General features: G+C 42.9%; 1 protein-coding gene and 1 long non-coding RNA gene across 28 annotated transcripts; both read left to right on the forward strand.

Annotated features, from left to right (window-relative positions):
* Nucleotides 1–8,272: 8,272 nt before the first annotated feature.
* Nucleotides 8,273–125,916, forward strand: ARHGAP12 (Rho GTPase activating protein 12). Of its 26 annotated transcripts, XM_069547664.1 has the most exons (19): nt 8,313–8,481; nt 24,667–24,702; nt 26,701–27,464; nt 67,893–68,156; nt 75,238–75,378; nt 76,561–76,641; nt 84,843–84,968; nt 87,884–87,958; nt 95,829–95,890; nt 104,764–104,845; nt 110,441–110,542; nt 113,097–113,195; nt 116,134–116,236; nt 117,674–117,790; nt 119,851–119,949; nt 122,098–122,175; nt 122,278–122,412; nt 122,653–122,755; nt 123,521–125,916. In XM_069547664.1, the coding sequence occupies exons 3-19, from the start codon at nt 26,778–26,780 to the stop codon at nt 123,693–123,695; spliced, it is 2,529 nt and encodes an 842-aa protein (XP_069403765.1). In that variant the 5' UTR covers nt 8,313–8,481; nt 24,667–24,702; nt 26,701–26,777; the 3' UTR covers nt 123,696–125,916. The 26 variants fall into 26 exon arrangements, with proteins under 26 accessions (XP_069403770.1, XP_069403777.1, XP_069403780.1 ...); XM_069547672.1 differs by lacking the exon at nt 75,238–75,378 and having other exon boundaries at nt 8,294–8,481; XM_069547663.1 differs by lacking the exon at nt 24,667–24,702 and having other exon boundaries at nt 8,302–8,481.
* A 78,704-nt stretch (nt 125,917–204,620) lies between these two features.
* On the forward strand, nt 204,621–211,758 carry LOC138417465 (uncharacterized). 2 transcript variants are annotated; one of them, XR_011248135.1, is made up of 5 exons: nt 204,621–204,787; nt 204,993–205,113; nt 205,622–205,729; nt 208,796–210,163; nt 210,714–211,758. It is a non-coding gene; the product is annotated as an uncharacterized lncRNA (long non-coding RNA). The 2 variants fall into 2 exon arrangements; XR_011248134.1 differs by lacking the exon at nt 208,796–210,163.
* Nucleotides 211,759–288,358: the final 76,600 nt, after the last annotated feature.

Genomic DNA, 288,358 nt, shown 5'->3' on the forward strand with positions numbered 1-288,358 from the left:
GCATGAACTCTGTTCCGCTTCAGGGCCGACATGCCTTGCCCTTTTTCCTTTTTTCTTATTTTTTGGTTCTCAGCTATTTGGATAGTCTATATTGCCAAGATATCTGATTTAGAGTTGATCTGACTTAGAGTTTTGTAGTATCATCACATTTGGATTTATGCTGGGAATTGGTATGGTTATACTTCAGTGTAGCAATAAAGAGGACAATGTGCATTTTAACATTCTAATATTTTAAATATAATTTGGATTGTACAATAACATGTTTCTTTTTTGAAATTTATTAAAATTTTTATTTTATGTTGGAGTATAGTTGATTCAATGTTGTGTTATTTTCTGTTGTATAGCAAAATGACTTGGTTATTCATATACCTATATTTATTCTTTATCAGATTCTTCCCTCATGGATTATTAAAGAGTTTTGAGTAGAGTTCCCTATGTTATACAGTAGGTCCTTGTTGATTATCTATTTTATGTATAATAGCGTGTATATGTTAATCCCAACCTCCTAATTTACTCCTTCCCCAAAATGTGACTTTTGAAGTGTGGAACTGAGACAATTCTCTAGGATTGATTCCTCAATCAAATGTTAGTCATGATTATTAGGGTGAATTGAAAGTACAAAGGCTACAAACAATGTAAGTTTTACAGGCTCAAGTAAAAGTGGCCTAGGCTCCTGCTGTTGTCGAGCTGGAGGACTCATGGAGCATATTTGGGAAAATGCGTTTGTGCTGGCCAGCTCCATCTGCACGTATGTTTTGAAAATCCCACGAAATAAAGTTTGTATTTGAGCCTAGAGCCGCTCAGTTGTATTTGAAAATAAAAGAGAGGTTATTATTTCTTGGCTCTCAGAATCTCCATAGTGGGATTAACCTCCAAGTGCTTGCAGGCTGGATTCAGCACCCTGGAGGGACTGCCTTCTTCCCCATCTCACTTCAGTTCAGTTCAGTCGCTCAGTCGTGTCCGACTCTTTCAGATCCCATGAATTGCAGCACGCCAGGCCTCGGTGTCCATCACCATCTCCCAGAGTTCACTCAAACTCACGTCCATTGAATTGGTGATGCCATTCAGCCATCTCATCCTCGGTCGTCCCCTTCTCCTCCTGCCCCTAATCCCTCCCAGCATCAGTGAGTCAGCTCTTCGCATGAGGTAGCCAAAGTACTGGAGTTTCAGCTTTAGCATCATTCCTTCGAAAGAAATCCCAGGGCTGATCTCCTTTAGAATGGACTGGTTGGATCTCCTTGCAATCCAAGGGACTCTCAAGAGTCTTCTCCAACACTACAGTTCAAAAGCATGAATTCTTTGGCGCTCAGCTTTCTTCACAGTCCAACTCTCACATCCATACACGACTACTGGAAAAACCATAGCCTTGACTAGACGGACCTTTGCTGGCAGAGTAACGTCTCTGCTTTTGAATATGCTATCTAGGTTGGTCATAACTTTTCTTCCAAGGAGTAAGCGTCTTTTAATTTCATGGCTGCACTCATCATCTGCAGTGATTTTGGAGCCCAAAAAGATAAAGTCTGACACTGTTTCCACTGTTTCCCCATCTATTTCTCATGAACTGATGGGACCAGATGCCATGATCTTCGTTTTCTGAATGTTGAGCTTTAAGCCAACTTTTTCACTCTCCTCTTTCACTTTCATCAAGAGGCTTTTTAGTTCCTCTTCACTTTCTGCCATAAGGGTGGTGTCATCTGCATATCTGAGGTTATTGATATTTCTCCCGGCAATCTTGATTCCAGCTTGTGCTTCTTTCAGCCCAGCGTTTCTCATGATGTACTCTGCATATACGTTAAATAAGCAGGGTGACAATATACAGCCTTGACATACTCCTTGTCCTATTAGGAACCAGTCTGTTGTTCCATGTCCAGTTCTAACTGTTGCTTCCTGACCTGCATATAGATTTCTCAAGAGGCAGGTCAGGTGGTCTGGGATTCCCATCTCTTTCAGAATTTTCCACAGTTTATTGTGATCCACATAGTCAAAGGCTTTGGCATACTCACTTCCTCACCCCTAACACCGGTCCTTCCATCACCTTCCAATCTTCTTGTACTTAAATCCTTGCCTCAGGTCAGTTACTGGAGGAACCCAACCGAAGAAAGAGGTATACTTTCATCTTCTACCTATGTAAATCTGTAAACTTTATAACAATTTTCTAACAAATTACTCATTTGCTAAGAGTTGAAAAAAACTCTACAGAACTTCAATTTTATCAATTACTGACCATCTGCCCAATGTTGATCGTTTAGTCCCAAAGTTGTATCCGACTCTTGAGACCCCATGGACCATAGCCCGCCAGGCTCCTCTGTCCATGGGATTTCCCAGGCAAGAATTCTGGAGTGGGTTGCCATTTCCTTCTCCTGGGGATCTTCCCAATGTTAGGTGGCAGGAAAAGGGGCTAGATGCTTTTATCTCATTTAATCCTCCAACCCAGCCTGATACAACTGTCATATGGATTTTATTAACATGATTTGTTTGGATGCTTGGTAGCTCAGCTGGTAAAGAATCCACCTGCAGTGCAGGAGACCCTGGTTTGATTCCTGGGCAGGGATGATCCCCTGGAGAAGGGAACAGCTACCCACTCCAGTATTCTGGCCTGGAGAATTCTGGGACTGTATAGTCCATGGGGTCTCAAAGACTTGGACACGACTGAGCAACTTTCACTTTCATCAACGATACCAAATTACATACCTTTACATAAAGTGTTATCTGCACATTTACTTATCACCAGTTACTTGCTAAGAAGCACTGGTACAGTAATGACTAGAAGTGGTGAAAGCAGATATCCTTGCCTTGTTTCTAGTCAGGGGAGTAGCTGTATTTTTAAATCAAGAAATTGTATTTCTACCTTAACTATGTTTCACACTGAAACACTGCACTGCTGTCTAGTTTTGGTAAACATTAAACTATGTTGTTCTTCATGCAGTGTAAAAGGCTTAAGTAATGTATTATGGATGATTGATTTTTATTTTAGGGTAATTTCCTTACTGCCTTTTTAAAATGTTAAATACAAAAGTGAAATGAATGCATGTTTTATTTGGAGGCTATAGGCAGAAAAAATTATCAATACAAATATATTTGATTGGCTGATAACAGTCTAAATTTTACTAATTTTCAGCATTGGTCAGTTTTCATTCCAATCCCAAAGAAAGGCAATGTCATAGAATGTTCATATTATTATACAATTGCACTCATTTCACATGATAGCAAGATTATGCTCAAAATACTTCAAGCTAGGCTTCAGCAGTAAATGAACCGAGAACTTCCAGATGTACAGGCTGGATTTAGAAAAGGCAGAAGAACCAGAGATCAAACTACCAACATACACTGGATCATAGAAAAAGCAAAGGAATTCCAAAAAACATCCACTTCTGCTTCATTGACTATGGCAAAGCCCTTTGACTGTGTGGATCACAACTATCTGTGGAATGTTCTTAAAGAGATAGGAATACCAGACCACATTATCTGCCTCCTGAGAAACTTGTATGCAGGACAAGAAACAACAATTAGAACCGGACATGGAACAACGGACTAGTTCAAAATTGGGAAAGGAGTACGTCAAGGCTTATTTAATTTATATGAAGAATACATCATACAAAATGCTGCACTGGATGACTCACAAGCTGGAATCAAGATTTCTGCGAGAAATAACCTCAGATATGCACATGATACCACTTTAATGGCAGAAAGTGAAGAGGAACCTCTTGTTGAAGGTGAAAGAGGAGAGTGAAAAAGCTGGCTTAAAAGTCAACATTCACAAAGCGAAGATCATGGCATCCAGTCTTACCACTTCATCACAAATAGATGGAGAAAAAGTAGAAACTGACAGATTTCATCTTCTTGGGCTCCAAAATCAACGTGGTCTGTGACTGCAGCCATGAAATTAAAAGACACTTGCTCCTTGGAAGAAAAGCTATGACAACCTGCTGCTGCTGCTGCTGCTAAGTCGCTTCAGTTGTGTCCGTCTCTGTGCGACACAGCATATTAAAAAGCAGAGACAAAAAAAAAAAAAAAAAGCAGAGACACCTCTTTGCTGACAAAGGTCCATATAGTCAAAGCTATGGTTTTTCAGGTAGTCGTGTACAGGTGTGAAAGTTGGACCATAAAGAAGGCTAAGCACTGAAGAACTGGTGCTTTCGAACTGTGGTGTTGGAGAAGACTCGTAAGAGTCCCTTGGACTGCAAGGAGATCAAACCAGTCAATCCTAAAGGATATCAACCCTGAATATTCATTGGAAGGACTGGTGCTGAAGCTGAAGCTTCAATACTTCAGACCTGATGCGAAGAGCTGACTCATTGGAAGATCCTGATTCTGGGAAAGATTGAAGGCGAGAGTAGAAGGGGATGACAAGAGGATGAGATGGCTGGATGGCAACATTGTCTCAATGGACATGAGTTTGAGCAAACTCAGGGAGATAGTGAAGGACAGGGAAGTCTGGCATGCTGCAGTTCATAGTGTCCCAAAGAGTTGGACATGACTTAGCAACTGAACAACAGCTAATTTTCTTGTTCGAGAAAGCCCTACCTATATAATTTTTTCCCCCTCAAACTTGTTGGCTGGACTGTACCACCTGTGGGATCTTAGTTCCTGGACGAGGGATCGAACTGGAGCCTCCTACAGTGGAAGCTCGGAGCCTTAATTGCTGGACCGCTGAGGAAGTCCCATCTGCCTTTATCATCTTGAAAAGAAGTTCCAGGTGGCAATTTTCCTAAGTAGTAATTATTCATGCCTGCACTTGTTTTTAATGGGTGTACAAAAACTGATTATGTAAATTTATATGGTGAAAATGGTGAGATTTTACAAGACAATATTAACAAAGTTTTTAAAATCCTTAAAGAGATGGTGTTATGTAAATTGGAATGCCATGCCTATAATTATAATTCCCTTTGATATTTCTGGAAATTAAGTCCACAAATAAATACAATCAAATACTGAAACATATTAGGCAAAATAATTTCTACAGCATCTGTGTAACCTGTGGAAACAGGAGGCAGTTGGCATTACCAAGTGGGCCAGTGAACAGATACATACAGAAACACATGCCTTCAGTGTTTTTTTCTCAACCTTAATTAGGAGATGAACAAATGGTCCATAAAATTTTTATTTTAGTATCTAAAATAGAGGATCCAATTCACTAAAACTTAAGTCTCTACTTAAAGAAAAATAAAGCACTCTTGAAAATGTACCTACTTTTGGTATGATTTATACTAAGCCCCAAACTAAATATCATAACTCTTAGATTGTTAAAGATAGTTGAACTTAATGAAAATAACTGAATTTTTAAACCTGATAATGTATACTAATATACCTGATATTCTCATTCTAACCAACTGAACTTTGATAAAATAGATGAAACCTGAATGTCCTAATAACAAAATAAAGATACTAGAAAATTTTAAATATTTTTTTGTTTGGATAAATCCTTTTCATGGTTTGAATATCAAAGTTTAAATAGGAATACAGTGAGAAGTCCTTTCTATATCTTCCATCCACAGATTTCTCATAACTCAACAGTTACTTTGTCCTAGTTTAATACATATACATGTTAGTACATTATTCTGTTCCATTTTTCTGCTTTTTTCATTGAACAAAAAATCTTAGAAATCTTAATTTAAAAAAAAAGTATTTATTTTTTGGCTGTGTTGGGTCTCCATTCCTGTGTGGGCTTTTCTCTAGTTGCAGCAAGCAGGGGTTACTCCCTAGTTGTGGGGTGCAGGCTTCCCACTGCGGTAGCTTCTCTTGTTGCAGAGTATGGGCCCTAAGTCATGGGGGCTTCAGAAAGTTGTGGTTCCCGGGTTCTGGAATACAGGCTCAGTTGCTTCACAGCATGTAGGATCTTCCCAGAACAAGGATCGAACCCGTGTCTCCTGCATTGGCAGGCAGATTCTTTACCATGCAGCCACCAAGGAAGCCCCAGAAATCTCAATATTAAAACACGAACTTTTTGTTGTTGTTGTTGTTAACAGCTACATAGTGGTCAAAAGTATGGTTATATCATAATTTAGTGTCTTGTTGATGGATATATTTAAGCTGTTTCAAGGATAAGAAATACCTTGTCCTTTCTCATGTGTGGAACTACATATGTGGGCTAGATCCCTAGAGGTGAAATGGGAGGCTCAGAGTATGCATACATTTGTAATTTTGATAGACACTGCCAAATTCTTCTTTCTATATATTTCAGCCAAAGCAGTGGGGCCAGATATAATTTTATGCCTTTTTCATTTCATTCAGAAACGCACAAAATGGGTTACCTATTAAAGAATAAGGAAGAAAGGACAAATTTATTTGGCAACTTAGAGAACATTTTCATTCAAAAATACATTCAATAGAAATTTACTGTGCATCTACTGCACGCCAAGTGCTTTTAGGCTTTTGGAACTACCTACCTACACAAATCAAGACTCAAATCTCTGCCACTGTGAAGCGTACATTTTGGAACTCTGTGCTACTTCTTAAGACACAAGTTAAATGTCAATATCCTGAAAATGATCTGTTGTGATCCTGGGCACAGGCACCAGACATATGCTACCAGCGTTACTTAAAACTGACTAGAGGCAATGTTGCATATGATTTCATAGCTTTCCATCAGGTCCTTTTAAACAACACACTTGGGCGAGAGCTCTTTTTATCTGACTCCATCTGCTGTTGGTAGTGATCAGCATACTGTGGGCATTGTGTTAGCATCTGAGACTAGGTTGTGAAATAGGAAGTGGAGTTATGTGCAGATCAGCAAGTGTGTGCAAACTGTTTAGTTCTATCCGAAGCTGAAACCACGGGTGTCCAACTCAGGCTTGGGAAACACGGAAGATAAGGTTATCAGCACATGCCCATCAGGGCACAGTTTCCCTTTTGCTGTCTGTCCCTGTTTTGGTTCTATAAAGAGATCCCAGGGGTTTTATGGAAAACAGTGTCAGAAGAATACACCAGCAGTACTCTTGTCTCCCGAACAAGGGCATGCAAAATGTTACTTGTTAGAAAGTGAGGGAGACAGAAAGGCCAAGTGATGCCAAGGAAAGTGGGTGTATCGTCCAGTGGATGGTCAGAGAAAGTATGGCCTCAGGCTTGTGCATGTTTTCTTTCTTTTTCCTTTCTTGGCTGTGCTGCAGGCATGTGGGATCTTAGTTCCCCGATCAGGGATTGCTGAGTCTTAACCACTGGACCTCCAGGAAATCCTTTTCTTCCTAAAAGAAGATCTTAAAACTTTAGCTCCCCCATTAAGATTTAATTTTATAATAAGTCAGTAACCTACAGTTGTTAAAGTCTTGCCAATATCCCATTGGGTTCTTTGCAGTTACTACAGGATAACTGGGAGTTCAGCTTGTGACGGGGAAATCAGACACAACAGCATCTTCAAGCATGATGTGAAGAACACAAAAGAGCCAGTTCCAGAGACTGGCTCTTGAATCATACCCTGACCTTTTTTCTTTTGCTTGTTTTATTGAAATTTCATCTCTGCGCCGTAACAGACACAATCAACCACTGGTTAGTAACGAATGTTTTCTGCAGTCCGAATACATAGCAGTGATTTTTCTGTCCTTGAATCATAGAAAGAGGCTTTGGGCTCGTCAACATGCTCCTTTCACAGTTGAGGTCGAGAAGGGCGAAGTGACAATGGCAGAAGCCAGGTCTCTCTCCCGATTCCCAGTTCCGCAGAACTCCCGCCACAGGCTCCCCAGGGAAAGCTGTTATGCCTCCAATTTCTGGATTCCGTGCTGTCATCCTGCAAGCTGGGGTGACTTTGGGCAATGACATCGTGGCCCCCACGGGGCTTGCACATGGCAGAAGCCGCCCTGGAGCCGCCCGCCCGCCCGCGGAGTGTGCGCGCTGTTTTCGCACTCTGCCGGGTGGTCCCGGCGAAGGTCCGGGACCGGGTTGTGGACCAGGGTCTCCAGAGTTCCCTTCCATCAGGTGAGGTCGCGAGGGGACTTTCTCCGATTTCTGCGTCCGGAAAGGCTGACCCTCGCCAGGCTGCGCTCCTACCCGGACGAGAAAGGGGACAGCCGGGCCCACGCCCCCTTCTCCCCTGGGCCCCACTCCTGCCACCCCAGGACTCGGGCCGTTTTCCTTCCGCCCTTCCCTCGTTTTCCCCACCGGCCTCTCCTCAACTTTCCCCACTTGGCGTTTAAAAGCGCCACCGCCCCCCTCCCTCGGCGAGCAGCTCGCGCGCCCGGGCGATCCTCGGCCCCTCCCCCCGCCTCTCCCCTCCTCCTCCCGGATCCACGCCGCCCGCTCCCCCGGCGCCCGCCTGGCGGTCACGTGCGCCGCGCCCCGCCCCGTCACGTGGCCCCGCCCCGCCCCGCCCCCGCGCCGGCGCGCTCCGACGTGCCCTGGAACTCACCCGCCCCGGGAGAGCCGCCTGCGGGGACGCGCCGGCTGCGGCCGCCGCTGAGTGAGCGCCCTTCAGGTTCGTCTGGGCGCCCCGCCGCCGCCGAGCCGGGCCAGGAGGGAGCCGCCCCGCCCCGCGAAGCCGCCGGGCCCTCGGTGAGGTTGGTGGGGAGAGGGAGCCCGGGCGGAGGGCAGGTCGGGGCGGCGCTGCACAAAGGCGCCCGGGGCCGGGGCTGCGGGGCCGGAGGAGGCGTGTGCGGGCGCGCGGCGACGCCGGGGTGCGCGAGGTGCGGCCGGGGGCGCGGCCGGCGGGGTCCGGCCGCCGGGCCGCTGCCGGCCGCTCGGCTGACGTGGGCGACGGGGTTTTAAATGGCTGGAAGTTGCGGCTCCTCTGCCCCCCGGGTTTCCTGACTTCCTGTGAGAGGGCAGTGCCCGCCGCCCCGCCCCCAGGAAGGAGGGTGGCGGGCTGTGCGTGTGCGTGTGCGTGTGCGTGTGTGTGTGTGTGTGTGTAAAAGGCTGGCGGTGCCGCCCTCCTTTCTGGCCTCCCGCCGGCGGCGAGCCCGCTCCTCAACTGCTGCGGGAGGTGCAACCCCCGCCCGCCCAGCAGCCCCAGGAGCCGACTTGGGGCTGCTCGAAGGCTATTGATCCCCCAGACTGGGCATGGGGGCTTCTGCAGCTTCTAGAGGTGCCCCGCCCCTGCTCAGTGGGCATCTGCTTCTTTCTAGCCCTTCTGCGAGAATTCTCCTCCACCGTTTTTAATTTCAGAAAACCCTCTGCGCTCTTCTCGGGGGTGTGTGTGTGTATGTGTGTATTGTCTTCTAAGGATGACTGTCCTTGACGTGTGGCTTCTGAAGTTACCGCAGACCCTTTGACACGAAAAGGCCACAGGGTCATTCTCGAGGCGTGGTGATGTTTTCCTCCTGACGGCAGCCGCCGTTTTCCAGGCACTTGCGAAGGCGAGCATGTTCAAAGCGTGGCTGTATGAAAGTTCTGATGTGTCTCCAAGTGAAGTATTTGTTGTCGGGACAGGCTGGTAACATTCGTGTTGCTTTATGGTTAATTAAGACATGGGAGGTAATTAAAAAAAAGATTTATTTACGTTATTTTGAGCAGTGCTGTGTCTTCATTTGCTGTGCGCAGGCGTTCTCTAGTTGCGGGAAGCAGGGGCAACCGTTCGTTGTGGTGAGTGGTCTTCTCATTGCTGTGGCTTCTCTTGTGTCCTCTGGGCTCTAGAGTGCGGGCTTCAGTAGTTGGGGCAGGTAGTTGTGTCTCAAGGGCTTAGCTGCTCCGCGGCCTGTAGGATCTTCTGGGACCAGATATCGAACCCGTGTCACCTGCATTGCAAGGCGGATTCTTATCCACCAGACCGCCAGAGAAGCCCCGGTGGCAGATTTTTTTGAACATTTAGGCATGTGTTCCTAACGGGAGGTGAATACGGGGAGGAAGGAGGGAACTTTGAATGAAGAGTCCACCCGGATTCTGATTAAAATTCTCCCTCTCAGCTTCTGAAGGTGAGACCTTGGAAGACTCTGAATGTTACAGTGAAGGGTGGCTCAAAAACGTCCAGCTCCTGGCCGCGGCTCTTTCATACCCAGATGCTGGGAAACGGTGGCCTGGAGGTGGATCTATAGCCAGTGTTCCTTACCTGATCCGCAGGAGGGTGCCTGACAGGGCAGGATGTCTTTTGTGTTATATTTTGGTCGGAGTAGATGGTCTGGCTGCTGGGGCCAGTGTTTCTCTCTTTCTCTCTGTTTTAAAAAATGCCTTGGAAATGTTTCTGAGCAGAGTTTGGCTTGAACCAGTCTCTAAAGACTTGACCCTGAGTGGGGCAACTGGAAGAACCTGAGGAGCTGGGCATGTCGGCGTGACTCCTGGTTTCAGGAAGCTCTGCTGGTCTGGAAAGGGACTCTTTTGGGGAAAAATGAGTTGAATGAAGCCTGATGTACCATATTGCATGTGCATGCCCCAGTATGGGGTGGTAGGCTTCTGTTCCTACTTTATGGAGGACAGAAGTTGGAGAAGATTGCTAACGCACTGATTCTTAATGTGATGCCATCTGTATAGAGGGGTTGTCCACATACAGTCAATATTTTATGTATCTTTAGTTTTTTCTTTTTTTTTTACATACTACACTAGTTGTTGTGAGGCACAAGTGAGAATATATAAATACTGCAGAAAAACTGTATTATTTGTAGTCAATCATTTGGTGGTTCTTTCATTAATAAGAAAGTATCTGCTGAGTGCTTTTTTTTATTAGGTTGACAGAAAATGTGTTCTAGGAATGTAAAGTACTTCAAATGATGCAGTTGACAATTCTGAGAATAAAAAAGGTAACAAACAGTATAAGTTAATTAAGACAGTGACTATGATGCTGTGTAAAATTACTAAATGGTAGCTTCCTTGATGGCACCCCACTCCAGCACTCTTGCCTGGAAAATCCCATGGATGGAGGAGCCTGGTGGGCTGCAGTCCAGGGGTCACTAAGAGTCGGACAGGACTGAGCGACTTCACTTTCAGTTTTCACTTCATGCACTGGAGAAGGAAATGGCAACCCACTCCAGTATTCTTGCCTAGAGAATCCCAGGGACGGGGAGCCTGGGTGGGCTGCCGTCTATGGAGTCGCGCAGAGTCGGACACGACTGAAGCGACTTAGCAGCAGCAGCTTTTTTGATGGCTCAGCTAGTAAAGAGTCCGCCTGCAATGTGGGAGACCTGGGTTTGATCCCTGGGTTGGGAAGATCCCCTGGAGAAGGGAACGGCTACCCACTCCAGTATTCTGGCCTGGAGAATTCCATGGACTGTATAGACCAAAGGGTTGCAAAGAGTCAGACACGACTGATCGACTTTCACACTCACACACTCATTTTTGCTTCTATGAGAAAACTGGTGCTAGGAAAAAGCAGTTTAAGGTAAATCTGCCTAAAGTGGGCATTACAGTTTTATAGTAGTGAGAAAGAAGAGTGAAATTAAACTTTTATATAGAATAGTTTTAGTTGTATTGCAAATATGCATTGTTTCGTTGAATGAATCAAAAGTGAAAAGGCAGGATGGTACCACACAGCATCATTGTGCTTCAGAATCATGCTCTTTTGAGGAACCAGTTGGGCCGCTACCTTTGTGGTTTCTTTAATTGCTAACTGTTCTAATTGTGCCACATCCTCATTTTTGGATGGCTTTGCAGTGATTCAGCCATTTCCTTGTTTTATTGACTTAATATTTTGCAGTTTCAGTGTACAGTTGACCAGTTTTTTAATTGAACTGAACTATCAGATCATGACCTCTCTAAGCACCCCTTGCCTTGATAGTGTAGTGCTTCTCAAATTTTAGTGTACATGGACGTCACCTGAACTTCTTAAACCCCATGTAATACCAGTGCTGCCAGGACTTCAGACTACTGCTGTCGTGTGGAAATGTGATGCCAGTCACCTTTGTAATTCTCAAGTAATTTTTAGTACTCACATGATAACTGAGAAAGAGTCAAAGAAGCCGTGAGGTAAATCTTATTATCATTTTGTCTGTATGACAGCTTCAGACTCCCATGTGTGTTTTACACGTATAGCACGCCTCAGTTTAGGTTAGCCACAAGTTACATGCTCAGTAGGCGCATTTCTTAGCAGTGGCTGCTGTGTTGAACAGTGGTGGTTCTGGAGTCTGCAATCACTGCTGTTCTAAGTGAGCTTTCAGATTGGCTGCATCAGCAACCCTTGGGGACTTGTTAGAAATGCACATTTTTGGGCCCCACCTCAAACCTACTCTCATTGGAATATCTGGGATTTCATTAATCTACAGCATATGACTACAGAATGCGTATGTGGTGTTTTGGATATGATCGTAGAACAGGAAAAGTTCATTAGGGGAAAATTAAGGAATATGGTCATTATTGTCAGTATTGGTTCATGGAGTGTGATGAATATACTGTACTAACGTAAGATGTTTGTAGTCAGGGGAACAGTGTACAGGGTATATGGGAACTCTGTACTATCTTTGCAATAAATCTGTGAATCTAAAACTCGTCTAAAAGAACGTGTTTTTATTTTTATTTTTTGCCACACTGTGGCATGTGGGATCTTAGTTCCCAGACCTGGTGTTGAACCAGTGTCCCCTGCAGTGGATGCTCAGAGTCTTAACCACTGGACGGACCATCAGGGAAGTCCCAAGAATGTTTTTTTAAAGCGGCTCTCCAGGTGATGCCGTCTTTCACTAAAAGTGAGACGCAGTGATCTGGATCACTAATATGACCTGCACTACTACAGCTTGGGTGGGCAGGATGGAGGCTACTCTTAGGTCTCCTAGGGTAATAATAGTATTTTTGTATTAAGAACTAAAACTTACAAAGTACTTAACATGTGCTAGGAATTATACCAAGTGCTTTATGCATATTTACTTAACTCTCCCAACATGTGATATATACTATTAATCAGCTCTCTTTCACAAATGGAAAAAATACTGAGGCTTAGAGAGGTTGGTTGCCTTGTCTGAGGTTACATAGCTAGCAAGAGGCAGAAACAGGGACATTTGACAAGGGGCTCATTTTAAAAGCAATCAGTTCAGTTGTGAGTGTTCTCTTTGTGTAAGTGCTAATTAATGTGAATGTTTTGTATCATGCATCCCAGTTTACAAAGTACTTTTTCTCTTTCCATTTTCATAAGGATCTTTTGAGGTGTGTATTTCTTTTGTTTTTTAGATAGTTCAGGTGCTGAGGGCCTGTGAGCTGCTAAATCAAGCCCTGATTTAAATTTCAGTCCTTCATCCCTGAGTCCTGTGCTCCTTCACCACTGGAGAATTCAAACTATTAATACATTTTGAAGTTAGAGCAGTATCTTTAAAAGTTAAGCTGAAAATTGCCTGTATGTTGCTGTATATTATTGGTTTGTTTTAGAAAATAGTTTTATTGCGTTACAATATACATACACTAAAATAAAAGTCAACAATAAAACAAGCGTGAGCAGCGACATTGCTTAGCATTGTTCTAAGCAAAACAAGCCAGACATTGAAGGTTATATACTCTATATGGTTGGTGCTTTTCTGTCTCTGTTTGGTTTCCTTGAGGAAGCTGTGATTAATGCGATGCTTTTTTATCATGCTTTATAGTTTACTACGTACTTTTTCATGTTTTCTCTACTCATTCTCACAGGGATCTTCTGAAGTTTGTGTTGTTTCCTGTTTTACAGAGGGTTGTACCACAGTTGGTCTAGGCATTCACCAGTTGATAGGCCTCTGGGTCATTTCCAGTTCCCGGCTGTTATGAATGTTCATGTAAGGCCTTTGCAAGGACTTATGCTTTCATTTTTCTTGGATAAACACCTAGAAGAGGAGTTGCTAGATCATAAATGTATGTTTAAGAAATTGCCAAAGTGCTTTCCATAGTAGCGGTACTGCTCTGCATTACCACCAGCAGTGAATGAGAGTTCCCAGTTGCTGGTGTCCTTGCCCTGCAAAATATCCTTAATATGTATCTAAAGCCATTCTGGTAGGGGCGTAGTGATACCTGGTGTGGTTTTTTTCCCCTAATATTTATTGGTTTTTGGCTGCCTCAGGGTTAGTTGTGGCAGGCAGTGGCAGGCATGGTTTTCCTTGCGTTGCGCGGCCGCCACAGCCCTGGTCTCAGCAGTTGCCGTGCGCTAGTTCTCCAGTTGAGGCTCTCAGGCTTAGTTGTCTGGTGGCGTGTGGTATCTTAGTTTCTCCACCAGGGATTGAACCCGAGTCCCCTGCATTGGAAAGCAGATTCTTAACTACTTGACCTCCAGGGAAGTCCCTGATATCTGGTGGTTTTAATTTGCCTTATTAGAGTTTTGTTTAACAGCTTTATTGAGGTGTAATTGCTGTAAAATAAACTGGACATATTTAGAGTGTGCATTTTGATGAGTTTTGACATAGGAGTAGGCCTGTAGAATCATCACCATTTTCAGGATAGCAAACATACCCATCTTTCACCTCCTAATTTCCTAAAGCCCAAAGGTAATTCATTGCTCTTGTTCCCTGGTAACTATTTCTGTGTATTTCTGATCTGCTTTCTGTCACTATTTATTACTTTGCATTTTCTAGAATGTTATGTAGATATAGAGTATGTGCTCTTTCTTGTCTGGATTATTTTCATTCAACCAAATTATCTTGAGATTCATCCAGTTGGTTGTGTATATCAGTAGTTTGTTCCTTTTTATTATTGATTGATATCCCATCGTGTGGATATTACACAATTACTTTTATGTGGTCACCTGTTGGTGGTCATTGGGTTGCTTCCAATTAGGCGCTGTTACAAATAAAGCCACTGTATACATTCATGGACAAGTCTTTATATGGACATGTGTTTTCATCTTTGGTAAATACCATGGAGTAGAATCCCTGGGTCATATGGTTGATGTATATTTCAAGGTTTTAAGAGTCTGCCCAACTTTTCCCAAAGTAGTTGTACTGTTCTACATCCCCACCAGCAGTATGTCAGAATTCTGGTTGCTCCACATTCTCAGAAATACTGGTATGGTCAGCCTTTTAATTTTAGTCATTCCAGTAGGTGTGTGATGTTATTTGTGTTTTTAATTTACGTTTTCCTAAGGACTAAAGATTTTGGGCATCTTTTCATGAACTTCTTTACCATCTATAAATCCTCCTCCTTGGATATGAATACTTGTCCATTCCTATCTTTTGCCCCCTTTTTATTGGGTATTTGTCTTCTTATTGACTTCTACAGTTTTTGTGTATTCTCTAAGTATGAGTTCTTTGTTGGAGATAAGTTTGTGTCTGAGATATTTGTGACTCTGTTCATAAGGGATGTTGGTCTGTAGTTTTTCTCTTTTATAACTTCTTTTTCTGGTTTTGGCATGAAGACACACTGACTTCATAGAATGAGTTGGGATGGGTTTTCCCTCTGTTTCAATTTTCTGTAAGAAGTTTGTTTACAGCTGGTATTGTTTTCCTTACACTTTGGTAAAATTCACTAGTGGAGCCATCTTGGCCCGGAGTTTTCTTTGTGGGAAGATTTTTATAGACAGATTCAACTTATTTAATAAACATAGAATGATTTAGGTTATCTGTTTCTTAAGCAAGCTTTAGTAATTTGCCAAAGAAATGTATCTGGTTCATTTAAATTGATGAATTTATCAGCTTAAAGCTGTTCATAATGTTCTCTTATTTTCCTTTTAATGTCTTTAAGATCTAGAGTTACATCCCTTGTTTCATTCTTAATGCTGGTTATTTGTGTTTTTTGTCTTTAGTCCTTGATCAGTTTGGCTAGAGGATTGTCAGTATTACTGATCTTTTTGAAGAACCAGCTTCTGGTTTTCATTGATTTTCTCTAACATTTTTCTGTTTTCTCGTTTACTGATTTCTGCTCTGATCTTTATCATGTCCTTTCTTTTGCTTGCTTTGGGTTTAATTTGTTCTTCTTTAGTTTCTTAGAGTGCAGTCTTACATCACTGATCTGAGACCTTTTTCTTTTCTGATTGTTGGCATTTGGTATATAAATTTTCTCTTGAGCACTGCTATAGCTGCATCCCACAAACTCTGAGATGTCACCTTTTCATTTTTATCCAATTCATATCTCTTATTTGATTTCTTATTCAACCTGTGGTTTATTTAGAAGTATGTTGTGGAGTTGTCAGAGTACGTTATTTATGTTATTCCGGTCCTTACAGATTTATTAAGATTTGTTTCATGGACTAGAATATAGTCAACAGAAAATGTATGTTTATAAGAAACTACTGAACTAGCTGTACCATTTAGCATTCCCACTAGTACTGAATGTGTGTCCAGTTGTTGGTATCTTTGTCAGCCCTTGATATTGTCTTTGTTTTTAAAAACTAACTTTATTCTAATTGGTGGGTAGTAATACCTTGTTTTGGTTTTAGTTTGCATAATTGGTTTTCTAATGTTTTGTATAACAATTTAAATTTGAATGAGAAGAGTCATGTTTTTTATTTTTCTTTCCAATAGAGGACAGGAACCGGTAAGACAGCAGTCCCTAAGTTTTTGGGCACCAGGGGTTGGTTTCGTGGAAGACAGCTTTTCCACAGACCCGAGCAGGGTGGTGGGGGCGGTGGGGTTGGGGCGGCAACGAGAGAGATGGGGAGCGAGAGAGATGGGGAGCGGCTGGGCTCCTAACAGGCTGCACCCCGGCTCCTGTCTGCAGCCTGGGTGGGCGTTGGCAGTAGCAGCAGTTCATCACTGTGTGTGCTACAGAAGTGCTGCTTGTCAGTCTTCCAAAAGGCTGAATGTTTATTTGTCTTTCAGTATTTACTTTTTAAGAGGATCTGTGAAAGCTGTGTGAGGATTGAAGTGATTTTTATAGTTTTGGGGTAGACTTGTATAAACTGATCTAAATTATATTCTCCGTTTTACATTCGCACCAGCAGTGCACATGAATTCCAGTTTCTCCACCTCCTCACCAACACTTGTTATTTCTGTTGTTATTTTTACAGTAGCCACTCTCATGGATGTGGCGTGGTGTCTCATTGTGGTTTTGATTTGCGTTTGATTTGCTTATTGGCCATGTGTGTATCTTCCTTGGGAAAATGTCTATTCAGGTCCTTTGCCTATCTGACTCTGCTCATTGCAATTTATTTTGAAGTAGATTGGCATAATTTAAGCTTTATAATGAGTACTTTTTTCTTTTTTTTAAAAGTAGGTTATTGATGTCTGGCTAGACGTTTGCAATGACCCCACCATAATAATCACTATATTTGTGTTTTTGTTTTGTGAGCTATATGTTTTTGTTTTTTAAGCATGGAATTAGGTTGAATGTAAACAGTCATTTCAGAGATTAGGAGGGTAATGTGTATAGTTGCAGAGGAATATCTGAGTTGGTCAGGGCAGGGTGGCAGTTAATGCTTGGGTGACCAGTGAAGCCCTGAAGTGAACGGAGGCTTTCTTCTAAAATGAATTATTAGAGGAGTAGAGGTCTTATAAAACTTAGTAAAGACCAAGTTTATGATTTTCTCTTTAGTATGTAACAATGATTAGTGATGTGAACTGAGACCCTGGGCAATGGGTGCTTCCCCAGAGGGAAATCAAGGTGTTACAACAAGCACAGTGGGTGGGATGCCACAGAGGCAAGATGAAAATTGTGTGAAGTGTAAAAATGATAATTTCTTTTTTTTTTTTAAGCTGGTTAGTTAATTTGGCTACGTGGTGAATCTCAGTTCCCTGACCAGGGACTGAGCCCCGGGCCATGGCAGTGAAATCCTGGAATTGCAACCACTAGGCCACTGGGGAACTCCCTTAGCTGATTATTTTAGGAAGTTCTTAGTGAAAAATTAAATTGTGGGACTCAGGTGTTCAGGATCTAGGAGGAAGAATCCATAGACTGGAGTGCATGTAGAAGAGAGTGAGAGCTGAAAAATGTGGAAGCCGAATGTTGATCATAGTTGAGTTCAGTCGCTCAGTCATGTCTGACTCTACGACCCCATGAACTGCAGCACTCCAGGCCTCCCTGTCTATCACCAACTCCTGGAGATAACCCAAACTCATGTCCATTGAGTTGGTGATGCCATCCAACCATCTCATCCTCTGTTGTCTCCTTCTCCTCCTGCCCTCAATCTTTCCCAGCGTCAGGGTCTTTTCAAAAGAGTCAGCTCTTCACATCAGGTGGCCAAAATATTGGAGTTTCAGCTTCAACATCAGTCCTTCCAAAGAACATCCAGGATTGATCTCCTTTAGAATGGACTGGTTGAATCTCCTTGCAGTCCAAGGAACTCTCAAGAGTCTTCTCCAACACCACAGGTCAAAAGCATCAATTCTTCCGTGCTCAGCTTTCTTTGTAGTCCAACTCTCACATCCATACATGACCACTGGAAAAACCGTAGCCTTGACTAGATGGACCTTTGTTGGTAAAGTAACACCTCTGCTTTTTAATATGCTGTCTAGGCTGGTCATAGAGGAGGGGTTTTAAAGGTTCGTGGGAAGCCACTCTTGTATAGTTAGCGTTTGGTGACATAGACTATGAAGGAAGAGGAAGTTTAACCTGTCGCATCAAGCAAATATTCTTTTTGTTTCTTAGTCTTTTTAATAACTGAGTTTTTTTTACCTTTAGACTATCCTTCGTGGTAGCCTATGTCATCCCATTAAAATTCTTTGTGTGTGAGTGAATCCGAAATGATTAAAAGCCAGTTTAATGGTTTTTAATATGAAAGGGCTTGAACAGGACTGTTTAGTACAGTACTGAATTTACGAATATTTTGGGAAGACAGTAGGCTCCTTATTTTCTGCTCTGTCATTTGGGTCAGTATTTATATTTCCATGTATAAGATGAGGTCACTTTAGAATGGACCCAGAGCTGTGACAACCACTGATAATGGAGAACTCTTAGTACTTCTTAAATGTAATTTGTGTTTTGATGAGAAAAGCATTGTATGAAAGTAAACAACAGATGGAATGCAAGTTTATTTAAAGTGGGACAGCATAATGTAAGATATGTTCATAGGAATGTCAAGTACGCATGATACCACTTTTAGTTGAGTTACAGTTTAAGAAGATGGTTCTCTAATGATAGGAAGCATTGAAATCAAGCACATAAAAGCCAGGTTGGGAGAATGTGTCACTACAGGCTCCAAGCTCATCTTGTATATTTCCAGCCCCAGCCCTTGAATCAGTTATTTCTCCAAAAAACCTTGGTCCTTTTATTTGAAGAATGGTATTAGAGACCAAACCTGAGTGCTGTGTGTGCTTGTTGCTGCGTAGGTGTCGTTTCTGCTGACAGCAGGATTTGTGTGTGGTGTACGAAGCATATAGACATGTGTCTCCCTTGTGTGTCTATAAGTTCATATTCCAACATTGGGGAACTTGGCTCCCACCTTCTACATTCTGTAATACTTAATTATATTCAATTCCAGTGTATGTATGCGCATAGCAGTATCACAGTTTTTAATTCATACTCTCACAGGAAATGTTGTTTATGTGTTAGTCATATGCATTTCCTTTGTGTTCTGATAAACTTGACTTATTTCCACAGTAAGTGATGTCAGCCTCTGCCTCCATTCCTGCTCTGTTCGGTGAGGTGAGGTCATCCCGTACATGTGTAATACTGTTCGACCATCGAGTCACATCTGCTTCCCTGCTGGGATCCCCTTGACCTCCTAAAGGATTGTTTAGAATTTGAAAACATTGGAGTACATGCTTGTGTTGTAAAGATGAATGGGTTTTGACAAGTGCATAACATATTGTGTACACCATTACAACATCGTACAAAATAGTTTATCGACCTGAAAGAATCTGCAATGCTTCACCTGTGGAAGCCCCCCTCCCTGCCTCCCACCCCTAGCAATCACCGTCTCTGTGGTTTTGACTTTTCCAGACTGCCACACGATAGAATCATTCTATATGTTGCCTCTTCTGTCTGTTTTTCTTTCACTTAGCAAAATAAATCTAAGACTCACTTCTGTCTTCATAGCTCAAAGCTCTTTCTTTTTATTACTGAATAGTAATGAAAGGTCCATCTAGTCAAGGCTATGGTTTTTCCAGTCGTCATGTATGGATGTGAAAGTTGGACTCTAAAGAAAGCTGAGCGCCGAAGAATTGATGCTTTTGAACTGTGGTGTCGGAGAAGACACTTGAGAGTCCCTTGGCCTGCAAGGAGATCCAACCAGTCCATTCTAAAGGAGATCAGTCCTGGGTGTTCATTGGAAGGACTGATGTTGAAGCTGAAACTCCAATATTTTGGCCACCTGATGCGAAGAACTGACTCTTTTGAAAAGACCCTGATGCTGGGAAAGATTGAGGGCAGGAGGAGAAGGGGACGACAGAGGATGAAATGGTTGGATGGCATCACTGACTCAATGGACATGAGTTTGGTGATGGACAGGGAGGCCTGGCGTGCCGTGGTTCATGGGGTCGAAAAGAGTCAGACACAACTGAGCGACTGAACTGACTGACTGAATAGTATTGTTTGTCTGGCTGCCTCAGTTTATCCTTTCACCTTTTGAAAGACATCTTGATTGCTTCCAGTTTGGGGCAGCTGCTCTGAACATTTGCATGCAGGACTTTTTGTAGAAATAAGATGTAAAATCATCAACCTTGTTGCTAGATTGTGTGGTAAGACAACATTCGCTTGTGTAGAAACTGTTAAATGACTTCCAAACTGGCTCCACCATTTTGCATCCCCACTAGCAGTGAGTGAAAGCTCCCATTGCTCTGCGTCCTTATCAGCATTCGGTGGTGTCAGGTTTTTGGATTTTAGCCACTCTAACAGTGGTACAGTGATATCTCATTTTTTCAGTTTGCTATTCCCGAATGACACAAAGTTGGGTATTTTTTCATGTGCTTATGTTCTTTCATGATGTGTCTTTTCAGATTGTTTTCCATTTAAAAAATTGGATCTTTTGTTGAGTTTTAAGAGTTTTGTGTATGTTCTGGATAAAAGCCCTTCATCAGACATCTGTTTTATTTTCTCCTTGTCTCTGGTTCATGTTTTCATTTTCTGTACCTTTCACAGAGCAGAAATTTGTAATTTTAAGACGGTCCTCTTTAATTTTCTCTTTCATGAATTATGCATTTGGAGGTACATTTAAAAATTCATCATCAAACCCAAGGCCATATTACTTCCTTTAAAAATTGGAATATTTCTGGGACTTCCCTCCTCTTCCAGTGGTTAAGAATCTGCCTTGCAATGCAGGGGTCAGGGGCTCAATTCCTGGTTGGGAAGCTGAGATCCCCCCTACCACAGAGCAGCTAAACCTGAGGCCTGCAACTTAGGGAGTCCATGCCCAGCAGTGGCAAGGTCCTTCATGATATGTCAAAGATCTGTGCTGCAAGTAAGACCCAAGTCAGCCAAATAAATAAATATTTGAAGAATAAATTGGAATATTTTTCCACTCTTGTAACAATCCAAGAAAAATTCTTAGGTCCCCCTCATTTCTGACTAAGGAAGACTTCCTGGCATAGATCTTTCTGAAATACTACATGCAAGTATCACTTTTATTAAAAGCTTGCTCTCTGAAATACTTCTTTTGTTGTTTCCTCATTTTTGTTTTGTATTTAAATCTGGTTTTGAATTTCCTTTATCAGTTTATGCTTGACTGTGTTTTCTACTGCTTTCCAGTTAACTGATTATTTCCTGTATCCTTCCTATTTTTACTGTTTCTTTATGACCAGAATAGTTTATGACAGCAATCAGTATATTTTGCTTGTTTTCTTTAGGCCTAAAGAAATACCTTATATCCTCTATATTTTTATTCTTAGAAAACAGGGATCACGCATTCAGAAGAAACCTTAGGGTCCCTGTCATGGTCTATGGTTTCTTGTTAAGTGAATGATCTAGAGAACTATTTGGTGAAATACTTTCTTATTCTGGAACTTATGCTGGAGTTGTTTTTAACTTTTTTGTTGTGCTCATTAAGGTTTATTTGATTTCTTTAGTAGAGGCCTATTCAAGGGAGTGTTAAACAAGTACTTGTAAAGCTGCTGGAGGACTTCATGTCAAGAATTGGTGCTTAAATTGTGGTATTTTTAAGTGGATTGATAGATATGTGAGGCTGTATTAGCATTTTGTTGTTCATGGTATTAAAATTGTTAAATATGTAGTACATATATGTATCAAACTTAAATTTGGATATTTGGTCTTAAATTTGGTCATCAATTATGGATGCATTTATCGCAGTGCTCTTGAGACTTTGTTTACTTGTTTACTTCCTGTTGTACCAGGTAATGATCTCATTCTGTGAGATGCAGTTGATTAAAGCAGATGTCCTGGGGGAGGAAGATAGCATTTGCTGAGCTGTGTAATTTGTGCTTGGAAAGAAATGAGAAAAATTGTAGACAGAAAGGAGGAGGCCATTAAGAGTTTAAGGTAGCATGGTAGAAATGTATCTGATTTGGTGGGGAGAGAAGTAAAAGCTCTAAACGGTTGTGTGTGTGTTCTTATTGAAATACCAGAACCCATGGGTAAGAAGTGCTTCATGCCGCAAAGAAAGGCAGTGGTTGTTACTGGACAGTAGACGTGCAGAGCTCTATCCTAGTGGTTGGCTTCTTTGTAGCCGTGTGTGTGTGTGTGTGTGTGTGTGTGTGTGTTTGTGATGAAAAAGGGTGGAGGAGTGTGGTAATGGGTGTTGAGCATATTTCAGTAAGTGGAGTGTTGTGTTCAGAGGGTGGTGGTGTTGAATGAGTAAGGATGCTAACCAAAATATTTGAGAGGTTAAGATAGCAGGATACACAGTAGTGTGTAATAGGGCTTCCCTGGTGGCTCAGTGGAAAAGAATCTGCCTGCGGTGCAGGAGAGGAGTTCAATCCCTGGGTTGGGAAGATCCCCTGGAGGAGGAAATGGCAGCTCACTCCAGTATTCTTGCCTGGCAGACCCATGGACAGAGGAGCTTGGCGGCCTGCAGTCCCTGGGTTGCAAAGAGTTGGACCCAACTTAGGGACTAAACAACAGCAACAAATAACCTAAAGGGAAAAGAATTTGGAAAAGAGTGTGTGTGTGTGTGTGTGTGTGTAACTGAATCTCAGTGCTGTACACCTGAAACTTGCACTATATTGTAAATCAGCTATGATTCAATAAAAAATAAATAAAGAATCCACAGTTTGGGGAATAGGGGAAGAAGCAAACCAAAATTAAAACCATAAACATTTGTTTTAATACAGCTTACGTTTTTAAATGAAAATAGGAGCAGCAGTTATCCGCGTAATTGCAGATCAGTCTCCCTTAGGTCTCAGTTTTTAGAGTGTGTGTGTGCTGTGTGCTGCTATACTCTTGTTTAGTGGCAGAGTTGTGTCTGACTCTGTGACCCCATGAACTGTGGCCTGCTAGATCCCTCTGTCCGTGGGATTTCCCAGGCAAGAATACTGGAGTGGGTTGCCATTTCCTGTTCCAGGGGAAGTATTTTAGAGCCATTCCATAATTTTATTTGTACATATAGTTTTTAATAGGGCTTTTCTCTTCATATTTGTTATGTCCAACTTTTCTTAGACCTTGGATTGTAATATATAATTCCTGTGATGTGACTTTCTAAAAGCTTATTATTTTAATCGTCTCAGGGGCTTCCCACTTCACCCCTCATCCCCATTCCCTTGTAGCTCAGTTGGTAAAAAAAATCTGCCTGCAGTGCAGGAAACCCGGGTTCAATCCCTGGGTTGGGAAGATCCCCTGGAGGAGGAGATGACAACCCACTCCAGTATCCTTGCCTGGAGAATCTCATGGACAGAGGAGCCTGGTGGGCTGCAGTCCATGGAGTCGCAGAGAGTCAGGCACGACTGAGCAACTGACACTTGCTTGCTTGCTTACTGTCTCAGTTCCTGTTCCCCTCCTCTCGAGTGCGCCTGCCGCCCCGTGCCCCTCTGGCTCCTGTCACCTGCTTGTATCTAACTACCTGTTCTGTCTGCAGTCTTTGAACTGCTTCTCCATCTTTCTCCGCCCTGCAGTTCTCATTTCCTTTACAGTAATGAAAAGTTGAGTCTGGGCGTCTCTTGCTGAGTGTAGTGAAACTGCCTTATCATTCTCCCTGCCTCCTCCTCCTTATCTGTGTGCAGCCAGTGGGGCAGGTGTGGTGGCCGGGACACCTCTCACCGCCCCTCGCCCCTCCCCTTGCAGTTTACTCCTTATTCTTGTTACTTTCTTTGTTCCTTTCCTGCGGATCAGTGTCTGACCACCTCTGGTACACCTGGGCGCCCCTAGCCTTCTGTGTATTCCCTTATTTGTTCAGTATCTTCAAAGGTGTTTCTTAAGTTGTTACTTCCTGGAAAGTAACAAATTGCCTGAGGATAAGTATTTCAGTGTGGAATTTTGAAAAGCTGTAGTGAAAAACTTTTCTGTAGGTAAAAGGATTAACGCTCCTAGTGACTAATGTTCTGGTAATGCATGAAAGTAAAGGCTGAATGATTGGAAGCTTAGAATTTCTATTTACCGTGTCAGGAAGGACTGGGTGGATTTGGCAAGGTAGTTTCTGGCGGGGTAGATTCTGGATGTGGTGAAGTTTTAGGTGCCTGTTGGAACACCCCAGTGGATCTGGCAGTTGTATCCTAGTTGTCTTTAATCTAGAAGACTCCCTCATTTCATGAAACTGATTGTTTAAGGCTTTCAGGTGTGTTTCTCATAGAATGTCTCACATCCTGGATTTATTCAATTTTCATAAAAGTTGTTTCTCATGTTATTAAAAATTTTAAAAAGTCATTTCTGTCAGGATAACAAAGGTGGAAATGAAGTTGAAGCAAAGTGGAAATGAAGTAGGAGGGGCGGTGGTGAAGTATACTTTGTGTTTTTATGTGTTTGGAGGGTGTTGCTGAACACAGCCCTGATGTGCAAAATTGTTGGTGTTCCTTATAGCTGTTGTAAAAAAAGTCATGCACTACTAGTAGCATTGCCTTCCTTAGTCTTCTTGCAGCAATCCTGGTTAAAGTTAATTAAATTTATTTTTTTTAATAGGTTTAAATGTAATCCTGGATGTTTAGTTCTTCTAAGGTACGTTTCTTATTTTTACTATTTTTTGAAACAACATTACTATATTAAATTCATTATCCAACTAGTTTGTTTCTACAGAGTAAATTTGAGTTGCAGAAACTGTGTGACTAGTTATCACCTGGGCTTTGTCTGTTTTGGAGGATGTCGTCCTCAGGGTGTGGTGGTTGTGGCACATACAGCGTCAGTAATGCCGTGCCCAGTACTTGGGTGCTGAGGAAAATTGGTAGGCTGTTGTGGGACCTTGTGTAAACATCTCTGGTATAGTCAAGAGTTACTCAGGTTTGCCTGAGAATTCTCGAGTATTGGGCTGAGTGTGTTTTCCTGGGGCTGCTGTATCAAAGTGCTGCAAACAGCAGACTTAAAACTGCAGAAACTTGGGTCATTTCCTGGGGGTCCACCGGTGAGGGGTCCGCGCTCCCACTGCAGGGCGTGCGGGCTCAGTCCCTGGTGGAGGAACTGAGATCCTGCATGCTGGGTGGCGCGGTCAAAAACACCACCAAAAAACCGGAAGCGTGTTCACTTGTTGTGGAGCTGCAGGACTGAGTACTCCAGGGAGGACCCTTCCTCGCCTGTCCAGCCTCTGGTGCCTGCTGGCGGGCCTTGGTGTTCCTTAACTTGTAGCTGCTTCACCCCCAAGTTCTGCCTCTGTCTATACGCGGTCATCTTCCCTTGTGTGTCTCCTCTCCTTGTCTCCTGTCTTCCCTCCTTAGAAATGCATTGGATCTTAGGAAAAAAGAGAAAGTGAAGTTGCTCAGTTGTGTCCAACTCTTTGTGACCCCGTGGACCGTACGTAGCCTACTAGGCTCCCCCGTCCATGGAATTTTCCAGGCAAGAGTACTGGAGCGGGTTGCCGTTTCCTTCTCCAGGGAATCTTCCCCACCCAGGGATCAAACCCTGGTCTCCTGCTTTGCAGGCAGCCTCTTTACCATCTGAGCCACCAGGGAAGCCCATTGGATTTTGGGCCCACCCTAATCAGCTCAACTCGCCTGAGATTGACTGCATCTGCCAAGACCCTGTGTCCAAGTACAGTCGCATTCACAGGTCCTGTGTTAGGACTTAAGACATACCTTCTGGGGGAACCGCCTTCATCTCACAGTGGTTGGGGCCTGACTTGAATTGAGCAAAATCGATCTCCTGTGATCATTTTGAAGTTTAAATGCTGTATTTTACGAGGTACTAAAATATTTGGAATTGGTATGGAAATAAAAGTGAATCCTAGATTTCTTAAGCCAGTTTAGGGCTGTTTCTATTAGATTTTGAGTGGTGTGTATATAATTTATTTTTGACATTTACCACTAAAAAGATTGGATATTTGTTGGAGTTTGTGGAATTCAGCTTAATGAGGATTATGGTCCTCCTGGGGTGGTTGTAAGAGGAAACACAAGTAAATTAGCAGTTTATTTTCTCTGTTTGTGTGTGTATTTTGCCTAAAAATAACTATTGTTTTTTTCCCATTAATACTAGGAAATTAAACTTACATATTTGGATCACTTTTTTTTAAATGCTCACTCATGCCCTTGATCATTTTAGACAATAGAGAATTTTCTAAAATTCATTGAATGACATTCAGGATCATTGAAATTCTAGCTTCAGCTTCAAAGAGGGTTTTAGGTGAGACACACAGTGACCCTGACTTAATGCCTGGCCCTTGGTCAGTGCCTAACATGTATTATTGTTAGTGAGCCTTCCTAAGAGAGAGGAGGAGGTGTGAGCAGTCAGCAAGGGAAGATGACTTCTCACCTCTTATTTTTGATAGTCATACGTCTGACTGGTTAGCGTATTTGCCATTTCAGTCATTGGTTTGGCTTTGGTCATAAATGATTGAAAAATGTAGAATTCCTTTAGAATGAGAGCATTTTTAATGCAGGGTGGTAAACACAGTATTAGGCACAGGTTTACTTTTTAGATTTGAAGGTATTGTTCTTTATTATGTGATGCTTGTGAATGAATATTAAAAATCCAGACCAGGTTAACTTTTTTCTTTATTCTCTTCCCCAGTTAAATAAAAATAGCTGCATTGATCCACAAAGCCGCAATGTGGCAAAGCGTCCTTTCTGAGAGGTGAATATTGCTGAATGAAGATGGCTGACAGAGGCGGGAAGATTCTTCCAGGGCCAGTGTACATCGAGGTGGAGTATGATTACGAGTATGAAGCGAAGGACAGAAAGGTTGTGATAAAGCAAGGGGAGCGGTACCTCCTGGTGAAGAAGACCAATGCCGACTGGTGGCAGGTCAAGCCAGACGAGAGCTCCAAAGCGTTCTACGTGCCGGCCCAGTACGTGAAGGAGGTGGGCCGCCGAGCCCTGATGCCGCCTGTGAAGCCGGCCACGGGGCTGCCGAACCACTCTGTGAAGACGGCGCAGAGTCTCCACCTCCAGAGGTCTTCGGAGAATGTGAACAGGTTGCCTGAGCTGTCAAGCTTTGGGAAGACATCCTCGTCTTCTGTTCAAGGAACAGGTCTTGTTCGTGATGCCAATCAGAATTTTGGGCCCAGTTACATTCCAGGTCAGACTGTCAACCTCAGCCTGGACCTGACCCACAATAATGGAAAACTCAACAGTGATTCACATTCTCCCAAAGTTCCTGGCCAGAATAGGACACGCTTATTTGGTCACTTTCCCGGTCCGGAGTTCTTGGAGGTAGAGAAAGCTGGCTTCCCCCAGGAACAGTCTTGTGATTCAGCGGGAGAAGGCTCGGAACGGATCCAGCAGGATTCGGAGTCTGGTGATGAGCTGAGCAGCAGCTCCACTGAGCAGATAAGGGTAAGACCGACCGACAGGCGGTGATGGAACGCTTGTGCCACCTGCAGAACCGTTTGATTATAGGTGTTATTATCTTATTTTAAAAAATTTACTTTATCAAAGTATGGTTGTGTTAATTTCTGCTGTACAGCCGAGTAGCTCATGTATACATGTATTTTTTTTTTCATATTTTTTCCACATCGTTTACTACAGGATATTGAATATAGCTTCCAGTGCTATACAGTAGGACCTTGTTTTTTACACATTCTTTTGTATAGGTGTTATTTTAATTAAAATCTTTGTAAGACTTAAGAATTGTCTTGGTTTATGTTTATTTTCAGAATACATAGGTTTTTTTTAAACTTTATTTTCAGAGTACTTTATATTTTTTATTTCAGAGTATTTTTTTTTTAACTTTATTTTAAATTTTTACTTTATTTTCAGAGTACATAGGTTTATCCAGAGTGAGAGAGAGAGAACATGGGAAATAACTTTTTGGCTGATGGAGGTTCACTTTAAGGTTTCCCTAAGTATTCCTGTTCCTCTGTAGGACTAGAACTGCCCCAAGTTTGGACACTTGTCTTTTACTAGAAAATTTTTGTTTTTCTGACGCACTTTGGCTTGTTTTTACTAAGTCTTCAAGTAATAATGAAAGTAAGGGAAAGTGTCATACGAATACTAACTCTTCTTGTTTGAAACTTGTTGATTAACTTTGAATATTCAAAAAATACATATATATATATTTAGAGAGAGAGAGAGTGAGCTTACACACGTTTATCTGTTCAAGCACTTTTGTGTCTTAAGTGTCTTGGAAAAAATTTTGTATCTGTGGTTTGATTCCCCACCCCACCCTCCCCCGCCCCCGCCCTGCCCTCTTGTGTGTTTATTTTGAGATTAGTTTGTGCCAGTTTGTCAAGTAAAGTGAAGTAATTTTAAAAACATGCATGAAATTGAAACTTGAAAGTATTTAGAAAAGTTTACTATTAAGTGAATTTGATAAGTTTTGGGCCTAAAGCTCTGTTGTAAGATCTCATCAAATTAAGTCAGTGAATAATTGCGAGGCTGCTCTTTGGTGTGGTCTGATTGTAATGAAACTAGTATGTTCTTTTTCTTTTATAGGCTTTAATTTTTCTCGTGACTTTTTGAATGGAGATAGGAAAAAGGGAAGGTTCTCTAGAAAATCTTGCGACACTTGAGGTCAAGGCAGTTACGTGGAGAGTGCTGTGAGCTTACCATCCTTCGTCTTAGTCTTTTCTTCAGTCCTTTTGTGATACTTTGATGTAGAATATACAGCGTGTTCTGGAATTTTTCTGTACGTGACTCCTTATTGTGCCAGTTGCACTTAGGAAAGGCATGTGTTATTTTTTCCATCCGGCCATCACCACTGTTTCACACTTGAACTTACGCTTTCTTTGTGTGTGGGCACACTAGAAGCCCTCTGTTCTATTCACTGTGCTCATCTTAAATTCACTGCGTAGAAGGTCGTGCCTCCCGATGTCTCGTGGACTGTTTGGAAATCCTGTTAGATTTCTCTAGACAGACCCTGTCCTAACTCTTCATGGCAGTTGTTTTAAACCTTTTCCGTTTTATTCAGTTCTCTGATTCACCTGCTTTTCCCTGCTCTCTTACCAGGAGAGTCTTTCCTCCTATGTCACAGCAGAAATGTAAGCCTTGGAATGGGAACTGCTTCTGTTTGGGAATGCATGCCCAGCAGTTAATCGAGCTGACTTTAGATTTGAATCTGGGTACATATCTCTATCTCTCTGTTTTTTTTTAAACTTTACAGTATTGTATTGGTTTTGCCATACATCAACATGAATCCGCCATGGGTGTACACGGGTTCCCCATCCTGAACCCCCTCCCACCTTCCTCCCCATACCATCCCTTTGGGTCATCCCAGTGCACCAGCCCCGAGCATCCTGTATCATGCATCGAACCTGGACTGGCGATTCATTTCGCATATGATATTATACATATTTCAATGCCATTCTCCCAAATCATCCCACCCTTGCCCTCTCCCACAGAGTCCAAAAGACTTATACATCTGTGTCTCTTTTGCTGTCTCGCATACAGGGTTATCGTTACCATCTTTCTAAATTCCATATATATGCATTAGTATACTGTATTGGTGTTTTTCTTTCTGGCTTATTTCACTCTGCATATCTCTTACCAGCTGAGTGATGATTGCGGCAAATTGCTTAACTTCTGTGTATCTGTTTCCTCCTCTTGATGTGGGGATCACAGGTGAGTTACTTTGTACCTCACATGCTTAGAACTGTGCCTGGTCTGTAAGTAAGTAGGTAGGTCTCTACTGCTGCTTGGTAACTTACTCCCAGATCTCCTGGCTTAACACAGTAAACATTTATTATCTCACAGTTTCTGTGGGTCAGTCATTTAGAAGCAGCGTATTTGGTGATTTTAAAGGCTTAGGGTCTCTCAGGAGGTTGCTGTCTCATGAAGGCTTGGCCAGGCTGGGGCAGCTGCCTCTAGGATGGTCACTCACACAGGGCTGGTTGGGCCTCTCTGCAGATACTTGGATATTGCATCTCACTTTTCCCTCAGGAGGAGCTGCGTTGTCTTCTTATGGTCTGATGTTGGAAGTTGCACGCTGTCACATCTGACCACACACCCTGTTCTTTGTGGAGGAGACCACGCAGGGTGTGAGTGTCAGATGCTGGGCCTTGGGGGCCGGCTGTCCCGTGTGCATTTGGTGTCAGAGCTGTCCTCCCTGTGGTCGTGGCTGCTCTTACTGTTATTCCCACCATGAAACCTACGTGCGCATCTGTGTCAGCAGTCGTCTATCCTGGCGCACACAGCGCAGGCGTGGCCTCTCCTGTCGGAGGGTGGCCTCTTCATATTTGTTCCCTCTTTTTCAGAAACCTCTTGTCAAACATTGTGTAGTGGTGTGCTCATGTGGCTTTAAAGTCATCATTTACCAAGTTTGTCCCTTCAGCATGTAAATTTGCTCATTTTTTTCTGTTTTAATAAAGCTTTTCAGTAATACCTTCCCCTCTGAGGATCACCGTCCCCTCTTTACTGGCAGCGTCTGGGAAGAGGTGCATGTGTTTACTTCTCTGCATCTGCTCATTCCCTGCTTCTTCCCTAATCTGTTGTTGTATGGCTTCAGCACCCCATGTAAACAGCTTCCGCTGAAAGCTGCTCATGGTCTCATTGTTGACCAGTTTACAGACACTTAGAATATTTTTATATATAATCAGTACCATGCTTACAGTGAACAATATGAATAAGCAAAAGGCAGTGTGAAGCACCTTTTCATCGAGGCATATCGCATAATCCGTTGTGTGCGTTGTACTGATCTTTTTTTTTTATATATATATATATTTTTTTATTTTTTAAATTTTAAAATCTTTAATTCTTACATGCATTCCCAAACATGAACCCCCCTCCCACCTCCCTCCCCATAACATCTTTCTGGGTCATCCCCATGCACCAGCCCCAAGCATGCTGCATCCTGCGTCAGACATAGACTGGCGACATTGTACTGACCTTGATGGCTCTGTGCTTCTGCACAGCCGTGAGCCCCTCCAGTCAGTAGCCACACGCCCACCCTCCATTTTTCTGCTAGGAGATTTCCGTTTTTCTGACATATTACCATTGATCAGTCTCCTTTAATTAAACTTTGCATTCTGAGAAGATTGTAGCTTCTTAAGCAATTGTAGGAAGTCATATGGAGGGATTGCCCGTGCCTGCTGTCCAGTACCTGCAGTGGTGACATCTTGGATAACACCACAGTTGAAGTATCGACGTGGGTGCAGTCAGATGCTGACCATTTCCATCAACAAGAGGACCCTTATCACCACACCCACTACCCCCCACCCCCAATGCTACTTAACCAGTGATCTGTCCTTCATTTTTATAACATGGTCATTTCAGGAGTAGTATATAAATGGACTTAAAGCCTATTTAACCCTTTGGGATTGACTTCCATTCAGCATAATTCTTGAGAGATTGATGCAGGTTGTTGCTGTATCAGTGTTCTTTTTGTTGATGACGAGTATTCTGTGGGATGGATGTACCGTGCTTCACCTCACCTGTTGAAGAGCATCTGAGTTTCCAGTTTCTGGCTATTGCCAACAAAGCTGCTGCATGTAAACATTCCTGCGCAGATTTTTCTGTGAATTTACCTTTTTATTTCTCTGCCATAAATGCCCACGAGTATAACTGCTGTATGCATGTTTGATTTTTCAAGAAACTGCCAAACTGTTTTCCAGAGTGGCCATACATTCTGCATTCATACCATTAAGAGCAGTGCTTATGATCTAGGTTCTCTGCATGCTCAGCAGCATTTGGCGTTGTCACTTTTTCTCTCTCTCTTTTTGGCTCCACTGGGGTTTTTTTTGTGGCACATGGACTTCTCTCTAGTTGTGGGTGGGCTTAGTTGCCCTGGGGTGTGAGGGATCTTCAGTTCCCCCAAACAGGGACGAAACCTGTAACCCCTGAATTGGAAGGTGGCTCCTTAACCACTGGCCCACCCGGGAAGCCCCTGTGTCACTTTATTGTAGCCATTCTGTTAGGTATGTAGTAATCGCTTGTGACTTTAATTTGCATTTCCCTATCACTGAACCTCTTTCATGTGCTTATTTGCCATCAGTAGATCCTTTTCATTCCGTGTTTCTTCATGGTTTTTGCTTTTTTTTTTTTTTAATGTGATGGTATGGCTTTGTGTGTGTTCTTTGGTATTTAGATATTTGTGTGGGACATGACCGAGCAACTGACACTCTCACTTTCACTTTGGTATTTATCGTGTTTTCAGTTTGGGAAATTTCTATTGACATATCTTCACGCTGACTGATTCTTTTCCCATCCATGTCCAGTCTACTGATCATCACTTCACAGGCATTTTCTCTGTTACAGTGCTTTAGTTTGTAGCATTTGTTTTTTATTCTGTCTGAGATTTTCCACTCCTCTGCTTGAACTACTCATTTCTTCTAGTAGTTTGTCTACTTCTTCTTTTACAGCTCTTAAGATATTAAAAGTAGTTATTTTGAATTCCCTGTCTGATAACTCCAGCATCTGTGCCATGCCTGAGTTGGGCGCTACAGTGTGGATGGTGTTCTCAGTGCCTTTGGCTGTGCTTGTAGTTTTTGCTGAGAGCCAGATGTGTGTTGTTGGGTGATAGGAATGAAAGTAAATAGGCCTCTAGTGTGCAGTGTTAGGTTGCTGCTGCTGCTAAGTCGCTTCAGTCATGTCCGACTTTGTGTAACCCCATAGACGGCAGCCCGCTCTCTCATCCCTGGGAGTCTTCAGGCAAGAACACTGGAGTAGGTTGCCATTTCCTTCTCCAATGCATGAACGTGAAAAGTGAAAGTGAAGTCACTCAGTCGTGTCTGACCCTCAGCGACCCCATGGACTGCAGCCTTCCAGGCTCCTCCGTCCATGGGATTTTCCAGGCAGGAGTACTGGAGTGGGGTGCCATTGCCTTCTCCATTGTTAGGTTAACCTGGCTAAAAATTGTTGCTGTTGTTTAGTTGCTAAGTTGTGTTCGACTCTTGCGACTCCATGGGCTGTAGCCTGCCAGGCTCTTCTGTTCATGGGATTTCTCCAGGCAAGAATACTGGAGTGGGTTGCCATTTCCTTCTCCAGGGGACCTTCCCTACTCAAGGATGGAACCCACATCTCCTACATTGGGAGGCAGATTCTTCTTTACCACTGAGTCACCTGGGAAGCCTGGCTAGAAATTGGACTGTTTTTAATGTTTGATGTGGGTATCAGAGGCTTTAACTTCTTCAGGTCCCCATGTTTTTGGCCTTCTCATTAGTGAGTTCCTCATTAGTGTCTGGTTCCCCAGTAAATCTCTCTGCTGCCTTCCTGGCTGGGGGTGCTGAAATGCCTCATTACTTGCCCCACATGACCCCACTGACCTCCTGCTCAGGAAGGGCTCCTTGCCACTAGGTGGTGGTGGAAGCTCTGATTCCTCACTCAGCCTCCTCTGTGTGCATGTGCATGTGTGTGTGTGGTGGGGGTGGGGGGCTGAAGGGAGGTCTTGTGACCACCCTGCAGTGACCACCCTGGTTACTTCCCCTGCCTTCTCTGACACCACCTTGGTGGGGCTTTGGGGTGTTGTCACCACTGGTGGTCTGTGGGTGGAATCGCTGGTTTGTTCTGTGGCATTTGGCCGGACTATAGTGGTAATATCCAAAGCTTTCGGTCTTGCTGGTCTTCCCCTTTCCTGGATCTCTTGCTCCATCTGGAGCAGGGATTTGTTGGGGCTTTTCTTGGTCAGCGCCTGTTGGTGTTTCTGGATTTGCTGACTTCCCTCTTCAAACTTGGATGGATGAAGCTACAAGTAAGCTCAGGGAGCTCATCAGCATGTGGTTCCTTGGGTCCTGAGGTCATAGGAGGTTTATCTTTTCTCTGCCTTTGAGTCGTCTTCTGTTTGTTTTATATGTTTTTATTTATACCTAAGTGAGGAATAGGACAAGGTACCTTTCTTTCTTTCCCCCAGAACTGGAAGTGATTGGAAAGTTTTTAATGGTAGTTTTAAAGTGTTTTAAGTGTTCGTTATCTTGACCTCCTGAGAGTCTTGGTTAGAGGGGGCCCTCTCTGCACTCAGCAGTGGCGGGGGAGGGTTCGCTCATCATAAGCGTCCACTGTACTTTGGTGTGCTCACCACACTTCTGCTTGTTCTTTCTTCTCGTGAGTCAGTCTGTATGGAGTCTCCAAGGCCAGGCTGCCTACTGTGTCTTGTTCATTTCTGTATTTCCGGTGCCTAGGATAGTACCCGGCTAGCCTGAAGAGGGAAGTGGCACCCACTCTAGTGTAAGAATACTGTGGACAGTATGGATGCCTGGGAAATCCTATGGCCAGAGGAGCCTGGTGGGCTACAGAAGGCTTGGACACAACTTGGTGACTGAACAACAGCAATGACGCACATAGATGTGCCAGATGTGACGATGGTCAGTGCTCAGCTACAGATACACGGGGGGGAGACCTGGATTAATATCCCATCGAAGATGCACGTTTCTGTTTGAAGTCATTTTCTGTTTGAAAGTCATCCAAAAGTGCTGTGTGACCTGTGACACAGCATAGGGTTTATGAAGAATGTTATTAGAGAGGTGAAGTTGGAGGTAAAGAGCTGTGATGCAATATAGAGATTCCAAAATTTGAGTCAAAGAAAATTATAAAATTCAGTTCACCTCCCTGCCCCACCCCCCATTAAAATAGACACATCATACGCAGTGTCTTCATCAGAGCACCATTTTTTTTCTGTCATGCCATGTGGCATGTGAGATCTCAGTTCCCCAGCCAGGGATGGAACCCGTGCCCCCTGCAGTGGAAATGCAGAGTCCTAACCACTGGACTGCCGGGAAAGTCCCCAAAGCAACAAGGTTTTAGGTCATTTCAGAGTTTATACTAATGGTTGATCTGAAGATGAAACTGAAAAATCAGTGTTAGTTCAGTGCTCCAAGCCTTACAACAGCTTAAAAAGAGTGCACTTTGCTCCTAATGTCCTATTTTTCTCTCATGATCTCATTAATATTCCTTTAATATGTGTCTTACCAGCCTTGAGTGTCAGGTTTCCTGATTCCCTGTAGTTCGAAAAGGAGGCCTAAAGCTGGAGAGTCGAGATGGTAGACTTTCGTCTGTGAGGCTAACGCGATGCCAGAGGGAGAATGATGACTTCAGGAAGAAGGCCAGAATGCTGTCAAGCTTAGAGTCATGTTATTTTTAAAACACAATATGAATATTTATGATGACTGTAAATCTAGTAATGTTTAAATTATGTTTATAATAGCTTCTTATGTTGGCAGATATACTTATAGAAAGAATTTCTTCATTGACAGTGCCAACTCAATGTATTTCTGCCCTTTGAAGTCTAATATTAAATTAATCTGGAAAATTTTATATATGGAGCAGTTCTTCAACATTTCAAGATGTTATCATTGTGTACTGGGCTCATAAAATCACCTCTCTAATTTGTTACAGATTTAAGCTTTGTGTCTAATTGAAAAATATTTAAATATTTCCTTTTAGTCTTCCTTCCCAAATTATGTGGACTGTTTAAATAGACGTTTATTGTATTAAAAAATACAAGATTTTAATTATACATGTGTATGTACAGCTGTATATTTACAAAGTAAGAATCATACTGTGTGTGCAGTTGCACTCTAGGGAATATTTAAAAGATATCTATTATACAAACAGAATGTTTATTAAACAAAGAAGAATGCTGAGAGACGTAATTTTTCAGGCTAATTGGATTTTTTGGTTGATTCAGGATTAGCTATATAAAAGGTTTCAGTGTTTGTTAGAGATTTTCCTAAATCTGTTTCCACAAAGATGGTGCTGAATCTAAAAACAGATATAAATTAGCTTTGTATAGCACCAGCTAATAATGTCCCCTTTCATCCAAATCCTCATTTTCCATTGGTGGATCTTTCTGTTAAGTCCTTCCCCTGCCATGGTGCTGGAACCAGGACTTAGCTGTCTTAAAATTTGCTGAAATGCTGCTTTGTCACCTGCTCAGACTCACCACAAACTTCCTGTTTAATTCATTGCTTTACAGCAGTTTGGAAATTAGAAATTTTAGGAGATTTGTGGACTGATGACTTCTGCTAGAGAATGGCTTGACTATGTTTTGGTGAATTTGTCTGAAAACCTAATCTTCAGTATTTATATCATAATTATCTTTGGTCAAGTGTGAATGAAGTTCAGTGTCTTACTTAGAAAGCAGTTGGAATTGTCCCTTGAGTACTGTTGTTATTATTTTAAAATATTTTCTTGGCCGCACTTGAGGGCAAGTGGGCTGTTAGTTCCCTGACCAGGGACTGAACCCATGCCCCTGCATTGGAAACTTGGAGTCCCAACTACTGGTTTGCCAGGAAAGTCCTCCCCCCTCTCTTGTTTTAGGTGTTGTTTATTTTAGTTTTTAAATTTAGGGCAGTGTGGTGTCTGAACTTAGAATGGATGTGGCTTTTGAGATTTGAAACCTGCTGTTGTGTATGTCCACGGGCAAGTTCTGAACCTCAGTTTTCTCATCTCTGAGAATGGAGCTGAGACTTGGGCTCCAGCAGTTGCAGCCCGCAGGCCCTAGTTCACAGACTCAGGAGCTGTGGCGCATGGGTTCAGGTGCTTCATGGCGTGTGGGCTCTTCCCAGACCAGGGGTTGTCCCCTGCATTGGCAGGTGGATTCTTAACCACTGGACCACCAGGAAGCTCCCCTCATTAATTTTCTTATCCTGTTAACTTATCGTAGCAAGTAGTACTATGGTTTGATTGACATTTCAGTTTCATTCCATTTCTTTGACTGTCCCTTGCTTTGAGCATATAAAGTACTAATGGGTGGTAAGAAGTAAAGGAAAAGGATTCTAATAATCTGTAAAAATGATCACCACCTCCACACAATGGAGAGTTGTTTGTATTAAAATGAAATCATATTTCAGTAATATCTTAATTAGTGACATTCCTGAGAGTGACAGGATCAGCAGTGTTTCTTTTGGGTGGTATTGTTAATGTGACTTTTTCCTCTGTAATCAGCCTGATCACAACTGTAAATAAAGAGAGCCATGTTTAGGCAAAATTGTGAGGTTTTCCACTGCAGCATCCTTTTGGCTTTCTTTTCTTTATATTTTCCTTCTCTGAGTAGTGTTTGGGAAACACCATCTTCCGTTTCTGCTCTCCGGGATGATCATCTGTCAAACTTTTCTACTAAATCAAAACAGGAAAGAATAAAAGTTTGTTTGTTTGGTTTTATGTACTTGACTACATACACGTTCATACACAGTCCTAGAATTTGATGGAAAGTGAAAACTCCTTTCTCAAGAAATGCACACACATTTACACTAAATTTTGCCCTAATTTCATGGTACCCAGAAACCCAGATTATTAAAGTGAAGATTTTGGACAATGTAATTATGGAGCGAAAATTGATGAATCTTCTTTAAGGAAGTTTAGGCATAAATGTCTAATTACGTGGAAATTTGGGAGCGAAACTAGATCTGTTTGAAGTTACCCATGGGTCAAACCTGAAGGCAAAATTAATTGAGATCTCTTAGGATGACTGCTCTCATTCTCCTTGGCATGCCTTCTATGCTCCAGGAGAAGAGCACCTGCTTCTAACTGTTGGGGGTCTTCGCTCAGAAACTGCTGGTATTAGAAAGTAAATGCTTCATTATCTGTCGTTAGCTTCCTTCTGGAACAGAGTCTGCTTAATTTAGCATTGATCTGTTTACCAGGCCCCTTTCTCCTGTTTGGTTGCATCCTTTCTGAGCATCTAGTGAAAACCATAGGCCATCTTTCCAGTAAAACGCCTGCATGTATATCCATGCATGCCCCTGGGCTTACAGTCCACATAGAACTTCTTACATTCTCCTCCCTTTCATGTCTTTCCTGACCTTTTTTTTTTTTGTTTAACCTTTTCCTTTTCTAAGACAAGTAGGTCTCTTCTTTCAGTTCAGTTGAGCTCAGTCTCTCAGTCGTGTCGAACTCTTTGCAGCCCCGAGGACTGCCGCATGCCAGGCTTCCCTGGTCTCTTGTTTACCTTTCTTCTAACCGTTACTTGTCCTTCTGCCTCATGATTCCTAGATGCATTTTATGTTTTTTCTGCTTTAGTTCTTGTCTGCTAGTCAGAGCTTAGGGGTAGAAACCCAACTGTGTCCTGTTTAAGCAAAACTGAGTTTATTGACTCACATAATGAAATTGCAGGAAGGATTTATTTATACAGGTGTTAAGAATGATTGGAACTAGGGCCTTTTCACCGTCAGGATTCTTTCTTCTTTTTAATTTTCGGCTGTGCTGGGTTTTTGTTACTATGTACAGGCTTTCTCTAATTGTGGTGAGTAGGGATCTTCATTGCAGTGCATGGGCTTCTCATTGTGGTGGCTTCTCGTTGCGGAGCGTGGACTCCAGGCGCACGGACTCAGTAGTTTTGGCGCGTGGGCTCAGTTGCTCCATGTCACGTGGGGTCTGCCTGGACTAGGGATCGAACCTGTGTCCGGGAAGGCCTGTGAGGATTCCCTTTATCCTTTCTTGCTCTCATCTCTGATTCTCTCTCCACGATGCCGTCGTTCTTCCACACAGACGTCTTCCACATGGCTGTAGACAAGTTGCTGCTGGGCACGAGGGTCACATCCTTAGTTTTTCTATCAGAGCATCTGTTTCTCCTCCCGTAATTCCAGTTCAGAAAATCTTGGAGAAGGAATTGACTTGGCTTGGGATATGCTTATGCTTATGACCTGGGCATGGTTGGACCCTACCCAAACTGCATAGATGAAATCTGAGGAAAAGCACTTCCCCTAAAGTGGCAGACGTGCTGTTCCCAGAATAAGGGAGAGTGCTGGGCAAGCAGATAATAGTGGGCGACCACATCCTCTTCTGAGGTTGAGTCTTGGGTCTTCCTCCTTCATGCTCATTCTGTGCCAGCTCAGTCACCAAGTGCTGTGAAGGCCAGGGGAAGAGCTGGCCACGCCGCCATTACCAGGCTGATTCTAGTCTGGCACAGGACAAGCAACGGAATATTCCCTGTGTGTGTGTCCTACTCTTCAGATTGTCGTCTTTAAAGCCAGAGATTGTATCCTGCCTATTTCTGCCAGCAAACTTCTGACAAGATACAATACAGTAAATAATCTATGTGGTGAAGGCAATATTGAGGTTTTTTTTAAATTAAAAGAACTTTAAAAAATGTTTTGGCCATGCTGCGTGGCATGTGAGATCTTAATTCCCTGACCAGAAATCCAACCCACGCTTGCTGCAGTGGAAGCACAGAGTCTTAACCACTGGATTGCCAGGAAAATCCCAAGGCAATACTGATTTTTCTTTTTTAATAGCTATTTAGGGGAATTCCCTGGTGGTCCAGTGGTTAAGAGTCTGTGCTTTCGCTCCCGAGGGCATGGACTCAATCCCTGGTCTGGAAACTAAGACCGTCAAACTGTGCCATGCAGCCAAAAAAAAAAAGGTGGGGGGAGCAACTTAAAATGCCTAATATGATATGTCTGTAATTGGCAATAGATGCACTTGTGATGGTTAAATTTTGTGTCAGCTTGGCTGGACCATGCTGCCGAGATATTTGGTCAAACATTATTCTGGATGTTTCTGTGAAGGTATCTTTTGGGATGAGATTAACGTGTAAATTGGGAGACTCAGAGTAAAGCAGATTGTCCTGCATTTTGTGGGTGGGCCCCCTCCAGTCAGTTGAAGGTTTTAATAGCAGAGAACAGAACCTCCCCTTGGTAGGAACGAATTCTACCGGCAGACTGCCTTTGAACTCAGCTGCTCCTCTTGCCTTGGTCTCCCAGCCTGCCTTACAGGTTTTGGACTTGCCGAACCTTCGAAACTTCATGAGCCAGTTCCTGAAAGTGAATCTCTGTGTCTACCTACCTACCTATATCCATCCATCCATCCATCCATCCATTATCTGTCTGTCTATCTTACATCTTGTAATTATTTTTGTGGAGAACTCTAATACACAGGCTGTAGCCATTGAGTGCTCCAGGCATACATCATCACAGTTAGATCCAGAAGAAAGGCCTGAACTTAATATGTGAAATCCTTTGCAGGGACGTCCCCCCTTAGCTTAATTACTCTTATACTCATCTATGAACCAATTGCTCTGGTAGGTGGGTTGAGCACTCTTATACATCAGCCCCTTCACAAAGGTTTGAGGTGTGCAGGTGGTATAATTGGTATTTGCATCAGAATCTCATCTTTTGGTGGAGAGCAGATAAAGAAAGGATGGTGCTGGTGCCTAGGTCCTAGAGGCTTAATCGGTAGTCAGAAGCAATAAATGTTCATATGATACAATTATTTGCTGTACATTGGAATATATCTATCTTTTGGAATGTGGAATGATTGCATTCTTTATGTTTTAGAATTCCTGGATACTATGTAAGATCGATTGGATATAAATTTCTTCACATCTGTAGACTGGTTCTGATAGTCTTTAATGCATGAATTTTCCAATCTATGATTTTAAAAAGTCTTAGACATTGTTTAAAGATTAAAATCACAGTATCAGTTGACTTGAGATTTTAGAAATTTCTCTGTCTCTTTAGATATATGTATGTGTACACACACAGACATAATTTTAGTATGATAGTAGTGAAGCAGTAGAAAAAGATGCTTGAAAAGTTGATATAATTTTAATAGTCATTAAAAAAATGTGTATATTAAAAATGTTCTATGTTTTTACCCTGTTTTCTTTCTTGGAAAGAATTTGTTAATCTAGGTGACATAGCAACAAAAACAACAGATGTGGAAACATTTTTGCTTTTTTGTTGAGAAAAATCTCATCTGTATGCATAGAGTATATTTAGCAATTGCTTTAGTAAATGCCAGACAGATGGTGTAAACTCAGAATGACTCCTCAAACAATTTTATCACAACAGTTATTTTGAAGCATATTCTAACAACACTGGAGCTCAGATTTCTGGGAAATCATGAATGTAGCTAGGTACATAAAGAGGGGAAGGACTAGGCTTCTAAACCAGAGAAATTTGTGTCTATGAGATGCTTAATTTCTGAAGCCCTCTTTTTGTAACCTATGGTTGAATACTATCTGTTTTTCTGTCTCATGGAGTGGAATTCAGTAACTTAAAAGTGGTTGAAGTAGATGAGTGACAGGTTGGCCTTTAAAGAGAAATAGAAAAATAAAGAGCTAGAGGGAATTCATTGATACCAATATTACAGTGAAAGGGAACGATGGAAGGAGCCCAGTCATTGTTAGCTGGGCATCTTTGCTGTGTTGTGTGCTGGAAACGTGTGGTTGCTTCACAGCTCTCTTTTTACATGAAGAAACAGTTGCATATTTTCAGTTTATGAAGTCACGGGAGTATTTATACCCTTAAAATACTTTAAAATAATTATATCAAAATCCTGACTTTGAGCTGTGTGAGTGTAACCAGTCAGCTTTTTCATGGAACACCAATTTTACTTGAAAGAATGGCTGACAAACTGCTTATTCACAGAAGGGCGTTTGTTAGACATTTTCTCAAAAATGAACAAAGTAAGGCTGTCTCTTAGGGAAAAAAAACAGGTTTTTGTTGCAAATGATAAAAACCAAGATTTCAAGTGAAAATTAGAATCTTGAAAACTTGCATCTGCTACCATGAACTTACAGTTTTTCAGTTTTAAGACTTACCTGATGAAAGTGATGATATTAAGGATTTTGTGTTCGGTTTTTGTTTTTGATATCAGGTAATCAAATGTTTCAGCATTTGGAAAATAAGATAAGCCTAACTCAATGAATTAAAAATTTTCACATGACCAATGCATGATGGATACAGGAATCTTTCAAGGACAAGGTAGACCAGTGGGTTTTAATGTGACAAAGTACTAATAGTTAATTGGTGAGATTTTATTTAGTTGTTAAAAATTTTTTTAATGTCTCTTTTGGCTGCACGGGGGTTCTCTAGTTGTGGCAAGTTGGGGCTACTCTCTAGTTCGTAGTATACGACCTTCTCATTGTGGTGATGTCTCTTGCTGAGCACGGACGTGGGCTTCAGTAATTGTGGTGCTCAGGCTTAGCTGCTCTGTGGCATATTGGCTTTTCCTGCACCAGGGATCACACTCATGTTCCTGGCGTTTGGCGAGTGTATTCTTTACCATTGGACCACCAGAGAAGTCCAAATTGATGTGATTTTAGATTCTACATTGCAACGAACCTTTAAGAAACTACTACTGATTGAGTTTTGGAGGAATGTCAGAGAATGTCCACAATTACCTGGAAAGCCTGTTAAAATATTTATCCTTTTATTATCTGCATAAGACCGTTTTTTTATTTGTGTACTTCAGCTGGAACAACACATTGCAAAGATTTAATGTGGAAGCATATTTGAGAATCCAGATAATGAAGAGATATGTAAATGTAAAATGATGCTGTTTTCCTCACTAGCAGTTTTTGGGAGACCATCATTATTTTTCTAAATATGTATTCATACTAGCATGTGACAGGTTTATTATTTTGAAATAAATTTAACAACTAATTTAAAAATTTGCTTTTAGTTTTAACTTAAAATACTATACATCAGTAGATATAACCTGTGTGAGCAAAAGCTCTTCTGTATCCCAAATAATTTTTAAGAGTGTAAAGGGGCTCTCAGACCAAAATGTTTGAGAATGCTATTTTGGTGAAAGGGTGTGCACGTAGCTCAGAGAAAGCAGTATTTGATGGAGGCCTTGCGGGATTCTTCTCAGAATCAAATGCCTTTATGTACAGTTCAGGGTATATGTTAGTGGTTCAGGGCTTGATGATGATAAGATTTTTTGGTAAAATGTTTAACAGTTAGGCTAGAGACAAGTTGGCTAAACTGTATCTCAGTTAGACAGATGAATTATTTGTTAAAATCTATTATCAGTAAGTTTGGTAAGCCAGATAGTGATCTTTTAATCATACATAGAATTAAATTTAACTTTTTGTTGTAAATGTATATGGAGTATTATGAATTATAGTAATATTAAAATGCTGGAAATTTTTTTGCATTAGAAATGGTTTATACTTAAGTAAAAAATTGCTTACAGTGTACATAAAGAAAGTCCCGTCTCCCCAAGGAGGGCACAGTATGAAAATTATCAGTTTCAAGATTGGAAAACTTTGAATATGTAAGAATAGAAGTGAGAAGAAGTGAAAGACTTGTGTCTCTCTACGGATGGAAAAGAGGAAGGAATGATTTCCCGTAGTCAGACTGCTGGAAGTTTTTTTTCTGTGTGTGCTGAAGTTAGAAACTGGAAAGGTTGCCAGGCGGACAGGGGGAGGGGGAGTCTGCCTATGTGTCAGTTAGGCATGATGCGCTGAGCAGAGATGCCTGCATCAGTGGTGGGACTGTTTTCCTGTACTTTCCTACAAGATGAACTCAACATTTCTCTTCTTTTATCTGTTTAGCTTGTTGAATTAACATTTGAAGCAAGTTTGGGCAAGGAGATAATTAACATGAGTCTTAGGGAGTAAATAAATATGTATTTCTCATTGCAGTGAAACCTCAATCAGTTTTTCTGAGGAACAGAAATTTTTGCCTAATTGAATAGCCAGCATCCATGTTTCATTCATCACTGATTAAAGGCTTTCTACGTGCTGAAATAGATGCCGTGTCTAGTCTGGCTTCTGCTTTTAAGGAGCTCATAGTTTAGCATATTTCAGCTCACTCTCCAACAGAAGTAAAAGCATATGAAAGGTTACCAAGCCTTTCTTTAAAGAATCAGACTTTTGTAGGCATCATCATTATTATGATTCATTGCCTTTATAGTAGTAAATTTATTAGTTTGTAGTGTTTCCAGGACATATGCAGTGTTACTTTTGAAGAAAAAAAAATAATCATAGTATCAGGTGTCGTTTGTATAATTCTGCTAAAGTGGAAATGTTCAGAAATACCAGGTAACAGTTTTGATTAGATAGGCTCTGATTACTGTAATTTTTAAGTGTAAATGTTTACTTTTCTATATGTCTGACTAAAAAAAATACATCTAAACCAAAAAACTTGTCCTCCTACTCTGTGATTTGTTTATTTCTGTGTTCACTGTTCTGATATTCACTTAAAATCCTACAGATGTGGACTTATTCTGATGACTCTACCTTTTGAATTTTACTTGTTGGCCCCTTAATGAGAACCCACAGCGTACGTCTGACCTTATTTATCTTTCTGTCTACTAACTTTTCCACAGATGAAGACCATAGTCGTGTTAGTTGTAATCGCATAAGGACCCAAGTGCATCATCTAGCGGAAGGTCCTGAGAGGAGACTGCTCGGCCTCCCTGTCTCTTTGAGAAACTAGTGGAGTGGGAGGCTGTCCCGTCCCTGGTTTGGGAGAGCAGACAGGTGTAGCTCTGTAGAGAGAAGAGTATGTGAAGCTCATTTTTTTTTTACAAAACCTACTTATTTGTTTTTGACCACAACTTGAGTGGGTCTGCATTGCCGTGTGGGCTTTTCTCGAGTTGCGGTGATCAGGGGCTACTTTCTAGCTGCAGTGTGTGGATTTCTCATTGCAGTGACTTCTCTTGCTGCAGAGCATGGGCTCTAGGCAAGCGGGCTTCGGTAGTTGTGGCTCCCAGGCTCTAGAGCACAGGCTTAATAGTTGTGGTGCACGGGCCTAATTGCTCCGAGGCACGTGGGAATCTTCCCAGATTAGGGATCGAACTCATGTCTCTTGCACTGGCAGGTGAATTCTTTACCGCCCAGCCAGGGAAACCTGTGAAGCTCATATTTGAAAGAAATGGGAAGGTGTGTCTTGGGAGTTATTTTATAGTTTCCAAGTGATTGTGATTTTTTTGTTTGTTTGTTACTTCAAAATACTGAAGAACCTTGAAAATGAATCTTGAGAATTCTTTTTTTGCTTAAAACTATCTGCCACTGCTAAGGCACATCAGTCGTGCCTGATTCTGTGCGACCCCATAGACGGCAGCCCACCAGGCTCCCCCTTCCCTGGGATTCTCCAGGCAAGAACACTGGAGTGGGTTGCCATTTCCTTCTCCAGTGCATGAAAAGGAAGTCGTTCAGTCGTCTTCGACTGTTAGCGATTCCATGGACTACAGCCTGCCAGGCTCCTCCGTCCATGGGATTTGCCAGGCAAGAGTACTGGAATGGGGTGCCATCGCCTTCTCTGTAAAACTATCTAGTGCCCCATATTTGTAGATGCTCAGGTATTGAATTATGTAATCCTAGTGGAACATACTTTCGCACTGTTAATTGTCCTGCTTTTATTTTGCATCACAAAACTTAGCTGGAGAGTTACCGACATTTGGAACTTGGATTTTTCGTAGTGCCATGGTGCAGCACCCATGGTGACGCATTTGTTCTGATGAGGATAAGTGAGAATGTATCGATGCTTCTGGGGATGTGTGGGAGGTAATAGTTGAAATCTGAACTGAGTTGAATGGTTGCCATGCTCACAGAGATGAAACGTAGTATTTAATTAGTTAAAATATTTATTGATTACTTTTGCTGTGTTCAGTTCAGTTCAGTCGCTCAGTCGTGTCTGACTCTTTGTGACTCTATGAACTGCAGCCGCTAGGCCTCCCTGTCCATCACCAACTCCTGGAGCCTACCCAAACCCATGCCCATTGAGTCGGTGATGCCATCCAACCATCTCATCCTGTATTGTCCCCTTTTCCTCCTGCCCTCAATCTTTACTGTGTTAGGTTAAGATTTACAAAAAGTGTAAAACAGTATTCTCAAATCTTTTACTAAAAGATAGGCAAAATGAAATTAAAGTGAAATAACTTAGCACTTAATATTTCTTAGTGTTTTTCTGTTTGTAACTTTAGGGAGAGAGAATGTGCCAGTTATTAAATTTCAAAATATTTTACGCCGTAGTAACAAAAGTATTCATTAAACACAGCTCTAAAAAGTTGGTTGGGACAGTATAGGTAGTGAGTAATAGCCTGGACTTTGAAATCAAACAGACCTAGTTTTAAATTGTAGTTCAGCAACTTCCTCATGAGGAGCAATTACGAAACTCGTGGGTGCTGAGAACATTAATGAGATGAGTAAGTCAAGTGCCTCAAACAGAGTATATGCTTAGTAAATATTCATGTCTATGTATTTTTGTTGTTGTTATTGTGAAAGGAAAGTTTTATTGAAAAAAAAAGACAGTTCAAAACTCTGGATTTCTATTTGATAATCTTCAAGAAAGATTTTCTAACTTCTAAGGAGGCATGCCAGTTTTTTAAAAAAACACGTGGTTGGCACATTGGTTTAGAATCTCTTTGGAATGTGCTTTGTGTATTTTGTATACTGTATTGGGCCTCTTACATGTATCTGTGGGCCCAGGACATCTGTTCCTGTGAGGGATAATGTGATTGTCTTAGGCACATTTTTATTTTATTGTTTTCCCAAGGAACTCTTCTCTGTCCTGTCAGTCAGGATGTATTGAACGTTTCTTGAATGAATAAGCAAATGAAGGAGAGCACGAAAGACCAGTTAGATCAAAAGACATTCCCTGGTGGCTCAGATGGTAAAGAATCCGCCTGCAGTGCAGGAGACCTGGGTTTGATCCCTGGGTAGCAAAGATCCCCTGGAGAAGGGAATGGCTACCCACACCATTGTTCTTGCCTGGAGAATTCCACGGACAGAGGAGCCTGGCAGGCTACAGTCCATAGAGTGGCAAAGAGTCAGACACGACTGAGCGACTAACACTAAGCCAGTGAAGGAGAGCCTGAAAGACTAGTTAAATCAAAAGATATTAAAAAGTATTACTTCTCAGTTCTGCTTCATAATTAACATCAGTGCAGTTCAGTCGCTCAGTCGTGTCCGATTCTTTGTGGCTCCATGAATTGCAGCACGCCAGGCCTCCCTGTCCATCACCAACTCCCGGAGTTCACTCAGACTCATGGCCATCGAGTCAGTGATGCCATCCAGCCATCTCACCCTCTGTCGTCCCCAATCCCTCCTGCCCCCAATCCCTCCCAGCATCAGAATCTTTTCCAGTGAGTCAATTCTTCACATGAGGTGGCCAGAGTACTGGAGTTTCAGCTTTAGCATCATTCCTTCCAAAGAAATCCCAGGGCTGATCTCCTTCAGAATGGACTGGTTGGATCTTCTTGCAGTCCAAGGGACTCTCAAGAGTCTTCTCCAACACCACAGTTCAAAAGCATCAATTCTTTGGCGCTCAGCCTTCTTCACAGTCCAACTCTCACATCCATACATGTGTTGTCAAACAGAAATCTTCTTCACGGGCCAAAGTCTTATTCTTGTTTTTCCAATTTTAGCCTGTAATATACTTCCAAAGACTAGTTTTTGTGTGCTTATAGTACAGAAGTTTTTTATAGCTTGTAACTGTTAACCTTTTCTGAAAATTCAGTATTATATTTATAATTTTAATAAAATGTTTACCCGTTAATGAAGGATAGAGGTAGTATAGGATAAGACAGGCAAAGAGCCAGATTGCCCGCTTTTAGTGTTCAGGTGGATCATGTTTTGGTTGTCTAAACCTGGACAAGTACTTGAGTTTTTCTGGAAGTATTTCCCCCTGTGTAAAATGGGACTTATCATAATACCTCTGTCATGGGGTTTTTATGAAGATTAGTTGAATTTATATAAGTTCTTAGAGTACTGCCTGGTCCACAAACTATGTAAATCCTTTCTTAGGTGTACTCTTAGTACTGCTGCTGCGGCGGCTAAGTTGCTTCAGTCGTGTCCGACTCTGTGCGACCCCATAGACAGAAGCCCACCAGGCTCCCCCGTCCTTGGGATTCTCCAGGCAAGAACACTGGAGTGGGTTGCCATTTCCTTCTCCAGTGCATGAAAAGGAAGTCGTTCAGTCGTCTTCGACTGTTAGCGATTCCATGGACTACAGCCTGCCAGGCTCCTCCGTCCATGGGATTTTCCAGGCAAGAGTACTGGAGTGGGGTGCCATTGCCTTCTCCACTCTTAGTACTAGATAGAGCTATATATTTTTGACTTTTTAATTAAAAATAGAAAAATAACAAAAGCCTAGTTTTATCATGCAAGATATAAAATTTATTTAGCAAGTGAATGGATGAATACAAATCATAGAAATATAATTATCTGATCAAAATATTAAAGGTGGAACTTAATTACTAAGGTAATTTGATGTAGATACTTACATGTGTATGTCTATATTTGATTATTTTCTATGAAGTGATGTAAGACTATGTTTTCTAGATAAGTATTTTTCTAAAACCATAACAAGGCAGAATATTGAAAACAGAATCTGCAGTGTCTTCCCTGTAAGAGAAGTTTGGACACATCAAATTAAGCAATAATTTTTTTCTTTTCCAATTGTATCAAGATATATTTGACATATAGTACTGTGTAAGTTTGATGAAATATAGCATGATGAAATGATTACATACATAATGAAATGAGTGATCACAATAAATTTAGTGAACATTCATCATCTTATGTAGATACGAGGTTAAAGAAAAAAAATGAGTTTGATGAGAACTTTTAGGATTTACTCAACATTCATATATAACATACAGCAGCATTAATTATATTAATTAATCATGTTGTACATTACATTCCTACTGCTTATTTGTCTTATAACTGTAAGTTTGTACCTTTTGACCACCTTTTCCAGTTCATCTTCCCCCCCCAGCATTCCCCTTCTGCCTTTGGTAACCACAAACCTGATCTCTTTTCCCATGAGTTTGTGTTTTGAAGTATGATTGACCTACAATACTATGTTAGTTCCTTGTGCACAACATAGAGATACTTTCAGAAATCACCACTAAACGATAGTTTTTTGATACCCTCTGAGAACAGTTGACTTTTAATAGAACTGTTAGATTTTTTTCATACATATTTGTTAAATATTTTAATCATTTTTTTTAATTTGGAAAGGAAAACACTGATGGAAAAAAATAAAACAGGAATCATGGCTTTAGATTTACTGGAATAATACAGTCACGCGTGCATTCCTTAAATATTTGTTGAGCACCAGCTGTGTATCTTGTGTTGTACAAGGTTGTGGATATTTTATGGTGAGCACAGAGCGTCTCTTTTAATAGAGCTCTACTTTTGAATGAATGCTGGAAACCTGTGTGGTATCCTCTCTATTGCTCCCCTCTTCCCTCCTGGAAGAAAGTTTTGATTGGACGTTCCCTGACCTCCAGGCATTTCTAAAGGAGAGACCTGCCGGAAACCTTGCAGCAGTGTGCGGGAGCCACGGAGGAGACGGTGGCGTGACTCTGGTAGCGATTTTAGTTGAAATGATTTGATACAAAAACTGCCAGCCTCCTGTCAGTCTGTCAGTCTCTGCTGACTTTTGTTTAAGCTGGCGCCAAATGTAAGCATGTTAGGTGATTTGTGGGGATGCTAGTAGGATAAGGCACCGAACTGGGCAATACAAGATAGAAGGTGAAAGGAAAAGCTTACAGGGAAGGATAAGTTGGACAAGTGAAACAATAAATGAGAAAGCGAGAGATTCTGCACTTAATTTTTGTGGCTATTTGACTTAGGCTAGATTCTAATAAAGTTAAATGTTTTAAATAAGATTTTCCTTTCTTTAAAGGAAACCACTGAAGTTCTTTGTGATAACTATTTTCATAGTTAAGCAAGGAAAATTTTCTTGTCTTTGAAATAGGTGTTAAACTACCGTATAAATTAAAAAAAAATGAGTTGACGCTCACTGTTAACAGGAAGGTGACACATAGCTGAAGATTGCATTTTGTCTTCATCCTTTCTGAGGTCTTTATGGAAGGAGAATGTCAACCTTGAAGATCAATTTCGTAGTTATTTGAAGTAATTACTTGGGAATAATGCAGTATAGTGCATATTCATCTAAGTTTTGTGTACTTGGTTTTAATAAAATCTAGCTTACAATGGGGGAGGGTGTTGACACAGGAGTTGGCAGACTTTCTCTGAAGAACCAGATAGCAAATATTTTGGGTTTTGTGAGCTGTATGGCCTTAGTCACAAGCATTCAACTCTACTGTTGTGAAATAAAGCAGCCAGAGACAGTGGGGACAAAGGAGCATGGCTGTGCTTCAGTCAAGCTTCATTTACAAAAACAAGCAGCAGACTGGATTTGTTCCATAGTTTGCCGGTCCCCGTACCATAAAGAAATATGGAAAAGCTGTGGTATTTTTTTTCATTTTTCATATTTCATTTTAAAAGGTATAAAATACAATAAAATATTCAAATACAAAACTGCAGAAACATTGTTATACAGATAACATTTGAGACTTCTGAAACAGAATTGTTTAATTTCTCAAAAAATTCATCAGCTGGTATAAGACAGTTGAGATTTTTATGTATTAAAGGAAACAGGATTTTCATTTTGAAATTATGGAAGTGCAGGATGTTTAAAAATTAAACATTTTAAGCAAAAGTTCACAGCATGCACCTATTATAGTTACAGCTTCATTGGGAACGTCAGTTGGTTATACTTGAGGAATCAATTTTTTCGAGATTTTTCTTTTTAATTATTTTCTCCATTTTCCAGTTTTTAAAAAAAGGGAGGTAGATTTCTTTATAATTAAAATCTAACATTTTGTGCAGCTTATTAATATGTTACTTTTCTGGCCAGCAAAGTGTGGTTTTAAAATTTTATCAGTTACAGGACTTCTCTGACAGTCCAGTGGTTAAGACTCTGTGCCTCCACTGTAGGGAGCATGGGTTCCATTCCTGGTTGGGGAATGAGATCTTGCATGTGTGTGGTGTGGCCGTAAATAAATAAGTATATATATTTATCAGTTATCTGCTAAGTATCTCCCTTGAGTATGTCGATTTTCTTTTATCTTGTTTCTGTGTCATGTGGATGTTATTGCTAAATACTCAAGTAATGTAACATATGTAGAGATAAAAACATCTCTTCCATGTTTCAGTTAAAGTAATTTTTCTCACTGACAATTTTGTTACTGTAATTTAAATGAGATATGGAGAAAAATGATGTTTTTTTCATCAATTACAGTAACTTTTAATGTGTGTGTACTCAGTCATGTCCTGACTTTTTGAGACCCCATTGACTGTAGCCCACAAGACTTCTCTGTCCATGGAATTTTCCAGGCAAGAATACTGGAATGGGTTTCCATTACTTCTCCAGTGGATTTTCCTGACCCAGGAATCAGTCCCAAGTCTGTTGCAGCTCCTGCATTGGCAGGAGACAATACCACCTGTGAAGCCCACGATAACTTAACAGCCAGCTGTTAAAGAACTCTTGATATAATCAAGTGGGGAGGAATGTGGTCTTTTTATCTTTTCAGCTACAGCTTTAAAGACTCAAGTAGGAATTAATAAATCTCAGTGTTCCCCTAAAAACAAAAGGTACTGTAATAAGAAAAATGGTATCAGTTCACTTCAGTCGCTCAGTCGTGTCCAACTGTTTGTGACCCCATGAACCGCAGCACGCCAGGCCTCCCTGTCCACCAATTCCCGGAGTCTACCCAAACCCATGCCCATTGAGTCAGTGATGCCATCCAATCATCTCATCCTCTGTCGTCCCCTTCTCCTCCTGCCCTCAATCTTTCCCAACATCAGGGTCTTTTCAAATGAGTCAGCTCTTTGCATCAGGTGGCCAGAGTATTGGAGTTTGAGCTTCAACATCAGTCCTTCCAATGAACACCCAGGACTGATCTCCTTTAGGATGGACTGGTTGGATCTCCTTGCAGTCCAAGGGACTCTCAAGAGTCCTTTTCAGCACCACGGTTCAAGTATCAATTCTTCTGTGCTCAGCTTTCTTTACAGTCCAACTCTTACATCCATACATGACCACTGGAAAAACCATAGCCTTGACAAGATGGACCTTTTTTGGCAAAGTAATGCCTCTGCTTTTTAATATACTGTCTAAGCTGGTCATAACTTTCCTTCCAAGGAGTAAGCATCTTTCAATTTCATGGCTGTAGTCACCATCTGCAGTGATCTTTGAGCCCCCAAAATCAAGTCAGCCACTGTTTCCACTGTTTCCCCATCTATTTCCCATGAAGTGTTGGGACCGGATTCCATGATTTTAAGTTTTCTGAATGTTGAGCTTTAAGTCAACTGTTTTACTCTCCTCTTCACTTTCATCAAGAGGCTCTTTAGTTCTTCACTTTCTGCCATACTCTTTAATATAGTTACTTGCTCTGATAACATACGTGCCATAGATTTTATGTTAGTGCATTCACCAAAATAGAATATGGAGCCTGAGAAGACTGTTCATTCCTATGACTAACTTTTTCTTCTATTAAAAGGAACCAGGCATTTTGATGCCACTTTCAATATGTCTCATTCTGAAGAGCCAGCAGTGCCCCAAAATGACAAACTAGGCAAGACGTTGGTAAATTTTAGCTGAATGTAGGTCTCTGTTGCAGATCTTATTTGTCTGCTTTTATATGGAGAGACTTCCAAATCCTGAATGAAAACCTTTTTATTTGTCTTGTGAATGTTCAGATACCTAATATAAAGGAACAGACATATAGGGAGGCGCCGTGTCTCAAATGAGCCTTCGAACAGAGCAATAGTGTGTCTTTAGATGATGATTGGGGTTAATTTGACTTAAGGGAAATATGTCTTGTATTTAGGAGTCTTTTCTGAAAATTCTGAACTGAGAGCCATTTTTAATGATGAGAGGTCAGCAGGCCCCTAAAAGGATACAAAGGATCTTGGAAAACAAACTGCAGCTTTGAGTAGCATTAACTCTCTGTAGACCTGGAGTACATTTGTTAGGTAGATATTGTACTTTGAAATATACGTAGAATGGCTTATGTTTTTCTCCCAGGGAATGCAACTGTATGAGGTGGTCAAGAGGAGCAAAAAGAAATTGCTTTTAAACTTAGCTGCTGACTGATTTTCCCTTTCTTTTGGATCAATGTTCTTAGCTTGTGTGTAAGATGTTGGGAAGCAGAAAACACGTGAAGTATCAGTCTTATTTTTTCATAAATGCCCTCTGAAGGTAGCAGTGAGTCTAAAGGAGTTTCAAGAGAAGAGGGCTCTGATTATAAATCTCTACCAGTCAGGGTTCTCCCAAGAGACAAAACCCACAGGGTATATATAGATACATATCAGAGCAGGTGTTTTATAGCAGTCGGCTCATGCTGTTCTAGAGACTGAGAAGTCCTGCAGTCTGATCTGCTGTCTGCAGACTGGAGATCCCGGAAAGCCAGTGCGTGATTCAGTCTGAGTCAGATACGCTGAGACCTGGGTGGAGGGGGTGGTCCAAGGCCCAAGAGCCAGGGGGGCCAGAGTCCTTCTAGCAGGAGATGTGGGCATCTCAGCTCAAGCTGGGAGTAGATTTGCTCTCCCTCTGCCTTTCTGTTTAGCTGAGAGCCTGAACTACTCAGGATCCTGAACAAGATCCTGGGGTGATGCTCGACCCCACTGGTGAGGGCAGTCTTCTTGACGCAGTCTGCTGATGCAGCCCTAATCTCTTCTGAAGATGCCCTTACAGACACACACGCAAAAGTAATGTTTTACTGTCCATCGGAGCATCTCCTTAGCCCAGTCAAATGAACTGGGCTAGTCATCACAGGACCCAAAGGAATTGAAAGCAGGGGCTACAACAGATACTTGTGTGTCCATATTCATAGCATTATTCATGATAGCCAAGAGAATGAAGCACCCTAAGTTCCATCCACAGATGCATACATAGGCAAAATGTTGGATGTGCATACATAGAATGGGATGTTACTCAGCTTAAAAAGAAGTAAATTTTGACATATGCTAGAGCATGGGTGGAACTTGAGGATGTTATGAAGTAGGCCAGTTACAGAAAGATAAGTATTGTATGATTCCACTTATCTGAAGAGTAGTCAACTTCATAGAGACAGAAAGTGGAATGTTGGTTGCCTGGGGCTGGGGTAGAGGGGGCTGGAGGGTATGGTGTAATGGCTATAGAGTTTCAGTTTTACAGGGTGAAAAGTTCTGGAGATGAATGGTGGTGATGGTTCCTCAGAAAGAAGGACTCAGAATGATTACCTAATGTCTAGACATGCCTCAACTTGTGAAACTAGGATGAATGGCTCAGAGAAGTGCTAGACTTTTGACCACTGTCATTACAGAACAGTCCCATTCCACCTGCCCTGCTTTTCCATTAGCTGCTTGCAGAACCTGCTAAAGGGAGCTGTATTCAGGATCATCATTCTAAGTTCAGTGACTACACTTGTGGTCTAGAACGAACCCAGAATACCTATAATCATGATGAAACACTTCCTTCCTTGCCTGCTCTAGATTTTCTGGGTAAACTTGAAGTTTTGACTATTGACCTTCATGGGTATCATAAATGTTCCTACCTTTGTAGCTTAGGCTACAGAACTTCTTAAGCGTCATTCCAGAATGGTTTTGTGGGTTTAAAACTAATGGCCCTTTTTTCCCCACAGATTTTTAATCTTCAAAACAAATGTGCACTTTGAAGAATAAATTAGAAAACATAGATAAACAAAAACAAAACCAGCCATAATTCCATGAAATAAATTGCAAAAGCTTACATGATCTTTTGAACATCTTCTTTTGTACATGTATATACGTGTGTGAGAGTATACATATTTTTATATTTATAGATTCACACTACTATGTATTTAAATACCTATTTTGAGTATTTATAAAGGAATTCAGGGCTTTAGTATTTCTCGCTAGGCAATCAAAATGGTGGAAAATCATTATTTTTTTTTTCACTTGGGATACTTAAGAGGTTTTCAATATAACTTTAAGGAAGTAATGCTTCAAAACTTAAAACTAACACTGTTTGAAATTAATATAATAATAGATTATCCAAGGAGCTGTATTACACTGTTCTCAGGCAGACTTGTTAATGAATTAGGACATGTGGTAAGTTAGAAACACATTTATTTAGTTATATTTATTCAGAATATCAGTTTATAAATTCTTTTCCTTGGATAATGAACAATTTTCAAAATATTTTATTTCTGGAATCTTTATTTTTCGAAAAAACATCAAAGAACAGTTTGATGGGAATGTAAATTGCTAGCAGCCACTGTGAAGAACAGTACGGAGGTTCTTTTGAAAAGTGGGAATGAAACTACCATACAGCTCGGTAATCCCACTGCTGGACATATGCCCTGAGAAGAGTGATGGAAAAGACACATGTACCCTAGTGTTCACTGCAGCACTGCTCACAGTAGCCAGGACATGAAAGCAGCCTAGATGTCCATCAGTAGATGAGTGGATAGAGAAAGTGTGGTACATATATACAAAGGAATATTACTCAGCCATAAAAAGAATGAATTTGAGTCAGTTCTAGTGAGGTGAATAAACCTAGAACCTGTTATACAGAGTGAAGTAAATCAGGAAGAGAAAAACAATGATCATATATTAAGGCATATATATGGAATCTAGAAAAATGGTACTGATGAACCTATTTGCAGGGAAGGAATGGAGACACAGATACAGAGAACAGACTTGTGGACACAGTCGGGGGAGGAGAGAGTGGGACGAATGGAGAGGGTAGCGTAGACATGTGTAAAATGCTAGCTGGCAGGACGTTGCTATGCAACACAGGGAGCCCAGCCTGGCGTTCTGTTGAGGACCTAGAGGGCCAGGATGGGGGAGGGGAGGGAGGCTCAAGAGGGACATTGTAAAGCAATTTTCCACCAATTAAATTAAAAGAAAAAAGCATTTTTCAGAAAGTGAGAGAAAAGATAGTATGTCACCTCTTTAAATTTGTCCCATATTACTATGGATTAATTTTGTATCCTTTTGAAATTATTTTATTTTTTGTTCTTGCTGGAAACCTCAGCATCTAAGATTACATTTGTACGTGTGGTGCATACTTTCAATAATTGAACAGAGCATTTTTTTCCCCTTTGTAATTGTACCCTAAACTTTTACCCTCTGGAAATTTCAGCAACAGAGTATTCGTTGGTCATCCCCTGGGTGCTGAGTGTAGAGTTACCATTCATGTCCCCAGGGAGAGAGATTTGTAATATGAATGGCAGCAGACCAGGCAGTTGGCACCGTGGCTTCATCAGCATAAAATAGTAACTAAGTCTCGTTATTTCAGCAGAATGTCCTTCTGAGGAATTTTGTTTGCTTAACCCACCAAGGGCAAGCATCTCTGGCTGAATACTTTCAACACTGATTAATAATGAGGTTTCATCAATAAATATTAGTTTCTAGTGGCTATCTCCTTTACTTTTCTACCTTAAACAATCTGTGGACTGGGAAAACAGAAATCATTAGACTATTGAGTCAGAACTTCAGGGATCTTCAGTTCTAGACTTTGAAAGCCTGTGATAATTAAGACGTGGTCTTGCTCTGAACTCTTCAGGGGCTTACAGTTGACTAGGAGGCAGAATGACAACTAATTACTCTGTGATATGCTGGGGACAGTTAGTACATTTGAGTATGAAGTGCTGCAGCCCGGCAGCTACTGGCCAAGTATGGTTGTTTAATACTTTGAATGTGGCCAGTAAGACCGAGGAACTGAACTTATTTTAGTTACTCCAAGTTAAGATTTTAAAACTGATACTTGATTCATATATTGGAAAAATGTTTAAGATGGTTTGGAATAATTTGAATCTGAATCTACTTTTCAACTGTAAATTTTATGAAATCCAAATATATACACAGTATTTTTGATGAAAGTTTTAAGATCTGAACTGAAAAGTGCTGTAGAATACACTCTGGTTTTGAAGACTTAATTAAAAAAAAAAAGTTCAGTTTTGACATTGATGATACAGTAGAATACTAATATTTTACATACTGGTTTAAACATATGTTATTAGAATTCAGTTCACCTCTTTACTTTTACCTTTTTAATGTGGCCATTGGAAAATTTTAAATCATCTGGCTCACATGGTGTTTGCGTTAGCGCTGCTCTAGATGCACAGGAAATCAGCAAATTCTGCCCCTGATGAACAGAGGAGCATCTCAAAGAGAAAATGCCCTTTGAACCAGCTCTTTGTGGTTTGTATGTGGTTCCTGGATTGGGGACAGTTTATCATAGATAGAGGGATAGTGTTTTAAAATTTTTAGGAGCCTTAAATTCTCTGCTGTGAAATTTGAACTTCTACAATCATTGAAACGTTTGTTAATTTTATATATATATATAAATTAAAAAATATATATAAACATTTATTCCTGGGCTGGGTCCTCGTGGCTGCATGGGCTTTTCCCTAGTTGTGGCAAGCAGGGGCTACTCCCTCAGTGCGGTGCACAGGCTTCTGTTAGCAGTGGCTTTTCGTTGCAGAGCCCGGGCTCAGGTGTGCGGGCTTCAGTGGTTGTGGCGGGTGGGCTCTGTGGTTGCAGCCCCCAGGCTCTAGAGCACAGGCTCAGTAGTTGTGGCGCACAGGTTAGTTGCTCCTTGGCGTGTGGGATCTTCCTGAATCAGGGATCGAAGCCATGTCCCCTGCATCGACAGGTGGATTCTTTACCCCTGAGCCACCAGGGAAGCTCTTTTTTTGATGTTTTTGAAGTGGGTGAGTGATAAGATCAGATTTGTTTTCGGAGAAGGACTCGTGGGACTGGAGGACCATTTGGAAGAAGATGAGGAAATGGGACTTGTACTCATTCAGCCAAATGATGGAGAGAACCCAGACTGAGGTGGTTGTCTCAGGATAAGAGGGGAAGGAATTCAAGTTAGAGTAGGAGAAAGAGTTGGTGGAAGCTCCTGGAGGTAGAGAGAAGAGACGGGGTGACTCTGAGATCTCCCTGTGAGGAGCTCATGATGGTGTCGTGTGAACTTGTGAAGACAGGAGGACAGTGTATCATGGGCGGAGGTTGTGGCCGAGAAGGTGATGAGTGTGGGCGTCTGTGGAGGAGCCATGCTGATCTTAGACACCACGTCTGCCATCCAGGGGAAGGAGGTGGGTGTTTGAGAGAGAGTTTGGTTTTACTGAAGCAGTGCTGTCAGTTAAGATGTCCCAGGGAGACTGTAAACACAGGAGTCGGAAATTAGCTTCAGTACATGGATTTCATGACATCTTCTTCAGTTCTGTCAAAAGGATTTCCCTTCAGGAGCATCCTGAGGGCTTGCCACATGCGGGTGCTGTGCTAGGCGCTGAAGATGAAGAGAGAAACTGGGCAGACATTTATGCCTGGAAGGTGATCCAGCTCCAGAGAGAAAGGCGCACCTACCCCTGGGATGACAGTGCAGTGTTGTGAGTTCCGCAACAAGCTGCTGAGCAGTAAGGCCCAGGGAGGACGCACGTGAGGGCAGCAGGAGCTGACGCTGGAGAGGGTGGGCTTGATCTCCAAGGGGGAATTTGCCATTTGTTCCTTTTGGGCAAATCCCTTACATATGATAAACCCCGCGACTGTGTATGTGTGGTCTTTGGGACCCCAGGCTCTTCACTGTGGTATCTGTCAGATCCTGTCCACCCCCCGGTAGGTCCAGAGTTGTGAGTCACAATGATTTTTGTTGGTCGCGGTTTCTGCAGGTTTGGTGGCAGAGGAGTGACTCTATCAATGTGTTTGTGTGGTCCCCAGAAACCAGCATCCGTCAGGCCTCCCCGCTTTCCTGCTCGGGACCTGCCTTGTTTATGTCTATCAGGGAGGAGGCGGAGATGACAGACCTGTGATATGTGAAAGGGGTTTCAGGGTGTTGGCACAGTGATCAGAATGGGGGAGGACAGAAGCCAGGTGAAAGTGGGAGCCTTCAGTAGACAAGTGTCAGGCAGCAAGTCCTAGAGAAGTTGAGCGGCCTTGAGTTGGAATACCTGGAGAACCAGTAAGAAAAAAAAAATTATCTACCGTGAAAATAACATCTGCAAAAGCTTTCCACAGCACTGAACGCACTTAGCTCCCAGTTATTGGAAGATTGCATTTCGTTTCCTTGGGTTTTGTCAGTTTAAAAACATAAGACCGTGTGTACTTGGAAGGTCCCTCCCCACTTCATGGAGTCCCTAGCTTCCTTCTGCTTTCCGTAAGGATGCAGTTAACTTCTGCTGGGAGTCTTTTCCTGACCATGTCTTATCTTCTTCTCTCTGTTCAGTGCTGCGCTCACCTCCTGCCACTGGAGGCCTTTCCTGCCCATCTCTCCTCCTCACTCAGCTGCTGGCCCTGAAAGGCTGCCTCACGTTCACCTCCTGCCTGGCTCATGTTGTTGCTGTTTAGTCGCTAAGTTGTGCCCGACTCTTTGCGACCCCATGGACTGTGACCCACCAGGCTCCCTAGTCCATGGAATTTCTCAAGGGAGAATACTGGAGTGGGTTGCCATTTCCTTCTCCAGGGGATCTTCCTGACCCAGAGATTGAACCTGCATCTCCTGTGTCTCCTGCATTGCCGGATAGATTCCCATCTGGCTCATTATTCATTTTTAAGTGATAGTTAAATAAGTGAGTCACAGAAAATATCAGTATACTGTTGAGAGCCTGAGATCTCAATGCTGACATGCCTTTGTCTCTTCAACTTGCAAGTTTTTGTGTTAAAAAATTATTAAAGGGTAATATATTGCTCCCCCTCAGTTTGACTTTTAAGTGAGAAGACTGTCTGTTGAAAAGTCAGATTTTTCAATTTAAAATTGATGTGAAGTTTTCAGTTGTGAAACTAAAATTTCACTCCTATTTTAACTGAATATTGGCTTGTTGACAGTTTTTATTTTCTTTCTTTTTGTCCTCATTCTGCTGACTGGCCCTAATGTTATTATAATTAGCAGTTATGGTAAAGCAGAGTTTAAACAGGTAAATTACCAAAGGCAGTAAATGTCTTTTTCCACATGAATTAAATAGAATTTTAAAAGTAATTAAAATTCTATTTTGGAGTCTGATGCTTTGATAAATGTATTTTTCCTCCCATAAATCTAAAGGTATGATTATAGGTTTCAGGGACTTATACTGATTATTCAGTAATATAATTCAGCATTTATGGTAAGGTAAATATAATACTTAATACTGAAGTATTAGTACAGAGTAGCATAGCACTTGCTAGTTAAGAAACACGAGGTATAGCTAATATGTATTCTGTTCTCTAAAATTTATTTTAGAAGCAGTTATTGAATTAATGTCAAAGAGGACAACTGTCAGTATTTCTGGTATTAAAGTAAGGATTCAGGCACAATTGAAGTTTAAAGTTACCTTCTTTGTATGTGGTTCCCCAATTTTTCCTTTTGGTGGATAGTGGGAAGACTGTTTTCATCTGTGTATGGATAAAAGTGGAACAGGCCAGATCTTTTTTTAAATACCAAATTGGGTCATGTGCGGAGGTACTGGTCCCAGTTCAGTTGTTAATTAATGACAGGTATGACCCATAAAAGTAACTTTGTTTCTTTGTTCTCTTTTTGAAGTTTTTTTTTTTTTAAATATGAGAAATCCACTTATTTTTGTTGGTGGCAATTCATGAACAGTTCAGGTTTGTTCAGTTTAAGCGCATAATGTATATATTTGAAAACAGATTTTTCATTCATATATTGGAAGTACTTCTTATTGCTTATTCTTTTCCTTCGAATTATATGCTGAGTAAGAAGTGATTGGTGGTATAGACTTTAAGAATTGTCTTTTAAGTTTATATATATATACACATATATATATATTGATGGCCCAGACAGTAAAGAATCTGCCTGCAATGCAGGAGACCCAAGTTTGATCCCTGGGCTGGGAAGATCCCCTGGAGAAGGGAATGGCAATCCACTTCAGTATTCTTACCCAGAGAATTCCATGGACAGAGGATCCAGGTGGGCTACATACAGTCCTTGGGGTCCCAGAGAGTTGGACACAATTGAGTGACTAACGCTTTCACTTTTTTCATAGTGCAAGCATATTGGACCAGGGAACTGGTTTGCCATAAGTACATTTAGAAAGATTCAGTATCTTCTGAACAATAGTACACATAAAAATCACAAAGGGTACTTAAAAATACAGATTCTTCCCGCCCCCCCCCCCCAACACTTTTTTTCTTTCCCTTCCTTCTTAGTTTTTTTCCTTTTCTTGTCACTACTGTGTGTTTGGAGCTTATGAGATGACTCTGTGTATAAACTCACTATAACTTTTTTTTTGGCCCTGCTGTGCAGCATGTGGGATCTTAGTTCCCTGACCAGAGATAGAACCCATGCCCCTGCATTGGAAGCATGGAGTCTTGACCCCTGGACTACCAGGGAATTCCCAAGAAAACAGATTTTTAAAAATTGTAATTTTTAAATTTTTTCCTCTGATTTTATTGAGATATTGTTGACATATGGTACTGTACATGTTTAAGGGTATATATTATAATGACTTGGTTCACATACATCATGAGGTGATTATCACAGTAAGTTTAGTGAACATCTTCTCATTCAGATACAAAATTAAAAAGAAAGAACCTTTTTTTGTGATGAGATCTTAGGATTTACTCTCTTTCATGGAAAACATGTGGCACTATTAGTTATATTATCATGCTGCGCATTGCATGCCTAGTACTTCTTTACCTTTTAGCTTTTGACCACCTCCATCCAATTTCCTCTGCCTCTGGCAGCCACAAATCTGATCTCTTTAAGTGAGTTTGTTTGAAGTGTAATTGACCTACAACAGTTCATTGGGTCCTGTTACACAATATACTGACTTAGTATTTCTGTCTTTTCTTTCCTTGCGACTTCATGACTGTCTTTATTGCTGTGTTTGAGTTCTTTTCTCTTTTCTGTGTGTACTATTGTAGATTTTTGGTTTTGTGGTTACCATGAAGTTTATATCTGTCTATCTGTCTGTAAATGATTATTTCAAGTTGCTGATCTCTAAACACATTTTAGCAACCCTGCATTTTTACTCCCTTCTCCAATGTTTACTGTTTTTGAAATCATATTTTACACCTTTTCCTGTTTTGTATCACTTACTGTGAATATAGATGGTTTTACTACTTTTGTCTTTTAACTTTCCTATGAGGTTGATTTACTTCCTTTCCTATATATTTGGCTTTACCTTTTGTAATTTCCATGTTTCTAGTTGTGACCTTTTTTGCTTAAGAGAAGTCCCTTTAACATTTCTTGTAAAGCTGATTTGGTACTGAACTCTTACCTCTTGCTTGTCTGTAAAACTTTCGATCTCTCCATTAGATCTGAGTGAAAGCCTTATCAGGGACCCATGATGTTTATGAGCTTTTTTTCCTTCATACTTTAAAATTTTAAGTTGGAAGTGAAATGCGCTTTTCTGTTTTGCTTTTCTCATTAACCTCATAAAATTTTTTTTGTCGTGTTCAGAAACTGTTAACATTTCATTGCTTTTACGGTATTGCCTCATATATTAGATCATTATTTACTTAACTATTCTTCTATTGTTGGACATTTAGATTGTGTCTCATTTATTTCTGATAAATAACATTGGAATGAATATCTTTGCAGGAATTCTTTTCTATGTATAGATTTTTTGTCTCCCTTTTTCCTGAAAATATTTTTAAAAGCTTTTGAAACATACTGTCAAAGTGTTTTCCAAAAGGGTTCAGCTGGCTAAAATCACCAGCAATAAACTGGAGTTAACATTCATCTTCACCAGTGTTATGTTCATTAAAAAACCCGTTGTTTTGGTTCACCAGGAAAAAATGGTATGTAATTATGGAACCATCCCTTGTTGTAGTCAGTACAGGTTTTGTGTACGTATAAGCATAAATTTGGTACTTCATTCTAAGTGTTTTTTTCTACCAAGAATTTAAATTTTCAAGAGTTCTTGAGGAAGCAGCTTAGTGATCAATGAGTGGTAGTTCCCTTGAATTTTTCTGTCATTTAAACAGTTGGTAATAAACAGGGACAGTGTCTTTTTGCCGCGATCGGAATATTAAAAATACTGAGCCCTCTTCTGTTCTCTTTCTATACGTTTTGGAAATTGAAGGTTTGAGTTGATCTTAAGTTTGTACTCAATCGTTCAGTTGTGTCCAGCTCTTTGAGACCTTGTGGGCTGTAGCCCACCAGGCTCCTCTGTCAGTGGGATTTGCAGGCAAGAGTACTGGAGTGGGTTGCCATTTCCTTCTTCAGATCTAAGTTTGGAGTTAGTTTGTTAGAAAAACAAAGTTCTTATTTCTGCTGAAACTATTTGTAACAGCAAATGAACAACATTTCAAATGAACATCTGTCCAAACATTTAGTGGTAAATTAGAGTGTGAAATATTGAAGTTTTACCATTTGTCCATTGTCAGTAAACCTCTTCTAATTGTATGATCTACTTAGATTGCTGTTACGTCTCTTGATTTCAGACGTAACTCTTGTCTCTGTTTCTTGGTTAATCAGTTTTGAAGATTCTCTGATTTAAAAAAAACTAGGGTCTATTCTTTGTCTCCTTTTCCTTTCTCCTCAGTGTTTGATATTTATGTATTTATTTTTTTAAAAATATTTATTTTTGTTTATTATTTATTTGGCTGTGCCGGGTCTTAATTTTGGCATGTGGGGTCTTTTACTTGTGGCGTGTGGCACCTAGTTCCATGACCAGGATTTGAATCCAGACCCCCTGCATTGGAGTACAGAGTCTTAGCCACTGAACTACCAGGGAACCCCAATTTATATGTTTTCATTTCTTGTATTATTTCATTTGTTACCTTAAGTGGTAATTGTGAGCCTGTATCTCTGTTGTGTCACTAAGATTCCTAGACTCTGGGTTTCCCCTTGAGTTCTGGAAACTGCCTCCAAGTGGGAGTGCTGGGGGGCGGTTGGTGCTTGTCCTTCGTTTCTCCTCTTGGGGATCGTAGTTCTGAGCTGCTTGTTTTGTGGTATAAGGCCTGAAAATATTTGTTTCCTGTATTTTATTTACTTTTCTAGTTGTTCATGCCAGGAACATGATTTTGGATCCTCCTGGCTGGAAACTGGAGTCTTTTAATGGCTTCTTAACTCCTGAATCTAGTGATTGCTTCATGGCCCTTGTATTGAAGTCTTCAGAGGGAAGCAAGTTCCTTTTCTTTTTAAATACCATCTTTTCCTGTGAGGCTGCCTACTTCTGACTTTCTATCTCCTTTACTGGATCCTCCTACTTTGCCTGGTACCTTACTAATTGCATCAGTAATTGTAATATTACCACCGAAAGTCACCCTTGCCAGACCCCATGCTAACTTGATACCTGTGTTCTCATTTTAATTCATAAAGCAACTGCTTAGTATTCTCTAGGGGTCTGTGTTACCCCTACTTTCCTTCTGTGTATTCTCAAGTTTAGGGCCCCATCTGTTTGCTGATGACTTTTATATTTTTAGCATTGATTTCTATACTGAGCTCTCAATCTGTCTACCTGATAGTCTGAGCATTTCCACCCAGACTTTTAAAAGGAATACTGACCTACTTCAGTGTAAGTGGAAGTCCTCTGTCTTTCTGTGTCCTATTCTTCATCTCAGTGTTATTTAACCCATGGTTAAACACATACCAAAGAACAAGCTTCCCACAGACAGACACGCTCTGCACGCTAGTTTCCCTTTCTACTCTCTCCTTGCACCTAGCCCTGCTCCCCCATTCCTGCTCTCCTTGTCTAGTTGCACTTCTCATCTTTGGTCTGTTACTGGCCTCCTTCCTAACTGATCGCTGCTTCTAGTTGTGTTCATCTAAAATCTGCAGTATTCTTACATTTTAAATCAGAATATGCTTCCTGGCTTAACTTGTCCAGTGATCCCTTAGATGCTGCTGGGCAACATCTGCTTTTGAACACGACACACAAATCTTGTTCAGGCATTCACTTCTCTTTACATCTTTCTTGTGTTGCTCCTATCACCTGCCCTCTCAGTCGGCATCCTCCCCGACCACACCATGCTTTTTTAAAATGTTTGTTTTTGTGGCTTCCTGCATCCGCAGCTTTGACTTGGCTAATACTTTCGTGTTCATTTTTGAGGCTTATTCCCTTGTTTCCAGGCCTCTTCATTTTTTGCTCCCACACTCTCCCACGTGTACCTCTAACAGTATGTCTATTATGCATTTAAAGGATCTTTGTTTCACTTTCTTTCACTGTATTAGAGGTCCTAGAAGACAAGACATTTTAAAACTCATACTTGTAACCTTTGCACTGCGGAGTGCTTAACTGTCAGTCCACTTTTAGGTAGTACCTGTCTTAAATGACATGATTGTCCATCCTTGTTCCCAGATAGAAATGTGGATGTTTCCTGGTCACCTGTCTTTATCACGTGTAACCAGTTCCGAGTTTTTCAGTTCTGCTTTTACTGGGGTATATGTGTTTGCATTCTTTTGTTCACTTGTTTGTTTGCTTGTTCATTCAATAAATTTCCCTCAGGGCTGCTGCCTCTAAGACTGTGAACTAACTAAATTGCATGCCAAACATTGCATTGAATTTGTAGAATTTATAGATTAATTTTTGGAGGAGTACCATGTAAGTATTAATATAATTTTTGGTCCTTGAGGAAAGTTGTATAAGTATTCCTTTTTTTTTTTTTAAAGCTTACTTGTGTTTTAACAGTTCTCTTAGTGTAGATGAGATTTAAAAAATTCTGTTATATTTTCTAATTTGTCATTGCTCATCTGTTGGGAACTGACCAAATGATCATCTTATCTGGCCAACTTACTAAACTTCTTAGTACTTTTCATAGGCTTAGGTTTTCAAATATTGGTTACATCAGTGACAAATATCAGGGTTGTTTTCCTTCGAGTACTTAGGAGTTCACTTATTTTTTGGGGTCTTAGTACATTTCCTATCTTAGTACATTTGTTGAATAAAAACAGTGATATTTGGCATCCTGGAATTATTCTGGACTTTAATGAAAATGCTACTTTCTTAGCGGTACTTTGCTGAGTATGATGTTTATTTTGAATAACTTGTAAAGTTATTTTAAGGAGGCATCACCTATTCACTTGCTAAGAGTTTTATCCTTAATCCATGTTGAATTTTATCAGTAACTTGGTTGGCATCAGTGATGATCAAGTTAATATATTAATGCAAAGAATTACAGTAATAGATTTTCTGAAGACAGATCCTCAACATTTCTCCTTTTGCCTGATTTATTTAATGCAGTGCTAGATTTGAGTGCTAATGGTTTATTGAGTATATTTTCATTTCCATTTTTAAGTAAAATTGGTTTATACTTTTATTTCACTTAGTTCTCTGCTTTTGTTTCAGAATTATGCTAGCGTTATAAACTTGTTAAAGCATTTCACTTTTTATTTAAATTGGAAAAACTGAGTTGTCTTAACAACAGAAATTAGTTAATTAGTTATTTCTTAAAGCTCTAGTAGCATGTGTCATAAAATTATTTAGAAAATGGCTATTTCTTGGCATCTTTATTTCCCCAAGTCTAGTAAAGTACCAGGGGCAAAGAGCTTCTTTAACTCTTGTTGAATTCTCCAGATAAGTTTCTAGAAAGTGATTTACTATGTAGAATTGTTTGTTATATTAACAGAGTTTGTTTTAGTCAGAGAAGCATTGTTACCCTGGCTAATTCAACAGGATATGGAATTAGTCTGGAAATGAAATACATGGAAATCTGTCTTCATGGATAGATTTTCTTCATAGAAAGATGCTGTTTGGTGATAGTCTGAATTCTAAGCTGACCTTTATAGGAAAATGGTCTCATTAGTATCACTCAATAGAGTATTTGCATAATTACCATGTGTAAAAAGACCAAAGGTAACCATTTTGTAAATGTATTCATGTCTTGGGTTATTTTTACTATTTTCTTTTTTTTAAAGCTTATTCTGTGATTTAGAGTCATTATAATTAATTTATAAGTAAATGATATTTTAGAAGTTAAAGAGCTTTAATTTCAATCAAATTGATTCAGTATATACATTCACATTTCCCCCTTTTAAAAAATTCACTGTTTTCAGATATTCATAAAACTCTGGTATATTGTAGAAGTAATGGGACATCTGAGTGGTTCTCAGATTAATATGGCAAAGCAGTGGTTCTCACCCAGGGGCAGTGATGTCCCCACAGAACATTTGGCTGCATCTGGAGACTCTTTAATTGTCACAGTGGGAGGAAACCACTATCATTGAGTAGGTGGAGGCCGGAGGTGCTAGTGGACATAATGTACTGCACAGGATAGCCTCCTATAAAAAAGGATCTGTCCCTAAATGTTAGTGATGCCAAGGCTGAGAAACTCTGTTGTAAAAGGAAAGCTAATATACACAAACACCCAACATAAAAATGTGTTCTTAGATGTGTGCTTATTCTTTCAGCAGCTATAACTCTAACAGTACAGTTTACAAGGTCCTTATGCAAAGTGTGTGAAGAGTATTCTGCTCTTGACTGACATCTAGTGAGACATTTACAAATAAATGTAAAACTGAAAGTTGAAATTAAATAAGCATGTAAATCAGAGTTACAGCTAGTTTTTTTCTGCTCTTAGGAATTTCACATATAAATAAACTAAGAAGAGAGTAAAGATTTGTTTAGGGCTACTGAGAAACAGGCTTCCCAGGTGGCTCAGTGGTAAAGAATCCGCCTGCCAATGCAGGAGACACAAGAGACGCAGGTTGGATCCCTGAGTTGGGAACATTCGTTGGAAAAAGGAAATAGCAGCCCAGTCCAATATTCTTGCCTGAAAAATCCCATGGATAGAGGAGCCTGGCAAGCTACAATCCATAAGGTCAAAAAGAGCCGGGCACAACTGAGCAGCTGAGCACACACGTGCACACGCACACGCACTGAGAAATTATGTCTGAGGAGGAGTGGTATGTGGTAAATTCTTGGCTGAAGTACTACTGTATCGCCTTTATCTTTTACTTATATTCTTGATTTAATATGAGAGCTTAGGATATAAAATTTTTTCATAGTTTTTTGAGTAAGTGCTGACTTCTGTGTAAGACTTTTTGTATTTTAAAAATTGCTTAAAAATCATTTAGTTTTAGAGCCAGTGGAGACCTAAGTGGTTTAATCCAATTTCTTCACTTACAGAGATTAAACAGTTCTATTTCATAGAGATGAAGTGATCTGATCTGTGGTTTTGCAGCTTGTCAGGCCAGATCTTAAACTGGAGCCCACTGCTCCTGACTTCTAGTTGAGTGTGCTCTCAGGGTGAGGGGAAGTGATTAAGTGCACTCTGGGGTCTTCTGAAAGCTTTTATGTTTGTTTTTCAAACTATGAATATTAAAACTGTTAAATTCTTATTTTTTCAAACTATGAACATTAAAACTTAAATTCTCATTTCCTTTAAAGGAATATATATATACCCCTCCATATATGTTTTAAAATGAATTTGTATTTATGTTTATAAATCTCATGTTTTATTTAATTTTTATTTATCAGCATTATACATGTGTAAACATGGATATTTCGAATCTTTCATAGGCAACGACACCTCCAAATCAAGGGCGACCTGATTCTCCCGTCTACGCTAACCTGCAGGAACTGAAGATATCCCAGTCGGCTCTTCCCCCGGTCCCCGGAAGCCCAGCAATTCAGATTAATGGAGAATGGGAAACTCATAAAGATAGTTCAGGGCGTTGTTATTACTATAACAGAGGTACACAGGAAAGAACTTGGAAACCCCCTCGTTGGACTCGAGATACGAACGCAAGCAAAGGAGATTCCCAGAGTCCAGGGGATCAAGAGGTATGAGGAGCTAGGGGGTCAACCAGTGAGTTACGGAGCTTCTTCTCTTTTCGTTTCTCAGAGAAGTAAATCGGTTTGCTTCTAACCTTTGAAATCTCAAAGATACTAAATCTTCTTTCCAAGTTTTATCATATTACTGCTTGTTGCTTCCTAGTGTATAGACAGACAGCAGCTAGCCCTGTGGCATGCTTACTTGTCTAGAGTTTACTGGGTTAATGCTGCCTATTGCCCTTGATTTCCCTCACATGCTAGAAGATACTAATCCAGTCATCGTTGTTGCCAAAGCAGTTACGATTTTTTAGAAAAAGAAGGGGAGAAAATATGTGATGTGATTTAGCCAAACAAAAACCCAGTTATTTGATGCTTTTCTTTATGATTTGATGGGACTGGCAAGATACTTCTCAGTTTTTGTTAGAGGTACAAGATCACTTTTTATGACTGTGTACGGGAGATAAGTATAATATAAGTCCTTTGCTACAGGCTGAACGTCCTCTAAGTCTGACAGTTCACTCTAAAAACATTATTTCTTGATTGGCTGGTTGTTTTCTGTTTTTTTGGCCGTGCCATGTAGCTTGTGGGACCTTAGTTCCCCTACCAGGGATCGAATCTGTGTAGCTGCAGTAGAATTGTGAATCTTAACCACTGAACTACCAGGGAAGTCCCTAAAATCATTATTTTCTCTGACAAGTGTCCATACCATTTCCCCAACCTTGGTTTCATAGACACACACACAGAGACACATAGTCAGTGCAGCACACACACATACCCCTGGAGGGTGGCATCACACACACACACACCCTTACCCCCCATCCACGCACACACACCCACCCACACCCACCCCTACCCCCCATCCACACACACACACACACACCCCTACCCCCATCCACACACACACACACCCCTACCCCCCATCCACACACACACACGCCCACACCACCCCCATCCACACACACCCACACCCACGCCTACCCCCCATCCACACACACACACCCTTACTCCCCCATCCACACACACACACACACCCCTACCCCCCCATCCACACACCCACCCACCCCCCTACCCCCATCCACACCCACCCACACACACACCCACACCCCTACCCCCATCCACACACACACACACACACCTCTACCCCCATCCACATGCACACCTCTACCCCCCCATCCACACACACACACACACACACACACCTATCCCCCCATACACACACACACACCTCTACCCCCCATCCACATGCACACCTCTACCCCCCCATCCACACACACACACACCCCTACCCCATCCACACACACACACACCCCCACACACCCCTACCCCCCATCCACACACACACACACACCTCTACTCCCCATCCACACACACACACACACCCCTACCCCCATCCACACACACACACACCTCCCTCTACCCCCCATCCACACATACACCTCTACCCCCCATCCACCATCCACACATATATACACACACTCCTCTACTCCCCGGTCCCCCCGGAGGGCAGTGCAGTGAATTGGCCAGAGATCCCCTGGGACTGTGCAGGTCTGCAGAGAATCCTGGGTGGGAGGGATGGAAAGGAGTTAGCATCCTGCTGGTTGGTAGGCGGCAGCCCCTGCACACCCAGGACACCTGTCCTTAGGGCAGCTGACTTGTCCAGCAGAAATAGAGCTCCGGCTAGGTGGGAGCTGGAGAAATCAGGTAACACATCCTGTGTGTAGCAGAGTCTAAGAGCTTTGTATAGTTAATAACCCCTCCTCTTGTCCTGTTTTTCAGTTGGTTATTTATAGCTATGCTTTGGTGGTAGCTTGTATTAAACTTTCAGAGTTGAGGAATGAGGTGGAGGGTTAGTGAGAAATTGTTCACATGTTACTATAATAAGAGAAGTGTTAGGGAAGTGATTTGAATTTGTGTGTCTAGAAAGATTTGAAAGTAAGTTGTCCTGTGTGTCCATAATAAAGTAAAGTCTTATCAATTGGAAGAATTAGGGAAATGGCTAAATTATAGAAGAAAAGGATTTAAAGTACACACGGAAACTGGAATAGCCTTTCTTAGGTTTCTGTTACACTTCAGAGACTAGATGGGAGTGATCTCTAAATCGCAGTCTGAGCAAGCTCACTCCTCTACTCTCTGCACATAATTGTGTAAAAATAGGTGTTTCCAGAGTGGCCGGGGCACACCTTCCAGTAACTTTTTGAGAAAGGTTGTGTATGGAGGTAAAATTGAGACCATGTGTGTTAAAATGTTGACACTGTACTCTCACATTTAATCGAGAGTTTGCCTGAGTGCAGAATTCTAGGTTGGAGATAATTTTTTCTCACAGTTGCGAGGCATTTTGAACTTGACTTTATGGTGATCTTGGTCAGCTGCGTGTTGGATGTCTCCAGTGTTGGAACCGTGAGGTCTTCCCTTTGAGACTGACCAGTCTCTGCAGAAGTCGGATCACTGGCCAGTAAGAGCTGCCCAGGGTGTTGGCTGCAGCATTTATTTCACACACAGCCCCTTAGTCTCCCCTCTTTCTGTTTGGTACCCATGTTCCAGTTGTGCCTGTTGTTTCCCAGCTCAGAATTCCTCTTGAGAGGGAATCAGTCCCAGTGCTTCTGCTGCAGGAAGGGAGCGGGCACACCTGGTGGCCAGGCGTGAGAAGGGGATCCTGGCTATCTCAGTCCTCAGATGAGTGCCTCGGTTCCAGGAGGAACCCGAGCCATTTGAAGACGTTGCTGTGTAAACTTGGATTTCATCTTTCCTCCTCAGTGCCACCCCAGCCCCCACCCGTTTAGATTCTGCTTGCTTTGTGGATAATTTAGGTTTTTGTTCATCTGCTTCTCAGCTTCCAGAGTTCTGCGGCTCTTGTGTCTTTCTGTGTTCTCCTGTTGTTGGGGGTTCAGATCTTTTTGAGCTTATTTCGATACTGTTATCTTGTTGGGGTTCAAATGGGAGCAAACCTCTCTTTCATTCTAACTCAGAAGCTTGTTATTTTAGTGGTTGCCCTAGAACAGTGGTTCTCACCTAGGACAGTTTTGTCTGCAGGAAACATTAGGCAGTGTCTGGGGATGTTTTGAGTTGTTACAGCTCAGGAAGGGTTACCAGTGTCTCGTGGGTAGAGGCCAGAGAAACTATCATGCATCCTGTGATTCACACAACAGCTCCCACCACTAGGAATAATCTGGCCCTAACTGTCTGTGCTGCTGCTGCTAAGAAATGCTACCTTAGAACCTGTAACTGGCGTATGTGTCAACATCTACAATTAATCAGCATCTGCTTGCTCCTTGAAACCCTGTCCCCTGTCTTCGAGTGCTGTGGGGCTTTTTGTTGTTGTTTATTTCCATTTTCTAGTCCCCTTTGCCCCCCACAACTGTTGTACATTTGTTGTTTAGTGACTAATTCATGTCCAGCTCTTTTGTGATCCCATGGACACTAGCCCACTAAGCTCCTCTGTCCATGGGTTTTCTCTCAGCGAGAATACTGGAGTGGGTTGCCATTTCCTTCTCCAGGGATCTTCCCAGCCCAGGGATTGAACCCGTGCCGCCTGCTTGGCAGGTGGGTTCTTTACCACTGAGCCACCAGGGAAGCCTCACTGTTGTACATGGTGACTCTTAAAATTAATCCTCATATTTACCACTTTCTTTTTCAGATTTCTTGCCTTAAGTACATACCCATACCTTTAAATTTCCTTGGTGAGCCTCCATTAGTGATAGAGTCTTGGTTTTCATTTACCTGGAAATTTATTTTTCATTATTTTTCAAGACTGCCTTTACCTGGTACACAATTAAAAGGTGATTGTTTGCTTTTTGTTTTTTCCTAGTTCCTTGAGACTTACTCTCATGTTTTCAGGCTTCTGTTATTAATATGCACAATTTAGTCTGTAGGTCTCTTCTTGCAGGAGGCTTTGAGGACCTTGTGCCTGTAATTTCACTGTGATGTGATTAGGTGAAGTTATCTTTTTTTATTTCCTGCCCAGGCTTTGTTGGGAATCTGAAATTTGTGGAGTTTCTGCCTTTGATTAACTGTGGGAAGTTCATATATATATATATATGCATTATCTATATACAGCTCCTGTCTCATTTTCTCTTTCCTCTCATTTTGGGACTTTGATTAGATAAGTGTTTAATGTGCTTACTCCGTTAGTCATGTTTCTTGATTTCCGTTATACTTAACATTTTATTGCTGTCCCTCTCCGTGTTTTGTCTTCAGTCATTTCAAGTTAGGCTCCTGTTTGCTGTTGGTCTCTTCATCATGTGTGTGTGTTTGATATTAAACCAACCCTTGAACTTAAAAAATGTGTTATTTTTAATTTGTTGGGTGGAACTACCCATGTTACTAGTTTGAAGAGTGTGAAACATACAAAAAAGTGGAAAGAATAGCACATTGAGCTCCGATATGCTAGGGACCCTTCATCTGGATGTGCAGGTTGTTACCACTTCACCGCATTTGCCTCGTTTCTTTCTTTCTTTCTTTGACTGGACTGGGTCTTCCTTTCTTCACGACGGCTTTTCTAGTTGCGGTGAGCAGGAGCTACTCTAGTTGCGGTGTGCAGGCTTCTCTGCGGAGCTTGGACCCTAGGGTGCATGGACTTCAAAAGTTGCACACATTTCTTTCTACCTCCTTTCACCCTTCTATCTCCACTATTTTATTCTGAATCATTTGTCCAGACAATGTAATGTTGTATTCTCTAAGTATAAGGACTTTTTCCAGTAAAACAAATTGAAAACATATTGAAAAATGCATTTATCACATCCAAGAAATTTAATATCTGAATATCATTTAATACAAAGTTAACATTCGGTGTTTCTCACTGGTTAGTTAATATCCTTTATGTTTTTATTCCTGCAGTAAAGGATCCACTGAATGATCGTATATTGCATTTCTTTGTCATATTTTTCTTGGCTCTTATTTTCTACTTTATTTTTGATAATTTCAGTATATAAAGTCTTTAAGGAGTCTGAATACGCTGTTTTCCTGCTGACTCTCACTCATGCTGTTTGTTTCATATCGTGTGTGTATGTTTTAATGTGAGATGATAGTTGTTGGAAATCATAGATAACAAATCTTTACTGCTAATGTTGAAAGTTTCTTCCTTCTGAGAGGCTTTCCTTGTGTTTCTCTCAGGTGCCTGGGGAAACTAGTATCCTATGAACATTTGAAACTAAATTTTCAGTTTTAGTTTCCCTAGGCCACCTAGGTAGTAGTAATTTGAATGCATAAAGACTGGCTTGTTGGGTTCTCCCCTGATTTCCCCCAGTTATTCCTGTGATTTTCCTAGTGTGCAGTAGAGGGACAAGATTTGTTTCTGGTTTACCCTGTAATCTACAGGTAGAATTCTTTGGGGTCCCCTGTTTATTGGGGGACTCCCTGCCTTACCTACGTTGTCCCAAGTCCTGTTTCCCAGTACGTATGCATGGTCTTGAAAACTAATGTTTTAGCTCAAGGTTTGGCAAATGCCTTCTTGGAGAATGCTGCCTTTTTATTCTCTTTACCGATCTGGATTCTTGCTTCCAGTTAGTTTTGTTCCTTGGTATTTCTTAACCTCTTGCTCCTTCATGGTTTTGGAAAAAATTATGATGTAACATGATGTGACGTTTGTATATATTGCCAAAATGATCACAATGAACCTAGTTAACACCTGTCCCCATACCTAGTTTAGAATTTCTTTTTCTGGGAATGAGAACTTTTAAAATCTACTCTTTTAGCAGATTTCAGATGTGCAGTGTTGTATTATTAACTTTGTAACCGTGCTGTAGATTCCATCCTCGGGACTTAATTTGTTTTGTCACTAGGAGTCTGCGCCTTGTGACCTTCTTCACCCATCGCCCACGTCTCTGTCAACCACTAGTCTGTTCTCTGTGCTGATGAGCTTGCTTGTTTGGTTTGTTTTCACATTCCACATGTGAGTGAGATCACTGTGTATTTGTCTTTCTTCTGCAGGTTATTTCATTTAACATACTGGCATCAAAATCTATCCATGTTGTCACAAATTACTAAATTTCTTTTTTTTTTTTAATGTCTGAATAATATTCTCCGTACAGATTGCCTTTGATTTTGTTTCTAAAAGATTCTTATTGTACCACTCTGATAGTAGCTTATGTTTTAAGTGATCTCAATTAGATTAAAATAATCCTGATTTTTCAGTTAGGTTTTCCTTTTTTTTTAAACCATTGCTATTACAAAACATGAACAGCTCACTCCATTCAAGACTTTAAGTTGTCTTTGTCAGTTTTTATGGACATGTTACTGACATTAGGTTGTTTGTTATTTGTACAACATTGAGAATCTACACATCTGAGTGTTTCAGACCAAATATGGTGGTAGAAAATTTGATCTATTGAGTAGATGTAATTGTAGACACTGTTTTACCTGAACGTGACCCTGGAAGGGTCCCTTGCAGAATTAGCTCAGTAAATATTACACTGAATTTCTTAATCTTTCGGTATTATGCTTGAATTCATTCAATTCTTTTTTTCTTTTAAAGTATAGTTTTGAATAGTTTTTAACAAGCATTTGTGTTGAGTGAGTCAGGAAAACTTTATGATCAATTACAAAATAAAATACAGTGTTACAGAGCTAGCGTCTTTCCCTCCCCTCTCCCATCCCACATACTTTAAAAGAATTAGCTCAAGATATATTTATTAAGCACTTTTTGCTGGGTGTTTGGCTAGGAACTTGTGATTAATAGGTGAAATTTTCAAGTATCTCAGTCTAATGAAGAGCCCTCACCTCCTACTTTGCTTACACATAGATGTGCGTACATACATTTGCTCTATCCCCATCATTTTTTAACCTGATTTCAGTTGAAAGTAGCACAGCATAGAAGGTAGCATTTTTATCTCTCAGTCTGAAAACACTGTTTTCAGTTTCATTATAGTGAACATTTATAGGCTTGCATTAATGCAATATAATAACTTATTAATTTCCCCACACCACTTACAATGTACCATTAAAAAGACTAAACAATTTGTTTTGAGAATTAAATATTTGAATATATTTAAGATCTTTTAGTATGTATAGCCAAATAAAGTCAATTGCTTAGATTTTCAGCTGCTGTATATGTGTATTCAAAGAAGAACAATCCTATGTTTCTGACTATTTGTAGCTTCTTTCATCAGAAGAAAACTACCACAGCATTTGTCTCAGCCAGTCAGATAGTCAGTGTGGTTCTCCTCCAAGGGGTTGGTCAGAAGAGTTGGATGAACGTGGGCATACCTTATATACCAGTGACTATACTAATGAAAAGGTACATTCTTTTTTTCTCATCTAGTTTTCTTGGCAGATTCCTCTCATAAAATCGTTGTGTACTGAAGCTCTAGTAGTATTTTAAAAACTCATGAAAATATTTTCTTGCAATTCTGTAGCCCTGTCAGCTGACAGTCTGAAAACTCAGTGTAACTACTGATTGATTCATGGTTTTAAACTGCTTCCAGTTATCATAATTTTTGTGGTGTCAACCTGTTTAAGACAGAACCTTTTTAAGAGTAGACCCGTTGAGTGTCATTCCGTTTATGCCTCTTCAGTAAACATATTTCTTTGTGTTTTTCTTGGCAAATAGTTTTTTGGGAATAGTTTTCTCAACATGTCATAATAATCCCCCTCACTTCCTACATTGCTTTATCTTTTATAACCAAGTTATGTAAAACAAGAACCATGGATCTAGTGCTTTATGATTAATAAATTAGTGTGAGAATACTTGTTGTAATTTTATGTGTTTATCATCAGAGAGGGTAATGGTTGTTTGTGCTAGTTTAAAGAATAAAAGCCTTGGGAATAAATGGAGATAGGTTTTTTCACTCCACATTGTTTCTTTAATTATTTAACACTGGAACACATGAAAACAATAATTTTCATTTATTTCACAATCAAGATCATATGTTTTAGTCTTTATTCCTTCATATTTCCGGTATTACGTGAAGTTTTGTTGTCGGTGTTACTTAAATTGTATGAATAAGCTGTGTTGGCTACTGCAGGTAATTAATTCCTAAGGGTTTGTATGAAGTTTGGATTAAATTGTCTATTAGTTTCATCCTTAAAGATTGAAGAAAAATTCCCTTTTGTTAATTTCTCAACCCTGATTTCAGGGTTGTGTGTCCTTGTGACCACATACCTACATATATATGTTGTCCACATATGTATCTTTGTATCTTTATGTTATCCATTTCTTGTTGTGTTGCTAAGTGGTGTTTGGATCACTAGCTTGACACTGGATGAAAGAGAGAAAATAAATTTGCGTTTAATATTTAGTTCCTTATTTTTATTGACTTAAAATGCAAGTCTGTTAGTATAAGTTTGTTATATTTCTTTTGGAATGTTTTTGAGCAAATAGAATAAAATTCATAAGAATATCATCTAATACCTATGATTTTATAAGCTTAAGCTCAACTCTATTTGTGTTTAAAATAAAACACCTGTTTTGTTTTTATAGTGGCTCAAGCATGTTGACGATCAAGGCAGACAGTATTACTACAGTGCGGATGGATCTCGGTCAGAATGGGAGTTGCCAAAGGTAATAAACCTTAGCACTGAGTTTCTGTGTAAAAATAGTGGATGAAGTAATACCTGAAAATGGTTACAACAGGTTTATTTTAAAATTTTTATTCAGCTCTTGAAAAGCAGCAAGACTAGTTTTTCCATAATTCATTGAGAATCTTTTGCTTAAATTACTCTGTGACATACATTTATCTTATAACTGTATAATATTGAGAATCTCTATTTAAAAGTTCTTTGATTCAGTTTTTTATTGTTCCTGGATCCAAGATCCCCTTTAAGTGGCAGTAACGTAAAGAGTTCTCTTAAATTTGTTGAGTTTTCTGCATGAAGTTGGTGTTAAACTTACTTAAAAGAAAAACAACTCAGTATTCAAGTTTATTCTTGTATGTAGAAGTGTATTATAGTTGAATCAGTCATTAGCAGCATGTAGTAATGAGACCTTCCAGGGTCTAAAGATAAATGTACCAGGGCTGAGTTTATCTAAAGCAGTAGGTTTCAAAATGGTTGTGTACTTAACCACTGTTAGTATTAAGATATAAATATATGTAAATATTAATGATATCTGAGCAAACATTTACATTTTAATTGGTACCTTATTTTAACATTTTAGAAAACACCTATGAGTAGCAGATGTATCTGTAGTGTCAATTATCAGATAGACATTAGTTTCTAAATAAATTTTTCTTTTTCCCAAAGTAAGTCAATTTAAAGAAAAATATTTAGAGATACATGGATATAGAAAAGATCATTAAAAAATATAGTGCAGTGGATAGAATAAACTATATTCAGAGGGACAGGAAGATAACAAATATTAAAACATGGTTAAAGGAGATGGAAGGGGTGGAAAGTTTCCTGTATGTACAAATGAGGAATTCTCGAAGAAGAAAATGGAAGAAGTGGTAGAGAAATAGTATTTTGGAAATATAATTTCTTGGAATTTTCTGAAACTAAAGGAAGGCATGAGTCTTCAACTGGAGCCTTCAATACTGACCAGAACACAGAAAAATAAATACACATATTGACAAATTTTGCTGAATTTGTGGAACTTCAGTAGAGGGAGACAATCTTAAAAGCCATCAAAAGGTAAAAAGCAAGGTTACCTGTGGTGGCAGTTTGCATCATTTGATCCATTCCTCACCCACTCCCATATCAGTGCTTTTTGCTGTGTACCTCCGTAGTGACCTCTTGCTGTGAATGGGGGCATATTGTTCTGCTGTTACCATGACTGAATATAGTCTAGACATGTGACTTGCTTCCACTGATGGGATGTGAGCAAATGTGTCCTGAACATGGTATTGAAAAGGGCTTGTACACCAGGGCTTGCTTTCCCACCTCTGCCTCTGCTGTGAGAGGAATGTATGGTCCTAGGTAGAGTAAATAAATACATTTTAAGAAGATGAACAGAGTCTCAGAGATCTGTGGGACCATACAGAAGACCTAATATTCATGAGAGTTCCAGAAGGAGTGAAGAAAGTGAGAGGCTGAAAAATATTTTCAGAAACAATGTTTGAAAACATCTCAGATTTGATAAAAGACAAACCACCAGATTCACGAAGCTGAGTAAATACCAAACAGTATGGACTCGAAGAAATCCATATCCAAACACACTGTAATCAAATTTCTGAAAACTAAAGACTTCACCTCCCCCCTCCCCCCACCCTGCCCCTGCAAGAAATATCATGAAGGCAACTCAGTGAAACAGCAAAGTACTTTGTGGGATAATAATGATTTGAATAGCAGAGGATGTCTTATTAGAAACCATGAAGCCAGAAGGAAGTGGTGCAACATTTTACAGATGTGGAAAGAAAAAACTCATGATTGTACATCTAGCAAAAATATCCTTCAGGCATGAAAGTAAAATAAAGACATTTTCAGATTAAAATAAACCCAGAGATTTATTACCAACAGTCTTATTCTCAAAGAATTGCTATAAGAAATCCTTAAAACGGAAGAGAAATGATAAATGAAGAAAACTTGGAACGTTAAAAATGAACAGAGTATAATGGGAAGGGTGAATATCTGATGATATTCTATGCAAATAGAAATCAAAAGAAAGCTGCAATAGCAGTATTCATATCAGATGAAATAGGCTTTAAAATGAAGACAGTTAGACAAAGGACACTACATAAAGATCAAAGGATCAATCCAAGAAAAAGATATAACAATTGTAAATATATACATACCCATCATAGGAATATCTCCATATATAAGGTAAATGCAAACAGCCATAAAAGGAGGAATCAACAGTAACATAACAGTAGTGGGGGACTTTAACACTCCACTTTGGTCAATGGATAGATCGTCCAGACAGAAAATTAATAAGAAAACATAGGCTTTAAATGACACCCAAGGCTGGATGGACTTAATTGATATTTAAAGAGCATTCCATCCAAAAGCGGCAGAGTACACATTCTCAAGTGCACATAGAACACTCTCCAGGACTGATCACAGGCTAGGCCACAAAGTGTGCCTCAGTAAATTCATGTCAGGCATCTTTTCCAGTCACAGTGCTTTGAGATTAGGAATCTAACTGTAAGAAAAAAACTGTAAAAAAACACAAACACGTGGAGACTAGACTATATGCTGCTAGACAACCAATTGATCACTGAGGAAATCAAAGAGGAAGTCAAAAAAATTATATCTGACCTTAAAAAAATTAGAACATTTCTAAGGTGGAGATGTTATCTAGGACAACTGTATTGTTAAGAGGGGAGAGTAGTGTGATAATTGTTGGTAAGGTTTCTACATTTCACTTGAAATAGTAAAATTCTGATATTAGTAGACTGGGAGGAATTAAATACATAATTTGTAATAGCTAGAGTAAGCACTAAAAAACTGTAAAGCAAAATAGACTCAAAGAGCTATGGATTAAACTACATTAGTAAAAACTCAGGATAGTCCATAGGAAGGCAGGAAAGGAGAAACAGGCATGATAAACAGAATATAAAAGCAACAGACTTAAATCCTAACATTTAAATAAATTACATTAAATGTAAATGGTTTAAACAGAGCTATTGAATATTTTTGGAAATGATAAAAACCATGACCCAATTATGTGTTTCTACAAAAAGATCACTTCAAATGTAATGATACATTACATCATGCTGAAGATTACTTATCATATAGTTTATAGTAAATCTCATACTTCATGGTGCCATTGCAGAAGCTTTGCCATTAGAATTAGGTCTTAGACTATAACTTTCCTGTCAATGCTTCTATTCAACAATTAAAGAAAAGAGACGCAATTGTTCTTTTACTATTAGAAAATCAGGAGATTTGGCAAACTCAGAACTGTTACTAGTTCAGCAAGTTTGCTGGACATAAAATCAACCTAAAAACTACCCAATTCTCTAGTAAAAAGTTAATTTGAAAATATGATAGGAATTAAGTTCTTTTTTATATTAGCAGCAGCAACAATGCCAAGAAGAATCCTAAGATTATACCTACAGAAAGTTTGTAAGATCTTAAGAAAATTTCAGAGCAGAATTGAGGGATATAAAAGATGATCTGAAGTGATGCGATATACCATTATGATCTTGGGTTGGGATGCTTAACATGGTAACAGTGTCCCCATTGATCTGTAAATTCACTGCATTTCTGTTTACTGTTCCCGTCTCCACCTTTTTTGTTTTTTTGAATTGATGCTAAATTTTACTTGCAAGCAAAAGTCTGTGAAGAACCAAAATATTCCTGAGTAGGGAGAATGTCTACTTAAGAATAGGAGAGGGGTGGGGTCCCTGCTCTAGTGATTAAGTTGTGGGCACATGTGCAGAGAAATAGACCAGCAGAACAGAATAGGAACCTCAGATGTAGCATCACAAATCCCTGGGTAAAGCATGGACTGTACAATAAATATTTTAGAAGATTATTGGTTATTTCCAGGGGAGGAAAATGAAATAAACATAGATCTTGACTTCTCACCTACTGATTAATTCCAGGTAGATGACAGTCATAATGTAATAAGCAAAACTTTTAAGGCTGTAGAATGCTGGATCAGAGAATGTCTTTGACTTCAGAGTAGGAAGCATTTCTTCAAAAAGACTGTTTAAGGAACTACAAAGGAAAAGATAGACAGACGTGACTACATACAATCCAGCAGAACACCTTTTAATATTAACGATACCATACACAAAGGGGACGACATGAGCTTTGGGCTCAGAAAAGCTACATTGAATTTGTAAAGCTTACAAAAGCTTAGAAACCAAAATGTATAAAGAATTTGCTGGTTCTTTATGTACACACTAGTGAGAGAGAGAACCTAATTGAAAATAGGCAAAATATATGACTGTCAGGGGAGTGTGTAATTTCCTTGGTTCTGTCTCATCACAACAAAAATTTGAAGTGACAGACTTTGAAGCCCTAGGTGTGTCACAGCTCTCGGACAGTGTTACAGCTCTGTGTTACAGCTCAGTTTTATTTAGAAAGTAAAGGGAAATATATCATCTAGGCTTGAGGGCATGCTGACCCAAAAGTGGAGGGGGGGAGAGAGAGAGAGAGAGAGAGGGAGAGAGAGAGAGAGAGTGCTTGTGGGAGAGAGAGACCCCGGGCCCTGTGGCTCCTCTTTCTATATGTTTTCCCTCCCCCCGGCCTGCCCTATGTAAATTGGGCTAGCCAGGAGTGCTCTTTGTTCCACCTGAGGTCCTCACTCTGGTCCTCAGACCTTCCTTTGCTCTATTTTCATGGGCTTTCCCCTTCTTGTCTTTTAGCCACCACCATTTTGGACTCCTTTTTCCTATTCTAACTACCTAATATGACTAAGCCATACGGAGGAAAGGAAATTCATGAAATAAGTATTTGAAAAGAATTTCCAAGTCACCAGGAGAATGAAAGCATGAAGTAACATCATACATAGTATATACATTTATTTTCTATACACAAATGCATATAAATTCAACAGTACCAAGTAAGGCAGTGGAGAGTATTATATTCTGCTGGTTGGAATGCTGTTAGTTCCCCACTGTTGAGAAGGTTAAATTGTGCTGTCTGTGAAACTGCTACGTGGCGTTTCGCTGGGCTCCAGAGAGCTCTGGTCCTTTGTATCTCAGCACAAAATGAATTTAGCAAGAGGCAAAGTAATAGATAAGATGTGACTATTAGAATAGGACACTTGTGGGGCTTACAGGTGGGTGGGTGAGAGAGTGACAAGTGCTGAGAACTTACTGGGTTGCAGGTTTATAATCAAAGGAAAAGTAGGGAAGGGCAAAAGACCATCTGTCTCATTCTTGGGTAGACATCATGCTTTCACCATCAGCTCCTCCTCCAGATTGGGCAGGGGAGTTTTCTTGTCCCTGCCTGGTCAAGCCAGGGCTGTCATGCCACTATGGAAAACTTACTTCAGGTCTCAGTACAGCGAGGGTCTTTCACTTTGAAGTGTCACCTTTCCGTAAATTACTGTCTTCTTTATGCCGGCAGAGAGCATGTCCTAGGTATCATTAACTTAACTGAGCGCACTGGGCAGGATGTGGGCCTCATGCCACCACTGTTTTATTGTTTGGGGCCACGTCTCCTGCTTCAGTTGCATGGTTTTGCCGCTAAGCAAGCGCGCTTGGTTTTGTGGTTAAGTAAGCCTGCTTTCTTCAGTGGTCATTAATGTATTGTGGTCTCCCAGAGCCCCTAAAGTTCCTCTCTATCTACAGTCCTCAAATGGTATTTCTGAGCTATTTGATTATCCTACTCTACCCCTATCATCCACATATAAGGTAGTGTTATGAGGAAGTGAAGTATAAATGAGTTCGAGCTGCAAACTCACCAACATGGATTTAGTGTTTTTTTTTTTAATTGTTGTTGTTTTTTTAAATAAAAACATTATTGACTGAAAAACCAAACTGAAGATTGATATGTGTGATAATGATTCCACTTATATAAAATTTAAAAGCCCACAGGTAATAGTAGTTATAGATACAGGTATATGTACTAAAGTGTAAAGTTCCTGAGAATGGTGAAGACTGAGTTATATGGTACTGCCAGGCAGGGGTTAATGTGTGTTAGTTGCTCAGTCGTGTCCAATACTTTGCCACCTTATGGACTATATATAGCCTGTCAGGCTCCTCTGTTCGTGGAATTCTCCAGGCAAAAATGCTGGAGTGGGTTGCCATTTCCTTCTGCAGGGGATCTTCCAGACCCCGGCATCGATCCAAGGTGTCCAGCATTGCAAGGCAGATTCTTTACTGTCTGAGCCGCCAGGGAAGCCGTTGCTGGGGAGGGGAAGAGGAACGGAATCTAAAAAATGTGCTCAGAGAACCCTCATATTTCATTTCTTTAGGAATCAGAAAGTTACCTGTCTTAGTTATGTTGGAGCTCAGTGGTGGGTTTTTACTATAGTTGCTATTCTCTTGTATGTTTGAAATTATTCGAATAAAAATGCAATTAAAATTCTTAAAAGAGATTTTTTAAGAAGATTTTTTAAACGTTTTAGTCAGCTTGTTCAACTAGATGTGTTTGTGTGTTTTAACTGGTGTCTTATTTTTCTTTTCTATAATTATGTGACACTTTATTTTTGTCTTCTGTCTACACTAGATTTTATATCACATTTTATTTATGCTTTATTTGCTTTTATGAACATACTGTTGCCAAGTAAAACTGTCAACACCTTTAAAATGGTGATTATTACCCAGTGTAATTTTACATTATTTTTGTTGCCCTGCGGAAAGGATTTCTAAACAGTTGTGGTAATTATAAAGTTCAAAAGCTAGGGTAGATGTCCATTAAAGTTCATAGACAAGCTTACACACAACTGCATATTTTAATTGTTCCTAACAATGATTGTATTGAAGTGATAATACAACTCTACCTAATGACTGGGTTTCTGCACTTACGAAATTTATTTCACAGAATTTTGGGGGGGAAGCCTTTAATCTCATCTTTGTTCCTTCTATAAGTGATCCTTCTGTGAACTTGTGTGACAGATTTTAAGATTGCTGTTCGTTAGGCAACAGTGAGTGAAAGACATACACCCATGTGACTACCTGGCTTTGGCAAATTCTGTTGTGAAAAATGAAGTAACAGCTTTGGGAAACAGTTTGCAGGGCCTGTATGGACTCATTTTGGAAAGTGAAGAAATGACATACTATGGAGAAAGATGTTGGAAGGTTTTTTAAAATAATAAAAACAGTATAAATTATGTATTATTGAAATTTAATAATAAGATAAAACAATTTAATTTCACTGAAATTACAGTGAGTCATTAAAATGTAAGATTTACTGGGGTTTTTTGAGAAGTAGGTATTAGGAATACTTTGGTTTCAGGAGAAGAATGTATCCCTTAAAAATAGATGAATTTTCTTTTGTCATTTTATTATAATTTATTATTTATAATATATTAAAACTTCCTGTATGAAACAGCATAACTCTTAAACCTCACATTTCTCAGATGTTTATGCCTGGTGGTCTACCTGACATTTCAAACATTGTAAGACTTAGAAGCTTATTAATAATGTGTTCTTAATTTTATATGTGATCTTTGTTTGGCAGTTACTACTTATCCTTTGTGAGGAGGGCATGACGACCCACTGCAGCGGAGAATCCCCATGGACAGAGGAGCCTGGTGGGCTACAGTCCATGGGGTTGCAAAGTGTGGGATGCACCTGAGCGACTAAGCACAGCACTTATCCTTTGTACACAACTGATTAATATTCACGATTGGTGTCTGGCACTAGTACGGTCACTACTGTTTGACTTGGTTACATTTTACCACTTCAGAGAAACAAATAGTAGTGTGCTTGGCCTATAAATAGAAAGTAAAAGTGAAAACAAAAAGCCCTTTAAATGTGAATATACTGTTGTGTATGGAAGTGTCATTTTAAAAACATAAGACAATAACTGAATTCATGTGGATTTTCAAAGTAGAAGGAACTTTAAAAAATTAATTAGTCTGATGACCTCATTTTACAAATCATCATAACTAATGTTTATTGAGACCCTATCAGGGCAACATTTGGCACTTTTTGTATGCTATTTAACCCTCTACTTCTGTTGTATCTGTTTTACAGTGAATGCAATTTAGACTTGGGATGTTAAGTGTTTTGCCAAAACTAACATGAACTGGGTCTCTCCAACACCCAGGTGTGTGAACTTGTGCCAAGTGCTGGTCAGAGATGAGTGAACTCCTGTTAGTGTCACATGGTGAGCTTTGCCTGACGCCGCGTGTCACTCGGAGCCAGCATGTGTAGATCCCACTTTTGTTTCTATTATTTATGAGGTGTAATTTGTTTTCTTCAGTACAATGCTTCATCTCAGCAGCAAAGAGAAATTATTAAAAGTAGGAGTCTGGACAGGCGGCTGCAAGAACCAATAGTATTGTCAAAGTGGAGACATAGCACCATTGTGCTGGACGCCAATGACAAGGTAGGACATTCTGAGAAGATAAATCTGTTGAGAACTCGGGCAGGTTCTTTATGCTTTATTTTCTTCTTTGTTGAGTCTCATACCTTGGTGGTGACTGTTTTATTGCATGCCATATCTGATTGTCCCAGAGTGGGGATTGTTTTTGAAGTTTTCTGGTTTTTGACCTATGCCATAATGCTGTATGTATACATGATACATTTGGGCCTGGTGGGTGATAGGTTTTTTTCATAATCTCCTTTTAAAGTCACACATCATTATTGTTTGTCTTCAGTTTCTAAGAGATTTAATGGTAAAGACATTTAATTAACTTTCCCAGCCCAGGGAAGATTGAAAGCCTGCTCCTCCTGTTTCGCTAACAGCTCTCTACTCAAAGTGCTTCTGAGAAGTCATGTTCTCTGTTTGAAATAGGGAGTGGATTTTGATGCAAACATGAGATTGGAAAAGCGGTAGAGTTTTTAACTTCCTTGTGAGTTACATCTTTACCTTGTGACCTCAAGTCTGGTGATAGAATAGGAAATTACTACAAATTTGTAGACATCAGACATACTGATGTTAAAGTGGTGGTAATGATGTGAGAGTGGCAGTAACACCCTAAAATTGAAATATTTGGCACTGGGGACTCTTATTTTGCCAACAAGATTCTCTTTCGGCATAGTTAATAGGTTTCCTGCATTTGCAGGCATGTTAGTGAAAGCAAGAGGCCCTCTCCTGAGGCATATTTCTCTGTGTTTGGATACTTTCAGTCCTAAATTCATTTTTAAATGATCTCTATCAGTCTGTCAGATAAGTACTTCTAATTTCTGTTTGTAAGGATATTAGGTGGTGGAGTGTAGAGGGCATATTAAAGGAATGAAATTCTGGAGTTTGTCCTATTGAAGACTTGGAAATATATTAGCATTGAAGTTAACCTATGTAGGTAATAGTCCTAGAGATTTTTATTAATAATAAAAAAATTCATTTATAAGAACCAGATTACACTTCAGTGTATACCAAAAACTCCTGTACTGTATGTGATGATGCTCTAGTGCCCAAGCTATGGTTGAACCAACTCTATTGCATCATCCAGTGGACTCTAGAATAAAAAGGATGCTTGTTTTGCTGATGCAGACTTAAAATTTCTTACCTCTTTGTAATCTTTCTTGAGATTCATTTTCAGTATATTATTAGAATAACATGTGGAGTTCTTATTTCATATCCTTTTTCATCTAATTGTTTCAGAATATGATAATGTGATTTTCTTGAGACTAGACTTATTTCTGTAGAAATGGCTTCCCCCCCACCTTTATAAATAGGAATCATAGATAATTATTTCATCAGATAAACTCTGTTACTTATCATCATCTTCTAGTATATATGTTTTTAAGATTTCAGATTATAAAAGAGGGACTATACCAGAACAAGCTGGTGGACTAATACAAGGGGTGAAATCTGTATTACTTGAAAAGTAATCATAGAAACCTAATACTGTGTGGCAAATGTTGTTACAATGCTATAGGTCCTAATTCAGTTGCCAGACAACCTTGAAGGAGGTAGGTGAGGGTATGTAGTTACCACTCATTATTCAAATAGTTACTTATTTTCTAGTTTATGGGTCATCAAATCTTTCTTCTTTTTCTCACACTGTTTTAATATTAGGCACTCTTTGAGAAGTCAAGAAATGGAAAAGCAAAACTTCTGAAGCTGTTGAAAAAATACTTAAATGAGGCTAAACTGACATGTGGACATTAAATGTAATTTCTTTTTATAAAGAAATATTTGACATGATTTTAATGTTTTCTCCATTTGTATGTAGGCCTTGGATGTTTGCTTTTAAGGTTGTCCCTTCAAGAATTTTCCCTGTAACATTTCACTGCTGCCTAGGTTCCGTATTTACAAATTGTATAGTTATGAACCTGAAGACTTTTTTCCAAGTAAATGGATGTTGAATTAACGGTTTTGTATTGTGATTTAATAAAAATTCCCAGGCTCGTCACCAGTATTTTATCCACTTTCATAAGTATAGAAAAGTAGATGATACAGATGTGAAGATGAATGTCCAGAGAAATTATCTGGCTTTATAGGAAAGTTAATAATAGATGTTGGCATGTGATTTTCCTAATTCTCTTTTCCTGAAATTATTCAAAGCTTCTAGGAGAACAGAGAACATTTAAATGGAACTTGGCTGTTGGTACCAATAAAATGTTTCTTTGGTCTTATCCTCCATGAATAGTGTTACAAATACCTGAGGTAGAAATCACATACCATGCTAATATTGACAAAGCAGAATTTCTTTGAAAATGCACATTATTGGCTTGCTTCTATTATATTCTTGTAGGCTTAGACTTTAAAATGTTCTTTTTTTTTCTGGTGAGTTATTAATCTGTAAATCTGAGGTTTCTTCTTTGCATACTAAAAAAAATCTTTGTTTATTTCTAATAACTGAGGTTAGCTATAAATTATATTAAATATTAATAGCAATTTAATTAAATACAGGTTCTCATTCTGGCAGTTGCCAGGTAGTTCCTGTGAGTGTTCTGTGCCAAATCCTACCAGGATTCACACCAAGAGCAAATTAATATGTTGACTGTTAACATTTTTATCCACAAGTGTGCAGATTGTACTTATTTTAAATATGGTTAATTTAAGCCGATGCAGCGTCATGATTTTAAGGCAGCATGCCTCATTTCTTTTGAGTAATCCTGTATATGATATTTAAGTTTATAGTAATTGGTACAAACTATGCCATATTTTATAAACTTTATGACATCTGTAGTTTTCACATCTGTACCATATTAGTTTCATAGCTAAATATAGAAGGGAAGTAACTAGGAAAAAATTTTTCTCAGCCTCCCTTATTAAGCTCTCCTTCTATGAGTAGAGGGAGAAATATAATGATATGAAATAGAGTAACATTTTTCATTACTTATTTTTTGTAGGAATCTCCATCTGCCTCAAAACCCTGCTATCCTGAACATGAGTCTTCTCCCTCTTCACCAAAGCACCAAGATACAGTTAGTATGATAGCAGCAAGTAGAAAATATAGTCCAATTATTTCAATCAATTTCAGCAAATTAATTTTCTCTTAAGTGTAATGTTTAAATATCTCTTGGGCTTCTATAAAATTTCATTGGTCTCTCAAAAAATAACCACATAATAGGTTTAAATTAAAAATCAGATTTTATTGATTTAAAAATTCCCTGCTTTGTGCAAAATATAGTACCTTCGTGATCAACTTGTATACCATATTTATAAGGGATGAATTTATGTTTGGCTTTTGAACATAAATGTTAAAGTCCCTGGAGAATACTATCAAGTTTACACAATACCCTTTCTTCCTCAGGCCAACAGTCCAAAGGTAAGAAGCACCCTCCTCCTCATTAACGAGCTTAGATGCCCTTTTCCCCTCTAAACCGTCAGATGCATCACCTAGCCTATGCCAGGTAATATTGGCAGAACCTAACTCAACCTGAGGTTTCTCCTAAGCTTGGAAAACTGCCGGTGGCTTCTCTTCAGTCTTAACGTTGGAGAAATTCTGCTTGACCTCAGCGTTTGCAGGACACCCCTCCCCAAGTCTCCCTATAATTTGCTGCTCCTCCTCTTCCCCTCCAGTGGCCCCATTTCCTTTCAGAAAGGGGGACTAAACTTCGTGTTGAGGTCTGCGAGACTGTGCCTGTCCTGGGTCCTCAGCCCCGCTGTCTTGCTGCCCTCTGGCTCTTCAGCTCCAGGGCCTTCATGTACTGAAACCCATGTCCCTCACATCTTTGTCCAGTCAACTTCTAGGTCATTCCTTAGAGCTCAGTTCAGACTCAGAATTTTATTCTAATCCTCTAGATTTGGTCAGATTTCCTTGTAGTGGATTTCCCTGGTGGCTCAGTAAAGAATCTGCCTGTAATGCAGGAGACCTGGGTTCAGTCCCTGGGTCAGGAAGATCTCCTGGAGAAGGGAATGGCTACCCATTCCAGTATTCTTGCCTGGGAAATTCCATGGACAGAGGAGCCTGGCGGGCAACAGTCCACGGGGTCGCAAAAAGTTGGACAGGACTGAGCGACTATCATTTTCACCTTCATACTTTCCCTGTAGTCCTCTTCGTAGCATTTAAGTATATGTTATTTGATTCTGTAAAATAGAGCAACTCTTTTCATTTCTTATTTCTTGTAGGAGCTTCCAGCCCTTAGTTAATATCTTCCCCATTAGACAAAGGAAAGCTTCCTTAGAGCAGAACCAGAGCACTCAGTGTGGCAGAGTTTTGGTGTTCCAGGGAGTTTTGCTGAATGAAGAAATGAAATTTGTAAAGTTTTTTTAAAAGTAAACTTTTATTGTTATTTCCTTAATTTTAAGGAATAAACTTTATTAGGATACTTCTGATTTTCTAGGGGCACAGATTTTCACAGATGGTACTTTCCTTTTACAGGCTCTTCCTCCCTTCCCTGAGCAAGTCTGGTCTTTTGATTCATCTCACATGTTGTCCATCTGTCCTTCTGATGTTGCTCAGAAGGTTTCACTGCCTACTCTGCTCCTTGGCTTCTCTGTACCTACAGTTAATCCTGAGCTGACTTGTAGGAGGACTCTGTAGGTCCTGCCCCGACTAACCTCAGCATAACCATATCTCTTCTTTTTCTCTGAGCTCCAAGTCATTGACGGCATCGATGGAGTGAAAGTTACCTTGTGTTCCCCCATCTCCCTGCTGAGAATTTAAACTCCAAAGGGACTCATAGGGATAGATAGGGGCTGCTTTCTCCTTTTTTATTTTACATTGTTTAACACAGTCCTGGGTACATAAACATCAAATAAAGGTAAAAGTGAATGTGACTTTAGTGCTTTTGTTAAGAATTATCATATGAACCTAAGGTACTGTTACTACAGAATGCTTAATTTATCCATCTATCTAGAAAAAGGAAAAAACCTTTTTAAACTTAAGTATGGGTACTATATAACTTCTAAGAAGACCTTTTATAAATTATTTATATTTTGGTAAAAGGGAATTTCTAGGTAATCCTAGAAACATGAGTTTATAAATGTCACATGTAGGTTACAAAGGACTGTTTGCAGATTATTCCCCCAGGCAGTTATCCTGTCTCAAGGGTTTGCCAAGCACCCTGACTGTCCTGGACTAAGGGTCCCCTCTGATGGCCGTGGCAGGGAACTACCTCACCAGGATTCTGTTTTATTCTTTATTTTCTTGCACATGGAAAAAAAATGAAACAACTCTGTTAATTCTGCCTAAGGCTGTTCTGTTTTCTCATAAGTGTAGAGTGTCCTTCCCTCCATCCCCCAGTTCAGCACCCTCCAACCCCACCCCCTGGCCAGAGGCTTCTGTCCCCTGAATATCTTCCTCAGCCTCTGCTCCCTGTCCTCCACTTGCCTTGTTTGAACTGAGTCTTTTACCTGTCTTTCCCACTCTTACCCAATTAATACGAGCAAATATTTTCTTAGTTCTTTGAGTTAAAATCTGGTTGGGATAAAGCCTTACTGGTAAGAAAAAAGAAGCTACAAATGTAGAAATGAAACTGACACTATAATCAGTGTTGGTTACTCGGTGTCATCTTTAAATCTCTGCAAATTGCCCAGCTCCCTCTCATATCTCTCTTTTTTTAAAAATTAAAACTGTATTGAAATAATAGAACTAACATACTGTACCGTTTACCCATTTAAAATGTACAGTTTGGTAGTTGTTAGTGTTAATATATTCAGATACATGCAACTATTGTCACGCTCATTTTAGAATATCTTCATCACCTCAAAAAGAAGTACTCATCTGTCATGACCCCCTCTACCACCACACCCCATCAAGGCCCAAGCAGCCAGTAGTTACTTTCTATCTCACTAGATTTGCCTGTTCTGGTCCTTTCATATGAGTAGAATCATATGATACGTGGTCTTTTTTTACAAGCTTTGTTCACTTGGCATTTGATGTCTTCAGTCTCTTCTAATCAAAGCAGATTAAAATTTCATCCTTTAATACAAATTTTAAACATGTTCATTTTTTTCTTGTTTTCTTTCCAGTTTTCAAATACATTATTTTTCATAGTCACCTGAAGTCCTTTTTAGAAATAGGTAGTGTATACATCTTTTAAAAAATTGATAATGTTTCTCTACAGTGTGACTAGAGCATGGATTCAGTAGGATTTTGTAGGCTGATCTAAAGACCTAATCTCTATTTGTCCCAATGTGCCTATGAGAATATGCGTTTTAAAGTTTTCAGTTACTGAATAGTGAGTACAGTTTTGAATATATAATTTGGAAACAAGCTTTGACCTTAGGTTTTCAGACAATGGTATTAAAGTGCTTTACCCACTTTGGAGCAAAGGACATTTCAACACGTTCTGTAAGAAGAGTGTTTAGTAGACAAATTGTCTTAATTTTTTTCCACTGAACATGATTTAGACATTAATTTTTTTTAAATAAAACTGGTTCTTTAAACATTTTTGGAATCTAGGTGAAACACACTTAACATAAAATTAGTCATTAACTATTTTAAGGGCTTCCCTGGTGGCTCAGAGAGTAAAGCGTCTGCCTGCAGTGTGGGAGATCTGGGTTCAATCCCTGTGTCGGGAAGATCCCCTGGAGAAGGAAATGGCAACCCACTCCAGTACTCTTGCCTGGAAAATTCCATGGACAGAGGAGCCTGGTAGGATATAGTCCATGGGGTCGTGAAGAGTTGGACACGACTGAGCGACTTCACTTTCACTTAACTATTTTAAAGTTTGTAATTCAGTGGCTTTGGTGTATTTACAACATGTGCCTAGTTTTAGGACGCTTTCATCAGGAGACCCCTACCCATCAAGCGGGCACTGTACATTTCCCCGCCCCTTCTCCCCTCCCCGCAGTAAGCTCTAGTTTGAAGATCTGTATGGATTTACCTGTCCTGGAAGTTTCATCACTGTGGTTCTTTTTCGACATTATATTCTTCCTCTTGTGTAGAAAGAATCTTTTTATTACATTATTATAAGATGATTAACTGAAGATAAAAGTTTTCTTGGGAGATATTGATTTTGATAGTAACAGTTATTACCCCAAATTGGGAAATGCTTACTTTACTAAATGAATGCAAAATCAGTTACAAATTCTGGAGCCTGCAAAGTGGTTATGAACCTGTGGAAGTTTTCCCAGATTACTCAATGGAACAAATATTTTATTGTTTTCTTGCCTTATTAGGATAAGACAATCTTATTACAGTCTTTTTGGTTCAGCCTTAACCAATTTTGCTAGTTCTTATTAAAACATTCCTGCTTATTTTCAACTTGACGTTTCCTTTGGAGTATCAGCATATTCAGACTAAGAAATATTCGTGTGTGAGTATGGACATTTTTTAGAGGACTAAGAAATATTTGTGTGAGTACGGACAGATTTTAGAGGACTTAACAAAGTTTTTATGAAGTTATTTTAGTAAGCTACACAAACACATTGATGGACTTTGATCCTAAGTGGAGAAAAGTACACCAAATAGTATGAAATAAAAATCTGTCTAAATTCCTTCCTCCAAAGCTCACACCTGAATAGTCAAACCTGTATCCTCCTGCTCATCACTTTTATGTCAGATGCAGAACTTCAGTGTTTAAGAGCTAAAGCTTTATTTTCTCCATCACTGACCTCTTACATTTCTGTTTTAAATGCCTTCTTTTATTTATTTAATTTTATTTTTTGGCTGTACCACACAGCATGCAGGATCTTAACTTCCTGACCAGGGATCAAACCCACACGCCCTGCAGTGGAAGAGAAGAATTATCCGTGTGTTTGGTTTTGCCTGTGCTGGGTCTTTGTTGCTCTGCACGGGCTTCTCTAGTTGCAGCGAGCGGGAGCCTCTCGAGTTGTTGCACCGGCCTCCCACTGTGGTGGCCTCTCTGGCTCCGGGCACAGGCTCTCGGTGCACTGGCTCCTGCCGTTGCGGCATGCGGGGTCTGCATTGCGGCATGCAGAATCTTTCATTGTTGCTCTGTGGCACGTGGGCATCTTCCTGGACCAGGAATGTAACCTGTGTGCCCTGCGTTGGCAGGTGAATTCTTAACCACTGGACTCAGGGAAGTCCCTCTCTTACATTTCTTAGTAATGTGATAGCACAGCTAGTTTGTTGGTTAATTTCTGACCTTTCCATCACTGACCTTCTCTTTTATTTCTTTTCTTAATGCCCTCTTTTATTTAATTTTATTTTTTGGCCGCACCACACAGCTACTTTGTGGGTTAATTACTTCAATAAATATATATTGAGCCCCAGGTTGCTGCTAACCACTGTGCTGGGCGCTGTCATACAGCGATGAGCACAGCAGATCTTGTTCCAGCAAACAGCCTGATGGAGGGTGAGTAAATTATATGTAATAGTGCTTTGCATTAAGTGCAACACAGTAGGCGAACTAGGGGCCGTAGTCATAGGTGGAGGAGCTCCTACTTGAGGGGTTGGGAAAGCTCCTCTAGAGAATGCCTGGTGGTCCGGTGGTTAAGACCCCATGCATCCAATGCAGGAGGGACAGATTCAGTCCCTGGTCGGGGAATTAAAATCCCACATGCCGCTTGTCGCTGCAAAAAAGTGGGGAAAAAACCCCAAAAAACAAAGAGTGTTCTTGCCGCTGAGGGATCCCCCTCTACCCAGCTGCTCAAGCTTGGGAGATTCCTAGCTCTTCCCATCCCTGTCAATGCTGTCTTCTGAATCACTCTCACCTTTGGCCCCTCTTCACTCCTTCACTGGAGAAGGGAATGGCAACCCACTCCAGTATTCTTGCCTGGAGAATTCCATGGACAGAGGAGTCTGATGGGCTACAGTCCACAGGGTCGCAAAGAGTCGGACACGACTGAGCGACTAACACTTTCACTCGCTCACAGCCACTGCCCTGGTCCAGGCCTGAGTGTCTCTTGTGGTAGTAACTAGGAATGTTCCGCTTGAGTCCATTCACCTGCGTCTGCTTCATTCTCTCCGCTGCCTCTGGTTCTTACTACTTCTCCACCTCAGTACGTGGAGAGAACTTAAGGCTCTTGCAGCTGATTCTCCTTTGGCCTCTGTGGCCTCACCGGTCTGTTATCTCCACCCCGCTGTGTTTCCGTGTAGCTCCTCAGTGTCTAGGAAGCTGCTCTGATTCCCTTCCTTCCTCACAGGGGGAGTTAGGTGTGCCTTTCTCACTGCACTTCTCGTTGGTGTGGTCATTGCTTTGCGCCTGTACACTTTGTGGCAGATTTTGTTCTTATGTTCACGTTGGAGTGCTTGCTCCTTAGAGCGCTAGTGTTGGGTCTTGGTCCCTGTGAGAACTTCCTGGGTACTCTGGGCCCTGCCCTTAAACGATGCCTGTACAGGCACGGTTCTGTGCAGTATTGGTCCATTCATAGCTCAGGTAAGAATCCCTGATCCAGAATGTCTTTTCCTCCCTCAGACTCTGGCCATCTGTCACTGCTGCTGTCCCTTCCGTTTCTCTTCCTGTTTTGATGCTGGCATTTCCATCATGTCTCTGCTTTTTCACCCACACGGTTCCAGCTGTGGCGTTTTTAGTAGGCTTACTCCTGCTCCTGTGCTTACACAACCAGGGCCCATCCTTTCAGATTAATGTTACTTAGTTTCTGGATCATTGAAAGTTTTTTTCCCTCCCCTTCTCTGCTTTTGATAGTAAATCGGGAATGTTCTTAACGTCCTGTGCATGTTTTTAACTGTGTAATTGATGTTTTTATTGAGAGGCAATAGAGAGTTCTTACGAAAAGAATCAGACTTGACATATCTAAGGAGAGCCAACCTTATGCTTTGTGAAAAGCAGTGGTCTGGATATTTCCCAAGTTCCCAGTGTATCAAAAGTGAATAATAGTACAGTTTGTCAGCTTTGTCTGTAGATGTGATTTTTTCTTATCAGACCAGGCAAGCATTATCTTTTAGACATTAGTGAGAAAATACTCAATATTTATCTCCCGTACAAGAAAAATTTGGTTGTTTTTCCTAATTAAAGTACATTGAAAACATAGCTGAGGTATGAGTCAAATAGTTAGAAACAAATTCTGAATTGGGAGTCTTTTTTTCCCTGTGTGTGGATATTGTATGTATGTTTTAGTTGAAATAAAATTGACTGCTGTGTCCTGTGTGTACAGTGCTCACTAATGCTGATGATTGCTATAGGCATTAACTCATTTTGATTAAATTGATTTGAATATAGGAGGCTAGAGCAGTGAGAAGCGCTTCTTTAGTCCCACCTGGAAGGATGTTAAGATGATATTTAACTTGAGCACAGCGGCTTTTGCCTTCCTAGGGTGTGATGGTAAAGCCGCGTAACTGGTTTTTGCGTCCACTGACTAATAGATGTAGTTAGTCTAGAGTCCAGTTCACCATGTGATCATATGTTTAATGGAGCATGTAGTGAATTCTTTATGCCACATTAAGGCCAATTCTATGCAGAGTACCGGTTACTTTAATTTATTAAATACAGTCACTGCATTTGTTCCACCTGGTTATTTTTACATCCTGACAAAGTGGGTATCTTAAATAATTTTCAGACTATACTGTTGTACAGTGACAACAAAATAAATAATTCCTTTTCTGTGATATTTATCCTTATAGCACTGTATCCCTTGCTTTGAACAGAAAGTCATAAACCACTTTTCCAGTGCTGACTTGTAGCATTCATATGGAAATCTAGTTTGACTTTACCTTATGGCTGCTGTTACTTGAGAAGACCAAGTGCTTAATTATAAAATAACTGAAAATAACGTTTTTTAACTGAAAATAACTTTACAGAAGTATTAGAAAATTGTATTTTTAACCTATTATACAACTAAACATATTACTACTGACTAATCTTTTCTTTTAAGCTAATATTAGAGTACCAGATCATTTTGATTCAGTTGTATGTAAGAATTTAGACCTCATTGCCTGTATGAGTGATGTATAAACAGTAATACCTCTGTTCCATACCATAGGGTCAAGAGAAATATGGATTATTAAATGTAACAAAAATTACTGAAAATGGAAAAAAGGTTCGGTAAGTACACAAATCATTAATGATATTTTTTATCTGATTGATATAAATAAAAACTATAAATTGTATTCTAGTAGAAGTGATTAATAGTTTCAAAGCATTTCAAATGTATTTTCTAATATTATATATATATATATATAAAAGATTGTTAGGAAGTGTAGCAAAAATTTTCTTTATCTTGACACGTTTCTTAGGGTAAGGTTAAATTCAGAAAGGATAAGGCAGGCAATTCTGAGCAACTATTAGCTTTATTAAAATTCTTTTTCAATAAGTAATAAATGCACATGGCAAAACACAAAGGTACATAGAATAGTCACATCCAGTCACCAGCCATCAGTTCCCTCCCCAGAGGCAACCAGTTAGGTCTAGTGAGATGTACTATTTTCCTCCAGAGATAGGAAAAAAAAAAAAAAATATATATATATATATATATATATGCATAGATTACTTTTAACGATCTTTTAACAGCTTATCTTGGAGATGGTTCTGTTTCATTCCATGTACAGTTGGCACATTGTTTTTAACTTCTGCATGTTGATAGTGTTCTCAGTCGTGTCTGACTCTTTTGTGACCCTATGGACTGTAGCCTGCCAGGCCCCTCTGTCCATGGATTTGTCAGGCAAGAATACTGAATTGGGTTGCCATTTCCTTCTCCAGGGGCTCTTCCCACCCCATGGATGGAACTCTTGCATTGGCAGGCAGATTCTTTGTTTCCCCAGAGCCACCTGGGAAGCCCATAGTTATATGGTTGTATCATAGTTTATTTAATTGTTCTTTGCAAGTATATGCCTGTCTATTGGTAGACATTTAGGACTTTTACATCTTTAGCTATTACAAACAGTATTACACTCAGTGTCTTGCACAGCTCATTTTGTGAGTATGTAGATATGCCTGTAGAATAAATTTTATAGAAGTGGAGTTGCTAAGCCATATGCAGTGGTCCCATTGATACAATTCCAGATTATGCCTCAAGGTCCTCAGTCAGTCCCATTTCCAGGAGCCTGGGTTTTCTCTGCACCTTTGCCAGTTCATTATGTTGTCAGACTCTGATCTTTGCTACTGGAGGTTAGAGAGAAATTGTATTTTTATTTGCATTTCTTTTAGTGGGGTAGAGTGTCACAAACCATATGTATTTCTTTGTTATTGAATTATCAGTTTATACTCTGACTCTCTTTCTCTTGGGTTGTTGGTTTTTTTTTTTTTAATTAATTAGTTAATTTTGGCTGCACTGGGTCTTTGTTGCTGTGTAGGCTTTCTCTAGCTGCAGCAAGAGGGAACTACTCTGGTTGCAGTGAATGAGCTTCTAATGGGAATGGCTTCTCTTACTGTGGAGCACAGGCTCAGTAGTTGTGGCACGTGAGCCTTAGTTGCTCCACTGCTGTGGAATCTTCCCCAGGCCAGGGATCGAACCTGTGTCCTCTGCATTGGCAGGCAGTATTTATCCATTGCGCCACAGGGAAAGTCCAGGTGGTTGGCTTTTTGGGTAATGAATTTAGGAAATTAACTCTTTTTAAGTTACACTTTCTCTGATTAAAAAAAAAAATGTTGAAATGCTGTGGTTTTACAGCCAAAGTGTCAGTTTGTGAAAGAAAGAGTTTAAAATTTACATGCAGTCGAGGTTTTTAGATTTGCTTTAATTGAACTGTCTTTGTCATATTTTTGTACTTAGAAGTTTGTCTCTTAAGTACTCTGAAATAAGATTTTCTACTTTTAGAATCCTTTTCCTAAGAGTATATCTATTTCATTATACTCAAATTTATTCATATTTTGTTGTTCAGTCACTCAGTTTTATCTTGACTCTTTGCAACCCCATGGACTGCAGCACACCCTGTCCATCACCAACTCCCAGAGCTTGCTCAAACTCATGTCCATTGAGTCAGTGATGCCATCCAACAGTCTCATTCTCTGTCGTCCCCTTCTCCTACCTTCAGTCTTTGCCAGCATCAGGGTCTTTTCCAAGCAGTTAGTTCTTTGCATCAGGTGGTCAAAGTATGAGTTTCAGCTTTAGCGTCAGTCCTTCCAGTGAATATTCAGGACTGATTTCCTTTAGGACTGACTGGTTGGATCTCCTTGTAGTCCAAGGGACTCTCAAGAGTCTTCTCCAACACTCCAGTTCAAAAGCATCAGTTCTTGCGTGATCAGCTTTCTTTATAGTCCAATTCTCACATCCATACATGACTACTGGAAAAACCATAGCTTTGACTAGACGGATCTTTGTCAGCAAAGTAATTAATGTCTCTGCTCTTTAATATGTTGTCTAGGTTCAGTCAGTTCAGTTCAGTTCAGTCGCTCAGTCGTGTCTGACTCTTTGCGACCCCATGAATTGCAGCACGCCAGGCCTCCCTGTTCATCACCATCTCATGGAGTTCACTCAGACTCACGTCCATCGAGTCAGTGATGCCATCCAGCCATCTCATCCTCGGTCGTCCCCTTCTCCTCCTGCCCCCAATCCCTCCCAGCATCAGAGTCTTTTCCAATGAGTCAACTCTTCTCATGAGGTGGCCGAAGTACTGGAGCTTCAGCTTTAGCATCATTCCTTCCAAAGAAATCCCAGGGTTGATCTCCTTCAGAATGGACTGGTTGGATCTCCTTGCAGTCCAAGGGACTCTCAAGAGTCTTCTCCAACACCACAGTTCAAATGCATCAATTCTTTGGCGCTCAGCCTTCTTCACAGTCCAACTCTCACATCTATACATGACCACAGGAAAAACCATAGCCTTGACTAGGCAAACCTTAGTCGGCAAAGTACTGTCTCTGCTTTTGAATATGCTGTCTAGGTTGGTCATAACTTTTCTTCCAAGGAGTAAGCGTCTTTTAATTTCATGGCTGCACTCACCATCTGCAGTGATTTTGGAGCCCAAAAAAATAAAGTCTGACACTGTTTCCCCATCTATTTCCCATGAAGTGATGGGACCGGATGCCATGATCTTCATTTTCTGAATGTTGAGCTTTAAGCAAACTTTTCGCTCTCCTCTTTCACTTTCATCAAAAGGCTTTTTAGCTCCTCTTCACTTTCTGCCATAAGGGTGGTGTCATCTGCATATCTGAGGTTATTGATATTTCTCCTGGCAATCTTGATTCCAGCTTGTGTTTCTTCCAGCCCAGCGTTTCTCATGATGTACTCTGCATAGAAGTTAAATAAGCAGGGTGACAATATACAGCCTTGCCGTACTCCTTTTCCTATTTGTAACAGTCTGTCGTTCCATGTCCAGTTCTAACTGTTGCTTCCTGACCTGCATACAGATTTCTCAAGATGCAGGTCAGGTTGTCTGGTATTCCCATCTCTCTCAGAATTTTCCACAGTTTATTGTGATCCACACAGTCAAAGGCTTTGACATAGTTAACAAAGCAGAAATAAATGTTTTTCTGGAACTCTCTTGCTTTTCCATGGTCCAGCGGATGTTGGCAATTTGATCTCTGGTTCCTCTGCCTTTTCTAAAACCAGCTTGAACATCAGGGAGTTCACGGTTCACATATTGCTGAAGCCTGGCTTGGAGAATTTTGAAAATTACTTTACTAGCATGTGAGATGAGTACAATTGTGCAGTAGTTTGAGCACTCTTTTGCATTGCCTTTCTTTGGAATTGGAATGAAAACTGATCTTTTCCAGTCCTGTGACCACTGCTGAGTTTTCCAAATTTGCTGGCATATTGAGTGCAGCACTTTCACAGCATCATCTTTCAGGATTTGAAACAGCTCAACTGGAATTCCGTCACCTCCACTAGCTTTGTTCGTAGTGATGCTTTCTAAGGCCCACTTGACTTCACATTCCAAGATGTCTGGCTCTAGATTAGTGATCACATCATCATGATTATCTGGGTCGTGAAGATCTTTTCTGTACAGTTCTTCCATGTATTCTTGCCACCTCTTGTTAATATCTTCTGCTTCTGTTAGGTCCAGACCATTTCTGTCCTTTATCGAGACCATCTTTGCACGAAATGTTCCCTTGGTATCTCTAATTCTCTTGAAGAGACCTCTAGTCTTTTCCCATTCTGTTGTTTTCCTCTATTTCTTTGCATTGATCGCTGAAGAATGCTTTCTTATCTCTTCTTGCTATTCTTTGGAACTCTGCATTCAGATGCTTATATCTTTCCTTTTCTCCTTTTCTTTTTGCCTCTCTTTTTTTCACAGCTATTTGTAAGGCCTCCCCAGACAGCCGTTTTGCTTTTTTGCATTTCTTTTCCATGGGGATGTTCTTGATCCCTGTCTCCTGTACAGTGTCACGAACCTCATTCCATAGTTCATCAGGCACTCTGTCTATCAGATCTAGGCCCTTAAATCTATTTCTCACTTCTGCTGTATAATCATGCGGGATTTGCTTTAGGTCATACCTGAATGGTCTAGCGGTTTTCTCTACTTTCTTCAATTTGAGTCTGAATTTGGTAATAAGGAGTTCATGATCTGAGCCACAGTCAGCTCCTGGTCTTGTTTTTGTTGACTGTTTAGAGCTTCTCCATCTTTGGCTGCATAGCTTTTCTTCCAAGGAGCAGGCGTCTTTTAATTTCATGGCTGCAGTCACCATCTGCAGTGCTTTTGGAGTCCCCAAAATTAAAGTCTCTCACTGTTTCCATTGTTTCTCCATGTAATTGCCATGAAGTGATGGGATTGGATGCCATGATCTTTGTTTTCTGAGTGTTGAGTTTTAAGCCAGCTTTTTCACTCCTCTTTGACTTTCATGAAGAGGTTCTTTAGTTCTTTGCTTTGTGCCACAAGGATGGTGTCATCTGCATATCTGAGGTTATTGATATTTCTCCCAGTAATCTTGATTCCATCTTGTGCTTCATCCAGCCCGGCATTTGCCGTGATGTACTGTGTATAGAAGTTAAATAAGCAGGGTGACACTATACAACCTTGACGTACTCCTTTCCCAATTTGGATCCAGTCTGTTGTTCTATGTCTGGTTCTAACCATTGCTTCTTGACCTGCATACAGATTTCTCAGGAAGCAGGCAAGGTGGTCTGGTATTCCCATCTCTTGAAGAATTTTCCACAATTTGGTGTGATCTACACAGCCAAAGGCTTTGGCATAATGAATAAAACAGAAATAGATTTTTTTTGGACGTCTCTTGCTTTTTCTATGCTCCAACGGATGTTGGCAATTTGATCTCTGGTTCCTCTGCTTTTTCTAAATCCAGCTTGAACCTTTGGAAGTTCATGGTTCATGTACTGTTGAAGCCTGCCTTGGAGAATTTCTAGCATTACTTTGCTAGCATATAAGATGAGTGCAACTGTGTGGTAGTTTGAGCATTCTTTGGCATTGCCTTTCTTTGGGATTGGAATGAAAACTGACCTTTTCCAGTCCTGTGGCCACTGCTGAGTTTTCCAAATTCGTTGGCATACTGAGTGCAGCATTTTCACAGCATACTGTTTCTGTCCTTTATTGTTCCCATCTTTGCATGAAATGTTCCCTTGGTATCTCTGATTTTCTTGAAGAGATCTCTAGTCTTTCCCATTCTATTGTTTTCCTCTAGTTTCTTGCATTGATCACTGAAGAGGGCTTTCTTATCTTTCTCTGCTATTCTTTGGAACTCTGCATTCAAGTTGTATGTCTTTCCTTTTATCCTTTGCCTTTGACTTCCCTTCTTTTCCCAGCTATTTGTAAGGCCTCCTCAGACAACCATTTTGCCTTTTTGTATTTTTTTTTTCTTGGAGATGGTCTTGATCCCTGCCTCCTGTACATTGTCACAAACCTCCGTCCATAGTTCTTCAGGCACTCTGTCTATCAGATCTAATCCCTTGAATCTATTTGTCACTTCCACTGTATAATCGTAAGGGATTTGATTTAGGCCATATCTGAATGATTTAGTGGTTTCCCCTACTTCAGTTTAAGTCTGAATTTGGCAATAAGCAGTTCATGATCTGAGCCACAGTTCCCAGTCTTTTGTTTTTTTGCTGACTGTATAGAGCTTCTCCATCTTTGGCTGCAAAGAATATAATCAGTCTGATTTTGGTATTGACCATCTGATGATGTCCATGTGTAGAGTCTTCTCTTGTGTTGTTGGAGGAGGGTGTTTGCTATGACCAGTGCGTTCTCTTGGCAAAACTGTCAGCCTTTGCCCTGCTTCATGCTGTACTCCAAGGCCAGATTTACCTGTTACTCCAGGTATCTCTTGACTTCCCACTTTTGCATTCCAGTCCCCTATGATGAAAAGAACATCTTTTTTGGGTGTTAGTTCTAGAAAGTCTTGTAGGTCCTCATAGAACCATTCAGCTTCTTCGGCGTTACTGTTTTGGGCATAGACTTGGATTACTGTGATATTGAATTGTTTGGCTTGGAAATGAACAGAGATCATTCTGTCGTTCTTGAGATTGCACCCTGGTGCTGCATTTTGGACTCTTTTGTTGACTTTGATGGCTACTCCATTTCTTCTAAGGAGTATAATGGTCATCTGAATTAAATTTGCCCATTCCAATCCATTTTAGTTCACTGATTCCTAAAATGTCGATGTTCACTCTTGCCATCTCCTGTTTGACCGCTTCTAATTTACCTTGATTCATGACCTAACATTCCGGTTCCTATGCAGTATTGTTCTTTACAGCTTCAGACTTTACTTCCATCACCAGTCACACCCACAACTGGGCACTGTTTTTGCTTTGGCTCCATCTCTTATTCTTTCTGGAGTTATTTCTCCGGTCTTCTCCAGTAGCATATTGGGCACCTACCGACCTGGGGAGTTCATCTTTCAGTGTCGTATCTTTTTTGCCTTTTCATACTGTTCATCAGGTTCTCAAGGCAAGAATACTGAAGTGGTTTGCCATTCCCTTCTCCAGTGGACCATGTTTTGTCAGAACTCTCCACCATGACCCTTCCGTCTTGGGTGGCCCTACAGAGCATGGCTCATAGTTTCATTGAGTTAGACAAGGCTCTGGTCCATGTGATCAGTTTGGTTAGTTTTCTGTGACTCTGGTTTTCATTCTTTCTGCCCTCTGATGGATAAGGATCAGAGGCTTAAATGGAAGCTTCCTTTTGGGAGAGACTGACTTTTTCATACTCAGTTATGTTAAAATTCATGGGTCTGTGTTGCGTTTTGCATGAATCTTTTACCTGTGCATATTTTGTAGCATCTTGTAGGTCATTTGGAAAATACCAGTTTATGAAGTTTGCTGAGTTTTCAAATGTTGGCACATTTTATTTTATGATATCAAAGAATCACAAATCAATATTATCATTGTCAAAGTCACTAAATTTTGGAATATTGTCAACCTTACCGTGGCATAAGTGCTGAATTTTCCAAAATTCTGCTTTCTGTTTGACAGCTTTAATTTGTTATTGTCAACATATACTATCATTTATTTTCCTTGAAATGACAGGCTCTCTTCATCCGTTTTTGAGATAATGTCTACCTGCCAAAAGTCAAGTTTAAATAATCACAGTGTATCACAGCCAGTTGTTTTTTTTTTTAGGGAAAAAAAAATTGGTTCCATGAAAAAAATGTGACTAATTTCTGCCTGCAACTCAGTCACACAGACCTCAAGGGAACTATCATTCAGTCAGTATTCAAATATCCATTATTTATCCTGAGGTATACATTCCACAGTTTTTCTGATTTTGAAAAGTAAACTCAAAAAGCTTATTTAAAGTGGAAGTATATTTGAAGTGGAAATATATTTTAGCATTTTTCAGAGAGGTTAGTAGATACTATCTAAATAAATATAAGATTGAATATAAAATAAATTTAGAAATGAAAATAAATCCTTCCAAAATATGTTGCTCATTGAAAGAAAAATGTGCTCAGAGTGAAGCACAAAGCAAAATCCGGCTCAGTCTTAAAAGAGAGCTCTGAAAAACGATTTAGAAAAATTAAACACAAAGGCATATCAAAGGAATATGAGAATATCCATTTCCATAGAGAAAGTAGATAGTTTCAACTAAGGGGGATCACTAACATCTTTAAAATGATAAAGCCCTATGCATCAACTCAGTGAAAACCTAATCATTAGAAATAGTTCAAGTAAGGAGTATGACTATTAGCAAAACAGGAAATAAAAGGAAAAATAGAGACTCCATGGGAGTAAACTTTATTTTACTTTTCAAGGTCAGGTAGATGTAAAAAGTTGTAAAATAACAAAGTAGGTGTAATTGATAGATACTGAATTCTACATTCTGCAAATGGAGAATAAACCTTCTTAGGAGTGTCTATAAAGTTTTCACAAAACATGCCATATGTTTGGCTGTAAGGTAAGCCTTAAATTCCTTTGGAAGATATATTTGATGTTCATTTTAGCCTGCCAGCAATTACATCACCTAGGTAAATATTTTTACCTCTAGATTAGGGATTGAAAGAGAAATGAGGCCTTTCCTTTGCACATTTCTGTGCTCAGAATTTTGATAGAGTATGTGTGTTGATTTTATAATTTAGAAAAGTTTTTGAATGCCTCACTTTAGTAACCTTAGTGATGATCATTCAGCATGGAATTTAGAATGTACCTACTGCCTAGTCCTTACCTAGTGCAGCCTCATTAGGGGAAGGGTGGTAACTAAGACATATAAAATAATCTACAGTGAATTAGGTAAGATAATCCTGTTTGTCTACTTTTTGAGTGTGAATAAGAATTCTTGCCAAATGTAGCATTCCGTTCATATGATTTTGAATTAGTGTCCTTGGTCACAGATGTGCTTGCTAGATTACTCCCATGTGAACATGATTAGATGGGTAGTTATTCTGATAATCTGTATCTCTAATTTACTTCATTTGCTTTGGGGATATAAAATGATTGTAGTTTCCATTTGAATTATATCTCCAGTAAAAACAATAAGAATGTCAGTAATGAGTATAAATTGTGGACCACATTGATATCAGTGAAGTAGATTTTAATTTTTTAAGTTTGGTTGGAAAAATAGGATATGGAGTTCTCATTGGCCATCTTTTCATCACAGAAAGAATTGGTTGTCTTCTTGGGCCGTTTTGCAGGGTTCATCTTTACTTTTCACCAAAACCCAAGGAAGTAGCACAAGTTGGGTAAGTATTTCTTTTCTTTGGAGGCTTTACACATTTGAATTATGTGGACAGTATTGCACTTGAATTTCATAAGGTAGTCCAGAGTCCTTAACTACCACTCATGTGCAAATAAATGAGGCTTTCTTAGTTAAAGACGCATTTTCACTTATAAGAGAAACAAAAGGGCCACTTAGAAAAGTTGACTTGTATTGTTAAAATCCTGACTTTGCTCTTTTAGGTATTTAGTTAGAAAATAAGCTGTCATGTGGCAAGCCCCACCTTGATATGTGACCTGACACTTGGATACTAGTCAGGTTTCCATGTCTATATATGATATCAGCCCCGCTTTCAGAAGAAAATAAAATGTTACTATTACTTGTGGAACTTTGAAGTTGTTTGTATATTTGAGTGTTTACTACTGTTAATTCTTGGTTATTTATAATACAAATACCAAAAATTATAATTTGTGACATACCATAATAGGTTAGCACTTTTTGAATCCTGAAAATGTATGAGATACTGTTCTAAGTATAGAGGATGGAAAAAAAAAAAAGTATAGAGGATGGGGTGTGTGTGTGTATGTATATATCTGTATTATTCTCTTACCTTTGGGGGAATACTGTTTGTCATCCCCTCTCCCTCTGTTGGAGATGAGAAAATGAGGTGTGAAACAGTTCAGTGACTCGCTCAAAGTTTTAGAGCTACGTAAGTGACAGATCTGTGTACCATTTTGGCTCCAGAGTCCATGCTCTGGATATGTCCAAAAAGATTTAAAAATGAAATTAAGCTAATATCTTCCGTCTGCTTTATATCCTACCTTAATGAATATTTCTTAAAATTACTCAGTTACTTTAAAATGACTAGGATCTGTTGGCCTTATCTTTGACAAAAGAGAAATCCATTTGTAAAATCAAAGCAAATCTTTAGTCACATACCTTTACAGTCATGTAACATTGTTCAGAGCATGCTAGTCCTCAAGTACCATGATGTGGTAACCTCCAAAACTGTTGGGTTGAGTGCAGATAGGAACTTTCTGGAATATTTCTTCTCTTTTGCTTCTCTGAGGCTTTGATTTGCTCTCTGGTCTGCCAGTACAGTGGAACTGACCTGTGATATGCTTATCCACATTAAAGGATTGAAATTTTTATTTGACTTGTCTTAAAGTAAATTGATAATTATTTTTCCTTTGTCACCTGAGGTGAAGCATATGGTACTTTTTTGTTATATTAACGCATTTCTAGAAGACGATGCATTTATTTATTCTTCCTACTTGTGGCTCAACTTTTATTTGAAATTGAGTGAAGAAAGTGAATGAAAGCAATGGAGAAGCAATTAGAGATTAATAAAAAATTCCTGAAGAAAGTTGGATAACGATCATTTATTTGATAATTACCAATCCCTAAAGATTGCAAGTTGTAGTATATACAGATAAAACAAGTACATAGATCACTGTGGTAAGTGAGGCATCATTGAGGTAGGCAGATACGTCCGTGCTGCTAATTTGCTTCAGTCGGATCTGACTCTTTGCAGCCCTGTGGACTGTAGCTCGCCAAACTCCTCTGTCCATGGGATTTTCTAGGTGAGACTACTGGAGTGGGTAGCTGTTTTCCTTTTTTGAGGGATCTTCCCCACACAAGGATCAAACCTATGTCTCTTATGTCTCCTGCACTGGCAGGCAGGTTCTTCACCCCTGGCGCCACTGTGACTTAAAGAAAATGATTTTTTTTTTCTAATTAGGGGATGTTAAGTGAATACCCCAGCACAGAACCATTAGTATAGACTAATGGTTGCATTTTAAGAAGGGCTCTTGAAGACTTTACATAAATCAGAACTCATAATTAAAACTAATGCCAGCGGAGGGCATAGGGTATTTCTGTTCATCATCTCAAGTTGGGTTACTGCATTACCATGTGATAATAGCAGAAACATAGTTTAAAATTCACTGAGCTCACCAATTTTGAAATTGTGAAATTCTTAATAGCGTTTTAACTTTAGAGATTCAGTATTTGAGTTTTTGCCTTTAAATGAAATTTTGTTAATATATTGTCAGTAATATATTACGATAATCATTTCAGATTGATATAATTCAATAAAACATAGTCACACTGTGTTTTATAGTCTTACAAACTAAACAGATGTGGGATATGATAAAATGCTTGCTTATGCAGTCAATTCTTAATTTTTATTATATGGCTAACAAAAAAGTCTCAAACCACCTTGCTTTTTCTTCCCATATGTAACACATAATAAGGAAATTGAAACTAATTTAAGTGGCCTAAGTAAAAGCAAATAAAATTATTCAAATTAAAAAATGTGTAAGTATATGTAATATATTTTGGTGTATATAGCACTCATAAATATTAAAAATTGAGGAAATATGCAAGATGCTTTTTAATTAACTGTAATTAGGATTGTTCACAAAGGATTTGAAAGACTCCTAGCTTTGTTTCTCTACTCAGTCACCAGCTAGATCTATCACAAATAAAATATGTCCTGTTTATACAGTGAAATCATGTCTTACCTGAGGCTGGCATGTAAGCCAAAAAGACAAGAATCACCTCCAGTGAAAATTTCCATTGAGTGTAACCTAGGAAGATGCTGTCAGGGGTCAGTCTCTGGCAGAGTCAGTTTTTCCCTTTGCTGTTGGAAGACATTATGTTTCCTTCAGTTGGGCTCAGATGGTTTGTTCCAGGGCCGTGTTGGAGATGTATGATTCCTTACAGATTAGTTTCATACTAAGTGCAAAAACCTCTGCTGATATCTCCTGGAAGAAATAGCCAATTCAGATCTTACACTCACTCCTGGGCATATACGCATTGATGGGATGCTGAGCAAAACCATCCATACTATTTGAGCCTCTGTTTTTAGAAAACCATTCACGCTTTGTATTTATTTTTGATTTCATGGGTAGTTAAGATGGAGCAAATGGAATGTGCACACGCTCCCCGTAAGATAACATCACACCAGTGCACATCATCCAGAATCCAGCCAGCCTCTCCTTCTCCTTTGGGATGGAGAGACATCACTTGTTTCCTGGAAAGTATTAGTTGTCCCATGGGTTGTTAGATCAGTAACTTAAATTATACTTGTCTTTTTCTTACCTCCTTTCACCTTATTTGTTCAGCGGGTCATAGCAACACCCCCCACCTCCAGCTCGTCTCCAGACCTCGCCAGGTGTTCCCTGGGTGACAGCCTTGCCTCTGGTAGAGAGCCACAGTCCCTGAGTAAGGGGAAAGCGAGCTGGACGGTAGGGCCTCTCCTCAGAGAGATCTTAGACAGGAACCAGAGTACGTGGCCCTGCCAGCCACAGGGAGGAGGCTCAAGGCTTTGTGAGGAGGGGCTGTACGACTCATCTCTGTTACCCCCCAAGTCTTCCCTTGGTGGGTAACAAGTCTGTTAAGGGAGGACAGGTCTGTTCAAAGTAAGTTGTAAAAAGCATTCATCTCAAAGATAAGCGTGAATTGATAGAATGACAAAGTCAGAAAATGCCCTGAGGTAAATTCTAGGGCTTTTGGAGAATATTTTGGAGACGTAGCCTTGCCTGTGTTGTGTCTGCTTGCAGAGTTGTATTTTTGTCCCGCCTGGTTCCATTGTGGTTTTCTCTTGTATGTCATTTTGCCATTGTGCACTGTAATGACATCGTCATTTTCTTCCCTCTTCCCATCAAGTCATTCTGCCAGCAGGGCTCAGTCTCTGAGCTCCTGCTCTCGCTGCTTTCCTCCTGGAAACTCTCTGTCCGCCGCCGGCCTGCTGTCACATATGTAAAATCTGATCCTGTTTCTGCTGCCACTGTATGTGTTCTTGTTGCATGTCCCTTGCCACAGCAGTTCTGTTTTCTTTTCCATGAATGCATTGGGGCGATGATTACAGTAGAGAAAAGCAGGACTGGGTTTTGAGGAATAATGGATAGCAAACATGAAATTTTGCTGACCACAGTAGAGCATTTTTATAGCATTCCTTGTCATGTCATTGTATTTGGTTACTGTAACTTATTTGGTTGGTTATTTATATCTTAGCTTATAACTATCTACCAAGCATGTCATGATGACAAGTTAAACTGTATTAAATTTTTATCATTTTGTTAAATGTATCCATTTAAGTTTTATAACTTTGGAAATACATCAGATTTGCTCAGAAAGTTATCTGTGCCCATCATAGCTTTGTGATTTAATTACAGTGATTTTTAAATTACAATGTGAATTAATTTTAATGTTTTTTTTGAATGACAAAAGGTATAAGAAGGCAGAGGCTCTGTGGAATTTTAAAAATTTGTTTTGTGATTTTCTTAATTGTTCTACTAGTTCCATGAAATAGTCTGAATTTTGTTTTGATTCCACTAATAAATCCCATATAATACCTTGAGTTTTGTTTAGTTATGTCACCTATAGTATTTAAGACCAACTGAAAAGATGTAGTAAAAGGAAACAGATGAGTTGAAGCATTTATTAAAAGTGAAATTACAAATGTTGTCACTGATGCTATGAATAGTGAATAAGTTATCACAAGGTTGGTGGGTAAGATTCATTTCTGATGACAAATAGAATTTGAAAATATTTTAGCAAGTGAGATTTTCTATAACAAATCTTTATGAACTTGAAGACTACAATTCATCAGCCTGTACGGATTTTTTAAACCCCCAAATCCTACAGTAACATAGGAATGCTATTTTCTATTCTCAGTTAATAGATGAAACAGAAATTTAAGTTAATGATGGCAATATATAGAGTAGGTCTGTATTTAACATACATTTTTCTGCTGCTTACTAACCTTTTCCTTATCTGGTTAACAAAATATAATAGCCAACTAAGTGCTGCTTCTTCTTAAACCACCCATGTTCACTGTCTTCCTGATCTGTTCACCTTTCCTTTGTCAATTGCTGAGGCTTTAGAGAATCCGGCTCCAGCTTTTATTTCCAATAAAGGCTGAATAAAAGAACATGGGGCTCAGGATTTTGTTTTTACAAGTTATTGTTAGTTGTTGACAACATGAAGAGTCAATAAGGAAATAACCTTTGAAAGTACAGAATCAGGTTTAGAGAATGTTTATTCGGTAGAAAAGAACTTGGTTATCTGCCAGATGTTATTTATATGTATATAAGAATATGACCTTTTGAACATGTCATTTTACATAATTATGGATAGTTTAGAATAAATTCAAAAAAATAGAATTGCTCAGCCACAGTGTACATGTATTTATAAATTTGAAAATATAGTATTAGCAATTTTTCCTCTCCAGGAATTCTGGTTTATAGCCCACTTGAAAATGAGGGCCTATTACTCTCTAGCCTCACCAGTGTAATTTTTCATCAAACTTTTTGTTGTTGTTTTTATACTAATGGGTGAAAAAAGATTTTAGCGTGGCTTTACTTTGTATTTTTCTTATAATGATGGAGGTTGAGCCATTTTGTTTCCTTTTAAATGAACTGTATGTAATCATGTCTTACAAACATTTTTCAATTTCAAGTAGGAATTGTTATTTTATGATATAAAAAGAGAAGAATTTGAGGTAACCCTCCGTTTCATTTATTGTTAATAATACAAAATTGGTCTTAATTCTTCTTGGATGCATGTATGTACATGAGTATAACAAAGGTTTTTCCTTTTTTCCGAAACGAAGTTTGGGAGTAATCAGTCCAAACCAGAGTTCACGGTGGACCTTAAGGGAGCGACCATCGAGATGGCTTCAAAGGATAAATCCAGCAAAAAGAATGTATTTGAGGTAATAAATTATTGTCTAAGTATAATCCTTATTCTTAACCATAGTAATTTTATGTTCTGAGCTATTGGGGAAGTTGTCTTTCAGTGTGACTAGTTAAGGCAGAGTTAGTCATTAAGTCAGTTTGTATTTGACTTAACTTTTAAGTCAAAAAAGCTGGTGTAAAGATCTAGCTTTATTTGCGTAAGTGATTAGATCTCAGACTTTATATTACAAGCCTTTGTTCCAAGTCTTCAATTTCCCTAGCAACAGTAAAAGGTGTGGTTCCCTTTACCCACAAAATCCAATATTAAAAAGTAAGTTAAAGCCTTCCCAGTGTCATTAAAAAGCTCCCCACAGTAACACATACTTATTGCTGCCTAAGAGACCACCCCAAACTCAGTAGCACAAGAAAAGATGCACGTTGTTTGCTCAGTTTGGCCTGCCCGGAGCGGAGTGGTGGTTCTGACCTCACCCAGGTCCGGTCACCAGGCTTCAGTCATCCAGCAGCTTGAGTAGGGCTGAACAGTCTAGTTACCCTCTCTGGGCTCAGTGCTCACTGCTGGCTGGGCTCCTTCTCACTGGCTCTCTCCTTGTTCAGTGGAGCGACTCTAGGCTTCTTCACATTCAGGGCCAGAGTGGGAGCCTCGGGGCTTCTTGAGATCTGGACAAAGAGTCAAACACCAGTGTGCTCTGCGTCTTAAAGCAAGTCAGGTGGCCGGCCGAAAATTCAGGGTCCCCCTGCTGGTGGAGGAGCCGCGGTCACACTGTGTGTGGAGAGCAGAGGGGTGTTCATACCAGCTTTGCAGATGGCCTTCCTTTAGAGTCTCCTGTCTCAGGCCTTTCCTCCTGTTGTCCAGAGGGATTGGAAGAGTTGACGTTTCCCTAGTGGAACCTAAGTGTTTCTGTCCTGTGGATTTTTACTCCTGATGAATCTACCTTCAGTACCAAGGGCTGCTAGTCTCTGCTTGTCAAATGTTTCCTCTCTTCCAAGACTCACAATAGAGATGTTGCAAGTTTATGCATTTAAAATAGCACCTGTTTTATGTAGCTGGAGTTAATATCATCTGTAAATTATTTCCCCACTAGATTATCCAAAAAGAAGAAAAAATTTTCAAGCAGAGACTGCATTTTTTGCTTTAATTTTTTTAGCATGTATCAAAAACTTTTTATTTCATTCATTTTAAAAAATTAAATTATTTATTTTAATTGGAGGCTAATTACTTTACAATATTGTAGTGGTTTTTGCTATACAGTCACATGTATCAGCCATGGGTGTACATGTGTCCCCCATCCTGAACCCCCCTCCCACCTCCTTCCCCATCCCATCCCTCAGGGTTGTCCCAGTGCACCTGCCCTGAGTGCCCTGTCTCAGGCATCGAACCTGGACTGGTGATCTATTTCACACGTTTCAATGCTATTAAGTGAGAACCTCTAACAGAACAGAGTATCTTACGTGCAGTGAATATTCACTATTGATTGATTGCTTGGCCTGCTCTCTAGGAAGAAATTCAGGGAAGGAAGTCACTGTTTCCTGAGGTAGCCTTGTTTCATTCCAGAATGAAGAGGGTCCCATGGCCAAATAAATTGGGGAAATAGTGTGTATTTTATTCTTCTGTTAGAAAACCACAGCGTACCCTGGAGGAACAAAACTCCAAGAAGTCTGGAAGGATAGTCTTGTTCAGATCTCCTCAATCCAGTATTTTCTAAATTAACATCACATAATGAATCCTTTGTTTATTTTTTGAGGGATATCTTTTAAAACATTATTACAGGAGTTGTTTGAGGAATATATCTCAGAATGTTGTTTGAGAAGCATTGCCATATATTCCTCTGGGAAAAGGGAAATCAAACATTCACCAGCCAAAAAATAGAAGGAATGCTCTCTATGGCTAACTCAACATCCTTCTTCAGTTGAACCAAGGATGTCATATGTAAATTTGTTATCACATTCATATAGAATCATACATAGTATCCTTACTTTAGTTCGTTCATGGTTTGATAGCTCAGTAATGTTTCTGTCTAAAGGGGATGTGAAAATTATTGTCTGTGCCCTCTCTTTGTACTAAGTCATTATATTTTCATACTAAGTAGGAAATATTGAAAGTCCAACCCTTCTATATTCCATGTCTACATTTATTTTTTTTAGCCAGAGAGAAAAAATTTCTCAAGTTTATGTAAAACTATCATAGGTTTTATTTCTTTACAAATTATATTTCAATTCTCATTTAAAATGCATAGCCTAGATACTTGAACTTGTTTTTAATGATGACATATATAAGATTTCAGCAAGTTTTGTGGTGTTTGTGTGATAGTTTGGTATCCTAAATTATTAGCTTTTCATTGAGAATGTATTGTGAGAAAAACATCATGTTTTGTAAAATAATTCAGCTGGTATTATTTTATACTGAAATAAAGGATAATGGCATCACTGTGGAATCTGTAACCTTGCATCACCGTTAATAAAATATATGGCATCTCATCTTCTGCTGGTGGTTTAGTAGACTTTGAATTAAATCCATTTACTTGATTGAAAGTACTAACCACATATATATATATTTTTTCCCCTTCTTTAAAGCTGAAAACCCGTCAAGGAACGGAATTGCTGATTCAGTCTGATAATGACACTGTTATCAATGATTGGTTTAAAGTTCTCAGTAGTACTATCAGTAATCAGGTATGTGTTTGACTTAGGGTTTATGTTTTTTTTTTTTTTTGACCTTAGAGCTGTTTAATCTTTCTTCCTTTTTTTTTTTGGCTATTTATTGTATGTCTAGTTTCCAATTTATGTGTGAAAAAATACTTTTTAAAAATGCATATTTGACAGTGATCAGTTTAGCAATTCCTGGGCCTGATGGGGCTTTCCCATTGGCTCAGCGGTAAAGAATCCGTTCGCAATGCAGGAGACATAAGACATGCGGGTTTGATTGCTGGGTCAGGAAGCTCCCTTGGAGGAGGGCATGGCAAACCCGCTCCAGTGTTGTTGGCAGGAAATCCTGTGAACAGAGGAGCCTGACGGGCGACAGTCGATGGGGTCGCAAAGAGTTGGACGTGACTCAGCCAGGAGCACATGAGAGGCTGATGAGTGATTTAGCATGCACATTTATAGGATGCTTGCCACCAGTAGATTTCACGTAACTGTCACATGAGGCGTTGGTTCAAAAGCAGTTAGCTCCAGAGGCAGGGCCAGCCGCTATGCCCAGTCTGCTCTATTGTCATCTTGTCATCAACTGGATGTGCTGGAAATCATACCGTTTGGTGGAAACTGGTACTGAGCAAAATGGTGAGATGAATGAAGTCGTCTGGTCATTCGCACTTTGTCCTTCCTAGTACCTTTTCTACTTATAGTACCCTTGTGTTCGTGGTAAATTTCTTCTCTTATGTATTATGCCTAAAAGAACTTCCTATTTATATTCTGAAGCTGAGTTAGTAAGAGCAGTAATAAACACTTGAAGCTGCACTTTCTTAGACTGTATTCCTGCCCCCTCAGCATATGGGGACATGGCTCCTGATTAAGGATCATGTGTCAGTGACAGAAGTGAAAGGAAAGCGGATACTTAGAAGTATAATGATTTTAAGCTCAATGGAGACAGAAGAAAGTAGGGGAATCACTGGCTTTAGTAGAGATTGAGATGTGTCTCAGAGACTTTGTTGGTAATGCTTCATTATTAACAAGGTTTGTGATCATATCCAAGTGTTGTCTTTCTGTGGGTCTCAGTTTTTCTACTAAAAAAATTGGACTGGATTATCTCAAAGTATCCTTTTATGCTCCCAAATTTTGTGATTCACCCAATTTAGAACACTCAGATTTGAAATCTGAATTTTTTTTTAACTCTTCCACCTCCAACTTTTACTCTTCTAGTAAATTATTCACCAGTCTAGATGTGAATTCTTCCTTTGCAGTCTGTAATACTGTATGAAATTTCTGAACCTTGTCTCTTTTCACTTCTGAAACCATGGACAGGTCTTGAAATGTTTATACTAAGAGTAACCCCCGAACAGTTTTCATTATTTCATCTCACACCATCCCACACCAATCCATTCTTAATGCCACTACAGTATGAAACTTCCTAAGTCACTTTTATAATCCTCTCCTGCTTGGAAACCTGATATGATTCGTATTAAAGTTCAACAGCCTGAGCCCAGTCTGTCTATCCAGATGTACCTTTTCCTCTACCCAGAATGGGCTTTCCGCTCTAGTCACAGTAATCCATTCACTATCCTTTGAAAGCAAGGAATGCTGCTGTTCATTTACCAAACGTGTGAGTGCCTTACGCACCGGGATGTAGCAGCACGCAGCCAGATGTACAGAGCTTACAGTCAAAGGCAGAAGATTACTGAAGACAGACAGCCGAGCTGTTACTATAATGAACGTGTAAAGACTCTGATTAGGTAGAAGCTAATGCTAGTGGAGGGATCAAGGGAGGCCTTGTGGAGAAAGTGTTTTTTTAAATTAAGGCCTCCAGGTTCAGGGAATAAGCCAACTGAAAAGGGAGGACTATATTATTGATTATAAAAATTTTATATGTATACTGTTTGCAGAGTAGCAAAAGATACTGAAGGCAAGAGATGGGCAAAACTTCTTCAGGGAAAAATACAAAACTTTATTGAGAGACATTGCCAAATCTTAATTAAATGAGAAGTATATTATGTTCATGGATTAAAAGATTCAGTTATATAAAGATACAGTATTCTTCCAAATGATTTATACATTTTTAGGTTTCAGGTATTTGGATCTCCTTCAGAATCCCAGTAGGTTTTCTGATAGAACTTGACAAGCTTTTTCTAAAATTCATTTAGAAATGCAAAGGGCTAAGGATATGCAAGACACCCTTGCAGAAGACTTGCAGTTTTGTATGTCAGGCCCTGATAAAGCTACCTATCCATAATGGGAGAGATACACAGACCTGTGGAACAGAATAAAGAAGCTGGAGACAGACCCACATACCTTTCAGTGTGCCAAGACAGGGCATGTGCTGGTCAGCTGGAGGCCCAAGGAGAAGCCGGAGCTTTTCTTTACACTGTGCACAGAAATGGATTCTTGGTGGAGTAAGGATCTCAGTGAAAGGCAGAGCAGTGTTTTCAGTTTTGAGAACTCAGTCTTCTTTTTAACTTGGAAAAGTAAACTTAGGCTTAAATGAGTTCTAGGGTCTGGGAGTAATGAACTGTTGACGCAACGTGCAGTTTTAAAAGACTGTTGCTGTGGAACAGTTAAGGTGCCACTGCAGGTAAGCTTTGTCTGTCCTGTTATCACCAGTGTAGCCTCATCCTGATCTGTCACTGCAGGTTGTAGCCTGACCTTCTAATGGTTATTATTGCCACTTGATCAAACGATTATTACTGTCACTTGAGGCAAGATAGTGTCACTATTAGTACAAACCCATTATCCTTGTGAATTATCAGTAATTTTTTTCTTTATTGAAATTCAGAATTAATGCCATCAATGGGGGATAAAAAGTATTTTTTATAATATTTATCAAATATCTAAGTCATGGATTCTGTATATTAAATTGTTCCTTAAAGTCATTTGGAAGAGTTGATCACTGATCATTCTGAGAATTGCATCTAAAGTAATCGTAAAAGTAATATGTGTTTGGAAAATCTCTACCTAACAGACAGTAGAACCCGATGAAGCAATTGAAGAGGAGATACCAGATTCACCAGGAATAGAAAAGCATGATAAAGAAAAGGACCAGAAGGAGCTGAAGAAATTGCGTTGTAAGTTTTTCTTTCCCAGTTTTGCTAGTGGTTTGAGTGAGCTTATTAGCTCACTCTTAGCTCTTCAAAGTTTTAAAGTAAATATGCAAATGCTGGGTGGAATCACCGTGTTACAGGAGTTGTAAGAGTCAGTAGTTGCAGCCTCAGTGTTTCAGTGTTCCCTGTCTTCATTTACTCACTGTAATTTTTCACCCTAATCATATGTACCCCGATGGCAGCATATATTGCATTACCTTTTCAAGAGAAAAAAAAAATGCACACAACAGAATGCACTTACGTTGAGGTCTCTAGGAAGCTGAATTTTATGAACTGAAAAATATGTAATTACTGTTTAAGATCCTTACACGTTAAGAAGTCAAAAGTTAGGGGATATGTACCATAGATCCAACACCAGGCAGCCGCCTCTGACTCATAGGTGTCTGTGCAGGTAGGTGCGTGAATTTAACCTCCAGACAACAGAGTGAGCCAGCAGTTTCAGGGATTGCATTTTCTAAAGCAGGCCTCTTGTAAATTACGTAGTTTAAACAGGCCGTTAGCCATGACTCTGAACTTTGTTAAATCTATTTGAACAAATCCACATTTAACTCAGAACTTTTGGTCTTCACAGTAACTGAAGGAGTAGAAAAATCAATTCTTTTGTTCTTTTACATTCTAATTGTTCAGGCCTATTACTGACACTGTCACCGTATAACAGTGTAAACACATGAACATTTTGTTTTAATCCTTTCCTCACATGTTGCTTATGCTCTTAGCTTTCTTCACATATAGTTGTTTTCAAGAAGTTTACTTTTCAAATTTGTGTTATGGTAATCAAAAAAGAAATCAGGACTATAAGAAATGTAGAACATTTTCCAGGTGATCCCAGCCTTAGCTCAGGGTAGGGATACTTACGATGAGTCTGAGTTCAGCTTGAAGCACAAATAATGGTGATGGATATGTATATACATACATGTGTGTACATATGCGTACATCTTAATATATATGTATACATACACAACCCCCAGCTCCCCATTCAGTAAGGATAGGGAAGGTTGGAGGCTTTGTTTATGTTTTATAGGATGGTTTCTTTACTTTTTGCTCTTCATTTTATGCTCTAAAACTGGGGGATAGTCTAAGACTATACGTAGTATCATTTATTAAATAATGAGTATATATTAGAATAACTTACAGATGTCTTGACACACGTACCAAAGAAGGCACTGTTTGTGGCCAGTGTTTAGTGATAGAAATGGAATGTTTTGTGTGGTGTATTACTTTGAAATTGGGTCTGTGTTAATTTAATTCTTCATGAGTTACTCTTAAACCATATTAAATTTAGAATAGTTGATTTACTGTGATTTTTATATATGAGATTAATATATTTTGAATGCTAGGTGGAAAAATTTTTATCAAAAAAGCCTTTTTCTTATGAAATGCTTAATATCTATCTGTCTTAAGCCACAAAAGTATCTAGCATAGATTCTTCAGAACAGAAAAAAACCAAGAAAAACTTGAAGAAGTTTCTTACACGACGCCCCACTTTGCAAGCTGTTCGTGAAAAAGGTTATATTAAAGGTAGGTAGAAGTGATGTTTATAGCAATGAACTTTGGCCAGAATCAGAAATAAGACATTTTACATTGATAGCTGAGTAATTTCGAAACAGTAAAAATGTTTTCATTCGTTATTCATTAAGTTATCAGTTCAGTGATTGCAATACATTTGAGTAATTAAAATTGATTTTTAAATGCATGTGAGTTTAAAGCATTGAACAGACATAAATACCAAATTCAGTTTTTAGAAACCCTGCACCAGAGGAACTACACAGATGTGATGGGTTGGGTGGCAAACTTTCAAAGTGACAATTAAGATTTTTAGTTTTGAGATACACAGATCAGAAGAAATATTGAATAGTCACTAACAGTAGAAAAAAAGAAAGATAATGAACAATTTTATTCTTGATTGTTTGCCTTCAATTCTCATTTAAGGTAGTTACAAAATTAGTATAAAGTGTTTTTTCCTAACTAATTTTTATATTTTCTTCAAGTGTAAGAGTCAGAATTCACTAATAAGATCTTTTAATATTCTTTAAAATAACATGTGCTGTGTATACCTTTAATTCTTAAAAGTGTGTTTAATTTCAAAGGTAGAATTTTCTAATACCTAACTCAAAAAACATTTGTTCATCAGTAAAAAAATATAATAAAAGGTAACATAATATATATATTATGCCTCTCTTTTGTGAAGATTCTAACAGAGGCTATTGTTGGGACATCTGTTTGCAAAGCATCTAAACTAAAATATACAAATAAGTTTCAGTAAACATTACTTTGTGTAAAATGGATAACTAAAGAGAACCACTGTAGAGCGCAGGGAACTCTACTTGATGCTCTATCGTGGCCTATAGGGGAAAAGAATCTAAAAAGAGTGAATATATGTATGTGTAACTGCGTCATTTTGCTGTATACCTGAAATTAACACAACCTTGTAAATCAACTACAGTCCAGTGAAAATGTTTAAAAGCAAAGCATTTGCTGGGGAAAAAAGAAACTTCTATAAAGATGAGATACAGGCAAGATAACTTAAAATAATGATGAGTTCCACGAAGAATTGAACACAGTGATAAAATAGAGTGACTAGAATTGGGTTACCTTAGGTAGCGTAGTCCAGAGAAGGCAATGGCACCCCACTCCAGTACTCTTGCCTGGAAAATCCTATGAATGAAGGAGCCTGGTAGGCTGCAGTCCATGGGGTCGCTAAGAGTTGGATATGACTGAGCGACTTCCCTTTCACTTTTCACTTTCATGCATTGGAGAAGGAAATGGCAACCCACTCCAGTGTTCTTGCCTGGAGAATCCCAGAGACGGGGGAGCCTGGTGGGCTGCCGTCTCTGGGGTCACACAGAGTCGGACACGACTGAAGTGACTTAGCAGTAGCAGTAGCAGTAGGTAGCATAGTCAGAGGGTTGTTTTTTTTTTTCCCCCGATATTTATTTGGCTGCTCTGGGACTTTGTTGTGGCACATGGGATCTTCAGTTGCAACATGTGAACTCTTAGCTGCAGCTTGGGAAGTCTTAGTTGCAGCATGTGAGCTCTAGTTCCCCAGCCATGGATTGAACCTGGGCCCCCTCGTTGGAAGCATGGAGTCTTAGCCACTGGATCACCAGTAAAGTCCCAAAGAAGGTTCGTCTCAGGAGGTGACATATTAGCTGAGACCAGGAGTGATGAGAAGGAGCTCCATTTGGGGGGCAAGATTGATCCTGTCCTCTGCACAGGATGAGAAAGTAAGAAGGGAGTCAGGGACTTCCCTGATGGCCCAATTCTTAGGACTTTGTGCTTTCAATTGCCAAGTGCAATTGAAAAGGTTCAGTCCCTGGTCAGGGAACTGAGATCCTGAAAGCCGCGAGGTGTGGCCACCAAAAACAAGAGCAGAGGAGCCAGGCAGGAGTGAGGGAAGGTGTTCCTGGAGCTGCACGAACAAGGAAAACCGTGTGGCGAAGTACAGTTGGAAGCAGTCAGCAAAGTGCAGATGAGACAGGCGTGTGTCGTGGAGAGGGCACCTTTGCAAGGACACCTTCTGTTGCGCTCCCAGTGGTTTAGCCACTGTATGACCTATTGTTTCTTAAAATCTCTTCCAGATCAGGTATTTGGAGCCAATCTTTCTAATCTGTGTCAGAGAGAGAATAGCACAGTGCCAAAATTTGTGAAATTATGCATTGAACATGTCGAGCAATATGGTAAGAGAAAATTTTTTTTAAGTGTTAAGCACACCAGCCCGCTGTTTTGCCATTCAAACCTCTAGGATTTTTGATTTTAAGTTTGAAGTTCTTTTTAGTTGTAAGTTGTCAAGAAAAGCATGTTTTGCAAAAAAAAAGAAAAACTTACTCTTTTGTACTATTTCAAACTAAGACCTTTGCAGTCATCTGTTGAATGTTCAGTACTTAGGGCTGATTAAGGATATGGTATTCCTTGAAGCCATTTGGAGTTGACATTTGCTTAAAATGAAAGTGGTGATTGTGAAACAGTGTTTATTAAGAAATGATTGGACAGTATTGGAGATGGTGTTTACTTACCAAGAGAAAGTTTCTTCTGTTTATAATAAAAATGAGATGACCTTCCAAAACTGCTAAGTCAACTATAAAGTGTCCAAATAGACAAATCCTCTTTATATCATTTCTTGTAAAAGAAGACTTAAATTAATTTCTGTTTTGGTTAATTTTAGCATGTTATTTATTAGTGTTATTTATACTAGCTTTTAAAATAACAGTATCTTGACTGCAGTCACATTAACTTCCATCAGTATGTCATCAAAAAAATCTTGTGTAATAAAAATGTTTGCATAAAATGTAATTACTGCTGCTTACAGATCTCTTGTCTGATCTTTATCAGCCTAACAATAGAGAAGCCATGGTCCTTGCCTTTACTGGAAGTTAAATGAATAATAAGCACATTAGATAATGTTAATATGTGCATCATCATTTATTGAATATTTGAACTTTGAGGGATTTCATTGTGTGAATTTCAAGTGATTTTATTTTACATAATAAATAACAGAAGTTAATAGCTATCTCAAATGATCAGTTCTTCTTATAGAACCATCATTTTAGTTGCTGGCTTGTATTAAGTTTATTGGGCTTCTCTGGTGGCTCAGATGGTAAAGAATCTGCCTGCAGTGCAGGAGACCCAGGTTTGATTCCTGGGTTGGGAAGATCCTCTGGAGAAGGGAATGGCTACCCACTCCAGTATTCTTGCCTGGAGAATTCCATGGACAGAGGAGCCTCGTGGGTTACAGTCAATCTATGGGGGTCCCAAACAGTAGGATATGACTGAGCGAGTAACACTTCACTTCATATTAAGTTTATTATAAACACTGACTCTTGAGTCCTTTGGACTGCAAGGAGATCAAGCCAGTCGGTCCTAAAGGAAATCAACCCTAAATATTCATTGGAGGGACTAATGTTGAAGCTCCAATACTTTGGCCACCTGATGCGAAGAGCTACTTGTTGGAAAAGACTGTAATTGCTGGGAAGGGTTGAGGGCAGCAGTAGAAGAGGAAGGCAGCAGAAGATGAGGTGGTTAGGTAGCATCACCGACTCAATGGACATGAATTTGGGCAAATTCTGGGATGGCAACCCACTCCAGTACTTTTGCCTGGAAAATCCCATGAACGGAGGAGCCTGGTGGGCTGCAGTCCATGGGGTCGCTAAGAGTCGGACATGACTGAGCGACTTCACTTTCACTTTTCACTTTCATGCATTGGAGAAGGAAATGGCAACTCACTCCAGTGTTCTTGCCTGGAGAATCCCAGGGACGGGGGAGCTTGGTGGGCTGCTGTCTGTGGGGTCATACAGAGTCGGACATGACTGAAGCGACTTAGCAGCAGCAGCAGCAGTGAAGGACAGGGAAGGCTGATGTGTTGTTGCAGTCCATGGGGTCATAAAGAGTTGGATTCGACTTAGCAACTGAACAACAGCAATAATTTGACAAACATTTTTTAGAGGGTGCCTTAATACGTACATTTATACTATCAAATGATATACAAAGAAATGGGTAGGCTGATTTTATCTACCAGCTTTCTTTACTGTTTGATTTATCCTCAAGTGTTTGCTGAAGTTTATCATAAATTGTTAGTATTTCAAGGTTGAGATGACTTCTGTGAGGTCCACAGTCTGCATGATAAGGTAGATTTGTTGCTGTTTACCAAACAATTCAGAGTGAATCTCCACCCCTCTTTCCCTGCCAAGTAGCTATAAAAAGCTGTTGAGAGGAAAAGAGAAATTTTATTTTAGGCTAAATGTTAATAAATAAGAATTCTAAGAAGTGAAAGCATCTGTAGAGGAGGCCAACAAGAACTTCAATCTGAATTATTGTCATTTGTCTCTTAGGGCTGGATGTTGATGGGATTTACAGAGTTAGTGGCAACCTAGCAGTGATCCAGAAGCTGAGGTTTGCAGTCAATCACGGTGAGGTCATATTCCCTGTTGTTATATACAGAAGAATCACTCATACTGTTAGAATTGGTTTAAAATAATTTCCAAGAATTTCTTATTCCTTCTGTTTTACAGATGAGAAATTGGACTTGAAGGATAGTAAATGGGAAGATATTCATGTCATCACTGGAGCCCTCAAAATGTTTTTTCGAGAATTACCGGAACCTCTCTTTACGTTTAATCATTTTAATGATTTTGTTAATGCAATTAGTAAGTACGTAGTTGCACTCAGTTTTCCCCACAGATGATGAAAACCCTCTGTACATACAGGTTAAGCTACTGCAATTCCTTTCGGTCTTACTTGAAACAAATTTTTTTCAGAATCGCTTCACTCCAGAAATTTTAAATATGACCACCAGGTGTCACTGCGTAACACCAAATACCAGGTTCCAAAGCCCTGTCACCGCTTTCAGTTTCTTGCAGACTCTCCATTCGTTGTCTTTTTTTCAGAACAAGAACCACGACAGCGTGTCTCTGCTGTGAAGGACCTGATCAAACAGTTGCCAAAGCCAAATCAGGACACAATGCAGATTCTGTTCAGACATCTCAAAAGGTAAGAGTCTCACGGCAGGAGAGAAGGAGTAATTGGGGAAAAAGAAGGTCAGAGAAGTGCACAGGTATGATATGTGGTGTGGGACCCCCGGGGCCAGGCGACCAGACCCAGGTTCAGAGCCCAGCTGTGCTGTTCTGCTGTTTTTGTAACATAAGAAAGATAATGTCTCTGAACCCCAGTTCCTTGTAGGTAACATGGTTTGGTATAAAGAATACATTAAAGTTAATTTTATATGTGAAACTTTTACTGATATATAATGCCTAGCATATTGTAAGTGTTCAGAAATAGTTGCTCAAGTTAATTATTATGGAGATGAGATTGGTTATTAAGTGAGGACTATTCAGTTACCTTAAAGTCGGGGTAATTAGGTCTAAATTACCGTATAGTTACTTTAAAACTTCTGATGGGAAGAAGACCAGTTTACTAAAGTAAGTGTTCACAGCGTGAGATTTTTTTTTAATAGCAAAAATGAGTAAAATTCAAAGTTTATTCTCTGTGCTCTAATGAGATTTCCCCGTCACTTCAGTGGGGGAATCATTGTTACCTGAATTGTAGCAGGTGTTCAATTATACCTGTCACCTAAGTTTATCCAAAAGAAAACTTTCCATATTATTCAGACTGAATTCTGTTTGGTTAAGTAGTTTATATGTACCTTAGGGAAATGAGCATTATTTCTCTTTGCTCAATGTAAACTGTTTATAACAACACTGAAGAGTTTCCCCCATTTTAAAATTTTCTCTTTTAACAATTTTATTTTCCTCTTAGAGTTATAGAAAATGGAGAAAAAAACCGAATGACCTATCAGAGCATAGCGATTGTTTTTGGTCCCACTCTGCTCAAGCCAGAGAAGGAGACTGGTAACATAGCGGTCCATACTGTCTACCAGAATCAGATCGTAGAATTAATTCTTCTTGAGATAAACTCCATCTTTGGACGCTGACAGTTACTGAAGACAACCTGTGGAATAGAAGCTGGATTTCATCAGATTCCAGATCCTTGTACCTGACGTATCTTATGTTTGGACCAAGCAGTGACTCTTTGATTTTGCACTTTTCTGAGGGATCAGAAGGGAACGGAAGAGTCCAGAGGTGTGTTAGGCCCTCATATTTGCTGCTTTGTTGCAAGTTGATAAACCTGTGTGTACCTTTGAATTAATTTTATCCTGAATGTTTGCATTTCACACTCTGAATTTCAGTTAAAAAAAAAAAAAATCAAAACTTGTGATTCTAACCAGTCATATACACTGGATAATTTGGTAAGAATACATTTTTTTTCTCCTTAAACTGGATAATGTAGAATTTCTTCTCATGATTTGATAGGTTCATTACTTGATAGAACAAGGCTTACAATCAGTTATTTTGAAAACGCTCCTGGGCATTTAAAACAAAGTGAAGTATGTCTGTTTCGAAACCTGTGTATTTCTTTTCCAGGGTTTCTGCATGCAGTGGCAGTCTGAGTGCTAGGACTCATTACAACCCAGACACCATCCCTTGATGAGGGCTGGCTGTCTTCACTGTGTAACACAGCAGCACACTAATAGTACTTAAAACACTGTGATATACTAGAGTTGAATTTAGCATAAAGCCAGTTCAGGGTATTTTGGGGCTGTCTATACTACACTGACTTGTAGCTAACAATCCTAATTCTCTCTAGTGCCATATTGAGTTCTTGGTATGACCCTGTGGAGAAACCAACTTTCTTTGATGTAAGTTCAGGCTGAAGACTGTCCTTTAGCTTATGTATATAATTGTGTTGTATAGTCTCAGAGTACATTCTAACCCTTTGTTTCTAATCATGATACTGGTAATTCTTCTCCATGAATATTAGGTTTCCTCCAGAAACAGGCTGTTATTTGAGGAGGTTAACTGTGTGCACTTTTAGATTTTAATTACATTTACAGCAAATCACTGTAATGCAAATGGTACTGGAAAAATGCTGAATAGACTTGCTAAATGGTAAATGCACTACAAGAGGAACCTTTTAGATTATTTAATATGTACAGAATACATTAGAAAAAATTTATTACAGAATTCTAACTCTGCAGTATGAATAGTGGAAACCCATATGTAAATTAGATAGAAGTCAGATCGAAAACGACATTGCTAAATCTGAGAATTTCTTTTTACATTACTAATGACTAATGTAGATCAGTTTGTATAATAAAACAGGGTTTGGAAGGTTTTGTTACAGAGAGCATGGTCTGCTGAAGATTTTTTTAAAATGTATTTTTCTAGATTAACTGCTGTAAATGAAATGTCTAATCCGAATAAAGAAAACTATAAGAGGTTTAGAGATTTTTTTCCATTGGAAATGTGCATTTTGGTTTTTAATTTTGTTTTGTTTTTGCATTTACTGGCACACTTTTTATAATACCTCATTTAAAAAAAAATCAAGTGAATCTGACATTTCCTGTGGCAAATACGTCTCCCTCATGTCACGCCTTTTCTGCTCCCCACCTCACTAGTGCCCTCTCCATCCCTCCGTGCCCCCACCCCCTCCACTCTGTTTCTTCATCAGTATCTGAAAGTGAATGATTAGTAACCAAGACTCTTTTTCTTAGGATCACATTTACAATTTGCAGATTCGCTTTCTTGGGAACAAATATTTTTTGTATGACCTAAAAACCTCTCGCCTGAGTTTTGTGGTAAAAGTATTGTTTGTGGTTGTGATCTTATTAAATTGATAACAAACTAAGCTATTTGACAGCAGTGGGAAAGCAGATTGTTTGGGCAGGGAGAAAAATCCCCCAGATAAGAATGTTTATATTTGCCTAAAGATGTCCATAACCATATACAGTATGCCCTAGGCCTGGCCTGTGTAGTGATTGTATGCCAGGAAAACAATTAGATGCAAATCAGTGATGTTCTTTCTCTTGGTAGTTACAACATATCAAAGAATAAAATTGTCCTGTGTTTCTTGTTTCAAAGTACACGTGTGTATGTGAAGTCTTAAATGTTTTAATAGTCCACGGCTGATCAGCTTATTGTAATATTGTATGTACAATGAGATCAATGTCTTGTGTTTTCATCCTCTGTGAATTAAAAGTTCTCACTTGTTTTGTCATAACAAAACCAGTAATTTTTCCTGTCTTGATAGCTTGATTTTTAGTAGAAAATATATTAAAGGCTGAAATAAATTGTCAGTGAAATTTCATTTACTAATAAGACTTTCCTTCAGAGTGTCATTTAAAAAACAATAGTTGGAAATGGAAAGAAAAAAGTATATTTAGGTATGTTGTTCTATTTCACTACAACAAAATACTATTTAAATTTTATTGCCATAAGAAATTTTGCCTTTTACTTTAGAAAAAGTTAATTAAGAAAAAAATCAGTGTTACCTTTTAGGTAGAGGCAAACCTATAGATTTTTTTTTTTCTTATGTGAAAAGCACAAATGGAATAATTTGGTCACTTTGGGCATAGACAGTTGTGTTAATATATGCATACACACGTATATGTGTGTGTATATTGTTCAGTTGCTAAGTCCTGTCCAGTGTTTTGCCACCCAGTGGACTGCATCACACCAGGCTCCTCTGTTCATGGGGTTTCCCGGGCAAGAATACTGGAGTGGGTTGCCATTTCCTTCTGCTGGGATCTTCCTGACCCAGGAATCAAACCCGTGTGTCATACATTGGCAGATGGATTCTTTGCCATTGAGCCACCAGGGAAGCCCAAATGTGTCATTGCTTACATACAAATGAAAACTCATCATTAATAATAGTGGTAGATACCTGGAGACCTTTGTACTATTTTAATTTTATCCCATGGTTCTTTATAAACCTGTAATATTAAATATTAAGATAGCAGTGAGAGGGAAAAAAGGTTATTCTATAATTGTGCCCCGAGATTTCTTTCTCAGTTCATGAGAGAGGCTTCTGATTAAATGTTTACACATGCCGTTTTTCACAACACTGATCTCTCCAGCATCTTTGAGCATTTAGAAGAAATACATAGAGGAACCTTACAACATGCCTGTTTAGTGAAAAAGAAATCAGAATAGTCAGATGATGGGTATCATCTTCTCATTGGTCTTATAAAAGTCAACTACTCCAATATTGCATCCATAATGGGTAGAAAATAAGATTTTATTAAGTTTCCTGGTCTCTCAACTCCAGCCGTCTGATCGCTAGTGCATGCCTAGTTTGAGACTGAGGTGTTTTAATTAGTGAGTTCAGCATGTTTGTTACAGTCCCTGAGGTGGGGCATCATTTCTGTTTTTGTTTTTAAACGGTATTCCAGTATAACTAATACAATCATGTTACCTGCAACTTCAGTTTGAAACCAAAAAAGAAAAAAAAGGCAAAGGGGCTGCAAAACAAGATCAGTAGCCTTACAATGATGGTGATTAGAATCTCTTGAAAATTCACAAGCCCGGAGCCCAGGCACTGCGAAGTCAGCCCTAGGCCTTGGCAGAGAACAGGACGTCCAGAATGCTAATAAGACCTTCTGTAGCTACGGAAGGCAGGGAGTTCTCCTGAAGAATCTCAATTAGGCTTCTCAACTGAAATTTTGTGGACCAGGGGTGGCTGTAAGTGTATTCAGCTGGATTGAGCTTTTTTCAGATTAGCCTTATGTGACTGTGGCACTTAAATGAATTCTTTCATTTCCTTCATTGCTTCCCTTCTCCTGCAGGAAAAAAAAAAAAACACCAAAATGCAAAAAAGCACTTTCATGATACTCATAAACAGAGCACATCGAGAACAAGGTAACTGTTTAATGCACCACCACAATATGAGTCCAGAAAAGTTTGGTTTCTTAATTTTTCTCATCAACCCGCTCTTCCCTTCATTTTACTTCCTCTCCCAGTGTTTTCAGAAGAACAGCTTTTGGTAAAGATTTTAACTGGGAGCCAGATCTTCTAGGTAGTTTTTTGTTTTGTTTTGTTTGCTTGCTTGTTTTTGCTTTTAATATTTTAAAAAATTTGTTTGGCTCTGCAGGGGTCTTAGTTGCTGCATGTGGGAACTTTTAATTGAGGCATGTGGAATCTTAGTTCCCTAGCCAGGGATCGAATCCATGCTCCATGAAGTGGAAGTATGGATCTCAGCCTGTGGACCGCCAGGGAATTCCCTAGGTAGTTCTAATTGTTGTGGCTCACAGGGCAAGTAGCAGTGAAACCTGCAAGTTGTGAACCCTGTGATGTTGATGAAACCTGTACTGACATCAGAAGGAGATGTGGCGCTGTGGGAACTATCAACAAGGCCTATGCGTAAGTAGAAGTCAGAACAGCTGTCAGATCAGGGTCATGACTAGTGGAGACTCAGCCTGGTGTTCAGGGCCTCCTGCTGGACATTCTGAGAGGTTGTTTATATATTTGGTCAAGAGAAATGGGTATCTTAACACTGAAGTAAAACTGATCGATGGATCAAGCAGGACAGACCTACTGGGACCTCACAGTCACAGTTTTAGGTTATGGAGGCCCAGAAGGATGAGCCTAAGGGAAGAAACATTTTAATTCGTTACGTTATTTCTGTTTAAACTTTGTGATGCACTTAGGTAAAGCATATTCTGGCATGCTCACATATTGTTTGATGAAGAAACAGCTTGTCTTCCTGTTGTGGGCATCTGTTTTCAAGGTGAGTTCGTCTTTATTTTTGGGGCATATTGAAACTTCTCTTTTATGTGTTTCGTGCATTCTGGTGACTGTGCGCGCGGCCTGTCTCAGCAGGTGCTGTTTGCCTTGGACTGTCCGATGAATGGCTGCTCACACAGGCTGTACTGGGGCTTCCTGAGGCCCTTGTGTCCACGGCATCCAGATTTCCTGGAGCAGGTAGACTTGAATCAAGGGCCTCTGTGGAAGCCAGCACAACTGTGTGGTCCCCCCTTTATAGATGGCAGGGTCCCAGTATTTTTAGTTCTGTGTTTCCCTGAATTCAACACTCATGTTGGAAACCGGATCAGACGTGTCATTCCTGACACCTGGCTGCACCTTTCGACGCCCTCTGATTATGGCTCTGCCTCCTGACCTGTTACATCAGCCAAATTGATTCTGAGCATGGCCAGTACCAACAGCTGAACCTTCTTACCCGTCTAACCACTCTTGGAAGCAGCTGGAGCATATTCAGTTGGCATCAGTGTTCCACAAAGCCAGCGTCAGATGATATGAAATCATTTTTTCAGATAACAGGCAGCTCTGAAACATCTCCCACTGCATAGGAGATTGGGAAGACACTTTAAACAGTCTCTAAGATCCCATTTATTCATTCAACAAATTCATTGACTTTGTTTAATAAATATGAATATGTTTTGTTAACACAGAGCTTTAGCCTTTGGGGATATGATGGTGAACGAAACAGAGTCCCTGCTTTTGTGTTTATGATTTTGAGATTGGTATTATGACAACTGGTGTATATTTAGTTCTGACGTAAAACCCTTACTGAGTAGGTGAACTGAAATGGTTAGTCTCAGTAGTTTTATTATAAATTATGAATATGCCTTCCAGTCAGCTGCTAGTGTTGCGGTCAGGCCAGCTTGCTGAGATTGAGCTGAGATTTATTGCTATGGGATTGGGTAGATTGAGTTGAGAATGACATATGTAATTTGAATACTTGTTGAGTTGAAGTTAGGCAAGTTTGTCAGATAAATACAGGAAATATTGATGGCTTTGATGAAGCATCGTTTCAGTGGATGAGGCCTGGTTTTAAACAGCAGATGGATCATCATGGTGGGAAGCAATAAAATGTGGAGTGGAACATTAGCTAAAGTTTCAGAAAAATCGTGGATTTAAGAACGTTGTTAGCAGTCACATGAGTAATCCGTGTCATACCTCCTGTGTGAAGAAGACACATGGAAAGGATTCTGGGAAGATGCTGGTTACAGCATAGTTTTTCAGTTCTCACAATAAAACAGCATAATGACAACAGCAAAACTAGGTAACATACCTTCACAACCCCCAAAAGACGAGCGACTGTGGATAAAGCTCCACCAGCTCCAGGATCTGCAAGGATACGGTGTCTGTGAGAGGAGCAGGAAAGAGACCATAGGGTAGCATCTGACAGACCCGAGGACAGGAGGACTGCAGTATAACCACCAGGACTGGAGGGGCTGAGTCTCTCTCTGCTAGGAATTCTCAAAACTAACTTGTTAGAGGTCCCTTTCAGGGCAAGGCCTCTCATTGAAGAAGGGTTGCTGGGAGTGGAATCAAAATTGGGCAGGATAGGGACAGTGGATCAACAAGATTGTCTACATCAGGGTGCACAGGGGAGATGGAGCCAAGAAGTCCCAGAAATCAAACTGCCATGGTTTTTTTTTTTTTTTCTTTAGTGAATAACTTTATTATCTAGGGTCAAAGGTGAGGTACAGGCTCAGCACTCTTCAGGACATGGGTTGGTGGAGGGGGTCTGCAGCTTTTTCCTCTCTGACTCAGCCTCTGTGAGTTTGATGGTGGAGGAGGGAGACAGGACCATCCTGAGCTCAGCGGCTGCTGGTGTTGAACTGCAGGTAACATTGAGCTATACGTTGATTGGTGTAGATTACTGAATTCAGATAATTCTGCTGAGCTTTTTGCTTCTCAGCCAGCTGCTGGTTGAAGGAGCCTGCTGCTGCTGCTAAGTCTCTTCAGTCTGACTCTGTGCGACCCTATAGACGGCAGCCTACCAGGCTAGCCCCCTCCAAAATTCAGCATGCAGCTCCTTCCCCTGCTCTTCCATAATGTTTAACACAATTCAGAAACAACACCAGAATGAATCTGATAAGGTAATGAACCTTTCTTGAATCCTTAGTCCAAAAGTTCAGGAAGATTACTTTTACCTTAAAATGAGCAAAATAATAGCATCAAAGCCAACTCTCATATGAAATTATGAGAAGAAAAAGAATTAGTATAGTAGCATCCCTATGGAAATGGAAGCATTCCAGAAACACATGCCCATAAAGAAAACTGTAATCTTTTATTTCAAAATGAACTCAAGGTTTTTAAGGAATAGTATTAGACATGAAAGAACAACATCAAATCAGAATTAGAGGAACTAAGATGACAGAACTCAGGACAGAATTAAAATGTTTTGGAATTGTAAATAGAAACAACAGCAGATAAAACAATGCCTTAGAAGATGTGAAAAAAATTTTTAAAAGTGACAGTGGAGATAGATAAGGTCAAATACAGAATCAATAGGAGTTCATACGAAAACCAAGGGCAAGTAAAACACATTAATATTTCAGGAGTACTTAAGTTAAAAAAGAAGTTAGAACACACCAAATAACATTAATATAGCTAACATAAAACTAATATCAGTATAATAATATAACCATCAAGACATTTAATGGAATTACTGGACTGTAAGGAAAAGCAAATCTTTGGGGCATCTGTTTGAAATGACACGTGACTTGTAAAGGAAATTACTAGATTATCAGAATTTTCAACTAACACATTATACCAGATGCAAATAGAAGCAATGTGTTTAAGATTCTCACGGAAAGAGTTAGTCTAGGGATTTTTCTATCCAACTTTGAAGTAGAAAAGGCAGACATTGTCATCTGCACTTAAGAATTCAAGACTCTTCTCATGATCCCATCTTTTAGGATCAATTACAGAAGTTTAGATTAGTTTCAGGCTACCAAAATGTCTCAGAAACATCAGCATAAGGACTAGTCGTGTATTAAACATTTAACTGCTCATAGAAATAAGACTCAGCAAGGACCAACAGGAGGGTATATAGTCCTTAATGACTACATACACCCTGCAAGTGAAAATTTAATGCCACTGTTACAGAGAATGAGAAGAAAGTATGCCAAAGTTGTTAATGTTTTCAGTTATCGTGTTGGTGAAATAATCAGCTTTTTTCGTAACATCTGATCTCTTGTCCTCAGTTCCTAAAAATTCTTCACAGCCATAAACACGGGATGGTGTTTCTTCCCCTCCTTTTGTCTTGTCTCTAGTAGTTTTCAATATTTCACTTCTCTTATTATAGCTATTAGCTGTATATTCTTTTACTATTCTTTCATGATTACCAGAATCTGTTACAGATGAAGGGCTAATCTCCCTCATATTTAAAGATCTGTTAGAAGGTAAGAAGGAAAAGACCAGTAATCCAGGAGAAAAATGAATAAAGGAGTAAAGACAAGAGCAGCGATGAAGTGATGTGTTTCATGGATGCTGAACCAGCAAGTGGAAGGTGAACGAGAAATGACACGTTCCTCCCTTTTGTTTCATTCGTCCCCACACTGCAGGTGCTCTGTTTTCTGTACACTGAAGCTCTTGCTATAGCTTTATTATTATTATTATTCCTCCCTCCCTTCTCATATCAGCCCTCAGCATATCTGTGGTAAACAGAGCTAGGATGGACCTTATTAAGCCTTAGAAACTGCCTTTTCCCTCTTTTGGCATTGCTCTTAAAATTATTATCTTTCTGCTTCTAAGAAGACATTATTTTGAAACTTTTCTTGGATCCTCAGCTACTTTGTTTGGTAGCTGGTCATAAGGGCCACAAATGGTAAAATTAGGAACATTGAAATTACATGTGAAGAGCAAGGAATCTAAACTTGTTTTCAAAGTTGTATTCCATCTCATTGTTTTTTCAGAACAGAGCATTGGGAAGAAGAATTTCTCCTTATGACAGGGATGTTTGTGTGTGAAGCTCATCTCAAACAATTCAACAACTTTTGAAAACTCAATTTCTGAAAAGTCTGATAGGCAGGGGGAACCTGCCATCATTTCTGGAGGAGTTTATACCTGGGCTTAGGGCACCAGCGTAAGTGTGACATTTATTTATGTCACATATTGATGTAAGGTTTTTAACAACTTTGTCCTCTGTTGCTTTGGGATGTGATAACCTGCACAGAACTGTCAACTCGTTTAAAAATGACGACATTCTGCATGACATTCAAAAGGGAAAGAGAGAGGCAGCTCTCATTTAGTGGGTATGGAAGTTATTTGTGTGGAGAATGTCCTGTTTCCCTTCATTTCACCTAAACAGAGTGATAAATCTGCATGGTTTTCCAGCTGTCACCGCGGTCATCAATAAAAGGCACACGGACTCTTTCTCCAAGTAGCTGAGTCTGCCTGAAATTGTAATAGTACTATTTTATTAGCCAAACTGCTGAAAGTTTTTCTCTTAGAGAATGATTATATTTTACTGGGAATAATTGTGCTGCCAGGTAATGGAAAATAAACATTAAACACTGATACTATCGGCCTCTTGACTTGTCTAATTTTCCTGGTTCATAATGCGTTGTGGCTAGACTGATGAAATCAAACAGTTAATGGTAAATTACCTGTCAGCTTGATTTGTCTACTCTGTTCATTATCTTTGGTGAAAATACGGATGAGACGAATGTCTGTGTGTGTGGTGTTTTAATTTCCTTGAGCTTCGAGTAGGAGTTGGAAATGTCTCTTTGCAGAAAGTAAACTTAGTATTTAAAATAGCTACCCACTCACAACCTGGTTAGACATTCAAAACATAATTATCAAGCTCTTACTATTTTGACTTTGGGGGGTATATTTTGTTTAGAGTAATTAATCTTAGGGTCCTAGAAAACAAGAGTGGAACCTCTTCTCGTTGTCACTTCAAAAAATTTGTTTTTCAGTTTTTTTCTGGTTGTCAATTTTTTTCAATTAATATTTATTTTTGGTTGCAAGTGGGCTTTCTCTATTTGTGGTGAGCCAGGGCTACTCGTCATTGTGGTGCAAATTATATACAAAGAACATCATGCAAAATGCCAGGCTGGGTAAAGCACAAGCTGGAATCAAGATTGCCGGGAGAAATATCAGTAACCTCAGATGTGCAGATGACATCACCGTTATTGCAGAAAGCAAAGGGGAACTAAAGAACCTCTTGATGAAAGTAAAAGAGGAGAGTGAAAAAGCTGGCTTAAAACTCAGCATTCAAAAAACGAAGATCATGGCATCCAGTCCCATCAGTTCAGGTCAAATAGATGTGGAAACAGTGACAGACCTTCTTGGACTCCAAAATCACCTGGACAGTGACTGCAGCCATGAAATTAAAAGACGCTTGCTCCTTGGAAGAAAAGTTATGACAAACCTAGACAGCATATTAAAAAGCAGAGACATCACTTTGCCAACAAAGGTCTGTACAGTCAAAGCTGTGGGTTTTCCTGTAGTCATGTATGGATCTGAGAGTTGCACCATAAAGCTGAGCACCAAAGAATTGTTTTGAACTGTGGTATTGGAGAAGACTCTTAAATCAGATCAGTCAGTCTTAAAGGAAACCAACCCTGAATATTCATTGGAAGGGCTGGTACTGAAGCTGAAACTCCAATACTTTGGCCACCTGATGTGAAAAGCTGACTCATTGGAAAAGACCCTGATGCTGGGAAAGATTGAGGGCAGGAGAAGGGGATGACAGAGGATGAGATAGTTGGATAGCATCACCAACTCAATGGACCTGAGTCTGAGCAAGCTCTAGGAGATGGTGAAGGACAGGGAAGCCTGGCGTGCTGCAGTCCATGGGGCGGCAGAGAGTCTGACAAGACTGAGTGAACAACAGCAAAGGGCTGCTTTATTGCGGTGGTTTCTCTTGTTGTTGGGCTTCAGGAGTTGTGGCACACAGGCTCAGTGGTTGCAGCTCACAGGCCTTGAGCACCGGTTCACAAGTTGTGGTACGTGGGTATAGTTGCTCTGAGGCATGTGGGATCTTCCTGGACCAGGGATTGAACCTGTGTCTCCTGCATTGGCAGGTAGATCTTCATCCACTGAGCCCCCAGGAAGCCGCTTGCTGTCCCTCTTCATCGCTACTCCCGAGAGGTATTTTAAGGACATACCTGCACACACCACCAGACAGAGCACTGAACACAGAGAGTTTTTCTGCTCCTTCTGTGACTGACGTTGAAAACAGCTTGCCATAAACACAGGAAGGCCTTCCAAAGAGCAGAATGGAAACTGTACATCTATTCCAAAGTGGACTAAGTGTGGTTCTATTCAAACACTTAGGAAACAGTGCTTTTGGATCTGGAGACAGTAGCAAAAATTTAAAGCTGGATTTTGTCTTAGGTTGAAAGATCACTTTTAAAAACACGTTTCTAGATTGAAAGAGAGCTTCCTTTAGTGTCTCTCACTGCGTGATCTTATAGACACTTGAGGGCTGTTTGAACCTCACACCAGGGAGTGGAGGGCAGGGTAAGGAACATGAACTGAAGCAGATTTTGGTGACATGAGGCAAGTGGCCCCTTCACTGGAGTCAGGGAGATGCTGGCACAGTGGCAGAATTGGGATGCTCTGCAGAACTGGGTTTCCCCAGGAGAACCGGGTCCTTGCTCAGCTGCCCTTATACTAGGGTATGCGGTACTCTGCATTCCAAACTTCTAGTGAGTTTGGGAAGGACATGGAAAGCAGTGACCCTCGACATTCCCTCCTGGATTCTAGATGGCCAGCAGCTGGTCGGTTCCAGGGTAGTGCTGGGTGAGGTGCACCCTGGGAAGATCTGGAGTCTTGGGGTCAGGAGAATATGGGCACTGGGGTCAGAGAGACCTGAGTTCCAATCTCATATCTCTCAGCTGGAGTTGAAGCAAATTTCTTGAACTTTTAAGGACTTCAATTTCTTTAAATGTAAAATTCAGACAATTGTACCTTCAGTTCTAGGACAAGGATTAAATGAGAGAGTGTCTTGGAAGCACCTTGCGTAGTACCTGGTTTATAGTAAGCACCTAGTCATTTGTGTGTGTGTGTATGTGCGTGTGTATGTGCATGCTCTTCAGTTGTGTCCAACTCTGCAACTCTACGGACTATAACCCGCCAGGCTCCTCTGTCCATGGGATTCTCCAGGCCAGAGTACTGGAGGGGGTTGCTATGCTCTCCTCCAGGGGATCTATCTATCTATCTATCTATATATTTGGTTACACCTCGTGGCACACAGGATCTTAGTTCCCCCACCATCTATGGAACCCGTGTCCCCTGCAGTGGAAGTATAGAGTCCTCACCACTGGACTGTCAGAAGTACCATACATTGATTTTATTTGGTCCTTTTAAGAGCCCTGGGAATTGTGATGTTTAACAGACATTTTTGCAGTTTCGGATGGCACTTTTAAAATAAAATTCTCTCCTAATGATAGCTCGAGCCCAGCCACTCGATGGGAGAAGCAGCAGGACCTGTAGGATCTTATTTGCAATTGACACTCTCTATTGTAATTTTGTTCTTGGTTATTTTTCAATTTTCGTTTTGTTTCACTGGAAAGGAAGGATGCTACTCAGTTTTAAATGTTAAAAGGGTACAAGTTGCTTTGTTACAAAAACTAAATTTCAGCAAGATCAGTGGCTGACAAAGGGCACAGAACAAGAGGCAAAATTGAGACAAACCCCAAGTCTTCTAAGCTGTTCTTTCTAAAACAATTTCGGGTCCTTCCAATGTATGAGATGCTGGGATTATGATGAATGTTACCAGATATGTTTCCTGCTGTCTGGGTGTTTATTGTCTAGTGAGGGATAGAGATGTTATTCAAATCATCCTACTAATAAATGTATAATTCAAAACCGGTGATTTAAGTGCTCTGAAAGCCAGGAACTGGGTTTATAAAAGGGTAATTACAGAAGGGCCTGGGTTAGATTTGGGGTCAGAGCAAGCTTCCCTGAGGAAATGCCTCTGGGGCTGAGGTCAAAAGGATGAGAAGGTTTAGCTGGTCGCACAGAGGATGTCCAGTCCATGCGGGGCTGGGGCAGGAGAGAGGAGGTGGGGGGCTCCCAGGAAATGGCAAGAAGGCAGAGCTGTGGACAGAAGAGGGACAGGAGGCAGGGGGTGGAGGGGGTGATGGGGAGGGGGTCACAGTAGTGAGTGGCTGCCAGCATCCATTAGCCTGTGCTGAGTGGCAGGTGGGTGCGTCTGGGACCACCTGGCACCGCAGGCTTGGCTCGAGTTTCCCTGGGAATCTAGGCTGCAAGGCCTTCCTGCGTTTATGTGCAGGTCTAGCTGCAAGCTGTGCGCTTGCCTTGCCTTGTCAGCTGCCAAGGTCATTGTCACAGGTGCTGCTGTGCTGTGTATGCTTCGGGGCAGAGATGACGTGTAGCCCCAAGGGCGGGCATCCCTGCAGGCAGGGCCTCCTGTTGGGTGCCTATCACAGTGGTGGTTGTGGGGGCAGGCCTTTGTTCCTGTTTCTTTGCCCAAAGAGGCTGTTAAGCTAAAACCCATCAGTCTGCCCATTTTGACGACGGTTGAGCAGCTGAGATGCTCAAATGTTCTGTTACCTCTCTCGCTGGTCAGCTTCATGGTGTTTCTGTTGTCTCCAGGATTTAATTGTTTCTCCAGTGGACAGTGTGATCTGGAAATCCGGCGTTCTCCTACAGGAATCAGAAGTTCACCCAACACTCTTGCTTGCCGCTTCTCCCAGCCTCTGGAGGCCTGAAGCAAACCTGGGAGTGAAGTGGGTTTTTCTGCTGAGGAATTAAGTAACTGAAGAATTGCTTTTAATGGTAGTAAAATATACATACATGAAATTGATGATTTTAAGTATACAATTCAGTGGCACTAAGTATATTCATTCAGAAATCTAAAATCATAGCATCCAGTTCCATCACTTCATGGCAAATAGATGGGGAAACAGTGGAAACAGTGGCTGACTATTTTTTGGGGCTCCAAAATCACTGCAGATGGTGATTGCAGCCATGAAGCTAAAAGACACTTACTCCTTGGAGGGAAAGTTATGACCAACCTTGACAGCATGTTAAAAAGCAGAGACATTACTTTGTCAACAAAGGTCCATCTAGTCAAGGCTATGGTTTTTCCAGTAGTCATGTATGGATGTGAGAGTTGGACCATAAAGAAAGCTGAGCATTGAATGATTGATGCTTTTAAACTGCGGTGTTGGAGAAGACTCTTGAGAGTCCCTTGGACTGCAAGGAGATTGAACCAGTCCATCCTAAAGGAGGTCAGTCCTGGGTGTTCATTGGAAGGACTGATGTTGAAGCTGAAACTCCAATACTTTGGTCACCTGATGCAAAGAGCTGACTCACTGGAAAAGACCCTGATGCTAGGAAAGATTGAGGGCAGGAGGAGAAGGGGATGACAGAGGATGAGATGGTTGGATGGCATCACCGACTAAATGGACTTGAGTTTGAGTGAACTCTGGGAGTTGGTGATGGACAGGGAGGCCTGATGTGCTGCGGTTGGGGTCGCAAAGAGTCGGACATGACTGAGCATCTGAAATGAACTGAAGTATATTCACAAGGTTGTGCAACCATCATCACTATTCATTTCCAGAAGTTTTTCATCATCCCGAATAGAAACTCTGTCCCCATGAAACACTGACTCCCTGTTCCCCCTTCCCCAGTCCCTAGTAACCCCTCATCTCCTTCCTGCCTCTGTGAATGTCATTGCTCTCAGCACCGCATGTGAATGGAATCATACGATGTTTGTCCTTTTGTGAATGGCTTATTTCATTTAGCATAACATTCTCAAGATTCATCTGTGTTGTGGGATGTGTCAGAATTTACTTCCCTTTTACAGCTGAATAGTATTCCACTGGATATACACCATCTGTTGTTTATTCCCTCACCCACTGACGGACACTTGGATTGTGTCCTCCTTTTGGCTGTTGTGAATAATGCTGCTGTGAACATGAGGGCACAGGTATCTGTTTGAGTCCTTGCCTTCAATTTTGGGCGCATGCCTGGGAGTGGGTCATAAAGTAATTCTATGTTAACTTTTTGAGGAACTGATTAAAAAATCGAAGTATAGTTGATTTATAATACTGTGTTAATTCCAGGTGTACAGCAGAATGGTTACACACACATATTTAATACATGTCTATATCTATAGTCTTTTAAATAATTCTTAGATTAAATATTAATACAAGATATTGAATATAGTTCCTTGTGTTATACAGTAGGCCCTTATTAGTTATCTATTTTATATATGGTAGTATGCATATTAACCCCAAGCTTCCAATTTATCATTCCCTTCTCCCCTTTGGTAACCATAAGTGTGTTTTCTGTATCTGTGAGTCTGTCTCTGGTTTGTAAATAAGCTCAGTGCTGTTCTTTCAGATTTCCACATGTGAGTGATATCGCGTGATATTTGTGTTTCTCCGTCTGACTGACTTCTCTTCGTATGATCGTCTCTAGGTCCATCCATGATGCTGCAGATGGCATCATTCCATTCTTTTGTGTGGCTGAGTAGTATTCCATTGTTTCTATGTACCACGTCTTCTTTATTCACTCATGTGTTGATGGCCATTTTGGTTCTTTCCAGGTCTTTTTTTGTTTATTGTAGATCTAATCATGTATTTGTTTTTTTCTTCTTCTTTTGGCTGCACTGCGTGGCTTGTGGGATCTTACGTCCCTGACTGTGGATTGAACCCAGCCTTGGCAGTGAAGGCATGGAGTCCTAACCACTGAAGTGCCAGGGAATTCGGATCATGTATTTCTTGAAGTCAGTTTTTGTGACATGAACTTTATGCCCTAGGCCCCTCCCGGCACAAGTACTCAAATGTGATCCTCTCTACGACAGTGTCCTGCCTGTGTGCTCCTGCAACCCCGACCCTGGCACTGTGACCACACAGACAAGACTTAGGTGCATCTCCTGGGGGTTCTGGCAGGGCAAGGTCTGTGTCTACCAGATACGGGTTCTGGCTAGCTGAATCAATTCTCTTTGATGGTTGTTTCCCTTTCAGTGACTGTGGCCTTGGAACATGGCTTCTGAGAACTGTTTCCCTATTAATTAGACTTATTGCAGGTATAGCCTGGTCTGAATGCTCTGAGCTCAGCCCTGCCCTGACTCTGGCCTGGGGGACACAGCAGCCTTGGATCTGCCCTAGCTCCTAAGGGTGCACGTAGAGGGTGCAGCAGGGTGCCTGTGCCAGGCACCTCTTGGTGGCTGGGGCTGGGAGCTTGCCTGGGCCAGCCCTCTGGGCTCAGTGCTGTTCCAGGCTCCTGGGGGCACAAGGGCTTGTGCCATCTCTCTAGAGGCCAGATTTTAAAACATGGACCAGTCTTTTCTTTATTCCCGTTAGGAGATTTCCCCATTTAGAAAACAATGTTAAAATACACATAACATACAATCTACCATTTTAACCCTTTGTATTAAATAAATGTCAGTTCAGTGGTAGCACACTCTTAGTGTCGTGCAACTTTCCCACCCATTTTAGAAAGATCTGTATTTGTGTTCAAAAGAGGTTTTGCTTTTCTAAAAGCAGAGTTTTACCTGAGGGAGGTGGGTGCCCCCCAGCATGTGTGGTTCTCCTGAATTTGCACAGAGTTACAATCAAGTCCACACAGCCAGGCTGGCCCTGGGCTGGTGAAGAGACCACGTGGACCAAGAACGGGGCCTCTCCCCGGGCTCCTGTCACCCTATCCTGCCTCTCCTTCTCCTCCACCCCCCGCTTTGTTTGCACAGTATTGGAAGTCGATGTTCACCCCCTCCCAAGGCTTCAACATCTTTGAGAGGCTACACGAACACTGCTGCTTTGTGAACAGCCTTTGTCTGCAGGAGGTGATGGGGTGGGGGGTGGGGACAACACTAAAGAGCTGGAGCAGAAGGCTTTCTTATTTTTACCAATCACTAATTAAAGCTAGAAGCCTGTTAGCTTTTGTTTCAGTGTCACTGTTTCCGAGCACAAGTGCCATTTCAGAAACCAAGCAGCCCCAAAGCGGAGCCTTGTTGCCTCAGGCTACTGAGGAGCCTGGGTCCTGCCCTGAGCTTCACCCTTAACCTTGGGCATGTCTGTGATATCTCTGCAGCTCAGGTCTCCTCATCCACAAAGTGCAGGAGGTGGGCTCCATGCCTGCTGGGATCTCTCTCCCCGCTCGGAGGTGCTAGGACCATCTTCCTTCCCGCCTTCAGCGGGAGTCTCTGCCCAGTCAGGATAGGAGGAGCTGGAAGGATCAGAAGGAACTAACTCTGCACCGACTTTGCAGAAGAGATCATCGTGGTTCTCTGGGAGAGCACCTTGAAGCTGCGTAGACGCAGGAGCGGAAGCAAATCCTGCCAAGGGACCAGCATCTCCTCAGCGACTACAGGATTGTCTGCTGTGGACTGGGCAGCACTGACCCATGTCGGCCACCCTAGGGGTTCTGTTAACCGAACCAAATGTAAGTTCACTTGCCCTCAGAGCAGCAAAGCCAGCTTACTGACACCGAGCTGCGATGGAGGAAGTTACAGCATTTATTGCAGACGCCGAACAAGGAGCAACTCATGATTAAAAGACCTAAATCCCCTGATGATTTTCAGGGGAGCGTTTTTATAGGCCACATTTGTGGGGAGGGCTGAAGGATGCATGACTTTCTTCTGATTGGTTGATGGTGCAGGGTGATGTTGCAGGAATCTCAGTTGTCAACTTCTGATTCCAACCAGTCTGGGGTCTAGTGCTTGTGGTCAGCATGTGGTCAGCATTCTCCACCTGGGGGGCAGGGTGTCCTTGGTTCCTAAAGAAAAAGTCAGAGATACCCACTAGATTGCTCTGCCTATCCCTGAAGGAGGAACTAGGACACTGTTTTATTTTTGGCCACACCACACATGGCATGAAGGATCTTAGTTTCCCAACCAGGGATCAGATCTGAGCCCCCTGCAGTGGAGTGTTAATCACTGGACTACCAGGGAATTCTGAACTAGGACTGTTTTATTCCTGAACCAGTGTCATTATTCTTTCTTAACTGCATTTTCTTTGTTTCTGTGTTCCCTAGCTTCCCTAGCTAGCAACTGCTTAAGTCTGGCCTGGTGGCATAGTGGTAAAGAATCTGCCTGCCAATGCACAAGAGATGCAGGTTCGATCCCTGAGTCAGGAAGATCCCCTGGAGGAGGAAATGGCAACCACTCCAGTATTCTTGCTGGGAAAACCCATGGACAGAGGAGCCTAGGGGGCCACAGTCCATGGGGCCACCAAGAGTCAGATGCGAGCGTGTGATCGTGCGCACACACACACACACACACAGTCTGCTCTTTGGAATTCACACACACACACACACACAGTCTGCTCTTTGGAACTCACACACACACACACACACACACACACACAGTCTGCCCTTTGGAACTCAGGCAGGACCTAGGAGACTAAAGCCTTTTTCTACGAACAAGAGACGGGCTTTTGTGCCAGGAGGGCCACGCGGGGCCCTTCTTGGTTTCAGTCCCCTCTTTCCTTTGACACACTTCCGTCTTGAGAAGGGGTAGAGGGCAGGAAAGGGAATAAAGTTTTGGATAGAGTAATCACAAACTCGGCAGAGGAACTGGGTTTAAGGGAACCTGGTTTTGGTTCAGAGCACTGGGATTCTCCTGGGGGAATTAGGGAGTTTAGGGATTCCTGAGGTTCTTTCCCTAACTCTGCCCTCAGGGCCCTGTTCTCAGTCATGGAGGACAGCCACTGACCCCTTCTTTGTTTTTTTTCTCCTCTTTTCCCAGGCAGCAGGCTTGCAGGAGCCTTCCTGAGATGTGGGCCCACTGTTGATTTATGAGAACGGCCCCCCTGTGTGTACCAGGTGGCATCCCTTAGCGGGATCTGTCACCTTCCGTAGTTGGCCACGTGGCCGGGGCCAGGCAGCGGGCAAGAGTGGCTGCCTCCTGGCCTCTGTGCTCTCACCCGCCTAGAAGCAGGGGCCCCTCTCCTCCCCTGGGATGAGGGCTGATGGCCCTGCCCCCCAAGTGCTCGCCCTGCACACAGTTTATGAGAGTGACGGTGAGCAAAGGTCCTTCATAAACACAGAGATGTGGGTGGTAGCATTAGCTCTTAAACATCGTAATCGGCTCTGCTGGTGGCCTCTTCAACTTGCCTGGGGCTTTCCTTCCCCCCTATAAAATAGGAGGTCAGAGCTGGTGAGAGAGGAGCACATGTGGGCTCTGGCGCCTCAAACTAAAGTACCTCCCCAACCCCGACTGGTGAGAATCTGTGTCCTCTTCAACACACGCCTGGACATGTGCTCATACACACAGACACACTCATACATGCACACTCATGCACACACATTGAACATGCACTCACACACTCACACGTGGACATGAACTCATCCACACATGCATGCACACACACACTGGGCATTTGCACACACTCACACAAGCACACACGCCCTCACATGCATCTCAGTGGGCTGAGCTGGGGGGCCAGGAAGCTGCAACATGGGCTAACTGCAGACTCAGCTGTATTCCATCCAGATTGTGGCTGCCCCCCCATCCCAGCCGCCCTTCTGTCGAATCTCAGTTCTGTCCCCTCCACTTTGTCCTCCACCATCTCAGAGAACAGCTGGTACGGTTTGGGAAAGCTTGGTCCAGGACGTTTGCGGGGCTGGGGAGTGAAGTCCTAATGAGTGGGAGGGACTGTGTCTGGGAGCCTGTGCCCACTGCTGCCTCGGGGGCCACATGCCAGCCAGCTGGTCTGCCCTGTCCTAGGTGGGTACCATAGTGGACCTTGGGACAGAGTTCACGACAGGGCTCCAAGGGACCTGCTGACTGGTCAGACTGCTCAGTGCTGTCTCCAGGATGGACTGAAGGGTCCCCAGACACACTCCCAGGCTCACAGGTCCAGCTTCCCACTTTCAGTCTGTGAGATGTCGGTCAATTTATTTATTCAACTTCTCTGAGCCTGTTTCCTCATCTGTAAGACTGAAGATGAAAGAGCCGACCATCCCAGGGCTGTTGATGGGATTAAAGACAGCACGTGTGCAAACGGTCCGTGGTCTGGGGCTTGGTACACGGCAGGTGCAAGAAATCACATCTTCAACTTCTTCTCTCTCCGGCCTGAGGCATAGATCCAGGTACAGGATGCACCTGTTGGCCCCACATGCTGCCGCGCCCAGCACTGGTTGAGCAGCCGAGCTGGTGGGAACCTCATCTTTCAGATGAGCGTCTGCGAGGGAGGAAGCCCAGGCCCTGTGGGGTGAAGCTGACTCAGGACCCCCGGCTCATCCCCTCCGGCCAGGGACAGGCAGTCAGTCCCAGGTCACCCCAGGGATCTGTGCTGGGCTCCTGCCGGGCCTGGGCGTCCTCCCAAAGTAGAAGTCAGAACGAAGGCTGGGTGCCCCCATTAGCTGTTCCAGATCAGCCTGGGCCTGAGGCCAAAGGAACCCCCGCATTGCTGGGCGGGGTGGGGGAGGGGAGGAGGGGCTTGTGTGGGGGCGGGGAGAGATGTGCGTGGGGGACGGGGAGAGGCGTGTGTGGGGGACCTGGGGAACGAGGCCCGTGTCAAATGGAGGCCACGGTACCCGGACGGAAGGCTGAGCAGGCCCGGGGCAGCAGGGAGTGCGGTCCGCAGCCTTGGACCACCGGCTTCCTGTTTCTGATGCCTCACCTCTGTGTCACTTGGGAAGACTACTCTCTTCGGACCCAGGACCCAAACATTGTTGGACACGTGAGCCCAGGACGTGAAGTCTGGTAAGGATCCTTTTGAAAAAATAGCGTTAGAATAACACCGGTCATTGCTGAGACCAAGCTGACAGGCAGTCTTCTGCCAGGATCAGGGCTGGAAACTGGGAAATGGGCCGCTGCCCCTTGGTCCCCCGGCCCCAGCATCTGGGACCCGACAGCTTTGGGCATCTTCTGGCGCACCCGCCACCCTCATCCTGCATCAATACCCCAAGCACAGAATTTCAGCTCTGCTGCTGTGTTCACTCTCTCCTTTCCAGGAGGACGTGAGCACCCCACACCCACTTAGCCCAAAGGGTGCTGGTCCGCACGGTTTATGACAGCATGAAGCTTTTGCCCCTGCCGTTTATGTAATAAATGTCATGTGCATGTATACACCTTTTTCTTTTTAAATTTATTTTATTGAAGTATGGTTGATTTACAATGTTGTGTTTGTTTCTGGTGTACAGCAAAATGACTTAGTTATATATTAGATTCTTTTTTAGAGTCGTTTCCATTATAGTTTATTACAGATCGAAAATAGAAGGCCTGCTTTAACCAGAAGATTCTTGAACTTCAGTAGATAGACATAGACACGTAGATACTGGTCTACCCAGTGGGGAATATAGTTCCCTGTGCTATAGAGTTAGACGTTGTTTATCCCTTCCGTATATAATGGTTTGCATTTGCTAACCCCAAACTCCCACTCTGTCCTTCTATCCCCCCCACGACCCCACAAGTCTGTTCTCTGTGTGAATCTCTTTCATAGATAATTTCGTTGTGTCAGATTTTAGATTCCGCATGTAAGTGTTTTCATATGGTATTTGACTTCCTCTTTCTGACTTCACTTAGTATGATAATCTCTAGGTTCATCACGTTGATGCAAATGGCGTTACTTTATTCTTTTTAATTGCTGTGTAGTATTCCATTGTATATATCACCACATCTTCTTTATCCATTCCTCTCTGGATGGACATTCAGGTTGTTTCCATGTCTTGGCTATTGTAAATAGTGCTGCTATGAACATTGGGGTGCATGTATCGTTCCAAATTAGAGTTTTCACCTTTTCTGGATATATGCCTAGGAGTGAGATTGCTGGATCATATAGTAGCTCTATTTTTATGTTTTTTAACGAACTTCCATACTATTTTTCAGTGCTTGTACCAGTTTACATTCCCACCAACAGTGTAGGAGGATTCCCTTTTCTCAACACCCCCTCTGGCATTTATTGTTTGTAGATGTATACTTTTTGCGGATGACCGTTCTGACCAGTGTGAGGTGGTGCCTCACTATGACTTTGGTTTGCATTCTCTGATGATTAGAAATGCTGAGCATCTTTTCACGGGTCTTTGGCCATCTCTGTGTCTTCTTTGGAGAAGTGTCTTTTGCCGGTTCTTTTGAGTGGATTGTTTGTTTTCTTGTTTTTGAGTTGTATGAACTATTTGTGTATTTTGAAAGCTAAACCTTTGTTGGTTGTACCATTTGTAAGTATTTTCTCCCACTCAGTAGGTTGTCTTTTTGCTTTGTTTATGGTTTCCTTTGATGTGGAAAAGCTTATAAGTTTGATTGGGTCTCATTTGTTTATTTTTGTGTTTGTTTCCTTGGCAGACTGATCTAAGAAAACATTGGTATGATATTATGTCATCAGTGTGATGTAAATAATCTACTTTATTTTTGGGGCTGTCCCGGGTCTTCATTGCTGAGCACGGGGGTTTTCTCTGGTTGTGGCAAGCAGGGGCTACTCTTTAGCTGCAGTGTGCAGGCTTTCCACTGCTGTGGCTTCTCTTGTTGTGGAGCACAGGCTCTAGGGCATGGGGGCTTCGGAAGGTGCAGCACGTGGGCCCAATAGTTGTGGTGCACAGGTTTAGTTGCCCTGGCAATGTAGGATCTGGGATCCAACCCTTGTCTCCTGCATTGGCCGGTAGATTCTTTACCACTGACCACCTGGTTACAGCATTTGGTGAGTTCTGTTTCAAAAACAAAACACATGAATTATGTTTTTGTAAGTCACTTCAGGAAGGATAATTGAAGGGTGTATATTCTCAGCATTAAATAATGCTTTCAATAATGGTTAAAAACAGCAATAACAAGATGTAGGTAGAAGAGCAGATAGAAAATAGAAGGCCTGCTTTAACCAGAAGATACTTGAACTTCAGTAGATAGACATAAACACATAGATAGTGGTCTACCCAGTGGGGAAGAACATTATCCTTGCAACTGGACCATCATGGTTCAAATTCCAGTGCTTCTGTGTGACTTGAGCAAGTTACTTGACCTCTCTGGGCCTCAGGTTCCTCACCTGTAAAATGAGGATAATAATTGTATCTGCATCAGACATACTTGCAAAAGTTAAATGAGCTAATGTATGTAAAGTGCTTAAACTATGCCTGACCCCTAGTAAGTGTTCCACAAATAGCTGATAATTTTTGCCATGCTCGAAATTTATTTATGAACAAATTACTATAGCAAGGACTTTGAAACTGGAGTGCAAAGTTCTACACTGAATATCAGGGATGTGGCTCCACTTATATAGACTTCCGTGATGGCTCAGTGGGTGAAGAATCTGCCTGCAATGCAGTATACACAGGAGATGTGGGTTTGATCTCTGGTTGGGGAAGATCTCCTGGAGCAGGAAATGGGAACCCACTCCAGTATTCTTGCCTGGTTCCATTTATAAAACAAAGCTTTAAATATATAGCAAAATCTTTATGATAATTTTTAAGGACATAGGGAATGACGAAAAAAACCTTTTATGTACACAGGGTTGGATGTGTATCATGCACCAAATTACTTTAAAAAGCTGATAAATATAGGAATTTGGTAACTTTCAAAACAAACACATGGGATCTTCCCTTCAGGTTTTGGTGACATTTTAACAATGAAAAGTAGTGCTTTTTGAGTGAAGTAGTGAGAACATTTTGATTTCCAATGTTATGCTATTTTGTTGCTTGGAAAAGTGCAGTTATATATACATACTCTCATATTTACTCACTCAAAAATGTGGAAAAGAATTTTCTAACTTGTTTAAAGATCTTCTTATGAAACTGTTAGTGTTTTGGTTTCATTCATTAGAAATATTTAAAAATGTAGAATGGATTAATTGACATCATAGAAATGGGAAATTTACTTAGCTCAATTCCAGTACAAATCTCATATACTAAGCATGTATATAAGAATGAAAAATTAATTGATTTATTATGTGCCCAGGTATGGCTTTCTCCTATTTGTATCTGCCTTCACAAAAGATTGTTTTAGATTATGGCAGCTTTCTAACCAAGCAGAGAAATATATTGAACTTTCAACAGTTGTATCACAAAGTGGTACCACTAAGGATTTTAAGAAATAATTTTTGTTGTTCAGTCGTTCAGTCGTGTTCGACTTTTTGCAGCCCCATGGACTGCAGCATGTCAGGCTTTCCTGTCCTTCACTATCTACTGGACTTTGCTCAGATTCATGTCCATCGAGTTGGTGATGCCATCCAACCATCTCAACCTCTGTCATCCCCTTCTCTTCCTGCCTTCAGTCTTTCCCAGAATCAGGGTCTTTTCCAGGGAGTCAGCTCTTTGCATCAGATGGCTAAAGTATTGGAGCTAAAGCTTCAGCATCAATCCTTCCAATAAATATTCAGGGTTAATTTCCTTTAGGAGAACCCCATGAACAGTATGAAAATGCAAAAAGAAATAACCGAGCATGTCCAAAAAATCACATTACTCTCTTGAAGCCTAAATGTTGCCGTGCTATTAATGAATAATATAAAAATTTAAAAATTAAAATACTGCTTAAAATGCCCATATTATGTGTTTTAAATGCACATAACATGTTTAGTGCTATAGTACCTGTACACAACTTATTATAAATAAATACTCATTTATCAGGATGTGTACTCAAATGTTGCATTTGCTAGGGGTCTGTAACTGTTGTCTCGAAGTACAAGACACCATTCAGTCCCCTGTGATTAGGCACTTGGGTTGTTTCCCATTTTTTCCTGTTTGCCATGTTCCTGGCTTAGCTTTAGGGGTTGGATTCTTAGAAGTGGAAATGCTTATTCAGAGCACTGTATATTTTAAGGGAGTGTTTTATGTTTATTTATTACAAATTGCCTACAGTGACTTAGGAAATCTGTTACAACTATTGTGCTTACCATCGTCCTTCAGAGTGCTCTACCCCAGCCCTGGGTCTGTCTTCATGTGAATTCATTTGCCTGCTGGAGGAGAGGACCGTGGTCTGTCTGGGGCACTTGTGGAGCCCAGGGGCCCCAGGGAGGGCAGTTCTGGGCAGGAAGCCCCCACTGGCATCCTTTGCCGCAGGCCCCTCCTGTTCTGCCAGGATGAGTGTCCTGGCCCCGGGTGGTTTGGGGGGGCAGGATGACATGGGGACACAGTCACCTCCCTTAGAGGGGGGTGTGGAGCCAGCCAGGGAGGTCCTGTTGCTGGTAACTGTCTATGGGGTGATAACTGTTCACATGCCGCAGTGTCCAGGGATCAAGCGATCAAGCGCTGGGGCAGAGAAACTTCCTGTACTTAGACCCTGGGGAAAGCATTTCCTTCCCTCTGGACCCCTCGCAGGAAGACAAAAGCAGACCTTGCTGAGTACTTTGGCCCCAGCGTTCTCCCTGGCTCCCTCCTTCTCTGTCTTTTTGCTAACAAAAGTGGGGCTCCCCCTCAGAATCTGAAAAGCCAGATTTCCCAAGTGGGGTGGCCTCGCACTAAGGTGGTGGCATTTTCTTCTGCGTCTCTTGGTCCCCTAAGCCGGCACATGGAGCTTGTCTCTCTGTCTGGAGGCTCCGGCTCTGTCCCCAGGAAGGGGGTGGGTGATCTGACACAGGAATCAGACCAAAGCGTTGAAAGTGGCTTCTGGGGGAGGCGGCAGCCTCACACAGGGCAGGCGTGGGTGGCCTGGATTCCCTGGGTGGTGGGGGACAGTGGCGTGGTCGGCAAGCTTTGGCACCGCCTGGCACCGCGATGGCACCCACCAGCGTGCAGGGAGTGGTTGTTGTTCATCACTCAGTTGTGTCCGACTCTGTGACCCCATGGACTGCAGGACGGAGGGGCCTTGGGAATCCGAGGACCAGCCTTGTGGTTTGGGTAGGGGTGGATTCTAGGGAGGTGGAAATCCTGTGGCCCAGAGCGGGGGACGCAATCGTGGGGTCTGAAGAGAAGGGGATTTATTTGCCCTCAAGGAGAAAGCGCTTGAGGAGATTTATGACGCTTGCTTCAGGCCAATTTCTAGGTCTCCAGGCAGCTAAGGAGCTGGGAAGGTGGACTGAGGGCTGAACCAGAATAAGCAGGTGGCCGCTGAAGAGGTGAGATCAGCGTCTCCACTGCTGCCCTTGATCATCTCTTCTCCCCCTGGACCTTTCCCTGGCTCTTTCCAATGTGCACACACGTTACTTCCATCCCACTAGCCAGCCAGCCAGCCATCTACTTGGTATTTCGTTGGTTCATTCAGCAAACATGACAGTGGTTTTAAGCAGAGGGCGAGGGACTTGCTTGGTGGTCCAGTGGTTGAAACTTGGAGCTCCTGATGCAGGGGCCTGGTCCTTGCTCAGGGGACTAGATCCCTCATGCCACAACTAAGGATCCCACGTGCTGCAGCTAAGACGCAGTGCAGCCAAATAAATCAATATTAAAAAAGAAAAAAAGGCAGAGGATTGTAGGCAAGAGACCCTTGCAGGAAAGACTTTGGACAAAATCTAGTTCATAACTTTGCATAAGAGAATGTTTTATGAACCTGGAGGTCCCCAATCAGTGATGCCCCAAGCCAGACTGGGTGGAATGAACAGTCCCCTCCTGGAGCAGATTCAAGTGCAGAAGAGGATGTCTAGTCACTATGGCTGTGTGGATTTATTCTCAAGCCAAGAAAACTCCTCTCTGGATAATGCTGCATGAGCCCCACAGCAGCCAGAGCGAGTTTACAAACGTGAATCAGATCACGCAGCTCTGCTGCTTAAATCCTGCAGAAACTTTTCATTGTGCTTAAGATACAGATAAAGTTCTAACTCTTGACGCTGAGTATGATGCTCTGGGAGATCCACCCTGCCCCCCAACCTCGTCCCCTCTGAGAACTTGGCTCCAGTCACGTCTCCCTCCTCTCATTCTTGCACTGTCCAACCTGAACCCTTCACGCTATTTCTGAGCTGGGGGCCCAAGCCTGTGGGCTCTGAGGGGCCTGGACTTGCCTGGCTCATTTGCTAGTGTACCCCCAGGGCTGGCACAGAGGAGGTGCTCCAAGTGTTGGTTACATGAATGAGCGATGCAGTTAGTGATGGGTAGGCTCTGCTATGAACCTGGTGATAAAAGATTTTGGGCTTTGTTCTGTAGGGTAAAAAGGGATCCATTTGTATTTTATTTTATATTGGAGTGTAGTTGGTTTACAATGTTGTGTTAGTTTCAGGTGTATAGCAAAGTGGCTCAGTTATACATATACCCATCCTTTTTCAGATTCTTTTTGAAGGGGATATATTTCAGCCCTTTGCCTTCTGTTTTTTCTTCTTCTGTTTCTTCTCCTCCTCTTCCCCTCCTCCTTCTTGGTGACATCACCTTACAGTTTCTGCAGCTGGTGAACCAGTTTGGCTGATTGCTCTTTGGCTGTCTCAGAGCAGCACTGGACAAACTTTGGAGGCAACGGAGAAGTTGGATTTCGGGAATTAGCTAGAAAACTAGGAGAAAACCATGGGAAGCCTGAAAAGTGTTTTGAATTGGCATGTGTGATGGGAAAGCAGGAGGCCACAGCCCTGTGTGGAAGGTGGGCAGAGGCAACAGGGTGAAAATAGACCAGAGAGAGGCTTCTGAGATTACCTCTTGTCTCATATGTGCTGAGACTATATAGGAGTTCAGGAACACATGATGCTGGATAAAGGAGGCTATCCAAGAAGACAGGCAATGAGGTGGGTTTGGTAAAATGGAGGAACTGATTCTGGGATGACAGCTGTTAGGCTTTGCAGGTGACAAATCCAGTGGATTCTGTTCTGTGGATTTGGGAAAATCGGGAAATAGAGGATCTGCTGTCTTTCTGACTCCCATCGCTCTCCTCTTTAAGGCTTTGAAAACTTGTGAAACCAGCTGCAAGTCCTGTAAAGCAGAAGCCTTTGTGTTGCAGAATCACTAGCATTTTCAGAACTTCAGATTGTGGCCAAGTTAAAGGCAGCCCATTCTTCCTTTTTAAAAGGAATGCGCCAGTCGCTCAGCTTGGTCCTGGCCTCTGAAGTTCCACGGTTGGATTGTATGTTTCCAGGTATTAGTGGGCAATGTGAGAGGAAGAAGAGGGGGCGGCACAGAAAAAGGGGGTCCCTACGTTAAGCAAGTGGCCAAAGCTGTCCACAGTGGTGTGTGGCAGCAAGGGCATTGATTTGTTCCTGCCCCTGACAGCTGGGCAGCCTTGCACAAGTCCTCTAGCGTTTCTGGGCCCCAGACTCCTCATCTGTAAAGCCGGTGGGGGTGGTGCTGGGGGTCGTGTTCTATGGGATTGTTTACCGGCGCTGTCAGCTCTGGTATCTGACACTTCTATCAATCCTCAGCCCAGAGCAGTCCGGTATCTCCTTGACTTGGAAGGGAAATTCATCTCCCTTGCAGATTAAACACCTATTGATTTTTTTTCCTCTGGCAAAGGGGAATGAGACAGCTCTTTCTTCTTCTGCAGACATAGGCGAAGGGGAAAAAAAGCGAAGTTAAATCAGCGTCCCACTCAATGCTTTCCCGTTCAAGTCTGAACGATGAACAGCGTTGGGTCCCGTGCAGTAACTTAGACTCGGCAGCTCAGAGAAATCTGGAGTTGGAAGGGTTCTGATAGACTATCCAGGCCTTCTCTCTAAACTGAGGACACCGAGGCCCCCCGGATGAGAAGTGACACTGAATCAGGAAGTGATGGAGCCTGAACTCCAGTCTAGACGGATAGACATCCAGGAGTAGCTCAACCTGATGACTCTTTGCGCAGACACGGTCCAGAGCCGGTCATTAGGAGCTGCTTTTGCTCTGGGATTGCTCCTTTATATATACGCGATTAGATCGTCCTGCTTGCTTTTTGCTGCTTCGATTGGAGTTCAAGTTAACCTAAATTAAGCCATCAACCTAGCTTTCATCTGAGGGCAGCTTCTGGCCAGAGGCGTCTCTCCACCCTTTGTAAGGAGATGTGGCCGGTGATTGGTGGCTTCGGGGAGCGCTGGAATGTGTGGCCAATGGGGAGCAGGGAGGCGGGGCTTCCAGGGGTGGGGCATGACCGGGGGCCGGGCCGGGCCGGGGGCCGGGCCGGGCCGGGCCGGGGGCCGGGCCGGGCCGGGCCGGGGGCCGGGCCGGGCCGGGCCGGGGGCCGGGCCGGGCCGGGCCGGGGGCCGGGCCGGGCCGGCACGGTCGCTGTGGTTACCGCTGCGCTGTAGACTGAGGTTAAGCCTAGCGCCTGGAGTCCGTTCGCATGCTGGAGGCTGAGAACTTCTTAGCCCTGCCTGTACTTTGCTGTGGTTCACGGCTCCTGACTTAGAGTCTGTTGGAGCACATCTACGTCACGTGCAAGGCTTCCTGATGGGACGTCGAGGGCTGTTGCTCGAAGGAAGACTGCTTTCTCCATCACAGCAAAGCCTCCTGCACAGGCCTGGTGGGCTAGCCCTGGTCCCTGATGGAGCAGAAACACCGCTTCCTGTGCGAGGGCCGTGGTTGCCCACCTGGACGCCCGATAGGGATGCAGGGTCAGGGCTCAGGTAGAGCCCGACTCCTCTCACAGGGGCAGGTGGGCGCTCACCACCCCCTCCCCTCCCCACTGCCCCACCCACCCCACCTGTGCGTGGGCTCTGAAGGGCCTTGCACCCAGCAGTGAACATCCATCTACTGTCTTCCCAGTCCCGGGACTCCGGCAGGCTTGTTTCTAAGTATTTGGTGAAATGAGTTGGTCTGCAATCTTTGTATTCAGGGTTTGTTTTCCCTCCGAGTTTTAGAGAATTCCGTTTTTTCCACTAGCGCCCGTGACACAGTCTGACTGATGAATTGCCCCAAGGATAAAGTGGACCCGTTCGAAATACATCAGTTTTGTAAATTTCAATTTCACTGGGGCTGGAAGGCCAAGAATTAGGTGTATGAGCCTTTCAGGGCCCTGAACGGCAGCTCTTTCACCCCCTGAGAAAAAAAATGTTCTTCCTTCATTACTCTGTGCAGAACACCTAAGCTGATACCTGGTTTTGCCCTCAAGTACTAAAAACACAAACTCCTACCTTTACCACCTGAGGCCTGGAACTACTGCTCTAATTAAACTAGACGGGCTGTGTTGTCCCCACTTCTGGGCTCAGTTATGCTGGAATCCCTTTCTCTTCTCCTCTGACTCCTTCCCACCCTCCACGTTCCCCTTCTCCATCCACATCCGGCCAGCCCCACAGTCCAGCCCGTAAGGGCATCTACCTCCTTAAGTACTAGCAGAAAAGGCTTTTCAAATGGGAGGGTTAGTCCAGCCCTGGGTGAGGGGCCATCTCTGCCCTCCATGTGGTCCTGGGTTTATGGAGCAGTGTAGAATTCACTTGTCATCAGCAAGCATGAGTGAAGATGAGATGGGGAAGTTGAGAGGTGGTAGCTCAGATCAGCATCCTTGACAGCTGAGACCCGTTTGGAGTTTGTCCCAAGCTCCATAATAACCCCAAGTTTGAACCAAGTCTGGGAGATGGTGAGGGACAGGGAAGCATTCTGCAGTTCATGGGGTTGCAAAGAGTTGGACACCACTTAGCGACTGAACAGCAACAACCACATAACCCCAGACAAGACAGCAGAATAATTTGGAGAGCTGTTTTTCCCTGTCACCTTATGACTGGCTGCGTCTGGCTGAGAAAAAGGAGTTGGAGGAAGCAGGCCAGGAGCGATTTGCCAAAAGGCGCTGTGACTGAGTCTGAAACCCAGGCTGGCCAGAAATTGCAATTAACGTGGAAATGAAGATCTTTTCAGAAAAGAAAACAGCCCCAGTGCTGGTTCTCTATTGTCTATCCCCTCCCCTGGCGCCCACCCAGACAGCCCTGAGACAGCGCCTGGGCTCACAGACCTGCTGCCAGGACAAGGGGGAGCGTCTCCTACCCTTACCTGCTCCTGGAGCTGCCGTGGGCCTGGTGGCAGGTCCCCCTCAGCAGGAGGAGGAGGGCCTGCTCCCCTGGGGTCCTGAACGTCAGCTTTTGGGCAGTGTTTGTAGTTGGCCTTCCAAGGAAACCCTGTAGTCAAACTGTGCAGCGCTTAAAAGAGTGTCCAGAGATCAGCAGGTGCACTTCATGAGAAGACTGGGATGCTACCCTAAAGTCAGAGGACACAAAATTGTTCATGGTTTTTGGCGATGAAGAGGATTGGGTGTTTTTGCATTTCCATCTTCCTTTTAAAACGTGTTTTTGATGTTATTTTTGTCTGCTCTGGGCTTTTGTTGCTGCGTTTCTCTAGCTGCAGTGAGCAGGGGCGGCCCTGTGTTGTGGCACACGGGCTCCTCATTGCAGTGGCTTCTGTTGTGGAGCACAAGCTCTGGAGCACAGGCTCAGTAGCTGTGGTTCTTGGGAACACTGTCCCACAGTATGCGCAATCTTTCTGGATAAGGGATTGAACCTGTGTCCCCTGCATTGGCAGGTGGACTCTTAAACGCTGGGCCACAGGGAAGGCCTCATCCTTATTTTGCCTCCTGTGAGTGGAAGGGGCCTCATGATGTCCCTTGTGATGATGCTGGCCATCACTTGACGGCTTGCCCCTGGGATACATGCCTTCCATGCCTCCCACTCCTCCCACTCCTTCTCCTTCGTTAAGTACTGGGGTCGCAAGTCATTACTTTATATATGATAGTGCATATATTTCAATCCCAAACCCCTAATTTATCCCTCTTTCCTTCCCCTTTGGTAACCATAAGCTTGTTTTTCATATCTGTGAGCCTGTTTCTGTTTTGTAAATAAGTTCATCTGTATCATTTTTTAGATTCCACATGTAAGTGATATCATATGATATTTGTTATTTGTCTTTCTCTGATCTGCTTAGTGTAGCAATTTCTAGGTCCATCCATGTTGCTGCAAATGGCATTATTTCATTTTTTTTTTTTAATGACTGAGTAAACGCAGCATTAAAAAAATGAAGATCATGGCATCCAGTCCCATCACTTCATGGCAAATAGATGGGGAAGCAATGGAAACAGTGACAGACTTTATTTTCTTGGGCTCCAAAATCAGTGCAGATGGTGGCTGCAGCCATGAAATTAAAAGATGCTTGCTCCTTGGAAGAAAAGCTATGACCAACTTAGCACATTAAAAAACTAAGGTCTGTCTAGTCAAAGCAATGGTTTTTCCAGTAGTCATGTATGGATGTGAGAACTGGACTATAAAGAAAGCTGACTACTGAAGAATTGATGCTTTTCAACTGTGGTGTTGGAGAAGACTCTAGAGAGTCCCTTGGACTGCAAGGAGATCCAACCAGTCCATCCCAAAGGAGATCAGTCCTGAATATTCATTGGAAGGACTGATGCTGAAGCTCCAATACTTTGGCCAGCTGATGCAAAGAGCCAGCTCATTAGAAAAGACCCTGATGTTAGACCCTGACTGAGGGCAAGAGGAGAAGGGGACGACAGAGGATGAGATGGTTGGATAGCATAACCGACTCAATGCACATGAGTTTGAGCAAGCTCCGGGAGTTGGTGATGGACAGGGAAGCCTGGGCATGCTGCAGTCCATAGGGTCACAAAGAGTCACACGCCTGAGTCCCTGAACTGACCTGAATATTCCATTGCATATATGTGTTACATCTTTCTCCATCCCTCTGTTGATGGGCATTTGGGTCGTGTCCATGTCTTGGCTATGGTAAATGATGCCACTGTGAACACTGGGGTGCATGTGCCTTTTGAAATTATGGTTTTCTCCAGGTATATCTCCAGGGGTTGGATTACACTCAGGCGGTAGCTCTGCGTTTTTTTTAGGAGTCTACGTTTTGATCAGTCTCCCCAGATGATCCTGACAGCTACATGAGGACTCACATTTGAGACCCCCTTCTGCACCTTGCCTGAGCTACACAGGACACACTCTCCTGGATGTCTTAGCAGTGGGGCAGAAATCACCCCTGCAGTGGGTGTCTTTCACTGAGAGCGTCCTGGCCTGACCGATGGGAGCACCCCCTGACCAGGCGTTGTGCGCGCTCAGCAGAGTCAGCAGTTCTGTGGGACAGCACCTGGGGCCAGAAGGTCAGGTCTATATCTGTTCCCCAGGGTGACTGTTAAAAAGTGTCAGACAGGGAGCTTAAACAACAGAAATACATCCCCTCACAGGTCTGGAGGCTGGAAGGCAGGGGTAGAGGTGCGAGCAGGTTGGTTTCTCCTGAGGCCTCCCTCCTTGGCTGCTTCTGAGCCTTTCACAGGTCCTCCCTCTGTGAGCATCCATGGCCTAGTCTCCTCTGCTCGTCAGGACACTGGAATATTGGGTTGGGGCCCACCCCCAGGACCCTGTTTGCACTTGACTACTTCTTTAAAGACCTCAGCCACATTCTGAGGTGCTGGGGGTTAGGACATCAACCTCTGATCTTTGCGGGGGGCACTTCAGCCTGTGGCAGGAGCAGCCTGGGGAAAGGGGGGAGGGGGAGGTGGGCCCACCCTCCTCCTCAGGGCCCTCCTAGCCTTTCCTGTGCCCTGGCCTCCGAGGGCTCACCTTTCCATGGAAGGGAGCATTGGGCTTGCCTGACCCTCTCCTGGTTCTGATCCCATTTGTCCTTCACAGCCATCCAGTGAGGCAGGCAGGACGTGTTTATTTTGTAGGGAAACAATTTCAGAGAAGTTAAGTGGTGGATCCGAGGGTGCCATGATGGGCACCCAGAGCACTGTTCTTTCCATGGGTGCCCTGGGCCCCTGTCGTGCCTTCTGCATCCTTATTCCGGGCTCCCAGGGGCTCAGGTGCAGAGTCTGAGGACAGCTGAGAGCTGCATGGGGCGATGCAGGACAGGGTCCCTCTCTCTTTTGTTTTGATCGCCTCTCACACTCTTGTCTCTGGAAGAATTCCTGGGAGAGTAAAGTCCATTCCGTGTCTGTGGCTAAGTCTTTTCCCCCCTTTTGCCCTATTAAAAGCATGGGGCTTGTCTCATTCATTAAAAATACATGTTCCATTTGCTATGGTGTAGGTGCTGAGACAGCTGAAGTGTCCAGGAAACCAGGCTGGCTCGCGTTGGGCCGGGCCCTTGGGGCAAGGCCTGGGGGATGGCTGGCCTTGGTGAGCCATCTGGAGGATTCTGTTCAGGTCAGGCGTACCCCATCCGCGACCACAAACAAGTGCTGCCGCTGCTGTCCCTTCTCAGAACTAGAGAGGCAAAGAGTCGCGTCAGTGGACGCCGTCAGTGTCGTGGCAGCATAGTGAGCAGAGTAATGAGATGTGAGCTTCAAGGCCCTCAGTGATGGCGTGCAGACGGGGCAGCGGGTGGGGAGGAAGGGGGAGAGGAGGGATAAAGGAGCTAGGCAGGGAGTGATGCTTACCCCAGTGTGTGTGTGTGTGTGTGTGTGTGCGTGCATGTGCACACACAGGCTCTTGTGATGTGCTGTGATATACATACACACACACACATGCATTATGGTGGACACACACACACACGCTCCTGTGATGTGCTATGAGACACACACACACACGCACACGCACACACTCTCACTCTCTCTCTCTCTCTCTCTCTCTCTCCTGTAATGCACTGTGATGTCCTGGTCTGCTCGAGGACCATCCATGCCCGAGCCATGCAGGGGGAAGCTCTGAGTGATTCTCACGACTCCCCAGGCCACCCTCCCACTCTCTGCCAGGGCTGGAGCTTCTCAGAACCCAGCTGGGGGTGCCCAGCTGGGCAGCGGGGAAGTGACCGGAATGAAGTGTCACGGGACTCCCTGCCTGACGCTCCCCTAGTACACGAGCTCCTCTGCCTAGGAGTTGTTCTGATGCATCTGAGTCACCAGGGGTGGGAAGGAAGGTAGAAGCGTGATTTGCAAAAACCAGAAACATCTGGGCAGATGTGATTCCAGCCTCCACACTGACAGGGCATGGAGGTCACGCCATCGCCACCTGCCGCTGAGTTCACGGCTTCCTATTCTGGGCACTGCTAGCAGTTGCCTGGAGAGAAGTCATTCTTGGGCCACAGAATAGTCTAGGCCCCGCAGTCACTTTATAAACTGCTCTCTCTGGCGAGGCCAGGGGCAGAATACTGCTTGCACGTTGTTTTTTACATCTTTATGCTAATGAGGGGATGACGACAGACAGGCTTTTTACTTGCTTCCAGCCAGGCTCATAGAAGTGGGTTGGGGTCCTTGATGTTGGTTTTTACCCCCAAACTAATTCTCCCCGCTCCCAGGCCTGTGTCCGCAGCCCCCTGCTTCCCCGTTCAGTCGGGAGCTCTGGCCAAGGGCGAGAGAAGACCTGATTGGAGTTGGGGGCTGCTGCTTCGCCTGACGCCAGGGAGGCTCCAGGCTGGTGATGGAGTGACAGGGGCCTCCCGCTCATCTGTCACTTGTGGTCCCAGCCCCACACCGCCGCCCCCCTCCCCCCGCCCCCGCACGCCCATATCTTCGTCAGACCAGGCTGGGCAGTACCCTGCCCTGGCCTGGCTGGGGCCCAGAGCTGTGCTCAAGGAGAGGCCTGAGGTAGGGGGTGCAGGGCCCCCGGGGCCGCCTGGACAGCTGCCAGCAGACAGCTTTGTTTGTGACACTTCTCTTCCCGAGACGCCAGCTGACGGGGGTTGGGGGGAGAGAGGAGCAGGCATGAAAGGCGTGGGGTGGGGACCCGCTTGGCACAGCTGCAGCGAAGGGACTGCCCCCTCCCAGCTCCTGCATCCGCCCCTCAGATCTCGGGGCCAGGGGAGCAGATGTCTTGCCAGAGAGGCTCCCCATCCAGAGCCCCCCTTCTCCCTGGGGCCCAGCGGGGCAGGCGCCAGGCTGAGGGATGGCCTGCCAGCTGTTGGCTCCCTCGGGCGTTGGCCTGGCCGGGCTTTGTGTGTGCCAGGCGGCAGGTGCCATGCAGAGGGTGGGGGCTGGAGTGTGCAGAGGGCTCTGAGGTCAGGGTGGGGGGTCGGGGATCTGGGGCTGCTCAAGGGGCAGCAGGTTGTTGAGATGAAGGGGCAGCTGGCTCTTCAGGATTCCAGCCCCCCACCAGCATCAGCTCCAAAGTGGACTCAGTGCCAGGTGGACGAGGGGATCAAGTCTTGGCCTCAACCAAAGAGACCACGTCTTTCCCTTTTCACATGAAAAAATGCTTTCCAACCACGTTCTCTCCTTTAGGCCTCAGACTTTCCCAGGACGTCGAGACAGCGGTGAGAGCATGTGGGTGCCTGGGGGCCTTTTTCAGGCTGGCCTGGCAGCGTGTGCTCTGAAGCAGCCCCTGGATTCTGCTGGGAGCCACGGGAGAGGCTGCGCAAGAGACCAGGGTTTCCTAAGGCTTCAGGCCTCTGTGGGGCCTGCCCTGGCCTGACTTGCAGCAGAAGTAAGCCCTTCAGACACCTTCCCAAGGGTGGGGACCATAGCAGCTGCTGGTTGAGAGGTCACCATGGTGATGGGCGACAGCCGGCAGCCCCTGCCTGCTTCCCCCCTCCACCTCCAGCCTGGCAGGCCTGCCCTAGCTCTCAGCCCCAGGGAGCAGCAGGGCTGCAGGGCCTGCCTATCGGCTGCCCTGGGGCCACTTCTCAGCCTCTGCTTTTCCTCTGTCAGCCCGGATTCAAAAGCAGATTCTAAGTTGAGTCAAATGCACATAAAAGCATCTCTTGAGAACTCCAAGGCTTACAAGTGTAAGCTATTGTCCCTGTTATAAATAAAATCAAACTCATTACTCAGGAGATAATAAAAATTATGATGTCAGTAAGAACCTTGCCTGGTCAGAGTGGCCCAATTTTTCCTCCTGAGGGTCCTCGGGGCCTGGTGATACATTCTTCTGTTTTCTGGGGTCCTGCTGAAATCTGTGCTTTAAGATGGTTTACTTCCATTTTGTCTGAGGTGAGGAGTAACTGATCAACTCCCTTCTCAAAATTCTTCAGCTCTTTTAAGGCCAGTGAAATCTCTTACGCAAGCTAAGCCACCCCAATTATTCTGACTCCTGCTTTTAACAACTGAACATCTTTTTTTCTTTCAGGATGACATTGATATATCTGCTCAATAAATTAGCACCAGCTGACTTATTTGGCTTGGCCAGGTCCTCCAGCCCATAGGAAAAAGAGAGGGGACCAGAGGATTAGAGGAAAGGGCTGGGGAGTCATCTCAGCACTTATCAAGGTTAGAGGACCAGCACCCATTTTTTAATAAAAATGCATTAATTGTAACCTTTTTTGAGGGTCCGTTTCTCATGTCTTTAATCATCTCTGTTGCTCTTCTCTGAGTCCCTTAAAGTTCTCAATGTTCTTTTGAAAGGATGTTCATAAAAATTCCCCATCATTCTGATCAGGGCTCAGGGAGCTACATGAAATCACAGAAGAATCACTTTTGAATCTCTGTAAGTCATACAAGCACCCATTATTATAGCCCAGCTGTCAGGCTGGCTTGCTTTCTCTGCATCTAGTAACATGACTTGTCACTTCACAGTCAGAGCTTCTGGTCAGCTGGGGTCCCTGAAGTTTTGTCTTTGTCTTCTGTCTTTCAGACCCAGTGCCTGACTAGCAAGGACTTTGTGTTTGTATGGTGTATCTCTCTGCCATTTTATTTAAAATACAACTCGATACATTTTCACAAACAGAAAGAGCCCATGTAACCAACATTTAGATTGAGGGACATTACATCGTCAACAGCCCAGGAGCCCTTCCTGTGGCCTTTCCCCACCTTCCCCCCACTGCCCCCCACCCCCATCTGCCCGTGTTAACCACTGTCCTGATTTCTAAGGTCGTAGATTAATTTAGCCTGTTTTTATTCTTTGTAAAATGCAGTCCAAATGTGCACTCTTTTGTGTCTGGTTCATTCACATTACTCCTGCTCTCTTTTGTTAAGCTCACCCTCTTTATTTGGATTCCTAGAAGGATCCAGAGACCGGAGGACCCAGACATTTCAACCTCAGATGTGGCAGTGTCAGCTGTGGCTAACTAACCTAGTCCCCGTGACACACCAGGGTTCTAGGTAGAATTTTTCTTTACCATTTACTGGTTATTTTGTCCCTCTTTTTCCTCAAAACCTCCTCCCAGGTTGATTCATACTGGTACCTCAGGGTCCTCTCAGAAGACACTGCGTGTGTGTGTGTTGCCATATAAAAAACCCAGAAGGAGGGTTTTAACCCTGCGGGGAGTTATTCTTGTTATTTTGAGGGAGATGATTATGAGAGGCGAGGCTGTGTTTAGGGAGATTCCATTTGGCGATCAGTCCCTGGTTGTGGTTTGTATGCTCTGCTGTAGGCCTGGCAGGTGTTGAGGCAGGGAAATGAGGGCCTCTAAGATATTAGGGCAGAGCTTCCAGCCTTTCCCACCACATAGCACCCAAGAAAATAGCACTATTTACATGGCAAACTGCGGTGCATGGAGGAGATATTTCTGTAGTAGTAAGTGATAGAATGTAATACAATGTTTTATACCATTCACATACTTAGAGCTGTTGCAGTTATGTATATATTTATAGGTAAACAAATAGAATACATTTAAATATATTTAGTAAATATGTGTAATATATTTCTCTTTTTATATGGATGTGTATTTAAGGAATCTTAATAGCTCCTTCTTCGTGCCGTGTATAATGGTGACTTGTGTGTCAGGGATGATGTGACTGGGATTTTGAGTCCAAATTAGTTTTCTGTTGTTTGGTTGCCCAGTCGTGTCCTACTCTTTGGGACCCCATGGACCACAGCATGCCAGGCCTCTGTCCTTCACCATCTCCTGAGGTTTGCCCAAGTTTATATCCATTGCTCTGGTGATGCTGTCCAGCCATCTCATCCTCTGACGTCCCCTTCTCCTTCTGCCTCCAGTCTTTCCCAGCATCAGGGACTTTTTCAATGAGTTGTCTGTTTGCATCAGATGACCGAAATCCTGGACTTTCAGCTTCAGAATCAATCCTTCCAGTGAATATTCAGGGTTGATTTCCCTTAAGATTGACTGGTTTGATCTAAATTAAACTAGTTCAGTTCCCATCAACTCTTTTTAATAAAGCAGTTCTTACTGGCAGAGTGAACATGCCTTTTTAGAGTGATGCTTCCTCAGTTAGCTTAGACAGCTCAAAGGCCTGTCACTCAAAATCACAATGAAAGTGTCCAGTGTAAGTGAAGCTGAGGTTGAGCTGCCCCTGCCCAGAGCCCCTCCCCACCCCCACGGGCCTTCTCTGGGCACACGGAACACAAAGTCCTCCAGCAGCGCACGGGCCCCTCGTTCACGGGCAGCAGCTGCAGACTCTGTGGCTGGCTGCCCAAGCCCAGGGCCAGGTGGTGGGGCCGCAGGTGTGGGGCGCTGTTCTCCTGTGTGCCTTCAGGACCTTGAGCATGCCATCGGACCCCACGCCCCTGGCTGCCCGCCCGGGAGCCTTCAGTGAGGTGGCACAGCTGCTCAGGACCTGCCCAGCTGCAGGGGGATGGGGTCCCCTCCCATGGCCTTCCTGGAGCTCGTTTTCAGCACTCCAGTTGGCCCACCATTTGGGACATTCTTCCTAAGATGTTGCCATGAGTCCAGTGCTCCAGAACCCTTGCCTCAGGCTGTTCAGACTGGTTAACAAAGTGCTATGGACTTGGGTAAATTTATTTCTCATTGTTCTGGAGGCTGGAAGTCCAAGATCAAGGTGCCAGCACGGTCAGGCTCTGGTGAGGGCCTCTTCCAGGTTCCTGACTCCTAACTTCTTGATGTCACCTCACGTGGTAGGAAGAGAGGATGGAACTCGTGGGAGTCTTTTGATAAGGACATTAATCCCATTCATGAGGGCTTCACCCTCATGACCTCATCACCTCCCAAAGGCCCCACCTGAAACATAACATAGAGGTTAGGGTTTTGAGATGTGGATTTGGGGAAAACAGATTCAGTCCATGACACCCCTCCAGCAAGCAAGCTAGTGTTTGAACCAGTTGAGACCGCAGTAGAGCCTTGTTGGGCAACTTCTTGACTGTCTATTCAGAGGCTGGTGAAAAGATGTCTGAACATGTGTGGGGCTGAAGACCTTTACATAGGATGCACACAGGTGAGCCATGGTCTGGTGTTATTGGAATAAACCCTCTGGTGCATTTTCTTTGCACATAAAGAGCATTTTTTCCTGGTCTTAGGCAACATGTGATCTATGGTGAATAATTCCCTATAGAGGGAATGATGGTGCTGGCAGAGTGTTACGGTCACGGAAAGCAAACACTTATGTAGGCTGTTGCATCTGTTCCTACAAGGCGAATTGCTGCCCCCACCATGGTGGAAGGGATTCAGAGTCATCAACCTGTCCCCAGGTGACTGATGATTCAGCTCAGGGAACAGTGCTGTATGGAGAGCATATCTGCAAACCTCTTCCAAGCCCACCTCATCACCAGTCTTCCAATCTCGTTCTGTTTAAGTTCTCGACTAGTTGGCCAACCCATTAGTCTCTGCTCATGAATTATTGTAGATCCATGCTTCAGTCATTTCCCTTGTAATGGATCAGAGCAGCATACCCAAGTGTGATGTGTGTTAAACCCCCAAACCCACAGGTCTACCAAATATGGTATCTCTTTCTTTGTATTAGGAAGTGCACTTTGTCACTCACTCCTGACATTTTTTGGACCACTCAGTTAGTCAGTTCAGTTGCTTAGTTGTGTCCGACTGTGACCCCATGGACTGCAGCATGCCAGGCTTCTGCGTCCATCACCAACTCCCGGAGCTTGCTCAAACTCATGTCCATTGCATCAGTGATGCCATCCAACCATCTCATCCTCTGTCGCCCCCTTCTCCTCCTGCCTTCAATCTTTTCCAGCATCAGGGTCTTTTCCAATGAGTCAGTTCTTCAGGTGACCAAAGTATTGGAGTTTCAGTTTCAGCATCAGTCCTTCCAATGAATATTCAGGACTTATTTCCTTTAGGATGGACTGGTTGGCTCTCCTTGCAGTCCAAGGGACTCTCAAGAGTCTTCTCCAACACCACAGTTCAAAAGTATCAATTCTTCTGCGCTCAGCTTTTTTTACGGTCCAACTCTCACATCCATACATGACCACTGGAAAAATCATAGCTTTGACTAGACGGACCTTTGACGGCAAAGTAATGTCTCTGCTTTTTAATATGCTGTCTAGGTTGATCATAGCTTTTCTTGCAAGGAGCAGGTGTCTTTTAATTTCATGGCTGCAGTCACCATCTGCAGTGATTTTGGAGCCCCCAGAAATAAAGTTTCTTGCTCTTTCCATTGTTTCCCCATCTATTTGCCATGAAGTGATGGGACCAGATGCCATGATGTTACTTTTATGAATGTTGAGTTTTAAGCCAGTTTTTTCACTTTTCTTTCACTTTCTTCAGGAGGTTCTTTGCTTTCTGCCATAAGGTGTCATTTGCATATCTGAGGTTATTGATATTTCTCCCGGCAATCTTGATTCCAGCTTGTGCTTCATCCAGCCTGGCGTTTCCCATAATGTACTCTGCATGAAGGTTAAATAAGCAGGGTGACAATATACAGCCTTGACATACTCCTTTCCTGATTTAGAACCAGTCTGTTGTTCCATATCCAGTTCTAACTGTTGCTTTTGGACCTGCATGCAGATTTCTCAGGAGGCAGATAAGGTAGTCTGGTGTTCCCATCTCTTTTAAGAATTTCCCACAGTTTGTTGTGATTTATACAATCAAAGGCTTTGGTGTGGTTAATAAAGAAGAAGTAGATGTTTCCTGCAACCCTTTTTTTGGATCCCTGGGTCCCCAGAAAATTCATAATATGAAACACCTCCAAACTTTCATGGGGTTTATCTCCAGTCCCCTGAAATGCATGTGACTTACTAAGGCACCTAAAATATTTTCTACTTCCTGCTCACCAGGTCCAATTTGCACAGTGACACCAATGAAATGCAGTGATGTTCTCTGAGCATCTGGGTGATCAAGTTCTTGTGGATTATGGTACAACAGAGCACAAGTTGATACGGCCCTGACATAAAGCCTCAGGTGGAGTATACAGGCGTCCCCGCCATGTGAAGGCAATCAGCTTAGCTACTTGGAATCAAAGACATGCTCTCCCTAGGACTGTAGCTTCATATCAGGTGCCAAGTGTGTCTTTGCCTTGTTCTAGTACAGATGCCCATCTGGAACTGCGTTTGCACTTGGCATCACCATATGACCACTCTCTATAATCTGGAGTCATTCTGTATGATCTGTTTGGTTTCTGCACCAGTCAAAAGTGAGTTAAATGTTAACGTGGTCAGGATCTCCACTCCTGCATCTTTTAAGTATCTGATGGTTGCACTAAGCTGTGCAGTTCTCTAAGGGGTTTTGATATTTCTTTGGGTTCACTATCTTGGTAGCAGGGGTTGCGGGGAGGTTCCACTTGAGAGGAGATAGTTTCCTGTTGGTCTTTACTACCCTAATGGGCTTCATTCCGTGAGTCAGCGAGCCACTGTGAGATTCAGGGAATGATAGTAACTTATCTATTACTAGGATACATTCTGGGAAAATGACAACAGGATAGACCCTCGGGGACCCACTGTAAGGCCTGATCTCCATGAGTTCACACTCTGACTGTGGGACTGTTGCGGAAATTTGAGTCTCCTGTGGTTAGCATGAGATGAGAAATATTAATAGTGCGTAGTAGTCCCTAGAAAGTCCAGATAGTTCCCTTTCCCTCTTCTGTTCAGTGGCACCAGGTCTCTTTGGGGAGGATTGGGGGGAGGTTCACAGTAGACCTGTGGCTGCGTTGTGCATGCTTCCTCATAGAGATCCCTGCCCCCACCCCCAAGTCAAGGGGTCCTGGGCCTTTGCGTCCAAACACAGGGTAAGTTTTGTTTCTCCACTGTGATTTTGCCCACTAGACCAGGATTTCTCTGCTTGTATATGTCAAGCAGCACCTTTTCTTTCTTCGGTGTTCATTTATTCGGCTGCTTCGGGTCGCAGGTGCAGCATGTGGCGTCTCTAGTTGAGGCCCGTAGGCTTAGTAGCTGCACTGCCTGGGCTTTCGCTGCCCTGTGGCATGTGGGATCTTAGTTCCAGCAGTTGTACCCACATGGCCTGCATCGGAAGGCAGATTCTTAACCACTGGGCCACCAGGGAAGTGCCATCAAGCAGCATCTTAATAGCCTGCACACGTCCTGCAGGCCAGGGACCCCATGATCCGTGAGCCAGGGCCAGAGGTCCCTGGAGGCCCAAATGTTCCCGTGGCCGCTCCAGCCCAAGTTCTTATGACTGTGTGCATTGTGTCTTTGAAACCCCCCTGACCCCTCCTCTGCTGGAATCTCACTTCTTTGCCATTAACGTCAGGGAGACTAATTCCACTACAGCCTCTCCCAGTGTCATTTCCTGCTTCCAGGAAACAGCCAAGAAGAACTACTCAGGGAGGCCTGTGAACACTTGACAATGGAATTCTCTGGCCCCGTGGAGGGAGCTACAGTCTGGGCCTCCCGGGGAGGGGGTAGGTGTGGCTATGATGTTGTGCAGAAGAGGTCCCGCCAACATTCCTCATGTCCTGAGCCTACATTTTCCTTTCCTTCAGAGTGCTGGAGAAGTCCTCCTTCTCTGCCAGCCACTGTTGAGTCCAGCGTAGCTCAGATTCCCCTCCCAGGGGCTGACACCAGCACATGGAATTCTGACTCTTCAGTGAGCATGACTTTCATTAAATTCTCTCTGGTCCAGTTTTATGTTTTATTCATCTCCACTCAGTGCCCTTAGAACTTCCTTTGAAAGATGCTGCATGGATTCCTGCTGGTTCCCTATGAACCTTTTGCCCTACAGGCCCTCTCCTCCTGTTCCAGGCTGTGTCCATCTCCATCTGGGCTACCCTGGAATAGAACTCTGATCATGGGCCTGGATGAAGGCCACACGAAGGGTGTGGGATGGTCCTGAGGTGACGTGGCAGCCACGTCTGTCTGCTCAAATGTCCCAGCCTGTGAGTCGGGATCCCACCTTTTGCAACCAGTGGGAAGGATAAGAAATCTGGTGGAGTTGAAAATGTAATTGCACGTCTGTCACCTGGTTCCCCTTATAATCAGTCCCTGGGAAGATATGCCCAACAGGACATCAGTGACTCCCTCAAGACTACCCCGAAGGACTTGGGGATCTCTACCCATGTTCTGAGTTGGTCATTCAGAACCTTCAGTTTGTCCCTTCTCTGTGTATGGTCTCCGGGGCTGTCAGAGAAGACCTCTTACCCCACAGACCTGTAATCACCACTGTCAGCATAGCCAAGCCACTCCGTCTGCCAACGTCTTGCCTCCCACCTGCATTTCTCCAGTGCCACTGCTGGGGATAATTTGAGCAAGTATGATGCTACTGTATTTTAAAGGTGACCTGCACCTTCTTTCTCTCTGGTGAAGGGTTCATCCTGGTACATCTCCAGGATGTGAGCAGCCCCATCCTTGAATTTCACATGAGTTATGTTCCTCTGGGTCCATCCTTGATACCAGTGACTTAATCAGTCAGGGTCTCAATGGGAAAGAGAAGGTGCCGGGAAGTGGGGTAATTGAAGAGGGTTTTACAAAGAGATATTTACAAAGTTGTGAGCAGGGTAAAAGGAAAGCAACAGGTACAGCACCTTCGGGCTGGGAGGAACTGGGATCACCTGTCTTATCTGGGTCTGAGTGGTTCCCAGAACCTGGAGAGAGAGCTGTAGGTGTAGGAAGAGGATCTCTCATTTTGGGAAGAGGAATGCTGTTCTGGCAATCTTCTGAAAGGGCCAGAGAATGTGGGAGGAGGGCAGCGATGTTGGCGGGTGGGTGCTGGAGAGGGAGAGGGGCAGCCTTTCAACCCAGTGCTCCTCTGGGCACAGAAGACCTTCTGTCAGCATGCCAGCCTGGAAATCCTCAACCTCTGTCTAGACTGGCCACCTCAAAAGTGGTAGTGACACGTCCTGATTTACGGCTGAAGTCATGCTTCTCCATTAGAATGTCTTTAGAAGATAGTTTGTGAAGTGTGATGAACTCTTGTGGATAGTAGGGAAATAGCTTTCATTTTCAGATGCAGTTTTTAAAACGTCACACTGTCTGTATCATACTTTAAGACGGTTCAGGCAAAAAGGAAACTATGTGGCTGTAAATACAGACGCAGCCATGCTAGCAGTTCTTTAGTCTGGGTGGTGGGTCTGTGGGTGGTCATCCATGTAGTCTTTCTCCGTATGTTTGAAATTTTTCAAAATAAAAAGTCAGCAACACGGTAGGGCGTCTGTGGCTTCCCGTACACTCACAGAAGTGGGAGCAGACGGACGCGTGTGACAGCTCACAGCTCTCTGGCCACACAGGCGGGGCAGCATTTCTCACCTTGGGGTCACTCCACCAGCCTGTATGCAAATCCCAAGGGAGCTGGATGAAACGCAGGTTCCTGGGCACTGCCTGCCTGAATCGGTGGTCATGTGGGAGGTAGGGGGCAGTGGCATCTGCCTACAGAAAGGACTCCCTAGATGAGAAGCCTGACTGTGGTCAACTACCCACCCAACTAAGGGTCAGGAGAGGAGTGAAACAGTTTGATTCTGTTTCCCACTGACCTTGGGCAGTTGACGTTGGGCAATTGGCCTAACTTTCCAGAACCCCGTGGTGTCATATGCAAAGTCATGACCTGACATGAAAACCAGCTTCCCTGCCTCACTGGTGAGTTTAACTCCGTGTTATGTTTTCCTTAATGCTTTCTGAGGTGCTTTCCAGGTGGAGGTGACAAGCTGGGCAGTGAGGAAGAAGAATTATTGTTTACTGAACTATCATTATTCATTTTTCTAAACGTGGCAGTTACAACATTGGGTTCGATGCTCATAACAGTGGTTAGAGACACAGTGCTGACCCTCCCTTTCCAGAGGAGGAAATATGCTTGTCCAGGTTTGTGTCGGCTTTCCTGCTGCTGCTGCAATAAGTGACCACAAATGTAGTGGCTTAAAACTGCACAAATCTGGGACTTGCCTGGAGGTCCAGTGGTTAAGATTCTGCTCTCCTGATGCAGGGGGCACAGGTTCAATCCCTGGTTGGGGAGCTAAGATCCCACACGCCACACAACTTGGCCAAAAAAAAAGAAAAGAAAACTACAGATTTACAGTTTTGGAGGTCAGATGTCCTAAAATCAAATTCAACAGGGCTGTGTTCCTTCTGGAGGCCCTGGGGGGAACTTACCTCCTTCCCTTGTCCAGCTTCTAGAGATAGCTGACATCCTTGGTGGGAGCCCCTACTTGCATCTTCACGCTGGCAGTGTGGCACCTTCCAATCACTCTCCCTGACCTTCCCTTCTCTTGTCACATCTCCTCCTCTGACTGTGACCCTGCTTCCCCGGAACAGGAAGACCCTGAGGAATACACTACTGCAAGCGTGCATGTGTGCTAAGCCGCTTCAGCTGTGTCCGACTCTTTGTGACCCCAGGGACTGTACCCTGCCAGGCTCCTGTGTCCATGGGATTTCCCAGGGAAGAATACTGGGGTGGGTTGCCATGCCCTTCTCCAGGGGAACTTCCTGACCCAGGAATTGAACCCAGGTCTCCCGCACTGCAGGCAGACGCTTTACCATCTGAGCCAGCAGGGAAGCCCCGTGCTCTGCCCTCTCCTGAATAACCCAGGATCATCTCGCCACCTCAAAATCCTTCATCACGACTGCAGAGTCCCTTTTGCTGTGTAAGTAGCATCATATCCTAGACTTATGTTTAAAATGAAAATGTAAAGCAAAAATCAAGTACAGGTGAAACTAATCTTGAAGAAGAACTCTTACACTTCATTAAGGCCACTGGAAACTCAAAGCTGAGAATTAACCATTTGTAGGTCTCTCTCTTTTTAATCTGTGGCTTCTTTCCCTGGGGCAGCAGGGGAAATGTGGCTGACTAAGAAGGATTGATAGAGTAAATGAAGGCATTTCCCCCTTTCTGTTCCTTTCTGTTCCACCTCCTCTCCTTCCCTCTCTCAGTTACGCACACATCCGCTCCGTCCCCTCGATGGATGCTCTGAGGGGTAACGCCCAGACAGTGCATGTGCTGGGGCGTCCGTGGGCACACGTGAGCCTCTTCCCCTTCCTCTGATGAACGCCAGCTGGTGCAGGTGCATCCTGTCAGCGCCTCCCCTTGGCCTCTAGGTCTCTGTCCTGGGGCTCTCCTAAGCCTTGGCGTGGGCAGTGCCTGCAGGCTGTTCATACCCCCAGGTGTGCCATCCGGAAGCGTCAGTGCCTCAGAGGCTTCTTAGACCTGTGGCCACCGGAGCAACTGTGGGACGGCTTCCCCTTCACGCTCGGGTGGGCACTGATAAAACTGGATCCCAGTGTCCACCTAAAGTGACTTGCTGACAAGTCCTCAGGCTGGTTCCCTTCCTCCCCTGTTTCCCACCCTTTTTCTGCACTGCCCTTTCCTGGGGTCACTCCAAGCCCATTTCTTTGGTAAATTAGGATGAGACCTGGGACCCAGGACCCTCTACTGCAGTGCTTACAGCTGAACAGACATCTCCTCCAGCAGAGAAATTATACAGGACTAAAAATAACTACACTCAGGCACAGTCAGGGCATTTATGAACAATAAGATATAGAAAGGCCGCAAACTAACTGCCACTTTGGAGGGGATGGGAGCAAAAGCAGGGGGTACTGTGCAGTGACCCCTACACAAAGCACCATCAAGCAGGTGGGCAGCCACCTAAGCCACGCCTCCATTGGGACCCACGATCCCCGCCATCACCGTATTTAAGGAGCCAGCTCACCCTCCTCCCAGGGGGGCAAGGGCACCCGCCACTTGTTCTGCTCCTTCCTGCTGCTGCGTGAGTCCCATGCTTGATACAATTTTAGTCTTCTTAAATGTATTAAGACTTGCTTTGTGGCCTAAGATACAATTTTTTCCTGGAATATGTTCCATGTGCCCTTGAGAATAATGCATACTCTGCTGCCTTTGAATGGAAAGTTCTGTGAATGTCTGCTAAATCCATCTGGTCTAATGTGCAGTTTAAGTCCGTGTTTCCAGACTGACATCTGTCCATTGTTGGAAAGCAGGGTATTTAAAATTTTTTTAAGTGTATTTTTGGCTATACCGAGTCTCCGTTGCTGCTCATGGGCTTTCTCTAGTTGTGGCCAGTGGGGGCTACTCTCTAGTTGTGGTGCATGGGCCTCTCACTGCGGTGGCTTCTCTTGTTGCAGGGCTCTAGGCACACATGCCTCAGTAGTTGCAGCACAGGGGCTCATCAGCTGTGGCTCGCGGGCCCTGGGGCGTGCTGGCTTCAGTAGCTGCTGCTCGCAGGCTCTGTGAACTACTGAACCTGTGCTGTGCTGTGTAGGTTCAGTTGTTGTGCCGCATGTGAAATCTTCCCGGACCAGGGATCAAACTCATGTCCCTTGTATTGGCAGGCAGATTCTTATCCATTGTGCCACCAGGGAAGTCCAGGACTGTCCTGATTACAACTGGTTCCCCAGCCTGATCCAGCAGCTGGCAACCATGGGGGCTGCAGAAGTGTTTGTTGCATATCAGACAGGTGCTTGGAGTGGAGACTGGGAAGGGTGAGTTCATGTGGGATGTTAAGGAATTGGACAAAAAAAGGGAGAAAGAAGAGAAGAGGGCATGGTTGTATGAGAAGGATGTTGGGTTGGGAAGAACAGGGGGAACTAAGTAGTTTGCTGAGAGGAGAAGGCTGTGTCAGTAGCAGAACTGGGAGATGAGGGCGGGAAAGAAAGCCTGGTGTGAGAGTGGAAGAGGCCCTTGTTCCAAGGTCCAGCTCCTCCAGGAATCAAGGTTTAGAAGGGGTCCCTGTGGGGTGGGAGTGTGGGTTTTCCGAGACTGCAATGACATGAACTTTACTCTGGGTTCTACAACCATAAAGTGTGAAATCAGCAGAGGACAACAGAGCATCCCATGATTTGTGGAGGCTGTTATCTCTTGGAGGTCCCTGAATGAGAGAGCTGCTCTGTTGTAGACAAAAAGCCCACTCAAGGCTGCACCAGAATTCTTCTTAGGGAGAGAATTGTCTTTGTTTGGGAAAATATCTTGACTAAACTTTTTTGGGACACAAAAGGACACTATGAAAGGCATGGTTTTGCGAGAGACCCAAACAATGAAAGATCTTTTTAAACTAGACTTCAGAAGAAAATGAGAACTTGATCTCAGAGGCAAAGGGAGAGGACCTGTGAGTTGGTGAAAGGCCATGTGGCCACAGGAAGCAGGAGGTTTCTTAAAGTGGCTGGAACGTGGGAGAGGAAACAGTCTCCCATGAGAAGAGGTCTGAGGTCAGTGGTTCCGGAGGACCCAGCTCTTCCCCGCTGTCCTCAGCCTGGGGACCCTCACTTCTGGTGGTGTGACATCTGTCCAGCTCTGGGCAGACAGTCCTCTTGCCACTGCTTTTGAAGGCAGGGCAGAAGGGGATCAGGAGAGAGTGTTTCCTTTTGTATCTTATAATTTTTACCAAGAAGGAACTTATTTTCCAGAAGCTTCTAGGAGGCTACCCCTGGCTAGCTCTGATTTCCCTGTTTGCATGTGTCCATACCTTTACCTGTCCCTGACCAACGTCAGTGGGATTGTCAGGATCAGTCAGGCTCATTGTGGTTCATCCACTGGTCCTGTGGGAGGGCTCACCTTTGGAGAGCATAGCCCCCAAACTTGAATAAAAATGAGGTTTTGTTACCTGGAGAAAGGCAGGAGGCAGCTGTTAGGGAGAAATCTCATGGTGTCTGATGTGAGTGAAAAGCACGAGAGGTGGGGGCCCTGATGGGGGTGTCACCACAGTAACTTTTTGAGTAAGAATGATGATCTAAGATTGCTTGGTATACAAATGACCTCTCCTCTCAGCTTTCAACAATTTGTACAGTGTGTGTGCCTGTGGGAACTCTGCCTTGCTTGCTTGCTTTTGTTCATCGGGTGGTCATGGTGGGGTCGCCCCAGTGCTTACGCCCTGATGGGCAGGTGCATCTAGTGCCATCCTGAGTGTGCATGAGTCAAGGACGGTGTGATCATCATGTCTTGGTCAGAAGGCTGTGAGTCCAAGATTTCAAGGGGAGTGGCAGAAATGATGTGACAGCTGAAGCCCCTAAGCGAGTATGTGACATCTCTGAATGCCTGAGGGTCATGGGAGAAGAAGTGGAGCCAATCTTATATAGATTCTAAGTGGACTGAAGATTTAGCTGACTTGCAGGTCCCCACTGCATGGTACAACCAACTCACCATTGATGGGGAAGTACAGGCTCAGGGCACTTTTCAGAGAAGACTCGGAAGGGTCTTTAGAGTACATCTTCGTCCTCTCTCTTTACTTGCCCTGGATTCTTCTTGCTCCTTCTCCCCAGAGTTCATCAAGACCTCGCTGGGGGAGGTCTGTGCAGCTGTAGCCCCTTGCTTCCTCCCCAGACCTGCCAGTCATCTTAAAGAGGAGTGGAGTCCCATTTCTCTCTCTCAGCTCTGGAAAGAACAATAGGAGCTTCCACCTGGACGGACCACCTGAGGGCAGGGAGGCAGGAATCAGGGGTCCAAGGCTGGGAGGATGCTCCTGAGGGTGTCAGGTGGGGTCCCTACACCAGTGAACGGGGCTCCTTATCTAAAAGGGATTCTCAGGCATGTTCATCCTACATGGATTACTCACACGTGGGCTCCTGAGACATGGCTGCTTTTGATTCTCTTGCATATAGAGCCAAGGAGGTGTTTGGCAGCAATTGTGAGGAGCTCTGAATAAGACCTGCAAAGACAGTTATTAAACTAATCCAGGATAAAGGCAGGAAGGGGTGTTAATTGTACCCAGCTTGACACCAACCTAATTTCTCTGGCATCTTTCTACAAGCTGAAAGTGGGTAGGAGGTCTAGCTGATGCAAAGAAGAATGGCATCTGGTTATGCAGAGCAGGTGACAGCTGATTTGCAACTTTAGGAGGTGAGCATCTCAGGCAGTGCTTGATAGGGGGAAACTTGGCAAAGAGGAACCCAGATACCTTTCCCATCAGGCAGGAGACAGAGCCTCCTCTGAGGAGGCCAGTGCTGTGCCTCCACCTTCCGGCCTCTTCTCCTCTTTGCTGGCCCCAGATTCACCCAGCCTTTGGGGAAATTGTGCTCACCCTAAGGTCAGCCAGCCCCCTGGGCTCGTATATCTTACTGCTCCGTTGTGCTGTGCTCTGTTTGACAAGTTTACCTCGTGCCTGTGATGGCTGCTTCAGCTCTAGCACTTGTCTCTGCATTTCAGCCAGCAAGGAGAAAAGGGGAAGATATGGGCTCATCTCCTCCTTTCATGACACCTAGAAATTGCACACACCATTTCTGTTAATGTCCAATTGGCTGGAACCCACATGCAGTTGTGAAGGAGGCCAGTTTGCCAAATGAGGCAGAGAGATATCTGAGTCTGTTTGCTGGAGGCTGTTATACAGAGTGAAGTAAATCAAAGAAAAACACCAATACAGTATATTAATGCATATATATGGAATTTAGAAAGGTGGTAATGATGACCCTACATGCGAGATAGCAAAAGAGACACAGATGTAAAGACCAGACTTTTGGACTCTGTGGGAGAAGGTGAGAGTGGGATGATTTGAGAGAATAGCATTGAAACGTGTATATTACCATATGTGAAATAGATCGTCAGTCCACGTTCAATGCATGAGACAGGGCGCTCAGGGCTGGTGCACTGGGATAACCCTGAGGGATGGGATGGGGAGGGAAGTGGGAAGAGGGTTCAGGATGGGGGACACATGTACACCCATGGCTGATTCATGTCTGCTGCTGCTGCTGCTAAGTCACTTCAGTCGTGTTCGACTCTGTGTGACCCCATAGACGGCAGCCCACCAGGCTCCCCCATCCCTGGGATTCTCCAGGCAAGAATATTGGAGTGGGTTGCCATTTCCTTCTCCAATGCATGAAAGTGAAAGGTCAAAGTGAAGTCGCTCAGTGGTGTCCAACTCTTAGCGACCTCATGGACTGCAGCCTACCAGGCTCCTCTGTCCATGGGATTTTCCAGGCAGGAGTACTGGAGTGGGGTGCCATTGCCTTCTCCACTGATTCATGTCAATGTATGGCAAAAACCACTATAATATTGTAAGTAATTAGCCTCCAGTTAAAATAAATAAATTAATTTTAAAAATAAAAATTATTAAAAATTATAATGTGACAAAGGAGTCGGGCGCAGTGGGACAGAATAAGCACAGCACCTGAGGGAAGAAGGCAGCAGGGGCTCTGGGCTTAACACTAGGCTCTCCTTGGCCCATCCAGACCTGGCCCTAGGCTTTCTACAGGTCTGGGAAGCAGAAACTGAGGCATGGAAGGTATTCCCTGCCAGAGATGGATAAGGTAGGTTGGCAACACCTCTTTCTGCAGATTTCATGATTAGAACCTTTGCGGTAATAGCATATAACAAGGATAATCATATAAAGACTATTTTGTTCTGATAGTATTTCATCATAAATGATCACGTTACTGAGTCCAAGCTCAAACTGCTCACTGCATAAGTCAATAAATGGAGAGACAACTTGTTGGGAGAAGGAATCGTGAATTTATTCCGAAAACCAGCAGACAGAGAAGATGGTGGTCAGTGTCCCAAAGAACCATCTTACCCGAGTTAAGATTCAGGCTTTTTTCGTACTAAAAAGGGAGAGGGTTGTGGCTCATTGTTGAAGACTTCCTGGTTGTGGGAATCCTCTGTTCTTGCAGCTGTTCCCATAGGTCTGGTCACAATGTTCCTATAAACCTCCAACCATAGGCATCTGGTCCCATCACTTCATGGGAAATAGATGGGGAAACAGTGGAAACAGTGTCAGACTATAGTTTTTTGGGCTCCAAAATCACTGCAGATGGTGATTGCAGCCATGAAATTAAAAGACGCTTACTCCTTGGAAGGAAAGTTATGACCAACCTAGATAGCATATTCAAAAACAGAGATACTACTCTGTCAGCAAAGGTCCATCTAATCAAGGCTATGGTTTTTCCAGTAGTCATGTATGGATGTGAGAGTTGGACTGTGAAGAAGGCTGAGCACCAAAGAACTGATGCTTTTGAACTGTGGTGTTGGAGAAGACTCTTGAGAATCCCTTGGACTGCAAGGAGATCCAACTAGTCCATTCTAAAGGAGATCAGCCCTTGGTGTTCTTTGGAAGGAATGATGCTAAAGCTGAAACTCCAGTACTTTGGCCACCTCATGTGACAAGTTGACTCATTGGAAAAGACTCTGATGCTGGGAGGGATTGGGGGCAGGAGGAGAAGGGGACGACCAAGGATGAGATGGCTGGATGGCATCACGGACTTGATGGACGTTAGTTTGAGTAAACTCCGGAGTTGGTGATGGACAGGGAGGCCTGGAGTGCTGCGATTCATGGGGTCACAAAGAGTCGGATGTGAGTGAGTGACTGGACTGAACTGAACTGAACTGAATACAAGTGTTATTCTCTGTTCTGCAACTTTTTATCTCTATGAATGGGAAAATGTTATGCCTTTAAAGGTCAGGGCCTTTAGAATGGACTCTCCTGTATATTTCAGGCAATAGAAAAAGCACAGACTACAAAGGTTAAAGTAAAGGAAACATCTAGTATGGAGTCAGATTTGTTCTTCTCTGTTATAGTAATGCTATTGACAACCGAGTTATACCCTTCATTGTGCCTCACACTCAGGAGGCAGGAACATAAAGCATTGTGACCAGAAGTGTTTACAAAGTTTCTGTTTCTGCTGCTTCTTGCAAACTCTGCTCTTAGCCTTAGTCCCTCTGTGTGTGTGGTGGGGGTGTGCTAGCTAGAAGGATCTCACTTCCTTAAAAGCTTCACATCTACTCTTGGCATTATCTCTACATGATGCTTTAATAGTGTTGCATTTGTTTATATTTTTAGAAGTATTTAAAGTGTTTGTCAAATATTATTATAGTTGAAACCTTGTTTTGGCATTTCTTAATTTCTTTCTATGTGGAGAGGTTCAGAAATGGAAGTGACTCACGTCTTCCTGTGTCCACCCTGTGGGTGTATCTTGGCACTTCCTCTCCCTGCCTAGCACCATTGATCAGCGATCTGCATGAAGCCCTGCTCCCCCTGAGCCAAAGATTCTCTGCCCTCCGCTTGCCTGTTTTCTTTTCACCTTCATTAGATTTTGGTGTCATGTTTTTGTGATTTATTAAGTAAGTTAAATAACTTTCCTTCCCCTTTTTTTGTACTTTCTGAAAAAGTTTATATAACATAGGGGTTAATCATGCATTGACAATTTAAAGAAATCTACCAGGAAATCCACCAGAGTTCCAGGTCTGCTTTGATGGTGGTTCTCACATAACTTTCTCAGATCTTGTTCTTTTCAAGCCTTCTAAATCTAATTGCATTGATTTGCATGGCAAAAGCACTGATTATTTATATTTACTATGAGAAGCATTTTTTGGGGGTCATTTCCAAGTTTATTACCGTAAAATTGTGAATAGTTTTAATCACCTTTGTACCTTTATCTCCGACGTTTATCACTTCCTCATATCTAATTTATTAATTTTTTTGTTAAAGCTGTTTTCTTATCATATTTGCCAAATGTTCTTCAATTTTGTTTCTTGTCAAAGAACCAGGTTTTTTATTAATTCATTTTTTACTAACTTATTTTTTTCTGCTTCTATATTCATTTTAAGATAATTTTCTTTGTTAAATTTTTTATATAAAAAGAATATTTATGGTTATGATGGGCCTCCCTGGTGGCTCCATTGGTAAAGAATCTGCCTGCAATGGAGGAGACCTGGGTTTGATCCCTGGGTCAGGAAGATCCCCTGGAAAAGGAAACGGCTACCCACTCCAGTATTCTTGCCCGGGAAATGCCATGGACAGAGGAGCCTGGTGGGCTACAGCCCATGGGTAGCAAAAGGTCGGACACAACCTAGTGACTAAAGCAGTGCAAGGCTATGATGTTTCCTCCGAGTTTAACTGTTTTGTTTTTTTTTTTAAAGCAGACTTTATATTTTAGAGTAGTTTTATGTTCACAGTAAAATTGATTGGAAGGTATAGAGATTTCCCATAAACTCCCCTCCCCCCACATACGTTGCTCCCCCATTATCAACATCCCCCACCAGAGTGGTATGTTTGCTACAGTTGTCAAGCCTGCACTGACACATCACAATTACCCGAAGGCCAGTTTACATTAGGCTTCACTTTTAGTGTCAAACATTCTATATATAGAATGGGTTTGGACAAATGCAAAATGCCGTGCATCCATCCTTATAGTATCGTAGAGTATTTTCACTGCCCTGAAATCCTCTGTGCTCCAGCAAAAGAAACTGTGAGCAACGTGAAAAGACAACCCTCAGAATGGGCGAAAATAATAGCAAATGAAACAACTGACAGAGGGTCAATTTCCAAAATATACAAGCAGCTCATACAACTCAACACCAGAAAAGCAGACAACCCAATCAAAAAGTGGGGAAAAGACCTAAACAGACATTTCTCCAAAGAAGACATGCAGAGGGCTAACAAACACATGAAAAGGTGCTCAACATCGCTCTTTATTAGGGAAATGCAAATCAAAACTACAATGAGATATCACCTCACACTGGTCAGAATGGCCCTCATCAAAAAGTCCACAAACAATAAATGCTGGAGAGGGTGTGGAGAAAAGGGAATGCTCTTACACGGTTGGTGGGAATGTAAATTGATATAGCCACTATGGAAGACAGTATGGAGATTCCTTAAAAAACTGGGAATAAAACCACCATATGACCCAGTGATCCCACTGCTAGGCATATACCCTGAAGAAACCAAAATTTAAAAAGACACATGTATCCCATTGTTCATTGCAGCACTATTTACAGTAGCTAGAACATGGAAGCAACCTAGATGTCCATTGACGGATGACTGGATAAAGAAGCTGTGGTACCTGTACACAGTGGAGTATTAGTCAGCCATAGAAAGGAACACATTTGAGTCAGTTCTGATGAGGTGGATGAACCTAGCGAGTGAAGTGAGTCAGAAAGAGAAAGATAAATATAGTATTTTAATGCATATATATATGGAATCTAGAAAAATGGTACTGAAGAATTAATTTGCAGGGCAGCAGTGGAGAAACAGACATAGAGAATAGTCTTATGGACATGGGAAGAGGGGAGGAGAGGGTGAGATGTATGGAGAGAACAACATGGAAACTTACATTACAGTATGTAACATAGATAGCCAACAGGGATTTGCTGTACGGCTTAGGAAACTCAAACAGGGGCTCTGTATCAACCTAAAGGGGTGGGATGGGGAGGGAGATGGGAGGGAGGTTCAAAAGGGAGGGGATATATGTGTATCTATGACTGATTCATGTTGAGGTTTGACAGAAAACAACAAAATTCTGTAAAGCAATTACCCTTCAATAAAAAATAAATTAAAAATCCTCTGTGCTCTACCTGTTCATCGCTTCTCCTTTTTTATCTCGTCTTTGAGCAGTTGGTTTTAAAAGTGATCTCATTATTATTTTTCTCAAAATAGCCTGCCATTATATTCTTAAATTTCTTCTTAAACCATTGCTACTTTAAAGGGTATTTTTTAAAATATCCAGCTGATTAGGGTTTTAAAAATCATTGTTTTAGTATAAAACTTGGATTTTATCATTTGAGATCACAAAAGATGGATTGAAAATTTTTCTGAGCAAAATTTTATTAGGCATGTCTGACTCTTTGCGACCCCATGGACTGTAGCCAGTCAGGTTCCTCTGTCCATGGAATTTTTCAAGCAAGAATACTGCAGTGGGCTGCCGTTTCCTACTCCAGGGGACCTTCTGACCCAGGGATAGAATTCACATCTCCTGTAGCCTCTGCTTTGTCAGACGGATTCTTTACCACCAAGCCAACTGGGAAGTTCTTGACATCATAAATCATCTGCAAATGCAAAGATTATGTAATCTTTGGAAATACATTCATTGAAATGAAAATAAAATTTATTAGGCAATTTGTTTTTGTTACTTAGCATTTTATCAGTTTTATAACTTTCACATAAACTCCAAAAGAATATGCTTTGTGTGTTTCTTAAGAGCCATCAAATAAGTCAACAGAACAGTTAAGGTTAGAAAATACACTGTGTAATATTTCTTCTTTTTAGTTAATTTTTATTGGGGTATAGTTCATTTACAGTGTTGTGTTGGTGTCTTCTGTATAGTAAAGTGAATCAGCCATACAGATGGACTGGCTCTGCTGGGTCTTCGCTGCCGCAGGCGGGCTTTCTCTAGTTGCGGCGAGTGGGGGCGACTCTCCAGCTGTGCTGCTTCGGTTCTCATTGCAGTGGCCTCTTTGTTGCAGAGTGTGGGCTCTAGGTGAATGGGCTCCAGTAGCTGCAGCTCTCCGGCTCAAGAGTGTAGGCTTAGTAGTTGTGGGGAACAGGTTTAGTTGCTCCAAGGCATGTAGAATCTTTCCAGACCAGGAATCGAATCTGTGTCCCCTGCATTAGCAGACAGATTCTTATCCACTGTGCCACCAGAGAAGTCCCTGCTGTGTGCTGTTTCAATCCTTTGATACTCATGGAGACTTACTGCCCAGTTTATGGCCTACTTGGTGTCCTAAAAAGGTTAATTCAGTTCAGTTCAGTCACTCAGTCGTGTCTTACTCTTTGCGTCCCCGTGAGGGGTCGCAGGCACGTCAGGCCGCCCTGTCTATCACCAACTCCCGGAGTTCACACAAACTCATGTCCATCGAGTCGGTGATGCCATCCAGCCATCTCCTCCTCTATCGTCCCCTTCTCCTCCGCCCCCAATCCCTTCCAGCCTCAGGGTCTTTTCCAATGAGTTAGCTCTTTGCATGAGGTGGCCAAAGTACTGGAGTTTCAGCCTCAGTATCAGTCCTTCCAGTGAACACCCAGGACTGGTCTCCTTTAGGATGGACTGTTTGGATCTCCTTGCAGTCCAAGGGACTCTCAAGAGTCTTCTCCAACACCACAGTTCAAAAACATCAATTGTTCTGCGCTCAGCTTTCTTTATAGTCCAACTCTGATGTCCATACCCAACTACTGGAAAAACCATAGCCTTGACTAGACGGACCTTTGTTGGTAAAGTAGTATCTCTGCTTTTGAATATGCTATCTAGGTTGGTCATAACTTTCCTTCCAAGGAGTAAGCGTCTTTTAATTTCATGGCTGCAATCACCATCTACAGTGATTTTGGAGCCCCCCAAAATAAAGTCTGACACTGTTTCCACTGTTTCCCCATCTATTTGTCATGAAGTGATGGGACCAGATGCCATGATCTTCGTTTTCTGAATGTTGAGCTTTAAGCCAACTTTTTCACTCTCCTCTGTCACTTTCATCAAGAGGCTTTTGAGTTCCTCTTCACTTTCTGCCGTAAGGGTGGTGTCATCTGCATATCTGAGGTTAATTAGGTAAAGCTAATTGATCATATTGTTTTAATCATCTGTATTATTACTGGTATTTTTTTCCTGTCAGTTATTGAAAGAAGGATGTTAAAAAATCTTCCACTATCTCTGTGGCTTTGTCTATCCTCCTTTTAGTTTCTTTGATGAAAAAGTATTTTTTTATTTGGCTGAGCTGAGTCTTAGTTGCAGCCTGCAGAATCTGTAGTTGCTACATGTGGGATCTAGTTCCCTGAACTGGCCCAGGAATAGAACCTGGGCCCCTTGCATTGAGAGTGGGGTATCTTAGCCACTGGGCCACCAGGGAAGTCCCTGGTTTCTTTGATTAAAAAAAAAAGTGTTTTGAAGACCACTTACAAGTTGCATGCATTTGTTTTCTTGATGGATTAATCCTTTTATTATTAGGAAGGGATCCTCTTCAGTAATGCTCTTTGACCCAAAGACTCAATATTCTTTGTCTTAATACTCTAGTAACACTCTTTTACTTAAAAGCTACTTTGATAGGTATATAGCCATACCAACCTTGGTGGCTCAGACAGTAAAGAATTTGCCTGCTATGCAGGAGACTCAGGTTTGATTCCTGAGTCAGGAAGATCCCCTGGAGAAGGGAATGGCAACCCACTCCAGTATTCTTGTCTGGAGAATGCTATGGACAGAGGAGCCTGGCGGGCGACAGTCCATGGGGTCACAAAGAGTTGGATACGACTGAGCGACTAACACATAATTCTGTCACGATTAAAATTTGCATGGTATGTTCCACTCTTTTGCTTTCAACCTGTGTCTTTATACTTAACTATATATTCCATCTTGCTTCTGTATCCAGTCTGCCTAATTGACCCTTAATTGCTATATTTAATCCATGTTCGTTCATTGTCATTATTATATGATTGGATTTATGTCTCCCAGTTGAATTGGTTATTATCCATCTCAGTAATTCTTTATTCTTTCGATTTTTTTTGTCCCTAACTTAAACACTTTATTGAAATTTGACATACAAAAAAACTGTCTATATTTAATGTACACACTGCAGGTGTGTACATTGGAGATAAGTGCACGTCTATAAAATCATCACCACAATCAGTGCCTTAATCCTATCCATCACCTCCAAAGACTTCCTCCTACTTTCTCTTTGCTTTTTTTTTTAATGTGTACTTCTGTGTTTTTATTGCTTTTATCTTTTTTTAAAATAAGAACACTTAAGATCTGTACTCTTAGTAAATTTTGAAGAATACAGTAGAGTATTATCAACTGTAGACTATGCTATCCAATAGCTTCCCTCATAGCTCAGTTGGTAAAGAATCTGCCTGCAATGCAGCAGACCTGAGTTCGATTCCTGGGTTGGGAAGACCCTGGAGAAGGAACTGGCAACCCACTCCAGTATTCTTGCCTAGAGAATCCCCATGGACAGAGGAGGCTGGCAGGCTACAGTCCACGGGGTTGCAAGGGTCGGACACGACTTAGTGACTAAACGCCCACCACGCAGTTGATCTTCAGGACTTCCCTGGCGGCTCAGATGGTAAAGCGTCTGTCTACAATGTGGGAGACCTGGGTTCGAGCCCTGGTTTGGGAAGATCCCCTGGAGGAGGAAATGGCAATCCATTCCAGTACTGTTGCCTGGAAAATCCCATGGACAGAGGAGCCTGGTACTCTACAGTCGATCTTTAGGACTTATTTATCTTAGCTGAAACTTTGTACTGTTTGACTGATACCCCTGTCTCCCCTCCCTCCATTTTCTGCCCATTTTTGGGGTGTGAGAACTGTGTAATAACATTTAATATTCTGTTTTATTTCTTATATTGACTTTTTATATCTTTGTTATATTTCTTGTAATGGTTGCTCATGCCGTCTAATAATACATCCTTCATGAGCTATGTAAGAATTTCATTTGTTCCAGCCCATATTTTGTATTCTCATTGTCTTATGTTATAATGCCCACAATGCATATTATTATTTTTGGTTTAAATGACCAGTATGGTTAAAAATTATTTTAGAATATTATATACATGCATGCACGCACATATACACATTCCAAGTAGATGAAGTCTTTTATATTAACTATTTGCACTGATATTTACCCTTCTTGTTGGTCTTCATTCCTTCCTGCAAATCTGGGGTTCAATCTGGTATGTTGTTTCCCTTCAGAAAGATATAACTCTTTAAGTTTGGAAAGTCTTAGCATTTCTTGTAGTGCAAGTGTACTGGAGACAAGTTTTTAAAGTTCTTATGTGTCTGGAAATACCATCATTTTGACTTCAGTTTTGAAGCAACTTGGTATTGATTGGGTATAATATTTCACGTTAACAGTTTTTTTTCTTTCAGTGTTAAAAGAGATATTCCATTACCTTTTGCCCTACATAGTTTCTGGTGAAAAATAATATGTCCTTTTTCGCTGGTTACTCTTAAAATTTGCTCTTTATTTTTGATTTTCAGTAGTTTGATCATGATGTGCTGAGGTGTGGTTTTCTTTTAATCTGTCTTGCTTGAGATTTGCTGGGTTTCTTGGATTTGTGAATTTGGAAGTTCACTGACCATTATCTGCCTGAATAATTTTCTGCTTTTTCCTTTTTTTCACTCTCCTTCTGGGACTCCAATTACACATATATTAAGATACTAGATATTTGATATTGCCTCACAGACGGATCTCAAATTCTTTGTATTGTTCTTTTTGCTCATTTTTCCTTTGGTTTCCTTCCATCTGAAAATTTCTATTGCCCTGTCTGTAAGTTTGCTGATTTTTTTTCTTTGGCGAGTCCAGCCTGCCATTAAGGCCATCTGTTGAGTCCTTTATTTTTAATGTGGTTTTTAATTTCCAACATTTCCATTTGATTCTGTTACAATTTCTATGTCTCTGGAAATTACTCATCTCATTATGTTTTCCACCTTCTTACTAGGTCCTTTGGGCTTCCCTTGTGGCTCAGCTGGTAAAGAATCCGCCTGCAATGTGGGAGACCTAGGTTCAATCCCTGGATTGGGAAGATCCCCTGGAGAAGGAAAATGTTACCCACTCCAGTATTTTGGCCTACAGAATCCTATGGGGTTGCAAAGAGTTGGACACGGCTGAGTGACTTGCAGTTTCACTTCACTTCACTAGTCCTTTAGCATTACTTTCCTAGTTATTCTAAAATCATTGCCTGAAAAATATAAAATTTGGATCAGAGCTTACTATTTGCTTCTATTGATTATTTCTTCTTTTGATCATAAATTATATTTTTCTGATTGTTCAGATGTTTTGTGATTTTGTATAAAATAACAGAGAGTGAAGTAAAGAATATTTACCTCCAGGTGGGGACATTAAAATTGAGGAGCTGAGTTAAAGTTTGTGAAATTGGGGCTGAGTTTTATTTCATCTTTCTTTGAGTGACAAATAAATGAAACTGTTTTGAGAGTATAATCAGGACTTTCCCTTCTCTAGGCCTTGGGGATCTGAGTACCGCTATGATTCTGGAGAATTCTTTGTTCTTTTCAGCTGGGTGACCAGTTGTCTGAGCCATAGGTGGTCTCTACTATTGCATTACAGGTTATCAGGATTCTGAGTTATGAGGCATTTTCTTTGCTCTCTGCTTTTGCTCCAGGCTTATTATACCTGTATAGAAAGGTATTCCTAGAACAGTTTCTCTCAGCCACCCTTCCCTGCCTCCATCTCTTGGAAGCTGGCAATCTGGTGCACCTTGTATTGATTTTTCTTAGCTTTTCTACTCTGCTCTCACTCTGCCTTCACAGATTGGCTGCCTTGAACTTGGTGGGGCCCCACATACTTCAGGTGATGTCTCTCTCAGATCTCCTGTTTGGCATCTCATCCTTTGGCATATGGCTCTGAAAACTCAGTGAAGTCTGTGGGGGAGCAGTGTTGGGAATAGACTGAGTTTGATGCTGTGAAAGTGCTGCACTCAATATGCCAGCAAATTTGGAAAACTCAGCAGTGGCCACACGACTGGAAAAGGTCAGTTTTCATTCCAATCCCAAAGAAAGGCAATGCCAAAGAACGCTCAAACTACCGCACAGTTGCACTCATCTCACATGCTAGTAAAGTAATGCTCAAAATTCTCCAAGCCAGGCTTCAGCAATACGTGAACCGTGAACTTCCTGATGTTCAAGCTGGTTTTAGAAAAGGCAGAGGAACCAGAGATCAAATTGCCAACATCTGCTGGATCATCAAAAAAGCAAGAGAGTTCCAGAAAAACATCTATTTCTGCTTTATTGACTATGCCAAAGCCTTTGACTTTGTGGATCACAATAAACTGTGGACAATTCTGAAGGAGATGGGAATACCAGATCACCTGATGTGCCTCCTGAGAAACCTGTATGCAGGTCAGGAAGCAACAGTTAGAACTGGACATGGAACAACAGACTGGTTCCAAATAGGAAAAGGAGTACGTCAAGGCTGTATATTGTCACCCTGCTTATTTAGCTTCTATGCAGAATACATCATGAAAAATGCTAGACTGGAAGAAATACAAGCTGGAATCAAGATTGCCGGGAGAAATATCAATAACCTCAGATATGCAGATGACACCACCCTTATAGCAGAAAGTGAAGAGGAGCTAAAAAGCCTCTTGATGAAAGTGAAAGAGGAGAGTGAAAAAGTTGGCTTAAGGCTCAACATTCAGAAAACAAAGATCATGGCATCTGGTCCCATCACTTCATGGGAAATAGATGGGGAAACAGTGGAAACAGTGTCAGACTTTATTTTGGGGGGCTCCAAAATCACTACAGATGGTGACTGCAGTCATGAAATTAAAAGATGCTTACTCCTTGGAAGAAAAGTTATGACCAACCTAGATAGTATATTCAAAAGCAGAGACATTACTTTGCCGACTAAGGTCCGTCTAGTCAAGGCTATGGTTTTTCCTGTGGTCGTGTATGGATGTGAGAGTTGGACTGTGAAGAAGGCTGAGTGCTGAAGAATTGATGCTTTTGAACTGTGGTGTTGGAGAAGACTTTTGAGAGTCCCTTGGACTGCAAGGAGATCCAACCAGTCCATTCTGAAGGAGATCCGCCCTGGGATTTCTTTGGAAGGAATGATGCTAAAGCTGAAACTCCAATACTTTGGCCACCTCATGCGAAGAGTTGACTCATTGGAAAAGACTCTGATGCTGGGAGGGATTGGGGGCAGGAGGAGAAGGGGACGACTGAGGATGAGATGGCTGGATGGCATCACGGACTTGATGGACGTGAGTTTGAGTGAACTCCAGGAGATGGTGATGGACAGGGAGGCCTGGTGTGCTGCGATTCATGGGGTCGCAAAGAGTCAGACATGACTGAGCGACTGAACTGAACTGAACTGAACTGAACTGAGGCCGGGACTCCTTGGAATTCCAGTGATTCCAGTCCACACACGGTTGTTAAAAGGGCTTTTAGAGTTTCAGCTGGTTTCTCTTTATCCACAACTATGGAGGATTCTTCCTCCTCCTGACACTACCAGAAATGAGAGAAGCTGTAGGTATCTTATCTGTCTCAAATAGCTTGTCATGTTTGATGGTTGAGCTTCCTTTGCATCCGGTGTTCCCTGACAGGCTCAAAAAAACTATGGTTTTGTAGTTTATCCAGATTATGTTAGTTGTTAGGGGGAGAGTGAGAAGCTCTTGCAACTTTCTACGTCCTACCCAGAAGCAGACTCAACACAAGATGTTACCATTATTGTTTAAAAGTGTTTTTCAATTTACGTTGTCTAGTATTGGTGCATCATGGATCTATTGATATATCCCCTGGCAATTGTGTTTCTGTCAATATGTGTAAATAAATAGTTTTTTTTAACATTACATAATTTGTCATAGTCGGCAAATGAATATTCAGACTGTTTTGCTCAGAAAGCATTGGGTTGAATAAATAAATCCTAGGATGATTCTTTAGCATACCCCTCAACAAACAAATGAAACCCATAAAAATAAATAATTGTGTGGCAAATTCAGTTGCTTTTTTCTGTGATAATATAAAATTATTTGATTTAATGATCTGTCTTAAATTCTACTTCTATATCAGTGTTGTCAATTTCGTTTTCTTTGTGCTCATGTTTCTTTTTACATTTCATTCAGTTCAGTTCAGTCGCTCAGTCATGTCCGACTCTTTGCGACCCCATGAATCGCAGCACGCCAGGCCTCCCTGTCCATCACCAACTCCAGGAGTTCACTCAGACTCACGGCCATCGAGTCGGTGATGCCATCCAGCCATCTCATCCTCGGTCATCCCCTTCTCCTCCTGCCCCCAATCCCTCCCAGCATCAGAGTCTTTTCCAATGAGTCAACTCTTCACATGAGGTGGCCAAAGTATTGGAGTTTCAGCATTAGCATCATTCCTTCCAAAGACCACTCAGGACTGATCTCCTTCAGAATGGGCTGGTTGGATCTCCTTGCAGTCCAAGGGACTCTCAAGAGTCTTCTCCAACACCACAGTTCAAAAGCATCAATTCTTCGGCGCTCAGCTTTCTTCACAGTCCAACTCTCACATCCATACATCACTACTGGAAAAACCATAGCCTTGACTAGACAGACCTTTGTTGGCAAAGTAATGTCTCTGCTTTTGAATATGCTACCTAGGTTGGTCATAACTTTCCTTCCAAGGAGTAAGCGTCTTTTAATTTCATGGCTGCAATCACCATCTGCAGTGATTTTGGAAGCCCCAAAATAAAGTCTGACACTGTTTCCACTGTTTCCCCATCTATTTCCCATGAAATGATGGGACCAGATGCCATGATCTTCGTTTTCTGAATGTTGAGCTTTAAGCCAACTTTTTCGCTCTCCTCTTTCACTTTCATCAAGAGGCTTTTTAGCTCCTCTTCACTTTCTGCCATAAGGGTGGTGTCATCTGCATATCTGAGGTTATTGATATTTCTCTTGAAAATCTTGATTCCAGCTTGTGTTTCTTCCAGCCCAGCGTTTCTCATGATGTACTCTGCATAGAAGTTAAATAAGCAGGGTGACAATATACAGCCTTGACGTACTCCTTTTCCTATTTGGAACCAGTCTGTTGTTCCATGTCCAGTTCTAACTGTTGCTTCCTGACCTGCATACAGGCTTCTCAGGAGGCACGTCAGGTGATCTGGTATTCCCATCTCCTTCAGAATTGTCCACAGTTTATTGTGATCCACACAGTCAAAGGCTTTGGCATAGTCAATAAAGCAGAAATAGATGTTTTTCTGGAACTCTCTTGCTTTTTTGATGATCCAGCAGATGTTGGCAATTTGATCTCTGGTTCCTCTGCCTTTTCTAAAACCAGCTTGAACATCAGGAAGTTCACGGTTCACGTATTGCTGAAGCCTGGCTTGGAGAATTTTGAGCATTACTTTACTAGCATGTGAGATGAGTGCAACTGTGCGGTAGTTTGAGCATTCTTTGGCATTGCCTTTCTTTGGGATTGGAATGAAAACTGACCTTTTCCAGTCGTGTGGCCACTGCTGAGTTTTCCAAATTTGCTGGCATATTGAGTGCAGCACTTTCACAGCATCATCTTTCAGGATTTGAAATAGCTCAACTGGAATTCCATCGCCTCCACTAGCTTTGTTCGTAGTGATGCTTTCTAAGGCCCACTTGACTTCACATTCCAGGATGTCTGGCTCTAGGTGAGTGATCACACCATCGTGATTATTTTGGTCGTGAATCTTTGTTGTCCAGTTCTTCTGTGTATTCTTGCCACCTCTTCTTAGTATCTTCTGCTTCTGTTAGGTCCAGACCATTTCTATCGTTTATCAAGCCCATCTTTGCATGAAATGTTCCCTTGGTATCTCTAATTTTCTTAAAGAGATCTCTAGTCTTTCCCATTCTGTTGTTTTCCTGTATTTCTTTGCATTAATTGCTGAAGAAGGCTTTCTTATCTCTCCTTGCTATTCTTTGGAACTTTGCGTTCAGTTGCTTGTATCTTTCCTTTTCTCCTTTGCTTTTTGCTTCTCTTCTTTTCACAGCTATTTGTAAGGCCTCCCCAGACAGCCATTTTGCTTTTTCGCATTTCTTTTCCATGGGGATGTTCTTGATCCCTGTCTCCTATACATTGTCATGAACCTCCGTCCATAGTTCATCAGGCACTGTCTATCAGATCTAGTCCCTTAAATCTATTTCTCACTTCCACTGTATAATCATAAGGGATTTGATTTAGGTCATACCTGAGTGATCTAGTGGTTTTCCCTACTTTCTTCAATTTAAGTCTGAATTTGGCAATAAGGAGTTCATAATCTGAGCCACAGTCAGCTCCCAGTCTTGTTTTTGCCGACTGTATAGAGCTTCTCCATCTTTGGCTGCAAAGAATATAATCAATCTGATTTTGGTGTTGACCATCTGGTGATGTCTGTGTGTAGAGTCTTCTCTTGTGTTGTTGGAAGAGGGTGTTTGCTATGACCAGTGCGTTCTCTTGGCAAAACTCCATTAGCATTTGCCCTGCTTCTTTCCATATTCAAAGGCCAAATTTAGCTGTTACTGTTATGCCCAGTGTCCGAGTCCCCAGAACTGAGAGAATAAGACGTCCACAGCAATGCAAAGGCATAAAGGAGTTTACTGCTAGCTTGAGCCAGGGCTCCTGTCACATCGAACACAGTGGAGGAGAACAAGAGCCCCGAGCCCAGATTTACAGCAGTATTTATAAGTTTAGGACAAAGACAGGGAGTTGGCAAGGGCTGATTGGCTGCAGGGGTTTCCTGGTATTTACTGATTGGTCAGTTATCATCCCTCTGATTGGCCAGAGTTATCATCCCCAGAAGCCCCGGAAGCATGACTCAGGGATTATTTTTGGCTTAGTGCACCTCTCTGAGCCTGTCATGCCTCTGGTGAGGTTGTAACAGTTACCCTAGCTGTTTCTTGAGTTCCTACTTTTGCATTCCAGTCCCCTATAATGAAAAGGACATCTTTTTTGGGTGTTGATTCTAAAAGGTCTTGTAGGTCTTCATAGAACCATTCAACTTCAGCTTCTTCAGCGTTACTGGTTGGGGCATAGACTTGGATTACCGTGATATTGAATGGCTTGCCTTGGAAATGAACAGAGATCATTCTGTCATTTTTGAGATGGCATCCAAGTACTGCATTTCAGACTCTTTTATTGACCATGATGGCTACTCCATTTCTTCTAAGGGATTCCTGCCCACAGCAATAGATATAATGGTCATCTGAGTTAAATTCACCCATTCCAGTCCATTTTAGTTTGCTGATTCCCAGAATGTTGACGTTCACTCTTGTCATCTCTTGTTTGACCACTTCCAATTTGCCTTGATTCATGGACCTAACGTTCCAGGTTCCTATGCAATATTACTCTTTACACCATTGGACCTTGCTTCTATCACCAGTCACATCCACAACTGGGTATTGTTTTTACTTTGGCTCCATCCCTTCATTCTTTCTGGAGTTATTTCTCCACTGATCTCCAGTAGCATATTGGGCACCTACTGACCTGGAGAGTTCCTCTTTCAGTATCTTGTCATTTTGCCTTTTCATACTGTTCATGGGGTTCTCAAGGCAAGAATACTGAAGTGGTTTGCCATTCCCTTCTCCAGTGGACCACATTCTGACAGACCTCTCCACCATGACCCGCCCGTCTTGGGTGGCCCCATACGGCATGGCTTGGTTTCATTGAGTTAGACAAGGCTGTGGTCCTAGTGTGATTAGATTGACTCGTTTTCTGTGATTACCACAATCCTATTGTATGTAGCATTTGGAGGCCATGCATTTTATTTTTTTATTTATTTATTTTTTTTAAATTTACTTATTTTTAGTTTTTTATTTTTTAAATTTTAAAATCTTTAATTCTTACATGCATTCCCAAACATGAACCCCCCTCCCACCTCCCTCCCCACAACATCCCTCTGGGTCATCCCCATGCACCAGCCCCAAGCATGCTGCATCCTGCGTCAGACATAGACTGGCGATTCAATTCACATGATAGTATACATGTTAGAATGTCATTCTCCCAAATCATCCCACCCTCTCCCTCTCCCTCTGAGTCCAAAAGTCCGTTATACACATCTGTGTCTCTTTCCCTGTCTTGCATACAGGGTCGTCATTGCCATCTTCCTAAATTCCATATATATGTGTTAGTATACTGTATTGGTGTTTTTCTTTCTGGCTTACTTCACTCTGTATAATCGGCTCCAGTTTCATCCATCTCATCAGAACTGATTCAAATGAATTCTTTTTAACGGCTGAGTAATACTCCATTGTGTATATGTACCACAGCTTTCTTATCCATTCATCTGCTGATGGACATCTAGGTTGTTTCCATGTCCTGGCTATTATAAACAGTGCTGCGATGAACATTTGAGATATAACTTTCAAATATTTTTGTCTGTTTGGCTGCGCCAGGCCTCAGTTGCGGCACATAGGATCTTCGGGTTTTGTTGCAGCAGGCAAGATCTGTGGCTGTGGCATGTGAACTCTTAGCTGTGAAACACAGGCTTTTAATTGCGTGTGAACTCTTTAGCTGTGGCCAGTGGACTCTAGTTTACTGACCAGAGGCTAAACCCTTGCCCCCTGTATTGGGAGTGTGGAATCTTAATCACTGGACTACCAGGGAAGTCTCTAGATATAACTCTTAAAAGCAAAAAAGTTTAAGATTTTGTTTTTCAATTTAATCTGAGGCTTTGAAGAAATTTTAGCCATTTATGTTTATTGTCATAATTTGATACTTAGACTTTACATATTTATCATATATTTATTGAACACCTTTCTGGAAATAAATACAAGAACAAAGCAGAATCTTTGCATTTTGGGAGATCACACAGTCTAGTAAAAGACTGTGAATATCACCACTAACAGTACCTATAACCAGGGAAAATGAAATACTGTTATGAGGACTGACTCTAGAGAAAAACTGATTTAAATTCTAATCTGTTATTCAGTCCAACTGATATGAGGATACTAAAACTATGCTTATTCCTTTTTTTTTTTATGGTTACACAGAAGACCTTTTTCCCTATCAAGTAATGTGTTGTAAAAATAAAAGAGTTTTCTTGGATCCTATACTCAGTGTGTGATGTTTCTGGAAAAAAAATTGTATCTTTGTAACCATTGGATCATTTCAGTGTTATTTCAATGCAATTTTTGCCTAGAAGTTGAGGATCAGGTATGTAATAGAATACCATTTTGTAGGCCAGTGGATTGTTTCTACCCTAAAAAAGAATACCTTTTTCAAATAAATGAGCAAGTTTCCATCAGACAGTTAAGACCTTTTTGATTTTGGTGGAAGTGGGGAGCAGATCTGAGGAGAGAAAAGTTAAAATGTAACTACTTCAGATAATTTGCCTCTAAAGACAGAGGAAGTTGTCTTTACAATACTGCTGGCCTGCTCGGTTGATGGGAGGCCTGGAAGGATTTCCGGTCTGGTCCTCTAGCCTTGCTCAGGACAGGGAACATCTAGATCAGTGGATCTGTCACTGTGTCTGTTAGAGGACGATGGAGAACGCCTTCACCTTGGATCTTTGGACCAGAAGCCAAGGATGAGTGAGTGTATCCATCTGCCTTGATAGCTACCACAGAGGCTGGCTTGCAATTCCAACCTCAGGACTCAGGACTCTGCTGTTCTTTGCAGCTGGAGAGGATGCTGGCAGAACTCAATTACTTTGCTAAGAGCAGCTGGCAGCTCATGCAAAAAAAGTGACTGGTTTTCTCCAGTCCGTAGTAGAGCCCACCTTTCCAGGATGAAAAAATCCCCTTGCTCCTTATTCCTGACTCTCGCATGGCTGTTAGTCAGGTGTGCTGGCTGACCCCTGCCTTCCTTGCCCTCTTTAACCCCTACACCCATCAGACTTAGGGTCACTTTGGTGTCGTATTAAAAAGAAACCGAATGGATGACCAACATTGGAGCCAGCACCAGTTTAGAGCTCCCAGTTCACAGGGTGACTATACGTTCCAGGTTGCCTGGGACAGTCACCCTCTACACTTGGTGTTTTGGCATAATTATGAATAGCTTTCCTTTTCACTGTCAACAGTGTCCAGATTTAGGCAAGAAATAGTATGGTTACTCTGACTTTTCCTCTGTGACAAGATCCATTCTTTGGCTTATACTGACACCTGTAGGCTTGCAAAATGGCTTTGAAGAAAATGACAAAGTGCCAGGTTTTCCCCTAACCTCAGCCTCCAGGATTTCAGCCCACCTACTGAGGATCTGAGAGCCCTAACTGTGGGGCGTACTCAGAAGGGGGCCAAGGCGGGGAAAGACTTCACCGGAAAATGCTGCTCACTCTGCTGCCATGAGGGTCCAGGGTTGGACTGACCCTTGGAGTGACTTTTTTTTTGTTTGTTTCAAATTCTTTATTATGCATTATGGTTGCACAATTTCAGGCTGTGGAGCGACGTTTTGATTACTCCTGTTGGCAACAGGAATCACTCTCAGTTTCAGGTGAAAACAAGAGCCCAAACAGCTCTATGAGCTGTGACGATGGTGCCTGGGTTGGGAGGTGTGGTGCTCTGGGCTGGGGAATCTCGAGGCTGCGGGTTTTCACGGCTGGGGAGCCTTGGAAAGAGAATGTAGGCAGGTCAGTTTCAAGGTCCCCCAGCTCATCTGTTGGAAATTAGATGACCCTGGGTTTCCTTGGACCAAGAAGATGTGGACAGTGGAGGGCGGATGTGAGCTGCAGTACCCTGGGCTCTCACGCTCTCATCTCCCTCAGGCCCCGTCTTGACACCTGGATTCCAGTTTGAACATTGAAAGCAACACAGTGCACTTAAAAAACATGAAATTCAGAGGCCAGGACAGCTTCAGGCAGGACTAGTCAGCGTGCTGGGGTGTCACAGCGATGGATGTGAGACACATTAAACCGTGGGCTCCCGAGCCTAATAGCCCCAAGGGCACCCTCTCTCCCTGCGTGAGGCTGCCTTTGAGGGGGGCCCTGTCCCCCCCAGAGGCCACTCCCTCCCCCTGCCTCACATCCCCGAGCAATGAAAATAGACCGTTGCCAAGATAAGAAAGGAAGGCTGGAAAGGGTGCTGCCTCCTTGGAGTAGATCAGGCTGGGGAAGGGAAGCACAGGATGCCTGGCTTCCGGCTATTCTTGTAGGGTTTTACTGGCGCTCTTGTTTTTGTCGTCTTCTTTTTTTTTAAAGACACTAATGTTGTAAAGTCCCTGGCAAGATAGAAACCTTGGCATTCACCAGTTCCCTTGGAAAGGGCTTGCAGTGGGTCCTTCCAGACTGTGAGAAGACCCTGGCCATGCCCCCTGACCTGCATCTCAGGGAAAGGGGGGTGGCGAGCGGGCTGCCTTCTGGCTGTCGCTCGCTGAATGAACAGACCATAATGAGTCAATTCTCTGCCGTCTGCTATTTAAAACAACGGGTTCCTTCCTGTTTCCTACGCGCTGACTGAGGCTTCTTCTGTGTTAGGGGAAAAAAAAGGAATTCAGGGATAAAGTGGGCCCTCTGAGCCTGAATGAGCCATACATCTCGGCCCACAGTGGCACAAAAGCTCCTAACTGTTTTATCTGTACAGATGGCTCTAATTTGGTGTTGGTGGCATGACTCTGTGAGCTAATTTTCCAAATACTTGGTTCATTAAAGTGGAAGGGGAAAAAAAAAAAACCAACCCTGTAAGCCAAGTGAGATTCCTCAAAAAAATAGAAGTCCTGAATGTTTCACTGCAGTGTTGCTTCCGACAGGGCAGGAGGTGGGGGGGGTGAGAGCCTCCAGGCCACAACTGAAGAGGCTCTGGATGCTGGCTCCTTTGTCCCCCACCCCAGGGAAGTCCAGGCACCCCCTGGGAGTAAACCCCTCACCTCTTGCCCATGACCTGGTCCTGGGGGGAACTGGACGGAAGGGACGAGTGAGGCCTCAGATGATGGGCTGGGGTCTCAGTGATGCCACGTCAGGGGCTGACTGGGGCTTTTTCTGTTTCCCCAGCCAAGTGTAAGGGTTGTTAGGAGGGGTGTGACTGTGGTGAGTTTCAGCAGCAGCCGTAGGAGGCAGGGCAGCCCTTCCCCCTGCCCCACTGCCCACCTCCGGGACACTGCCTTGCTTCTGCTGGGGCCTGAGACTGCATCATCCCCTGGTGTTCACAACCCTGTGGCTCTGGGGCTGGGGCTTCCTAGGGGTGACAGAGAAGCTTCTAGAGAACTTGGAACACTGCAGGGACATCTGCTCACTCGCTTCTGTAGCAAGCATGCTGAGCCCTGGTACTGGTCTTGGGACACATAAGATTAATGACTCCTGTCCCCTCCAGAAGGGGTCGTCATCTCCACCCCCCTGCCTCTCCCTCAAGGCAGACACATAAGAGATGCAGAAGGTCTTCACTCCAGCAAGCAGGCGTGGTGCCACACAGGGGGCGCTGTGGAGCCTAGTCACAGTGGGTGGAGAGGGAAAAGCACAGAAAACCTGTGTGCGATGTGCTTAAGAAGTGGTGACAGGTGTCGTCTCCCAAGTGCAAAGACTTGTCAACTCTAAGTAATCACACATATGAAGGAACAGATGGGCATAGTCTGCACATGCATGTGCACGTGTGGGTACATGGGTGTTCATGTGGGGAGTGGGAGGAGGAAGGTGGGGTGCATGGCTCTGCCAGGTGGGCTGGGACAAGACTGAGAAAAGCCTGTGGGCAAAGAGCAGCCTAGAAAAGTTCTTAGAGCCTCAAAACAGGTAAGAGTTGGTTGGAATGAAATAATCAGACAGGTATTCCCAAAGTTCCTTGTAGATACCATTGGGGAAGTGCTGGAGGGACGCTGGCTGGTGAGGAAGTGGCCGCAGGGGCAGAGGGAGGGACTTGGGGCTGCGGAGACATAGCCAGAGGCCAGGCCAGAGCTGGAGCAGTAGGGGTGGCGGGGAGGGCAGGGGTCGATGGCCCGCAGACCACCCACTGGGTGCTGACCATGGGGAGCAGCAGAGTCAGGGAAAGAAGGTGAGTTCCATGTTGTTGAACTGTGGTTCTGAGGGGGCAGCAGGACCAAGCCCATCCCACGGTCACCAGGCCTTGTAAATGGAGGGGAGGGACAGGCAGGGCCTCGGAGGCAAGACAGCAGGAGCTGATGGAGGAGACAGATGCTGGGCAGGGAGGGGTGGGCATGGAGCCAGCCTGCAGTGGGCGTGGGAGCAGATGGCTTGGGGTCAGAGGTAGGGGGCACAGGACTTCCTGCCACAAACGTGAGTCCTTCCTGCTCTGGCCCCGGTTTGGAGATCTGGACTCAGGGGACTGTGCATGTTGGTTGTTCAGTCATGTCTGACTCTTTGCATCCCCACAGACTGTAGCCTGCCAGGCTTCTCTGCCATGGAATTCTCCAAGCGAGAATACTGGAGTGGGCTGCTATTCCCTTCTCCAGAGGATCTTCCTGACCCAGGAATTGAACCCTGGTCTTCTGCATTGCAGGTATATTCTTTACTGTTTGAGCTACAGGGAAGTCAGGGGGCTTGTGGGGGCCAGATGAGGGGGGAGAGCACAGGTGTGGGGCCATGGGGAGGGACGTGTGTCCCCCTAACATACCCACCCACAGTCAGACCCCACGGCCAACTCCACATCCTGGACTTGAGCCCTGATTTCTTGTTTCAGGAGGGTCATCCTGGAGTGGGTGGGAATGAGGGTTGGTTGGTGGCTCCTCTTTCCAGGGAAGGGTGGAGAATTTTCTTGGCACCAGTGGTATAAGAATGGGGCACCTTCTACCATGAGCTTCTCAGGGTACAAGGCTCCCCTTTTTCTCAGAGGCATGTAGTATGGGGGTAGGGATTCTTACAAGGAGAGGAAAAGGAAGAAGACTGTAGTTTGGACCAAGATGAATGGCCCAAACCAATGGGAGCCTGGAGTCAACAGTTTTGAGTGGAAAAGCACCCTTCCTCTAGTTCTACTGAAGGGCCTTTGGCCTTTATCAGAAAGGGGAACCTGGGAGAAGACTTCAGAGAAGAAAGAAGGATAAATGGCCCAGGTGGGGTCTCTGCTTCTTCCCTTCAAACATCCGGATGAGTCACTGTGTCTGGATGAGGCAAGACCACCTACTATAGCACAGGGGTGTCTTGGAGGCGGTCCAGGTGTGATGGGAACCAGTACTGGAAGGTAAGGTCTGAACCTCCCTGAAGGAGCCGCGGGCAACTAAAAATGAAGTCAGGGATGGGTCGGTGGTGAAGCAGTCAGGAAGGTCTGAGGTATGGGCCAACGCCCGAGGGTTGTGTACCCAGGGATGGGAGTGGGAAGCCAGTCCCGTAGCAGAGCACACTGGAGACTCTTGCCTTCATTATGCTTGGAGAGAAGAGAGCGAGGGGCTCGAGCTTGGTCTGGGGGGTGCATATGGGTGGAGTTAGAATGAGCTTGGAGTCATGAAAACCCGTCAAGCCTTTAGACTGATGTGTGTAGGCCACCCCGGTCCCCACACTCTGAAAAAGTAGCTTTGTCCCCTAAACCAGTGGTCCCCAACCTTTTTGGCATCAGGGCTTAGTTTTGGTGAAGACAGTTTTTCCAAGGACGGGGTGTGGAGGGACGTTTCTCAGGCGGTGATGTGAGTGATGACAGACGCAGCTGCCATCCACTCGCCCACCTCTCACCTCCTATTGTGTGGCCTAGTTCCTAACAGGCCATGGCCCAGGGTTTGGGACCCCGGCCCAAATGGCTTGCTGGGAGTATGCTCCATAAGTAACTCCTGCAGACCTGGGGGAGCCTCTGGCCAGGCTTGTGATCTGAAGAAGTTGCTTCAGAGAGTCTGAGGGAGCTTCCCACCCCAGTAAGAAGCCCACACCCACACGGCCTGTGGGGTCACTTGAAGGTCACATGTTCCAATGGGACAGCTACAGTGCACGGGGCCACCCGGCCTGCCTTGTACGTCTAGGAGTAAAAGAGACACCCGTATTTCAGGGCCTCTTGTTTGTGTTTTGTGTGTGTCTTTGTGGGTACCGTGGACCACTCTGTCGATTTGGTGAAGGCTGTAGATTTCTCCCCAGAAATGTGTGTGTTTTTAATCAAAAAGCATTTTTTGGGGGGTTATCTGAAAGTGGGTAAAATAGAGTACTAGATTAAAATTCATAGTCAAATACAGTTAGTAAAATATGAAAATCGTGATAATTTAATATGTACACTTCTTTATTAGTCCATTATAAAACAAGATACAGGGGGAGATTTCATAACTAGAATCCTTTTGAAGTAGCGATATGTATAAGGGTATTTTGATATAGACAAAGTAACTTGTAACTTGATGTGAAAATGCCTAATTTCTATTACAAATACTACCAGTACTAATGTGACTTATTGACTACATTTATTATTGAAGACAGTGCTAAGTTTAGAGAAAATAAAGATGTAGTTTTTTCTTCCATCTGGGTTCACAGCTCCCCTGAATTCTAAGATTCCTGTGGGGATGCTGGGCCTAGATTAGGGGACTTCTGTGGTGGTCCAGTGGTTAAAACTTCATGCTTCTGATGCAGAGGGCATGAGTTCAATCTCTGGTTGGGGAACTAAGATCCCACATGCTGCACAGCATGGCCATAAAACCCATAAAAATAAAACAAGAGCCCCTGTTATTGTATAAAGCCATGGAGGTTTGGGGGTTCTTGTGTCCCAACAGCAGCTACTATATTAATTATCCTAATACATTTGGTGGTCTTATTTGGCCTTGACCTCCATGTCATCTTATTGTGAAGGCAGAATAACACCCCTTCGCCCTCTGGAAACATCCATGTCCTCATGTCCAGGATTGTGAGGATGTGACCTTATGTGACAAGAGAGACTTGGCAGCTGTGATTAAATTAAGGACTTTTAAGATGAAGAGATTATTGTGGATTATCCAGATAGCCCAGAGTTACTGCAAGGATCCTTACAAGAAGGAAACCAGGGAGTTCCCTGTGGTCCAGTGGTTAGGACTCAGCACCTTTGCTGCAGTGGCCCAGGTTCAGTAGTCCCTGATCCCGGGACTGAGGATCACTCTGCAAGCTGCGGGGGCATGGCCAAAAAAGCAAAGAAGGAAACCTGGCAACGGTGGCAGTGTGATGACAGAAGCGAGAGGCTCTGGTGATTTGAGACAGGGCCACAGGGCAAGGGACGCAGGTGGCTTCTATAGGCTGTCCAGGCAAGAAGAGGCTCCTCCTCAAAGCCTTGAGAAGGAACTCAGGCCTGATGATGCTTTGACGGTTCGTTTGTGACCTCCAGTGCAATCGTACATTTCAGCTGTCTTAAGCCACTGCCTCTATCACAGCAGCAACAGGAAGCAAATGTTGTTGTTCAGTCACTCAGTCATGTCCGACTCTTTGCGACCCCACGGGCTGCAGCACGCCAGGCTTCCCTGTCCTTCACCATCTCCCGGAGTTTGCTCAAACTCATATGTCCTTTGAGTCGGTGATGCCATCCAACCATCTCATCCTCTGTCGTCCCCTTCTCCTCCTGCCTTCAATCTTTTGCAGCATCAGGGTCTTTTCTAATGAGCTCTTTGCATCAGGTGGCCGAAGTTGGAGCTTCAGCTTTCAGCATCAGTCCTTCCAATGAATATTCAGGACTGATTTCCTTTAGGATTGACTGGTTGGATCTCCTTGCAGTCCAAGGGACTCTCAAGATTCTTCCCCAATACTACGGTTCAAAAGCATCCATTTTTTGTTGCTCAGCCTTCTTTATGGTCCAGTTCTCACATCCTTACATAACTACTGGAAAAAATCATAGCTTTGACTATACAGACCTCTGTTGGCAAAGTAACATCTCTGCTTTTTCATATGCTGTCTAGGTTAAGGAAGCAAATATGCTCATGTAGGACACAACATCCTGCTCTAAGATGTTCTGTGGAGGTGCCTGCCTGCCTGCATGCAGCGCAGTGGTCTCATACACACAAGTCACTGTTTAACCTTTATACTCCGTGTAGCTGCCCCCAGACCAAGGCATGGGGCATCCCAGCTTCCAGGCAGTAGCCCCATGGGACCCCATTCCCAGCTCGATCCCCACGGATCAGGTGTCACTGTCTTCGGGTGAGTGAGCGCCCCTGCCACTGTCTGCTCGCGCCACGCAGTGTCATGTCTGCGCGCTGCAGCTGCGCTGCTGCTGCTCACTGTCCATGCTCCATTTGGTCCGTTCATCTGCTTGGTGTGGTCCCTGATGGCCCAGATGGTAAAGAGTTATCTGCAGTTCAGGAGTCCCAGGTTTGATCCCTGGGTTGGGAAAATCCCTGGAAAAGGAAACGGCAACCTACTCCAGAATTCTTACCTGGGAAATCCCATAAGCAGAGGAGACTGGTAGGCTACAGTCCATGGGGTCGCAGAGTTGGACAGGACTTAGCCACTAAACCACAACCAACCACAGATATACCTGTTCTTTTTCAGAGTCCTCTCCATAGGTTGTTACAAGATAGTGAATGTGTTCCCCTTTGCTATACAGTAGCTTGTTGTTTATCTATTTTATATATAGTAGTGTGTATCTGTTAATCCCAAACTCCTAAGAGAAATCCAGTTTTAAGGCTGAGGCCATAGAGGATTTTACATTATTTCTAGTGTTTCCTTAAGCACTGGGTTTTTTTTTTTTTTTTTTTTGGCTAGCATTGACAAGATTTAATTTTTAATTTTTTTTTTTTTTTTTTTTGTAGGTGGGGTTTGCAGCATGCAGCTTACAGGATCTCATTTCCCCAAACAGGGGCTGAGCCTGGGCCATGGCAGTGAAAGCCCGGAATCCTAACCACTAGCCCACCAGAGGACTCCTATTTTTCATTTTTTAAAAACCAATTTTAAAATTTTTGTACAGTTTTTAAAGATGTCTTTCCATTTACAGTGATTACAAAATGTTGGCTGTCTTCCCTATATTGTACAAGACATCCTTCAGCCCATCTTAAACCCAGCAGTTTTATACCTCCTGTTCCCACACCCCTAAATTCTCCTCCCCTCCTCTCCGCTGTAACCACTAGTTTTTCTCTAGCTCTGCCTCACTCCCCTTTTTCATTAAACTGACTCCTCCAAACTTCCAACCCACCTGAGTGAGAACGAACTATAGCCTGTGATTTGAAAATAAGGGCAGCCAACACAAAGTGGGGGCTAGAGTCAGGGGGCATTTATGAGTTTTATGTAGGGGATGCTGGGGGTGGAACAGAGGGAAGCGAGGAATTCTGCCCCCCAGGCACTTTTCCCCTCCCTCTAGGAAAATCCCCCCCAACACCAGGACTGCAGACAAACCCCTTTAAGACAGCCTGCTGAGTTTTGTTTAGAAAGCTGCTCCTCATTCCCTCCAGGAAGTTCAGGTGCCTCAGCCTCACCAGGGTTTTAAATAAGAAGGATTTGTTGTCCTACCCTTTTGAGTTCTTTCTTTCTTTCTTTTTTTTTTTTTTTTAAAGAAAAATGAGCTCAAGAGAAAGAAGTCTGCACATGAAAACATCTCTAGGCTGAGCCGGAGGGGCGAGAAAGGAGAGGTACCTACGATTCAACCTTGTAAACATCATAATCCTTGTAACACGGATTTCAACAGACGGCTATAAATAACGTCTGATGTTTGCACTCAAGAGTTTCAGGCTCTCAGGTGATGGCCTGGACAAGTGGCCGCCAGCCCTGCCCTACTGGCTTGCAGCCCGGCCACCTAAGCCTCCCTGTTTTCAGAGGTGGTTTCTGCATCTCACTCGCCAGACCCTCACTTTCCAGACCCTCCCTTGCTGGACCCCGGGCCTCCCCGCCCCAGGCGATCCAGGGGACCTGCCCCTTGGCGGGAGGACACGTAATGGAGGGGCCGCTGGGCTGCCGGTTTCCTTCCTCAGCGACTCAGAGGCCAGCGGCCTCGCACATGTGCTCTCTGGGTTTGTTTTGATAGCTTGTTTGAAAAACAGTTCCCATCCACCAACTGCTCAGATAATAATCTTCCAAGTGGCAAGCAACTGGGATTGTTTCGGTTGCTGTTTACCCTTGGCAGCCTGGCTCAGCTGGAAGATATGGGACTGGGGGAGGCCCCTTTCTGGCTCTGGTAGTTGTCGCCCACATCAGCCATAAGGAAGTCTCCGTTCCAGCTTTCCTCCATTGGGAGCCCCATGTTCCAGGGGAGAAGAGGAGGGACAGGAACCTGGTGGAAACTTTGGGAATGTGGGTGCTGTAATCGGTGACCCTCACTCAAAGGCAGACCATCTCACCACCAGCATCAGGGGCTTTTGTATCCACTCATGTAGGATGGGGGGAAGGCCCTGCTCGAGGGTTGATCTGGTTCTTTGAACTTTCCCTCCAACGCCCAAAACCTTCCAGCCTAAAAATCAAGCATCCCACATGTCCACAGAGCCCCAGCACCCCTGCCCTCTTCCCTAAGTGTGCAGGAGGCACCCACTGCTCCCCAGGCACCCAGACCAGGCCTGCTAATCCCTGTGACCTGTCCCTTAGCCTCCAAAGTCAGGGGTTTGCCAAGTCTGGCTGATTCTCCTGGGAGAATTTTTTTTTTTTCAATCTCTCACCTCTATTTTGCCTTCCCCATCCTCACTGTCTCCACCCACAGGTGCCCCATCAGCGGTCCCTTCCACTGTGGCAGGAACTTTCCATCCCAGTTCCAGCGTCTTTCTCCTCTTCCACCACACCCTCCCACCCCTGCTGGGCTTGGCTTCCTAAAGCCACCCTCTGGTGTCACTTATCTGCCCAAAGCCCCTTGGCCCCTGCCCACTCTTCACAGTGTGGAGTGACAGCACCTTGCCTGGTGTCTCAGGCCCTCTGCACTCCGGTTGCAGCCTCACCCTGGCATCTGATCTCCCGCTGCTGCTCTACCCAGCTCCCTCCCTGTGTCTGGTGAGCTATTTCCTGATCACGTCTGAGCTTTCCAGCAGGGCAGATTCCAGGGGATAGGCTTGACAGACTCCATGAATGCATTACCTGGAGCTGTCAGCCTGTACGACCAGAGGGCCTCAGGCCTTTGTGCTTGCTGCTTCCTTGTTCTAGAGGGCCATCCTCTCCCAGCCGCCTGTGAAAACCAAACTCTTCTTCAAATGCCACTTCTTCCAGGAAGTCCTTGGGGATCACCACTGCTTGAAAGGGTAGCTCATGTAAATGGATCTCTGAAAAAATAAATTGTACCTTCCATTTATGATCTTTTTGGTATTTATGTTAATTTTGTTTAGAACATAAACCTCTACATGGATAAAGACTGAATTACTTTTTTGTCTATCATTTGCTGTGCCTCGTACTGGGGCTGGCACACAGTAAGTGCTTAGCATGTTTTTGTTGACTAATGAAAGAATGAATGATTTCTGTTGGGCTTGGCTCTGCCGCATTTCACTGTGAACCTCTGGTCCAATTTTAATTCAGGTCCACAACCTCTTCTCATCCTTATTTTCTACTGGAAGCAGAAAAGGAGTGAGTCAAACCCTCAGGATGTTCCCTCCACTATGCAGACTCACATGATGGTGAATCAGGGGTTCTCAGGTATGTGAGCCCATAGAGTACTATTAATACCTGTCCATTTCTCAGGGTCCCAGGATATGTCTCTGGGCGAATGAGCATTGAGCCCCAGCCCCCACCTCAACCAACTCAACTCTGCTTATATCTGTCTCACACCTTGAGGTCTGGTAGACACTGTATTCAACCAGAGTCCAAAACATGTTTTAACGGAAAACCAGAAACTGCAAAAAAAACCACATACATATATATATAGTTCAACTGGACTTCCCAGGCTGGCACTAGGGGCAAATAACCCGGCTACCAGTTCAGGAGACATAAGAGATGTGGGTTTGGTCCCTAGTTGGGAAGATCTCCTGGAGAAGGATATGGCAACCCACTCCAGTATCCTTGCCTGGAGAATCCCATGGACAGAGGAGGCTGGTGGGATATAATCTGTGTGGTCGCAAAGAGCCAGACACGACTGAAGTGACTTAGCATGTAGCACGTATAATTCAACTGGGTAGACATTCAAAATTCTTAGGAGAAACGCCTGTCTAAACATATTTGTAAGGATCTTAAAACACAGTGTCCAGTCCAGAGCCGTCACCTGCTCGGTCACGGGACAGCCCCCCCCACAAAGAGGTGTCGGGTCCAAGTGGCCACTTTGTCCAGGGACAAGCAGGAGGATGGGAATCGGTGCCAGGTTTAGCCTGGTTCTGCCCGGAACCAATTGTGTAACTCACACCAGGTCCTTTTCCTCCCTCAGTGCTGTAGCTCATTTACCAGCGCAAGAGCAGGGAGTGCCCCCCACCATGGGAAGGCAGGGGGCACAGTGGTTAGGGACACCCAGGTGTCACCTGACAGGGGCAGGGACTTTGGGGAGAGGGTACCAGGGCGGGAGTGCTGAGTGCTGGGCGCCCCGGTCTCTGCCGAGCCAGTTGATCTGGGCGGCCCGGTCCAGCTCCGTCACTCGGAGCCTGACTCAGCCAGCAGCCATGGGGCCCGGGTTGCTGGGGGAAATGCTGCCGGCACATTTATTCTGGGTTTGGGTATTTAAAGAGCTGGGTGTGTTGCACGACATTTCGGAAGTGCTTGGGGAAAGAGGGGGTTGCAGCCCAGGCATTTTTTTTTTTTTAACCATTATAGATATCCTGTCCTGATCTCTCGGTCCACAAAGAGTGAGTTTCTTCCCCTAAGAGTCTGACGTGGGGCCTGCCCATTGTGTCTGCCTGGCTCTGCAGCCCGGCAGGAAGCAGGTGGCCCAAGGTGGGACCTGTGCCCAGCCCCGACCCTGGCCTGCCCAGGTCCCCATTCAAGTGCACGCTGCTCCCTGGACTAGGAGCCTGGGAGCCTCCCTCCCCAGGCGCCAGCTGTGGGGGCAGACAGAGCCGTGGTCTGGGTCCCCAAGGGCACCTGAGGCAGGTGCTCCTCCACCTGGGGTGACAGGATGGAGACCTCTGGCCTTAGGGGCCTCAGGGTGGGTAGCAGCGCAGGGCCCCCAGGGGGGGGGTGGGGGTGTTCTGGGGGTACCAGCTTCCTCTTCCTTGCTGGCTGCACTCACCGGCTCAGGAAACGGCGGCTGAAAGCTGGGACTTTGTTTTCAAACCCCTGCGTCAGTTTTACTATTTGAGCGGCCACTTCGGGCTTTTAGGAATGTGGTTCTTTTATCACTTCTCACTCAGGATGTTGTTGCCAAGAGACTTCCTCACAGACACTGCGTGCTGCCTTTGTTTTCCTTTCCAAATGCATATGGAGGAATCTTCCAGAACTGAGGCCCCAACAGTGAATGGCACCTGCAGTGCGGTGAGTGGGCCTGGGGTCGTTTTTCTCTCATGACATTTATTGTTTTCATTTCTGCTCACAGAGGTCATTTTGTCCACACACTCATGATGGCAGATTTGAGAAACAAGAAATAAACACAGGTGATCTTGGAGGAAAATTAGTATCACCCATGGTTCCGCCTGAGCCAGAGATCCACACTTAGCAACCTGGTGTTGTCCTTGTTTGTGTGTTTGTTTCAATTGGGCTCATCCTGCAGACATTGTAAAGGAATCAGCTTTTCACACCCAGCGCCATAGCATCACCGATGTCCCCACCCGTGAAGTCTCATGGACGCCGTTTTCAAGTGTCATTAGCTCTCCTTTGGTTCTGTCCCCAGCAAAGTGACGTTCAGGACGTTAGCCCGAGTTAAGGAAGCTGATGTCAGATGGGACAGGGAGACTGCACAGCAGAATCAGAGTCTACGTGTGGAGTGCAGGCGGGTGGGACTGTGAGTGACTTTTATTTAGTCATCATCTCCTCTCTCTTCTAGGTCCTGCACATTTTTCTGTAACTAGCCCGGGAATGGAGGCAGGTGATGTGATCTGAGGTGCAGCCTCCGGTCGCAGGCGGGCTGTGGTCAGTCCTGCCTTCCAGCCAGGTGAGTTGCTTGGCCATTCTGGGCCTCATGTCCTCATGTCTAAAGCGTGGACGGTGATGCTGCCTGTCTCACAGGTACGTTTTGCAGATCAGGTGCATGAGAAAGCCCAGGGAACACCTGTGAATGGGACTCACTGTGGCTGAATAGGAAAAGCATACAGATTCTAAGAGTTACAGCCCAGGGGGCTGATTTACATCCCCCAAACACTCATTGACATCCTAACCCCCAGGACCTCAGGAGAGTGAAAGTATTTGGAGACGAGGTTCTTTATAAGGGTGATTCCATTAAAATGAGGTCCCTGGGATGGACCCTAATCCCATGTGATTGGTGTCCTTAAAAGAAGAGTTGGTTGGGACACAGACACGCATGGAAGGGAGACCACATGAGGATACAGGGAGGAGCCGGCGTCTCCCAGCCAGAGAGGGGCCCGGGAGGAGACCTTCCCTGCCGACTCTCTGATCCTGGGCTTCCAGCCGCCACATTGCTTAAGCGTGTGGCCCTCTGTTAGGACCACCTGCATGAACTGCCACGTGTGCTCAGTAGGAATGTCCGTGTCATCGTTGTTCATGGTCCCTCTCTCCACCCCGAGATCCTTACGATCTAAGAGCCGTGCTGAGAGTTCTCCTTCAGGCAGACACAGCCCGTCCTGCTCCTGGCCCCTGGAGCCCCTCCTCTTCCTGGGCGCCCAGGGTCCTGGGCGTGTCCCTGGGCGCCCCATCCTCCTGTCACTCCCCGCCTTCCGGGACTGTTTCTCCCCAGATGATGGCTCCGGACTCTCCTGGAGGGAACGTGAGTCTCTATCCTTCCAGAGCCTCATTCAGCCATTTTCTTGTTCAAGATACTCCCTCCTGAAGGTGCCTCTGCCCTTCAGTGAGGTGGTTTAAAACTCTCTGGACACCAGCAGGAGAATGTGTTCATTTAGGCTCCAGTGGGATCACCAACCCCATGGTCTCTTGTGGTGGGGTAATTTTTTTTTTAATGTTTAACTTTATTATGAACTTTTAAGAATGTTGGTGTGTTAATAACACTTAACTTGAGATCCATCCACTTAACAAAATTTTGGTTTTGTTTTTCTGACTTGTAGGATTTTAGTTCCCTGACCAGGGGCTGCACTCAGGCCCCGGCAATGAAAGCACTGAGTCCTAATTTCTGGACCACCAGGGACTTTTAAAAAATTTTATTTAAATTTACTGTCATTTTTATTGATATCTAGATGCCTTATAATCTGTGTTAGTTTCTTCTGTATAGTCCAGGGCTTCAGGTTTCCAGAGGGCTTGTTACAGGATATTGGTTACAGCTCCCTGCGCTATGCAGTAGATCCTTGTTGTTTATCTATTTTATGTATAGCACTTTCTATCTGTTAATCCCCAGCTCCTAATTTGTCCCTCCCCCACTCCCTTGACAACCACAGATCTGTTCTCTATGTCTGTCTCTGTGTTTCGTGAATAAGTTCATTGGTGTCGCTACATGCCACGTATCCTGTAAGTGACATCAGATGATTATAATCCATGACTGCTGACTGTTGTGCAGCAAACCCTAGAGTTTGTTCGTCTCACTTGACTGAAACTTCCTGCCTGTCCATCAGTGACTTCCCTTTCCCCCTGTTTCCAGTCTCTGGTAACCAGCATTCTGCTCTTTGGTACCATAGGAATTTGACTTTTTCATTTCAGATACCTCATATAAGTGGAACCAAGGTGTTTTTCTGATTGACTTATTCGCTGAGCACAGTGTCCTCAAGCTTCACTTGTGTTGTCCCATTTTGCAGAATTTCTCTTCTGAGTCTGAATGGTATTCCTGTGCATGTCCCTGCCGCATCTTCATCTGTTCATCTGTTGTTGGACATTTAGGTCATTCCACATCCTGACTGTCGTGAGTGATGCCGTAATGAACACTGGAGTGCTAAGACCTCTTTGAGATTCTGATTTCAATTCTTTTGGACAAAAACCCACTAGTGGGCTTGCAGAGTAGGATTCTGAACATGGAGAGGAGCCCACTGGGGCATGTGTGTGCAGCGCTCCCTCCGATTCTAAAAGCACTGCCGGCCCTGTACTGGGGGCGTAGGAAAGTGGTTGTCAGGTGGGGATATTTTTGTGTTTGCAAACTGGAGGTCAGCTCTGTCTCCTGGGCCAGGGAGTTAGCCACTGCACCTCGTCTGCTAAGTCATCCCCTCTTTTCTCAGGAGACAGTCTTATAAATCTGGCTAATAACTCCCATTTCATTTCCCCAAACTCCATTAGAGGGAAATTATAATGAAGCTCAAATAGTCGCCAGGTTATTCATGGGAAAGACCTTTGGCTCTTAAAAAATACATTTTAGATGACTGGATTAATCTAGTGGCACATTATAATACGGCCCTGCTGAAGTTTGCAGGAGACTCCTGGCACCAGGCATTGTGCCTTCCACAGTGCTGCCAAGGAGCATGAATTATCTTTACAGGAAGAGGCAGGAATTAATATGTCAGATGCAAAAGACCCAGGGGCAGCGCCCTATGGAAGCCTAGGACCCTTGTTCCTTGTCAAGGTTCTGCAAGGTTGGAGTCATAATCACATGATTCCAGAGCAAGCTCCCTTAGCCAAACCTCCCTGAGAAGGGCACTTGACTAGGGGCTTAATTTATGACAAGCACGTTGGAAAAAACATGCTGATTTCATTCCTTTTATTACCTCCCTGGCACAGCAAGTTAATTAAAAAAAAAGTATGATGACTGCTTTGTGCTCACATAAGAGGTTGATTTGTAATGTAAATATATTCATGTGTATGGTACATACATTAATATAGAAGTAATAACAGCGGGTTAGTATCTATCATCAAATGAGGTTTGGACCCTGGCGAAGGCATTATGCACAGATTATTTATAACTCTACCAAGCCGACATTATTCAGTTCATTTTGTTGATGGGGAAACTGAGGCTCAGAGTGGTTAAGGAGCTTGCCCAAGGACATATGGCTGATGTGTGATGGGATTCAACCTAAGTTATAAGATAGTGTTTATGGCAGGGTGAACTAAAGCTCCTCTTTGTATGCTCTGCCTCAGCCTTACCATTTGCCTCCATTTAATCCCCATCAAGGTCAAGGAGAAAACTGAGCATGAGTGTGAAGGAAGATTGATGGGCCCTGTTCATTGTTGTGTATGTGAAGAAGCTGAGGACTCTAACCAGGAGAAGGTTGTATCCTCCAAGAAAGGCAAAGTTATTAAGACACAAGTAGGTTAAGAGTGAAAGGACTGAAAAAAGATACGCTAGCTCCTAATCGAAAGAAAGCTGGAGAGAGAGTATTAGTATCAGACAAAGCAGATTATAGAACAAATAACATCAGGGATTGAAAAGTGTCATTTCATAATGACTAAGGTATCCATTAATCAGGGTGAATAGCAATTCTAAATGTTTATGCACTGAATAACAAAGCTTCAAATGGATGAAACAGAAACTAACAGACTTGCAAGAGGAAACAGAGAAGCCCACAATTACAGTCAGATTTCAGCACCATGCTGTCACCAATCAGTAGAGCAAGTGGACAGAAGATCAGCAAAGACGTAGACAACTTGGATGACACCCTCCACCAACTCAGCCCGATTGACGTTTACAGATCACATCACCCAGCAACAGCGGAACACACTTTCCTTGCTAGTGCACGTGAAGATTTACCAAGATGGGTCACACTCCAGTCTGAGACTAAAAAAAGTTTATGCACATCTATCAAGATTCAAGTCCTACAAAGTGTGTTCTCTGACCATGGTGGAATTAAATCACAAATCAGTGACAGATACTTGGAAAATCTCCAAATAATTATACATGGAATGATACTTTTATAACTAACCAGCAAGTCAAAGAAGAAATTATATAATTATCTCAGTAGCCATAGAAAAAACATTTAACAAAGCCCAACATTTGTTTCTGATTAAAAAACAAAACTCTGGTAGTAGAAGGGAACTTTCTCAGTGGAATAAGGGGCAGCTATGAAACAAATGTATAACTAATATAATTAATGGTGAAAGGCGAAATCCTTTCCTTTTCTAAAGATCAGAAAGAAGACAAAGATTCCTGTTCTCACAACTTCTATTTGACATTTGTAGTAGAGAAATAAAGGACATTCAGATTGGAAAGTGATAGTCACTCAGTCATATCCACCCTTTGCGACCCCATGGACTATACAGTCCATGGAATTCTCCAGGCCAGAATACTGGAGTGGGTAGCCGTTCCCTTCTCCAGGGGATCTTCCCAACCCAAGGATCGAACCCAGGTCTCCTGCATTGCAGGTGGATTCTTTACCAGCTGAGCCACAAGGGAATCCCAAGAATACTGGAATGGGCAGCTTATCCCTTCTCCAGCAGATCTTCCCAACCCAGGAATTGAACCAGGGTCTCCTGCATTGCACATGGATTCTTTACCCACTGAGCTACCAGGGAAGCCCTCAGACTGGAAAGGGGGAAGCAAAAGGTATCTTTCTCTGCAGACAGTATGACCATCTATGCTCAATATGATCAACTAATAAGTAAATATTGCATGCCTGTAGGATAGAATATCAATCAGTATACAGAAATAAAATTTATTTATATATACCAGCAATAAGCTATCCAGAATTGTAATTTTAAAAATATCATATATTGCATGCTAAGTCACCTCAGTCATGTCCAGTTCTGCGACCCTACGCACTGTAGCCTGCCAGGCTCCTCCATCCATGGGATTCTCCAGGCAAGAATATTGGAGTGGGTGGCCTGGCCTTCCTCCAGGGGATCTTCCTGACCCAGGGATTGAACCCAAGTCTCTTATGTCTCCTGCACTGGCAGGCAGGTTCTTTACTGTTAGCACCACCTGGGAAGCCCAAGTACAAAAGTAATTGCAGTTTTGCATTGTTGAACTTTGCTGTTTGATAATGTATTACATTCTTAAATAAATGTGGTTATGTTATACATGATTTTAATGCACATTTCTCACTTTATCTTTGTTAATGACTTATTACTTGCTGTGTATTTTATATTTATTTTAGACTATGGAAATGATAGACAAAAAGCAAATTAGAGTGATTTTCTTATTCAAGTTCAAAATAAGTCATAAAGCAGTGGAGACAACTCGCAACATCAATAACACATTTGGCCCAGGAACTGCTGATGAATGTACAGTGCAGTGGTTGTTCAAGAAGTTTTTTAAAGGAGATGAGAGCCTTGAAAATGAGGAGTGCAGAGGCTGGCCGTTGGAAGTTGACAGCAACCAACTGAGTGCATCACTGAAGCTGATCCTCTTACAACTACATTAGAAGTTGCCAAAGAAATCAGCATCGACCATTCTACAGTCATTGGACATTTGAAGCAAATTGGAAAGGTGAAAAATCTTGATAAGTGGATACCTCATTAGCTGATAAAAATTTTTTAAAAATCATCATTTTGAAGTGTCGTCTTCTCTTACTCTACGCAACAGCAATGAATCATTTCTCTATTGAATCGTGACGTGCAATGAAAAGTGGATGTTATATGACAACCAGAGACAACCAGCTCAACGGCTGAACTGGATCAAAGCTCCAAACCACTTCCCAAAGCCAAACTTGCACCAACAAAAGGCAATGGCTTTGTTTGGTGGCCTGCTGCCTGTCTGATCCACTACAGCTTTCTGAATCCTGGTGAAACCATTACATCTGAGAAGTATGCTCAGCAGATCAATGAAATGCACCAAAAACTGGAACACCTGCAGCCAGCACTGGTCAACAGAGAGGGCCCAGTTCTTCTCCACGACAACACCCAACTGCGTGTCACACAGCCAATGCTGCAAAAGTTGAATGAATTGGGCTACGCAGTTTTGCTTCATCTGCCATATTCACCTGACCTGTTGGCAACCGACTACCACATCTTCAAGCAGCTCGACAACTTTTTGCAGGGAAAATGCTTCCACAACCATCAGGAGGCAGAAAATGCTTTCAAGAGTTTGTCGAATTTTGAACCTCAGCTTATTAAGCTACAGTAATAAACTTATTTCTTGTTGGCAAAATATGTTGATTGCAATGGTTCCTATTTTGATTAATAAAGATGTGTTTGAGCCTAGTTACAGTGATTTAAAAATTCACGGTCCGAAATTGTGATTGCATTTGCACCAACCTAATACAATAGCATCAAACATATGAAATTAGGAATAAATTTGACAAAAGATAATATGCAAGATCTGTATACTACAAGCTGCAGAACTTTGTTGAAAGAAATTAAACAAGACCTAAATAAACTGAGAAATGTATTTACCCAGTTATGGGATCAGTAGACTCAATATAAATTTTAAAATGTCTTTAGATTTAAGGCAATATCTACCAAAATTCAGTAGTTTTTATGTAGAAACTGTCCACTGATTCTAAAATTCATATGGAAATGCAAAGGACCTAGAATAACCAAACAACTTTGAAAAAGAAAAACATTACCTGAAATGGGGACTTTAAGCTCTTTCTTGCATCTCTTTTTAAGAGCAAAACCTTGTTCATGACTTCACAGAAGTCTTCTCATTGATCCAAGGATGATGATTGAGGTTGTGGGCAGAGTGGGTCCCCAAGGAAAATCTGGGGGCTGTTCTAGAGAAGGGGGAATGGATATGTATAGGACAGGCAGAAACAACAGATTTTTTAATATTTATTTGTTTTTAATTGATTGATGATTGCTTTACAATATTGGTTTGATTTCTGTCATACATCAACATAAATTACCCATAGGGGTACATATGTCCCCTCCTTCTTGAATCTGCCTCCCACCTCCCATCTTTTCGCACCCCTCTAGGTTATTACAGAACCCCAGTTTGAGTTCCCTGAGTCATATAGCAAATTCCCATTGGCTGTCTATTTTAGATATGGTAATGTGTATGCTTCCATGTTACTCTATCCACTCATCTCACCCTCTCCTTCCTCTCCGCAGCCTGTGTCTGTAAGTCTGTTCTGTATGTCTGCATCTGTATTGCTGCCCTGCAGATTCAGGTTCATCAGTACCATCTTTATAGATTCCATATATATGTGTTAATACATGATATTTGTTTTTCTCTTTCTGACATTTCACTCTGTATAATAGGCTCTGGGTTCATCCACCTCATTAGAACTGACTCAAATGCATTCCTTTTTATGGCTGAGTGGGCTGCAGTCCATGGGATCGCTAATAGTTGGACATGACTGAGTGATTTCCCTTTCACTTTTCACTTTCTTGCACTGGAGGAGGAAATGGCAACCCACTCCAGTGTTCTTGCCTGGAGAATCCCAGGGACGGGGGAATCTGGTGGGCTTCCATACATGGGGTCTCACAGAGTCGGACATGACTGAAGTGACTTAGCAGCAGCAGCAGTATTCCATTGTATATATGTACCACAGCTTCTTTATCCATTCATCTCTTGATGGACGTCTGTGTTGCTTCCATGTCCTAGCTGTTATGAACAGTGCTGCAATGAACATTGGGCTATATGCGTCTTTTTCAGGTTTGGTTTCCTCAGGGTATATGCCTAAAAGTGGTATTGCTGCATCATATGGTGGTTTTATTCCTAGTTTTTAAAGCAATCTTCATGTTGTCTTCCATAATGGTGGCATCAATTTACATTCCCACCAATAGTACACACCCTCTCCAGCACTTGTCGTTTGAGGACTTTCTGTTGATGGTCATTCTGACTGGTATGAGGTGATCCCTTATTGTAGTTTTGATTTGCATTTGTCTAATAATGAATGATGGTGAGCATCTTTTCATGTATTTGTTGGGGAGCCTGGTGGGCTGCCATCTGTGGGGTCGCACAGAGTCGGACAGGACTGAAGTGACTTAGCAGCAGCAGCAACAACAGACACTTTGTTGCCCCGAGCCCACTGGAATAAATACAATTCAATCTGAGCCACTGTTTTTTTTCCTCTGGCAATTCCCAGTAAAACATATGGCTTCAGGGGCTGTGTCTGTGCTGGTCAGGCTCCAAACCTCAGGGCCCCAGAGCCTGGGAGTCAGGAGGGGGTACCCAGGAGAGAAGCCTTGATAAAGAACTTGACTCATTTCCCCTCGTCAGGCACACACAGTCCAAGTGAGCAAACCTTCTGCCTCTGTCCCTCCTCCAGGGAGGTTGCCTGTAGAATTGTCCCTACCACCCAGTGAGGAATTTCTCCCATGAACTACAGCCCGGAGCCCTGTCCTGGCAAAGGTGAGCAGGGCCGTGTGGCTGATGGAAGCTGGAGGGACTTACCTCTTCCTCCTGGTGGAGGGCGATGGGAAAGGTGGGGATCACAGAAAGGCCAGGAACTCAGGGCTGCCAGAGAAAGTCTGAGGGAGAGAGAGAGTAAGACCCAGTCCTCAGATGACGCTGTGCAATAGAACAGCCAAGGGCTGTGGCCTGAGCACACACGGAAGAGAAAGGGACTCTCAGCGTCTCTCAGGAGTAGCTGCTCTGAGGCCACAGACCCAAACCTGACCCAGGGCCCCTTTTCCTTACCCTAGCTTACCTGCTGGGTCCACGGAGCTAGGGAGTATGTGTCCCCACTATCGGAAGCCTCCAGGTGGCCGTCTCCTTGCCGCAGGGTCCAGGGAAGCAGACAGGAGGCTCACAGAGAAGACAGTACTCCCCCGCCCGCCCACTCCAAGCTCAGTTCTTGGCCCCAAACCATCTTCCCAGGCAACACAGAAATACGTGCATCCTTGGGCCTTTGAGAGACTTCCCCAGAACACTGGGAGGAGGATAAAATTGCAGAGCTTACTTAGCTCCTCTAAGTCCTGGATGCCCACAGCCTTCCGAGGCAGTTGCTGTCACTGTGCCCACAGAACAGTTGCAGGGAAGGGTGTGGGCATGTTAGTGACTGAGTCGTGACTCCACAGTGCATGGGGGCAGAGGCTGACCTCTGAGTCCAGGCGGATTGGCTGCAGAGCCCACCGTGATCCCATAGAATGTATGGTTCCAGGGTTGGGACATTCTAGAATCTTCTGTCATAAACAGCATAATGTGTGAGATGGCAAGTCTGACTCGGCACTCCTGCCCTGTCTCTTTTCCCGGGCCAGGGAGAAGCAGGTGACCCCACGGACAGGAGCACGCCAGGCTTCCCTGACCTTCACCATCTCCCAGAGTTTGCTCAGACTCGTGTCCATTAAGTCAGTGATGCCATCCAACCATCTCATCCTTTTGTCCCCTTCTCCTTCAATCTGTCCCAGCATCAGGGTCTTTTCCAGTGAGTCGGCTCTTTGCAATAGGTGGCCGAAGTATTGGAACTTATGCCATGTAGTATACACCCCCCCAAAAGGAGACATTTCTCCACAGAAAACAACCACACCGTGCTGTGAACACACACTTCATGTAACTAAGAGAAGTGCTAACTTCCATGTCTTTTCCAAATTACATTCGGTTTCCTCAGCTGGTTCTTAACTTTACTGTCTTTGGCCTAAAGCGGTCATTTCCCCCACCCCCCCCCCCAGGAAAAGGAGCATTTTGGCCTAAGAGAACTTCATATCTCCTTGGAAGACCAAAGCTGCAGGAACTTTGAAAATGATAGTCTTCTAACTGCCAGGTGGGCCAGGGTGTTGGGGGTGTGGGGGGAGCGAAAGAGCGGGAGCCTGGAACTTCACTACAGTTCCCACCCCAGAGGATATCAGACCTGATGTCAGAATCCAGACAGCTCTTTTCAGCCATCATCCCTTCTCTTCCAAAGTAACTGTAGGTTCCCTGGAAGCTGTGAAGATGGTGGAGAGAGGCCTTGGGAACCACTTATCCTGTTCCATGCAAAGGTAACATCTTATGCAACAATGGAACCGTGTGGAAATCAGGACTTTGACACGGATACAGTTGTGTTGTATATAAGTGCCGTCTTATCACGTGTGCATTTGTGTAACCTTCCCTGCAGCCAATATCCAGAACCTTCCACTCACCATAAAGGTCTCCCTGTTCCCCCTCATCATTCCTATCCCTTGATGAGCTCTTTCATTTTATCATTTAGAAAATGTGATTTAAGTAGACTCATCCTGGCAGCTCCGCTGGTAAAGAATCCGCCTGCAATGCAGGAGAGTGAAAGTGAAAGTTACTCAGTCGTGTCCGACTCTTTGCAACCCCGTGGACTATATGCAGTCCATGGAATTCTCCAGGCCGAATACTGGAGTGGGTAGCCTTTCCCTTCTCCAGGGGATCTTTCCAACCCAGGGACTGAACCTAGGTCTTCCACCTTGCAGGTGAATTCTTTACTGTCTCAGCCACCAGAGAAGCCCGAGAATGCTGGAGTGGGTAGCCTCTCCCTTCTCCAGTGGGTCTTCCTGGCCCAGGAATTGAACCTGATAGCTCAGTTGGTAAAGAATCTGCCTGCAGTGCAGGAGTCATTGGTTTGATTCCTGGGTCAGGAAGATCCCCTGGAGAAGGGATAGGTTACCCACTCCAGTATTCTTGGGCTTCCCTTGTGGCTCAGCTGGTAAAGAATCCACCTGCGACGTGGAAGACCTGGGTTCAATCACAGGGTTGGGAAGATCCCCTGGAGAAGGGAAAGGCTACCCACTCTAGAATTCTGACCTGGAGAATTCCATGGACTGTCTAGTCCATGGAGTCCCAAAAAGTCAGACACGACTGAGCAACTTTCACTTAACTTACTTATTTGCTGCCGACTGTTTACTTTCACGTAATTTTCAGTATCTGAAGGGCCTAAGTCTGCCCTTTTATTTTTGGTTTTCTGTTCTTTGCTTTTATTTTCCCATCTTACTTTTGGTTACTTGAACATCTGTTTTAGAGTCATGTTTCAATTTTTCTATAGTGTTTCTGAGTATATCTCTTTGTATAGCTGTTTCAGCTGTTGCTGTGGATATTATGTTATGCATACATGATTTATAGCAGTCGACTGCTGTTGACATTTTACCAGTTTGAGTAAAGTGCCCAAACTTTACCTCCCACTAAGTCCTTTTTCACTCACCCTTGTTTAAAATATAATTGTTTTAAGTATTTCTTCTCTATATATTTAGAACCTCATTGAACAATGTTAGTATTTTTGCTTCGACCAAACAAAATTTACAAAACTCAAGAAAAGAAATCTACTGTATTTATCTTATTTATATGGTCTTTCTTCCTTCTAGGTGGCCTAACAGTACATATGTAAATATAGAATTCATTTATTTTATAAATATTTAAATGTTAATTTGGCAAATGTATGTTAAATATTTTAATATATTTATTATTAAATGTAAATTTATAAATAGAAGTACATGTTAATTCCAGGGTTTCTAGTTGTACTTTATAGGAAGAATAAAGAGAGGTGTATCTACTCCATCTTGGTCTGGAGACCTAATCTTTTAAGAAAAGAAAGTCTGAGGGGCTTCCCTGGTAGTCCAGTGGTTAAGACTCTGTACTCCCAACACAGGGGGCCTGGGTTCAATCCCTGATCAAGGGACAGAGATCCTGCATGCTGCAGAGTGTGGCCAAAATAAATAAAATAAAAAGACACCAATTAAGAAACCCTGAGAAGGGACAAACAGAAAGTCTTAGCACTCCTCTGCCCCACTATAGCTTCGAGACAGCGTGGATAGCAGCCTGGGAAACCATTTCTGCAGCATTCCACTTGGTCCTCAAGCATCTTTTGGGGAAGACTATGGGCATCCTGGAAATACAGAGCAGGACTGAAAAAATGCAGAAGGAAGTGGGATGCGGGGGTACCTGAGTTACCTTGTCTCCCTCCTGAGATATGGTCAACCACACACAAGAAATGTTCTGCACTTGTCTCTTTAAACTGTGCCAGTGACAAACCAGGAAGTTACGGGCATCTGAAAACACTGGGTTTTGACTCAGAATCCAACAGCCTTTCCTTTGTCCACCAAAAGCCCTTGCTGAGGCTTGTCAAGAGACATTGCCACACTCTGCTTCCTCAGAGTAACACCACCCGCCACCCGCCCCGCCCACCGCTGGAGTCTGGGCGTCATCCCTACCTCTGTGTCCCTTATCCCCCACAAGGAGCCATCCACACCTAAGTATAATACCAGGTGGAGGTTTATGCTGACCACTGCCAAGGACCCTGCAGCAGCAGCTCAGTGGACAGACCACCAGGATCAGAGCAGGAACTGTGCAAAGCAGTGAGCACCCAACCTTCAACTCTGAACACACGCTTGACCCATTCAGTAGGTTACAAATCCTCTCAGCTAGTTTACTTCCTAGATTTTTGCTTTAAGAAACTTTGGGTCATTCGCAAAAATAAGCCCACTTTTCAAAAGTGAAAATTTGCTGTTGTGGGTTGCTATTTCCTTCTCCAGGGGATCTTCCTGACCCAGGGATCGAACCCAGGTCTCCTGCATTGCAGGCAGACGCTTTATCTTCTGAGCCACCAGGGAAGCCCCATAATAAAAAAACTTGCCGACCATGAAGATGTTTTTAGGAATATTGCTGAAATGCACACTGGCCTCCAAGGGAGCTTGTTTATTTGGAATATCACTTCTGAAGGGATTGTTTGTCAAACAAAACCAAACAAAAATAAGTCAACTTCCTTTAGACATAATCAGTCCCATCTACCTTCAGTGGCTCATGGGGACTCCTGGGGGCTTCTCTATTCTTACAACTTCCTGGAGAAAGGCTAGACTCTGGCCTCAAATAAATCCACAGAAATGTGCTGCGTGCCTGGCATGGAGGTGCTGATGAAAGCAAAGGATTGGCTCTATTCCTGGAGGTGTTTCAAGACTCAATGACCAATTTCTCCTGCAAATAAGTTCCCATCTCTTGTGGCTCAGATGAATCTGCCTGCAATGCGGGAGACCTGGGGTCGATCCCTGGGTCAGGAAGATCCACTGGAGAAGAGAATGGCAACCCACTCCAGTATTCTTGCCTGGAGAATTCCATGGACAGAGGAGCCTGGTGAGCTACAGTCTATGGGATCGCAGAGCTGGACATGACTAACTACAGGCCAAGCTTCACAAGAAGCCCCACATTTCTACCAACTTCCCCCACCCCGAAACCTTCCCTCATTTACTCATTCAGTAAGTATATACTGAGCATTTATTTTGTACCAGGTACTCGACTAGGTGATGGAGAGTACATTGAAGAAAACACCCGAAATCTTGCCTTTATGGGAACTTACTTTCTCATGGGAGAAACAGATGATAAGCCTAATACAAATAAAGTAAATGGTATGTTATCAGTAGAAGGTATTAAGAGCTCTCTAGACAGTGAGGCAGGGGTGCAATTTACAATGAGGGAAAGCCTCGTTGAGAAGGTGATGTGCAAACAAGGACTTGAAGGAGGTGGGGAGTGAGACCTGGGGGTCCCTGGGCAGGACGCACCGGGCAGTGGTAACAGTCCTGAGCTGAGAGGGCTTCTGGTCTTGTCAGGAATAGCGAGGAGGCAAAGGAAAAGACTGTTTTGCACTGAGTGAACTTCTAGTCAGGTCAAATACAGACCAGTCTTTTTTTTTTTTTTTTTTGTAGCTTATTGCTACTTAGAATTTATTTGGCTTTGTTTCTTTTTTTAAAAAAAATTAATTGAAGTATAGTTGCTTTACAATGTTGTGTTAGTTTCTGCTGTCTAGTGAGGTGAACCAGCTCTATGTATACATATGTCCCCTCTGTTTTGAATTTCCTTCCTGTTGAGGTCACCAAGAGCACTGAGTGGAGTTTCCTGTGCCCTCCAGTTCTCATTAGTTCTCTGTTGTATACATAGCGTCAGTAGTGTATATATGTCAATCCCAACCTGCCATTTCCTCCCACCCTGTCTCCCCCTTTCCTCCTGCTATCCGTACCTTTGTTCTCTACATCTATGTCTCTATTTTATAAATAAGATCGTCCATACCAATTTTTTCAGATTCCACATATGTGCATTAATACATACTTGTTTTTCTGACTTACTTCCCTCTGTATGACAGTCTCTAGGTCCATCCATGTTTCTACAGATGATCCAATGTCACCCCTTTTATGGCTGAGTAATATTCCAAAATAAAGTCAAGTCTTGCAAGTAGGATCTTCCAGGGAACCACCAGACAGGTATGAGAACAGGGTTTTGACCCCCTTCTGCCAGTTCACTTCAGTCGCTCAATTGCTTCTGACTCTGCGACCCCACGCACTGCAGCACGCCAGGCTTCCCTGTCCATCACCAACTCCCGGAGCTTGCTCAAACTCATGTCCATCGAGTCAGTGATGCCATCCAACCATCTCATCCTCTGTTGTCCCCTTCTCTTCCTGCCTTCAATCTTTCCCAGCATCAGGGTCTTTTCCAATGACTCAGTTCTTCCCATCACGTGGCCCAAGTATTGGAGCTTCAGCTTCAGCATCAGTCCTTCCAATGAATATTCAGGACTGATCTCCTTTAGGATGGACTGGTTGGATCTCCTTGCAGTCCAAGGGACTCAAGAGTTTTCTTGGGGACTGAAGGTTGTTGGTTTTCAAGCGTACTGGGGAGAGAGGGATGAGAGTAAGGGAAGTTCCAACACCATAAAGCTCACCATTCTTTCTGAGATCCTGCCTTTCTCCACTAGCAAACACTCCTTGACTGCTGCAAGCCTTTCGTTAATTTTCTGAATTCTGCAAAAGATGATTTTTGCACAGCAGTCCTCAGGATGTTCAGGAGCCTTCACCATCCTTCCTGCTGACACTACTCTTGAAGGAACACTTGGGGGCTGGAAATTGACATAAACTGGACTGAGTGGATGTGTGATTATGAAAAGGGAGCAAGATTTGGCTGGATTGGGGGCCCCAGGCATCAGGGTGATGGGAATCAAGGCAGGATGGGGAGCTGGGAGCCCTGTGCAAACTGGTGTCTGAAGCTTTCAAGGAGAAAAGTGAACATGGATCTTTTACTAAGGTTAAGCTGGCAGGGGGCCAGGAGATGAGTTGGAACAGAGGGAAGAAGACCAATGACTTTACTCAGACGGGATACTGTGTGCCTGGGAGAAGCTTCCGTTGGTGATGGGTCACTGGGGAGGCTGGGTAAGTCCTGTTGCTGTCTGGAGACACCCTGTCACCCTTCAAGTTTTCTTCTTGCCAGCCCAAAAGTTATGTCGGTCCCAACGGGGTCCTTTTGGCCTCACCTTTATACTGTTTGCCCCCTGTGAAGGACCCTGACGTCTTGAATACCTCAAGTATCTTGAAGTTCATGACCAGTGATGCCCCCTCCCGGATGGGGAAGCAGAGCTGGGTTCAAAGAGCTGGGCTCTGCCATAAACACAGAAGGTTCTTGAATCCTATGGGGCCCCTCCTTTAAGGAATCAATACCTTTGTCATCCATCTGCTGGTGGCAGGGGGCACCGTGCAGAGAAAAAGAGGGGCTTGGCACCTTGCTTCTGGGGGATCACTGATGACCAAACCCTCTCTGGTAGGTCCCATCGCCTGAGGGTAAGGGTCGGGGGAGGAGAACACACAGCTGGTGCCCAGAGTGCCCTGGGCTGCCACATCTCCAGGTGGTAGGCCCAAATCCTTCTTCAGGACATTTGGATCTTTTCAGACAACCTGAGAAATAGCTCAGGTTCCAGTCCAGTTCAGGCCAACAGTAACCTTAAAAGTGGAAAGTAGAAGAAATAACTTGGTCAGACACTGCTCTCAGGAGGGCTTGGAGAAGACCTCAAGCTGGACCCCCAACCCCAGCCTGTCTGCACCAGAGCCTCCTGCAGCCAGGCCCCCGGAGCCGCCCAGTCACCCCGGCCGTCTCCAGCCAGCGTCTGGTTCACACTGCTTCCTGATTTGTGTTATTCGGTTCTGTCTGAGGAGACTTTCCTCTGCTGAAGCTGTTGCTGGGCCAGGCCTGGGGACAATGCAGGCCTCAACCTCCTCCACCTCCAGCGAGGCCCGGGACTCAGCTCACAGAGGTAGCTTCCATTTGTTCTGGAAAGAATTCTCCCCCTGGCCACCCAGACCTGCCTGGAAAGCCAAAGCTTTGGTTTCCAGCAAGTCCAGCTGGGGCCTGTCACAAAGTTCTGCTTGGTCACTGCTCCACTCCAGGGAGGCATGTGGATGCCAGCTTTGTGTGTCTAGTGGAAGCAACGGAAGGCCTGTGTGGGGTCACCCAGCCAGAACAGACCGTTTCATCCGGTCTTTCCTGGGGGATTAGGCCAGGCAGGCCCAAGCCCTGGGTCTCGCAGCACATCCTGTGTCTGGTGACCACACAGAGGTTTTAGCCAGGCAGCCGCTGAGGCTGAATTCGAGAAGCGTGGGCAGAACTGTGGTTCTGCAGGTACAGGAGCACACAGCACGCACGCACGCACGCCAGTACCGCCAGCTGCCCCGGTTCACCGCCTACAGGGAGCCACGCCCATCCACAGCAGGTGCTGCGAGTTATGCCAGATTTCAGATAGCCCGCCTCCTGCCCTCACGGCCCACACGCTGACACCCACTTACCAAGCAAAACTTCAGGTCTTATTCAAGGTAAGTCACCAAACTTACTTGTAGTAGTTATGAATGTCTAAACCACAGAACACGTGTTAAACAGTGCTGCCATTTTTATTAGCTCGTGTTTTGTCGCTTCGTCGTGTCCAACTCTTCTGCAACCCCATGGACTGCAGCCCGTCAGGCTCCTCTGTCCATGGGATTTCCCAGGAAAGAATAGTAGAGTGGGTTGCCATCTCCTCTAGGGCATTTTTCCGACGCAGGAATCAAACCCATGTCTCCTGCATTGGTGGGCAGATTCTTTACCGCTGAGCCACCTGGGAAGCCCTTACTAGCTTTTGGGTGCCCCCAACCCCAGCTTTGCTACAAGAGCAGGATTTTTAGGAACACCTTTGTTGGATCATAGCAGAATCAACTGTACTGTCATATCCACTTTAAAGATGAGAAAAGTTGAGATTTAGAAGATGTTGTTCCCTCCTGGTAAGCGTAGGACTCTGACTCAAATTCCTGGCTGAGAAGCTAGACTGACTGGCCCTATGCCCACCCCTTGTGCCCAGGTGCAGAGCCTCAGCTCCGCCTCCTCATAATGGGAAAGGTCACGTGGAGGAGGCCCTCTTGTGAAGGTTTCCTCATTGGTCTTTGCTCCCAGCCCCGCCCCCTGGCACAGTGGCCCCGCCCCCTGGCACAGTGGTCCCGCCCACCTGGCTGTGGTGCCCTGCTGCGAGCTAGGAGGTTTGGCTACCTCTCCCAACTGTCCTGGTCCTAGGTGTGCTGGGCAGGGCCTGGCCCCTGACTAGACCTCAGAGACGTTTCTGGAGCCATACTGACCTGAAGACGAGGCTTGGCTGCAGAGAGCTGGCAGAAGGAACTGGAGCCAGGTTCCTGGGCAGCCTGGGGCAAAGCAGCAGGGCCAATGGCTGCCCTACGAAACTCCAGGTACAGTCAGAACCCGCCCCACTAAGAACGGAAGCCAGGAAGACAGTGCCCTGCGCCTCAGGACCTGGTAAACTCCCCTTTACATTGGAAGACTTTGCCTTCCAATGCAGGGATAAGGATACTTGGTGGGAAGGTAAGATCCCACCTGGCTCCCGGCCAGAAAACCAAGAAGTGAAATAGAAGCAATATTGTAACCAAATCAACTTTAAAAAATGGTCCACATCAGAAAAGAACCCCACTTGCATTTCATAGCTGACCCCACACTTCCTGGGTGTCCAGGGAAACCCCCATTCCCCGCCACCTGCACTAGCGTCGCTCTGTCCCCTCAGTGCCCTGTGATTCTTCGGTGCCCTGTGGTTTCTGTGCTCCTTCCGTCATGAGTCATGTCATTTGGTGATGCCCCAGCTTCTCATATACAGGCAGAGCCCAACTTAGGGATTTCTGTTCTCAGGCGAATTGTAAGTGGACCATCAGAGAGAACTTGTGTTCTGTACAAGCTGTGAGGATGCAGGGCAGGCCCCCAGATGAACTTAAAAAGGCCTAACAACCCACAATGTGGCTGATTTGGGCCATAGCAGGGTTCTGAGTACTGGGGTGGTCGGGGAGGCATGCAGGAGAAGGTGGGCAGAAAAGAGTTGCTGCTGCTTGAGCTTGAGAGCAGCTGTGGGGAAAAAAAAACAAACAAACCCCAAACACTGGAACAGTTGGATGTAAGTGCCTCCATCTCACCTGGATTGTTCTTCCATATGCTGTCACCCTCTCTTCGGCGCTCAGCTTTCTTCACAGTCCGACTCTCACATCATACATGACCACTGGAAAAACCATAGCCTTGACTAGGCGGACCTTAGTTGGCAAAGTAATGTCTCTGCATTTTTAATATGCTGTCTAGGTTGGTCATAACTTTCCTTCCAAGGAGCAAGCGTCTTTTAATTTCATCTGCAGTGATTTTGGAGCCCCCCAAAATAAAGTCTGACACTGTTTCCACTGTTTCCCCATCTATTTGCCATGAAGTGATGAGACCAGAATTGATGGCTGAAGAATTGATGCTTTTGAACTGTGGTGTTGGAGAAGACTCTTGAGAGTCCCTTGGGCTGCAAGGAGACCCAACCAGTCCATTCTAAAGGAGATCATTCCTGATTATTCATTGGAAGGACTGATGTTGACGCTGAAACCCCAATACTTTGGCCACCTGTTGTGAAGAGCTGACTCATTTGAAAAGACTCTGATGCTGGGAAAGATTGAAGGCAGGAGGAGAAGGGAACAACAGAGGATGAGTTGGTCGGATGGCATCACAGACTCAGTGGGAATGAGTTTGAGTGAACTCCGGGAGTTGGTGATGGACAGGGAGGCCTGGTGTGCTGCAGTCCAAGGGGTCGCATAGAGTCGGACACGACTGAGTAACTGAACTGAACTGATGAGACCAGAAGTCATGATCTTACCTTTCTGAGTGTTGAGCATTAAGCCAACATCTTCATTCTCCTCTTTCACTTTCATCAAGAGGCTCTTTAGTTCTTCACTTTCTATCATAAGGGTGGTATCATCTGCATATCTGAGGTTATTGGTATTTCTCCCAGCAATCTTGATTCTAGCTTGTGCTTCATCCAGCCCAGTGTTTCTCACGATGTGCTCTGACTTACTTGTCTGACTTACTTCACTTATTATGTTATTTTCTAGGTCCATTCCATGTTGCTGCAAATGGGATTCTTTTTTTTTTTTTTTTAATGGTTAAGTAGTGGCACCCCACTCCCGTACTCTTGCCTGGAAACTCCCATGGACGGAGGAGCCTGGTGGGCTGCAGTGCATGGGGTCGCTAGGAGGCAGACATGACTGAGTAACTTCACTTTCACTTTTCACTTACATGCATTGGAGAAGGAAATGGCAACCCACTCCAGTGTTCTTGCCTGGAGAATCCCAGGGATGGGGGAGCCTGGTGGCCTGCCGTCTATGGAGTCGCACAGAGTTGGACACGACTGAAGCGATTTAGCAGCAGCAGCAGAGGTGACTGCAGCCATGAAATTAAAAGACGCTTACTCCTTGGAAGAAAAGTTATGACCAACCTAGATAGCATATTCAAAAGCAGAGACATTACTTTCCCAGCAAAGGTCTGTCTAGTCAAGGCTACGGTTTTTCCTGTGGTCATGTATGGATGTGAGAGTTGGACTGTGAAGAAGGCTGAGCGCCGAAGAATTGATGCTTTTGAAGAATTGATGCTTCAGTCCATTCTGAAGGAGATCGACTCTGGGATTTCTTTGGAAGGAATGATGCTAAAGCTGAAACTCCAGTACTTTGGCCACCTCATGTGAAGAGTTGACTCATTGGAAAAGACTCTGATGCTGGGAGGGATTGGGGGCAGGAGGAGAAGGGGACGACAGAGGATGAGATGGCTGGATGGCATCACTGACTCGATGGACGTGAATCTGAGTGAACTCTGGGAGTTGGTGATGGACAGGGAGGCCTGGTGTGCTGCGATTCATGGGGTCACAAAGAGTCAGACATGACTGAGCGACTGAACTGAACTGAATATTCTACGGTAAAAACGTACCACACCTTCTTAAACTGATCATCTGATTATGGACACTAAGGACACTGCCTTGTCTTGGGTATTGTAAATAGTGCTGCTATGAACAGTAGGGTGCATGTATCTTTCCAAATTAAGAGTTTTCACCTTTTCTGGATGTATGCCCAGAACTGGGATTGCTGGATCATATGGTAGCTCTATGTTTAGGTTTTTAAGGAACATGTATACTGGTTTCCATAGTGCTTGCACCAGTTTACATTCCCGCCAGCAGTAGAGGAGGGTTTCCTTTTCGCCACACCCTCTCTGGCTTTTATTGTTTGCAGACTTTTTATTGATGTCCATTCTGACCAGTGTGAGGTGATAGATACCTCATTGTGGTTTAGATTTGGATTTCTTTTATAATAAGAGACGTTGACCATCTTTTTATGTGGTTGTTGGCCATCTGTATGTCTTTGAAGAAATGTCTATTTAGATCTGCCTATTTTTCAGTTGTTTTTTTGTTTTTTAATTGAGTTGTATGAGATGTTTGTATGTTTGGGAAATTAATCCCTTGTCATTATATCATTTACAAATATTTTCTCCCATTCTGTAGGTTGTCTTTTTGTTTTATTTATGGTTTCCTTTGCTGTGCAAAAACTTTAAAGTTTGTTTATGTTTCATTTATTTATTTTTGCTTTTATTTCTATTGCCTGAGGAAACTGATCTGAGAAAATATTGCTACAATTTATGTCAGAGAATGTTTTGCCTGTGTACTTGGAGTTTTATGGTGTCATATATATTTAGGTCTTTCAATCATGTTGAATTCATTATTGTGTATGGTGTGAGGGAGTGTTCCAACTTCACTGATTTACATGTGGCTGTATCACTTGCTGAAGAGACTATCTTTTATATATTCACCTCCTTTGTTGAAGGTTAATTGACTGGGTTTATTTATGGGCTCTCTTCTATTCCACTGATCTATATGTCTGTTTTTGTGCCAGTACCACACTGTTTTGATTACTATAGCATTGTAGTATTGTCTGAAGTCTGGGAGTGTTATGCCTCCAACTTTGTTTTTTTTTTTTTTTTTCCCTGAGGATTGCTTTGGCAATTATGAATCTTTTGCAGTTCCATATAAAATTTAGGTTTATTTATTCTAGTTCTGTGAAAAGTATCATGGGCATTTCGATAAGGATTGCATTAAATCTGTAGTTTGCTTTAGGGTAGCATGGCCATTTTAACAATATTAATTCTAAATATATGAACGAATTTTAAATTATTTTTGGAAACAGGTTGGGCTTCCTTCAAAGATGGCCATGTGCTCCTATTGCTGTAAGCAATAAATGCAGGAAGCATTAAAAGGTGAGGGCCGTCAGTTGGTCAGAAGATGGAAGAGTGAGGGAATGTTTCAGTTGACTCACATGGGTAAAAAGTTTGAGCCAACATTAGAATTTGGGAGATTTTACATACAATATCAAGTTTCTGACCTCTGCTGAGAAAATTGGAGGCTCTGTCAGCATGAGCCCCTCTTTCCTGCATGTTGATCACAATCAGCCAGAGCTAGCTGTCTCCTTCTCTTGGCCCTAGGCTGTGTTCTCCAGTTCCTCAAAGTGTTTCCCATCATTCAGTGCATCCTCCCAACCGGGTCAGTTTAGCTCATTTCTATCACCTGCCCCGTGAGTTGTAGGCCCTGGAATTGACACCTCTGTAATAGAGGAAACTCAACTGATAGATGTGGGCATAGCACCCCCTCAGCCTTACCCTGCTTTCTAATGGGGGCTGCCCACCCAGAGCCCCTGCAACCAAACAGCTGTGTTTTGTGTTACGTTCCTCCATTTTTAACTGAGCAGTTGTGGTTGATGCCTGATACTGGGGCTGTCAATTCACTGGCTGATGGTGACACATGCTTACTTGGGCCTGGAGGGGGAAAATGTGCTGAGCCAATCAAACTTTCGCTCTTGGCTGTAAAAACTGAGAAGTACAGTGTGAACCAGCAAGTTGGCAATGGTTCTGTGCCAGGGAGAGGCCAGAGGAGTCACAGAGGGCCCCGAGCAAGCTGAAACTGGGAGGCACTTGGAAGAAGTTCATTTTGGGAGGGGTGGGAGGGAGCGTGTGGACGGAGAGAGGCAGCGATCCCTTGGGGAAGAGAGAGCGCGCCTGTGGCCAGAGAGGGAGAAATCTAGTTCCGGTCCCAGAGCTGTCTTGGTTCCTTAGAGTTTTTCAGCTTCATGGCCAGTTCATGTGTTTTTCTATAATAAACTCTCAGTTCCTTGAGTGAAGGAAAGTGTTCTCTTGTCCCTGCATTCAAGAAAAGCTGATCAGGCACTCTTCAGGCCTCTGCTAACTGGAGAGTCTGTGGTTTTGCCAGTTGAGTTAAGGGTTTACCTCTACGGTATGCCCCCACCCCCCACTGTTGGCCGATAACACATGGTGGACAGAAAGCAGATGCATTAGGAATCAAACTTGACTACTTCCTCTTCTTTTTTTTTTTAAGTTGATTTTTTAAAAAATCAAAATATAGTTGATTTACAATGTCACATTAATTTCTGCTGTACAGCAGTGATTCAGTTATACATATATATGCATTCTTTTTCATATTGTTTTCATCAGGGTTGATCACAGGATATTGAGTATACTTCCCTGTGGAGTAGGACCTTGTGGTTATCCATCTTGTATATTCTAGTTTGCATCTGCTAACCCGGAACTCTCAATCCATTCCCCTCTGCAACACATTGGCAACCATTAGTCTGTTCTCTATGTCTGTGAGTTTCTGTTTCTTAGATAAGTTCATTTGTGTGTCACATTTTAGATTCCACATATAAGTGACATCCTGTGGTATTTGCCTACTTCCTCTCCTTTTGCTTCTGCAACAAAGAAAGGTATGCCTGCGATTCTCAAGGCACAAACATGCAGGCATCTTAAGGTCTAATTTTATTACATTATCATATTCCCCAAAAGAAAAAAAAAGTGTAGGTAAAGCTGCTTATTTTCTTATATACATCTGTCAGCCCTAATCAGACAAACCCCACTTAGGTGATAGAAAACTATTCAGGGGTTGTCATCCTTCTTGTGAACCTGAAGAATATTTAACTTGTTGATTAAGCACTTAACATTACAAATGAATGCAAAACCGTCTGTCAGTTCTGGTGTGATTATTTTGGAAATGGTGTAAGTGTTTAGGTTGCTGTGACAATGAATGACCTTTGGTATAATTAAGGCTGCCATGTTGCATCAGCTTTTCTGTGGAGTTGCCGTGCGTGTTCCAAGGAGAAGAAAAGAATGATGCGTATTCTAGCTCATCATAAAGTCGCTGATTTGTGTTTTAAGCAACCGCTGCCTAGATGAGATGACAAAGAACTTGAGGCTGTAGCTGCCCCAGTGAAGGGAGTTGAGGAAGGGTAAAAAAAATTGTGTCATTGGGAAAAGCTGCCAACTATGATGGTGTCTCCGTGGCACCAGCCAAACAGTCTGAAACCTGAACAGCCACATAGATGCGGGGGACGCACAGAGATGAAACAGCTGGGGATTGACCGAAGTTTCCACTTTGTAGCCAAGTCTTGGCGTCATGGAGATTAAGACTAGACTGATCTCACTGGAAAATTGTTCAAACCTTTGCTGTGCTCTTTTTACATAGATCCTCATTTTGCATTCCTAGGGAAAGAAACAATACACACCTGCTTAATCATTTCAAACACAATAGAGTGCATTTGTTACAAATTAGTTAGAAAAAATCGTTTCTCCTCTCTTCATTTTTACTAGGATTTCAGTTGTCAGAAAAAAATGGCTTGGCAATTTCTAATAATAAAGACAAATTAATAAGAAAGACTGTCGGGGTAACAGGTTTTATTCTCTGGTTAAATTTATTTTTAATTTATGTAAAGTACAAAACAGTAAAATATGTCCTTTGTGGTGTACAGTCCTGTGGGTTTTGACAACTGCATATTTCTAAGAATTGTATATCCAAAAGTATAATTAACTGTATAGGAAAAGTTCCAACCCCCCATATTCCCTTCAGAGTCAGCCCTTCCCTCCATCCCCAGTTCTGCCAACACTGGTCTGTCCTTTGCCTTGACAGTTTTGCCTTTTCTGGAATATTATATAAATGGAATCATACAGCATATAGTTTTTTGTTTATTATTAATTTATTAACTTAAAAAATATTTGTTTGGCTTTGCTGCATGTTAGTTACAGCACGCAGGATCTTTAGTTGTGACATTCAGGTTCTTTAGCTGTGATATGTGGGATCTAGTTTCCTGGCCCCAGATCAAACCTGGGCCCCCCGCACTGAGAGAGCAGTGTCTTAGCCACTGGACCACCAGGGAAGTCCCTATTAACCTTTGCTGAAGTTTTCTCCATTTAATGTTCTGTGTAGAGAGAAGAAAAGAGGGGAAAATATTTGAGGCTGGGTGAATCTTGGAAGACAAGGTTGAGGAAGTGGGGACATGACCAGCCTCATCTTCAGAATTATCTTCATTTGTGCAAAGAATATATCTTCAAGGCAGTGAGAAGTCAATGCAAGGGTTTGGGCACCTGGCTTAGCCTCTATACACACAGGGTTCAAAGGAAGCACCATTGGCGTGGCCTTTGGCTGTCTGTCGCCAGCGCTGGGATCTGACCCAGGGCTGGGTAATTAACATGCATAATTAGCTCCTGTTTAGTTTTGAGGGCAGCAGCGGTGCAGGCAGCGTCAGGCTCGCGGAGAAAAGCACAAATTAACTCTGCCTTTGTGCTCTGGAGCGGCCACCCTTATTATGCTTTATCAACACAGCAGCTGGATTAGCCTGTATTCAGTTTGCTTTGCCTCATTACAATAATTGCCTGGTGAACAATGGCATGAGTCAGCGTGATCCTCCTTACTAGGGGGACAGGTTTGTTTGTACAAGTGAAACTGCAGGCGGGAGGGGCAGCTGGCTGGGCTAATATTTGGGTCTTGAGGTTGATATTAAGGTGTTTTTTTTTTAGAAACCATTTGAATTCAGAATTGAATCTGGGGGCATGAGTTTATATCAGACTATACCCAGCCGCCCAGTCGTGCAACACACACCGGCTGAATTCCTGTTGGAAATAATGTGGTCAGTTACATGGTGCCTGGAGTCGGGGTTGGCTTTCACCTCTTCCGTGCATGTGCTAGATGGCTTTAATCCCTCTGCTCTGCAGTCCTGAACGTTTATTTATTTAAAAGTTATTTTATTGAGGTAGAATTTACAATGTTAATTTCAAGTGTACAGCAAAGTGATTCAGTTATACATACATATATAAATATATGCTTCCCTGGTGGCTCAGACGGTAAAGAATACACCTGTAATTCGGGAGACCTGATTTCGATCCCTGGGTTGGGAAGATCCTCTGGAGGAGGGCATGGCAACCCACTCTAGCATTCTTGCCTTGAGAATCCCCACGGACAAAGGAGCGGGCTGTGGTCCATGGGGACCCAAAGAGACACAACTGAGCGACTAGGCACACAGATATAAATATATATTAATTTATTCTTTTTTTACATTCTCTTCTATTATAGGTTATTATAAGATATTGAGTAGAGTTCCCTGTGCTATACAGTCGGTTCTTGTTTATTTTACATATAGTAGTGTGTATGTGTTAATCCTGAACCACTAATTTATCTTGCTTCTTTCCCCTCCCCTGTATCCCCTTTGGTAACTTGAGTTTTCTATGTCAATGAGTCTATTTCTGTTTTGTAAACAAGTTCATTTGTGACACTAAGTTTTGAAAACCAAGTTAGATCTGCTCTACAAGAGAATCTTGGAAGGCTTGCTCTACATCAGGCGCTGTGCTGGGTGTATCCACACACTTGTTTATGATTAGCCCTGTTTTTCAGATGAAGAAATCTGTGTCCCAAGAATTCCCTCCAACTTCTCTGCCCTCTACGTTTCCCTTGTGTCTGTGGGCTCTGGATGGTTTTGTCCTTGCGGGAGCTTTGACGGACACCCTACAGAATGGTCACCATGGTGACCAGCTTCCACTCAGAGGTGACGATGCCTTCACAGGAGTCACACACTATGTTTTGTCAAAATCCATCCCTGCAGGAAACCTCCTGCTGCTGCTGCTGCTAAGTCACTTCAGTCATGTCTGACTCTGTGCGACCCCATAGACGGCAGCCCACCAGGCTCCCCCGTCCCTGGGATTCTCCAGGCAGGAGTACTGGAGTGGGGTGCCATCACCTTCTCCGCAGGAAACCTCCTGAGAGCTTCACAACCACCCTGTGAAGTAGACTGAGGGCAAGGAAGCCCCTTGAATTCCTGGGATCCTCCGCAGAATGGCTGCCACCACACCCTCTCCATGGGCTCCTCCAGCTGTAGCTGGCAAGGAGCTGAGCCCTACATCATCCCAACAAACTCGGGGGGTGGCCCCAGCTCAGACTCTCTGAAGGGGACCTTGATCCTCAGAGCAGTGAGTTAGCCCCTGCCTGGCCACTGCTGGGCACTGTGCCACTGCTGGGTTGGGGGGGCTGTGCTGTGGCCCCTGCAGTGTCTGAAGCCCCCTTTAGTCTCTCTGCACACACATAAAGACTGTGTGTGCGTGCGTGTGCATGCGTGTACATGCTCACATATGCAAATTGGGAGGGAAGGAAGATACAAGAAAATGGGAAAGACAGTCCAGTCTGTTCTTGGAAAGTTTGTTGGGAAACAAAACCATCTCAGATGACTTGGTGACACCCATCCTTAAGACAGACACATCCCCAGGGCCAGATCCTGGTAGGAGAGGTGGGACTAGCCTGGCAGGGGATGACAAGCTCAGGCTGTGGGGTCAGCGAATTGTAGCCTCATTTTCTACCTTGCGCTTACCCTCTGTGGGACCCTGAGCAAGTTTCCGAGAGCCTCAGCTTTCCCATCTATAAAATGCAACACGGTATGAATACCTTTGTAGGGTTAGTGTGATAAATAAAATCACACCCCCAAAGCAAATTATCATTTGACTCCAAAATCCACGCTCTTAGGCACTAGACACATACGTACTGTTTTGTGTATGTGTGTTATGTAGATAACCCTGTGTGCATGTGGGTTTCCATGACAGCTTCGTTGAGAAAGAAACCCACTGAAGTGTCTTCAATTCTGAGGGTCCCAGGAGAAAGCCAGGAGGCTGCATGTGGATGTGTAAGGCCTGTTAAGAACTGCTAATAAGTATTTTGAGTATAAGATGGCATCTTGGCCTCCTCCATGACTCTACCAACTAGCGCTGAGAGAGGGGTGGTCTGTTGGAGCTTTGTGATTAAGTGGTTTCTACCCAGCCTCGGGCAGCAAGCGGTGAGCATGTCGTGATCTGGACGGAGTATAAAAGCCTGATTGTGGAGGGATTATGTGCCCTGGTTCCAGCCAGCTATTATCTAGTGGTTTTATTTATGGTTAGTCAAGTGAGAATGACAACACAGAGAGCCACCCTGGGTATGATTTTTTGTGGGCAGTGTGGTGTGTCGGACACCGCGTGGGCTCCTCGCCCCGCGGCTACACTGCAGAAAAACAGCATGGCCACAAGCAGCACACACATCCACTCCTGCAAACCACGCCCTCCGCGCCTGCCAGGGACATCCCTAAACCGTGGGTTATCAGTGCTTGTTTATAAGACATCTGCCAGGTGTGCTTTTAAAAAAAGAGTATAAAAAAATGATCCATTATGTGTTTATGGTAGAAAAATGGGAAAATAGTCAAGAATAGGAAATAAAGTAATAGTCACCGACAGGCCCCTCTCCCTCCTGCAAGGTAACCACAGTTAACGTTTTGGCGTGTGTCACCTCACGCTCTTCTAAATGTATGTACACATGTACACAACACAGGTAGAGTTGTGTGCGTATGTGTATTCATGGGAATGGGATTGCTCCACACACAGTTTATAAGCCGAATTCTTCACGTACTATCTCATGACTATCTCCCAACTTAGGAAGCCTTTGAGGCTCCATGTCTCTTTATAAGGGGTGCTCCCTATAACATTAGGGATCATGTCCCTGCAGAGTGGTCCAAAGAGGCCTGGCCCTGGCATCTACCCTTTGGGTGGAGTGTGAATTCAGGGAGCTTCTGTGGGCTATGGGAGTGCCACGCCGCCCCTGCTAGAAATCAACTTCTGCAGACATCGAATGAGAACCAGGGTTCTGGTGGCTGCTTCCTAAAAGTGGACTGGAATAGTGATTGCAGCCCAACACCTCAGCCTGCAGGCACCCAGGGGCCGCCTATGCACATATGCAACCCAAATAAGGCATCCAGCCCTGAGCAGAGGATGGACCACAGGGCCTGCGAGGCTGGGAAATGCTTCCTTGTCACTTCTTTGGCAAGGAACCCGGTCTTCTTACCTCTGACCTACCACAAACCCGCAGCTCATTCCCTCTGCGGAAACCACCTCCAGCCTCTGGACCTAAGACCTGAGCTCAGCTTACCAGCAAGCTCTGTATTCCTTTGCTCTCTCTTTTTTTTTTAATTGAAGTATAGTTGATTTACAATATTATGTTTCAGATGTACAGCATAGTCAGTATCTTTGCAGATTATACTCTATTATGGATTATTGCAAGATGATAATGAGTTTATTTCTCTGTGCTGTAAATATATCCCTGTAATTCTCAGCAGCCCGTGCCTTCTAATCTCCTGCCCCACTCTGCGCCTCCCGCTTTCCCTCTCCCAAAACCTGTGTAGCCACAGGTTTGTTTTCTAGACCTGCCACATTGTTTCTGTTCAGCATATACATTCATGGGTATTATTTTTAGATTCCATATATAGTGACGTCATACAGTATTTGTCTTCCTCTGTCTGACTTATTTCACTAAGCATAATATGCTTTAGCTCCGTCTCATTGCCGTACATGGCAGAATTTTATTCTTCTCAAGGCTGAGTAATAGTCCATCGTATGTATATGTCGCGTCTTCTTATCCATTCTTCTGTTGGTGGACATTTAAGTTGCTTCCATGTCTTGGCTGTTGCAAGCAGTGCTGCTGTGAACACTAAGTTGCATGTATCTTTATGAATTTGAGTTTTCATCTTTTCCAGATATATGCCCAGGAGTGGGATTGCCGGATCACATGGTAACTCCGTTTTTAGTTTTTTAAGGAACCTTCATACTGTCCTCCATGATGACCATACCAAATTACATTCTCACCAGTAGTATAGGAAGGTTCCTGTTTCTCCACATCCTTGCCAGCACTTGTTATCTGTAGAGTTCTTGACGTGAATTCCTGAGAGAGAGCTTTTGTGTTGTGTCAGAACAGTGAGTCTTGGTGCCTTGCTTCTGACATGAGCTAATCCTTGAGGTTGGGGAGAAAAGGGGTCTGGATGTCATTTCAAAGTGAAATTAATGTAATTAACCGTAACTATGAACCAGCTCTAACTAAAGATTTCAAAAGTTGTCCCTAACAGGTAGACAGGTAAGGGTGGGTTAGTTCTGAGATATGGGGTGTTTCTGTGATTCCTGGCAGAGGTTCCTCTAGTCTCCTGGGGGCTGGGTGGAGCACTGCCTCTCAACCCACAGCTCAGCCCCACAGTGGGTGATTGTGTTCCCTGGGGCCACCTCACTCTTGGTGACAAGTGATGCTCTGCAGAACCCACTGAGGCCTGAGGAAAGAATACATTGAGGGGACTTCCCTGATGGTCCAGTGGTTAAGACCTTGCCTTCCAGTGCAGGGGGTATGGGTTCGATCCCTGGTCGGGGAGCCAAGATCCCACATGCCTCTTGGCCAAAAAACCAAACTATAAAACAGAAGCAGTATTTAACAAATTTCAGAAAGACTTTAAAAATGGTCCACGTCTAAAGTCTTAAAGAAGGACAGTGGTGCTTGTGGGCCCCAGTGGCCTTGCGGCCATGAATTGTGCCCACTGCCTGCCTCTCTTGCCACCCAAAGGCCCATTTCATTCTCTGCACAGGAGTATCTCTGTAGCTTCTGCCAGCAGGGCCCTCAGGACTGGAGTGTGTGTCCAGCTGGCCTGGTTGGGGTCCCATGTCCCTGGTGGGGGGGCATGGGTACCATGACTGCAACTCCTCTACAGCCTTGTGATTGGAATGCAGGGGAGGGTCGTCTAAAGATGATGGCCCTTCCTCAGAAGTGGACAGATGAAAAAGGAGAGAGACTCAAGCCCTCCCATGCAGTTTTATTTTTCAGCTCTGAGACAAAAGCTATCCGCACATCGATCTCTCCTGGGTCCCCTTCATCCTCTGACCACCTCTGCTTACTTGCTCTTGTCTACACCAGTCTCCAGGCCCAAAGCTTCCTGCCTCCCTGTCTACCCAGATCCTGCCCGGTTGGTATCTGAGGGCTCATCTCGTCAGGCAGCTCTCCCCAGCTCCTCCAGCCTCTGCCTGCGTCTCTGCCCCCAACACCACCTTGCGGTCTGCTCCCTCTGGTGCTCCTCTTGAGTCTGTCTTCTCTCCACGGCCCTTCCAGGGAGCGTAGACCCTGTTCTAGCTCCACCTCTTCATTTCCATAGGCATTTAACCCATCTCACTCTGGGGACTCTTCTGGCATCCACCTTCCCCAACGGCCACCTCTTAGTGTTTATCTCACTTGACCTTTCAGAAGTTAAAGTTTTCAACGAAAAGTTGACCCCCCATTTCTGCCTTAAAACTCTCACTTCTCTGGGTTTTTATGACACCAAGCTCTCCTGTTTTTCTCCACTTTAGATATTCCTAACTTAGTCTTTTTAATTTGTTAAAAATTTTGTTGGAGTATAGTTGATTTACAATAAATTAGTTTCTCCTGTACAGCAATATGATTCATTTATACACACACACACACACACACACATATATTTGCTCTTTTTGAGAGTCTTTTCTCATACAAGTTTATCCCAGAATATTGGGTAGACTTCCCTGTGCTATATAGTAGGTCCTTCTTGGTTACCTGTCTTATATTTAGTAGTGAGTATATAGTCATCCCAAGCTCCTCATTTAGCCCTCTCCACCAGAATGTTCCCCCTTTGGTATCTGTTAAGTTTGTGTTTGATATCTGTAAGTCTGTTTCTGTTTTGTAAATAAGTTCATTCATATTATTAAGAAAAGCTAGATGCCACTTATGAGTGATGTCATATGCCTCAGTCTTCTTTAAAAAAAAACACTCCTTCTCTGACCGGTTTCCTGCTATCTGTCTCTCACCATATCATCGTTCACCATTTTCATGATTTGACAAACCAGTTACAATGCCCTTGACCCCCACACTTACACCTCATCTGCCTCCTCTGAGCTTCAGACATATGCATCCTGCTATCCATGTGATGGCTCTGCTTGTGTGTCTCATGACAGGTTAGTGTAATAAGATAGGGCCGTTAAAGGTAACCAGCTGATTCACATGCTAGTCTCAGAATTAAGATGGCCCCCAATGAGCAAATTTCCCCCAGGAATTTGGCTCTTTTCCAGGCTTCCCTGTCTGAGGAATGGTGTTTGCATGTCTGTAGCTGCGCAACTGGAAACTGCGCTTGTCGCCGCCCTCTCCACGCTCCCCAGGTCCGTCCCCACGTCCCAGCTCTGCCCTGTATCATCTCTTTCCCTCTGTCGCCACCGTCACTTCTCACTCGTCATCACCATCCTCTTGCTAAGCTTTAACTCGCCTGCTTCCTTCTGAGTCTCCCTTCCCACCCAGCAACCAGCATCATCCCTCTGCTCCAGGACTTTGCCAGGGGAGTTACTGCTCTCAGAATAAAATCCCCAAATCCAAACCCTGTCCTGTTCAGACCTGATGAGATGCCAGCCTCCTTTTCCAGCTTGGTTTCCACACCAGCTCCTGCCGACAGCTCCCGGTCTCCCTGCCAATCTCCGTGTTCCCTCAGCCTCCGAGCTCCTGTGGCCCTAGCCCCTCCCACGGCCCCTCCTGTGGCTCCTCAGTCTGGAACTTTCTTTCCTCACTCTCCGCCTGCCTCTCTTGGGTCACCGTTTAGGTCACTGCTAAGACAGGCCCTCCCTTTCCCCAAACTAAACTGAGACCATGTATGATCTCTGTCACAGTCCTCCTTTCCTACACAACACTTTATAACGGTTTTTTATTGTTTTTCTATTACTCTTTTATTATGTGTTACTTGTGTGTCCCACTAAATGGTCCACTTCAGGAAGGTAGGGAACCAGTCTTGTTCATCACCATTTGCCCAGGAACACAGTGTCTGTGCCACAAAAAAGTATTGAATGAAAGAACAAATAAATAAATACAGCTAGATTTTAATATCCCCCAGGAGCAGAGTGGGGGGATATTCTTTTCACCCTCCGCCAAACATTTAATAAATACTTATTGACCTCAATACTGTGTTATGGGGGAAAAAAAAGAACAACACTAACAACAACAAGGAAAAGAATGACAGCATTAGAAGTCAGTGTGATTGAAGGAAAGTCACGGGCTGTAATATAACCAGTCTCAGCAAATGAGGGACAGGATTATAGCCACAGGATCTCTGAGTTTGTGAAATAGCCATGTGCTTAATAATGTAAGTTTGTTTTGCTTGGAAATAGCAGATGAATTGGATGCACATCTGGATATTTGGCATCGTGCAGACGAAAACATCTGGATGATTGGCCGAATGCTTCGACTAAACTAATGTGTTTCAGAGCTGTGTAAACAGTCAGAGAATGACTCTGAAATTATGTTTTTTGGGAGGCGGCCACGTGAATAAGTGGAGGAGGAGAGTTCTTGTTCCAGAAAGACGATGGACTCAGAGACTTGAAATCCCTCCTATCCCAAACACACAGCGAACTCAGGATGCATGTGACCCTTGGAAGCTCCGCAGCCAAGGCCATGAGTCTTTGAAATGAGGAGGAGACTGAAAATCAGAGCCATGTGAGCCCATGAACTGACCTAGGAGTCTGTTTTTGCTCCCAGTAAACCTTGGGGGCTTGGGCTTGAAACCCAGTTGAGGGCAGGAGACATGGTCTTAGAATCCTGAGAAGTCTTAAGTCAGGACATCTGAAGAGCTGAACTCTCAGTGGAACGGGGGATTAGAAGAAATCTGGCTCTTGGCACAAGGAGGAGACGAGGAAGCTGGCTTAGCTCGAGTGGAAGGAAATAGTCTCCCTAGAGAAAAATGAAGCCCTGGGCTTGCCCTTGGGCTTTGGGTCCAAAACATGTCTTTACTCCACTCAGAAAGCATGCAAATATCTCTGCAAGGCTCAGGAAAACTCCAAGCAGAGAAATAAACATAACAATCTGTCCCAGAGTGAACACCCCTGGAATGTCTGCCCTCCTGAATCACCCAGCAGTGATTCTCCAACAACACTGGCCTCACTGTGCCTTCTCAGTAAATGAGCCTCATTAAAGATGAGCTCATGAGTTTAAAAAATTAGGAAACATACAATGAAATAATTCGCTGTGAGCAAGAGTCAGCAGACACAACAAACAGCAAGATTCCAGTCCCTTGAAGTTGAGCTAATAAAGGCACAATCAGAGAGAGGGGGAAAAGTATGCTAAAAATGCTTAAAATCATGATAGAAGGAATCAAGTCCTGGAGGGAAGATCAAGACACTGTAAATAAAGACGGAAAGTTTGCAAAATAATGAATAGGCCTTCTAGAAATGTGAAATATATTGTTTTGTTTTTTTAAAGAAAGGTTTATTTGGCTGCATCAGGTCTTAGTTACGTGGGATCTTCAGTCTCCATTGCAGCATGCAGACTCTTGGTTGTGGCTTGTGAGATCTAGTTCCCTGACCAGGGATCAAACCCCAGTCCCCTGCATTGGGAGCATGAGTCTTAGCCACCGGACCACCAGGCAAGTCCCTGACATATACTCACTGAACAAAAATCTCAGTGATTATACTGAATTAGCTTACTGGAGGAGAGAATTGTTGAACAAAAGAAACAGCACAGAGAGAGAAAATGGAAAACATGAAAGGGAATTTAAATAATGAAAACGTCCAATACAAAGCTAATAAAAGTTCCAGAGGGAGCTAAGAGAAAGAATTAGAGGAAATATTTGAGGGGAAAATAGATGATAATTCTGAACTGATGAAAGCTGTGAACCCTCAATGGAAGAATTCCAGGAAACCCCAAGCTGGCTAACCCCACACCCACACCTAGATACTTGTATGAACATTAAAATACTAAATAAAGGGGGAAAACCTGCAAAACAAAGAGTGATAAGAGATCACATCCAAAGTAACAGTGGTTAGAATGACAGCAGATTTTTCAGTACCAACGACAGAGATCGGAAGAGAATAGAATGGTATCTTAGAGTTATAATCAGGAGTGAGGGAAGGGGACCACCCTGGTGGTCCAGGGTTAAGACTCCATGAGCCCCATGCAGGGGGCCTGAGTTCAATCAGGGAACTAGGTCTCACGTGCTGCGACTAGAAGCTTGCATGTCACAACCAAAGATTCCATGTGCTGCAACCAAGACCCAGTGCAGTCAAATAAATAAATATATATTTTCTAAAGTGAGGGAAAAAATGACTGTTTTAGCTAAAAGCAATGTAAAGAATGATCAGAAAATGTGTCTATGAAGGAAATACATGGAAGGAGGGACACGCGTTAGCTGTGTAAAAGAACAGTACTGAAGATTCACATGTTCCAGTGACTAGAATGAACATCTTTGGAAGCCACTAGTCCGCCTACCATAGTGTGCTTGGCACTTTTACTTTCAGCCATCCTAGCAGGCATGTCACTGGTGGTATCTTCTTGCAGTTTTAATTTGCTTTTCCTTAGTGACTAATAATATTGAACATATTTTCATTTCTTTTCCATTTACATATCTCTTTTGTAAACAGTCTGCTCAGATTTTCTTATTTTTATTGGTTTATTTTTATTAGTGAGTTTTAAGTGGTTTTTTTTGAACTTAAGTTCAGAAGAATATATGTTCTATAAACGTTTTTCCCAGTCTGTGGCTTGGTTTAAAATTTTTGAACACTGTCTTTGAAAGACAAAAGTTTTAAGTTTTGATGAAGTCCAGTTTTTCAAGTATTTCTTTAATGGTTCTGCTTAATTTAGCCTACCTAAAAGGTCTTAGTTTAACTCAAAGTCATAAGCATTTTGCCTTATGTTTTCTTCTAGAAGTTTTGTAGTTTTGAGTCTACATTTAGGTCTGTGATCCATTTGAAGTTAATTTTTGTATAAGGCATAAGATAAGGGTTGAATTTCATGTTCTTGCATATGAATATCCAGTTATTACAGCACAATTTGCTGAAAAGACTGTCTTTTCCCATTGAATTATCGTCCTACTTTTGTCTTACTTGACCATATGTGTGGGGTCTGTTTTTGGAATCCCTGTTCACTTCAGTGTCAATATCACACTATCTTATTTACTAGATTTTATTAGTAAGTCTCTAAATCAGATGATATAATTCCTCCAACTTGTTCTTTATCAAAATTGTCATGGCTACTTCAGATCCTTTGCATGTCCACATAAATATTCAAATCAGCTTATAAATTTCTACCAAAAATGCCTTCTAAAATTTTATTGGCATTTCCTTTAAATCACGGATTAAGTCCAAGAGAACTGACAGCTTAACAACATTGAGTCTTCTGATCCATGAACATGATATATCTCTCCATTTTCTTAGGTCATCTTTCATTTCTCTTGGCAGTATTTTGTTAATTTTAGGTGCATTGGTCTTGAAAAATTTTTTTTTTACTGTTAAATATCCCCATAATAATTAATACATTTGATGCCATTGTAAATGGTATTGTTTTTCAGTTTCAGTTTCCAACTGTTTCAATATTTTATGTTGAACTTTATTTCCAGCAGCTTTTTTGTATGTTCTTTATGTTTTTCTCCAGAGATGATCATATTGTCTCTATGCATTTTATTTCTTTTTGTTGCTTAATATCTTTGCCTGGGTATTCCAATATAATATTGAATAGAAATAGTAAAAATGAACATTATTGTCTTATTCTCAGTCTTAGGGATAAAACACTCAGTCTTTCACCATTAAAGGCAATATTAGCTGTTTTCATATGTGTCCTTTATCAGGTAGAAAAAATTTGTGTAAAATGGGTATTACTTCTTCCTTTAAAATGTAGTAAATGTAGTAGAGTTCACTACATGGAGTTTTATTTGTGAGAAGAATTACAACTACAAGTTTATTTAAAAACTAACAAATGTTGGGCTATTCTGGTTATCTTAGTGTTTTAGTGGGCTTTGGAATTTATATATTCCCAGGAATTTGTCTATTTAAGTTGTCTAATATATTGACATAGAGTTATTCATAATATTTTTTTTTATTAAAATGACCATCTTTTGACTTTATTGATATTCTTAATTGTTTTAAAAATTTTACTTTTATTTCTTCTATTTCATTGATGTCTGCTCTTTTGCTGTTTCTTTGCTTTTGCTTTCATTGGGTTTAATTTGCTCTTGTTTTTGCTTTCTTAAGGTAGCTGCTTAGTTAATTGATTTGAAACTTTTCTTTCCTAAAGTAAGCATTTAATACTACAAATTTCCTCTAATCACTGCTTTGACTGTATCTCATAAGTTTTATTATGGTGTGTTTTCATTTTCATTCAATTCAAAATACTTTTTTTTTTGACTTGTGTTCTTCAGAAGCAAGTTTTTAAAATTTAGAGTATTTGATAACTTTCTAAATATATTTCTATAATTGATTTTTAGTTGTGTGAATTGCATTACCTTCAGATAAAGTACTTTGCATGATTCCAGTCCTTCTAAATTTATTGAGACTTATGTTATAGCTCAGACTTTGGTTTGTCTTGGAAAATGTTCTGTGTACCTTTTAAAATGATGTGTAATCTTACTATTGTTGAGTGAAGTAACAGATCAGCTAGGTCAAGTTGGTCAATAGTGTCATCAAGTATTCTAGATAATTACTTATTTTCTGTTTGTTCTAATGATTACTGAGAAAGGAGTGTTGAAATCTCCAAGTATAATTGTGTACTTACCTATTTTTCCTTTTACTTCTACTAATTTTTGCTTTATATAAAGAGGTCATGGTGAATTGACCTCTTTATTATTATGAGATGTCCTTCTTTAGTCTCATGTAATCTCTGATAACAGGGCAAAATGAAGCAGGACAAAGACTAACTGAATTCTGCCAAGAGAATGCACTAGTCATAGCAAATACCCTTTTTCAATAACACAAGAGACAATTTTATACATGGACATCACCACATGGTCAATACTGAAATCAAATTGATTACATTCTTTGTAGCTGAAGATGGAGAAACTGTATACAGTCAGCAAAAACAAGACCTGGAGCTGACTGTGTTTCAGATCATCAGCTTCTAATAGCAAAATTCAGGCTTAAACTAAAGAAAACTGGGAAAAACAACAGGCCAGCCAAGTATGATTTAAATCCCATTTGAATTCACAGTAGAGGTAACGAATAGATTCAAAGGACTAGATCTCGTTAACAGTGTGCCTGAAGATCTGTGGACTATGGACAGAGGTCTGTAATATTGTACAGGAGGTGGTGAACAAAACCATCCCAAAGAAAAAGAAAAGCAAGAAGGCAAAGTGGTTAGCTGAGGAGCTTTACAAATAGGAGAAGACCAAAGAGAAGTACAAAGCAAGAGAGAGAGGGAAAGATACATCCAGTTAAACGCAGAGTTCCAAAGAATAGCTAGGAGAGACAAGAAGACCTTCTTCAATTTGTTTGCTTAATAATAGAAGCAAACAAAAGAGGAAAGAGTAGAGATCTCTTAAGGAAAATTGGAAGCATCAAGGGAGCATTCTGCCCAAAGATGGGCACAATAGAGGATAAAAATAGTAGAGACCTGGTAGGCACTGAAGAGATCAAGGTGAGATAGAATATATGGAAGAACTGTATAAGAAAGATACTAATGAACCAGATTACTATGATGGTGTGGTTAGTCACCCAGAGCCAGACATTCTGGAATGCAAAGTCAGGTGGGCCTTAAGAAGCACTGCTGTTAAAGTTAGTGGATGCGATGAAATTCCAGAAGAACCATTCAGATCTCTAAAGGATGATGCCATCAAGGTTTTGCATTCATTACATCAGCAAATCTGGAAGATCCCGTAGTGACCACAGGACTGGTAAAGGTCAATTCTTTACTCCAATTCCCAAGAAGGGTAGTACCAAAGAATGTGCTAACCATCAGAGAGTCTCACTCATCTTCCATGCTAGTAAGGTCATGCTTAAAATCTTGCATGCTAGTCTTCAGCATTATGCAAACCAAGAGCTTCCAGATGTCCAAGTTGGGTTTAGAATAGAAAGAGGAACTAGAAATCAAATTGCCAGCATTTGCTGGATTATAGAGAAAGCAAGGGAATTTCAGAAAAACATTATCTCTGTTTCATCGACTCCATTAAAGCCTTTGATTGTGTGGATCGTGACAAACTGTGGAAAGCTCTTAGGTGGGAATACCAGACCATCTTACCTGTCTCCTGAGAAACCTGTGTGCAGATCAAGAAGCAACAGTTAGAACCTTGTGTGGAACAACTGATTGGTTTAAGATCAAGAAAGGAGTAAGACAGGGCTGTCTGCTGAAACCCTGTTTGTTTAACTTATATGCTGAGCACATCACGAGGAATGCCAGGCTGGATGAGTTACAAGCTAGAATCAGGATAGGCGGGAGAAACATCAACAACCTCAGATATGTGGATGATACCACTCTGATGGCAGAAAGTGAAGAGGAACTAAAGAACCTCTTGATGAGGGTGAAGGAGGAGAGTGAAAGAGCCAGCTTAAGACTAAATATTAAAAAAAAATGAATATATGGCATCCAGCCCCATTACTGCATGGCAAAAAGGGGAAAAAGCGGAAGTAGTGACAAATTTCCTTTTCTTGGGCTCCAGAATCACTGTGGACAGTGACTGCAACCATGAAATCAGAAGGCAATTGCTTCTTAGCAGGAAAGTGACTGACAAACCTAGACAGTGTGTTGAAAAGCAGAGACATTACTCTGCTGACAAAAGTCCATATAGTCAAAGCTATGGTCTTTCCAGTGGTCATGTGTGGTTGTGAGAACTGGACCATAAAGAAGGCAGAATGCCACAGAATTGATGCCTTCAAACTGTGGTGCTAGAGGATTCTAGCAGGGAATCCTGGACAGCAGGGAGATCAAACCAGTCAATTATATGGGAGATCAATCCTGAATATTCATTGGAAGGACTGATGCTGAAGCTCCAATATTTTGGTCATCTGATATGAACAGACAACTCATCAGAAAAATCCCTCATACTGGGAAAGATGGAGGGAAGAAGGAGAAGAGGGTGCCAGAGGATGAGATGGCTGGAGGGCATCACTGATGCAATGGACATGAACTTGGGCAAACTCTGGGAGATGGTGAGGGACAGGGAGACCTGGCATGCTGCAGTCCATGGGGTTGCAAAGAGTTGGATGTGACTGAGTGACTGAAGAACAGTAATAATCTCTGATAATATTTCTTTTTTCTGAAATCTACTGTTTTATAATAGTATAGCTACTCCAGCTTACTTTTGATTACTGTTTGCATGGAGTATATTTTCCATCCTTTTAATCTATCTGTGTACTTAAACATAAGTGGGTTTCTTATAGACAACATGTAGTAGTTGGGTACTTGCTTCCCCCTTGTCCCCAGTATGACAGTCTCTGCCTTTTAATTGTGGTGTTGGAATATATACACTTAATATATTTTATTATGTCACTGGATTTAGATCTGTCATCTTACTGCCTCTTTTCTGTTCATTTCATCTTTTCTATGTTTCTTTTTTCACCTTATCTGCCTTCTTTTGGATTAGGCATTTAAATGCTTGCATTTTTCTCCACTCTTGGCTTGTTATACATGCCTCTTTATTTGTGTGGTTGATCTAGGGTTTAAAATGTACATTGTTAACTTATAACTGTCTATGTTCAAATAATACTAAATCACTTCATTTCTGGTGTAGGACATTTACAACAATAGTGAGGTGTCCCTTGTTCTCCTTTATGCTATTGTTGTTCTTAATTGTCCTACATGTGTCATAAACCAAATACTATACCATACTGTTATGCTACTGTGGGCGCGAATCCCTTGGAAGAAATGGAGTAGCCATCATAGTTGACAAAAGAGTCCGAAATGCAGTACCTGGATGCACTCTCAAAAATGACAGAATGATTTCTGTTCATTTCCAAGGCAAACCATTCAGTATCACAGTAATCCAAGTCTGTGCCCTGCCTAGTAATACTGAAGAAGCTGTGGTTGAACAATTCTGTGAAGACCTACAAGGCCTTCTAGAACTAATACCCCCACAAGATGTCCTTTTCATTAGAGGATTGGAATGCAAATGTAGGAAGTCAAGAAATACCTGGAGAAACAGGCAAATTTGGCCTTGGAGTACAGAATGAAGCAGGGCAAAAGCTGATAGAGTTTTGCCAAGAGAACGCACTGGTCATAGCAATACCCTCTTCCAACAAAATAAGAGATGACTCTACACATGGACATCACCAGATGGTCAATACCAAAATCAGATTGATTATATTCTTTGCAGCCAAAGATGGAGAAGTTCTATACAGTCAGCAAAAACAAGACCAGGAGCTGACTGTGGCTCAGACCATGAATTCCTTATTGCCAAATTCAGACTTAACTTGAAGAAAGTAGAGAAAACAACTAAACCATTCAGCTATGACCTAAATCAAATCCCATACAGTTATATAGTAGAAGTGATGAATAGATTCAAGGAATTATCTCTGATAGAAAGAGTGCCTGAAGAACTATGGATGGAGGTTTGTGACATTGTATAGGAGACAGGGATCAAGACTATTCCCAAGAAAAAGTAATGCAAAAAGGCAAAATGGTTGTCTGAGGACGCCTTACAAATAGCTGTGGATAGAAGAGATGCAAAAGGCAACGGAGAAAAGGAAAGGTATACCCATTTGAATGCAGAGTTCCATAAAATAGCAAGGAGAGAAAAGAAAGCCTTCCTCAGCGATCAGTGCAAAGAAATAGAGGAAATAGAATGGGAAAGTGTAAAGATCTCTTCAAGAAAATTAGAGATACCTAAGAGAATATTTCATGCAGAGATGGGCACAATAAAGGACAGAAGTGGTATGGACCTAACAGAAGCAGAAGATATTAGGAAGAGGTGGCAAGAACACAGAAAAACTATACAAAAAAGATCTTGACAACCCAGATAATCACGATGGTATGATCACTCACCTAGACCCAGACATCCTGGAATGCAAAGTCAAGTGGACCTGAGGAAGCATTGCTACGAACAAAGCTAGTGGAGGTGATGGAATTCCAGTTGAGCTATTTCAAATCCTAAAAGATGATGCTGTGAAAGTGCTGCACTCAATATGACAGCAAATTTGGAAAACTCAGCAGTGGCCACAGGACTGGAAAAGGTCAGTTTTCATTCCAATCACAAAGAAAGGCAATGCCAAAGAATGCTCAAACTACTGCACAATTGCACGCATCTCACATTCTAGTAAAATAAACTCAAAATTCTCCAAAGCAGGCCTCAATAGTATGTGAACTGTGAACTTCCAGATGTTCAAACTGGATTTAGAAAAGGCAGAGGAACCAGAGATCAAATTGCCAACATCTGCTGGATCATCAAAAAAGCAAGAGAGTTCCAGAAAAACATCTATTTCTGCTTTATTGACTATGCCAAAGCCTTTGACTGTGTGGGCCACAACAAACCTGGAAAATTCTTAAAGAGATGGGAATACCACACCAACTGACTTGCCTCTTGAGAAATCTGTATGTAGTTCGAGAAGCAACAGTTAGAACTGGACGTAAAACGACAGACTGGTTCCAAATCAGAAAAGGAGCATGTCAGGGCCATATATTGTTACCCTGCTTATTTAACTTATATTCAGAGTACATCATGAGAAATACTGGGCTGGATGAAGCACAAGCTGGAATCAAGATTGCCGGCAGAAATATCAGTAACCTCAGATATGCAGATGACACCACCCTTATGGCAGAAAGGGAAGAACTAAAGAGCCTCTTGATGAATGTGAAAGAGGAGAATGAAAAAGTTGGCTTAAAGCTCAACATTTAGAAAACTAAGATCATGGCATCTGGTCCCATCACTTCATGGCAAATAGATCGGGAAACAGTGAAAACAGTGACAGTCTTTTTTTGCAGGGGGCTCCAAAATAAGTGCAGATGGTGACTGCAGCCATGAAATTATAAAATGCTTGCTCCTGAGAAGATAAGTTATGACCAACCTAGAGTGCATGTTAAAAAGCAGAGACATTACCTTGCCGACAAAGGTCTGTCTAGTCAAAGCTGATTTTTCCAGTACTCATGTATGGATGTGAGAGTAGGACTATAAAGAAAGCTGAGCACCGAAGAATTGATGCTTTTGAACTGTGTGTTGGAGAAGACTCTTGAGAGTCCTTTGGACTGCAGGGAGATCAAACCAGTCCATCCTAATGGAGATCAGTCCTGAATATTCATCAGAAAGACCAATGCTGAAGCTGAAACTCCAATACTTTGGCCACCTGATGCGAAGAACTGACTCATCTGAAAAGACCCTGATGCTGAGGAGGATTGAAGGTAGGAGGAGAAGGAGACGACAGAGAATGAGATGGTTGGATGGCATCACTGACTCAGAGGACATGAGTTTGAGTGAACTCCAGGAGTTGACAATGGACAGGGAGGCCTGTTGTGCTGCAGTCCATGGGATCGCAAAGTGTTGGACATGACTGAGCGACTGAACTGAACTGACTGATACTGTTATTTCTTTTTTAATTTGGCTTTATTGACTATGCCAAAGCCTTTGACTGTGTGGATCACAATAAACTGTGGAAAATTCTGAAAGAGATGGGAATACTAGACCACCTGACCTGCCTCTGGAGAAACCTATATGCAGGTCAGGAAGCAACAGTTAGAACTGGACATGGAACAACAGACTGGTTCCAAATAGGAAAAGGAGTACGTCAAGGCTGTGTATTGTCACCCTGCTTATTTAACTTCTATGCAGAGTACATCATGAGAAATGCTGGACTGGAAGAAGCACAAGCTGGAATCAAGATTGCCGGGAGAAATATCAATAACCTCAGATATGCAGATGACACCACCCTTATTGCAGAAAGTGAAGAGAAACTAAAAAGCACAAGCTGAAATCAAGATTGCCGGGAGAAATATCAATAACCTCAGATATGCAGATGACACCATCCTTATGGCAGAAAGTGAAGAGGAACTAAAAAGCCTCCTGATGAAAGTGAAAGTGGAGAGTGAAAAGTTGGCTTAAAGCTCAACATTCAGAAGATGAAGATCATGGCATCCAGTCCCATCACTTCATGGCAAACAGATGGGGAAACAGTGGAAACAGTGTCAGACTTTATTTTTGGGGCTCCAAAATCACTGCAGATGGTGACTGCAGCCATGAAATTAAAAGACGCTTACTCCTTGGAAGGAAAGTTATGACCAACCTAGATAGCATATTGAAAAGCAGAGACATTACTTTGCCAACAAAGGTCCGTCTAGTCAAGGCTATGGTTTTTCCAGTGGTCATGTATGGATGTGAGAGTTGGATTGTGAAGAAATCTGAGCACCGAAAAATTGATGCTTTTGAACTGTGGTGTTGGAGAAGACTCTTGAGAGTCCCTTGGACTGCAAGGAGATCCAACCAGTCCATTCTGACGGAGATTCGCCTTGGGATTTCCTTGGAAGGAATGATGCTAAAGCTGAAACTCCAGTACTTTGGCCACCTCATGTGAAGAATTGACTCATTGGCAAAGACCCTGATGCTGGGAGGGATTGGGGGCAGGAGGAGAAGGGGATGACAGAGGATGAGATGGCTGGATGGTATCACTGACTCGATGGCCGTGAGTCTGAGTGAACTCCTGGAGTTGGTGCTGGACAGGGAGGCCTGGCATGCTGAGATTCTTGGGGTCGCAGAGTTGGACAGCATTTTTTATAGCAACAAAAATAGCAATAGGATATACTATAAAACAATGTCTTTATTAAAAAATTACAATGTGTATCAAAAGATATCAAAATAAGTGAAGAGATATCATCATGATGGAAAGGGTTGATGTTGTAAAGTTCATATTTCTTCTATGTTAATTTATAAATGCAGTGCAGTTCTACTCCTGACTGATAAATGTCTAAGTTGATTCTAAAATAATTATGGTAGAGTAGAAAAGGCCATCGGAGAAGGCAACAGCACCCCACTCCAGTGTTCTTGCCTAGAGAATCCCAGGGACGGGAGAGCCTGGTGGGCTGCTGTCTCTGGGGTCACACAGAATTGGACACGAGGCGACTCAGCAGCAGCAGCAGCAGCAGCAGCAGCAGAAAAGGCCATGAATAGTAAAGGTAGGTATGTGGAAGACTAATGGCTGGGCGGTGTGGGGGACTGTTGTAGATACCAAGGTTATTATGAAGCTGTGATAAAGACAGTAGAATTGCTGAAGGTTGGATGAACAGACCAGTGGGACAGATTATCAGTTCAGAAAAAGACTGTGTTTGGTAACTTGGCGTTTGACAGGGGTCTCATCACACATCCACAGAGAAGACATGGACTATTCAGTAAACAGTGATGGGACAATTGGCTCTCTCTAGCTAGGAGTCGGGCACGACTGAGCAACTTCCCTTTCACTTTTCACTTTCATGCATTGGAGAAGGCAACGGCACCCCACTCCAGTGTTCTTGCCTGGAGAATCCCAGGGACGGGGGAGCCTGGTGGGCTGCAGTCCATGGGGTTGCACAGAGTCGGACACGACTGAAGTGACTTAGCTGTAGCAGTAGAGAAAAAGAAAAGTATGTTTCTATATTACTTCAGTTACAAGTTATAGACTCATGTTATGAAAAACTGTAAAACTTTAAGAAGCAAAGATACCAGCATACTTTTATGACGTCAGGGTAGGGGAATCATTCTTAGGGTAACAAAAAACACAAATGACAAAGGACAAGCTTGGTCATTTGACTAGATTAGTGTTAATCATGCATCATAAATGAGACCATAGTAAAAAAGACAAGCCACAGAGACAGATAACATATCTGCAGTCTCTGTAAGTGACAAAGGATGAATCCACCCTGTATAAAGGAATCATGTAAATGAGTACAGTTATTCATTTACAGAAAAATGAGCAAAAGATATGAACAGATCATTCCAGAAAGGGTTCTAAAGTGGTCAGTGTGGAGATCTCAGCCATGCTAGTAATCCAGGAAAAATTTTAAAATGGCAACAAATTATCAGAAAGGCAAAGATTAGAAGTCTGATAAGAACTGGCAAGGATGTGGGGGATGTGGGGAAATGGGAACCCCAGTAGCTTGCTGGTGGGAGTATACATTGATTCAGTCCCAATAGAAAGTGGGGACTCCGTGTGCTTGAAGATGTGCACATGCTTTAACTTGGCAGTGCTTTTTTTTCTGGATGCACTGTGCAGCATGTAGGGTCTTAGTTCCCCAACAAGGGATTCAACCTGTGCCCCCTGCATTGGGAGGACAATCTTAACCACTGGACATCCAGGAAAGTTCCATATTGGTCGTTCTTAAAGGAGCCATGTGCAAGGCTATGTGTGGCAGTCAGCTCTCTGTGTAGCAGAGTCATTTCACCAGGGATAATACCATGCTGTGTTTAACATGAAACATGTGATCTAAATTACCAACCGTGCCCTCTATCCCCAGATACACACTTCTTATCCCCTTGTTTTCCTTAAACGATCTCTAGCATTTACCACTGCCTTAGTGTATTTTCATATATGCAATATTTCATATAGATCAGCATGTGTATTTTACTTATCTTTTTAATTGTTCATCTCATGAGAATAGGGGTTTTATCTTTGTCCTCTTTTTTCAGTTCTGCTACCCCAGTACCCCAAAACTTGCCTGGTTTATTGTAGACACCCTATAACTATTTATAGCAAAAATAAGTGAAATCACAAAAACATAATACTAAGTGAAAAAAGAAAGATGCAAAAGGGTGTGGATACCATGCATGTAAATTTGAAATAATAGTGCAAAGTTTATGGCTACCTAATGGATATGCCATTATATGCGTCTTCACTTCAAGATCATGTCAGGGGAAGTTTGGGGGTGGGATTTTAGTCCTATCTATAACATTGTGTTTCTTAGAGAATTCAGTTGATCTGATATAAATTTGGCAAAATGTTAATTTAACATTTGTCATCTCTGGCGTTTGAAACATTTTGTAATTTGTTTAAAGTAAAAAGTGAAAGTGTTAGTCACTCAGTTGTGTCCTACTCTTTGTGACCCCGTGGACTGTAGCCCACCAGGCACCTCTGTCCATGGGGATTCTCCAGGCAAGAATACTGCAGTGGGTTGTCATGCCCTCCTCCAGAGGATCTTCCCGACCCAGGGATCAAACCTGGGTCTCCTACATTGCAGGCAGATTCTTTATCGTCTGAGCCACCAGGAAAGCCAGTTTGTTAAATTTGCAGGTAAGTAAAGAAGAGAAAGCCTGTCAGGTTGTCCTTATATTAGGTCTGTTCCTGGAGTTCTGATGCCAGGGCCTCTGCAGGTAGATGGAATCCTTCGCGTTAATCTCACTCTCATGAAGGTCACTGTTGCCGCCCTAGGCCATCAAGCACAGGTGTTCCTGGTTCTCTTCATGCTGTAAGATCTAATTCCACCATGTCTTATTTAATCAGGGCTCTCTTTTCCTGGGAGGAGAGGGCATCAAGTGCCAGAAATGAGCCCTTGCCTGCATTCAGCCCCGGCAACCTGTCCCCTCCCTGGGGGGAGGAGCAGATACAGTCTCCTCGTTGATCAGATAATGGGTGTCTGCCAGTGAAACCAACTCCAAGGCTGGAGCAGACACAGACGTTTATTAACACAGATAAGTTTTTATTGTGTTAGGAGCAAGCACTTAGAAGGCAGACTCTAGAGAGTAAAGGGATTAAGTCATCTTGAAACATTGTTCTGTCATGGGAGCTAGTGAATATCATCTCGGTCATCTGATTCTGATCCACTCAAGTTGGTGGCGTGGCAGTCAATGGAGGTGATGGAAAGTGCTCATGGGCAGTTTCCAAGGAAAGGCACCCTTGGTGGGCATCAGAAATCACCTCCCTACAGGACAGTTCCGTGACCAGAATGTCCACTACTCTGATTCCAGAGGAGGGTGACTTGTTGAGGTACCATGATTTTTTTTTTTACTATTAAAAATACAAATATTGATATACTTTCCTTCCTTGATCAGTTTCTATCAATAAGGGTCAACTACCTTACATGGGGTGTCTACCATCTTCAGTGGTGGTTATTATGATCCTCACTAAACAGAAAGGCATGAAGCTCCAGGGAGGTTAAATAATGCTGGTCACGGGGCTTCCCTGGTAGTTCAGCTGGTAAAGAATCCACCTGTAATGCAGGAGACTCTGGTTTGATTCCTGGGTCAGGAAGATACACTGGAGAAGGGATAGGCTACCCACTCCAGTATTCTTGGGCTTTCCTGGTGGTTCAGATGGTAAAGAATCCACCTGCAATGCTGGAGACCTGGGTTTAATCCCTGGGTTGGGAAGATCCTCTGGAGGAGGGCATGACAACCCACCCCAGTATTCTTGCCTGGAGAATCCTCTGTTCATGGAGTCTCAAAGAGAAGGACATGACTGAGCGACTAAGCACAGTACAGGGGCAGGGACGGTACTCCAGGTGCCAGAACTTCTCTCTCTTCCCACTGCTTTTGCCCCTCCCCCACTTCCCCCCTCACCTCCCCCTTTCCCCCTCCCCCCTTCCCCTCCCATCTCTTTCCTCCTCTTTTCCTCCTTCCCTCCCTCCCCCCTACTCTCTCTGTCTCTCTCACACACGCACATTCTCGACTCTGATGACCAAGCGTCTTTGGCTCACATCCTGAATATGAAATTGTGTGTGAGGGGTGGTTGCGCATATACTGAACTGAACTAATACTGTGTAACCCTGGCATTCCCGCGATCATGTCTATTTCCCAAGATTCCTAATATTTGGTGCTTTTTCCTGTCCATCTTTTCTTGTCTCACTGCTTCCTAGTTTAGTTTCAGGAAGTCTTGTTAATATTCCTGCCTGGTGGTCTTTTGTGTCTTCAGGAGCCAAGCGTGCTCATTGTAAATCCCTCCTGAGATTGCTTCTGTTGCACGCATTTCCAGAGGCGGTTTCTCTGTTGATTGTTGTGCGTGGGAGCCCTTTCTTGGGGCTGTGTTTCCAGCATCCTTTAGACCTTTTGTTTGCAGGGTTGCCTGAACTGGGAATTGTTTCTGATTTCTTGATTTTTCTCCCTGCAGTCACCTCTACCTGCCCACCCCCCAATCCCCTGAGAGGGCCAGTGTCCCTGGCTCAGGTTTCTGGGTCCTCAGTGGTAGGAACCCAGGTGAGGCCCTCTCTGATCCTAACTCAGCTATGAGGATGCTTTTTTTTTTGGTACTAGCCACTCTCTCCATTTCTGGCTCACTCCCAGGAGCTGGCTCTGGTTTTTTTTCCAGGAAAGGGAAGCTTTCAACCCACTTCTCTCTAGGATTGAGCTTGGCTTCCTCTACCTGCAGCCCCCCAGGCCTGTGACATCAGCATGCCCTACTGTGTGTCTGTTCAATTTCTTGTCCTTGGATATGTTTCTTTTGGTTCTAAATGCGACCCTGTCTCTTTTATGTAAAGGAAAGTTCATCTCTGAGTGCCCCACTTGAAGAACAGAGGACTCAAAGGGTAAACCCACACTATCACTTTGACCTGCAGCCCCCAAGCTGCTATTAATTTCTTTTTTATTCTTTGAACAGGCACGGATGTTTTGTTTAACTGTTTTTCTTTCCTCCTCTTATTTTTATTTCACCTAAAAGAAGAATGCAGAACATTCTCCACTCCCTGTGGAAAGACTCAGTTTCTGAGGGTATTGCAGGACGGTCTGGATATTTTTTTTCAGATTTTTATGGTCGCACATTCAGCTGTAATGGGTGGAGCCTGTCCCATTCCTGTATTAAGAGGACTAAAAATTGGAGGAAGGGAGGGAGGGGATGAAAGCTGCATTCCATGCCTTATCTTTAGCATTTACAAGAACTCTATAAATGTATTCAAAACCCCTCAAGCAGGAAGAGAGTAGTAAAACCCATGTGTTCATAGGAAATTCCGGGGCTGTTTGTCCTCAGTGGGTTTTGGAAAGAACCAAGAGGTAAATAACCAGCAGGGAGGTGGCCTGGGGGCCCAGAGAGGCCCATTGCAGCTTTCCCCCTCCCCGGAGCCACCATGCCAGCCCCCCACCCCCACCCCCGCTCCAGCTTCTCCTGGGTCCCTGTGGATATACAGTGACATTGGGGAGCCGGGATGGGTTGGTGGCTGGCTCCAGGCCTGACACCTGCATCCATGTGTCTGGGTTTTAAAAGGTCTCAGGATTGAAAAGTTGGAGAGACTGTCTTCCTGCTTGACTGCCCTCCACTTTCCGCAATCAGACAAGAGATCAGAGTCTGCTGTCCAGGGTAGCAAGCAGCATGGCGTTAGAGATCAAGAGCACAGACCTAGGAATCAGGTTAGCATCGCAGTGCAGTCACTCACTGAGCTGTGACACAGGCTCCTCGGTCTCCCTGGACCTCAGGCCCCTTAGCTGATGGTAAAATGGGACCAAGTACCTGGCTCCTGTGAAGGCTTTTGTGAAGATTAAAGAAGGGAATGCATAGTAAGCACTTAGCACAAGGTAAATGACTCTGATTTGCATTATTTTATCATCTGGGCTCATAAAGGCATGGCAGGCAAATCAGAAAGCCAACATTTTTGTTCTGGGGCCAAGTTCCAAGCACTAAGCTCTTCCTCCTGCGATCCCCACCCCAGCCCCAACCAGGACGCCCTTTCAAATTAATCTTGTAATTCTAATCACGTGTCTATGTCTCTTAAGGTTTGTTGGGTCTTGATTTCTGCTCCCAGTCTATCTGAAACTCTGCTGTTTCCATAAAAGTCAGTTAAAGAGCACATCTCCTCAGGGATTCAAATGCCTGCTGAGGAGGCAGCAGAGAGGGCCCTGAGCTCGGGGTGAACCGAAATCTCACCACCGCCCACCAGCCCACTAAGAAAAGACAGTAGTCAAAGAGACCAGCAGTGATCACTTGGATCTGTTGGTCCCGTGTTGCTGGGTCTGCCTGCTTACCACCTCCACCCTTCGGGAGTGATATGGAAAATGACAAATTGTTGTTCTTGTCACAAGTTTCAGTGGGCTGTGTGCCACTGTTTTCAGTGTGAACCACAATTGTGGAGAATCACAAATCTGCCTCTGATGTGACTCCTGCTGTAGTAGAAGCATGGGCAAGAACATATGTGCCTGTTTGCAGGCACATTTTAGCTATACTTTTTGTGCTCCAGGAATATAAATATGATTAATCTTCAAAATAGGTTTAATTTTAATCCGTGGTGTTTTTTCCTATTAACTAGTCATTAGTTCTCTACATTGTCTGCTTTTTGAATCAAGCTACTTTCTCTAGTCAAACCTGACATTGTTGATTTGTTTTTAAAAAATGTGTGTTTATTTATTTAGCTGTGCCAGGTCTTAGTTGTGGCATGCAGGATCTAGTTCACTGACCAGGGACTGAACCCTTGGCATTGAGGGTATGGAGTCTTAGCCACTGGACTACCAGGGAAGCCCCAAACCTAACATTTTAGAATTAATTTTTTCACAGATTGGTGCAAATTCTCTAATGATTTTCTGACTGCTCTGAGGGCCCCAGAGGTCCAAGGACTAGGGCGAGGGGGAAGGGGCAGAAGGTGGAGAACAGCCAGGGTTAGCAGGGGCTGCCCTACTTGGTTGTAATCCAATCAGCTCAGGTTTGACATAACTTACTAGACTTCTAGCTTCCCTTGTAGCTCAGTTGGTAAAGAATCTGCCTGCAGTGCAGGAGACCAGGGTTTGATTCCTGGATAGGGAAGAGCCTCTGGAGAAGGAGATGACAACCCACTCCAATACTCTTGCCTGGAGAATCCCAGGAACAGAGGAGCCTGGCAAGCTACAGTCCATGGGGTTGCACAAGTCAGACATGACTCAGCAACTAAACCACTACACCATGGGACTTCTGCCTAAGATTTTGCTTAGAGGAAGAATTCTACTGTTGCAAAACAGCTATTCCAATGCATTTTGTGTTTCACACCTAATGGATTGTTAATGTATGAGTGTGATTAAAAGAATGTAACTGTAGGGACTTCCCTGGCAGTCCAGTGGTTAAGACTCTGTGCTTTCATTGCAGAGGACCCAGGTTTGATCTCTGGTTGGGGAACTAAGGTGCCACAGGCTGAGTGGCATGGCCAAAAATTTAAAAAAAAAATTTAAATAAATGAAGTTTTAAAAAAGAGTGTAACTAGTTATCAACAAGAACTCATACCTGATTTTAGTGGTTTCTCTTTGAAGTTGTCACATTGACACTGTAAACATAGTCCTGTGATATTGTAATTTCTCAAAACATTTTGGCATTTTAAAATAATTGATTCCAGGGCTAATTTGTATATTTCTTTGGCTATTTTTACTAGACACAAATCTCATATGTAAAATGGAGATAAAACTAGCACTTCTATTGTTGTGACAAAGGAGAATTACTTAGGATTTACTTGAATGAGTGAGTGATAGTCACTCAGTCCTGTCTGACTCTTTGTGATCCCATGGACTGTAGCCTGCCAGTGGAATTCTCCAGGCAAGAATACTAGAGTGGGTTGCTATTTCCTTCTCCAGGATTTACTTGGCAAAGTGTAAAGCACTAAACAAATTTTATGTTTTAAAAACTTCTCTGAGCATGGGTTACATTTTTTGAATGGCTCCAGATCATTGTGAATGAAAAATATTAAACAAGATGGGTAATCAAACCAGGTAGTATAGTAAATGGTCCAAAAATAGGAGTGATTAATACAGTGAAGTTGAAACTTTCTTGGTGGTTTAACCTTGATTCTGAAGGCAATTCCAGAAAGCTTTCAAGATTAGAATAATATTACAGGATAATACCTTTGAAAGACATCTTTGGTGGATGTATTCTGCTTATTGACATTGTAGCCCCACAACTGGGTAAGGGGTACAGTGTGGGTCCCTTAAAGAAGTAAATGTTTCTAATCATTGTCCCCAGAACCTGGCACAGTGGCAGGTAAAGAATGGATGTTAGTTAAAAATAAAGCTTTTTCAAGGCTAGTTATGTACATGTTTATAGAAATATGGATTCCTAAAAGCCTAATTTTATAAATGGCAAACTAGATTTGATAACTTATATTTTTCTTATATCTTTGTTCTTTGTCTTGGATTTTCAGGTGACCCAGAGACACTGAGTGACTCACACATAGTCACACAGCAAGCCTGTGGTAGAGTGAGGACCAAACCCTGAGCTGTGGGCTCCTGGCTCAGTGCTCCCTGCCTCCCACCTTGTTGCCCATGACCCAGGCCCGTTCTTGGACATCTCACCTGTGCATTCACCCAGGGGCCTGAGCTTGGTTTAATAATCTGCTATTGCTGTCTTGAAATTTTTAATAATTTTTAGAAAAGGGACCCCACATTTTCATTTTCCCCTGGGACCCACAAATTATATGTGCTGCCTTGCTGGGACCTTGGTGGGTGTGATTCAAGGATTAGTCATGTTTCCTTGGAGAACTGTGTTCCAGCTCTACAACTTCCTATGTTCTACCTTGAGGATCGAAGACAGAAGCTGATAGCAAAGGAACATCACCCAGGACTCTGTCTCTCCTTGGCCTAGACTTCTGTTTGGTGCTTCACGCATGGCAGCTGCTTACCAGGTGGTGTGTTCCATGCCAGCTCTTCCTGGGGCTCCTCCCTGTGCTGGATGGTGGCCTGGAGCAAATGCCAACAATGCCACCAGAGTCGACCAGTGTCAGAGTAGCTGGCTGAAAAGTAAAAAGTCCTCTCCTTAGGTGTAACTACTGGCTCTTTGGTATATTGCCAAGAGTTTAGCTATTGTTTCTGTTTGTTTATTTTCTTACTGATGCAAATGATTTTTCAGTGAATTGCCTGAAATGAACAGTTTTTTTTAATTTTTGTTGTTTTTTTTAATATTTTTTTATTTGGTTGCACTTAGTTGTCGTACACAGCCATGGGATTAGTTGTAATACCTTGTCTTTCATTTAAAGTTTTATTTATTTTCATCTTTCCCCTTTTTTCTTAGTCTAGCTAAATAGTTGTGAATTTATTTCAAGAAAAATCCAGTATGTTTTATTTTTATTTTTTCCTATTATTTTAAAAAAATTTTCTCTGATATATTATTTCCATCCTTCTGCTAACTTTGGCCTTTGTTCTTCTTTTTCTAGTTCCCTGAGATGTAAAAGTTAGATTGTTTGAGATCTATTTTCTTAATGTAAACATTTATCTCTATTGGAGCTGAAGCTCCAATACTTTGGCCATCTGATGTGTAGAGCTGACTCATTGGAAAAGACCCTGATGCTGGGGAAGATTGAGGGCAGGAGGAAAAGTGGGTAACAGGATGAGATGGTTGGATGCTGTCTCTGACTCGGTGGACACAAGTTTAAACTCCAGGAGATATAGTGAAGGACAGGGAATTCTGGTGTGCTGCAGTCCATGGGCTCCCAAAGAGTAGAATATGACTTAGAGCCTGAACAACAACAGCAATCTTTATAACTTTCCTTTTGGAGCTGCTTTTGCTGCTTCCCATAGTTTTTGTATATTGTGTTCCATTTCCATTTCTTTCAAGATAATTTTTATTTCTTTTTTAACTTCTTTGTTCAGAAGCATGCTGTCAGCTTTCCATATTTGTGAATTTTCCAGTTTTCTATTCTAGATTTCTACTTTTCTATTGATTTCTACGTTGTGGTTAGAAAAGACATCTGACATGATTTCAAACTTCTTAAATGTGTTAAGATGTGTTTTGTGGCTCAACATATGATCTGTTCTGGAGAATTCTCTGTGCACTTGAAAAGAATGTGTATTTTGCTGCTGTTGGATAAAATGTACTATTTATGTCTGTTAGTTTCATTTCATTTAAAGTGTAGTTCAAGTCCAATGTTTCTTTACCGATTTTCTGTTTGGACCATCTATGCATTGTTGAAGTGAAATATTTAAGTTCCCTTCTATTATTTTATTGCTTTCTATTTATCCTTCTGGTTTGTTAATATTTGTTTTATATATTCAGGTAGTTCAATGTTGACTGCATATACATTTACAGTTGTTTTATCCTGTTAATGAACTGACCTCTTTTTCATTATATAGTGACCTTCTTTGTCTCCTGTGATAATTTTTCACTTAAAGTCTATTTTGTCTTGATAATAGGTCTGTCTACTCTGTTTTGGTTACCACTTGCATGGAACATCTCTTTCCACACCTTCACTTTCACCCTATGTATATATTTAAAGCTAAAGTGACCCTCTTGTAAACAGCATCGAGTTAAATTGTGTTTCTTTATCTGTTTTTTGTATTTAATTGTGTTTTTTCATCCACTCTGTATCTTCTGATTAGAAAATGTAATCCATTTATATTTAAAATAATTGTTAATAGGTAAGAAATCTGTATGCAGGTCAGGAAGCAACAGTTAGAACTGGACATAGAACAACACACTGGTTCCAAATAGGAAAACGAGTACGTCAAGGCTGTATATTGTCACCCTGCTTATTTAACTTCTATGCAGAGTACATCATGAGAAATGCTGGACTGGAAGAAACACAAGCTGGAATCAAGATTGTCGGGAGAAATATCAATAACCTCAGATATGCAGATGACACCACCCTTATGGCAGAAAGTGAAGAGGAACTCAAAAGCCTCTTGATGAAAGTGAAAGAGGAGAGTGAAAAAGTTGGCTTAAAGCTCAACATTCAGAAAACAAAGATGATGGCATCCAGTCCCATCACTTCAGGGGAAATAGATGGGGAAACAGTGGAAACAATGTCAGACTATTTTTTTTTGGCTCCAAAATCACTGCAGATGGTGACTGCAGCCATGAAATTGAAAGACGCAGACCTGGCGCACTTAAGTGCCGGCGGCTGCGACCCGGCGCACTTAAGCGCGGGTGAGAGGAGTTACCCCACGTCCGAGGTCAGGGGCAGCGGCTGAGGGTGCCAGGCTGTGACAGCGCAGGAACAGCCTAGAGGGGCTACCCAAGTCTGAGGTCGGGGGTGGCGGCTGGGAGAAGACATCCCGCATCCTCATCCGAGGCCAGGGGCGGTGGCCCTGAGGAGCCACCCCGTGCCCGAGGCCTGGGGCGGCGCCCGAGGCCTGGGGCGGCGCCCGAGGCCAGGGGCGGCGCCCGAGGCCAGGGGCGGCGGCGGTGGGGAGGAGCAACCCAAGGAACTGTGGCAGTACAGGCCTAACGGCCTAGAGGAGCTATCCCACGTTGAAGGTCAGGAAGGGCAGCGGTAAGGAGATACCCCTTGTCCAAGGTAAGGAGCAGTGGTGAAGAGATACCCCACGCCCAAGGTAAGAGAAACCCAAGTAAGACGGTAGGTGTTGCAAGAGGGCATCAGAGGGCAGACACACTGAAACCATACTCAAAGAAAATGAGTCAATCTAATCACACTAGGACCACAGCCTTGTCTAACTCAATGAAACCAAGCCATGCCTGCGGGGCAACCCAAGACAGGCGGGTCATGGTGGAGAGGTCTGACAGAATGTGGTCCACTGGAGAAGGGAATGGCAAACCACTTCAGTATTCTTGCCTTGAGAACCCCATGAACAGTATGAAAAGGCAGAATGATAGGATACTGAAAGAGGAACTCCCCAGGTCATTAGGTGCCCAATATGCTACTGGAGATCAGTGGAGAAATAACTCCAGAAAGAATGAAGGGATGGAGCCAAAGCAAAAATAATACCCAGCTGGGGATGTGACTGGTGATAGAAGCAAGGTCCCATGCTGTAAAGAGCAATATTGCATAGGAACCTGGAACGTTAGGTCCATGAATCAAGGCAAATTGGAAGTGGTCAAACAAGAGATGACAAGAGTGAACATCAACATTCTAGGAATCAGCGAACTAAAATGGCCTGGAATGGGTGAATTTAACTCAGGTGACCATTATATCTACTACTATGGGCAGGAATCCCTCAGAAGAAATGGAGTAGCCATCATGGTCAACAAAAGAGTCCGAACTGCAGTACTTGGATGCAATCTCAAAAACGACAGAATGATCTCTGTTCGTCTCTAAGGCAAACCATTCAATATCACAGTTATCCAAGTCTATGCTCCAGCCAGTAATGCTGAAGAAGCTGAAGTTGAACGGTTTTATGAAGACCTACAAGACCTTTTAGAACCAACACCCCAAAAATATGTCCTTTTCATTATAGGGGACTGGAATGCAAAAGTAGGAAGTCAAGAAACACCTGGAGGAACAGGCAAATTTGGCCTTGGAATGCAGAATGAAGCAGGGCAAATGTTAATAGAGTTTTTCCAAGAAAATGCACTGGTCATAGCAAACACCCTTTTCCAACAACACAAGAGAAGACTCTACACATGGACATCACCAGATGGTCAGCACTAAAATCAGATTGATTATATTATTTGCAGCCAAAGATGGAAAAGCTCTATACAGTCAACAAAAACAAGACCAGGATCATGAACTCCTTATTACCAAATTCAGACTCAAACTGAAGAAAGTAGGGAAAACTGCTAGACCATTGAGGTATGACCTAAATCAAATCCCTTATGATTATACAGTGGAAGTGAGAAAAGGATTTAAGGGCCTAGATCTGATAGATAGAGTGCCTGATGAACTATGGCATGAGGTTCATGACATTGTACAGGAGACAGGGATCAAGACCATCCCCATGGAAAAGAAATGCAAAAAAGCAAAATGGCTGTCTGGGGAGGCATTACAAATAGCTGTGAAAAGAAAAGAAGTGAAAAGCAAATGAGAAAAGGAAAGATATAAGCATCTGAATGCAGATGCTATTCCAGAGAATAGCAAGAAGAGATAAGAAAGCTATCTTCAGCGATGATGCAAAGAAATAGAGGAAAACAACAGAATGGGAAAGACTAGAGATCTCTTCAAGAAAATTAGAGATACCAAGGGAACATTTCATGCAAAGATGGGTGCGATAAAGGACAGAAATGGTCTGGACCTAATAGAAGATATTAAGAGTAGGTGGCAAGAATACACAGAAGAACTGTACAAAAAAGATCTTCACGACCAAAATAATCATGATGGTGTGATCACTAATCTAGAGCCAGACATCCTGGAATGTGAAGTCAAGTGGGCCTTGGAAAGCATCACTATGAACAAAGCTAGCGGAGGTGATGGAATTCCAGTTGAGCTATTTCAAATCCTAAAAGATGATGCTGTGAAAGTGCTGCACTCAATATGCCAGCAAATTTGGAAAACTCAGCAGTGGCCACACGACTGGAAAAGGTCAGTTTTCATTCCAATCCCAAAGAAAGGCAATGCCAAAGAATGCTCAAACTACCGCACAGTTGCACTCATCTCACATGCTAGTAAAGTATGCTCAAAATTTTCCAAGCCAGGCTTCAGCAATACGTGAACTGTGAACTTCCTGATGTTCAAGCTGGTTTTAGAAAAGGCACAGGAACCAGAGATCAAATGGCCAACATCTGCTGGATCATCAAAAAAGCAAGAGAGTTCCAGAAAAACATCTATTTCTGCTTTATTGACTATGCCAAAGCCTTTGAGTGTGTGGATCACAATACACTCTGGAAAATTCTGAAAGAGATGGGAATACCAGACCACCTGACCTGCCTCTGGAGAAATCTGTATGCAGGTCAGGAAGCAGCAGTTAGAACTGGACATGGAACAACAGACTGGTTCCAAATAGGAAAAGGGGTAAGTCAAGGCTGTATATTGTCACCCTGCTTATTAAACTTCTATGCAGAGTACATCATGAGAATGATGGGCTGGAAGAAACACAAGCTGGAATCAAGATTGCCGGGAGAAATATCAATAACCTCAGATATGCAGATGATACCACCCTTATGGCAGAAAGTGAAGAGCCACTTTCACTAAAAAGTGAAACTAAAAAGCCTCTTGATGAAAGTGAAAGAGGAGAGTGAAAAAGTTGGCCTAAACCTCAACATTCAGAAAACGAAGATCATGGCATCCGGTCCCATCACTTCATGGGAAATAGATGGGGATACAGTGGAAACAGTGTCAGACTTTATTTTTTTGGACTCCAAAATCACTGCAGATGTTGATTGCAGCCATGAAATTAAAAGACGCTTACTCCTTGGAAGAAAAGTTATGACCAACCTAGATAGCATATTCAAAAGCAGAGACATTACTTTGCCGACTAAGGTCCATCTAGTCAAGGCTATGGTTTTTCCAGTGGTCATGTATGGATGTGAGAGTTGACTGTGAAGAAGGCTGAGTGCTGAAGAATTGATGCTTTTGAACTGTGGTGTTGGAGAAGACTTTTGAGAGTCCCTTGGACTGCAAGGAGATCCAACCAGTCCATTCTGAAGGAGATCAGCCCTGGGATTTCTTTGGAAGGAATGATGCTAAAGCTGAAGCTCCAGTACTTTGGCCACCTCATGCGAAGAGCTGACTGATTGGACAAGACTCCGATGCTGGGAGGGATTGGGGGCAGGAGGAGAAGGGGACGACCAAGGATGAGATGGCTGGATGGCATCACTGACATGATGGACATGAGTCTGAGTGAACTCCAGGAGTTGGTGATGGACAGGGAGGCCTGGCGTGCTGCGATTCTTGGGGTTGCAAAGAGTCGGGCACGACTGAGTGACTGAACTAAACTAAACTGAACTGAACTGAGGGACTTACTATTGCCGTTTTGTTATTATTATTTTTTTTGTTGCTTTGTAGTTCCCTTGTTGGTTCTCTCTTTGTGATTGCCATGAGACTTACATAAGACTTCCTCTATTTATTATAGTACATTTTGTGCTGGTAACAACTTTAGCCACATACAGAAACTCTTCATTTTACCTTTCCTTCTCCACATTTTATGTTTGATGCTGCAGAGTACATTTTTAATATTGTATACCCATTAAGCAAATTATTATAGCTATAGTTTTTAGAAATGCTTTGTCTTTTAACTTTATACTAGAGTTAAAAATGATGTATATACCACCATTACAGTAGTAGAATATATTCTTACCTTTACAGTGACTTTTATATATTCACGTGTTTTCAAGTTGTTGGTTAGTGTCCTTTAATTTTTACCAGAAGAACTCCTTTTGCCATTTCTTACAAGGCAGGTCTGCTGGTGATGGACTTCAGCTTTTTATTAAAATAATTTTTTTTAAATCTGGGAAAGTCTTTTTTTTAATTTCTGAAAGACAGCTTTGCTGGATATAGTAATTTTGGTTGTTATTTTTTAAATTTTCTTAAAAAAATTTTTTTATTGGCGTATAGTTGATTTAGAATGTTGTATAAGTTTCAAGTACACAGCACAGCCACCCAGTTATATGTATACATTTGAAAGTGAAAAATTGAAAATGTTGGTCATTCAACCATGTCCATTTCTCTGTGACCCCATTGACTCTTGCCTGCCAGGTTTCTCTGTCCATGGAATTCTCCAGTAAAGAATATGGGAGTGGGTAGCCATTCCCTTCTTCAGGGGATCTTCCTGACCCAGGGATCCAACCTGGGATTCCTGAATTGCAGGCAGATTCTTTACTGTCTGAGCCAGCAGGGAAGCCCTACATATAGATACATCTCTCTTTTTGAGATTCTTTTTCCATATAGGCCAGTACAGAGTATTTAGTAGAGTTGCCTGTGCTGTACAGTAGGTTCTTACTAGTTCTCTATTTTACATATTGTAGTGTGTATTTCATATATCGTAGTTTTGTATTTGTATTTTTTAAAATCTTCCAGTTTATTCCCCCCACCCCCCCTTACCCCTTGATAGCCATTAGTTTGTTTTCTACATCTGTAACTCTATTTCTGTTTTGTAGATAAGTTCATTTTTACCTTTTCTTTAGACTCCACATATAAGCAACATCATATGATGTTTGTCTGACTTACTCATTCAGTATGACACTCTCTAGGTCCATCCATGTTGCTGCAAATGGCGTTATTTCATTCTTTTTTATGACCAAGTAACAGTTCACTGTATATATGTACCACGTCTTCTGTAACCATTACTCTGTGAATGGACGTTTAGGTTACTTCCATGTCTTGGCTGTTGTAAATAGTGCTTCATTGAACATTGGGGTGTATGTATCTTTTCAAATTATGGCTTTCTTTAGATATCTGCCCAAGAGTAGGATTGCTGGATCATTTGGGAGTCCTATTTGTAGTTTTTAAAGGAACGTTCTTGCTGTTTTCCATAGTGGCAATACCAGTTTACATTTCCACTAACTGTAGGAGACTTCCTTTTCCCAAACCCTCTTCAGCATTTATTGTTTGTAGATTTTTTTGATGGTGGCCATTCTGACTGCTGTGAGGTGATACGACATTGTAGTTTTGATTTGCATTTCTCTGACAGGGATGTCGAGCATCTTTTCATGTGCTTCTTAGCCTTTTGTATGTCTTTGGAGAAATATCTATTTTGATTTTCTCCTCATTTTTTGATTTTTTTTTTTTTTTTATATAGAGCTGCATGAACTGTTTGTGTATTTTGGAGATTAATCCCCTGTCAGTTGCTTAACTTGCAAATAGTTTCTCCCATTCCAAGGGTTGTCTTTTTGTTTATTTATGGTTTTCTTCGCTATGCAAAAGCTTTTAAGTTTAATTAGATCCCATTTGTTTGTTTTTATTTTCATTTTTGTTTTTACTTTAGGAGGTGGGTCTAGAAAGATCTTGCTTCAGTTTATGTCAAAGAGTGTTCTGGCTATGTTTTCCTACATTTAGATCTTTAATCCAATTTGCATTTATTTTTATGTATGATGTTAGGAAGTGTTCTAATCTCATTCTTGTACATGTGGCTGTCCATTTCCCCCAGCACCGCTTTTTAAGGTCTTTTATTTGTTTACTTTTGGCTGTGCTGGGCTTTCTGTAGCTGTGGCGAGCTGGGGCTACTCTAGTTGCAGTCCATGGGCTTCTCATTGCAGTGACTTCTCTTGTTACAGAGTATGGGCTCTAGGGCATGTGGGCTTCCGCAGTTGCGGTACACAGGCTTAGTTGCCCCAAGGCATGTGGAATCTTCCTGGACCAGGAATGGAACCTGTGTCCCCTGCATTGGCAGGTAGATTCTTAACCACTGGACTGCCAGGGAAGTCCCTAGTGATGCAGGTTGGGTTTTTTTTTTTTTTTAAATGTTTTGAATGTATTTTCCCACCCTCTCCTGGCTTGTAAGATTTTTTTATGAGAAATCCACTGATAGCCTTATAGGAGTTTCCTTGTACATGACAAGTCACTTTTCTCTTGCTTCTTTCAAAATTCTCTCTTTGTCTTTAACTTATGAGAATTTGATTATAATATGTTTTGGTGACGGTCTCTTTGTCTTTAGTCTATTTGGAGTTCTTTGGGATTCATGGATTTGGATGTTCATCTACCTCTCCAGATTTTGGAAATTTGCTCTCATTATTTTTTAAAATAAACTTCCTGACCCTTTCTGTGTTCCTTCTGGGACTTTAATAGTATATTGGTTTTGCTGATGTTGTCCTATAATTCTTTTATGCATTTTTTTCTTTTTATTTCTCTGACTTGGTAATTTCAGCTGACTTATCTTTGAGCTGCTGATTCTTTCTTCTGCTTATTTGATGTTGAAGTTCTCTTTTGAATTTTTCAGTTCAGTCATTGTATTCTTCAGCTCCAGAAATTGTTTGGTTTTTTAAAAAATTGTTTCTCTTTGTTAACTTCATAATTTGTTCATGTATTATTTTCCTGATTTTGTTTAGTTGTTAATCTGTTTCTCTTATAGCTCACTGAGCTCCTTTAGGATGATTATTTTGAGTTCTTTGTCAGGCAGTTCATAGATTTCTCATACTTTACAATCAGTTACTAGTGCTTTATTTTCTTTCTTTGGTGGTATTATGTTTCTCTGATTATTTGTGACACTTATCGCCTTGTGTTGACTTCTGTGTATTTGAAGAAGCATTCATTCCTCCCAGGCTTTACAGACTGGCTTAGGCAGGGAAAACTCTTCACGAGTCAGTCTGTCCAGAGATTCTGGACAGGTCAGCTGATGGGTTTTATAGGCTGGCTTGCTCCTGGAGTCCTCAGAGTGCTGGTATTTTGCCAGGTCACTGGCAGGTAGGCTTGGCACTGGATCCATTGAGGCCAGCCTGATGCCAGGGTCTGCAGGGGTGTACCTGGAGCCTGAGTGCACCAAGGTGGGCCTGGTCTCACAGGTGTGAGGCCTGGATCCTGGGTCTGTGGAGATGGTCTAGTTCTGGGGCCCCCAGGGCCAGGCTTGGAGACTGAGTCTGCAGGGGTATACCTGGGGCCTGAGTATTCTGAAGTGGGCCTGGAGACTGGTCCACAGGTGTAGAAATGGATCCTTGGTCCACAGAGGTGACCTGCTGCTGGGGTTCATCCATAGTGTTAGGCTAGGAGACTGAGTCTGCAGGGATGGTCCTGGAACCTGGGTCTGTGGCAGCCAGCCTTCTGCTGGGGTGGTTTTAGAGCCTGAGTCTTCAGGCCAGTTTGATGTTGGGATGGACCTGGTCTTGAGTCTTTAGGGGCTAGCTTGGCACCAAAGACCACAGGAGCAGGCATGGAACCTAGATCCATGGAGGTTTGCCTGGAGCCTGAGTCTTTGGAACCTGGTGCCTGGGTTCCTAGGGGCAGGCCTGGAGCCCGGGGCCACACAGGCTGGCCTAGCATTGGGGTTCACTTGGCCAGGCTTGATGCTGTGGTACACAGCAAAGATGGGTGCTCATTTTACCCTCCTTCTTCCACGCTGTACCGTAAGGGGTTGGAGAGGGCGGTGCAGTGGCTTAGTCCATTCAGGCTGCTATAACAAAATACTAGACTGAGAGGATTATAAACACAGTGTCCTGGAGGCTGCAGACCAAAATCAGGGTGCTGGCATGGTCAGGTTCTGGTGCATTGCAGAGTGCTGACTTCTTGTGTCCTCACGTGGTGGAAAGAGCAGGGGAGCTCTCCTGGCCCTCTTTTATAACGATACTAATCTCACATGTGAGGGCTCCACCTCCCAAAGGTCTCTCACAGGCCCTATCTTCAATTCCCATCACAGTGGACATTAGGTTTCAGCCTATGAATTTTGGGAGAACACAGACATTCAGACCATAGGACATGGGTGATATGAGGTCTCTCAAAGTCCCTACCTTCTGTTCCTATCACAGTTAACATTAGGTTTCAGTCTATGAATTTTGGGAGAACACAAACATTCAGACCATAGAATATGGGTGATGTGAAACTGTCCTTCCTGCCTTCTTCAATGCATCTTTTCTTGCTTCTGTGTGCACTCAAGTGCTGCATACTCTCACCTGGATTCCTTAGCCCTTGTGAAGGTATTTCATGTATGGATGGTTGTTCAAAGAGAAATTTTTTGAGGGACAAGTGCTGGGAATTCTGCTTCTTTGCTGATATCACTCCTAGTAAATGTATTTTCTTATTTTATGCATTCTTGATATTCTGGCATTTGGGAGTCTTAAACTCTGGGGGAACCTGCCCTTTCTGAGCTAGCCAATTTATAGAGATAACAAAGGGGTTAGCCAGGAGCACATCTTTCCCATGAAGAGGAAGCAATCCCAAGTCTATGCCTCCAACCACCTCTTCATCTAACTCTCATGCACCAGGTCAGTATTTTCTGTGTCCTAAACCATCCCAGGGCCAGGTACCAGGCAACTAGAGACCTCCCATATTGCCCAAAGCCCACTGGAATTGTTCAGTCTACTGAACCCCAAGCTCTTTACCCTACCCTCTTCTGCAGAACCCCAGGACAGGCTTTTCCCTCACTCCTATCTTCTGCCTCCTGCCAATCCTAAGCTTTCCCTGCAGCCCTGCTTGGAGTGGTGTTTTCCTTTCTCTTGGGAAATATATGTCATAAATTCTTCTTTCCATGACATTGGCCTGTCTGTGTCTCCTTCATAAATTAAAATCCTACAGTACATTTCAGAAGAGAAGGTGCCTAATAAATACTTGACTGTCACAATGAAGGAAAGAATGAATGGATGAATTAAAAATAATGCCCAGCAATCTTAAGTGGCTCGTCCCAAAATCGCCCAGCCGAGCAACAGTTAGAAATTGAAACCCTCTGTCTCTGAACTTTATTTATTGCTACCTTATTTATTGCTACCTTCCTTAGGGACTCAAGAGTACTTGCCATATTGGTGAACACAGAGTGGCATATCCAAAGAATACACAAGCTGACAAGATACAACTCTGTCACATCATAAATTTGATCTCTGAAACCACTCTTTCAGGCTGTCATAAAATGTGTATTTCCTTCACAACTATGTTTGCTTTTTCAGAATTTAAGTCATTTTAAGGAATGATTCCTATGTTTCTTTTTAAAGCTGTTTAAGATACTTGTAAGTGCCCTTAAGAATTTTTAATTTTGACGAAGTTCAATTATCAACTTTAACTTGTTGCTTGAAGTTCTGTTGGCATATTTAAGAAGCCATCACCTAGTCCAGGGTCATAACGGTTTATCCTGTATGTCTTCTTCTGACAGTTTCACATTAAAAATTTTTACATTGGGAAAATAGAACAGGATAGGATAGAATGGAATAGAATAAAATAAGTAAAATTTGTTTCAGGGAGAGGGGAGCGAAAGCTTTCTTTTTCTTGCATTAATTTGCCCTGCAGCAAACAGAAGGTTCCAGAACTGTCCCAGTGATGAATCTTCTCAAAGGCAGTTATCGCCTCTTCCAAATGTTTGAAGGCATTGCTGAGGGACTTCAACTGGAAGGGCTTGGAAACAGGGTCTCCGGAATGTTTTTTCATATCATTTCAGTGCTTTGCCACCTCCCACGACCAAGGGCAGCCTGAGGGGTGATAGTGAAGGGGAGATGGCAGAAGCAGAGGTCTTACAGATTGAAGACCTTCTCCTGTGGCCTTGCTTCCCCTTGTTGCTGCCTGAGTGCAGGGGGAGGCCCTGCAGGTTAAACCAAGGAATGACTGCAGGCTCTGGGGAACCATTCTTCTATGCGATTATCTGAGTGGTGAAGGATGAGAGCAGGGAAGGGCAATCTAGAAACCAGGGACCGTCTATAGTGTGAGGGCTCAGACAGGAGTCGTCACGCAAGCCAGACGTGGGTTTGGATTCTGCCTGTACAACCATAAATATGCTGACTTAGCCTCAGTATGTGCATCTTTAAAATGAGACTTAAAACACCCACCTTCTCCTGTTACTCTTAGATGATAGAGTAGCGCGGAATCAGTTAAGTGCTCACCAAAAGGAAGCTACGGTTGCATGTCTTGGGCAGGTCTACAGGGAAGTGGGAGTCTCACAGAAAAGGCCCTGGATGTTTGATGCCAATAAAGGGGTGGTGGGCTCAGTGCCAGGTCACCATAAAAGCCCAGGCTCTGAGGCTTCAGGGTAGAGGAGAGAATTGCAAATTTGGACACACTTGCAGGGTCACTCCTTCCTGGAGCTGGGAGGCCTGCCAGGGGAGCCCAAAAGATGCTGATCTCATTTCTCTGTTCCCTGTGTGTATCCTGGGACAGAGGTTGGCTGGTCACCAGCTAGCACCACGGTTAATGGGGGGTGCTGTGTTCTAAGAATTGGATAGTCAACAAACCAACCAAACCCTTGGCAGACTTTATTGATCACCTGCTGTGTACAATGCATTAGGCTTATAGAGTCTGTTCTTATCCTTCTGTATGAACCAAGTGATAAGCTGAACATTCCTGGAAGCGAACAGGCTGGAAACTACCTGCTCCTGTCAAGGGTTGAAGTTGTCCAGAGCACTGTGGAAAGGAGTCATTGTTGATCATAAAGTCACTGGCTATTTGGGACTTTCCACTACAGTTTAACCAAAGGTCATTGCAAAAATTCAGGAGGAAAAGGTGGAACAATGTGATTTTCAAAGCTGTGAGTTTCTGAGAAATAAAAAAGTAACAATACAAGGGTAATTTTTTTTAAGATCTCCTGTTGAATTATCTGCAACATTTAAAAATAATTTTATTTCTTATTTTCATAAATTTTTATTTTTTAAGCTTTAAAAATAGCATATACACTCTTACTATATGTAAAAATTAACTCAAAATGGATCAGAGGCCTAAACTTAAAAGGTAAAACTTTTTCTTTTCGAAGAAAATTTGGGAACGCTTCATGACACTGGAGTTGGCATTACCATAGGTAATAACAACAAAATAAACAAACTGGACTTCCTCAAAATGAAAACTTTTGTGTATCAAGGATACGATAGAGTGAAAAGGCAACCCATGGAATGGAAAAAATATTTGCAAATTATATATCTGATAAGGGATTAATGTCTAGGCTATATGAAGAACTCCTACCATAGCAACTGGATCTAAAAATGGACTTGAGGAAAAGGACTTGAATAGACATTTCCCCAAAGAAGACGTACAAAGAAGACATGCAAATAACCAATAAGCACATGAGAAGATGTTCAGCGTCACTAGTCGTTAGAGAAATGCAAACCAAAGTCATGAGATACCACTTCACATCCAGGCTGTTATTAAAATGCCAGAAGATAGCAAGTGTTGACAAGGGTATGGAGAAATTGGAACTCTTGTGCTTTGCTGGTGAAAATGTGAATGTGTGGAAAACAGTTAAGAAATTCCTTAAAAAGTTAAAAATGGAATTGCCATAAGATCTGGACTTCCCAGGTGGCTCAGTGGTTAAGAATCCACCTGCTAAGCAGGAGATGTGGGTTTGACCCCTGGGTCTGGAAGATCCCTCAAAGAAGGAAATGGCAACTGACTCCAGTATTCTTGCCTGGGAAATCATGGACAGAGGAGCCTGGGTGGCTGCAGTCCACGGGTCACCAAAGAGTTGGACATGACTTAGCGACTAAACAAACAAACCATATGATCCAGGAATTTCATTCCTAGATAATATACCCAAAAGAACTGAAAGCAGAGACTTGAACAGACACTTACTTACATGCCAATGTTTATAACAACATTATTTACAATAACCAAAATGCAAATGCCCATCAACAGATGAATGGATAAGAAATATGTGGTGTATACATTCAATGGAATGTTATCCAGTCCTAAAATGAAATTTTGACACATGCTGCAACATGAACGAGCTTTAGAGACATTTATACTAGTGATATAAGGCCGACACAAAGAGACAGATATTGTATAAATCTACTAGTATGAGATGTCTAGAGTAGTCAGATTCCTAGAGATAGAAAATGAAATGGTGGTTTCCAGGGACTGGGAGCGAGGAGCTGGGGAGTTAGTGTTTAAGGGAGATAGAATTAATGTTTGAGAAGATGAAAAAATTCTGGAGATAATGGTGGCAATGGTTGCACCACAGTGAATGTACTTTATACCACTGAAATGTACCCCTAAAAATTGTTAAAATGATAGATTTTATGCTATGTGTATTTAAACACAAAAAGATGAAATTCTGATACATGATACAACACAGATGAACCTTGAAAGCATGCTAAATGAAATAATCCAGCTACAAAAGGACAGATATTATATGATTTCACTTATATGAGACACTGAGAATAGGCAAATTCATAGAGACAGAAAGTAGTATCAGTTCAGTTCAGTCGCACAGTTGTGTCCAACTCTTTGCGACCCCATGAATCACAGCACGCCAGGCCTCCCTGTCCATCACCAACTCCTGGAGTTCAATCAGACTCACGTCCATAGAGTCAGTGATGCCATCCAGCCATCTCATCCTCTTGTCCCCTTCTCCTCCTGCCCCCAATCCCTCCCAGCATCAGAGTCTCTTCCAATGAGTCAACTCTTCGCATGAGGTGGCCAGAGTACTGGAGTTTCAGCTTTAGCATCATTCCTTCCAAAGAAATCCCAGGGCTGATCTCCTTCAGAATGGACAGGTTGGATCTCCTTGCAGTCCAAGGGACTCTCAAGAGTCTTCTCCAACACCACAGTTCAAAAGCATCAATTCTTCGGCACTCAGTCTTCTTCACAGTCCAACTCTCACATCCATACATGACCACTGGAAAAACCATAGCCTTGACTAGATGAACCTTAGTCAGCAAAGTAATGTCTCTGCTTTTCAATATAACTATCTAGGTTGGTCATAACTCTCCTTCCAAGGAGTAAGCGTCTTTTAATTTCATGGCTGCAGTCACCATCTGCAGTGATTTTGGAGCCCCAAAAAATAAAGTCTGACACTTTCCACTGTTTCCCCATCTATTTGCCATGAAGTGATGGGACCGGATGCCATGATCTTCGTTTTCTGAATGTTGAGCTTTAAGCCAACTTTTTCACTCTCCTCTTTCACTTTCATCAAGAGGCTTTTGAGTTCCTCTTCACTTTCTGCCATAATGGTGGTGTCATCTGCATATCTGAGGTTATTGATATTTCTCCCAGCAATCTTGATTCCAGCTTGTGTTTCTTCCAGTCCAGCATTTCTCATGATGTACTCTGCATAGAAGTTAAATAAGCAGGGTGACAATATACAGCCTTGACGTACTCCTTTTCTTATTTGGAACCAGTCTGTTGTTCCATGTCCAGTTCTAACTGTTGCTTCCTGGCCTGCATACAGATTTCTCCAGAGGCAGGTCAGGTGGTCTGGTATTCCCATCTCTTTAGTAATGAAAAGTTATTGTTTCATGGGTTTCTGTTTGAGATGGTGAGAAAGTTCTGGAAATGAATAGTGGAGATGGTTACATCACATTGTGGATGTACTTAATGTTACTGAACTGTACGCTTAAAAAAGGATAAAATGGTAAATTTTATATTGCATTTATTTTACCATAATAAAAAAATCATGTGCAAAAGTCAAAACCATTACACAATACAAATAGTATCAAATGAGAAGAGAACACCTCACCTCCCTTTCTCTCTCCCCTCCTCACTTTTGTGTGTTGCCTGTTGTTATCTCTGTGACTCTGAAATCAGGGTATCTATCTCTGTGCATTGATTCTCCCAGGGCAGACGGTGTCTGACCTCCTCTCAAGAATGGACGAAGGGCTGAGAATACTTTCGTTAACTTCCATCAACCATCTGCCTTTATCACCTGCTTGTGAATACTTACATTATACTTTTGGATATTCTAGTGGCTATTTTTTAGCTTTAAATAACACACTTAAAGCTCTGTCTTCTAAAACTTTTTTAATTATGGAAATTTCAAACATATGCAAAAGTAACATTCAGAAAACTAAGATCATGGCATCCGGTCCCATCACTTCATGGCAAATAGATGGGGGAACAGTGGAAACAGTGAGAGACTTTATGTTTTTGGGCTCCAAAATCACTGCAGATGGGGACTGCAGCCATGAAAGTAAAGGACACTTGCTCCTTGGAAGAAAAGCTATGACCAACCTAGACAGCATATTAAAAAGCAGAGACATTGCTTTACCAATAAAGGTCCGTCTAGTCAAAGCTATGGTTTTTCCGGTAGTCATGTTTGGATGTGAGAGTTGGACCATAAAGAAAGCTGAGTGCCAAAGAATTGATGCTTTTGAACTGTGGTGTTGGAGAAGACTCTTGAGAGTCCCTTGGACTGCAAGGAGATCCAACCAGTCCATCCTAAAGGAAATCAGTCCTGAATATTCATTGAAAGGACTGATGTTGAAGTTGAAACTTCAATACTTTAGCCATCTGATGCGAAGAACTGACTCACTGGAAAAGACCCTGATACTGGGAAGGATTGAAGGCAGGAAGAGGAAGGTATGACAGAGGATGAGATGGTTGGGTAGCATCACCAACATGATGGCCATGAGTCTGAGCAAGCTCTGGGAGTTGGTGATGGACAGGGAAGCCTGGCATGCTGCAGTCCATGGGGTTGCAAAGAGTCGGACACGACTGAGTGACTGAACTGAACTGAAGATCTGGTGCAGCCAAAATAAATGCATACATACCTGAAAAGATAAAGCATAGCTGCAATGTCATTACCACAGCTAAAAAAAATTCCTTAACAGCCAGCTACTTTAATATCAATATTTTAGTCTTTTTTTTTTTTTTTCAGTTCAAATCAGGATTCAAATAAGACTCTTCTTACATTGTAGTTGGTGGACCTATCTCTTTAAATTCTAATCTGTAGGCTCTTCACTCCTCTTTTTCTTCCCATACAATGTAATTTATTGAAGAAACAGCACTGTTTGATTTGTAGTTTCTACAAGTCTGGATTTTCTTGGTTGCTTCTCAGTGGTGTCATTTAAATTATCTTTTCCTTGTGTCCATTGTATTTCCTGTAAATTGGTGATTAAGGACTGACTCAGGCTGAGATTTGATTTTATGGCAAGAATACTTCATATATAGTTTTGTTAACTTTTACCAAGTGGTTCTATCTTTTTTAATGATTCTAAGTAGCCACTGATGACTATTGCCCAGATCCTTCAGTTCTTTAGAAATTTTCCTTGATTTCTTGGTTCTTACTTGACAGTAGGAATGCTTCTTTAAAAATAAATTTCTCCTTTGACTATTCTGTTATCCTAAAGTGCAGAAGAAGCAGAAGTAATTGTTGACCCTTTTAATCACTGAAAAAGTGTTTAATTACCAGTTCCGAAAATATTTAGTGGATTCCTGAGCATCCTATAATGGTTACCTTTGAGTTCCTTTTTCTTTTAAAAAAAATTATTTTAGAATATGGTTAATTTAAATGTTGTGTTTCAAGTTTACAGCAAAGTGATTCATTATACATATACGTATATCCATTCTTTTTCAGATTCTTATCCCATATAAGTTCTTATAGAATACTGAGCAAGTTTCCTGTGCCACCCAGTAGGTCCTTATTGGTTATCTGTTTCATATACAGTAGTGTATATATTTGTTAATCCCAAATTTCTAATTTATCCCTCCCCCTGCATTTCCATTTTGATAACAGTAAGTTTCTTTCTGAAGTCTGTGAATCCATTTCTCTTTAGTTGAGAAGTTCATTTGTATCCTTTTTTTTTAAAGATTCCGTATATAAGTGATATCAAGTTTGTCTCTGTCTGACTCACTTCAGACATGATAATCTTTAGTCTGTCCATGTTGCTGCAGATGACATTATTGCATTGTTTTATGGCAGAGTAATATTCCATTGTATTTTTGTACCACATCATCTTTATCCCGGTTCCTTTTTCTGTTAGGATCATGATGAACCCATATTTGGTTTATTTCAAGCCATCGCATTTCAGTTCTTACTGAGGTTCAAATTATCCTGTCTTTGGCCCATGAAAGCCTCTTCACACTCAGTCCTGAATCCTCTTGGCTGATTCCAAGGGTCTTTGGTAACATGCTTGTGTTCTATCTATAGTATGAACAGATGGCTCAGGCTTCTGTGATATTTACATTTGCTGCCCCAGACCTGGATTAACCATTTCTCCAAGGAGTTCTGGTTCCTTTTAGTTAGAAAATAGTATTTGGAGATCACAGTTTGGGCATTTGAGTGCTCATTGCTACTACTAGTTTGCTTTTTGTTAAATCTTTATTTCTAAATCCTTAAAATCCAGACCAGAGTTCTTAACCCCTTCCACAGAGCCTCATTGCCTGGGCCAGGGGGAAGGCAACTTTCTTTCTTCAATCGTGTCCATTTCTGTCAGTTATAACATGACTTTTACCCATCTTCAAGACTTGTATCTTTGATATTTGGCTTGGAGACCATAATTAATCTTTCTTACTTTGTAGGCTGATTATAAAAACTGTAAGCCAAAACTCAGCATTTGCAAAATTACCATTACCTAAATATCATCCAGTTATAAACCTCCAAACAGTATGATTAGATCTGTGGCAAAGGAAAAACTGTGTTTCTATGCCACTTCCCTGGAACCCTGGAATGAAATCTTTGTAAACTTTCATGGTTAAATGGATTCTTTTTATAATTGCAGTCAATTGCTTAATGTCATGACACTTTTTATTCTGATCTGTGTTTGTACTATGATGTCATACAGCTCTTTTCCCTGGAATTTCTAGCTGTGTTAGTTGTTGTTGTGTTGCAAGAAGAAACATACATGCTTTCATCTGATGAAAATTTTCCAGGTTCCTAATCGCTGAATTGTGTAATGAAATACACTTGCATTTTGAAAACTGCCATGGCGGAGTCCTTTGATGCCTCCCATTTTAATTTTAACTTATCATTTTCCAGGCCTGTTGCAGAGTTTCAAGCTAAGATTTATTTTGATTGCACTCCTGAGTTAATTTTACTTTTCTCGTGGATCATAGATATTCCTTGGATTCCTATTTGCTGTGATGGCATTGATCTTCAAATACCTTAAAAAAATTTTTTTTGAGAAAGTTTATGGAAGGTAAACTTTCTAATTTTTTCCTACTTAAACCCGTGTTATCTCCTCTCTGATTGATAGTATAGCTAAGTACAGATTCTCAGGTCTGAAATATTTCTCTTCTAGAATCGTAACTGCATTTCTCTGTTGTCTCCTAGCATTAAGTATTGTCAAATTATAAATCTCATATCTGTCTTCATAGCAGCTCTTGGTAATAAACTTCATACCATCCAGTCTTTCCTTTTATTCCTTTTTACCAAACCCTGATTTTGTTCATGTGTCAAGACCATTGTTTTGAAGGAGGGGGCCCTCTTCCCCAACCCCAGGGAGGGGCTTATGCTTTATTTAGGCCAGTCAGGAGAAATCCATTCTTCACATCAGTGATTGACTTACTAATAGGCTTTCAAATGTTTATGCTGGAGGATTTGATGATTCTAAACTGTAGGCAGGCATTCTGTGACCATGAGAACGAAATGTCAGCGACAGCAGAATAGACTAAAAGAATCTGAGTTATTGATAATGTGATCACACAGTTGAATTAGCCAACCCTGAAACGATCTGAGTTGACCCTTGAATAAACTAGGGGTTAGGAACACTGACCCCAACACTGTGCAGTGGGGATTCCACGTATAACTTTACAGCCAGACCTCCCATATTGGAGGTTCCATATTTGGGGATTCAGCCAGCCATGAATCATGCAGTACTGCAGGATTATTTAACAAAATCTAATCCGAGTATAAGTGGACCTACACAGCTCGAACCAGTGTTGTTCAAGAGTCAGCTGTAGGACTTCCCTGGTGGTCCAGTGGTAAAGAATCCACCTGCCATTGCAGGGGACACTGGTTCACTCCCTGATCTGGGAGCTTCCACATACCACGAGGCAACTGAGCTCATGTGCCACAACCGCTGAAGCCTGTGCACCCTAGAGCCCATGTCACGCCACAAGAGAAACCGCCGCAGTGACAAGCCCGCTCACTGCAGCTAGAGAGTCGCCCCCACTCACCGCAACTAGGGAAAGTCCGTGTGTAGCGACAAAGACCCCGTGTAGCCAAAAATAAAAAATCAATAATTAAAGAAAATTTTCAGTTGGGAAAATAAAAGATATCCTGGAGGTGAACAAGTTCAAAACATAAAAGAGTAAAGAAAGTGTTGTTTTAAAAAAAGAATCAGCAGTGTTTTGTCAAATTTTTGTTTGTAAATAGATTATAGACAGTCTCTTGGTTTGAGAATCACTTTTTCTCTTGAAAAGATCATATTTATCACTATTCCTAGCTCCTATTTTGAATCATTGGCATCTGAACATGGCTGATTTTTGTGTTAAACACTAGGCACCTCAGGCCTAATGTTTCTCCAATGTCTTCTTCACAAAGGGGTGAGAAACTTAAAAAAAAAAGAGCATCTATACAATAAATTTAATAGACTTGCAGAACTGAAAAGACTGTCAGGAGTTAATTGAGTCCATGCCCGGGCTCTAAGCAGGTCTCATGAGGAAGTGCCCCATAAAATTGCTTCATATGCTTTTCATAGACACAGAAATGTCATCGCCTCCCTTGCTTTGGTGCATTCCAGCATGGCTTTGGAGTTTTATTCTGAAAGAAACGGTGTGATATTTGTCTGAACAGAACCAGTTGTTATTCTTAGCATGTGGGAAGCATTTCTTGTTGCAGGAAAACCAACTCATGTGCAAATTGATAAAATAGATTCAGGGAAGTGAGAGTTTGAGCTGCAGAAGTGACTTGGTTTTTACAAAAGTTTTCCTAGAATGTTCTTTAAAACACAAAGCTCACCAAATGGATTAAAAATGGAATTTCATCTCAAAAATAAAAATCCCAGATGCTGCCGATCTAATGGAGCATTTATTTTAAGTGCACATGCTGTCAAATATATGAAACCCCTCTATTAAGTGGTAGCTGAGGAGAAACCTCTGGTTTGGGAGTGGCATTCGCCTTTCCCCAGCCGGGGCTTTCCTAGGGTGGGGACCTGGTTGGCTACCCTAATTCCTTCCACGTGGAGGCCCCGGCATCTGCAGTTGTAAACCACGGTTTTCTGACACGCAAATCCCAGATGGTGCTTTGACTTTAACGCCCATATTGCCTGCAGATTTCCACCACATGTGGTTTAATTTTTTTCCCTCACTGTTGCTCAATGCATGCTTGTTGTGCAGGAAGAAAAGTAGATAAATATATAACAAAAATAAAGAAAACTCCCGTAGCCCCACGGCTGTTCATATTTTGAAATTGATCCTTCTACATGGTTTCTGGGTATGTTCATTTATATGTATAACTTTAGTTTTTTTCTTTTTTAATTAAATTTTTATTTTATATTTGAGTATTTTTTATATTTGAATGTTTGTAAATAGTTGATTTACAATGTTGTGTTAGCTTCAGGTGTACAACACAGTGATTCAATTATACATAAATACACATATATGTTTTCAGATTCTTTTCCCATGTAGATGATTGGGCTTCCTGGTGGCTCAGATGGTAAAGAATCTGCCTGCCTGCCGTATGGGAGACCCAGGTTCAATCCCTGGGTTGGGAAGATCCCAGGAGAAGGGAATGGCTACCCACTCCAGTATTCTCACCTGGAGGGTTCCATGGACAGAGGACTCTGGCAAGCTACAGTCCATGGGATCACAAAGAGCTGAACACAGCTAAGCAACTAACACACACACCCAGATGATTACTGAATATTGGGTAGAGTTCCCCCTCCTTGTTGGTTGTCTGTTTTATATATAGGAGTGTGTATATATATATGTTAATCCCAAATTTTAATTTATCCCCCCACCTTTCCCCTTTGGTAACCATAAGTCTGTTCTCTCTGTCTGTGAGTCTGTTTCCGCTTCATAGATAAGTTCCTTTGTGTCATATTTTAGATTCCACATATAAGTGATATTATATGGCATTTAGCTTTCTTTTTCTGACTTACTTCAGGTCCGAGTTGCTGCAGATGACATTATTTCATCCTTTTTTTTATGGTTGAGTTGTTGTTCTTGTTGTTCAGTTAAGTCATGTCCGACTCTTTGCGACCCCTTGAACTGAAGCACTCTAGGCTTCCCTGTCACTGTCTCCAGGAGTTTGCTCAAACTCATGTCCATTGAGTCAGAGATGCCATCCAACCATCTCATCCTCTGTTGCACCCGTCTTCTCTTGCCCTCGATCTTTCCCAGCATCAGAGTCTTTTCCAGTGAGTCAGTTCTTTGCATCAGGTGGCCAGAGTATTGGAGCTTCAGCTTCAGCATCAGTCCTTCCAATGAATATTCAGGACTGATTTCCTTTAGGATGGATTGGTTTGGTCTCCTTGCAGTCCAAGGGATTCTCAAGAGTCTTCTCCAACACCACAGTTCAAAAGCATCAATTCTTCAGTGCTCAGCTTTCTTTATAGTCCAGCTCTTACATCCATACATGACTACTGGGAAAACCAAAGCTTTGACCTTCGAGGTCCATAGATGGACCCTTGTTGTTACGGCTGAGTAGTATTCCATTATATGTGTGCACCACATCTTCTTTATCCGTTCCTCTGCTGATGGACATTTAGCTTGCTTCTGTGTCCTGACTTTGAAGTTTGGGATGTATGTGTCTTTTCAAATTATGGTTTTCTCTAGATATATGCCCAGGAAGGGGAGTGCAAGATCATGTGGTAGCCCTACTTTTACTTTTTAAAGGAATCTTCCTACTGTTCTCCATAATGGAACTTTATTTATTTTTAATTATTTTGTACAAAAATGGTGTTGGACCTGCACTACTCAGGCTACTCCCCATTCTGTGTGTCATGCTGTGGATGTCGTGGCTCACAGGTGACCCAGATGTACCCATCACAGGCTACTGCTTATGAGTTGCTACTGGGCAAGGGCCCATCAGCTCACCATAGTCAGCTGTGTTCACCAACATGAAGGGAGAAGCATGGGGCCATTGACCCTAGAGACACCATGTATTGAGCACCCGCTATTTGCTTGTGGAGATTCTACATGCATTATTTCTGCTTTCCAGACTTACCCCAGGGAGAGCTGGTTCCCACATTTTGCGGATGAGAACATTGAAACTTGGTTAAGTCAGAATTTAGACTCAGATCAGTTTGGTTCCAGTGCCTGTATTTCCTGAGTCCCCTCAGTGCTTCCAGCTGGGCAGACCAGCGGGGTCTGGGGTGAAGGCAGCAGGAAGGGGAGGATGCTGTCCCCGGAGAAGGATGGAGGTGGGGATGGGATGAGCTAGACTGACTGACCTGTGATGGACTGAGCAGGGCGGCCAGGGGCTGTTTTCTGCTCAGTCGAGGTGGGGGTTGAGGGCAGTGACTGAGCCTCAATGGGAGATACTTCTAGGGTAGATGCGTCCAGAGATAGAATGGGTTCCTGTGGGGCAGGGTTGGCCTGGGGAAAGCCATGGGGCTGAAAAAGCTTGGTTTTCACTCATGTGCAAAGCTCTCAAGCTCCTCAGGCCCCTGAAGTCCCATCAGGGGTCCCGAACACCAGGACCCCTGGACCCCTGCCTCTCTGGTCTTCTTGGGTGAGACTCTCCCAAGGTGTAGATCTCCATCACACCTCTGTCACATCAGAGCCCTCAGAGGCAGTGGTCCAGCTCTCCGAAGGCTTTTTCTGCTAACTAAGGAAGTGCAGGCACTGGGGGGTTAATGGGTATTACTGGCTCAATATACTTCTCTCTCCTAAATACTTGCACTGGAACAGCATTGTTGGTAGTGGGGGCTGGAAATGTAAAGAGGAAGCCACCTTCTCTTAAGCAGCTCATTATAATGGGGAGGTGTGACAAACATGGTGGGGAGAACACAGGTTTGAAAGGGTGTGATGGAGGTGTGCACCACAGGTCACACTGCTTTGTTGTTCCTGTTGTTGCTTTTTTGTTGTTTTTCCCCTGGGGAGAGGGGCCTGAGAGTAGCCCTGAAAGGAGATACTGGAGTGGGGTTTTGAGGGATGAATAGGAGCTGTATACCAGGCCGAGGAGTCACTGTGCTGGGAAAGCAGCTTAACCAATTCCTGGACACAGTGATGACCTCTGCCTGGACTGGATCATGGAGGCAGAGGCCATAGGCTGGGCCAGGCTGAGGAGGGCCTTGGGTGACATCTTGAGACATTGGAGCTCTATCCCTCGGGCAGATTCTAAAGCATTTTAATCAGGACAGAGACTTAATCTAACTTGTATTCTGGGAGGATATTCTTGGTAACTGTGAGGAGGCTGGATGAGTCACTTGGAGAGCGGGAGGCCGTATTGCAGAAAGTGCAGCCATCTGGATGTTTTCTGCAGATGTTGAGGATGAGTTTGGGTCAAGGTGGCTTTTTCCCTGGGTTCCAGTGAAAGGAAACATCCTCAAAGATGTATGGCAGGCGGTGTTGGTCCCCAGGGAGGCAACCGGAGCAGTCACCCCCAGCTCCTGGGCCTCATGCGGTAGAGCCCGAGGCTGCCTTCACAGCCCCTTAGAGAAACGGAAGGCATTGGGCATTCATGAGCTGCAGTGAGTCCTGATGTTGGCCTGGGCAGGGGAGGAGGCCCTGGACACCTTTCCTATGTTCGCTCTTAATGGCCGTCAGGCTTTGTGAAGCTTCCCTGCTCCCGGAGGTGAGAAGCCACATAAGATGCAGGCCCCACACTGGGCAGGGGTGTGCAGGGGGGCCGGAGGGCTCTGACCCTGGTGGAGCCAGGAATGGGCAGGGCCTGGTCTGCCAAACACCTCTGGAGTGGAATGTGTCCTGTGCTTAGTCACTCAGTCGTGTGCAACTCTTTGCGACCCTGTGGACTGCAGCCCACCAGGCTCCTCTGTCCATGGGGATTCTCCAGGCAAGAATACTGGAGTGGGTTGCCATTCCCTTCTCCAGGGCCTTCCAAACCCAGGGATAGAACCCAGGTCTCCAGCAGGCAGATTCTTTAGTGTCTGAGCCACCAGGAATGCCCAAGAATATTGGAGTGGATAGCCTATCCCTTCTCCAGGAGATCCTTCTGACCCAGCAGTTGAATTGGGGTCTCCTGCATTGCAGGCAGATTCTTTACCAACTGAACTGCCAGGGAAACCCTATATTCCAATACAAAACAGAAACTTTTAAAACAGGAGAAAAAGAGAGGCCATGGAGCGTTCTGGTTCAGAGCCAGGCTGTGGGTTCAAATCCTGGCTTCGCCACTTCCTTGCTGCATATCTTGGAAAAGCCACTTTTCTCTCCATGCCTTGGTTTTCCCATCTGTAATATGGGGGCGATGATGATCCCACGTTGAGGGTTTATTGTGAGGATGAAATGAGGTGATGCATCCACAGCATTTGCAGCAATGAGCGTCCTGCTAGGATCAGGTGCCTGCTTGCTTTTCCAGAGACCCAGGGCAGCCTGAGCTCTCAGGAGGTCAGCCACCCAGACCGACCATGGCCCCAGGCTCTTCTTCCTCCTCTGGCGTATGCACAGCTGCACCCTGAGACACCACCCTTCTCCCCCTCAGTTCAGTTCAGTCGCTCAGTCGTGTCCGACTCTTTGCGACCCCATGAATCACAGCACGCCAGGCCTCCCTGTCCATCACCAACTCCTGGAGCTCACTCAGACTCATGTCCATCGAGTCAGTAATGCCATCCAGCCATCTCATCCTCTGTCGTCCCCTTCTCCTGTCCCTTATCTCCCCCCAGCATCAGAGTCTTTTCCAATGAGTCAACTCTTTGCATGAGGTGGCCAAAGTATTAGAGTTTCAGCTTTAGCATCATTCCTTCCAAAGAAATCCCAGGGCTGATCTCCTTCAGAATGGACTGGTTGGATCTCCTTGCAGTCCAAGGGACTCTCAAGAGTCTTCTCCAACACCACAGTTCAAATGCATCAATTCTTCGGTGCTCAGCCTTCTTCATAGTCCAACTCTCACATCCATACATGACCACTGGAAAAACCATAGCCTTGACTAGATGAACCTTTGTTGGCAAAATAATGTCTCTGCTTTTCAATATGCTATCTAGGTTGGTCATAACTTTTCTTCCAAGGAGTAAGCATCTTTTAATTTCATGGCTGCAGTCACCATCTGCAGTGATTTTGGAGCCCTCAAAAAAATAAAGTCTGACACTGTTTCCCCTGTTTCCCCATCTATTTCCCATGAAGTGATGGGACCGGATGCCGTGATCTTCGTTTTCTGAATGTTGAGCTTTAAGCCAACTTTTTCACTCTCCACTTTCACTTTCATCAAGAGGCTTTTGAGTTCCTCTTCACTTTCTGCCATAAGGGTGGTGTCATCTGCATATCTGAGGTTATTGATATTTCTCCTGGCAATCTTGATTCCAGCTTGTGTTTCTTCCAGTCCAGCATATAAGTTAAATAAGCAGGGTGACAATATACAGCCTTGACGCACTCCCTTTCCTATTTGGAACCAGTGTGTTGTTCCATGTCCAGTTCTAACTGCTGCTTCCTGACCTGCATACAGATTTCTCAAGAGGCAGGTCAGGTGGTCTGGTATGCCCATCTCTCTCAGAATTTTCCACAGTTTATTGTGATCCACACAGTCATAGGCTTTGGCATAGTCAATAAAGCAGAAATAGATGTTTTTCTGTAACTCTCTTGCTTTTTCCATGATCCAGCAGATATTGGCAATTTGATCTCTGGTTCCTCTGCCTTTTCTAAAACCGGCTTGAACATCAGGAATTTCACGGTTCATGTATTGCTGAAGCCGGGCTTGGAGAATTTTGAGCATTACTTCACTAACATGTGAGTGTAATTGTGCGGTAGTTTGAGCATTCTTCGGCATTGCCTTCTTTGAGATTGGAATGAAAACTGACCTTTTCCAGTCCTGCGGCCACTGCTGAGTTTTCCAAATTTTCTGGCATATTAAGTGCAGCACTTTCACACCATCATCTTCCAGGATCTGAAAGGGCTCAACTGGAATTCCATCACCTCCACTAGCTTTGTTCATAGTGATGCTTTCTAAGGCCCACTTGACTTCACATTCCAGGATGTCTGGCTCTAGATGAGTGATCACACCCATCGTGATTATCTGGGTCATGAAGATCTTTTTCGTACAGTTCTTCTGTGTATTCTTGCCACCTCTTCTTAATATCTTCTGCTTCTGTTAGGCCCAGACCGTTTCTGTCCTTTATCGAGCCCATCTTTGTATGAAATGTTCTCCCCCTACTTCCTACAAATCCAAGGACTAGCTGGTGCCCACACACACCCAGTTAGAGGGCAGGGGAGAAGCTGCATAATACCCTCGCCCAGCCCTGGAGCCCTGGCTGGCCAAGCCCCATGCCACCAGGGGAGGCAGACTCCCCTTCCAGAGCGCCCAGCTGTACCTGGACTGACCCCTCCCTTAGCTCTCCCTTTGCCTGGAACTTCAAAGAGGTCTATTTTTTCCTTTTGCATTTGGATTCCAGGAATATTTAATGGGGCGTGTTAGAGCAAACAGCCCCACTCACAGTCTTCTTCCCGAGATTAAACAGGTGCTCCGGCTTCTTTAGCCAGGCTTGGCAGCTGCCTCGGCAAAGAGCTCCCCCCAGGGGCCTCTGCGGCTGTACTTTCCTCCTGGCTTTGGGCTGGGGGATGGGCCCAAGTGCCCCTCTCCCTGCTCTGGACCTGCCCCCTAATTCCGCATCAGCCTGGACTGTGCAGGGCAAAGCATCTCATCTGTGAGGGAAGAACAAGAGAGTAGGGTCCTGCCGTCAGGTGTGTTTGACTGAATCCACACAAGTTCTGGGGGTGGGGTGGGGTGAGGCCCCAGTGGACACCCCCGGGACAGGCCTGTGGAACCACTTAGGTGGCCGTCCTCCTCTCTCCCAAGGGAGGCGTTGCTGTGTCAGGCACTGGGGCCTGTCCCCCACCCCCTGCCCGTCTTCTGTGACTTGGCTCAGCTCACGACGGGGGCCCTGGAGCCCGTCTTCCCCTGCCCAGGCCAGCAGCCCAATTGCCCAGTGCGGTGAGCCCCACCACCCCTCTCTTTTTTTCTGGAAGTTTCACAACCATGTTCAAATGTAAACACCATTGTGTGAGAGCCCAGCGGCCCCTCGGGAGTCCCCTGCAGTGTGATGGATGAGCTGGGGACAGAGCCCACATCAGTCAGCTCTTGCCTGGCCCCAGCGCAGGCTGTCAGCCCCGCCTGACTTGCATCATTTGTCTCCAAGTACCAGGGGATTTTCAGCAGCTGTGGAGCCAAGCATTTCAACAGGGAACATAGTTCTGGTCTGCGGTAAGAATAACACACGCTGCCTGTTTGCTTCAGCAGCCCAGCCTCCGCATCTCCTGGGCTGGGCGTGGCAGCCCCCATGGTGTCCCCTCGCCCTCCCCACAGCTCCTCCTGCAAGTGCCTGTGCTGGACAGGTGCCCCAAGGGTCCCAGACTCAGGGCGCACTTGGTGGAGGACGTTCCCCCTTCTTCCTCTTGCCCCGAGACCCTATTTCCGCCTGACTCCCAGGGGCTGTGATGCTGGAAGCCAAGTCCTGGGCCCAGAAGGATGTTTCCTTCCACAGATGTAGCATCGTTTTCCTTTCTTCCTCTGCCCTCTCTCTGTCTCTCATTCCATCCCTTCCCTCCTCCTCATTTTGTGCTTTCTCCACCCAGAGAGGCCTTGCTCTGAGGAGGGATGGATGCGAGGCTGGAGGAGGGACCCCAGCTCATGATGCTGGTGTAAAAAAAGCAAGTACAAAAAGTAGACAGGGTGTCAGAGGCTGATCATCAGCCAGACACAAGGGCCCGAGGAGGAGGCAGACACGGCAGTGGAGCACAGAGACCCTGTGTGGGAGCCACTGAGAGTCCCTGAGGGAGAGGAGAGGGGTGAGGGGAGAGAGGAGATGGAAGGGGAGGTGGCTGGGGCCCTAGGGCCTCAGCACAGCATCCCTCAGCCAGACTCTTGGCTCTGTGATGGGACTGCGTCTGGAGGTAGAACTGGAGGCTGGAATTCCCTGTCCTCCTTCCAGAACTGCCCGCCCACACTGAAGCAGAGGGCGATGGGCTCTCCCTACCCACCTGTGCAGCCAGGGCTGCTGGCAGACAGGGAGCCTCTGGGAGCCGAGCCTTATCGGGGCCTCCCAAGCATTGTATCCAGTTCAGTTCAGTCGCTCAGTCATGTCCGACTCTTTGTGACCCCATCAATCGCAGCACTCCAGGCCTCCCTGTCCATCACCAACTCCTGGAGTTCACTCAGACTCACGTCCATCGAGTCAGTGATGCCATCCAGCCATCTCATCCTCGGTCGTCCCCTTCTCCTCCTGCCCCCAATCCCTCCCAGCATCAGAGTCTCTTCCAATGAGTCAACTCTTCGCATGAGGTGGCCAAAGTACTGGAGTTTCAGCTTTAGCATCATTCCTTCCAAAGAAATCCCAGGGCTGATCTCCTTCAGAATGGACAGGTTGGATCTCCTTGCAGTCCAAGGGACTCTCAAGAGTCTTCTCCAACACCACAGTTCAAAAGCATCAATTCTTCGGTGCTCAGCCTTTTTCACAGTCCAACTCTCACATCCATATACGACCACTGGAAAAACCATAGCCTTGACTGGATGGACCTTTGTTGGCAAAGTAATGTCTCTGGTTTTCAATATGCTATCTAGGTTGGTTGCCAGGGTCCAGCCCCAGTGGATCCAGGGTAATTCGAAGGGGAGACGGAGTAGGCGTCCTAGGAAAAAACTTATTTAATTACAGATATATATAGAGATTAGAAATGGATAGTGTAGTAGGAAAATTAGTGGAGGAAAGGAGGCTGAATAATTTGGTTTATGTGGAATACCAATCACCACCTACGTAGGCCACAGGCGTCTTTCCGTTCTCCCGAAAGAGAGGAGGCACTGAGGCCTCCCCGGTCCAATCTTAGAAGCCCAGACAAAGTTAGTAGGCTTGGTGAGTACCCTCGTACCAGGTGGGAATTCAGCCAGAAGAGAAGAAAATGACACGGGGGAATCAGTCTTTCCAGAAACTGATCCGATTTCTTTATTTTTTAGGTTTGTTTATATACCTTTTGTTATACATAAGGATGAATACAGAGTCACGCAGGGGTCAGCAGACCTGACCCTTGCCATAATCAGGTGCTTCATAGAAAATTATACAAAGGTCTTATGGGTTTTACATCATCTTCTGGCTATGAGGCCTGCTGACATTTTATGATCCTTTCTTTCTGATAACCAAAAAACTTATTTTTTCCAAGGGTGTTTTTTCTTAAACCAGGCGCCACCCTCTGAAGGTAGCAGATAAAGTTGCATTCCTATAGGG

This window comes from Ovis canadensis, chromosome 13 (assembly GCF_042477335.2).
Source record: "Ovis canadensis isolate MfBH-ARS-UI-01 breed Bighorn chromosome 13, ARS-UI_OviCan_v2, whole genome shotgun sequence".
In the NCBI taxonomy this organism is placed as follows: Eukaryota; Metazoa; Chordata; class Mammalia; order Artiodactyla; family Bovidae; genus Ovis; species Ovis canadensis.

Bases quoted from the DNA above. Each gene is read 5' to 3' on its own strand.
- ARHGAP12 (XM_069547663.1), top strand. From the start codon at position 26,778: ATGAAGATGGCTGACAGAGGCGGGAAGATTCTTCCAGGGCCAGTGTAC. The intron at 75,379-76,560 runs GTACATTCTTTT...TTGTTTTTATAG, and splicing joins GTGACTATACTAATGAAAAG to TGGCTCAAGCATGTTGACGA. The intron at 110,543-113,096 runs GTAATAAATTAT...CCTTCTTTAAAG, and splicing joins GCAAAAAGAATGTATTTGAG to CTGAAAACCCGTCAAGGAAC.